We start from the raw sequence: 281,373 nt of genomic DNA, 5'->3' as shown, positions 1-281,373 counted from the left end.
CTGTGGCTCTTTACATTGAATTAAAGTTAAATGCGAGTTAACTTCAGTTCCTTAACTTGGACAAGCCACATTTCTTTTTTTTTTTTTTTTTTGTAGAGACAGAGTCTCACTTTATGGCCCTCGGTAGAGTGCCGTGGCCTCACACAGCTCACAGCAACCTCCAACTCCTGGGCTTAAGCGATTCTCTTGCCTCAGCCTCCCGAGTAGCTGGGACTACAGGCGCCCGCCACAACGCCCGGCTATTTTTTGGTTGCAGTTTGGCCGGGGCCGGGTTTGAACCCGTCACCCTCGTTATATGGGGCCGGCGCCTTACCGACTGAGCCACAGGCGCCGCCCCAAGCCACATTTCAAATGCACAGGAGGCACATGTGGCTAATGGCTGCAGAGTTGGCCAAGAAGATAGAGGGGCTGTGTCCATCCCTAAAGCGTGTTCTGCTAGCCAGCTCGGGGCCCTGCACCCCCACCTTCGTCTGAGTTCCTTTTTTAGACTCTCCCCTCCCAGCATTGCTTTGAGTCCCCGAGCCCCAGATGATGTCCTGTCCTGGTCTCCAAGCTTGTCAGGAACAGTGGTGAGTGGAAAATGTGGTGTGGTGGTCAGGAGAGAGGAGGGGGAGCCCTGAGCTTTGACTCCTGTGTAGTGGCTATTCCCATGTCACAGGTGGCTCAGAGAGAGAGAGTGACCTGCTCGGGGACCCACAGTTGGCAGTGGATCCAGACTCAAGTGGCATCAATGTTAATGAGTTGAGGTGAAGAGACCAGGAGAGGGAAAAGCAGGTCACCTACTGGCTAGCTGTAGACAGCCTCAGACAATTCAATGCCCCCCTCTGAGCCTCAGTATCCTTATCTGTAAAATGGGGATCAAAAATCCCTGCCTCACAGGACCAAGGGAGAGGCAGGATTTGACTGCCAGCATCCCCAGCTGTTGCAGCAGAGAAGGGCCCTCTTCCCACCCGGTGGCAGGACACACTGGCTGGGCCCATGGAGGGCAGACCCTCTTCCCGCCCCTTCCTGCCACTGGGTCCCCAGGGAGAAAGATGGTGCTGCCCTGGGCCCCGGCAGCTGGCAGGGCCACGACCCAGCCTGGGCTCCTGATAACATTTTGGCCCAGAATTATATAAGGCTGGAAGTTTCTATTTTCTGTTCTATTCTTCTTCCTGATCTAATTGTGCATCTGTGGCAATGTTTATACAATTCTCGGGTTCAGGACAACTCGGTTGCCGCAGCAACCAGTGCGCGCCAACGCTATAATTTAGAGATCAACAGCTTCAGAGCCTGCCTCTCTCCAAGAGAAACTCCCTCTCCCAGCCCAGGGGGAGTGAGCCATGACCCCCTCTTCCCCCATGGCCACCCCCTGACTCCAAGTTCTTCTCCCTGCCACCCCCCACCCCCCACCAAAGCACTCCCTGGAATCCACAGTTCCAGGTTGGAGTGTGACTTGGATTGACTCTGAACCTCAGTTTCCTCATCTCAAAACTGGGAGCAGTGAGACCCATTATCCTGAAGACACACCAGGTCATGTGGGAATGGCCTCTCGTGTAATGCTGGCTTGTCAGAGCTGGGAGTCCCAGAGCCTCTCTGCTACCTCTCCCAGAGTCCCAAAAGCAAGGTTCCAGTGTAGCCCTGAGGAGACTGGGGACCAGGTTCGCCCTCTAGTCTACAGAGAGTTTTCTAAGAGGTCTTTCTTTGCTAAATATTTCACCTCCACTCTGTCCCACTGTTTTAAATGCCCCCATTAGCACTTCCAACTGTCGCAGCAGGAGGAATGTAGGCCCTCAGTTGAGGTCAAGGAAGTCCAGAGGCGGGAAGGACTTGCTAAGGGTTCCCAAGCAGGCCTGGTGGGCCAGCTCTGGACAAGGCCTCCTCAATCCACCCCTGAGCTCCTCATCTACGTCTTCCCTGGAGGAGGATGGAGTGGGTCTGGGGACACGGGGAGAGAGGGCACCAGCACTGCCCCAGTAGGCCCTGGACCACCATCTGCAGTGTCCAAGAGAGAGGCAGAAGGGATAAGACATGGCAGCGTGGGCCTCTGAGGCATAAGGTCCTTAAGCTGCAGAGAGGTGGGGACCCTGCCCAAGGCTAAACACAAACCCAAGGTTGTGGGGACCCTGATTCTCTGCCCAATGGGCTTGTGGGTTCAGCTGGTGCTGAAGAGGGCTCTTCATGTGGCTCCCACCTTCTGAGAGGAGTCCAGGGATGAGACAGCTGGTCCCCCCCATGCCAACGATATGGGCCCTCCCCTGGCCAGAAATGCCCACTGCTCCAATTCGTGTGTGGGGGTGGGGAGGCTCAGCCAAGTCTTGTGGCCAAAGCAGCCTCACCCCAGCTTCAACCCTCATCCCCAACCCCTGTCCTTCCATTGCCCCAGCCGCCCTCCCACTGGCCCCCACAGTACAGTCCAAAGAGGCACCCCTGTACCTCCCCTGGAGGTCACAGCAGGTTTCCTGGGCCCCTGCCATCTGTGAGGCCCTATGGATCTTGGGATGTCCTGGTGCCCAGCAGTGCTGGCTGACAGTGCTTCCAGGAACCAGCATCCTCTGCCATGGAGCCACCTGTGTGCCGTCCTGTCACCTGAAACACCCTCAGTCTGCAGTGGCCTGCTCATACAAGCGCACACTCCCACCACTCCTTTGTCAGGGCTGAGAGGCTCAGCTGCCAGTGCACGGGCTGATAAGAGCAATGCCTCCCCCAAAAGTGACAGGGACAGAGCTGGGCATTTTGTTTTCATGGGACCACTGCTGGGAGATGGCCAGGTTTTCTTCTCCTTGTTTGTCATATAGGGTTTCCTGTGGAAGGTACACAGCCCAAGGAAGGCACACACAAGGAGGGGACACAGATGGCAGGAGAGGGACAAGGGCCCTTGACAAGTCAGTGCCATCTTCTTCTGAACAGAGATATTTTACTTCATATTTATTTATTTGAGACAGAGTCTCACTATGTCACCCTCTGTAGAAGCATCACAGCTCACAGCAACCTCAAACTCTTGGGCTTAAGAGATTCTCTTGCCTCAGCCTCCCAAGTAGCTGGGACTACAGGCACCCGCCACAACATCTGGCTATGAACAGAGATATTTTATTTAAAAAAGGGGGGGGCCTGGTTCAGGTGTTCAGATGCCTGCATTATTCCTACAATTAAATTGCATTTTTCTGGACACACTGGTCTGTTTGCTTGCACTGAATGTGTGTGAAAAGAATTAGATTGCAGGGAGGCCGGGCCCCCCTGTCATGGCTCTGCAGCACGACCTCAAACAAGTCCTTCCTTCTCTCTGAACCTCACTTTCTTCTCCAGTCATGTTGCCCAGCTTTTCTGAGGCTCACAGAGTTTGACATAAAATGGGATTACCAGAGGATCGGTGAGGTGGGGGCCAGGGTTTCCCAACCCCCTGAGTTCAGGCCTCTAGCTCATAGCCAAATGAACAAAAGACACACCCCAGAGCCGTGTCCTTTATTCTAGGATTGCATCCTGGAGCTCTTTCAGTGGCAAACATTCTTTTAGGAAGTGATGGTAATGGGAGATGCCAGGTGCTTTTTAAATGTAATGTTTTTGGTTCTCCCAGTAATGGGCACAATGTGAGCATATGTGGCATACCTCCTGGGTTTGGGACACGACTGCGTAAGGGACCTTACCTGACAAAGGCAAACAATGTTACTTAAATCATTTGTACCCGCATATTAATCTGAAATTAAAAATAAAATAAAATAAAATTGAATGCCCTTTCTTGGCAAATGAAGAATTGACCATGCTATGCCTGTTACCAGACTTGGTTCTTCTTTGACTTTTACTGTGCTGGGACCATGCAAAACCTGCAAACCCTTAGCCCAGATTGCGAGGAAACCGAGATGAAGAACAGGGTGTGGCACAGTGTCGAGGTGGCACAGAGAAGGAAAGTGGGGCCTCAGAGGAGAGCCAGTGGTGCCCAGCAGGGCTGCCAACACAGACATCTGCTGTCCTGCCCCTTCCTGAGGACTTAGAGAGGGGCTGAGGACCCTGCTGACCAGGGGGCCCGACAGCAGGAGGACCACCTATCCTGTCGGCTTTTAGGTTTTCCTGACCAGTTTATTTTTATTTTTATTTATTTATTTATTTTTTCTTTTTGCAGTTTTTTTTTTTTTGGCCGGGGCTGGGTTTGAACCCACTACCTCTGCTATATGGGGCTGGTGCCCTACTCCTTTGAGCTACAGGCACTGCACTATTTTTATTTTTTTTTGAGACAGAGTCTCACTTTGTCAGTAGAGTGCTGTGGTGTCACAGCTCACAGCAACCTCCAGCTCTTGGGCTAAAGTGATTCCCTTGGCTCAGCCTCCCGAGTTGCTGGGACTACAGGCGCCCGCCACAACGCCTGGCTATTTTTGTTGCAGCTGCCATTGCTGTTTTAGCTGTCCAGGGCCGGGTTCGAACCCATCACCCTCGGTATATGGGGCCGGCACCCTACCCACTGAGCTACAGGCGCCACCCTCCTGATCAGTTTATGACATTAAATGCCTCCTCCTGGCCTACACCTCCCTTTGCATAAGAGAGGTGGATCAACTGGCAGTAGTGGTGACAGGTCCCAGCAACCCAGGCAGGCTGCAACCCTCCCTCAGCACACCTGGCCACTCGTGGGAGACATGGTGGCTGTGGCAGGGGCACCTTATCTGGCCCTGCTGGCCCCAGGCAGCACTTGCCCTTCTAGAAACTCAGCTCCTTTGGAGGGGAGGGGAATGGGGGGAAGGTGGGAGCAGGAGCCAGTCTGCGGGTCCTTATGCATCTCATTCCCTCCCGTCACAACCTCTGAGGTTGCTGTTATCGGGTGAGACAGCAAGGAAGGCGATATGACTTGCCCAAGGTCACACAGCTCAGCCTGGGGGCCCAGTCCCCCAATCTTTGTAGCTCCTCTCAGGGAGCAGCTGCCAACCCATGCCAGGAAATGCCTCCTCTATCTCACAGAAGCATCACTGTGTCCTTTGTATATTTAACAAGTATTTATTAAGCACCTACCACAGCAACAAGCAGGGTTATTATTTCTCTTCCCCAGCTGAAGAATTGCAGGCTGCAGAGTTGGGGGGTGTTGGGCGTGGGGGGTCACACAGCAGAAGTGACAAAGCTGGGATTCTGACTGGGGTCTGACTGACTCCAGGTCTCTGCTCACCCTGGTTCCCAGCCTGCAGCTTCGGGCCCCCTTCCCCTGCCATAGTGCCCTGCTTGACTGACTTGGTTGCCCACACTCTCCAGGACCCCTCCCTTAGTTCTCATAGCTGTCTGACACCTTCTGCAGCTCAGATGCCAGGCCCTGCTCCCCCGACCCCTAAGCTCACTTTCTGTCTATATCACACAGCTTCTGTCTAACTTCATGAAAAGAACATCCATGTGTTTGGGGTGACAAAGCCTGGCTCCAATTCTCTCTCACCTCTTAGCACGTCTTCCTTGGACCTCAGTTTTCTCATCTGAAAAATGGGGGTGATATCTCATCAGGTCATGGAGAAGGTGAACATGCCAACCATCACACCACGGTGGTACCTGCTGGCGTGAGGTGCGTTGCACAAGTAAACACAGAGAACATATTGATGGTGATGACAAAGATGACGATGATGATGATATAAGAACTCTGGACAGGCACAGGGAGCTGGGGAGCCCCTTCTACTGCTGGCTCCACCACTCACAGCTCTGGCCAAATGTTCCTTCTCTCTGTCTGTAAAATTAGGGGCCATAATTGCAGCCTGGCAGGAGAGTCGGGAAGATGTAACGTGTCAAGGTGCTCAGCACAGAATCTGGATTAAGGCAAGAGACCTATTCTGAGTCTGGTCAGCCTCCTCCGGGCCTAGGAGGGGAGGCAGATTCTCCAGCACCACACAGTTAGGGTCAAGGGGCCAACTTGGTGCACCCAGAAGGGTCTTGGAGGGTGGGAAGACTTTTCCAGGGAATGGATAGAATAGAATTAGCACTGTTGTCCCATTCCTGAGCCCTTGACAGGCTCAGGCTCTGCCCCCCACTCCAGCCCTGAGGCCTCTCAGGCCTGGATTGTCCAGTTGCAGGACTAGACTTGGGGGAAGGTCCGCTCTAACGTGGAGTTTTGCAGGGAGGAAAAGAACTCAAGGCCTCAGATCCACAGCTCTTTGAGCTGAGCCCCTCAAAGACTAAATCTGACCCAAGGACAGACCTAACAACAGAGGAAATTGTGGCAAGGTGTCCCTACCTGCCTATGACTTTCTTATGCTTTATTTATTTATTTTTTTTGAGAGAGAGAGAGTCTCACTATGTCACCCTTGCTAGAGTGCCGTAGTGTCATAGCTCACATGAACCTCAAACTCTTGGGCTTAAGCGATTCTCTTGCCTCAGCCTGGGACTGAGGCAAGAGAATCGCTTGCTGGGACTACAGGAGCCTGCCACAACACCCAGCTATTTTTTTTTGTTGTAGTTGCCATTGTTGTTTAGCAGGCCGAGGCCGGGCTCAAACCCATCAGCCTGGGTGTATGTGGCTGGTGCCCTAACCACTGAGCTACAGGCACTGAGTCTCTTTTTTTTTTTTTTGAGACAGAGTCTTACTACATCGCCCTGGGTAAAGTGCCGTGGTGTCACAGCTCACAGCAACCTCAAACTCTTGGACTTAAGCGATCCTCTTGCCTCAGCCTCCCAAGTAGCTGGGGCTACAGGCGCCCACCACAACACCCAGATACTTTTTTTTGGTTATAGTTGTCATTGTTGTTTGGCAGGCCCAGGCTGGATTTGAACCTGCCAGCTCTGGTGTAGGTGGCTGGCATCCTAGCCACTTGAGCTACCAGCGCCAAGCCTTTTTCTTCTCTTTTTTTTTTTTTTGTACAGACAGAGTTTCACTTTATCGCCCTCGGTAGAGTGCCGTGGCGTCACACCGCTCACAGCAACCTCCAACTCCTGGGCTTAGGCGATTCTCCTGCCTCAGCCTCCCGAGTAGCTGGGACTACAGGCACCCACCACAACGCCCGGCTATTTTTTTGTTGCAGTTTGGCCAGGGCCGGGTTTGAACCCGCCGCCCTCAGTATTTGGGGCTGGCACCCTGCTCATTGAGCCACAGGTGCTGCCCTCTTTTTTTTTTTTTTTTGGTAGAGACAGAGTCTCACTTTACGGCCCTCGGTAGAGTGCCATGCCGTCACAGGACTCACAGCAACCTCCAGCTCTTGGGCTTTCACGATTCTCCTGCCTCAGCCTCCTGAGCAGCTGGGACTACAGGTGCCCGCCACAACGCCAGGCTATTTTTTGGTGGCAGTTCAGCTGGGGCTGGGTTTGAACCCGCCAGGCTATTTTTTGGTGGCAGTTCAGCTGGGGCTGGGTTTGAACCCGCCACCCTCGGTATATGGGGCTGGCGCCCTACTCACTGAGCCACAGGCGCCACCCCTCTTTTTTTTTTTTTTTTTTTGAGACAGAGTCTCACTCCATCTCCCTGGCTAGAGTGCCATGGCATCATCATAGCTCACAGCAACCTTGAACTCTTGGCCTTAAGTGATCCTCTAATCTCAGCCTTCTGAGTAGCTGGGACTACCGGCTAGATTTTCTATTTTTAGTAGAGACAGGGTCTCATCCTTGCTCAAGTGAGTCTCGAACTCCTGAGCTCGAGAGCATGCACCCACTTCAGCCTCCCAGAGTGCTAGGATTATAGGCGTGAGCCACTGTGCCCAGCCTGCTGCAGGCTCTGCAGTCCCCTGTCCCCTGGAAGGTCTGACTTCCTCCCCTTCATGAATCTGCAGAGCCCACATCTTCCCCCTCCAGGAATAGCAGCTTCAACTTGGAGTCTCTGTACCATCACTTTCTTTTTTTTTTTTTTTTTTTTGTAGAGACAGAGTCTCACTTTACTGCCCTCGGTAGAGTGCCGTGGCGTCACACGGCTCACAGCAACCTCCAGCTCTTGGGCTTACGCGATTCTCTTGCCTCAGCCTCCCGAGTAGCTGGGACTACAGGCGCCCGCCACAATGCCCGGCTATTTTTTGATTGCAGTTTGGCCGGGGCTGGGTTTGAACCCGCCACCCTCGGCATATGGGGCCGGCGCCCTACTCACTGAGCCACAGGCGCCGCCCCTGTACCATCACTTTCTACCTGTGTGACCTTAGACTAGCTAATTTACTCCTCTGGTCTCTGCACTCATCTGTAGGTGAAGCTAATAAGAGAGCTTATTTCATTAAGATTGCAGTGAGAATAAACAGGCCCGTGATCACGTGCCCAGCGTGGAGTGAGTGAGTGAGTGATAAGGGTACGTATCACTTCTAAAGCTGAACATCGCCGCCTCTTGATTCCTCCCCTAAATTTCAAGTGCAGCATCCCAGACCTGCCCAGCACCTGCCCACACAGCCCTGCCCAGTTTGTCCCAACATCACACCAGGGAACAAGTGGGCAAAAGTGGCAGCTCAGAATCCCACAGAGCTGGCTCAGACTTGGGCCCTGGCCTGCCCAAGGTCATTGACAGGTCTGAGCTTCAGTGTCTCCATTTGTGAAAGGAACATAGCAGGGTCCACCTTACAGGGTGGTCCAGAGGGTCAGATTCGGATAAAAGTGCACATCACTAAGTAAATGCTCAGTAAAGCTGTTCCCCTCCTTCCTCTGGACCCTGAAATCCCATGACACACCTAGCCCCTCCCCTACTGGCCAACTTTGTGACACTGCAAAATCCACTATGAGTCCCTGAGCATTTAGCATGCCTTTAACTCTGCACAGACACTGTCTAAGTGTTTTACACTGATCGTCCTATCAGCTTCACAATAACCTCAGAGGAGGTCACTATTATCTCTATTTTATTTTATTTTTTTAAATTAATTTTTATTTTTTTGAGATAGAGTCTCACTACGTCACCCTGGTAGAGTGCCATGGCGTCACAGCTCACAACAACTTTAAACTCTTGGGCTTAAGCGATCCTCTTGCCTCAGCCTCCCAAGTAGCTGGACTACAGGCACCCACCACAACGCCCAGCTTTTTTTTTTTTTTTGTAGGAACAGGGTCTCACTCTGGCTCAGGCTGGTCTTGAACCTCTGAGCTCAGGGCAATCCACTCACCTCAGCCTCCCAGAGTGCTAAGATTACAGGCATAAGCCACCACTCCCAGCCTATTACCTCTATTTTAGAAGTGAGAAAAGCAAGGCACAGAGAGGTCCAGCAACATGCCCAAGGTCACACAGCCCAGAAGTAGTGGAGCCAGGGTTTGGACCTGGGCAATCAGCACCAGAGCACACTGAGGAGGCAAGCTGCTTTCTTGTCTTGAAGAAACGCTGTCACATAGCATGTTTGCTCCCACTTAATGAACTATGTGCCAGGTTCTGTGAAGTCAGGCCTCCCGGGCAAGGAGAAACTGGATTATGGGAGCCAGGATCCAGGTTTCTGAGTCTGGGTCCAGCCAGAGCAGGTTTGGGCTCCACTCAGGCTCTGAGTAGTGGGGGGAGACCAGCTCTCTCTGCCAGATCTATACCCCGCCTGATCCCCCACTCAGCCAGCAGACATGGGGCAGGGAATGGGCTTATAAGCAAGTTCCCCAGAAAGTCCAGAGAGGCCTCTAGTCAGGGCCAAGTTGAAAGGCTGGCGGCTGGAGGACCCACAGGCGCGCCCTGTGCTGTACTATGTCTGTCTCACCCTCCACAAGTACCTGCTCTCCTCTTGCCTTCAGGGCTCAGAAGGTGAGAGCAGGTCTCAAGGGCTTCTGTTTTCCAGAGTAACCTCAGCAACCTCTGTGGTGGTGGGCTGTCACCCGGATTGTTGTGGCTGCTTCTCTACTCCTCCTCCAAAGTCACTAATCAGTTACTGTCACCAGCACACAGCCTGTGGGCCAGATGAAGGCCTCGGGTCACCTGGCTTATGGGTCAGCTGGGGAGAGAAGCTCTACAGAGAGTGTGCGTCCACACAGGCAGTGGAAAAGTACAGCGTGATGTGAGAGGGGAGACAGGGGACTCAAGGGGTCTCCGAAGGCCTCTGTGAGAGAGCGACATTTAAGCTAAGAACTGAGTAGTAAGCAGAGTCGGTCAGGAGAACTGTGTCTATGTAAAAAGTGGTATGTAGAACATTCCAGAAAGTTTGGTGTGTTGAGAACCTGCAGCAAGGCCAGGTTGTGGCAGTGAAGTGAGCAAGAGGGTGGGTAGCCCAGGATGAGTCCCAGAGGCAGGCGGTGGCCAGGGCCACAGGAAGTAGGTGGGGGTTAGACCTTGCCTGGTTTGGTCTTATCAATTTTCATGATATCTTCAAGACAAATAGGAACAAGGAATAATACAATAGTCTTCGTGTATCCACTACCAGGCTTAAGAAATAAAACATCCTTGGCCAGGTGCAGTGGCTCACGCCTGTAATACTAGCACTCTGGCAGGCTGAGGTGGGTGGATTGCCTGAGCTCAGGAGTTCAAGGCTAGTTTGAACAAGAACGAGACGGTCTCTACTAAAAATAGAAAAACTACCCAAACGTGGCAGGCGCCTATCATCCTAGCTGCTCAGGAGGCTGAGGCAAGAGGATCTCTTGAGCCCAAGAGTTTGAAGTTGCTGTGAGCTATGACACCAAGTCACTCTACCCAGGGCGACGGAGTAAGAATCTATCTCACACACACACACACACACACAAATCCCCAATAGGATCCCAGGGATGCCTGGCCCTCACCCGGCCTCTGAGGGCTGCACCATCTGGAGCACCAGGCTAATCACTGTGATGAGATGGATGAGGCTGGCCTCTGGCCATCAGGAAGGGCATGACGGAAGCAGGATGCTAGCGAGGAGGCAGTGGTGGTGGCAGAGAGGCTCAAGGGAAGGAAATGAATTGTGACACATTCTGGACAAAGAGTCCAAAAGGTTTGGCAGTGGGTTGTAGGTGGGGTGTGAAGAATGACAGGTAAAGATGGGAGCCTGGAAGAGAACCAGGTTTCAGGAGCAGTGGTTTCCATTGTGCAGTGACCTTGGAATGTCCAGATGGAGAGACGTCCACTGGATGTCAGGTCCTGGACCTCCAAGACAAATCTAGGCGGAGTTGGGAGCGTTAGATTGTGAGCGTGATGACACATCACATTGTGAGAGTGGGTGAGACTGCCTGGGCCCAGGGTGTGGGATGAGAAGAGAGGGTGTCTGACCAGGCCCTGGCAAGCCACAGGAGAAAAGAGCAGGACCCACAGCAGGGCAGTGAGGCCTCCAGAAGCGGGAGGGGGAGCTACCCCAGCGTCTCCCAGCTTGGCCTGCTCAGCCTGAGCACCTGAGGATGAAGACCATATCCCTTCTTCCCTCAGATTCCCTCCCTCACCAGCCAAAAAGGGCAACAACTCCCCATGAGCCTGGGAAAAGGGAGGTGTGGGGGTCTGGAGCAGAAGCGACCTTAGCGCAGCCAACGTCCACCCCCCACAGCAGCATCCCAACCCAGGAGCAAGGGCTGCTTGGCTGTAGTGAGGTGTCTCCCAGAAACTCAGGGGCTGGGGATAATGCTCCCCACTCACACACACAAACGATGTCCCAGGAATGTTCCACTGGGCCCAGCGGAGGCATGGGAGCAGGGAGGAGTGAGGGTCAGGGCTGGGCTGCACGCTAGGTGCCTGGCGCCCTCCCCTGCTCCAGGGCTATTAGGAGGAAGAAGCCACTGAGTGTGCTGCTCCCCCCGCCCCCCAGGACTCCAGCCCAAGACAGTCACACACATGGGGCGTGAGGCAGCCTCGCCTGCCTGCCGCAGCATCGCTGGGAAGCGGCCCAATTGCCCATCCACGGATGGCACAGCACGCAGATAAAAAAACGCCGAGGGAGCTCTGGAGGAAGAGATGTAGGTCTTTGAGATGTATTTTTAAGCGAAAGAAGGCAACAGTGATGAGCAGTGAGTAGAGTAGCTACCATTTGTGTAAAAAGGGAGAGAGAAGAAATTTATAGATACACATATTTGCTTGTCTCTGCTTGTCTGTGGATGGAGACCCAGGAAACTGGTGACACTGGCTGCCTCCAGGGAGGGAGAGCAGGTGGCTGGGGATAGGGTGGGAGGAAGATTCTCACTGTATTCCTGTTTGTGTTTTTTTAATTTTAGAACCATATGAATGTACCTATGGGGAAAAATGCATGAAATGTTTTAAAATTAGTGTGTGCATATGTGTATTTTTCAGAGAAGGGTCGTAGCATTCGTAAGGCCCTCAAAAGGCTCTGTGACCCCAAAAAGTCTGAGAATACTTCACCTATAGGCTGTGTGGCTTTGGGAAAATACCTTAACCTCTCTGAATCCCATCCATAGAGGGGGGAGGAGTGATACCCATCGTATAGGCAGGCTGCAAAGATGCAGAGTGGAGGGCACAGATCTGTAAACTGCAAAGTGCAGACACCCTTCCTGAAGGGGATGATTTGCCGTTTGTTCTTCCTCGCCTCCTATTCTCCCCTCGGCCAACTGCAGGGCTCCTCTGAGCTCCCACCCTCTCAGCTCAGCAGCTCTGAATGAGGTCCCTGGCTGGGCCTCACCTCCCTCCTCAAGCACTGCCCAGCCCAGCCATCCCACCTGCCTGTGATCTCATCCAGTCCTGTGACTTGAAATACCAGCCGGCTGGGTCTCCCTCCCAAGCAGTGACAGCAGACTTGCTGCTCCAAGAGACTGCCGGCCATCAAAGAGGCATCACAAACCCAGCACTGCTGATACTGAGTGATGCCCACCTTTGCCTTCCTGCCTCCCCCATCTCAGTCTGTGACTCCTTCAGGGAGGAGGCGTCTCAAGCTTAACGCTTGGGCCCCACACTCCAACTCTCCCTAAACCCAACCTCAATGACGATGGTACAGTAACTGTCAACGCATTTAGTGTTTACCACGAGCCAAGTGCTGGTCCCTCCTGGTCCTCACCACACCTGAGGATTACCATCCCACAGGGGGCTCAAAAGCTTGCTCAAAGCAGTTGCACCATGGGCCCCTGGATGCTGGCCCCACATGCAGCCTGTCCAACTGAAGAACTGAGACACCCTCAGCCTCCCACCTCCCTGTTGTCACTGCTCAGCTTAAAGCCCTAAGTTCACCAGGGCACTCAGGCAGAGCTCCCTGGCAGGTCCTGCCCTTTCTGCCTGCAGCCCCCACCCCCACCCCAGCCACACAGGTCTTCCTTCCTGCCCCTTGAATGCACCAAGTTTATTCCTACCGCTGGGCCTTTGAACTGGCTGTTCCTTGCAGAAATTCTCTTCTGCAAGACTCTGCTGCTTACTCCTTCCTACCATTCAGGTCTTGATTCAAAAATTGCCCTTGAAGTTCTAAGAGGTCTCCAGACACTCCCTAGCCAATTTCCTTATTTTCCTAGCAGCAGTTACCAATCCAAACTGATCTCATTTGCAAGGTCCTCCGGGGCAGGGACCTTGCCTCCCTGCTTCCCCCTGAATCCAGCGCCTGGCACATGGTAGACACTTAATAAACTGACAAAGATACACAATCACTTCAGCCAGTCGGACTTCCCATGAAGGGTCTAAGCAGAGCAATGTGACAGAATGTGACCAAAGAGAAGCTATCTTTTTCTTTTTTTGAGACAGGGTCTGTTGCCCGGGCTGGAGTACAGCGGTGTCATCATAGCTCACAGCAACCTCAAACTCCTGGCCTCAAGGGATCTTCCTGCCTCAGCCTCCCAAGTATCTGAGACTATAACATGGGCTCAGCTAAGTTTTTCTTTTTTTTTTTTTCTGCCTCAAGTTTATTTGTACAAATAGCACAGGAGGACCCCAGTCCCATACAGACAGCAGCCTAGAGGTCACACCAGTCCTTTTGTCCTCGTGGCAGACAGATGCCTCTACTCTGGAGCCTTGTGGGGGCCTGGGCACCTTTGGGAGCCTGAGCTGGAACTGAAGCTGGAGCTGCAGGTGAAGCAGCAGATTGGGCCTTTGTCTGATCCTTGGCCTTGGCCTTTGGCCGGCAGAGCCTGAGACCCTTGGCAATGCGTGCACAAGCACGCTTCCCAAGCTTGGGGTGGGCAATGTAGGCAAGTCAACTGAGTTTACGGCTGGCACCCTTTGGAATCTTGGTCTTAACCTCCTTGGGCTTTATAAGGGCCTTTATAGCCTCAGCACGTGCACTCACGGCCTTGGCATTGTTGGCCTGCATCTTCTTCAGGCCCTTCTTGTTGTGCTTCTTGGCAAAGTGCATGTTCCTCAGGAACTTGGGATCTACCCCCTTAAGAGATTCATATCTTTGTGATCGGGGTTTCTTGATGCCATTTCTGTGCCATTTTCGAGACTGGTTGTGTGTGGTGTGGTTCTTGGACTTGGCCATGTCTGCACCGCAACCTGCAACGGCCGAAGCGCCTACGACCAGACTAGTTTTTTAAGTTTTTGTAGCGATGGTGTCACTATGTTGCTCAGGCCGGTCTCAAACCTCCAGGCTCAATTGGTCCTCCCACTTCAGCTTCCCGAAGTGCTAAGATTATAGGCGTAAGCTGCTGCATCCAGCTAATTTTTCTATTTTTTTTGTAGAGATGGGGGCCTCACCGTGTTGCTTAGGCTGGTTTCAGACTCCCAGCCTCAAGTGATCCTCCAGTCTCCATTTCCCAAAGTGCTAGGATTAGAGGTGTGAGCCACCTCACTCGGCAGATAAGCTATTTTTGATACTGCAGTCAGGGAGAACTTCCCAGCAAGGGTGGCTTCTGAGTGGAGATCAAGAGACCTCTGTGTCACTGGACATAGCACAGTGGCCCTGAGCAGAGGGGAGAGAGGACAGAAAGTCTGAGGCCTGAAGCCTCTGCCTCACCCTCCACACAGAGCACAGGCTTTTTCCCAGGTGTGTCCCTCAGGTGTCCGGGGGTGCAGGACATCCTGGCTTTATACCCCCAGGTCCTGGCCCAGGGGAAGAAGATCCAGGGATGGGTGGTAGGAACATGTGTGTGGGGACTAATGGGAGAAGCTGCAGCAGAGGCCTCAGAAGGGTCAGAGGCAGGAGAAGGAACAGTCAGTCATCCCTGCTCCTGTCCCAGCATGCCTGCTCAGCCACTGCCACCAGAGACTATCACTAATGTGCACTGCCAAGCACAGGCAAAATGCTGCATGCTTCCTCTCCATTTCTGACCATCTTCCCTCTGGCTCCTAAGCCAGGGAATCTCAAACTGCAGGCAACGCCCTCATTCATTCATTCATCATCCTAAATGCATCCTGAACTGGAGCAGCATCTGCCTTCTCGCCTGGTACATCCCCAACACAGCACAGTGCCTTGCTTTGGAGGGTGCGCTACAAAGAATTGTTACATGAATGAACATTTACTGAACACCTACTATGTGCTGGGAGAAGAGAGGTGAGTAAGACACAAGCATGCTTTGCTGAGCACCACTGCCCTTTGTGTGTAAGGACAGCAGTCAGGGGGACAGCACGGCCAGAGAGCTTCCAGAGGAGGTGCCCGGGCCATATGGGTGAGCAAGAGAACACAAAGATGGAGGGAGTAGGGCTGTGCCTGGGCGGGGCACAGCGCATAATGGACCTAGAGAAGCTTGGGGGCCTGGACCTGCGTGGGCTGCAGAGCAAGGGGAAAGAGGCTGCTTCTAAGGGCAGGACAGTGGCATCCCGGAAACCTTGGCACCTATATTCATAGGAACAGAGCACCTGGGATAAAAGGGACCTGCACAGGGGCGCCTCTGTCAGTGGTGCTGCCGGGACTTCTATACAGGGCAGTAGCTTTCAGACTTTTTGACCAAGACCCAGAGTGAAAACACACATACTGTTTGTTACTGCTACTTAGTATACAATACATTTATTTTAAAAGCTCAACTAAGACCAACATGAAATAATACTTCCTCTCACCACATGCACAGTGTTTTGAAATTTTCTTTCTTATTTTAAAAAAATAAGTATTGCAATTCACTAGATCAATTTCACAACCTGCTAATGAGCCAGGACCTGTGTATGATTTTTAAAACACTGGCCTGAGGGTGGCTTAGAAGCTGTGAATGTGTTGAAATGGGGATCTAGGGCACGTTCTGAAGCTGTGGCCGTGGTTGGACCACGGGCTTTGGAGGCACAACCACGGAGGGAGTTGTTAGAGGGCATGCGAGGATTCCTGGATTGGTCTGTTAGACCCCTAGGCTCACAGGACCTCCCAAACAGCCTAAATAAATAGGCACTCCGGTTCTAAGTCCAATTCTTCCCCTGGCCCTGTGTTAGAGCCCCCTGTTACCCCCACACAACGGGTACCATTCACCAGTTGTTTATACTCCTCTCAGGACAGGGAACTCACTCCCTTCTCAAGCAGTTTGGAGGGAGGCTTTGTGATGCTTTTGATGCAGCTGATAACTAACTCCCTCCCATGGGGAGTTGGCCCTGCTCCTCTCTGTCCCCTGGGTTGTCATCTCAGGGAGCCTGGATGGCTCCAGCATGTGGCCATGGTCTCTGTCTGCAGTACCTGGTTCCCTCTCCTCTCTGGTGCCCAGTCACTGCCCAGTATCTGCAGGACAGCTCTGGGGCCCAGCTAGAGAGAGGCTCTTCCCAAGGTCAGGTGGCCTCAGGATCTGCAGCTGCATGGCCTGGTGCTAGCACTCAGCCACTCCAGCAGGTCTGGAGGGTTGGTGAAGGGAGGACTAGGGGGGGTGCAAGGGCTCAGCAGGGAGTGAGGGCAGCAGAATCCAAGGTAATGGCTGGTGAGTGTGGAGCAGGGGGCAGATCTGGAAACCAAGCCCAGCAGTTGCCACAAAGCAGCTCATATCAAAAACAGGACATGACACAGTTATAGGCTCAGGGGACCCTCCCAACAACCCTCAGGCAGAAGGTCACATGCTCAGCCCTATGGGGCAGGGGATGAGGGCTCAAAGAGGTGTCAGAGCTGCCCAAAGTTACACAGTCACTCAGGGGTGAAGCTAGACCTGAACCCAGATATTCTGTTTTCCCTCCATGGGCCTCAATTGGGACAACAGAGGAGCCCTAGGGTGGGGGAGGGGGTCGGCAAACCCTCCTGTCCTGTCCAGAGTAGCTGAGTCCCTCCGGCTTCAGAGTGTACAGTGAAGGACAAAGTGGGAGGCAGGTGTCAATTAGCAGAAGGTTCCAGAGGCAAGTGGGGTTCTGAGAGAAGTGAGCCCCCCACAAAGAGGAGTATGGCAGGACTCCATTGCCCTTGTCAGAGTTACTGCAGAAGACGTCTAGCACGGGCACAAGGTCCAAAGGACACCAAAAGCCCCCTCTGCCCGCTCTATATCACCCACAGCCATCTCCCCTGTATGGCCCCATGGGGTCCCCTGATCCCTGACCACCATCCCATCTGTGCCCCACGCGGAGTGGCCTCTTAACACAGGGCGGAGGAGGCCTGGGCTTCTCAGACCTACCAGGGAGAGGCTCCTGTGGGGCCTGGGAGAAGAGCTGTGGGGGTGGGCAAGGGCAGAGCTTCACTGAGGTGTCCGGAGGGCAGATGGTAAAGCCTGGTGCCAACTCTTCAGGATGGGCTCACGCCCTCCCTGGGTCTGAATCTCTACTTTGGTAAAATGGGATCAGCTCCCCACTGCACAGTACTCCCTCCCCTCCTCTGGCCTAGCTGAGATCCCTTCCCATCCCCACTGTTTAAGTGGAGCCATCATGGGCTTTGGTGACAAAAGAAAAATGCCAAGAACATCTCCTATCCCCATGGGTGGTCCCTGCTACATAGAGGGGCAGAGAGGTTCCCAGAGAGACAGTGACCTAGTCAAGGTCACATGGGGTCGGTGAGAGCTGAGCTAGGATTTGATCTCAAGCCTGCCTGACTCGGGCCACCATTCTCCTAGTGCTGTGCTAAAGGGCTGCTGTCCCTGCCCTCTCTACAATCTGAGGACTTTCTTAGGAGGGTGGCCTAAAGAGGCCCAGACCCTATCGCCTCTCCCTCTCCAAGCCCCATAGATATAGGGAGTGTCTTAGAGAGAAGGGTGGCAGCATCCCTGGGGGCCCATTAAGACACAGAGGAGGCAGGAGTGGCCCTGGGCTCAGGTCCAGCCCCAGCTCTGCTGTGTGACCTCAGGCAGACCCCTGTGGTTTCTGGGCTCAGTTTCTCCATTTCCTAAGACAGGTACTGGGGAAAATGCAAATGCAGAGGCAGACTGGGAGCTGCTGGTAAGGCTGGGGGAATTTTCTTCTTTGTCCCATCCCAGGGGCTCCTTTACCTGACCTCACCTCTGCATATGACACCCACACTCCCCACCCTCCACCCCTGCCCACCTGGACAGGCCTGGACCAAAGCCTCCAGCTGAAAGGTCACCATGACAACACTGCCTTCTCCTTACACAGCTCCTGCTGGGTCTGGAACACCGAGGACCACCTTTCACATTAGCCCATTGGACCCTCTCCATAACCTGCCAATGTCTCTCAGAGCACCTCACCTCTGAGTCCAGATGTTCTAGCTGTTGGTAGCACAGCTGGTCAAGGAACTGCCAGGTAGCCATGGGGAAGAGCAGGTGAACAGGGAGAAAAAGGGGAGCCCGGGCTGGAAGAGAAGGACCCACCCTCCTTCAGGAGGCCAAATGGAGGGTCCTGGAACGGTTAGAACCGGGGGCACAGGTAGGATGAAGGATGCATGGCTGTCGCTACCGGAAGGCCTAGGGCAAACCCTTGCTTCTCTCTCAGCCACAGTTTTCTCACCTCAAAAGTAGAGGTGATGGTAGGATTCAGTGAAATCATGAATAAAAAAGCCAGCACAGAGCCTGGCACACAGGGACTAGTCTCCCCTCCTGCAGCAACACCCCCAAGGAAACCTCTTTGTCACCCCCGCCGCCAAGCAACAGCACATCGATCTGCACAGCTCAGAGCGTGAATGCATGTTGAGAGGAGGCTGTGGGAAGGTGCGGCAGGGGATGCAAAGGGCGGCCAGGGCCACACCCAGCACCCTCCCCACCCTCTCCCCAGCGTGTGTCCTGACAGAGAACAGTGGCCTTAGAATCAGGCAAAACCCACGCATTTAAATCCAGTCCCAGACACTTGCTACTGCTTCCAACCAGCCACTCCCCCTTGCTGAGCCTCAGTTTCCCCTTCTATAAATAAGAACCACCCACATCCCAAGTCTTCCAGGTTTATTCCTGGGACCAGATGGCAGGCCACAGGGGCAGTACTGGCCAAGGCCTTTGGGAGTAGAGGGCCAAGACCCAGCATAAGCCGTACGTGAGCCCACCCCTGCCCCCACGCCACACCCCACCCACCACCCCGTGAGCGCCGAGAGCGCGCCTGCAGGAGCGTGCGTGTGTGACTCAGGGTCTATTCATAGCTGAGCTCCACCAGCTGCAGCGTCACAAGCAGAGGGGCCTCAGCCCATATTATTATTTCAATTACCATCTGAATTAAAAGTTTGAGCAGCGATCAGCCCACGTAGCAAGGGGAAGAGGGAGCAGGAGAAAAATAAAGATGAGAAGGAGAAGAGCTGTGCCTGAAGGTCCCCCACACCCAAGAAGGGCTTAAAGGTTATGCCAGCCTCCAAGGTGCATGCCTGTCCCTTGCCCAGGCCCCAGGGTCCCTGTGAGATGGAAGGAGCACTTTGAGATGACAGCCCAACCACAGCTACCCTATGGAAACAGATCATTCAGTCCAGAGTCTTTGGCACACGAGTGGGTGGACCTAGCTCAGAGAGGGTGACAGACTGACCTGAGGTCACACAGAGAGCCACATCCAAGGCTGTCATCTCTAAGACCATCTCTTGCCAGGCAGGTCCCACTCTAGAAATTTCCCCTGACCCCTCCTGGCTATCTGCAGGTGGCCCTGGGGGCAGGGTGAGAAGGACAGAGGTGGAAACTCCTATCCCTGCTGGTTTCTCTTCCTGTTTCCCCTCTACCTGTGCCCTGAGCCTGACCCTCCTACCTGTCGTCCTAGCCAGCATCCTCACAGCCCTCTGCACCCACAATTTGCCACCATTACACTGAAGGCCCCCCTCACCCACTGGCACAGGGGACAGAGCTCTGGGCCGGGAGACAGGCAGCCTGGCCCTCAAGTCTAACTCTCTGGGTACCACTGGGCAGGGCATTTCCTGTCTCTGAGCCTCAGTCTTCCCATCTACAAGTTCTCCCCTTCTGGCACGTCAGTATCTATGTCTTCAGAATGGAGCCCCCAGAGGATCCAGAGGATTCTTGAGGGGGTGTCATGCTGTGGGGGCGGCTAGACCATCTCCTGCCAAGCCCCAGCCCAGAGGCGGAACAATTTCTACTCTTTTCCCAGGGAAGTCCCAGAGACAGCTCTTGAAAATCAGACCAGTCTGAACTCAAATCCAGGTTCCTCTCTCCCTTACTGTGTGACCTTGGACAAACTGCATACATTTCTCTGAGCCGTGGCTCCCGCATCTGTAACAGGGTGGTGACAAACCAACATTGCAGGGTTGCTGTATTAAATGAGAATTTGCAAAGGTCCTGATCCACTGCTTGGCGAAACAACGTGAGTTTCCTAGCTGGGAAGCAGGAAGGGATGGGTGCTGCTCCCCGCCTCCTCCCTGGGAAATATCAAAGTCTCCTAGGGTTTTGGAGGTGGATATGGCATTCAACCTCACCCATGAGGCAGGAGTCACCAGGCCAGGATCCCTGGCATGTGCTCGTCTGGCTCTGCTTGAATAGCTCTGGGAACAAGGAACTCACTATTTCACAAAACATACACATCTGTTCCCCATCTTTTTCTACTTCCAGCTCTGGGAATTTTCTAGAATGGACTGTAACCTTCCAGCTTAACCCCAAATCCAGCCTGTCCCTGCCTGGGACTGCCTGAAACTGGCTTTAAAATGAGTCTAAACAGCGTTCCTCAAGGAGAAATGAAAGATGAGAGTAATCCCCAGGGAGGAGGTGAGGGTGGCTGGAGACAGGGAGGGGAGGGAGGGGCCAGAGCCAGAGCTGGGCCCTCGAAAGTCCAGGCTCCTATCTGGGGTCTGGGTTGCCACAATATCCCACAGGATGGCTGTGTATCTGCCTGTCTGCTTCCAAGCATGACTGGGAGTCAGGAGCTCTGGGTTCAGGTCCTGGCTCTGCTTCCTACACCCCCAAACCTTCACTGTGACCCTGAAGGGTCTATTTCTCCTTCTGGAACTCAGTTTCCACTTCTGTAACATGAGGATTTCAGACTGATGATTTAAGCCCCAAGGCTTCTGTCTGAATTAAGACCCTCCCACTCCACCTCCACACCCCCTGCCTGGCTGGCCTGTCCCCACCTCCAGCCCAGTATGCTGGGAGCTGTGGGGCCCCTGAGCACCTGCGGATACTCCCTTCCATATCTAGTACCTGAAGTTGCTTTTAAGGATTCTATACCCCCAATTTACAGGTGAGGAGACAGAGGCATAAGGCAGTGAAGCCACTTGCTCAAGGTCACAGAGAGTGATTCAAAATTCAGGACCCCCTCCTCTGGGCCCAGGAGAGCAGGACTTAAGGACACCTTTTGTCAGGAGAGTTCCCAAGAGCTTGAGTGGGCAGCTGCTCTTTTTACAGATGTATATTCTGCATGGGGTGGTGCCCAAGGTTATGCAGCAAGGCAATGACAAACCAGGGTCCTGACCTGAGGCTCCTTGCCTCCCAGGTCCCACCAAGCTAAGCAGGACAATAACATGGCCTGGCTTCCCGCCCCGGTCCTGGGATCTCCCCAACATTGAAGCCCTCGTCCTGCCTCTAGGCCCTGCCTGGCTGCACTTAGAAGCCCCCAACACCTAAGACTGAGGTAAGAAGAGTGAGCAGGAAGCCGGGAAAGAAAGTTGAGGGCTGGCTGCTTGCCCCTGGCCCTCTGGCCCTTCCCTCTCCTCGTGCAGGGGGAGCGGTGGTGATGTAATGCACTCGGCTTTCGTCCCGGTGCCAATCTCAGAAGAGAGACGACAGATTGCGTGAGCCAAATTTGGCATCCTAGGGGGAGAGGCATGAAAAGTGGAGATGTGGAGGAGAAGAGAGGAGCCTGGGGAGGTGCAGGAGAAGCCCCCTGCCCAGCAGACCTGGAGGCGTCTCCCCACCCTCACTCAGGCCCTCGCCTCCTCCCCAGCCCACCTGGTCTTGGGGGTCTCCCTCCTCACTCTGAGGGGCCAGGCTGGCTTTCCCTGGACCCTGCGCCCGGGTGCTGCCAGGCCCCCACCCCCAGCCCACCACACTGCTCCAGCTCTGTTTCCCACCGCCGCTAGTTTCCTGGTTACCATGTTGCTGGTTGTCATGTCGCTTACATGTCCTCGTGACTCAGTGGTCCCCGAAGAGGGGCCCCTCCTCCTCACACCCTCCTTAGCACTCGCCCCCGCCTCCCCCAGATCCACATTAAGAACCAGCCCTCCTTGTGAGCCCACACTGTTCCTCCTCCCCTTCTCTGTTATCCTAGGCTAAGAAATCTTCCCGCAGCATCTCAGAGCTGCCTCATTCTCTCTTGCAAATGTCTAAGAACCTACTATGCTCCAGGCTCATGCAAGCTGCTTTTGGAGACCTGACAGAGTCTGCAAACTACTCCACACTCGGATGAAATCAGTACTGTTATCTCCATTCTCTGGTTGAAGAAACTGAGGTTCAAGAGGTCAAGCCAGATGCATAAGGTCACTCAGCAGAAACCCAATCAGCTCTATTTGGTCATGGGTCACCCCAAAGTTTTTTTCTGAGAGAGCAGCTTTCTTTTCAAGGGTATCCTATGGAGCCATGAGCAACAGCTTCTAAGCCTTCTAATTCCTGGACATTCCTACCCTTGGTCAGTCCTCTGTTTTCAGCCATGTTTCCTTCACCCCAGCCCCCAACCTTGCTCCCATCCACCCAGCTCCTGCCCCAGTCAGTGAACAGCCCTCTGCTCATTGAGCCCAGGGCTCCTCTTGGAGGTCAGTAGGGCAGGGAGTAATGTCCCCATTCCACAGATGTGGAAGTTGACAGGGAAGAGAGTGACTAGCCCAGGGTACTGATTTCTAGCTAGCTGAGCTAATTTCTGGGAGTCTAAATGAAGGCTATATGAGGCCCACTACCTAAGTGTGGAAACCCCCAGAAAGAGTCCATCTCCCAATGGAAAATAGAGTCGAATGTTCCAGGCTCTGATATGGATACAGATCAGCTCAGTGGCCAACAGCCTTGGCTCCTGCTGTGTTGCACCCACCTTTTATCCTGACAGCCCTGTTCCTCCAATGCTCCCCTCACTATAGGCCAAGAAAGGCACAGCATAACTCGGGCCCCCAAAGTCCTGCTAACAGCTTCCAAAAGCCATGGAGGTCATGGGACTGGAGGTGGGGGAGAAGCGGAGTACATGTTACACACTGAGGGCTCTAGCCACTCTCCTGGCCTATGCCTGGCCCTGGGCTCCCTAGCCCTCGGCTCCCCTCAATTTCCTACTCTTGAGGCCCTCATGTGCTTAGCCCGCTGCCCTGTCTTTGGCCCCTCCAAGGCATCCAGCCTCCCATCTCCCTGCACCCTCTCCCCATCCTGCAGCCTGGGCTCTGGGAGCAGAAAGGTGGATGGGGGGCAAAGAAGTTGTCCTGGTGGGGGAACATTCAGGTTGTCAGGGAAGGTGCCCTGGCCCCAACACTCATTCAGACCTCTCTTTCCTTGCGAAGCTCCCTTTATGGAGAAAAAAGCAATCTCTGCCTTTCTCCCCAGCCTCAGTTTCTACCATTGTGAAATGTGAAATGACTCATTTGCTGGATCCCTGAGCACCCGACCTGGGGTCACCTAGCACAAAGTAGATGCTCAAACATGAGAAGTGGGACTTTGTTCTCCCTGAGATCTCAGGGCCATCTGCAAACAGGCTGCAGCTGAGAAGGTGGAAAGGCGAGTACCCACACACACACACCTTGCCATAAGTCACCTGCTTCAGAACTCCCTGGCATGGTGGGGAGGGGGTGAGTGGAGGCAGAGGAAGGTCACGGCCCGGGCATGCGGTCAGGACCCCTCCACCCATCTCTCCCCTCCTTCCTGGCCACAACCCAGACCGAGACGCTCTCAGACTGGCAGAGGGACAGAGCCCGCCAGCTCCTGAGGAGTCACGGGACCGCGCCAACGCGCGCCCGGCAGCCAGGACCCAGCTCGCGGATAAGGTGCGGAGCGTGCAGGGCCGCCTGCTCCGGGACACACAGACACGCACGCGGCCGGACAGACTGACGGACAGCTCCCGAGATGGGCCAGCGCCCGCCTTACCGCGGGGCTGAGGGTCAGACGAGTGTCCGGGAGGCGGCGAGCCGGCGCTACATCCCACGGCGCGATCCGGCGGGCGGCGTCCGGGGCGCAGAGAGGGGAGTCCCGGCGCCCTCTCCAGCGAGCTCGGCCGGTCGGCCCGCGCCCCCCTCCCCGGCTGCGGGCTGCTCTGTGCGTGGGTCTCGGGGTCTCCGCGCGTCCCAGCCGTCCCGCGGCGCTCTCCGCTGGCCGCCCAACTTTCAGCGCTGCCCCACGCCGCGCCCTCGGCGCCGCTTCGGCGTCAGCATCGTCGGGCCCGGGACCCGGGCTCAGAGCGCGGGGGTCGAGGGGCCTGTGGCGCCCGACCGCCCGCGCTCGCGCCCTCCTCCCCCGCCGCAGGAGCTTTTGGGTCGGCCGCCCCCCACTGTTCGCTGTTCCCTCGCGGTCACTCAGTCCTGCTCGCCCGCGCTGCCCCCTGCCCTGCGCTCCGCTCCCCGGGTCCCTGCGCTCGACCTGGCCCCGCAACCCCTTCGGCCTCCGGGCCTGGGGTCGCCCTCCCCGCTCCCGTCCGCTGGCCTTTGCCGCCACCGCCTCCCCGCTCTCGCTTCTCTCTCCGGTCGCCCTGGGTCTCTGCCGCCCTCCCCGTCTCTGTCCCTCTCCCAGTCTCTCCTGCCTCCCTCGGTCTCTCTGGCTTTCTCTCAGTGGGGTCTCTGTCCCCGTCGCTGTCGCCCTCCAGGTCTACTGCCTCCCTCTGCTTCTGTCCTGTCTCTCCTGCGCGCCTCTGTCTCCCTCGCGATCTCTGTCCTCTGTCTCTCTCTCCCGCCCCCTCTCGGCGCGGCCCCCTCTGTCTCGGACCCAGGCCCCCGCCTCTGCCGCGTCCCCGGCTCGCCCGGGAGCCCGAGCTCCCGCCGCCCGCGGCGCGCCGAGAACTCCCAACTCGCGGCACGCCGCCCCGCTTTGCGAGACTTTCGCCCCTCCTCACACGTGACCCTCGCCCCGCTGCGGAGGACGCGCGCCCCCCAGCTCGGGAACCCCGGGAGCCCCCTGGGGCCGGGCATTGCCCGGTCCCTCGCCTGACCCGACACCAAAGCCCCTCCTGCAGGGCCGACGGCGCGAAGCAGGGGCAGGGGCCGGGGGCTGCGTGGGTCCGCTCCTGCTCTTGATCCTGCCCGGGTTTTCCTCCTCGCCTCAGGAGCGCGTCTCTCGGTATCTGATCCTGGATCCAATCCCGGGTTTTCTAGAGCCCCGGGGCAGGTGGAGAGTGTTCCTGGGAGCCGGGAAGAGGGTGGGTGGGGAGCTGGTCGGTCTGGGGTCCCGTGGCACCCAGCCCCTCCTTTGGGCAGTCTCTGTCCTCTCCTGAAGTTAAGAACCTTACGCACCCCTTACTCATCCTGGGACACCAAGGCAGCCTTGCTGGGGGGACCCTTACCATTATCTAGTCAGCGCTGGCTCGTTTTACAGACAGACTTGAGTACCAGGGAGGGTCAGAAGCTCGCCAAGGTCACCCAGAGGTGGCAGAGCCAGACCAAACCCTAGTTTCTTGTTCTCTACTGCTCTGTATTTCCCAAGCTCTCTTGAGAAGGGAGGACGCACACCCATCTCCTTCCCCACAGTGTGCCCCAGGCCTGGACTGAAGAAACCCCCCGTATTCCACTGTCCCTGGTGACCCAGCTGCTTCCTGTCCATCCCATCACCTCTGAGGAGACAGGAGAGAAAGTGCTTTTCCCTCCAGGGTGGGAGGATGAGCAAACACCTGCAGTTAGCCAGAAGAACTTCCTTAGATGCCTGGCCATCTCTAACCAGCCCCAACACAGACACGGAGAGACTGAGGCACCCCAAAGCCAGCAAGGAGAGCTGATTGAATTTGGGATCTCTTCTGGCTCCTCCTGACTCCCCAGGATGTGTCCGGCTGGCACAGGAATGACAATAAACAAACCACTAGGACTATTTCCCTTTCCTGTGGGTTGTCTCCACCCAAAAGGATCCAGTCCCAGTGCCTTGGCATTAGGTCCCACCTAATCCAGCATCCCATGTACCCACACATACACCCTTCTTCCACAGATTCCAGAACACACCAGATGCTTCCACACCTCTCTCCCTGCACACACTGTTCCTCCTGCCTGAAATGCCCTTTGCATTCTTTGGCCAGAGAATTCCTGCTGTTTTCCAAGACCAGCCTTAGTGCCACTTCCCTGAGAAGGCTTCCTGATGCCCCTGGCAGAAATCATTCATCACCCATCCATTCATTCATTCACCCAGCACTGGGCACCCACTATAGGCCAGCTCCTGGGCTGGGCACTAGTGTGGTCTTAGTGGGCTTGGGAGTCAGGACAACCTGGGCTCAAATGCTTTTAGGAGCTATGTGAACTTAGAAAGTTTTTAATTTGGGTGGCTCCTGTGGCTCAAAGGGGTAGGGCGCCAGTCTCATATGCCAGAGGTGGCAGGTTCAAACCCAGCCCCGGCCAACACTGCAAAAAAAAAAAAAAGAAAGTTTTTAATGTAACATCTCTTTAAAATGAGGACCCTGACCCCCCCCCACACACACACACATAAACGCAGGGCAGATGAAGTGCAGTGGGTGCGCATGGCTAAATAAATGCGGCATCTCTTCTCAAGGCTCTCTTCAATACTGCAGACCTCCTCGAGACATGACTTGCTCCATGCCTGCCTCCCTTGTTATCCTGCTGTGCCCCTCGCAGGCAGCCAGCCAGGACTGATGTTCCCTGGCAAGAATCCTCAGCAGTGTGTGGTTAGAAGGGAGAACGCACACAACCTGAGTGCCTGCTCAGCAGCAGATGTGTGCCTGGTACCTGCCACATTCTTCCATGGATTTGAAGTAGGGGAATACAGGCGAGGCCAGTGGCTTGTGGTCTGTTTGTCTGGCCAAAGGCCTGACCTGGCAGCTGCCCTGGGAATGTGGGGTGTGAGAGAAGAAGGGGGAGGGAGAGACCATCTATCTACTCTCAAATGGTCAGTGGACACATGTTTCAGTATGGGATGGGGTCTCTGGAGCAAGGAGGGTCTGCTTGCCGGGATAGGGCTGCAGCCCTTGGCAGATGCTCATCCCCTGAAAGGAGGGAAGGGCTGGAAGGAGGTGAGGACAGGTTCAGGGACCCCAGGAAAGAGTCTCTTCTCCACCATTCAACCCAGTGTGACTTGGACAGCTGCTTCTCTCTGGGCCTCAGTTGCCTCATATGCATATGTAAAGTAGAAAAGATAATACTCACTTTGAGCAGCTGTTTTGAGGATGGTTTAAGGGGAAAGGAAGAATTTGCCATCTTTGATTCCCCATCTGAGTGGCTTCTAGCCCTGTTAGAGGTGGAGGTGAGGATGGATCATGTGAGATAGGTCTCTTGCCAGAGATGGCGTAGGGGGAAGTTTGGGTATTAGAATCTGTGTGACCCTGGGCAAGTTGCTGGTTCCTCTCTGGACCTCAGAGACCTCATCTGTAATGGGACGGTTTGGACTGTGTCCCCAAAAGGCAAGTGGATTTTATCTTCATCTAACACAGAAGCACGCCTAGGTGGGGTGAGGATACCCAGCATCCACTGAGAGCTTTGCTCTGAAGTCTGAGAGGCAATGATGGTAAAACCTTCATCCAGATGTGCATTTTGGCAAAGCTTTCTGCCCATCCCACATTCCAGTTTCTCATGGGATCCTCACAAGAGGTCTGTCAGGTGGGGGCTCTGACCAGCCTCACTGCACAGGTGAGGAACTGAACTGATTTGCAGAGACAGCAAATGGCTTGCCCAGGCTCAGTCAGGCAGTAAGCAAGTGTCTGAGCCAGGAGTTTTACAGGGTTCAATGCCTAGTTTCTGGGGAAGAGTCATTCCAGGCCAGTAGAGCACTCACTAACCAGCTCCCTCTGGGAGGCTGCTCAGACCTGGGCCCCATCTGCCCCAGGAGCCTGCGCAGAGGGCTAAGAGGAGTGGAGGGGAGGGCAACTTGGGCAGGTGGGACAGCCCAGGAGAAAAAAAAGGTCCACTTTGAAATGCTAGAGTCATAGAGTCCAGAGGTTTTCAGTGTAGAGTTCCTTAAAGTTTAGCCAGCCCATTCTGCAAGTGAGGCAAACTGAGGCAGCCCAGCTGCTTACATTAGAAATCAGATCAGGACACAGCTGGCCTGCCTCAGAGCTTCAAAGTCCCAGTAACTCCTAGGGGGTAAGGTCCAGGTGTGGGGAAAGGAACACTGGGGGTCCAGAGGGCCAAGACCCATACCACCAGGCTGCGTCCTGGGGACAGAAGACTGCGAGGGTCTCTCCTGCCCTCCACCCCCACCCTCACCCACCCCTCAGCACTCAGTAGTCACCAGGGTGGAATATTTTAGCACCTATAGAAAAACCGCCACAGACGGCTGTGGCAGCTGTTGCTAAGGAGACGCTCCCAAAATAGCCCCCCTCCGCCAACCTTTCCCGCTGCTGCTCCTGCTGTGAGGAGGGGAGGAGGCCAGGCTGGGAGGGGGTGGCACACGAGCCCTGGCCCCAGGCTCACCCACCTGCCGTGGCCCAAGACCCAGGCAGTCACTGTGGAGGGACAGGAAGCTGTCTCATGCAAGCCTGTGACCTGAGCCACAGTCCTCAGCTGGGGAAGGTCACCTAGGTGATGGGAGATGGAGAAGACCCCGAACCCAAGGCCTCCAGCACACCCCCACATGTGCACAGTCAACGGATTCTCACCAAGGACAGCCTCTCACAGGCCCACCTGGGAATGCATGCACACCAGCAAAGACACAAATAGACACGGGGGTAAACACATATGCCACAAATACACAACATACACCTGCACACACATGCCAGACAGCCATAAATACACACATCTATATACACGTACTCAAATACACAGCCCAAGTACACACATGCACCAGTGTATGTGTGCCAGGCACACGGACACACACACACCAATATATATACCCTCACAGCACACAGACACACATGTTCTCAGATACACACTACTATCCAAACGTGTGCCCAGCATGTGGCATTCAAAGGACATTCAGTAGTGTTACCCTGTGGGCTCTGTCCAAGAAGCCATGTCTAGGGGTTCCAGGCACCCTTCCTTAGCGGGGAGCTTCTACAGTCCAACCATGGGGCAAGGGGCAAGAGGAGGTATACAGGCAGGTGGATGGAGGGGTGCGTCTCTGTGAACCCCTCTAATTATGGGGACCAGAGGATCCCTGGTGCCTGGTAGAACTGCCCAGAGCCCACTCCCTGGGAAGAGGACAGTGGAATGGACAGCAGACTTGAAACCTCTGAGCATGGAGAGTTCTGAGACCCAGGGGCTGGGGTGATGAAGAGGACAAGATGGCAAAAGGGTGGCAAATGTGATGGTCCTTAGCTCATGCAAAGCACTGTACAGTTTACAAGCTGCTTGTACACCCATTGGTTGCTTCACGCCATTGGCACGTGTACTGTGAGATACTGGTAGTGGTGTCCCTGTCTCAGACCCGGAGAGGAGAAGGGACTTCAAGACCACAGAGCAGGTGCCAGCAGAGCTGGAAGCAGTACCCAAGAGGGTGCCGGCGTCCAGTCCCGGCACCTTCCGCTGGGCTGCACGGCACAGGCCAGCAAGCAGGCTCTGGGCTGCAGGGCCTAGCTCTGTTCCCAACCAGCCCTGCGGTACTGGGGAGCAGCCAGGCCCTCCATCTTCCCAGGGAAAGCTGAGAACGCGTCCCCAGGGGCGTTTTCAAGCAGCAGCTGTGGCCTCAGTCAGGGATGGGGACTGGGGAATGGTGATCACCGGATGCCCTTGGAATGCAGAGGCAAAGACCAAGGGCAGCAGCGTCGCTCCACGCTCTTGACCAGGCGCGGTCTCTCTTCATCTTCAGTTTGCTGTTGCCGTGGGAACCTCGCCAGGGCCACCGCACGCAGGCACGACTCCAGGCGCCCAAAGCCAAGTTTTGGGTCTCTAAAAGACACTTGTCGCCAGCGCCGAGGGGAGGCAGCGTTGTGGCTCAGTTATTATATTTTTCTTTTTCTGTTAATTGGGGTGTATCTTACAAACAGTAATGCGTGCATCTCAAGAGTACCACTCAATGGATTTTTTGACCCTTTGCCCACCCCTGGACCTTACCCCCCCAAGGGTATAAATCAAGATACAGAAGACTTCCAGCCCCTCAGAAGGTTGCCTGCTGAAGACACAGGAGTTCCGTTTTCTCTGGACCTCGCTTTATTCCCTGTAAAGGGAAGTAAGGAGCTGACATTTGTTGGGTGATTTAAACTCCTGGCAAAGTGCTTTAGATACTTAGCTAACTTTGACCCTGATAATTACCCTTAGAGGTCAGTACTTGGTTTACACCCAGGTTAATGATGTGAAAACTGTAACACAGGAAGAAGATTGAAGAAATTATCTAAATTCAGACAGTTCTTTTTTTTTTTTTTTTTCGGGACAGTCTCACTTTGTCCCCCTCGGTAGAGTGCAGTGGTGACACAGCTCACAGCAACCTCAAACCCTTGGGCTTAAGCGATTCTCTTACCTAAGCCTCCCGAGTAGCTGGGACCACAGGCGCCCACCACAAGGCCCAGCTATTTTTTTTGTTGTTGTTGTCATTGTTGTTTAGCAGGCCCGGGCCAGACTCGAACCTGCCAGCCCCGGTGTATGTAGCCGGCGCCCTAACCACTGAGCTATGGGCACCAGACCTCAGACAGCTCTTTTTTTTTGAGACAGAGCTTCAAGGAGTCGCCCTGAGTAGAGTGCCGTGGCATCACAGCTCACAGCAACTATTTTTTTCTTTTTTGTGGTAGTTAGCGTTGTTGTTTGGCAGGCCCAGGCTGGATTCGAACCTGCCAGCTCTGGTGTATGTGGCTGGCACCTTAGCCGCTTGAGCTACAGGCGCTGAGCCTCAGACAGCTCTTAATGTGGTGAAGTTTGAAATTAAAACTTATTTGTCTAACCCTATGTTCATCTTTTTTTTCTTCCCTTGGTTGGCCTCTTAAAGAGCAGTACAAGGCCACACGTGGTGGCTCATGCCTGTAAGCCTAGTACTCTGGGAGGCTGAGGTAGGTGGATCACCTGAGCTCAGGAGTTGGAGAACAGCCTGAGCAAGAGAGAGATCCCGTTTCTACTAAAAATAGAAAAACAGGCATAGTAGTGGGCGCCTGTAGTCCCAGACTGAGGCAAGAGGATGGCTTGAGCTCAAGAGACTGCGGTTGTTGTGAGCTCTGATGCCACCCATCCTCTTCAGGACGAAAGAGTAAGACTTTGTCTCAAAACAAACAAACAAACAAACAAAATAAAGAGCAGTGTAAATAAAATGTACTGGCCAGCGGACCATAGCACGTCTTTGCACTTTTATGGTACTTGCCCATAGTACCTTCTACTTTGGACTCTCTTCTCCTCCTACAGGTTTTGTCCTTGAGGCAAGCTCCTATCCACCCTTCAAAACCCACTGAGTCATCACTTTCCCTGAAGTCTTTCTTGACACACTCCTCCCCAGCAACTCTCCCACCCAGGGTAATCATTCTTTCCCCTGTTCAGTCAATGCACAGGCGCCCTCCTCCCACAGAGCCAGAGGGTTCCATCTACTTCTAACCCATCAAGGTGCCTGCACACAGCTGGTCTTCCATAAATGTGCTTGGAACTGAAACCAGAAGAGAGGTCTTAGAACTTTGGTTTTTCTCTATAAAAAATGCAGCCTGTGCTGCCCCTGCCTTGAACTCAAAAGGTATTGAGCCAGGGAAAGAACCTTCTGAACTTGGGGTGCGGTGGCTCACGCCTGTAATCCCTAGCATCCTGGGAGGCTGAGGCAGGTGGATCACTTGAACTCAGGAGTTCTAGTCTAGCCTGAGCAAGAGCAAGACCTCATCTCTACTAAAAATAGAAAAACGGAGGCAAGAGGATCTCTTGAGCCCAAGAACTTGAGATTGCTGTGAGCTATAATGGCACTCTAATCAGGGAAACAGAGTGAGGATCTGTTTCAAAAAGCAAGCAAGGGAGGTGCCTATGGCTCAGTGAGTAGGGCGCTGGCCCCATATACGGAAGGTGGTGGGTTAGAACCAGACCTCGGCCAAACTGCAACAAAATATAGCCGGGCGCTGTGGCAGCCGCCTGTAGTCCCAGCTGTTCGGGAGGCTGAGGCAAGAGAATTGCCTAAGCCCAGGAGTTGGAGGTCGCTGTGAGCTGTGACACCATAGCACTCTACCGAGGATGATAAAAGTGAGACTCTGTCTCTGAAAAAAAGAGAAAAAAAGGGGAAAAAAGCAAGCAAGCAAACAAACAAAACTTTCTGAACACCTAGGGTGGGACAGCAGGAAGAGGTGAGGCACTCTCAGCCCACCCTCTGCTGGGTTAGGAAATGGATTTGTCTAGTCTGCCCCTCCTGGACAGACCTCAGGGGCTGCCTAAAATGAATTCATTCCTTCCAGCTTGGGGCCCGTTGCTCAGTGAGTAGGGCATCAGCCACATATACTGAGGCTGGCAGGTTGGAGCCCAGGCCAGGTCTGCTAAACAACAATGACAACTGCAACAAAAAAATAGCTGGGCGTTGGGAGGCTGAGGCAAGGAGCTGTGATACCACAGCACTCTACCGTGGGCGACATACTGAGACTCTTGTCTCAAAAAAAAAAAAAAAAAAAAAATTGAGCAGCTCCCCCATTCTTTCAGCAGTAAATCTGACTTTGAACATATAATTTGCTTGTTAATGAGAAGAAAACAGTCCTTGCCCTTTGGGCTGAAAGAAATTTCCCTCTTTGCTTTCCCCTCAGTTGCATTCCTATAGCAGGCATATCCTGGGGTGTCAGGAAATTGAGACTAGGAGAAATGAGAGACTTGGGGGGTCCACCCAGCAGTAGAGACAGACAGTGACGGATGGTTCAGGTGGCAGGCGCGTGCCTATGGTCTACAGCCAAGTGTTTTAAATGAGTAGATTTCCCCTTTTCTTCAGGAGGCGTTTTGAAAAATGTTCCAACTTGGAGGTGGGGTGGGTACAAAAAAGGGAAGGCTGATTGCTATGGGCAGAGTGATAGAACTTTGGGAAGAGGTGATCTGTGCAATCTGGTAGAGCAAGAGACAAATTTGAGCCTCAATTTCCTCGTCTGGAAAATGATGACATAGTAGAGGTTTCGTGGGCTTCTGGGAAGACCAGATGCAAACAGCACCGAATAAGCCGTCAGCAATGCGTCTATCTTTATTATTCCCATTTAGCATATGAGAAAGCTGAGGCCCAGTGAGGGGCCAAGGCTCAGGCCTTGGAGCCTTCAGCCTGGGTTCTTTCCCCTTCCCCACCATGGAGGTCACTCCTAAAGCCACCCATGTGTTCCCCTGGAAAAAATAGAGAGAGAGGATTCCAGCCTTGTTCCAGCCTCTCCGCTCCCCCCTAGTTGGGGCTGCTTCCCAGGAGGACAGATGTTTCACCAAATGGCAAATGCACGTGCTTTCCCTGGCTTGGGAGGAGGTGGATGCTGAGAAGGAAGTGCCAACTGGTTGGGCAGAGGGAACCACAGCCACACCTGAGGGGTTTAAATAGCCACCGCCTTCTCTGGGCACCCGCTGGAGGGGCAGGGCTGAGGGGAGCAGGGAACAGAAGGGTCCATGCAGAACATGCCATGCCGGAGGGACAAGTGCCTGGCTCCTCTCCCAGAGGGACTTGGTCTGTGAAGTTCACCTCCCTGGACTTCAAGATGTGAAACGCTAAAGCTGCTGCACCTCATATGCCCTGAGGCAGGATGGAAAGAACCCAAGTGACATGCCCAACGCATGCCAAGTAGATGCTCAATACTTGATGGCCGTTGCTATCACCGCCTCCCTACTAGAGCAGGAGTCCCCACTGTGGAATCTCTGACAAATAAGCACCCACCCCCTGCTCACCCACCTCTCACGACAGGGCGCTTATCACCTGCCACGGCAGCCCACAGTGTAACGTAATGATTTTGTTGCAGACTGTGTGTTAGAATTGGGGTTGCACGACTGCTTAGTGTCTGTGTGACTTTAAGCCAAAAAAAATTTTTTTTCTGAGACAGAGTTTCTCTATGTTGTCCTCAGTAGAGTGCCCTGGGGTCACAGCTCACAGCAACCTCAAATTCTTGGGCTTAAGTGATTCTCTTGCCTCAGTCACCCAAGTAGCTGAGATTACAGGAGCCCGCCACAAAGCCCAGCTATTTTTCTGTTGCAGTTGTCATTGTTGCTTAGCTGGCCTAGGCTAGGTTCGAACCGGCCAGCCTCCGTGTATGGGACCGGCCCCCTAACCATTGGACTACGGGCGCTGCCTAAGCAAATTATTTTTAACCTCTCTGCCTCAGTTTTCCCGTGTGAATGAGAATGATAATAGCATCTCCCCCTTAGCATTGTGTTGTTTACGTTGGTGCCTCTCAAACCCCCAGTGCCTGTGTATCCCCTGGGGGTCTTGCTTAACTGGCAGGGTCTGAGTGGGGTGAGACCAAGAGATTCTGCATTCCCAATAGATGACAGCTGGCCCTTGATCCACATTTTGAGTCTCAAAGGACTACCTTGCCCTGGGAGCTATAATGAGGCTCTTGGAGGGCTATGGAGGGTCTTGAACACTAGCGTGACAGACTGCTATCATGCAAAAGCCTCTCTGGCTATCTGTGGCAGAAGGCCAGCCATTTAGAGATGAGGGTGCTGAGTGGGAGCGGGGTATGGGGGCCTACAAGGGGGCAGTAAGGGTCCTTAGGCTCAGGCCGCTCAGCAGTGGGAAGACTCCTTCCCACCATAGGTCCTGTACCCTCCTCTCTCCCTGCCTCTCAGCCCTCTGGAGGCTCTGCTGGCCCCCGTGTCCCTGTTTAACATCTTAGCACACCAAGAAGAGGGAGGCACTAATGGGGGCCCTGGGTCTCCTGGACAGACTTGACCTCTTTCTCACAATAACACCATCTTGCAGACAAAACTGAGGCCAAGAGAGGGGAAGGACTGCAGCACCTAGCCTGGAATCAAGGTCAGTCTGACTCCACACCTGAGAGTTGTTTTTACATCATCCACCCCCGGCAAGGTCAGATCAGGGCAAGTGTTGACATCCAAATTAACAGGCGAGAGGGTAGGGACTCCAGTTCCCGCTCTTCTCCTCACCCCACCCAACCCTGGGAGGGAGTTCAGACTCCAAGGTAATGACAATACAGCGGGTCCCAATTGACAGGGTGCTCTGATCCGGTAAGCTCAAGCCTTGCCCTGGCACAAGTGTTATCAGGCCCGCTCACAGATAAGGGAACTGAGGCAGAGGGTTCTGGGACACCGCGGCTCGAGCACCCCGGGGGGCTGGGCGGGGTCGCAGCTGGAAGCCCCCCTGCCCGGCCGGCCGCCCCGCCCCGGGCTAAGGCCTGGATGGCGGGAGGCGGGACCTCCCGGCGGCGCTGCTTCCTGGCTCCCCACCCCGCCGCGGCCCGCCTGGCCACGTCACCGCCCGGCCCGGAGAGCGCTGGAGGAGCGCGGCGGCCGGAGGCGCGGGCAGGGCCGGGGACGTGGTAGCCGCCCCGGCCGCCAGAAAGTTTCCTGGAAGTTTGCTGGGCGTGGGCTCCACGCCGACTGACATGACCATGAACGTGTTCCGAATCCTCGGCGACCTGAGCCACCTCCTGGCCATGATCTTGCTCCTGGGGAAAATCTGGAGGTCCAAGTGCTGCACCGGTGAGGGGCGCCCCGGGCAGGAGGTGGGGGACCGGTCGCTGGTCAGCCCCAACGTCCCCTGCCTTCAAGGCGGGGCCCTCCACTGAGTCTGCTCTGGGTGGGACTTCAGCTTCCACGTCCTTAAACTCTTTTTGTATAGCTCAGCTTCTAAAATTAGTGTAAAGTTGTACAGTATCAAAAGAACTTCGAGATTATGGGGAAGGATGGGTTTGTGCCTCCACTGATATCCCCTCTCCCCGTGTTGGCATTGTTTTTGGCTAGTTGGAAAAGGAGGGGTCTGAGGAGGAGCTACACCCCCTCCATCCCACCAGTCACCCCTGTTGCTCACTCCACCCTCACTGAGGAGGAGGAGGAGAAGGGGATATGCCCTCAGGAAGTGGCCCCCAATTCTCAGGATTTTCTCTTCCCTGTTCCCCCTAGGCTTCCCCAAAGGCTGGGCCCTCTTTGCTTCCCTGCAGGCGTGTGGCACAGGGGCTGTGATGTGGCAGGAAGGGCAGCAGAGGGGCTCAGGTGGGCGTGAAGCAGCCACTGAACAGGAGTCTGGGGAGGTCGCCAGGGGTTCCTGGTTTGCCCAGCAGTCTGGCTGCTCTGCTGGAGGTTTGAAAAAGTTTCAAGGCTGGACAGGTGGTCACCAAACAGCCACAGTGCAATCAGAGGCTGCCTGAGCTTCCTGCAGCCATCTTTGTCCACTGGTGTCCTGGTGTCCCATGCTTGGCACTAGGGTGGGGAGATTGCAGTGATGATGAGCTCAGGCTCCCTGTGGGGGCTGAAGAGGCCGGGAACAGCCCCTGAAGGTATGGGTGGAGAGAGCAGCTTGGGGGCTGGGCCTGGGAGGGTGGGCAGGGAGGGAGTTGACCCAGGAAGGGCGTGCACTCTCAGGGTGCAGCCACACATACGTGGCCGAGTGCAGGGCATGTCCCAGGAAGGATGAGCAGCCTGATTTGGGGGTGGTCCAGGAGGGAGGGCAGTCCGTATGTGGGATGTTAAAAGGCCTTTTTGTCAAGCCAGGGAGTTGGGACTGAGGAGCGGACGGTTGGGAGCAAGGGAAGGTCTGGGAGGGGTGCCTGAGGCAGGTCACTTCAGGAGCTGCTAGAGAAGAGGAGGCAAAGCAAACGGGCTTGGGATGGGGGAGGCTTCAGCCTAGAGGGCTCAGCAGGGGTGAGGGGAGATGCAGAGGAGCTGGTTCTAGACCCGGAGGCCGTTTGGGTTCTCCAGAGGGACAGGAACTCAGACCCTTCAGGTTCCCCTCAGAGGAAGTGGGTCAGAAATACTGGGGGGTGATGGGACAGAAGAATCAGCCTGGACCTGTCCCTGCACTTCTTCTGCAGGGGGCCCCTGGGCAGGGTGAGCATCCATGACCAGGAGGGGGCGCTGTTATCCAACCCGCTCTCTGCCAGGTGCTGTACTTGGCCCCTGGGATACTACCCAGAGCTGGAAGGCCCTGGCGTGTGATCACAGCTGCAGGAATGTCTGAGGTAGTAAAGGGACAGAGGAAGAAGAGAAGCAGCCTGAGGGTTATTTGTAGAGGACAGGACTTTGGGCAGCAGCGTGGGTGGTTCCACAGGCCAGGGAAGCAAGTGGGCAGTGCAAAGATTGGAGAGGGTGGACAGTTGACTTTCAGATGCAGAAACATGGGGGGTGTCGTTGATGAGAGCGTCCAGACTGGGGTGGGGGTAACTGGGAAAGAGGAAGGCGAGGCATCACTGTATCTCCCCTCCATAACGTATCAGAAGCGGCCAAAGGACACTGTGGAGCATGACAACAAAATACAGTGTGAAAAGAGCAGCAGCAGGAAAACTGTAAAAGCAGAGCAAAGTCTGGAGTTCCATCAACAGTGCCATACTGGTGTTAGTTTCTTCATTTTAATAAAGTATCATCATTTAATACGGTAGTAAGGCAAAGATCTGGAAGGACAGACCCAGGGATGGTTTTCTTCTTTGTATCTTTAAATACTGTCTGATTTTGGGCAGCGCCTGTGGCTCAGTGGGTAGGGTGCCAGCCCCATATACCAAGGGTGGTGGGTTCGAACTCGGCCTCCGCCAAACTGCAACAAAAATATAGCTGGGCGTTGTGGCCGGCGCCTGTATTCCCAGCTACTCGGGAGGCTGAGGCAAGAGAATCTCCTAAGCTCAGGAGCTGGAGGTTGCTGTGAGTTGTGTGACGTCACGGCACTCTACTGAGGGGCTATAAAGTGAGAGTCTAGTCTCAAAAAAAAAAAAAATTGCCCGATTTTTGTATTACAAAGAGTAAATACAGGCATAACTTCTACTACTAGAAAAAAGGTTTTGTTTGAGACAGAGTCTCATTATGTTGCCCTCGGTAGAGTGCTGTGGCGTCACACAAATTACAGCAACCTCCAACTCCTGGGCTTAGGTGAGTCTCTTGCCTCAGCCTCTGGAGTAGCTGGGACTACAGGCGCCCGCCACAATGCCTGGCTATTTTTTTTGTTGCAGTTTGGCCAGGGCCAGGTTTGAACCCACAATCCTTGATATACGGGGCCGGCACCCTACCCACTGAGCCACAGGCGTCACTCTTTTTTTTTTTTTTGAGATAGAGTCTCATTATATCACTCTTAGTAGAATGCTGTAGCGTCACAGCTCACAGCAACCTCAAACTCTTGGGCTTAAGTGATTCTCTTGCCTTAGCCTCCCAAGTAGCTGGGACTACAGGTGTCCACCACAATGCCCGGCTATTTTTTTGTTGTAATTGTGATTGTTGTTTGGCAGGCCCAGGCTGGGTTCAAACCCACCAGTTCTGGTGTATGTGGCTGGCACCCTAGCTGCTGGGCTACAGGCGCCGAGCAAGAAAAAAGGATTTTTTTTTTTTTTTTTTTTTTGCAGAGTTAGGCCAGGGTCGGGTTTGAATCCGTCACCTCCGGTATATGGGGCCGGTGCCCTACTCCTTGAGCCACAGGTGCCACCCAAAAAAAGGATTTTTTTTTTGTTGTTGTTGAGACAAGAGTCTCACTGTACCGCCCTCGGGTAGAGTGCCATGGCGTCACACGGCTCACAGCAACCTCTAACTCTTAAAAAAAGGATTTTTAATGCTTACATTTTGGAAGATAAAATAAAATGCTGCCTTGGCCCCAGCCTCCCTCTGCCCGCTTCTGTCTCCCTGGTGAATCAACGCTTTGTAGTCAGTGAATTGTTCCTCCAAAGATGGAGCTTTGGGGAGTGTCGGTGGAACTCTGAGGTGGAGTGAAGAGAAGCCAAAATCCCCCCACGGAGCCAACTCACACCACCCCTGGTATCTTCCCTGGAGCTGGAACCCGGCAGGCACTTGCAGGGGGACTGGGAACCCAGTGTTCGGTGTTGGTGTCTTTATTTGGAGACTGGGAGGCAGATTGAAGCCTAAAGAGCAGCATCTGGACTCCTCAGGTGATCTGGTTGGAAGGATGAACTCCTGCCCTTTGGGGAGCAACAATGCCCTGGATGAGGGGTCTCAGAGGTCTGCCCAGCTCCAGGAGGTGCACTTGAGTGGGTGGGGCTCAGGAGTCTGTGTTCTCATTGTGTGCCCTCCTGCCCCACAGGCATCTCTGGGAAGAGCCAGATCCTTTTCGCTCTTGTCTTCACCACCAGGTACCTGGACCTGTTCACCAACTTCATCTCCATCTACAACACCGTGATGAAGGTGAGGGGTCAGGTGGTGACAGTGGCGGCCTGTCAGACCCCCACAGACTGAGGCCTTCTGCTTGGGCACTTAGGCTGTGGGTTTGAATCCCGGCTCTGCTGCTTTGGTGGCTGTGTGACCTGGACTTGGGTCACACAGGACTTTGTCCTCCAGTTTCCTCCTATGCAAAATGAAGATGATTCTAACACTTACTTCAGAGGGTTTGGCTGGGAAAATAAAATGAGGTAATAAATGTAAATGGCAAAAAAAATACCGTCTGCCATATGTTAATCATTCAGCAAAGGTTAGCTATTAAAATGATTTTTAAAATAAGCAAAAATATCAAACAGGTGTCCTGAGCTTGCAGAGAACTCATTTGACTATCCAAGAATTTTTTTTTAAGCCTATTCTCTGCCAGCACATGAAGAAAATTTACAAGGCTCCTGTGTCTGGGGAGCCTGCATTCTAATAAAACAAACAAGAAAAACTTTGGTTAGGGATACAGCTATACAAATAATTAAAACCGTATTTTTTTCCCTTGGCACTGAAGCCTTTCATCTCTCCCTAAAATCCTACTTTAGTCGATATTTCCTTCAGTAAAAGAGAGTTTTATTATAAAAATAAGGTTACGTGATGGAGCACAACTAGAGAGCTACTTCAGGGTGTGTGGTCAGGGAAGTCTAGAAGAGGTGACAGGTAAGCCAAGATCTGAGCGGCAGCCAGAACTAGCTATGTGAAGATGGAGGAAGGCATTCTAAGCAAAAGACCTCCAGACAGACCAAGCTCAGTGTATTCAAAGGACAGACCCAAGGCCAGGAGGGTGGGAGTTCAGTAGCTGCTGCTGGTACACATGCTGAGTGAGGACTGGGTAAGGGACGGCAAGGTCAGCCAGGTCAACATTTTTAAACAAAGAAGGATGTTAGTAGTCCTTGTGGAAGAACATTTTTAAGTCACTGATGCATAGTCAGGAAGTTGAAGTTTTAAACTGTTTTCAAGAGCCCTGAATACCACTGCTAAATGCCCTGAGAAAGACCAATCTTGTGTATTGGCCTAATGCTCCACAGACAGAGGTGACAAGAAGAGCGACTCTTTATGGTGGCACTGTCATGGTTAGAAGCATGGAGTTACTTAATAAAGGCTCATTAACTTTAGATTCTAGGTGGCTGGAGCCAGGAGAAATTGCAAACACATTTTACCTCTTCGTGCAGCGTTATGGCAGAGCTCTGGCGCTTAGGTGTGGTAGGTTTTGAAGCCTAGCAAATAGGCAGGGAAATGACCTCATAGATCCCCTTGTCTCTTCCCTCCCGCCGCACACAGGTGGTTTTTCTCCTCTGCGCCTATGTCACAGTGTACATGATCTACGGGAAATTTCGGAAAACATTTGACAGTGAGAATGACACATTCCGCTTGGAGTTTCTTCTGGTCCCAGTCATTGGCCTTTCCTTCCTTGAGAACTACAGTTTCACTCCCCTGGAGGTAAGGGAAGGGACTGAGTGCTAGCTCCCAAAGGTTCACATGCTCCTCTGCATCCGTCCTTCCAGACCCTTCGTGACATCTGGGCTCACCTTCTCCTGTGACTATGACTACTGTTTGTGTATTGTTCACTTAGTTCTGTGTTTAGAAGAAACTGGCAACAAGCTATTCATAATGCTCAATTTAAAAAATGTGCATATCTAGTTGTGATGTCCATTTACCAAGCAGGCATCCCAGTCCCACTTCTGGCTGTTGAGACCTTATGTCCAACAGATTAGCAGAGGCCAGGCCAGTAGGTCTGGGCTGTGGCCCATGAACCTGTGGGCAAAAGGCATCTTGGGAGATTCTGATGTTGGTATTTATGGACTATATTTTAAGAAAACTGTGGGTTCAATTACATTATTTCATCCAGTAAAACTGCAACATTTAAAATTTTTCTTCTTTTTTTTTGGTGGTTTTTGGCCAGGGCTGGGTTTGAACCCACCACCTCCGGCATATGGGACCAGCGCCCTACTCCTTGAGCCACAGGCACCGCCCTTTCTTTTTTTTTTTTTTTTTTTACATTTAAAAATTTTCTAATGTTATGCTATGTTGTGAAAAAAGCAGGATGTGCTGTTTTCAAAAATTTTTTAAATTATATTTAGAAATAGCATATATTATTAAAACATTCAATTCTTACATTGAGAATGATTTTCCTTCCACAATTTTTTTTTTAAGAGACAGAGTCTCACTTTGCCACCCTCAGTAGAGTGCCATTGTGTCACAGGTTACAGCAACCTCCAGCTCTTGAGCTTAGGTGATCCTCTTGCCTCAGCCTCTCAAGTAGCTGGGACTACAGGTGCCTGCCAGAACACCCAGCTATTTTTTTGTTGCAGTTTGGCCAGGGCTGGGTTTGAATCTGCCATCCTTGGTATGTGGGGCCAGCACCCTACTCACTGAGCTATAGGCGCCGCCCCACACAAACTATATTTTCTTTGGTAAACTATTGCCTTTTTTTTTTTGAGACAGAGTAGCTGTAGCCCTGGGTAGAGTGCTGTAGTGTCACAGCTCACAGCAACCTGTAGCCCTGGGTAGACTGCTGTGGTGTAACAAGCTGTAGCCCTGGGTAGAGTGCTGTGGTGTCACAGCTCACAGCAATCTCCAACTTTTGGGCTTAAGTGATTCTCTTGCCTCAGCCAACCAAGTAGCTGGGACTACAAGGTGCCCACAACACCCGGCTATTTTTTTTATTGTAGTTGTCATTGTTATTTGGCAGGCCAGGGCTGGATTCAAACCCACCAGCTCCAGTGTATGTGGCTGACCCTCTAGCTGCTGAGCTACAGGTGCCGAGCCAAACTATTGCTTTATTAATTACTTTCTTTTTAAAAGGAGATCTGGGCCACATTCAGCTTTCTCTAGCCACTCTTTTCTTTGGCTCAGATCCTCTGGACTTTCTCCATCTACCTGGAGTCAGTGGCCATCCTGCCCCAGCTCTTCATGATCAGCAAGACGGGAGAGGCCGAGACCATTACGACTCACTATCTGTTCTTCCTGGGTCTGTACCGGGCTCTCTATCTGGCTAACTGGATCAGGCGGTACCAGACTGAGAATTTCTATGACCAAATTGCAGTGGTGTCTGGAGTAGTACAGACCATCTTCTACTGTGACTTCTTCTACTTGTATGTGACCAAAGGTAAGTCCTGGGAGAACAGAGCAATCCTGCTGGCCCAAGGAGCTACTCATCCAGTCAGTAAATATTTGCGGGGCTACAGAGATACCCAGAGCCAAGTCTCTGCCCCTATAGTGCTTATGTTCTAATGCAGTGGTTCTCAACCTTCCTAAGGCCTCGAACCTTTAATACAGTCCAAAGGGGTCACGACCCACAGGTTAAGAACCACTGTTCTAATGGGAGAAGACAACTATTTTTAAGAAACACTTAGTGCCATGACAAAATGCAGGCCAATACGGTGTGTGTGCTATGCACACACTGTATACAGGAAAGACAGCTATGCACATTTGACAGAATTCTTACTTAAAAGATAAAAAAAGACTTGGTTAAGAAAATATAGGGGGTCGGGCATGGTGGGTCATGCCTGTAATCCTAATACTTTGGGAGGCCAAGGTGAGAGTATTGCTTGAGAAGTTTAAGACCAGCATGAGAAAGGGCAAGAGTCAGACCCCAGCTCTATAAAAAAACTCAGCCGGGTGTGGTTGGTGCATTCTTGTAGCCCTACCTACTTGGGAACCTGATGCAGAGTTTGAACCTATAGTGAGCTATGATTGCACTCTAATCTGGGCAATTAAGTGTAGACCATCTCAAAGGGGTGGGGGAGGCAGGGAGAAAAAATACAGATGGAAAAACATTCAAGCCCGTATCTATGTACAACTCCCAAGGCAGGAACCAGCTTGTCATGCAAAATCCATTAACCTGCAGACATCAAGTCAATCAAGACCAGTTCACACTGTCTGCATTGTGTTCTGATTGCCAAGGGCAGCTATTGGATGGTTTAAAAAAACAATTCAGGGTGGCTCTTGTGGCTCAGTGAGTAGGGAGATAACCCCATATACTGAGGGTGGTGGGTTTGAACCCGGCCCCAGCCAAACTGCAACAAAAAAATAGCCGGGCACGTGTAGTCCCAGCTACTCGGGAGGCTGAGGTTGCTGTGAGTTGTGACGCCACAGCTCTCTACTGAGGGCGATAAAGTGAGACTGTTTCTAAAAAAAAATAATAAATAAAATTTAAAAAAAAAACCAATCCACTGGCTCCACGCCTGTGGCTCAAGTGGCTAAGGCACATACATCTGAGCTAGCAGGTTCGAATCCAGCCTGGGCCCGCCAAACGATGGCTGCAACCAAAAAATAGCCAGGCCTTGTGGCAGGCACCTGTAATCCCAGCTACTCAGAAGGCAAGAGGCAGGAGAATCACTTGAGTTGGAGGTTGCTGTGAGCTGTGATGCTACAGCACTTTATATCCTGGGCAACAGCTTGAGGCTCTGTCTCAAAAACAAAAATCAATCCACCGTGTGGAGCAAAAAGCCGCAAAGTACCATGACTAGTTACGGAGCAGTTGCAATTGTCCAGGAAAAAGACCTTCAGTGAAGAGAGATGTGGACAGTTTTGGGGAGTAAAAAGGGACTGCCAATGGGTATGAGACATGAAATAAGCAGGAGAATCAAGCCCAACTGCTAAATTCACACCTTAAGGGGTGCCAGGATCCAAGACCAGGCAGGGTCAATGGTCCAGTCAACCTTAAGACAAAGTTTCCCCCTTGGCTTTAATATGTGAATACTAGGCATTAAGAGACACTAGGGGCTCAGCTCCCTAACACAGTGGTTAACAGTGTCAGCCTCATACATCCAGGCTGGCGCGATTCAACCCAGCTGAAACTACAACCTAAAAAATAGTCGGGTGTTGTGGCAGGTGCCTGTAGTCCCAGGTACTTGAGAGGCTGAGGCAAGAGAATAGCTTAAGCCCAAGAGTTAGAGGTTGCTGTGAGCTGTGATGCCAGGTGAACTAGGCATTAAGAATACTAAGATTATGCACATGGTGGCACTCTGGGAGGCCAAAACAGGTGGATTGAGCTCAGGGGTTGGAGACCAGCCTGAGGAAGGACTTGACTCCATCTCTACTAAAAACAGAACTAGCTGGGCCTTGTGGCAGGCACCTGTAGTCCCAGCTACTTGGGAGGCTGAGGCAAGAGGATTATTCAAACCCAAGAGTGTGAGGTTGCTATGAATGTCATGGCACTCTACCCAGGATGACAGACTGTCTCAATTAAAAAAAGTTCTTTCATCTGTACAGTAAATCTAATTTCATTTTCCATTTTCTTCCAGTCCTTAAAGGAAAGAAGTTAAGTCTTCCGATGCCAATTTGAGGGTTCCTGGAGATCTCTATAGTCAAGGACATGAATAGCAAACCATTTTCAAAGTTCTCCTTGGCAACTTATCCATGAGTTGAATCAAATGTTAAAGTTAGAAAAATGCTTAGTGTGGATTTCAACAAAGCACTGATCGTTTTCTCTGTAAGACCTTGTCAGTAGGATCTCCCTTGAATACCCATTATAGAGGCAATGAAGAGCTGGGCCCACCTTGAACCTGCAACAAGCAGCCTTAAGGTGATTTCCCATGAATGGATCAAATAAACCATTGTTCTCTAAGACCCAAGTCCATGACTCGTGCTAATAGTCACTTCCAACTGGAAGGATGTCCCTGTAAGAACGCCCAACTGAAGATCAGTTAAAGTATCAGCAATATGCTCTTGTGGCAATTTCTACTTACCAGGTAGGTGACCAAATTTAGGTAGTCAAGATAAAAAAGTGATAGCTTGTGTGAAATGTTATTTTACTTCCTTCCACCCTATATGCCACACAAACCAAATATACCTGCTCTGGCTGGAGTCAGTTTTATGGCTCACTAGCCCTTCACCATCTTAGGTGGGTACAATTTGCATATCACCTGATCAGCATTGAGCAAATAAGATACCTACTAGGTATCTTGCCTTCAATTCTTGCATTAAGACCAACCCATCCCACCTTCCTTTCAGTTTTAGGTGATAAAATGATTAGTCAATCCAACATCCCCAACTTTTGTCTTGAAGCAAATAAAAACTATTGTAAGAGGATTATATTAAACTATTCACAGAATTTTTAAGCGATAAAGCTCACACATATTGTCAACAGTTTTTATTTATACCTACAAAAAGAAAACAAGATGGTATCAAAAGGACAATTTACAAACTAAGAATAGTAACAGCTCTTAGCATCCTGTGCCTGAACATCACACATCTACAAATCTTTCAAGTCTTAATGCAACAGGAATGTGTTCAGAGACCAGCAAGGACATGAATAGAGAGCACTGATCCCAAGCAAAAGCCACCAACCTTTAGATGAGAGAAGTCCACACAACGAATTGTTAGGGAGGGACTGGGAAGAAGCAGCCCATAGCTTAATACATTGAAGCCCTTTCCCTAAGTTCAGTTGTAACCATGACTGTAGTAACTAACTAGCATGATGATCTTCTGCTCATGTTCTGAAGCCAACAACAGAATCTGGATGACTGACAGACATGGAGGCAGAAGAGTTAAATTCTGCTACACTTCAGCTGCGCTCAGGCCAGAGTAACTTTTGAGATGTGGAATTTATTATTACTTTATGATTGCAATGTCCCTGTGGAAAAAAAGGAAGCAAGCAATCCAAATAACTTGCTAGCCCAGAGACATTTCCCTCAAGCAGATGCTTTTTAAAGAGCTGGAAGTTTTTCTTAAATTAAGACATCCTTGTGGTGGAATCTCTACATTGAAAGGAAAAGTATCAGAATTTGGTGTAGAAAGAAAAAGTCCAAAATAGACTGGTCAGTGCTTAGACAAACTGGGGTGGTGGTGGGGCACTTTGGTTTGAAAAGCACAGAGCAGCTGTTTCTTCTGTGCCTACCATCCTCCCTCGGCTTCAACTTCTAGAAGATTGGGTGGGGGTGGGGGGGAGCAGGACAAAAAGAGAAGGAAGAAAGTAGAAAATAAAACAGGATGTCTAAGTTTTTACATGCACATATTTCAGCTTATGCTGACAACCTACCTGTATGTTGCACAATGTATCATACTTTCAAGAACCCCTCAGAAACCATCCCTTCTCTCTCCCTAAAGAATTTTAAAAGGAAAACAAAAACAAACCTCAAGTATTTAGATCTTACAAACCAGTAATCACTCTCAGGTCTTAGCCAAAGAATGCAGTGGTGTCACTCCTTTAAACTGCATTATGAATACAAATTAACAGCATAAAAATGAATAGCTCCATGTTGGATTTGAAGAGGTTCCTGGGGCTGTCTGCTCTCTCTATCCTGTTATGGTGAACACAAGAACAGAACCCATCTCCTATACAAAGTCTCCATAAAACAGCATTACTATAAAGAGGACAAACTCACCTACCTTTAGATGGAGGAAAAGTTAACAATGACTTAAGCTTTAGTCCTCCATAACTTGTAAGCACTACACCTACCTGTAAAAAGCTGAGTGCAAAGGATGCCGAAGAAAATTTGCACCCAGAAGTTGTTTAAAAGCACTGCAGAGAACAGGGTACGAAGAGAATAAGAGTTCTTAACAAACCCTTAAGATTCTTAAGGGATTGTTTGTTCAAGATAACTTTGCCAAAAGTCAGAGTAGCTGGCGAAGTTGCTTTTATTCTAGCTCTACACGTACTGAGTTTAAAAAGAAAATTAGCCCATTTTGAGTATATTCAGTTTATAATCAAAGGTGCTTTTTACACTATAGGTGAATGCATAGACTTAACTGGTTAATAAAGTAAATTTCCAGTGAGAACTTATGTTCATTTGCTTACAGCAGCTGTCTGGCTGGAAAATGAATTTCAGATGGTCCCTGGTTATATCAGAAAGAAAAACAGGCAGTTTCCCGCCAGGATGCTGAGATGCTATAGTTAACCACTGCAATAAACACTTGTGGTTTTTAATTAGCAAGATACACTGACACTCAGCAATTCATTTCTAACCTGACATTAAAATGGTTATTTCTCAGTAAACTGAAGGGGAGAAGGGGGAAGGCAGAGTATAAGGGAGATAAAACCAATTAATAAGTTTTAAGTGTCAAATCCATTTAGCAAGCAATCAGCCAAAATAACAATGGCAAATAACTATCTTAAAAACTCACTGGGTCTGAGGAACCCTGTTCCAACTTGACAAACATCAGAAAGCATTATGGAAAATGTGCAGGATATCGCTCCTGGTTTTTTAACCCAGTAAGGAGAATCATTTAAAGCACAGATGCCATCTTCTGCTGCAGAAAACTTCAGCCCTCCCTCCACCCCGTAATTCAGGACAACAAAAACTGGGCTCCCAGAAAAGGGCCTAATACCTTATTCTTTCTTTTAAGATGAAAAATAGCTCAAATATCCTCAACATGCAAGAAGTTGGGGGAAGAAATTAATTTCTTCCAGTCAGATATATATATATATATTTTTTTTTTACAAAATCTGTTACTACAGACTGGATCATTTTGGCAGGCAGAAGAAACCTGGCAGTGAATTCTAACTAATCTGCGTGAAAAGACAAATCACAATGGTTGGGGAAATAAAAAAGAAAAAGAAAAGGGGAAGAAAGGGAAAAAGGGTAAAGACAGTGTTCCTTAAAATGTAATTAAGTCTTCAGGAGTCACTACCACTTGAGTGGTTTCACTTACGTGAAGGAGGAGGGGGAGGGGGAGGAGGGGGGTATTGGTAGGCAGTCTGCCCCATGTAACCTATCATATTGGTAGCTCCTGGAGGCTGGGCAAACTGTTGTGACATTAATGGCTGTGGCTGCTGCCCAGACCGGCCTATCGCACTAAACTGCTGGCTAGAGCTCTGTGAACTTCTCCCAGTTGAGGTGGTGCTACTAGCTCCATAAGTGCCAGCACCATATTCTTGGGCTGTATAGCCACTGGTGCCATAAGCAGCTGCCCCATAGGTGCCTTGACCATAGGTGTATTGGCCTGCTTGTGCTCCAAAGGCAGAATTTGGACTTCCATAGCCACTGCCATTAGCATAACCAGCTCTATCGGTTTCACCACGATCCCGATAGCTTGTGGAGTCTCTCCGGCCACCGTCCTTAACTCCTCGAAGCCTCCGGTCACACTCATCTTGATACATCAGATTAGGATTGTTGGCTGAAGAAGTGGTCCGGTACCGAGAACGACCTCCTGATGGGAGAATATAAGGAATTTTCAACGCGCTTCCTTGACCTTTAAGCCAGGCCAACCTCTAAATTAGTAAATTAGAGATCTCTCCAAATGTAAAACTAAAAACTCAATATACTACTAAGAACATTTTAAGGCACTAAAAAGCAATACAATTTACCTTAATTTTGAATATGCACCATGTACTTAAAAATTCAAAGCACATTTCTGGATTATAATATACAGAAATAATTGTGTTGCAAAAGTAGGACAAGTCATATTTTTTTACTTAGAAGAGGCTGCAGAAACTGTTAAGCACTATTCCTTTGTTATTAAGCAAAAAATTAAAGGCTTCACATGATTTTTTTTAAAAAAAAGGGCACAATAAATATAAAGATACCTCGGCAGTACCTGGAAAATTCCAGGACTTACCCTTACCCCCTCCTCCGCCGCCGCCTCTGTGATCTACCAGCTGCATTAGTTTGGGATTGATAGCCTGATTAGCTTCCTCCAGCACTTTGATCAGCTCTCTAGCCTGCTTGAGGTTCCCTGGGGTGAAGAAGGTATAGGCGGTGCCCTTGTTGGTGCTACGGGCTGTTCGGCCAATACGGTGCACATAATCCTCTGAGCTGTTTGGATAGTCATAGTTGATCACAAACTTGACATCTTCCACATCTTCCAAGTTGTTGACGATTCAGTGTGTAGTTTGACGTGGCAGGGAAAGAGAAGGTAAAGGACATGCCAACAACAGGTGGGAAGCACGAATGCAGATGACAGCAAGAGGAGAGAAGATGAAATTAGCAACCACTCTGAATAGACACAAAAAAAGACTCATCCCAACAGAGTAAAAGAGGATTAGGGATAACTGGGACATGCATGGGAAGCAACATCTTTATTGGCTGTAAAACCCTAATGAAATCCCATCCAACCATCCAAACTCCTGCCTCTTCTACATTTTAACTGACATAGACAGGAGTTACATTACACCAAGATTGGTCTTCAGACAGGCAAATTCCAGTACTATTCTTTTCCAAACTGGAATGTAGAAGAAAGTACCTGGTAACTACCATTAAGTTACAAGGCCAAATCACTTCTACTCTGTTGGGAGAAGCCTGGCAAAATCTACCAACATCATAACAAACTTACCTTTAAACCAGTCACAGAGCAAAATGAAAAAAGAGCTTCATATACTTTATTACTACATTTTCAAGGAGACTTAAAACATTTAGGTTCTTTTTGCTCTCTTATTTTTTTTTAAAAACTGTCAAGTACAGTACATACCTACTTTCCTTTGTAGAAACATTCGAATTATCTTTCCCTTTTTAGTTATCACAAGAGCACATTACACTAAAATTTTACTGTACTACCAAGCCCAGCTTCTGCCAAATAAGTTTTTTGCTCAACTCAAGGTTATTTCAACTCAGCACTTGTTTCAATTATCAAAGATTGTCTGTGTAACCTGGGAAATTAAATTAATAGCCAAAGAATGTGGGAAAATCCATGAAACCTTGAGACAAGTTTAATATTCTATCTGCTGCTGGGAATTGGGCTGAATAACCTCCTAATGCTTACAATATGTAAATGTTAGTGTAATGCTTCCAGCTAAATGTCTATTTTTTTACCTACTTAAACAGACAAATTTAAGACTATAACAAAGAATCCTACTGTTTTGTGGAAAAAATCTGCATTTTACAAAGAATATCCAGAAAATATCCTACATAAAACACAGATTTTTGTGATATAAATAATTAAAAAAACATTCTCTGTTTGTTACCAGACCGATGCACACTCCCTCCTCCTTTGGGAAACCGCTGCAGCCGATCCCGTCTCTTTGCCTTTTATTTTTGGCGGCCTCCTTTCGAAAACTCCGCCTTCTGACACGGGACCACTGGAGCGCGGGGAGCATGCATCAAGGGTCCGTGGCAGTGAGAAGTCCCCACACACGCTCGCTCTGTGAACTGGCTTAGATGCTTCTCTGTAGCCCCATTTGGTTGCCAAGCGCCGGAGAACCTGGGTTCGGGTAAAAATTTCAGGTCCTCCAACGCCTCCCCCAAGGATAATTGGGGTGATTGTAGAAAAAAATAATTAATAAAAAATGTAAGTTACATCCAAAGGGTCAGACTGCATCTATTGCCCAGACTCGATTAATTTCAGGGAAGAAGGGGGAGATGATAAAAAAAAAAAAAAAATTCAGCTGTTGTTACAGGGCTTGTGAAGAAGGGCCATTATGTCTGTTTCTTATTACAAGAAAGGCTCCTCGGTCTTTACTGACCCCTAAAGTCCTGAATCACACCAGAAAGACGAGAAGGCACTTATCGCAGGGGGCAGCTTGAGTCTCCGGCTAGGGTCGTTGATGCAACAAAGGGGAAAAAAAATCTGCAGGGCCAGAATGGATGTAAAACAGGGGGACAGGGAATTATACTCCACATCTTCAGAGCTAAGAGAATGCTCCTTAGACAATCCCACCGTATATGATCATGGCAGCAGAGCATGGAGTGAGGACACTGGATGCACAGAAGGGTGCTTTCCTAGCAGAAAGCACTGGGGGCTGGAGCCAGCAGTTCAGACACTAAAACTTGGGGGGCTCAATAGAGGGTAGACATGGTGCAAGTTCTTCGTACTAGAAAGGTGTCCTGTGTGTGCACACACATAGCTGGCTGTGGGCATGTAAGAGCAAGCGCAGAATTTGGTTTTCTCCAGTCAGGCCTGCCCTGATGTTATCTGTGCACTGCCATAGTATTATCTTGCTGCCTTTTTAGAAGATGCTGTAGCAGGGTAAGAAATTGAAAAGTTAATGTTTTGGCCAGCTGCCTAAGAACGTTTTGTCTGGAAAGCCCTATGACATGGCCTATAATCGCCAATCACTAATCAGGAGGGACTAAGACTAGCCAACAGGCTCATCTAGAGCTGCTTCGGGCCAATGTAGATTTGCCTCGGCCATGTACTGAGTGATCTGCAGCTGATATCAAAGCTTCTGTTAAAAAACAAAACAAAATAAATTCAATACTTTTAGTTTAGCAGTGTGTAGTTTAAACAAAAAAAGGAAAAATAAAAAATATTTCAGTGGAAAGGGAATAGTGACAGCCTAGGGAAGACTATTATAAAATCACGGGAATGGAAGAACTTACCTGAAGGGAACTTTTAAGAGACCATCGGTTGACAGAAGTGAAAAAAGGCCTGGTGACTCAGCTGAAAATTGCACCCCTGTCTATGAGGTAGAAGCCTTCACTTTCCAGGATCTTGTAGGACATCGGTCAGAATTCTGCCATTTTAGTGGGGTTTCTCCCTCTTTTGATTTTTACAAGGCAGCAAACAAAGGGGCCCAAAATAAGCACTGATGTTGAGTAACAAGAAACAGACTCAGATACCTTCCCTCTCCCCTCAATTGGATGAGTGGGGGTGGGATGAAGAGTCTAAGTTATTCTAATGGTAGCCAATTAATTCAGTTCAGAATACAGGGGGATGTGGAGCAAATATTTTTAAATGTCTAGGCAAGATGCACAAAGAAGCTACCAGCACATAGCAAGCCTGTTTAAAAACCACCTTTACTGAAAGCTTTTATGTAAACTGCTTTCAGGTCTCCGCCTCATCTCCCAACAGGCCCAAGTTCTAACGGCACAGATCCAGACATGACCTCAGAGGGCAGAGACAACTTTCCGTCATGGCTGCAGGTCACCACCTCTAAAGGAGGGAATGATGAGTGCAAGGGATAAAGAGGCTTCATCACTTTTGCATTCCAATTTGAATACTTGTTTTCTTTAACTAGTATAGGGAATAGCTGTCATCTTATTGGGCAAGAAATTAAAATATCTGTTAAAAATTTAAAGATTTCCTTGTGATAATCTTTTTTTAAACATAAAAGTTTTGAGTTAGATCTGCTTAGCTCCAAATGATGGGCTAAATCACAAGATAAGTGTAAACATCTTAATTCATAATGGGTCGAAAACTCCAGAAGATCATCTTCAAATTAAGTTCCTAAATTAGATAACACATCTATACAAGTATGGGTAGGGAGGAAGGAATAACTGAGTTGCCATTTTACTCTACTAAATAAAATCGGGCAAGCAGATTTAATTTCTGAATATCACAGACTTATAAATCCCATTTAATAAGCATTCATGAAACTAGATTTCTCTCTCTGTATCGAACTTACATAGACCAGTACAGGGAAAGAATAACTGAAGAAATTAGCTTATAATAGCCAGGTTTAAGCAGGCTCATTCTGTCTAGCCAGAAAATAGAATAACAGAAAGAAGCTGAATTGTTCAACCCAATGTCTCCTCTCCCTCTAACTGTTTGAATAGTCATGCCTAGGCCTTGCTGCAGACCAAAGCCTGTTTGTCAGGAGCAGGAAGAGACTTTGAAAATAAAAGAAAAAAAAATACCAAGGTTAAAAAAAATTGTGGGAAGAGGGGGAAATCACACTTTGTATTCTCTTTAAATATTTATCTAAAGACATATATATACAACTGTAAATTCAAATTTGAAATGATAAATCTTTAAACCAAAAGATACATATACCATTGACAGAGACACCTATCTATACAAACCTAGCCCACGGGAGGCTACATCTGTGGCAATGAGAATTGGAGCCTTCCCAGAGCGGAACTCTGCAAAAACAAATGAACAAAGAATCATTCTTAGCTATCTGACCTGTTTACCCTACTCTGTTTAAATTTTAAGTAATGGTATAAGAAAATGTTCAGCTCTTTTAGATGTAAGAGATAGTCTTTTTGAAAATCTTTTTTCTTTTGCACTTTTTTTGGGGCTGGGGCTGGGTTTGAACCCACCACCTCCGGCATATGGGACTGGCGCCCTGCTCTTTTAAACCATAGGTGCTGTCCCTGAAAATCTTTATTACACTCATTTTAGGCAAAAGGGCAATTGATTAAAAAAAAAAAAAGTTACCCCTACTAACAACAAGTACCATTAATACAGTGTGGCAATCTGTAACAAAATTAACAAAAGGTAGAACTCTTCTTTCCCCTTTTATCTTCCAAACAAGCTGGGCCAGGCATGTTGGTTCCTGTAATCCTAGCACCCTGGGAAATCCAGGTGAGTGGATAGCTTGAGCTTCTGAGTTCGAGACCAGCCTGAGCAGAAAGTGAGACCTCATTTCTACTAAAAATAGAAAAAACTGAGCCAAGAGGATCACTTGAGCCCAAGAGTTGGAGGTTGCTGTGAGTTATGATACCACCACATTCCACCCAGGTGACAGCTTGAGATTCTGTCTCAAACAAAAATCCCAAACGAAATAAAACCAAAAAGAGAGAAGAGGCAAGTTTAAAAGATGTGAATTGAAAGAAAATAGGTATTTCCCCCCCCAATAAATATGCATATAATTATTTCTTAAATATAGACTCTTCCACTTTACTCAACGGCCTTTCCCTTCAGAATAGTTTTAAAAACCAGAAGACTGGGCAGCTCCTGTGGCTTGAGAAGTAGGGTGCTAGCCCCATATACCAGAGGTGGTGGGTTCAAACCCAGCCCCGGCAAAAAAAAAAACAACCCAAAAACAGAAGACTACAAGGAACTATGTTAAAATGTAACTTCAAGATGCTAAGGAACATCTTTCTTGCCAGGCGTGGTGGCTCACGCCTATAATCCTAGCATTCTGGGAGGTAGGTGGATTGCTTGAGCTCTGGAATTTGAGCAGGAGTGAGACCCCTTGGCTCGGTTACGGCGCTGGTCACATACATTGAGGGTGGGCGGGTTTGAACCTGGTCCAGGCCAGCTAAAACAATGACAACTGCAACAAAAAACAGCTGGTGTTGTGGTGGGTGCCTGTAGAGTCCCAGCTACTTGGGAGGCTGAGGCAAGAGAATTGCTTAAGCCCAAGAGTTAGAGGTTGCTGTGAGCTGTGATGCCATAGCACTCTACCAAGGGAGACATAGTCAGACTGTCTCAAAAAAAAAAAGATAAAAAATAAAGAGTGAGACCCTGTTTCTACTAAAAATAGAAAAATTATAGCTGGGCATGTGGAAGGTGCCTATAGACCCAGCTACTTGGGAGATGCAGGCAGAAGGATTGCTTGAGCCCAAGAGTTTCAGGTTGCTGTGAGCTATTTTGATAGTTACTGAAATGTGTAAAGAAGAAAAAAAAAGTTCCTTCCTTTCTTTCTTTTTTGAGCAGAGTCTTGCTCTGTTGCCTTGGGTTGAGTGCTGTGGTGTCGCACTTAATCCCAAGGCAACAGAGCAAGACTGCTCAAAAAATAAATAAATAAAAAAATAAATGAAATAAAGGAACTTTTTTTTTCTTCTTTTTTTTTTTTTTTTGTAGAGACAGAGTCTCACTTTACTGCCCTCAGTAGAGTGCTATGGCGTCACACAGCTCACAGCAACCTCCAGCTCTTGGGCTTAGGTGATTCTCTTGCCTCAGCCTCCCGAGCAGCTGGGACTACAGGCGCCCGCCACAACGCCCGGCTATTTTTTGGTTGCAGTTTGGCCGGGGCTGGGTTTGAACCCACCACCCTCGGTATATGGGGCCGGCGCCCTACTCACTGAGCCACAGGCGCCGCCCAACTTTTTTTCTTCTTTACACATTTCAGTAACTATCAAAATTTCGCCAAGGAATCATTATTTTCATAATCAGAAAAAAATTAAGGAAGAGTAGTGTTGAGAAAAAGTGTAAAGAGCTAGCATTATAGATTTTAAAGGAATATGGAGACATGCTAAAAGTACCTCCAATACTCAATTAACTAAAGCAGGGCTAGACAAACTCTATCCTTCGGGTCAAATCTGGCATAATGCTTATTTTTGCAAATAATGTTTTCTTGGAACATAGCCAGACCATTTCTTTACATGTTGTCTATTGCCTGCTGCTTTTGTGTTATGAAGTGTCTGCCATAGAGACCACCCACCATTTGGGCCTCAAAGCCAAAAATATTTACTACATGACTCTTTACAGAAAGTTTATAGATTTCTGACACACATCATGGACATTCATTTAGGGGGGAAATCCACTGAAAATGCTTAGTTTTGGGAAGATGAGGCAGGAGAATTGCTTGAGCCCTGACGTTGAGTAGTACAATGATGGCACTATACTCTAGCTGGTAAAGAAAAATAAGAGAAAAGTAAAAGGAAGGAAGGAAAGGAGAGAAGGAGGGAAGGAAAAGGAGGAAAGAAAAAATGCTTAATTTCCAACTTACCATTAAGTACCCAATCTCTTTCTGGTTGACTCTTGTCTCCATGGATACACATAGCTGGCCAACTATTAGAAGAAAAGTTAGCAAACTATTTTAGAAATCTACAAGAGAAAAACCAAGCTAAAAAAAAAAAAAGCTATCATGTAACTTTGATAAGGTTTGTTTGTTAGACCACACAGATAGTCAAGTGTGTTCAATGAAACAGCAAATTATCGGGCAGCGCCTGTGGCTCAAGGAGTAGGGCGCTGGTCCCATATGCCAGAGGTGGCGGGTTCAAACTCAGCCCCGGCCAAAATCCACAAAAAAAAAAAAAAAAAAAAAAAGAAATAGCAAATTACATGTTAGGCATTACCAATACTATGCAATATTCACAATACCAATTAGGAATTCCTACTAAAGTATAAAATCTGAGGTTAAGTAATTACCTTGGTGCTGTACTTACCCATCTCTGCGCATCCTTCGAGTCAGGTCATCACAGCGTCTCTTTGTTTCCACAAATATTATTGTCTTATTTTCCTTTTCAGCCATTATTTCCTCCATCAGTTGGATCAATCTGAAAGACCAACAACACAATCATCACACAACAAAGATTGCTCTAGTATGTCATATAGAAGGTACATCAGAGATATCAACTCCCAAAGCTGTAATGCTCTTTCCACATTATCTTAAAAAAAAAAAAAAAAAAAAAAAAAAAACACTTATCTTGGCATCCATAGCACAGTGGTTATAATGCAAGCCACATACACCAAGACTGGCAGGTTAGAATCCAGCCCAGGTCAACTAAAACAACAATGACAACTATAATAAAAAATAGCTGGGCACTGTGGTGGGCACCGGTAGCCCCAGCTACCTGGGAGGCTAAGGCAAGAGAATCACTTAAGCCCAAGAGTTTGAGGTTGCTGTGAGCTGTGACACCATAGCACTCTACCAAGAGCAACAATACTGAGACTGTCTTAAAAAAAAAAAAAAAAAGTACATAGGTACATAGATGAATGGGTAGTGGCTCATGCCTATAGTCCCACCTAGCACTGAGAGGCTGAGGTGGGTGGATTGCCTGAGCCAGAGTGAGACCTCATCTCTAAAAAGAGCCAGGTGTTGTGGTGAGCACCTGCAGCCCCAGCTACTTGGGAGGCTGAGGCAAGAGAATCACTTGAGCCCAAGAGTTTGAGGTTGCTGTGAGCTGTGATGCCACAGCACTCTACCAAGGGCAACAAAGTTAGACTGTATCAAAAAATAAATAAAAAGAGAAAAGGTTCGGTGCTTATAGCTCAAACGGCTAGGGTGCCAGCCACATACAACAAAGCTGGCAGGTTCGAATCTAGCCCCAGCAATGACGACAACTACAACCAAGAAATAGTCGTGCGTTGTGGTGGGTGCCTATAGTCCCAGCTACTTGGGAGGCTGAGGAAAGAGAATAGCTTAAGCCCAAGAGTTTGAGGTTGCTGTGAGCTGTGACACCACAGCACTCTACCTAGGGAGACAGCTTGAGACTCTGTCTCAAAAAAAAAAAAAAAAGCACAGAGTACTGAGTTAGGTACTATCTGTGCTAAGAAATTTTTATTTTATTTTTTGTAGAGAGATTCACTTTATGGCCCTCAGTAGAGTGCCGTGGCATCACACAGCTCACAGCAACCTCCAACTCCTGGGGCTTAGGCGATTCTCTTGCCTCAGCCTCCCGAGTAGTTGGGACTACGGGCGCCCGCCACAATGCCCAGCATTTTTTTGTTGTTATTGTTGCAGTCTGGCCGGGGCCGGGTTTGAACCCACCACCCTTGGTATATGGGGTTGGCACCCTACCCTCTGAGCCACAGGGGCTGACCAGAAATTTTTAATCTTATCACACTCACACAAGTTTGATGTAGGTGTTATTATCCCCATTTCAGAGATTAAAAAAAATAAGGCACCCAGAGATAAACTTGTCCAAATTATATAGCTAGTAATCGGCAGAGCCAGGAACCAAATCCAAGGACCCAGAATCCTTGCCTTTAACCACAATGTTCTAATGAAGGATATAAAGGATAGATTATTAGAAAGCCAACAATGCTTTTAATGTTTTCAGGCTTCAAAACAAACACCACTGGCTTCTCCAATGCTTTCATTTTAGACGATAATATTAAGATTTATAGGCATTATCAAATCAAGACAGTGACATCTTTTTCATACTTGTGGTCTTTTTCACTTTCCATGCAGACATCCACAATCTGGAGGATGTTGTGGTTGGCACTCAACTCCAGATTGCCTACGTTGATCTGGGTGTAATCACGAAGGAAATCCTCCGCAAGCTGTCTTACTTCTTTTGGCCAGGTTGCACTCCACATCAATGTCTGCCTATCAGGCTACCATGAAAGGAAAGGCTTTTTTAGACTAAGGAATGCAATAAGCGAATGGCATAAAGACAGCAAAGTGTCAGCTTACACACCCTGATTTGGTCAACAATTTTACGAATCTGGGGTTCGAAACCCATATCAAGCATTCTATCAGCCTCATCCAGTACAAGGTAAGTACATCGGCGAAGATTTGTCTTTCCTGACTCCAGGAAATCTATCAGGCGTCCAGGAGTAGCTATGCAGATCTCAACACCTGTACAACAAAAAATTAAAGATCAAGTCAACTTAGAACTCCTTATACATTATCCAAGCCTCAGGAAACAAAGCAGCACCAGCTCTAGCCTGGTTGTTGTACTCAATAGTATGATGTAACAGTAGTTAAAACTTTAACCCAGCACCTGCAAAAGTATGTGAGGATAATTTTGTACAATCACTAAATCTTTACGAAACTAAGAGCTGCATGCCAGTCATGCTCACTTTCTCTCCCAAAATAGCTACTTAACCACACCTGAGAATTTCTAAGCTGCTGAAACACCGATTTTTCTTAAGAACCCACTATTTTCTCCCATTTCATTAACAGGAATTGGTAAAGCTAAGATAATTTGGGGGGGCAGGGGGGCTGGGAGACAGAATCTCACTATGTAGTCCTTGGTAGAGTGCCGTAACGTCACAGCTCACAGCAACCTCAAACTCTTGGGCTTAAGTGATTCTCTTGCCTCAGCTTCCCACGTAGCTGGGACTACAGATGCCTGCCATAATGCCCGGTTATTTTTGTTTGCAGTTGTCACTGATGTTTAGCTGGCCCAGGTTGGGTTTGAACCCGCCACCCTTGGTGCATGTGGTCGGTGCTGTAACCATGGTGCTACTGGAGCCGCCCCAAGATAAAATAATTTTTACAAAAGTATCTTATTACCTCTCTCTAAATCTCGAATCTGGGGACCTTTAGGAGCACCTCCATAAATGCAAGTACTCTTCAATCTAGAACATTTGCCATAGTCATCAGCCACCTGCTGTACTTGCTGGGCAAGCTCTCTGGTTGGAGCCAGAACTAGACACTGTAAGAAAAAACACTTGAAATACCCATCCCACCTAAAACCAAAGACAAGCCAACAAACAAGTACAAAAAGTAATCTAATTTTTGTTGTCTATCACTTTCTAAGTATGTGATGCAGTGGGAGGTAGGAAGGGGAGAAAGGTCAGTATACTGCAGTGTGGAAAAAATTCTTATAACTTAATTATTTAGAGCATGTGGAACGATACTGGGACTCTCATCACTTGGTTTACTTTAACATTATGATTCATTAGTTTATACATACTCAAGAAGGATTACAGACTGTGTTACCTAGTTCTAACTGCACAACTCTCACAGGCTGAGCATCCCAAATCCGAAAATTGGCATTTCCTTTGAGCATCATGTTGGCACTCAAAATCCCACTTTGAATTTTGGAGCATTTCAGATTTGGGATGCTCAATTTACGTTAACACAAAAGAGTTCAATAAAATGTCGGAGCTGGTATTTTTCTGACTTGTAGTTTAAGCTCTCTGCCAGATATTTAGACAAAAACAATAATAATTTATATGTAATCTGGCAAGACTGTATATAATCTGCCCATAATACAAAACCGAAACTCTAAACAGGTATCATATGTACTGTTAACAAATTATGAACCTCACTCTGCACAGTAATCCTTTCATTAGGTATCAGTTAATAAGAATAATGCTGATTTCTGTCACCTATGTAAAATATGCTACTTATTACATAATGCAAAGTAATGAAATTATTTTTTGGTGAATACATTATTTATAAATGTTACGTGGTAAATGCAAACTCCATTTTAAAAAAACAGTTCTGGGGTGGCGCCCGTGGCTCAAGAAGTAGGACGCCAGCAGTAGGTGGCAGGTTCGAAACCTGACCCCAGCCAAAACTGCAAAAAAACAAACCAAAAGAAACACAGCTCTGTACATTCCAAATTATTTGGCGAATGCTACTCAAATCTTATAGGAAATAGCATAAGTGAAAAAGATCAAAGCAGAAAACTGTGCTGCTCCACAAACATTTACAAAAACATTATTTAACCACAGAAAACACATATGTGCAACCTAATCTTTATAGGGCAAGGACCCCCTCTCATCTCCTCTGTATCTCTCACAGCATCACTGAGCAATTAAGAACTATACTTGAATTTACTGCACAGCGAGTGACTATTTACCAAAGCAGTATGCATGATTTCTTTAAGAATTAAGACTCTGCACTCGGGGAGGCTGAGGTGGGTGGATGGATTGCCTGAGTGCAGGAGTTTAAAAGCAGCCCAAGAAAGACAGAGACCCTGTCTCCACTAATAATAGAAAAACTAGCTGGGTATGGTGGCAGGCACCTGTAGTTCCAACTACGTGAAAGGCTGAGAGACAGAGGATCACTTGAGCCCAAGAATTTGAGGCTGTTATGAGCTATGACGCCTTGGCACTCTACCCAGGGTGATTGAGACTGTCTCAAAACAAAACAAAAACCCAATAAACAAACAAACAAAACCTTAAAAAGACCGTTTCAAATTCAAGCTCAGCCAATTGCTGTGTGACCTTAGGCAGGTCATTTAATTCCAAGAAAGACAGGGATAATAACCACTTTCAGATACCAAGGGTAAAATTAAAAATAAAATCAAATAATAGTATGTAAAGCACAGTGCCTAAAAGATAATAATCATTAAATTGCAGTTGTTCTTAGAATTATAAACAAACTGAAACACACTTACAATTGGGCCATCTCCTCTTTCCAAATATGGCTGGTGGTTAATATGAACAATTGCAGGCAGCAAATACTGGTGGAGAAAATGACAGTTTTATACCATTTATCAAAACTAAAGCTATCTTAACAGTGCTAACTCATCAGTTAATTAACAATGCCTAAATAGGGGGCAGCGCCTGTGGCTCAAAGGAGTAGGGTGTTGGCCCCATATACCGGAGGTGGTGGGTTCAAACTCAGCCCCGGCCAAAAAAGTAAAAAATTAATGCTTAAATAGAAAAGTGATAAACAGAACTCACCACTGCTACATACAACTTGAAAATAAAATGCTTTAATACATCCAATAGCTTAAAAAGCTGAAAAAGTACCTCTACTACCTGAATTACATTTTTATGAAGAACTGAGAATATACCATGTATGTGACAATTAAATAGCAAAATGAGTTGCTATAATATTAAAGATCTTCACTTGCTGGTACTTACTGCCAATGTCTTCCCAGAGCCAGTCTGAGCAATGCCCACCATATCCCGGCCACTAAGAGCCAATGGAAATCCCTGGCACTGAATTGGAGTTGGTTCTGTAAAGTGCTGATCCATCAACACATCCATTACATATTCTGTAAGAGAATAAACATTTTACTGCTTAGGGGCACAGAGACGTTTCTAAAAACTGTTAAGTTCATTAAACATGTAGCCAGCTTCAAGATCTCTGAGGGGTGTTGTTTTAATTTACTGAATCTCTGATCAGCTTACTGCTACCTCTAAGAGGCTACTACCACAGCCATCTACACTTAAAACAACCACTACCCTAAAGCCATCTAATAGGTCATAGACTCATGGTAGTCACTATTTTTCAAATTCATATTGTACCCAGCTAGAAAGCAACTTCATTCTTCTGTTTTCTAAAAGGCAGAGGCAAAACCCTAGTGGAAGATACAAAACTTAAAAAAAAAAAAAAGTTCCCAGGCTTGGCACCAGCCACATTCACCTGAGCTGGCAGGTTCGAATCCAGCCCAGGACCACCAAACAACAATGATGGCTGCAACCAAAAAACTACAGCTGGGCGCCTGTAGTCCCAGCTACTTGGGAGGTGGAGGCAGGAGAATCACTTGAGCCCAGGAGTTGGAGGTTGCTGTGAGCTGTGATGCCATTGCACTCTACCCAGGGCAACAGCTTGAGGCTCTGTCTCAAAAAAAAAAAAAAAAAAAAAAAAATAGTTCCCAGTCTAAACAGAAGACAAACAAGCATTAAGAACCTTGATGTAGGACGGTGCCTGTGGCTCAGTGGATAGGGTGCTGGCCCCATATACCTAGAGTGGTGGGTTTGAACCTGGCCCGGCCAAACAGCAACAACAACTAAAATAAGTGGGTGCTGTGGCTGTGCCTGTAGTCCCAGCTACTCAGGAGCCTGAGGCAAGAGAATCGCTTAACCCAGGAGTTGGAGGTTCTACTTAGGGCAATAAAGTGAGACTCTTATCTCTAGAAAAGGAAAAAAAAAAAAAAAACGCTCTCTGATGTACCAATACAGTATTTACCATGAGACTCTAAGGACATTTTAAAAAATTAAAAAAATAAAAAGCTCACAGGTTTGAGAACAGCCTGAACAAGATCCTGTCTCTAAAAATAGCCATGAATGGTGGCATGAATCCTATGTACTCAATTTTGATATGAGGACAATTAATGACAATTAAGGTTATTGGGGGGGGGAGCAGAAAGAGGGACGGAGGGAGGGGGGGTGGGGCCTTGGTGTGTGTCACACTTTATGGGGGCAAGAAGTGATTGCAAGAGGGACTTTACCTAACAATTGCAATCAGTGTAATCTGGCTTATTGTACCCTTAATGAATCCCCAACAATAAAAAAAATAAATAAATAAAATAAAATAAATAAAAATAGCCAGGTGTTGTGGTGGGCACCTATAATCCCAGCTACTTGGGAAGCTGAGGCAAAATAACTGCTTGAGCCCAAGAGTTTGAGGTTGCTGTGAGCTATGACACCACAGCACTCTACCAAGGGTAAGAAAGTGAGACTATCTGAAGGAAAAAAGAAAAAAAAATTATATAAAATATATTACACTATCTTTGTACAAGGCTTTTACTGTCTTTTCAACATCCTGAGCCTGGGTCAAAAAGTTTTAATAAGCTATTACCCATGTTTACCATTCAAAAAAAATAAGTTAAGTTTCTGGAATGAAGAACACTTACGTGGGAAGTTAGCATGATGGAAGGCAAACACTGGTTTAGGACAAACATCTCCTCCTCTCACTGTTATCTCTTTCTTTCGGCGTAGTTCATCAACTTCATACTATGAAGAAAAACACAGACAAGCTAGTGAACCAGTCTATATATTCAAAATTTCATGTTCCAAGCTAGCTGAACAATTATCATCCAACCCACAGTTAACAATGTGTCCAATATTTTATATAGTGCTTTCACATGCTACCTCAACTTCATGTGTTAGCTAATGATGTAGGCAATTAAAAGTTCCACCTTCCGGGCGGCGTCTGTGACTCAGTGAGAAGGGTGCCGGCCCCACATACCAAGGGTGGCGGGTTCAAACCTAGCCCGGCCAAACTGCAACCAAAAAATAGCCGGGTACTGTGGCAGGCGCCTGTAGTCCCAGCTACTTGGGAGGCTGAGGCAAGAGAATCGCCTAAGCCCAAGAGCTAGAGGTTGCTGTTGAGTCCTGTGACGTCATGGCACTCTACCAAGGGCGGTAAAGTGAGATTCTGTCTCTACAAAAAAAAAAAAAAAAGTTCCACCTTCCACAGATACTTGTAAAGAGTAAGTTACCTGCTCAATGTCAGAAATAGGAAAAGGAAGAAAACATGGAATTGGGGCCCAAGTGTTCTTTCCATTATACTTCTTTTTAACTTTTTTTTTTTGCAGTTTTTGGCCAGGGCTGGGTTTGAACCCGCCACCTCTGGCATATGGGGCCGGCGCCCTACTCCTTGAGCCACAGGCGCCGCCCTATACTTCTAAACCACCATTTCATAGGAAGAATCCAAATGAGGTTAAAAGACAAATGAATACACAATTCCAGTATTTCATATTTATATTTTACTTATAGATGAAAAGATACGAACTAATATATAGCACACAGTTCAGTCAGGCCTGATAAGTAAGTTGGGAAGTATAATCAACAAACGATAAAGTACTACATTATGTCCATCTTACTAGTATCAGCAGTCTGATACTAAGAATGTAAGAAAAGTTATCACCACTTTGGAATAAAACATAAACCACCACCAGCAGATTATGAGTAAACTTTAGCTAATAAGTCTATTTGGTTGGTTAATCTGCATGCACATATACAACAAGTGAAACACACAGACACAAAAACTTACTGGAGTCAGCCTTGCTACTTCTGGATGTTCCACATAAAAGTTCTTCTCAAACTTGGGGAGCTCACTCAAATCCCATTTCTTTTTACGTAAACGCTCCCCAGGATTACCAAATTTCTTGGGGGGAAGGCCACCACCACCTCTTGCTCCAAATCTAGAAACATCAACATTTTAGTTCATTAGTATTTTGAAAGCAACATATCTTATGTACCATAAAAAAATGCAACAAGAATCTCAGAAAATTTAAAATTCTGTATTTAGAGAAATATATCATGGGAATAACCACAGATCGTGGAACTGGACAAGATTTAAATTTTGAATTCTGCCACTTACTGGATGATTTGAAGCACATTTACTAAACTTCTCCACGCCTCCATTTCCCTTGCAAAGTATAGCATACTAATCACCTATTTCAGAGATTACTGTAAAAATGAAATGAATTAGTTTGTGTATTTTAAAACACTCTGGCTTTAAGTGCTTCAAAAAGTATCTGGCACAGTAAACAGTACAAGCTAGCATTACTGCATTCAGTCATTCACCAAATAGTAACTGTACTAACTACACCAGTTAGTTGTGCTGGAAACATTAAAGTGAATAAAATAGACTCGAGCCTCTACTCTTGTGTAACAAACAGGTAAAGAAAGATATTATTTTAGACTTAAATTAAGGGAGAAATTACATTCTAAGACAAGGAGAAAAACACATTCCAAGTAAATTCCCCAAACTGAGAATATCTTCTTGGATTCCTTCCCTCTTTAAACTATGATGAGCATTCCTACTGTCTGCTTTTCTAATCTGCTAAGAAAAACTACCTGGACCTGTAAAGAACTGGTGGGCTGATCTTTATCTTTGGTTTATGCTAACAAGACAGCCAGAACAAAGACATCTGGACTTTTCTTACTCCAAGCCCCCACCTTTACTTTGTATCTCCCTTTTGTTCCCAGGCAAATGGTACTACTGATTTATAGAAGAAACCACTATTAATAAGCCTTATCTAAGGTTTTTAAAACTCAAACTCAACAGATTACTTATAAACTTTGTCTTTTAATACACCCTTTACAATAGGCAAGCTCAAATAGAATACACATATGGCCACTAGCCAAACCTGAAAGGTAAATTAGAAGCTTTTCCTAGAAGAATCTTAACACTAAGTAAGATGGACTTCATTCCCCTATTTCAATCTACATAAAGTATAGGGCTGGGCGGCGCCTGTGGCTCAGTCGGTGAGGCGCCGGCCCCATATACCGAGGGTGGCGGGTTCAAACCCAGCCCCAGCCAAACTGCAACCAAAAAATAGCCGGGCGTTGTGGCGGGCGCCTGTAGTCCCAGCTGCTCGGGAGGCTGAGGCAAGAGAATCGCTTAAGCCCAGGAGTTGGAGGTTGCTGTCAGCTGTGTGAGGCCATAGCACTCTACAGAGGGCCATAATGTGAGACTCTGTCTCTACAAAAGACAAAAAAAAAAAAAGTATAGGGCTTTGTTTTAGTATTCAAATTGTATACAGCATCTTTTCATCCCATTTCCTTACTTCGAGTAAAACACTGAACTGAACGCAAATTTTCCCACTCTAACCCACTCAATACACCACTTTATAACTGAGAGGCGGCAAATATGTAACACTTTTATAAAGGACCTGAATTTCCTGCAATTCAAAGCATTAGAACTCTGGCTTAACCAGTCAGGTATTTCTTTAAATACAAACATACGAAGATAGTATAAAAGTTTACCGCCATCACGGGGCATCTATACTCAACAGACAGAACTTTGGATAATTCCATTTATACTACAGTTAAACAGTAAGAGGAACAGGAAAAGAACACAGCATATGGACACACATCTCAATGACATCTTTAATATGCCTCAGGCTTAAGGTGAGCAGACTACAAAAGGCCACCTCAATTCTACCCCCTCCTATAAAGCACTAACCCATTTCCAAGTAAGGTACTATGCAAGAAATACAAAATCTTTACACTATCAATCTTGCAAATTACAGAATAAAAATGACCAAAACTCTATTTTTACAGTTTAAATCTAGTGTGGATAAATTTCATAGTTCCCAGAAGGTGGGAACTACTGCTGCATTCCAATGCTACCTAAGCCCAAAACTATGCTCTACGAGGCAAAAATAAACTCGTGAAGGTAACCTCTCTCTTTTATCCTATTTATTTATTCAAGACATACTAGTCTATGCTTAAAGATACAAGTTGAAGAGTTCTTAGAAAACATGCTGCATCCCATGTTTGCTGACCTCAAAATTCAAAATAGCCTTCTATCCTTGTGTAACTTAAGTATACTCATGCCAAGCTTTAAAACTGTACATATCCTGGCTTGGCGCCGGCCACATACATCTTGACTGGTGGGTTCAAGGACAGGCCTGCTAAACAACAATGACAACTGCAACCAAAAAATAGCCAGGCATTGTGGCAAGCGCCTGTAGTCCCAGCTACTCTGGAGGCTGAGGCAAGAGAATCCCTTGAGCGATATACTGAGACTCAGAGTTAAAAAAAAAGAAAAAAAGCACACGTCCTACTACCTAGTATATTATGCTGCTCATTTTTATCTAGTCAGTAATAACAGCTTAATACAGCTTTACAATAAATCCAGCTTTGAAGATGCATATAACACACAAAATCATTCTATTTAAAATGTGTAATGTATATCATTTTAACTATACGATGTATATACACTGACCTCACCCGTTTCCTTTTCAAAGTAATAATCACCTTCAGTTCTATTACATTCAGTTGTGAAAACAGCAATTCAAATAAGGAAAATGTCATGGTGAGGCAGAGTACACACAGACCTTATAAAGGAGTATTGTTTGTTTGAAACAAATTTTTTTTTTTTTGAGACAAGAGTCTCACTTGGTCACCCTCAGTAGAGTTCTGTGGCATCACAGCTCACAGCAACCTCAAACTCTCGGGGTCAACCAGTCCTTTTGTCTCAGCCTCCCGAGTAGAGCTGGGACTACAGGCACCCACCACAATGCCAGTCTATGGAAGAATTCTTAAAGTTCTTTTTATAAAAAGTCATCTAATACTCAAAAAGTCAATATGGGATATACTAAGTACAAATAAGTAATTCACTTTCCTCTTTTCTTTAATTTTCCTGGAAATTCTAAACCAAACACTCACAGTAAAAACAAACAAACAAAAAAAACCCAGCAGAGTACCCTGAGCACTTCCATGTGTCTATTTCAAATTTACAACTCTCACTGTAAGTACCACCTTGAATTTTTTAATCCATTCTCTTGGTTTCTATAGTTTTGTCAAATTTGCATATATCCTTAAAAATGTGTTGCCCTAGCAAGAATTGTTTTTTCACTCAACGCTTTTGAGTCACACCCATCTTAATCCAATTTTTTTTTCACTGTTGTATTATATCCAATTGTACGAATACCCACAATTTATCCAGACATTTGAGTTGTTTCCAACATCCTGTTGTCATGAACAAACATGTCATGCTGATATGTAACATTGGTACACGGATTCTGAAGCGCTCTGTGAGGATTTCTCTAGGTCTCACAGTGTAAAGGTTTACTGGGTCATTTTCAACTTTATTAGAATATGTTAAACTTTTTCTTCAGTGATTGTACTGAAATTCACTTCTAAACTTAGCTATATTGTTAAACACTAAGTAAACATCCCACTCCCAGCCGTCCAAATTTAACACTAACCCTTTCCTTCCTAATATGGCATAAATAAAAATAATTATTTTGTAAACTGATACCTGAAGTGCTCATAACTAGTTAAATCTGGCATTTGTGTATCTGCACCACGAAAGATAAAAATGTTGTAAGAGAGTAACATTAACAGAGCATCTACTACAGCGAGACAAGTCTCTTAATTCCCGAGAACACAGCAAAGTAGAAAAGGCAATTACTATCTCCTTCTTCAGATGAGGAAACAGGCTCACAAAGGTAAGGATCTTACCCAAGGTCATACGTAATATTAAGAAGTGTGTCACATCACTCTTCACCCACAGACAGTACTTTCATTAACTAAAACGGTGATAGCAAAAACAAAAAAAATGTATCTCTTAAGCGACGTCTTCGTTCAGTCGACCTTAAAATTTAAATTTCAAAGTTTGAGAGATTATCAGGTTTAATCCCAAGTTAACTTTCAACCCAACAACCGTAGCATTACAATTACCAAAAACTTTCTAGCTAGGCCGAGAAATTAATGCTGCAGTCAGAGAGAAATTAGAAAAAGACCAGAAAATAAAACAAATATGTAGATATGTACACACACACACACATCACAGAACTATACTAATGACCAAGAAGCCCCTCCCTTCTCCAAACACCATCATACAGATAACATGTAAATCCATTACTTTACTTCCCAATGTGAGAATTTAAAACCCTTTTTGAAATTAGTAAACTGGACTTTTGGACCACAAGCCCCATTAACAGTGATCTAAAAAGAGAGAACCTAAAGGAAGACATTTCCCTTGGGGTTTTTCTAGGCTGAACTCATTCTCGTTTCTCGAAAACATCCGTATTTTCCGTGAACGTCAATGGTCTCCCCGAAGCGCCCCGGCTCCAAAGCCGGGATACCGGGCGAGGCTCCGGCCTGCAGCGACCAGGCCGCCCCTCCCGCGCCCCCCCGGGTCGCGCCGCAAGCTGCCGGCCGCCAGGTCCCCAGTGACCCCGGGGCCGAGGGCTGCACACGGAACTGTACTTAGGCCGCGAGTCGCCTCGCCTCCTGCAGTGCGACCTAGACTGCCAGGCCCGCAGGCAGCTCGGTCTCCCCGGGAGCCAACTGCCCCCGCCCGACGCGCACACGGGGCCTCTCCCCTCCCCCTCCCTTACCCTCCACGGTCACGATCCCGGTCCCGGTCCCCAAAGCCGCCTCCGCGCATGGTCCCAAACGGATAGAGATCTGGGAGCGGGGCACGGATGGCCGCGCTCTGGAGGGCCTGAGGCTCCGGTCTGGTGACGACCGATGGCGGCGGCGCCTCCGCTACTGGGGCGGCGGCAGGCGCAGCGCTCTCTCGCTCCGACGCGCTGTCTCCCGTCGCAGACGCCACCGTCGCCGCCTCTCTCGTCGGAGACGGGAGCAAAACACAGAGAATAAGGGGTATAAAAACGGTGGGTAGGTCTGGCTACGCTCAAACCCGGCTGTGCCGCGGTTTAGGCGTCTCCTTCCTTCCCAGCGACTGCACAAAATGGCGGCCGCCGCTGAGTCCGCTCCAACTTAACGCTACGTACGTCGGAGACGATACGTAAACAACGCCTCAGAATAGCCCGAGGGCTCCGTGGTGTTCTACGGAAATTCTCGGAAGCACTTTACGTCAGTTACGGAGATGGGTGCATTTTGCAGTTGGTAGAAGAAAAAGAAAATACGGAGCAGGCGTAGAATTCTCGCTCCACCTGAACTAGAACGTGGGGGGGAGGGGAAGAGCCTCCGGTGCGACGTAACATTCTTTGCGTCCAGAGCAGACCCTCTGTTGTGAAGATGCGCAGTGTGCGTAACGCATTCTGTTTAGAGAATAGAGGGTTTTGCCGGATTCCGACCGCGGGACAGAACCCTGGGCTGGTTTCTGCAAGTTGCTCTGCAGACACAATAACCGTCCTCCATGTTACAGTGGACGAGTTTCAGGGTCTCTTAGTAGCAGGAGCCGGGAGGGTCTTAAAGGTCCCTGGCTAACTCGCCTAGATGGACCTGGGGGCCCTCGAGCCCCGCCAAGACTGGCCGCGCGCCCCGCCGCCATTTTCTTTCGGTCGCTTCTCGCTGCGCCGGCGTCGGCCGCCATGATGGATGCACCGTGCGCGTTTTTCAGGAGTTGTTCCGGCGGCGATGTGCCTGCTAAGGTCCAACACTGAGATACACACTGTTTAATACTAAGGTGCATTTCCCAAAGTGAATACTTTCGCTGGCCCCAGCTGGGCACACGTGTTACAACACAAACAGATGTGCTCAGCGCCCCTCGTAAGGGCAGCGCCGCCGTCCCTTGCCGCGGTTAAATGGCGCTCCTCGGGCGGCGGCGGCCCGGAGCGCTCCGGAAGTGAAAGGCTTTCTGAGAGCGCGCCGGCGAGGGCGCAGGACCACGTTTTAGCCAGGTCAAGTCACACTCCCCGCTTTAGACAGGCTTCTCTCTTGACCTGCCTCTTTCCCCTTCATACTGCGCTTGTAAGTCTCAAAACCTTGGCCAAATGGCGTCGTAGAATTGTGAAGCGGTTAGGGCCCCCAGACGGCTCGTCTAACGTCTCGTTTCCACCGATGGACACAACTGGGGAGATTTGTAGTCCTTTAGCGCGGGAACTGAATAGTGTGTCTTGCTCCGTGTCTGTCTCTCAATTATTGGAAAAGTAACTTAAGGAAAGTTTCGTGACAGGCTAATGAGCTGTCACTTAGGCCATAGACACAAAGCATCTCAACACGTGTTGTTACGCGGCCCAGGAGCTCCCCCAAGGCCACCCACCGGACGAGCCGCGTTAAAGAGGAGTCCTTTCGTGGACCAGCCGCCGACTCCCCCGTGTCCCAGCATGGGGTTTCTGAGAGCAGCCCAGAGTCGGCAAAACTTTTCCAGGGGGTAAACAAAATAATTACAAAAGCGGAAACAACAGGGGAAGTCATAAGGGGCGAAAACAACAAGGGAGATCATGAGGGTGTGGCAGCTTAGTCGGTTTACAATGTTATGATCACCAGAGCGTTTAGTAATCTTTCTACAGAAACGAATATAATCTACAATGTCCTGAGGTAGTGTAGGGAGGGGGACTGGCAGGTGGGGGTCATAAACAGCATGATCACAAAAAGCGATAATCACCAAGGATATAATCACGATGATACAGGACAAGTGGCATCCCAGCCAGCTGGTGGAGCTGGGGGGCGCCAACCGGCTGCCTCTGCCTTGGCGTTGTTGATGATGCCCTGGCAAGAGGAACCAGTGGGCTGGAGGGTAGGCAGGGGGACCCTGCAGGAGGCTCCAGTAGCCAGAGGGGTCAGACAACTGCTGGGGAGACACCAGCACCTTAGGCTGAACAGGAAACCCCCATTTTCTAGGCCTGGTCAATTTCATGTAAGTTTCCTAGGCCTGGGAATGAAAGGGATTGTAGCCGTTCATTTGTGTCCCAGACACGATGTCCAAGACATGCTAAATGTAACCACCAAGCCCCCCAAATGTAACTACGGAGGGCCCCATGCTATATATATACACATATCCCCCTAGACAAAGAGTCTAGAGACAGAGAAAGAGCTTTTGTCTTCCTACTTGGGTTTTCTCCTCTGCCAGGAGCTCTGGCGCTTCTGTATTCTTTTCTGTAAATAAATCCTGTTTTACCACTGATCTGTGGTCTGCGGATTCATTCTTCCAATCACCTAGACCAAGAACCTACTGAAGAGTGAAATTCTGCTCTCAACCAGTGTAGTCAGGAACCAGTTTCCAAGGCAATGAAATATAACAGAAAAGGAGTAAACAGTAAAGTGGAGTCAGACTTGCTCTTTTAGCATTTTCATATCATATACAGATGCCATGAAGACTAACCACGAGGGTTGTCATCACAAAAATAGTGACTTTCTACACAATACTAATAATTTAACTTCACGAAAATAGTGAGTTTATACACAATAGTAATAATTCTAACAGTTCAAACCAGGTCATTTAAAATACCATGCAATGGGTGGGGAGGCAAGCGGAACCGTTTTTTTTTTTTTTTTTCTAAAGCAATAAAACGTAACAAAACAACAGAATGGAATCAGGCTTGCTTTGCTCTCCCACTGATTCTATGGAACAAGAGTTATAACAAAATGGAGTTAGGCTTGCTTCTCTTTTACCCCAACAGTGTGAGTGGCCAAAGGGCCAGGCATTATGCACAGTGGTTGAACAAGTTCCTGTGCTCACTCTAGATAAAAAGAAGTTTGTCAGGCAGTCACTAATGAAAAATAAAAGCAAAGAAAGCAGGGTAAAAAGGTAAAGAGAATACACATGCAACTGTGCGACAAGGGTCTGTGTTGGTTACACGGTGTTACATCTGGCGTTCTGGAAAGGCCTCCCTGAAGAAGTGGCATTTAAGCAGAGTCCTAAAGTGAGGGATTGGGGTGGGGGGACAGATGTGACTGCTCATGCCTGTCATCCTAACACTGCTGGAGGCCCACACAGGAGGATCACTTGAACTCGGGAGTTCGAAACCAGCTTGAAGAAGATACTCACTTCTCTTACCCCCCCCCCATAGAAAAAAATGAGTCGTAGTGCAGGTCTATAGTCCAGCTATTCAGGAGGCTGAGGCAGGAGGATCCATCCCTTGAGCCCAGGAGTTTGAGGTTATAGTGAGCTACCATAAGGCCACTGCACTCTAGCCAGGATAGCAGAGCAACACTCTGTCTCGAAAAAAGATTAAAACGTTTAATTTAAATCAAAAGTTTAAAGAAAGAAATATGGCGATTCCTCAAAGAACTAAAAGTAAGACATATCATTTGACCCTGCAATTCCACTACTAGGCATTTACACAAACAAAAAAGACATTTTACCACGGGGACATTTGCACTGGAATGTTCCTAACCACTCAGTTCACAATCTCAAAGATGTGGAAACAACGCAAATACCCATCAACACATGAATGGATTAATTAACTGTCATATATGTGTACCATGGAATACTATTCATCCCTTAAAAACGATGGAAATTTTGCATCCTTTGTAACAACCTGGTTGAATTTGGAGAACATTCTCCTAAGTATCACAAGATTGATAAAACAAGCATAACCTGTACCCAATACCAATTTGAAACTAGGAGATTAATAATCACACACTCCACACAAGAGAAAAATATCAATTAAACTCAAGAAGTAGGGAGAGGGGGTTCAGTAAGTAGCTTCCCACCCAATGAGTACAATTGCATGGTACACTCCCTGGCATAAGACACAACTACAATTCTGAATTTTACATGTCATGTGTAAATTATATAACCTGATGGTTTGTACCTTCAATATCAATCCGAAATTAAAAAAAAAAAAAAAAGCGAGGGATCCGTCTTACTGACATGGAGGAAAGAGCAAGGGCAAAGGCTCCAAGGCAGAGTGCAGCTGGAGTAGAGCAAGAATAGGGACACACAATGAAGAGTTCATAGGATTTTTTCTTTTGAGGCAAGTGGAAATCTCTAGAAATTTTTAAGCAGAGTGACCTTGTGATTGTATGGAAAATAAGTTCGGAGTAAGTAGGTAGAGTTGCACGGTAATCCAGGCACTGGTCTCCTAATGGGGCTGGGAGCTGGTTAATAGCAACAGTACAGGGAGAAACAGTTTGACAATTGAATCAGTGATTTGCTGACAGTGGGATGTGAAAGAAAAGTCAAGGTTGAATCTTACAGGGGTCAGCCAATGAATATTAAGTTCCAACTGTGAATTAGACAATGTAATGGGCACTGACTGAGTTATTTGGACTAATTAACATACTTACCATATATACTAAGTAGTATATACAGTATATATATATACATATATACTGAAGCTCTCTACATAACCATAAATCAATATTTCACCTTTTTTTTTTTAATCTCAAGCACACTTGAACCTATAGTTAAACTTCTGTGGCACATTTAAATTATGTTGATCAAAAGAGAATAAAGAAATAGAATATGCTTACCTATGCTTTGAACATCTTTTTTTTTTTTTTTTGGAGACAGAGTTTCACTTTGCCGCTCTCGGTAGGGGGCTGTGGCATCACAGCTCACAGCAACCTCCAACTCCTGGGCTTAGGCAATTCTCTTGCCTCAGCTTCCCAAGTAGCTGGGACTACAGGTGTCCACCAGAACTCCCGGCTGTTTTTTGTTGCAGTTGGCCGGGGCCGGGTTCAAACACACCACCTTCGGTGTACGGAGCTGGCGCCCATGAACATCTTTCAAAAATAATTTAATGAATGATCTTTAAAAATTTTTGCAGCACACCTAAGATCCTCTCATGGCACACCAGTTAAAAATCACTGGTCTATAGATAGGGCCAATGAGACGTAAGACCAGCTGACTTAGCTGGAAGGAACCCTTTTTGTCCTTCCTTTCTTCATTTTCCTCTTTCTCCCAATTTCCATGGGCTGACCTTGCAGATGGAAGTCAAGAGCTTGCTTGATCAAATGGAAAGACAGAAGACTGCAGTCTTGATGACAAAGTGGAGCCACCATAGCATTTCTGGACTGCCTAGTTTGAGGTTTCTTTTCAATGAGAGAAAAATTAACCTCAATTTTACTTAAGATACTATTATTTGTGGAATTTCCCCTTATATTTAGGCAAGCAAAATCCCAACTGGTACAGATTCTTTAACAACTTTCCTTTTAAAATATTGAAGATTGACAAGAAGAGTATCTGAAGAGTATGAATCATGAGGGATCTTCCGCCTGCGTGCTAAGCCATCCTTCTCTAGTTTCCCTTTTTCCAGTTCTCTGAAGCAGCACTTAGGAGTCACCTGTCAGTGTCTTGGTTGTCGTTCTAGATGGCAAGTTATAGAATCTAATTCTGGCCAATTGACACAAAGGGAAATGTGTGTATCAGAAGGAATTAGGGGTCATTGGATCAGCAGGAGGTTGGAGACCCAGCCTGGGAGTGGATGGGAGTCTGAGCAATTCTGCGGAGGAGACAGAAACCTCTAGTCTAGCAGCAGAAACAGGCTGCTCAGGTCACCATCACTGTCACTGCTGCCTGCCCCACTGCCCCTGCTGTCACTGCATGTGTGAGTGGCCTCTAACCTCTACTGTCATCCTGTGACTGTCACTTGGTGTCTAAGGTCTCAGGATGGACTACATGAATTAGGGAGAAGTGACTCTCAGAAAGAAAACTAGTGTTACAATGGAGAAACGGGAACTATGCAAGCCCCAAATGATAAACATTCTCACAATCTAACAAGCCAGGGTCAGCTGAAGGAGACTTGACTGGCTGCAGCTACCCTGTTTCCCCGAAAATAAGACCTACTTACAGGAAAGATAAGACGTCCCTGAAAATAAGACCTAGCGCATCTTTGGGAGCAAACCTTAATATAAGACACTGTCTTATTTTCGGGGAAACAGGGTAAGTATTTTTTTTTTTTTTTTGCAGTTTTTGGCCAGGGCCGGGCTTGAACCCACCACCTCTGGCATATGGGGCCAGCGCCCTACTCCTTTAAGCCACAGGCACTGCCCTGCAGCTAGGTATCTAAGGTCCAAACTCTCTCCTCTCCATGAACGGTATTCCTTGTATTTAATCTCTGAGACTTGTCCATGGCACTCTCTATTTTTTTATTCTTATCTCTTGTGGCTTTCTGCTTCTATTTTCTTTGTTCTTTAAACTGGAAAGTTAGAAGAGGGTGGGTGAGATCATCTACTTCAATCTCTTCATTTCCTAAATAAAGATCTGTTTCCCCTAGATTTTGACTTCCATGTTTCTGACTCTAGCCAGTATTGAGTTCAGATTGTGTCTTGTGCACATCCTGGTTTTTGACCTTTGAGTATATCTGTTTCTTACTGTTATGGATTTAATTGTGTCTCCTCAAAATTCACGTTGAAGTCCTAACCCCGAAAGCCTCAGAACATGACCTTATTTGAAATAGGGTCATTGCAAAAGTAATTAGTTAAGAGGAGGCCACAATGGAGTAGGATGAGCCCTTGATCAAATATGAGTGTTGTCCTTATAAAAAGGGGAAATTTGGACATAAAGACATGTGCACAGTGAGAACACCATTTGAAGATGGCAGAGATCAACCCAAGGAGTGCCACTGATTGCCAGGTAACGGAGCTAGAATGGATTATTCTTCACAGAAGGAACCAACCTTGACGAAAGAACTGTGAGACAGTAGGTTTCCGTTCCACCACCCAGTTTGTGCTGCTTTGTTATAGTAGCCCTAGAAAACTACTGCTACCATATAAGCTTCTCAGGAAAAGCTTTAATCTCTGTCTCTTCACTTCAGTTCATGACATAGGTTAGAGAACTTTTTCAACAGTCACCTATGACTCTGTCTTCTCTTTTTCTCTCTCTATTTTTTCTGTGAGACAGAGTCTCAAGCTTTCACCCTGGGTAGAGTACTGTGGTGTCATAGCTCACAGCAACCTCTAACTCTTTGGGCTCAAACGATCCGCTGGCCTCAATTTTTCTATTTTTCGTAGAGACAGGGTCTCGCTTTTGCTCAGATTGGTCTCAAACTGGTGAGCTCAAGCAAATCCATCCTCCTCAGCCTCCCAGAATGCTAGGATTACAGGCGTGAGCCACCATGCCCAGCCTGTCTTTCTCTTTATATTCCATTTCAAACCAAATCTATTTTTTTTTTTTTGGACACGGAGTCTCAAGCTGTCACCCTGGGTAGAGTGTCATGGCATCACAGCTCACAGCAACCTCCAACTCCTGGGCTTAAGCGATTCTCTTGCCTCAGCCTCCCAAGTAGCTGGGACTACAGGCACCCACCACAACACCCAGCTATTTTTTGGTTGTAGTTGTCATTGTTGTTTGCAGGCCCAGGCTGGATTCAAACTCGCCAGCTCTGGTGTATGTGGTTGGCACCTTAGTCACTTGAGCTACAAGTGCCGAGTCTTTTTTTTTCTTTTTTGAGACAGAGTCTCATTTTGTTGCCCTTGGTAGAGTGCTATGATGTCTTAGCTCACAGCAACCTCAAACTCTTTGGCTTGAGCAATCCTCTTGCCTCAGCCTCCCCAATAGCTGGGACTATAGGCACCTGCCACCACATCCAGCAAGTCTTTCTATTTTTAGTAAAGATAGGGTCTCACTCTTGCTCAGGCTGTTCTTGAACTCCTGACCTCAAGCAATCCAGAGTGTTAGGATTACAGGTGTGAGCCGCCTCACCCAGCCTCAAACCAAATCTTAACTATTTTTCTTACAAGATCTATTTATTTATTGCTACCACCCAAGGACCATCTTTTATCATTTCACAATTAAATTATCATAACTGTCCTAAATTGTCTGCCTGTGCCAATGTTGCTTCCTTTGTTTCCTATGTCTCTACCAAATTAATCCTCCAGCTGCCCCATGCCAACCTACAATCACAGCATACCTGATACCTTCCCTTTTTTCTACTTCAAAGCTTTTGCATCCTCTGCCTGCCTTTGAATCTACCAGAAGCAAATAGCTCTTTTGCTATAGCAAGCTCTGGATAAATATGTCCTGCTTGAGATTACCTGAGAAGCTCATTTATTCCCATAGAATGAATAATATATGAGAAAAACAGCATACTTTTTCTAGCGGGTTTCTGTCTTGGTGGGATGCAGGCAGCATCCTGGCCGATGTATGGGGAAAGCCTGTTTGAGGACATGAGCAGTGTGGAAATAAGCAGAGGAGGAGATGGAGGCAGTGAGAACAAGTCCTAATGATGCTATTTGAGATCTTGGTTCCACCTGTGGCTGAAGTCAACTCTTCCTCTTGACTTTTTAGTTTCATAGCCAATGAATTCCTTGTCTTGCTTTGTCTTGCATTTGCTAGTTTGCGTTTCTGTGGCTTGCAACTAAGAGTCCTCACCTCTTTTTTGAGTGTCCCCCATCTCTTGCCATATAGGCCAGAAATAGGCCAGACCTATTTCTACACTGAGGCGGAGAGGGAGGGCTGGAAAGCCCTAATGCTTTGGTCATAGATGGCAAATTGAACTCTGGCCTAGAAAAACTGGGCCCCATGTCAGAGCTTTTTAGTTCACATATGCATGCTCAGCCACTGTTCTCCAAAGCAGGACATAACAGAATGGCTGGACCCAAAGAGGTTACCAGCCTTAGCTATGTCTCATGTTGAAACCAGCCTCCCCACCAATCTATGGCTTTTGTATTGGGTCCTGGTTTCCAAACTTACTGCTCCCTTCTTGGTAAATTCTTCTTTGTCTGGGGTATTCGGCTTAAACCCAGAAAAATTTTCTGAATTTCAAATCTTGGGATTTTTATTTCCTTTCCTACCATAAGGCTCTGGTATACTATGCAAATTGGTCCACCGCCTCTCCAGGGATCCTCAAGCTAGGGAATCTCTGGGAGATGCTCAGTTTTTATCAAGGGTGTTGTTAAAACTAAACTGTGGACTCAGTGCCTGTCGCTCAGTGGTTAGGGCGCTGGCCACATACACTGGGGCTGGTGGGTTCGAACCTGACCTGGGCCTGCTAAAAACAACAATGACAACTGCAACAAAAAAATAGCCGGGCATTGTGGCAGGCGCCTGTAGTCCCAGCTACTTGGGAGGCTGAGGCAAGAAAATTGCTTAAGTCCAAGAGTCTGAGATTGCTGTGAGCTGTCACGCCACGGCACTCTACCCAGGGCAACAGCTTGAGACTCTGTCTCAAAAAAACCAACCAAACAAACAAAAACTAAACTGTGCATTTGTAACATAGTCAGGTCTAGCTGCAGGAAGAAACACAGAAGAGGTTTGTAGAAGAAGAAAGTTTAATACATATATTCACCCAGCCTAGAGAAAGGGTCACCAACATGGCATGAGGGTCACAAGGGAACACACAAGGGTGGTAAGGAGGCAGGAGACTGGAGTGAGGGAAGAGCTTGGCTGTTGCCATTCAAGTTTCTGAGGGAAAGGAAAGGCTGGGCAATGTAAATGTCTGAGGAACGGCCAATTGTATAATTTCAAGAGGCTCTAAATTAGGTGGGTGGTTCTTAGTTCCCCAGTATCAGGCCCTGGGATGTTTAAAGCAAAGGAATACTGCCTCTAAGGGTGTAAGAACCAGATAGAGGAAGTGTCCCTGTAGATTGGTTAGTTTGTGTGCTCCCAGCTCCGCCCTTTGCTGTCTCTAAGAATTGGTTAGCCTCAAGAAAGGCAGTCTTTCCCCAGCTAGAAAGATTTTTAAAGATGTCAAAACAGTGTAATACACAGAAACTTAAAAATATATACAATGCATCAACTAACAAAATCTTCCCTTTCCTAGGACAAACGTATGTCTTTATATTTGCATACTAAAAGAAGTCATTTAAGTGATTTGGCACAGTACAGAAAATCTGCTCCTAGATGACTTTATCTCTGCTTATTCAGAGAAGCAGCTTCTGTGGTTTAAAAAAAGTAAAAGGTTCTCTTGCCTCAGCCTCCCAAGTAGCTGGGACTACAGGCGCCCGCTACAACGCCTGGCTATTTTTTTGTTGCAGTTTGGCCAGGGCTGGGTTTGAACCTGCCACCCTTTGGCATATGGGGCCGGCGCCCTCTCACTGAGCAATCGCGTAAGCCCAAGAGTTAGAGGTTGCTGTGAGCCATGTGACGCCACGGCACTCTACCCGAGGGCGGTACAGTGAGACTCTGTCTCTACAAAAAAACAAACAAACAAATAAATAAATAAAGTAAAAGGGGCTGGGCCTACTAAAACAACAATGACAGCTGCAACAACAACAAAAAATAGCGGGCACCTGTAGTCCCAGCTACTTGGGAGGCTGAGGCAAGAGAATTGCTTAAGCCCAAGAGTCTGAGGTTGCTGTGAGAGCTGTCATGCCACGGCACTCTACCCAGGGCGACAGCTTGAGACTCTGTCTCAAAAAAAAAAAAAAAGTAAAGGGCGGCGCCTGTGGCTTAGTGAGTAGGGGGCCGGCCCCATATGCCGAGGGTGGCGGGTTCAAACCCAGCCCCGGCCAAAGTGCAACAACAACAACAAAAAAAATAGCCGGGCGTTGTGGCGGGCACCTGTAGTCCCAGCTGCTCGGGAGACTGAGGCAAGAGAATCGTGTAAGCCCAAGAGTTAGAGGTTGCTGTGAGCCGCGTGACTCCACGGCACTCTACCCGAGGGCGGTACAGTGAGACTCTGTCTCTACAAAAAAAAAAAAAAGTAAAAGGAAGGGGAAAAAAGCTCTTATTTCCTAGTACCCCACATTGTGAACAATTTCTGCTTGTCAGGTTGCTCTCCATTTTGTTTCCATATCCTGGCTTCTCTGTAACTTTGGGTTTAACCTTTCCTCTCCCATTTTTGAAATCCTATTTTTTCTTTAAGGATCAATCCAAAACCATACCACTAATGAATTAATTACATAATCATTTGCTCCCTTATTTTCCTAAATACTCTAGTCTCCTGTCTTAACTAGTGTACACATTCTTTGTAGGCAAGAACCATACTTTCCTTGTTTATTTTTCACTTAGCATTAAGTGACAATTAGTGAAAGAATGACTTAATGGATAATCCAACACCTTTTGTAACAAACAGTACTTTCAATGCTTGAATTTTCATATAAATTGATGCAACATTAAAGATGAAATCTTTTTGAAATCTACAAAGATTGTCTATATATATCACTGGTATTCTAATTTTTAAATATTTACTCACACATGTATTTTGAAAACTAGATTTTAATTTTGTTTATCAGAAAAACAAGTCTTTTATACATTTCAAAAATTATTATTCAGAAATTTTATATTTAAATTAACTTTAATACATATTTTTTAAAAGATTTCAAAATTTCCACCTGAAACTTAAAATACATATATCATGTTACCTTTATCACCCCCAAATTATACATTTTCTAATTACCTTCCTCCTTGTTTTCCCCCAGAGAATATATATGTATCAGAAGTACATTTTTTAAAGTAATTTCAATGTCTCAAAAGTGATTTAAAATTTGGCTTAATGATTCAATGATTTAAAATTTGGCTTAATGTTTTTCTTTAGCTATAAAAGTGAATATGCAGTTTGATATTGTAAATAAACAGAGCTTTTCTGTGTGTCCTCTATTTGCTTTTGTCTTTTTTTAAATTCAGTCTCTGTACAGACCATCAAAAGTTGCTGCTGCTGACTATATTTCGCTTTGTCAGGGTCAGGTATTAGGAAAAGTTTTCAACTGGCAATAATCACACCTTGGATAAACCTCATTGGCTACAATGTTGCCACTGCACAAAGCTCTGTGTGTCCTCTAAACATCCCTTTCTCAAATGTTTCTCTCCCGTGGAAGAGAATCCAGCTCTTAAGTCAGTGGCACTCTACCCTAGAAAAATGTTTGAGCGAAAGTCTGTAGAATGGGATATTTCTGAGCTTTTAGACTTTCTGTTTGCTTTTCTGTCGGCTCACTTTGAAAAGTGAAAGTGAGGGAATCAGGTATCCTTTCCACAACCAGTTTCTACATGTATATATGTATACAGTTTTAATAGGTGTGTGTATATTATCATACACATACCTATTCTACATATCACATATATGTACACACATATGTATATCCATGAATTGATATATAATGTGTAAGTATCATAAATCAGGGACTTTTCAGATAAATGTAAGATTTAAATCTCTTTTGCTGACTTTCCTTTAATAACATGCAAAAAAACCCAAAGCCTTATTTCAAGATGTGCAATTTGAGACTACTTTTCCATTTCTTTAGCTCCTAATAAGCACTAAGAAGCAATTTGCATCAAATCACCACCTACTCCTTGGCATCCCCAATTCCTCCAGCAGTTATTGCGAAGGTGGCTTCATTTTCGGGCATCTCAGGGCTAACAGAATACAAGGGAACAGAAGTTTATAAAAAGCTCTATTTCTATAAATACTATATTCATGTCACAGTCATCATACTCCCATCAGTCTGAATCTCCAGAGACATTTCAGAGTTGGAACAGCTAAATGTGGACTACAGAATTTACCCACAAGTATTATTAACCCTCACAAACATTTACTGAGCAACCTCTACATATAAGGCTCTGAATGTAAAGAAAAATTGCTCCAAACTTGGAAATAGGCAAAAAAAGATAACTGGGTCTTTTTTCGGTGTAGTGTCAGGCAGGCTTTGTGCAGTAGACCCTTAGGGGTTACCTGATTCCATAAGGGTGTGAACCTTTCTCTGGGCTAGACTAATTCAGGAAGAGTATAAAAGGCTTTGAAATGAACTAAAAGATTAGTAAATACCTTCATGGAAACATAGGTTGTCTAGCACATCCTTCCAGGTTATTTAATTCTAGGAGGGCTCTATGCTTTCCATTATCTTTATCTGTTTTACAACTCTGTAAGTTGTAGAAAACTATGAGTAATGCAAATTATTCTTGTCCGTAGAGATGTAAATTGTATGAGGTGGAATGTAGCTAATTATTGTCCTACGGAGATTGACCATTTTTGATTAATTTATAATTCATTTCAGCTTTCCTTATTTGACTATATATGTATAGTACTTTTATTTTTCTTTTGATCTGGTTATAAGATCTTACTGATTCCATCATTAATTAATTAAATTAAATCTTTGACATTTTATATTTGTATTAAGCCATAATTATACCCTTGGTATAGTGCTATGGCATTGTAGCTCACAGCAAACTCAAGTTTTGGGGCCCAAGCAAGTCTTGCCTCTGGCTCTTGAGTAGCTAGGACTACAGGCACCTGCCACAATGCCCAGCTATTTTTAGAGACAGGTGTCATTCTTGCTCAGGCTGGTCTTGAACTCCTGACCTCAAGCAATCCACCTGTCCCGGCCTCCCAGAGTGCTAGGATTACAGGCATGAGCCGCCACTCCCAGCTATACACTCTTTCAAATGTTATCTTTGAATTTATTCTACAACTGTGAAGGACAGAGGTTAATTTGTAGAAAACTAATAGAGGCTGGGCACAGTGGCTCAAGTCTAAAATCCTACCAGTCTGGGGGGCCAAGGCCAGTGGATTGCTTGAGCTCAGGAGACCAGCCTGAGCAAGAGCGAGACTCCATCTCTACTAAAAATAGAAAAAAATAGCGGGACACTGTGGTAGATGCCTGTAGTCTCAGCTACTCGGGAGGCTGAGGCAGGAGGATTGCTTGAGCCCAAGAGTTGGAGGTTGCTGTGAGCTATGATGCCACGGCACTCTACCCAGGGTGACAGAGAGACAGAGTGAGACTCTGTCTCAAAAAAAAAAAAAAAAAGAAAGAAGGAAAGAAAGAAAAAGAAAGGAAGAAAGAAAAAAATACTGGTAGCAATGCAGATGACTTTTGTCTTAGGTGAAGAAAATTTATTCCAGACTATAGCAATGGAAACGCATTTCATTGTATAGAAAAGCAATTGATTTATCTCTAGTAGAAAAGATAACTGTATTATTATTATTATTTTTTTTTGAGACAAAATCTCAGGCTGTCACCCGGGGTAGAGTGCTGTGGCATCACAGCTCACAGCAACCTCCAACTCTTGGGCTTAAGCTATTCTCTTGCCTTTACCTCCCAAGTAGCTGGGACTACAGGCACCTGCCACAATGCCTGGCTATTTTTTGGTTGTAGTTGTCACTGTTTGGCAGGCCCAGGCTGTACTCGAACTGGCCAGCTCCAGTGTATGTGGCTGGCGCCCTAGCTGCTTAAGCTAAAGGCGCTGCCCAAAAAGATAACTTTAAATGTAATTTATTGCCTAGGAAGATATTAACCAGTTCTGCATATAACAAATTTACTTCAGAATTCCTTTGACTGATTAATTACATAAATCTCTTTCTCGAGTTTGCCCTTGAGTCAATGGTTTCCTCATTAATTAAACAGCTGAATAAAATTTTAAATACATTCTCATTTTATATTTACTAATGAGAAAGTCAAGTTATAAATTTTTAAAAAATCATACTTTAGTACATACTAGACCTTACAGATTATATAAAATAAATTATAAAACAATGAGACAGAGTAATTACTCTCAAGAAGTCTCACAGCTGTGCTATGACATATGACAAGATGGAACTATCATTTCATTCAACAAAGAACATTTGTAGTAAATTTCTAGAGATTTCTGAAGCTTCATAAAACAAAGGGTTTATGGGCTTGGCATGTGGCTCACACCTGTAATCCTAGTACCCTGGGAGGCCCAGGCAGGAGGATCAACTGGGTCAGGAATTTGAGACCAGCCTTTTCTATTCTAAAAATAGAAAACTTACCTGGCATGGTGGTGCCACCCATAGTACCAGCTACTGGAGAGAGTGAGGACAGAGGATCACTTGAGCCCAGAAGTCTGAGGTTGCAGTGAGCTATGATGTGCCATTGCACTCTATAAGGGGTAACAGAGTGAGACTCTGTCTCCAAATGAACAAACAAAAATGTGTTATGTATTATAATGTTTTATAGGGGCAAAAGATGAAAAACAAAGTGCCCTGGATAAAAATCCATCTTAGGGGCGGTGCCTGTGGCTCAGTGAGTAGGGCGTCGGACCCATATGCCGAGGGTGGCGGGTTCAAACCCAGCCCTGGCCAAACTGCAACAAAAAAATAGCCGGGTGCTATGGCGGGCGCCTGTAGTCCCAGCTACTCGGGCGGCTGAGGCAAGAGAATCGCTTAAGCCCAGGAGCTGGAGGTTGCTGTGAGCTGTGTGATGCCACGGCACTCTACCAAGGGCCATAAAGTGAGACTCTGACTCCACAAGAAAAAAAAAAAATCCATCTTAGATACATGGGGGAACTGATTATTTAATGTGTATTCAATGACAATATATAATAAGTACTATTGTGATTCATAGCAAAACCCAGATTTTTTGTTTTACAGGTAGGTTCTCACTCTGTTGCCCATACTGGAGTGTAGTGGTGCAATCATAGCTCAGTGATGCCTCGAATTCCTGTGCCACTGTGCCTGGCTACAAAAACCAGATTAAGAGCTCATCCGATCTCTTTTGGGCTGCTTTTCCCTCCCTAGGGTAGAGTTGCTACAAATCTTTGCCTTGTTGCTCAGGGTTGGTTAATCACTCAGTCACAAATATGATACATCTACTATGTCCCAGGCTCTGGGAATACAACGGAGAGCAAGTTGAATAGTGTCCCTAACCTTAGGGTTACTGTCCAGAGGGGATGATGTATGTTCTACAAATCACTGCTAATAAAATGAATATGAGCTCCACGAGGGCATGGTCTTTTATGTTTTGTTCACTACTTTGTCCCAAGAACCTAGAATAGCTGACATGCTATAGTTTTCTCCGTAAAAATTTATTGAATTTATAATTTATTTTATTTTATTTTTTTTTGTAGAGATAGAGTCTCACTCTATCGCCCTTGGTAGAGTGCCATGGCATCACACAGCTCACAGCAACCTCCAACTCCTGGGCTTAGGTGATTCTCTTGCCTCACCCTCCTGATTAGCTGGGACTACAGGCACCCACCACAATGCCTAGCTATTTTTTTGTTGCACTTTGGCTGGGGCCGGGTTTGAACCAGCCTCCCTCAGTATATGGGGCCAGCGCCCTACCCACTGAGCCACAGGCGCTGCCCAAATTTATAATTCTTTTTTTTTTTTTTTTTTTGCAGTTTTTGGCTGGGGTTGGGTTTGAACCTGCCACCTCCAACATATGGGGCTGGTGCCCTACTCCTTTGAGCCACAGGCGCCGCCCCTAATTTATAATTCTTAATTAAACAAGTGAAGAGCTGATAAAGAATATAGGGTATAATATATGGTGTAGCTTAGACTGTAAGGGCTAGGGAAAGGTTCCCTGAGAAAGTGATGTTTAAACTGAAACCTGAAAAGCAAATGAAATTAACCTGGCAAAAAGAAAGGAGGCTATCTTCCCATCCTCTGTACTTCCTCACACTAACCATATGTTAATTGGGACTGATGATTTCATTATCCAGCTCTGTGGTTTGCTTTGAGAGGTCAGGGACCACATCTATTTGTCAAAAGAATCTCTGAATCCCTAGTACCTAGCACATAGTAGGGACTTCCCAACAAAAGGAATAATTTTTGAGAAGGAAACTGAAACTTATAGCATCTGCAAGTGGTATAATTACAGCTTTTCAAGGAGAGGCCATTCTGTTTAACATGCACAAAAATATGATGAAAATTAAGAAAATACTTACCTGTCATAAATCTTAGCAATTCTAAGTTCTCCTCTTCCTTTTCTCAAACTTATTCTTGTTGTTGAAGCATGAGCCAGGATGTGTCCTCCGATAGGTTTTTTTGGGTCTGCTTGAAAGCTGAATTAAGAAAATAAAACACCTTCTCAGGTTTCATCATAAGGACTAATCTACAGCAAGATCTGCAATTACAAAGCGATCTTTCCATGGAGACTGTCAGAAGATGAAGTAGGTATATATCCTAAACAAGTAAAGGCTTGTTCATAAACTATGGAGTGGGGTGAGTAATGCTACGATATACCCTATTGCTATCTAGTCCAGGCTTCTGAGATTCCTATGATAAAGAGTTCATATTTTGACTTTTTAAAAAGAGATTACTATTGAAAAAGCACTAATCCTCACTGTGTTAGGTAATGCTTGGTATTAAGCAATTTTCTTCTTCACAAAATACAAAGATAATTGATTTATTAATTCATTCATCAGAAATATTTATTAATGGCTTATTATGTGCCAGGCACTAACCTAGTGTAGTGATTAAAAAATACTCAACCCAGGCCAGGCATGATGGCTCCTAGCACTATGGGAGCCTGAGGTGGGAGGTCCACTTGAGGCCCACTTAGGTCCACTTAGGCTTTGAGACAAGCCTATGCAACATAGCGAGACCCTAGTCTCTACAAAAAAAATTAATAAATAAATAAAAGGAAAGTAAGCTGGGTGTGATGTTGCAAACTGGCAAGAAGTCTAAGTCTCTAAATAACCCTAATAGTGACCCCCTTAAAAAAGCATATGTACAGAAATTCTCAACAATATACTAGTAAATTGGCTCACACTTATAATCCAAGCAATTTGAGAGGCTGAGGTAAGGAGGATCATTTAAGGCCAGGAATTTGAGACCAGCCTGAGCAACTTAGCAAGACATCCTAACCCCTGACCCTCATCTCGAAAGAAAAGAGAAAATTAGCCAGGCACACGCCCGTAGTCCCAGCTATTCATGAGGCTGAGGCAGAAAGATCTCTTGAGCCTAGGAATTTGAGGTTTCAGTGAACTGTGATAATGCCACTGCCATCTAACCCTGGTAATAGAGTGAGACCCTGTCTCCAAAAAACAAAACAAAACAAAACAAATCTATCCCTCCCAAAGCCAAACCTTAGAAGATAAAACTTTATAAGATAAAAAAAAAAGACCAAATCAAATCTAACAGCATATGCATCATGATGACCAAATAGAATTTATTCCAGGAAGGCAAGGGTGCTTCAGCATAAATTGTCCACATAATATGCCGTATTAATAAAATGAAGGAAAAGAAGACATGATCATGTCAGTTGGTTCAGATAAAATCCTAGGCTTAGAAATCATCCATAAAGGGGACAGCAGAAACTAACAGATTATAGTTGATCAAAATGAACTGCGATATAGCATAATAACTTCAGCTCACAATTCAAGTTGTGCTTATTCTGTGAAAGTGTTCAGGATTCTTGTTACTCTAACCTTCATGCTTGTTGTAGTGAAGACGTAGCTGATTGACATGAGGTTAAATATGTAGATTGGACATTGGTGGGGAAAAGAAGCTCTCTGGCTAAGGAATCTGCTGATATAAACTGTTACTTGATTAAGTGCCTCAGAGGTGAGGACCAGAAGATCCCTGGTTGGGGCTGGATAGGATTCAGCAGGTCCAAGGTAGGAACAAGAACAAAGAGTTAGTTTTGGAGAGAACCACCATCAAAAAAGTAGCAGCCAGGCAGTCAAGACAAACAGCAGTTAGAAGGCATGGTTACTTTGTGGGGCAGCTGAAGGGATAGTAAAGCAATAAAGCCATTTCAGTTGGATGAAATAGCTAGAGAGGCAAGTTGTCTCTATAATATTTACAAATCAATGCCGCTGTTTTTAATGGAGTGACTCTGAACTTTCTAGGTTATCCTATCCATGGGTGGTTCTGGAAAGCTCCTATGTTCTATATAGAATAAGGAGTGTTTGAAGCCCTGATGATATTCTCAACTGAGCATATCTGTGAACTCTGAACCTGTATATACTGTATTTATGCTTCTCTAATGTGTTTTTCATGTTCTGCCTTTAGCACTATTATTTATTCACTTATATTCCTCCTCAATCCCTATCCTATTCTCTATCACTAAGCTCCTTAAGGGCACTTAAACTCTACCTTGTGTTTAGCTTTGTAGCAACCAGCTACACAGTGGTACTTAAAAAAAGAAATTTTTTTTTCACTTAAGATACGAAAGCTTGGGCAGCGCCTGTGGCTCAAGGAGTAGGGCACTGGCCTCATATACCAGAGGTGGCGGGTTCAAACACGGCCCCAGCCACAAACTGCAAAACACAAACAAACAAACAAACTAAAAAACAGAAGCTACAAAAAGTCCATGGAAAACATTAGACTGCAGAAAGATTGATGCTTTCATGGAAGTTAAGTAAAAATAAAATTGAGATCAGTTGGAAATTTCTATCAAGAGGCAATAGGAAAGAAGAATCAGGGTTGGCTAAATGGGCAGAGAGAAGCCTTTACTTCTATTTACCACTGCTTCTCACAGACAGGCTCTCAGTACTCTAAAAATGACTTAGGGCTTGGCGCCTGTAGCTCAAGCAGCTAGGGCACCAGCCACAGACACCAGAGGTGGCGGGTTCCAGCCCAGCCCAGGCCTGCTGAACAGCAGTGACAACTACAGCCAAAAAATAGCGAGGCGTTGTGGCGGGCGCCTGTAGTCCCAGCTACTCGGGAGGCTGAGGCAGGAGAATCTCTTAAGCCCAAAGAGTTTGAGGTTGCTGTGAGCTGTGACATCACAGCACTGTATTGAGGGCGACATAATGAGACTCTGTCTCAAAAAAACAAAGAAACAAATAAACAAACAAAAACAAATAAAAATGACTTAGAGACTAAGAGGTTATACTTAATCAAAATAGACCCCAATATGGCATAACAGCCTTAGCTCTGGGAGGATATCATGCCAATTCAAATTTTATTTGCTCCATCAAAGTGTTCAGGATTTTGTGTAGAATTTATTGCTTGTAACCTTTCTTGTAGGTCACTAACATTTTGATAATTTAGTAAAGTATATTGATTCCTGCCTGGAAAAATAGACCTATATACACATGTAAACATTTTCATCTAAGTTTAAGAAATTCATAAATCTCCCTCTTGATGTACATGGGTATTAAAAAAAATAATAACCAAGATTTACTGAGTCCTTGCTATGTGGCAGACAGCCTTCTAAATCATCAAATTATTTCCTTTTGCTTGGATTCCATATTTAGTAAATAATTTCAGATTAAAATTAGTATTCTGCTAGGTACACTGCTAGTCTTATGCTACTCTTGAGGCTGAGGTGGGAAGATCCCAGACTGGGCAACATAGTGAGACCTCATCTCTAAAAAAAAAATTTTTTTTAATTAGGCAGGTATGATTGTTCATACCTGTAATCCTAGCACTTTGGGAGGCTGAGGTGGTAGGATTGCTTGAGGCCAGGAGTTGGAGACCAGCTTTGGCAACATAGCAAGAAACTTTCTCTCTACCAGTGGTTCTCAACCTTCAATACAATGCCGCAATGTATTTTCATTGTTAAAAAGCGATCATGACCCACAGGTTGAGAACCACCGCTCTACACAAAAAAGAAAAATGAAGGCCAGGCCCAGTGGCTCATGCCTTTAATCCTAGCACTCTGGGAGGCCGAGGCAGATGGATTGCTTGACCTCAGGACTTTGAGACCAGCCTGAGCAAGAGCAAGACCCTATTCTCTAAAAACTAGCCAGGCATTGCAGTGGGCACCTGTAGTCCCAGCTACTCGGGAGGCTGAGGTAAGAGGATTGCTTGAACCCAAGAGTTTGAAGTTGCTGTGAGCCGTAACGTCATAGCACTCTACCAAGGGTGACCAAGTGAGACTATCTCAAAAACAAAAAAGAAAGAAAGAAAGAAAGAAAAATGAGCTAGGCATGGTGGTGTGTGCCTACAGTTCTGCTACTACTTGGGAGGGTAGGGCAGGATGGCTTTAGGCCAGGAATTTGAGTGAGTTATGATCTTGTGACTGCATTCTAGCCAGGGCAGCAGACAGACCATCTCAAAAAAAAAAAAAAATTCTTATAGAGGCTTACTTACAGGGAGAGAACACAGTTAGTCACATGCACTTCAAATGTAGTCACATTTTTCATTATGAATAAACTGGCCCTTTCATTTTTCGTTGAGTCTCATGAGCTTAATTAATATGAGTCTGCCCTGAAGAAATGGATTGGTTCTCAGTAGGTTGACCAAATCAAATCTCTGCCTGCAAGGCTGTGAGCCCTGAATGTGGTCAATTCACCAGAGTAATGGCTACATCCCTGCAAAGCCTCTCAGGTGATAGCATGCCAGCCTTTCTCCAGGCAAATGTAGCCCTGATTAACTGTGGTGTATGACTATGGTCCCCAACCCCTGGACTATGGAAAACAGCCTGTTAGAAGCTGGCTGCAAAGCTCCTCCCAGCCCCTTCGCCCTCTACCTTCCCCCAACATCCCCATCTGTGGAAAAATTGTCTTCCATAAAACTTGGGAACTGAGCCACACAGCAGGAGGTGAGCGATGGGCAGTGGAGCAAAAAGCAGCTTCATCTGTATTGACAGTGTTTCCCATGGTCCCATCAGTGGCTGAGGTCTGCCTCTGTACCCCGATATCAGTGGAAAAATTGTCTTCCATGAAACCTGTCTCTGGAGTGAAAAAGATTGGGGACCGCTAGTGTATGAGCTTTGGAGTTAGACTTCATTTCAAATTCTGGCTTGTCAGCCATGTGACTTCAAGAAAATTATTTAACCATTCTAAGTTTCTTCATTTTAAAGGGGGGATAATAACTGTACCTAATGGGCAGGATAGTTGTGAGACTAAAATGAAATAATTCAGGTAAGGCATTAGCCTAGTGACTACAATTATTATTATTTATCTGCTTTCCTAATCCTAACTCACTTATTATCTATGTTACTTTGGGCTACTTGTATAAACCTTAGTTTTTTACACTATAAAATGGGAAATATAAAGGCTTTACCTCTTAGGGCCATTCTGAAGATTCAAGATAATATTTAATATAACTCACTGGTACACTGCTTTAAGTCAGGAACTGTACCTGTTCATTCACTAGCCTTACCCTTACAGCAATTTTGGCACCTAAGAGATCCTCAATTAAGGGTAACTACTATTATTTAATTAAATAATTCAGTTAAAATAGTGACTCTTTCAGTGAAATGTAGACCAATAAACTTTTCTCAAAGTGTCTTTGAACGTCCTGACGATTCTAAGTCATAACCAAATCTTGACATGAAGTAAAAGAAGGTGTAATAGCATTCTGCATTCTTTTAGAAGGCTTTAATTTACTTCTATTTCTGACTAAGTAAAAACAGCTTCAGAAAACCACCCACATTCCTCTGTTAGACTATTCTCCTATTTCCCCTTCTTCTTTTTTTTTTTTTTTGCAGTTTTTGGCCGGGACTGGGTTTGAACCCACCACCTCCGGCATATGGGGCTGGCGCCCTACTCCTTTGAGCCACAGGCGCTGCCCCTATTTCCCCTTCTTTTATATTTTCTTCTCTTTTTTCTTCCCTTACTCAAGGAACGAGGGATTACAGGCTTGGCGCCCATAGTACAGTGGTTATGGTGCCAGCCACATACACCAAAGTTGGTGGGTTCGAACCCAGTCCAGGCCAGCTAAAACAACAATGGCAACTGCAACAAAAAATAGCTGGGTGTTGTGGAGGGCTCCTGTAGTCCCAGCCACTTGGGAAGCTGAGGCAAGAGAATCGCTTAAGCCCAAGAGTTTGAGGTTGCTGTGAGCTGTGACGCTACAGCACTCTAGTGATGGTGACATAATGACTAAGTAAAAACAGCTTCAGAAAACCACCCACATTCCTCTGTTAGCCTATTCTCCTATTTCCCCTTCTTTTTTTTTTTTGCTGTTTTTGGCCGGGGCTGAGTTTGAATCCACTACCACCTCTTTAAAAAAAAAGAAAAAATTAGGGATTACAGTTAGGAAGAGGAAGAAATGAGGGTGGGTATTAGGAAGAAAGAGGGACTAAGAATCATTATTTTATTTCTGCTCCTGTGGTTGAACAGAATCCAGCATGTTATGAAAGTTTTGAAATACACAAACATCACATTAGGCAAAATCCAAGTGATGGAAACAAACAAAACCCTCCCAGCAACACCAATAAGCCAAACAAGTTGAAACTTGCATGAGAGAAACAAAAAGGATGCTTTCTGTTTTTTTTTTTTTTTCTTTGAGACAGTGTCTCACTCAGTGGCTCTGGGGTTGAGTGCCACAGCTTCATAGCTCACAGCAACCTCCAATTCTTGGGCTCAAGTGGTTCTCTTGCCTCAGCCTCCCGAGTAGCTGGGACTATAGGCACCCGCCACAACACTCGGCTATTTTTTAGAGAAGGGGGTGTCTCATTCTTGCTCAGGCTGGTCTTGAACTCCTGAGCTCACACAACCCACCTGCCTCAGCCTACCAGAGTGCTCGGATTATAGGCGTGAGCCACCGTGCCCAGCCCTAATTTATTGCCCTTGGTAGGATGCCATGGCATTACGGCTCACAGCAACATCAAACTCTTGGGCTCAAGTGATTCTCTTGCCTCAGCCTCCAGAGTTGCTAGGATTACAGGCACCTGCCACATGCCGGGCTATTTTTCTAGAGATGGGGTCGCGCTCTTGCTCAGGCTGGTTCTGAACTCCTGAGCTCAAGCAATTCACCTACCTCGGTCTCCCAGAGTGCTAGGATTACAGGCATGAGCCACTATGCCTTGCCACAGAAAAGGACACTTTCAACTGTGTTTCTTGGAAGTGAAATAATGGACCATTAACAGTCTGTCTCCAAACTTTCATAGTGGCCTATGCATTGTTGAGGGTAAGTCCCCAAACACCCTGACCTACCAACTTCAAATTGGAATACTGGGGTCATGAAATGTATAGAGAATATGGTATGCAATGGAAAGGATACAACAGTGAGAATACGATGGCATCAACTTTGAAATAAAAAATACCAGCATTCAAATCCTGGCTCTCCCTTTTTTAAATTGTGTGATTGCACAAGCACTAAGTACTCTGAGCCTCTATTTCTACCTTTATAAATTTGGAATAATCATAATGCCCACCTCAACTACTGGCTGGAGTATGGACCCTGAGGGGCATGGGCCAGAGCAAGCTGGAGGGACAGCAGGGACTTCTGGTGCCTTTCATTTGCTAAGGGCTAAGCTTACAGACAGCACTTCTGAGGTGTCCACAGAGGAGAGAAAGGCTGAGTAAGCTTGCACCAAAATGAGGAGGCTTTGAGATTAGGGAAAAAGGGAGAGAAAGGAGTAATGCTAAAAGGGATGGTTTTTACAAAAGGGTATATTTAAGAAGTCTTGTTAAGTAACCCTCCCCTTTGCTCCCAAAATATGGAAAAAAAAATCTATACTTTTTTCACCATCTTAAAGATGGAATTCTGGTATTTTTTTAGGGGGGGTTGATAGGGTGGGATACACTAACATACAGAGATTGGCTTCATAGAACAATGAAGGCCAAGGAAACTGAGTTACATTGGGGTCACATGAGAATTACATAAGATGATCCATGAAAGCACGTGGCACATGTTATGTAATCAATAAACATAAATTCTCAATTCTGAGGGTAGGGTGCTGTGGCTCATTTCTGTAATCCCAGCACTCTGGGGGGCCAAGGCAGGAGGATTGTTTGAGCTTAGGAGTTTGGGACCAGCCTAAGCAAGAGTAAGACTCCGTCTCTACTAAAATAGAAAAAAAAAAAACCTAGCCGGGCATTGTGACAGGTGCCTATAGTCCCAGCTACTCAGGAGGTTGAGACAGGAGGATCATTTGGACCCAAGAGTTTGAGGTTGCTGTGAGCTAGGCTGATGGCTAGGGCACTCTAGCTTGGGCAACGGAGTGAGATTCTGTCTCAAAAAAAAAAAAAAAAATCAATGTTGAGGAGAGAGGAAAATGAAGTTAAAATAGTTCGAATGACTTTCACAAGATCACCATGCTAGTGACCCTAGTTTAATGTTTTTTCTCTGATCTTATCGCCTGTTATTTATGCTAATGATGTTGAATCAGTAGGAGATATCCTTAGAAAATAAACTGTTCATTTACAAGACTGCAAATGTTCTAAGTTAACTTTTTGTTTTAGAAAACAAATACACAAATGAAGTAGGTGGCATGGTCTTTTTTGTTGCTGTCTTATTATTTGCCCTGGTGTGGGACTTTACAGGCTGATACATTAATTTTCAATCTCCAGGCTTTCATCAACTGGATCATTCCAGTTCTTTTTTTTTTTTTTTTGTAGAGACAGAGTCCTCACTTTATTGCCCTCAGTAGAGTGCCGTGGCGTCACACGTCTCACAGCAACCTCCAGCTCTTGTGCTTATGTGATTCTCTTGCCTCAGCCTCCCGAGCAGCTGGGACTACAGGCGGGATCATTCCAGTTCTAAACTCTGTATCTGAAAGCCTAGTCTAGGAGTTTCTGCTACAGCAACTCCTTGCCTCTATAATTTGTTCCTTTTTAATACCATGTGCCATCAAGGAAAATGCATGGGATATAAGCCTCAATTATTGTCAGTTTACTTGAGGACTCATACCAATTATGGTGATATTTCTCTGACAGGCTCCAGGCAAGCTGCAGCTTGGAGTTCCTCAACACTGAGAAACAAAGCTGTTTTCTTTATGGGAGGTTTTCTAACAGTATTTGAGATCCTTTAATTTAAAACTGCCCTGTTTTTTTCTTTTCATTTAGTTGTGGCAATTTTGGTGCTTTATATGAAGACATGCATTTAATTCGTATTCTTATAATTTAATATACTAATTATAATTTAACATACTAATTATAGTGAACCGTGTTTCGTTACAACTTGGCTAGGTGGAGGAGATGCTGTTTCAGAGCAGCTTAGCCAGTACAAATACTAGTCTTCGTTACGTTCTTTAGCTGTTACTTGGCTCACTTCAACTCATTCCAACTCCCTCTCCAATTACTTCCATGCTGTCACCTCTCTCTTTCTCCTTTCATTGTCTTATTGGTGTTGATTCAAAATGGTTTTACTCTTCTTTTTTTTTTTAAGAGACAGAGTCTCACCCTATCGCCCTTGGTAGAGTGCTGTGGTGTCACATCTCACAGCAATCTCCAACTCCTGGGCTTAGGTGAATCTCTTGCCTCAGCCTCCTGAGTAGCTGGGACTACAGGTGCCTGCCACAACGCCTGCCCGGCTATTTTTTGTTGCAGTTTGGCTGGGGCCAAGTTCGAACCTGCCACCCTGGGTATATGGGGCCGGCTCCCTACTCAACTGAGCACAGGCACCTTCCAAAATGGTTTTACTCTTTTTGAAACTTTCTACAAATGTAAGAAAAAGAACCCCTATCTGAACTGATTTACAGTAATTTTCTTTGCCTTCTAACTCTAAAGTGACAGTTTTGGCTTCTTCAGTGTTCCCTCCTCACACCTGAGGAAAGAACATTGCTCTTTAACTTGTACTGTTTTATTTGAATACAATCCACCTCCTCCCTCTGAGCCAATGAGTCATTTTGTCTTTTTAAAGTGAGCCTTAAAATTCTTCCATTTCTCTTCAGTTTAAAATTATTCTATTTGTGAAGTACTTCATGTCCTAAGTGTGAAAGACACCTTATAAAACAGATACCCTTAAGATACCCTTAACCTCTCAAGGACTATACTAAGACAATGTCATACTATATTAAGACTAAAATTTTGAGCTGAATGGATATTATTTAATTTTCTTCTTTATGGAGGCAAAGAGTTTTGTCCTTTTTGTTCACTAGAGACTCCTCAGAATCTTGTTACATAGCAACAAGATTACATATTTCAATAAATATTTGTCAAATGAATAAATTATTGATTTCTTCCTCCTCAATCTTTTAACTTTCTTAATACCATTTGTATAGCTAATATTTTCATGTTGGGATCTCTTGTAACTAAGTAGAAAAGACTCATAAAAGCATATTGAACTGAGTGATATATCAAACTGCAGAAAATACAGCAATATTATTAGGGTTAAGTTTTAAAAAATGCCTAAAAGGCCAGGTGTGATGGCTCTTTTTTTTTTTTTTATTGTTGGGGATTCATTGAGGGTACAATAAGCCAGATTACACTGATTGCAATTGTTAGGTAAAGTCCCTCTTGCAATCATGTCTTGCCCCCATAAAGTGTGACACACACCAAGGCCCCACCCCCCTCCCTCCGTCCCTCTTTCTGCTTCCCCCCCCATAACCTTAATTGTCATTAATTGTCTTCATAGTGATGGCTCTTATTGTAATCTGAGCACTCTGGGAGACTGGGGCAGGAGGATGGCTTGAGACCAGGAATTCAAAACCATCCTGAGCAAGAGTGAGACCTGTCTCTACAAAAAAAAAAATAGAAAAATTAGCCCAGCATCATGGCAGATGCCTGTAGTCTCAGCCACTTGGGAATTTGACGCGGTAGAACTGGTTTGAGCCCAGGAGTTTGAGGTTCAGTAAGCTGTGATGATGCCACTGTACTCTAGCTGGGGCTACAATGTGACACTCTGTCTCAAAAAAAGAGAGACATATTCATTTCAGTACAATTTATAGAATTTACACTAGCATATCGAATACATATGCCAATGACTCACTTTACTACTATATGATGTTTTATCTCAGTTTTAGAGTAACATCACTTTGATCTCCAACTCCTGAGTTCAAGCAATCCAGCCATCTCAGCCTCTCAGAGTGCTAGGATTATAAGTGTGAGCCACTGCGCCTAGCCTAATATCATTTTGTATTGCAATCATCAGAGTAGTAATTAACTTAAGTAAGAGTATTCTGGATGCTAAAAAAAATGAATGAAAGCTTATTGCAGAACAAGATATTTACACGGTTTCAAGTATTACTCCCCCCACAAATTACTTATTAATACAAGAAGAATTTTTTTTTTTTTTGAGACAGAGTCTTAAGCTGTTGCCCTGGGTACAGGGCTGTGGTGTCATAGCTCACAGCAACCTCCAACTCTTGGGCTCAAGTGATCCTCTTGCCTCAATTTTTCTATTTTTAGCAGAGATAGGGTCTTGCTTTTGCTCCGGTTAATCTCAAACTCTCAAGCTCAAGCAATCCACCTGCCTCTGCCTCCCAAGAGTGCTAGGATTACAGGTGTGAGCCACTGCATCCGGCCAAGAGGGAATTTTTATATTTCTCTTTTATAGTGGAGGAATATTATGAATGCCATCTTAATCACATGATCAAACTTAGCATCACCATTAATGGGACAAACTGCCATCATGTGCTTCCTGATACTGAGAAGGCCATAATATTGGTTATATAGTTTTTCTGCCAAAAGTGTTTAACATTTTTTTTATTGTCACTTTGTCACCCTTGGTAGAGTGCTGTGACATCATAGCTCATAGCAACCTCAAACTCTTGGGCTCAAATGATTCTCTTGCCTCAGCCTCCCTAGTAGCTGGGACTACAGGTGCCCGCCACAACACCCAGCTATTTTTTATTTTGTTTAGCAGGCCTGGGCCAGGTTTGAACCCATGAACCCTAGAGCATGTGGCCGGCACCCTAACCACTGAGCTACGGGTGCCCCTCAAAAGTGTTTAACTTTAAAAAAATCCAGATCCCTGTAGAGTAACTTTTTACATAATAAGAAAAGAAATTGCAAAGCAGTGGGCCTGTACTCTTTAGAAATATCACAGAAGACTAACACAGATTGAGAAGCTATAGGATAGGAAAGTAAAAAGACATGAAAACTACATGCTGTCCATGATGCTCAACTGGTCCTGAATTAAAAACAAAACAACCCCCTCCAGCAAATATAAAGGACATTATTGGGACAATTAGATATACTTGAATATAATTGTGTATTAGGTAACATTATTATGCCAATGCTAAATTTCTAGAATGTGATAATTATATTGTGGTCATATAGAAGGGTTTTCTTATTCTTAGAAGAGATATGCTGAATGTCAAGAGGTGAAGTGTCACGAAGTCTGCAAATAATTCTCAGTGTTCAGGAGAAACCTTTCAAAGGTTCCCTCTAAAATATACAGATCTGTGTACAAGCATGTGTGTGAATATGTAGAGACAAAGAGCTTTTATACACATATACACACACATAAACACACACAAAAGAGAAAGAGAGGTGACTAATGTTTACAATTAATTAACTTAGATAAATGATATATGTGTATTCATTGAACTAATCTTCAACTTCTCTTTGGTCAAAAAATTTTATAAATAGTTTTTTAAAAACATCTTTTAAAAAGCATTATCATAAATTCAGGGTTATTTTGACTGCTTATTCAGACATACATTTATTCAAAAGTTTTTTTTTTTTCTGAAACAGAGTCTGACTATGTCACCCTTGATAGAGCGCTGTGGTGTCACAGCTCACAGCAACCTCAAACTCCTGGGCTTAAGTGATTCTCTTGCCTCAGCCTCCCAGGCAGCTGGGACTACAGGCACCCGCCACATGTCTGGCTATTTTGTTGTTGTTTTTGTCATTGTTGTTTGGCAGGCAGTCCCGGGCTGGTTTGAACCCTTCATCCCCAATATATGTAGCCGGTGCCCTAGCTGCTGAGCTACAGGCCCTGAGAAACCTCAAAAGTTTTGATGGTGGCAACGATCCTTTCTTTGAATTTTCTGTTTTTACTATTCTACTTTAGCTCTACACACCCTTCTGTGTCCTGCTATCAACAGTCTTGTCATGTTAACAAATCAGCAAATTCTGTATACAGGAGACTTCTCTCATAGGTCTCTCTCTCTCTCCCCCTTTCTTTTGAGACAGAGTTTACCCAGGCTAGAGTGCAGTGGCAACCTTATAGCTCACAGCAACTTCAAATACCTGGGCTAAAGTTGATCCTTCTGCTCTAGTCTTCTGAGTAGCTGGAACTACAACCATGCCTAGCCAATTTTTCTATTTTTTTTTTTTTTAGAGACAGAGTCTCAGTTTATCACCCTCGGTAGAGTGCGGTGGCATCACAGCTCACAGCAACCTCCAACTCTTAGGCTTAGGCGATTCTCTTGCCTCAGCCTCGTAAGTAGCTGGGACTACAGGTATCCGCCAGAATGCCTGGCTATTTTTTTGTTGCAGTTTGACCGGGGCTGTGTTCAAACCCGCCACCCTCAGTGCCTTACTCACTGAGCCACAAGTGCTGCCTCAATTTCTCTATCTTTTCTTTTTCTTTTTTTGTAGAGACAGGTCTCACTCTTAATCAGACTGGTCTCAAACTCCTGGCCTCAAGCAATCCTCCCACCTCAGCTTCCCAAAGTTTTAGGATTACAGGTGTGAGCTATTATGGCTGGCCATAGTCCTTTCATAAATGTATCTCATGTATATCCTATAAAAAGCTGCTTTTTTTGTTTTTAGGCCAACAGCTTATCAGCACAATAGAAGGCATTTATGTATGTAGAATATAAGTTTTTATTTCTCTAGAATCTATTTCTTACTGTCCTCCAATATCCCGTTAGCCCTCCAGGGTGTCCAAACTTTTGGCTTCTCTGCACCATACTGGAAGAAGAGTTGTCCTGGGCCACCCATTAAATATACGAACACTAATGAAAGCTGATGACCCCCCCCAAAAAAAGCTCTGTGCATAATTTTTGTGATAAGGAAAAAAGTCCTTACATAAACTGCAGGTGGCCCATGGGCTGCAAGTTAGGCATCCCTGCACCTAGAGCAAAGAGGAGCCCAGAGTTCTTTTTTTTTTTTTTTTTATAGAGACAGAGTCTCACTTTATCAGCCTTGGTAGAGTGCCAGGGCATCACACAGCTCACAGCAACCTCCAACTCCTGGGCTTAGGCGATTCTCTTGCCTCAGCTTCCCAAGTAGCTACGACTATAGGCGCCCACCACAATGCCCAGCTATTTTTGTTGTTGCTGTTTGGCCTGGGCCAGGTTTGAGCCCACCACCCTTGGTATATGGGGCCAGCGCCCTACTCACTGAGTCACAGACGTTGCCCGGAGCCCAGAGTTCTATGAAAATGTCTAAACTACTGCTTTATTCTATAAAGAATTAGAGAGAAGTAAATTATGGATAATAACTGATTTTGCAATTATAAGTAATATGTACCATGTAATAAAATGATTTGTAATATATTTGTGTCCACATAAAGATTATTATGAAATTCTTTTCTTTTTTTTTTTTTTGTAGAGACAGAGTCTCACTGTACCGCCCTTGGGTAGAGTGCCGTGGCGTCACACAGCTCACAGCAACCTCTAACTCTTGGGCTTATGCGATTCTCTTGCCTCAGCCTCCCGAGCAGCTGGGACTACAGGCACCTGCCATAACGCCCGGCTATTTTTTGTTGCAGTTTGGCCAGGGCTGGGTTTGAACCCGCCACCCTCGGCATATGGGGCCAGCGCCCTACTCACTGAGCCACAGGTGCCACCCATGAACTTATTTTCTAGTCTACACTCTAACCCTCTTGTTAGCAACCTCTGAAATACAAAAGCAGAACATTGAGGCTTACGTCATAGTTGCTCCTGGATCGGCAGTCATTTGATTGGTCACAAAAACAGCTACATTATATTCTGCATCAAGAAATAAAATTAAGAAACTATGAGAAGGGCAACATAAATATAAAAATTTTATTGTTTAGATTTCAGAGTTTGGAAATATTGTACCATGAATTTATTTTATAAACAAGATCATATTCCTATTTTTTCATTGATAACATAAATTAATTTAAGCTATTATTATTGTTGTTTGGGTTAGAATCTTTATTTATGGTTTTAAAAAAGTTGTATTCTCACAAAGGTAATTTCATTTTTTAAAAAAGGATTGACTCCTGGCAGAGCGCTGTGACTCATGCCCATAATCCTAGCACTCTCGGAGGCTGAAGCAGATAAATTACTTGAGCTCAGGAGTTCAAGACCAGTCTAAGTAAGAGTGAGACCCTGTCTCTATGAAAAATAGAAAAACTAGCTGGATGTTATGGGGGACGCCTGTAGTCTCAGTTACTTGGTAAGCTGAGACAAGAGGACTACTCAAACCAAGAGTTTGAGATTGCTGAAAGCTATGATGACACAATGATGCTCAATCCAGGGCAACAAAGTGAGATTCTTAAAAAGAAAAAAAAAGTATTGACGTTATTTTGAGCTTCTCTGCATAGCATGCTCAGCAAACATAGTTACAGATGCCATTCCGATAGTTCTGCCATTTTATTTTAAAGATATACCTTCTGAGATTTTTTGGAGCCGTGACAACATCTGGGCCAATTTTTGCTGCCGTTCAGCCAACTCTCCACGGCCACTGAAATCCACTCGAAAAAGTGCCATTATTGAATCAATAATCTGCACGGGGTTAATGTAAAAATAAATATGCATTTGGAAATGGAAGAAATAAGTTAATTTGAATAAGGATCAATAGGAGAAAAATGATATGCTAAATTGGGTGAGTGATATTTAAAAATTTGTACCAGGCGGCACCTGTGGGCTCAGTGAGCAGAGCGCCAGCCCCATATACCGAGGGTGGAAGGTTCAAATACGGCCCTGGCCAAATTGCAACAAAGAAAATAGCCAGGCGTTGTGGTGGGCGCCTGTAGTCCCAGCTACTTGGGAGGCTGGGGCAAGAGAATTGCCTAAGCCCAGGAGTTGGAGGTTGCTGTGAGCTGTGATGCCACGGTACTCTACCAAGGGTGATAAAGTGAGACTCTGTCTCTAAAAATAAATAAATAAATAATAAAAATTTGTACCAGTAGCTTGAAGATGCCAGCTTCTTCATGGAATTTTGCTGCTACATAATCAAGTAGCTCCATTTGATGTTCACCTGATAGGAAATGCATTGAGAAAATGTTATGAAAGAAGAAGCAGAGGCTGAGATCTTTCATGTCCTTGGGAGCCAAGCAAAAGAGAGTTGTTTGAAGGATATTTGTAATTATTTATGACTTTATTAAATATGATTGCATATTCTGCCTTAGCATATATGTCAAATTCTACATTATCAAAAAGAATGTTACTCTAGGCTTGGCACCTGTAGCTCAAGTGGCTAGGGCGCCAGCAGGTTCGAATCCAGCCCTGGCCTGCCAAACAACAATGCACAACTGCAACAAAAAATAGCCAGGCATTGTGGCAGGCACCTGTAGTCACAGCTACTTGGGAGGCTGAGGCAAGAGAATTGCTTAAGCCCGAGAGTTTGAGGTTGCTGTGAGCAGTAACTCCATGGCACTCTACCCAGGGTGACAGCTTGAGACTCTGTCTCAAAAAAAAAAGAATGTTACTCTAAATTTCAAAGACAAAGAATAAGAAACAATTCGAAGGCATTTTAATATATAAGGATTTACCAGATGATAAAATTTATGGACCAACTAAATTAATTTGGAAAAGAGCAAAAAAAAAGAAAAGGACAGTGTCAAAATGTTGAATCACTTAAATAGTGAATCAGTGCTACAACCCTTATTTTAACCCGAGCATGCCACTGCATGGGGCTCTTACTGGTATATGCACGAGCATAAAGTACATTGTCCAGTACTGCATCATGGTCAACATTGAAGCGATCAGCAATGTCCCGAAGGCGATCTGGACGGCTGGAGTATGCCAAGATTAAGGATTCAATAAATCAATTCCACAAAAAGTTTAGACAACTACAAAATGTATTATCTTAAGTACATTAACACAGAGGCACAACTATGTACCTGGAAGGGTATTCTGGAGGATGCTAGTAATCACTCAGAGTCTATAACAGATTTTATTTTTCAGAAGTGCTTCAGTGTAGCAATAATAGAAATAGTGAGGCAGTAATGAATTTAAAGATAAAATTATCAACTCTTCACAATAACTTTGGGAGACAGTTGTGAGGGCCTATATTATATTTTACAACTGAGGACACTGACAGAGATAAGGCAAATGAATTGGGATCGTGTAGCAAATCAGTTACAAGAGAAAAACTAGAAACTAAGGTTTGCAAGCCTCCTCTGTTCTCAGTTCTATAAAAATAGAGCTATAGTAGAATGATAATATCACTGAATCATAATTCAGTCACTTCAAAGTGAATTAACTTTTTCTCTCCATATTCATCTGTTCAATATGAACTAGATTAATATACCATTAATCGTGTACTACTAACAAATGATAAATTTCACTACATGAACCACAGGGTCAAAAAAGTAACTTCAGGGCGGTGCCTGTGGCTCAAAGGGGTGGGGAGCTGGCCCCATATGCCAAAGGTGGTGGGTTCAAACTCAGCCCCGGCCAAAAAAAAAAAAAAAAGAAAAAAGAAAAAAAAAGTAACTTCAAGGGTTTTGGGTTTATATGGTTTTTTTTGTTTGTTTTTTTGAGACAGAGTCTCACTATGTCACCCTCAGTAGAGTGCGGTGGCATCACGGCTCACAGCAACCTCACACTCTTGGGCTTACGCAATTCTCTAGCCTCAGCCTCCCAAGTAGCTGGGACTACAGGTGCCCACACAACACCTGGCTACTTGTTTTCTTTTTTGAGACAGTCTCACTCAATTGCTCTGGGATTAAATCCCATGGCCTCACAGCTCATAGCAACCTCAAACTCTTGACTCAAGTGATCCTAATGTCTCAGCCTCCTGTGTAGCTAGGACTATAGGTGCCTGCAACAAAGCCTGGCTAGTTTTTCTATTTTTAGTGAGATGGGTCTCACTCTTGCTCAGGCTGGTCTTGAAATCCAAAACTTAAGAGATCCACCTGCCTCAGCCTCCCCGAGTACTAGTATTACAGGTATGAGCCACCATATCTGTCCTTATATAGGGTTTTAAATCCACCTTCTACTAAAGCAGTTGTGAACTTTCTGAAATTAATAAATTCACAGGAAGGCAAATTCAAGGTACCTACAAAGGTATTCTGAAAGATGCCTCTTATATCTATAATCTGTAAAGGAGTAATACATTTTTGTTTAAGTTTTTAGTGATCCTACCAATATGTCTGAAGTAAAATGAGGTAAAAAATAAATTGCATGTTTGTGGTGGCTTGGCACAGTGGCTCATGCTCAAGAGATCCTCATGCCTCAGTATCCCAGAATGCTATGATTACAGGGCTGAGCTATTGTACCTGGCCTACAACAAGGTTTTCTAAATTGGGTAGTTAGTCTTGGCACCTGTAGCTCAGCAGCAAATGCGTTGGCTACATACACTGGGGCTGGTGTGTTCGAACCCAGTTTGGGCCGAACAACAATGACAACTGCAACAACAAAAAAATAGCCAAGCATTGCGGTGGGTGCCTGTAGTCCCAGCTACTCAGGAGGCTAAGGCAAGAGAATGGCATAAGCCCAAGAGTTCGAGGTTGCTGTGAGCTGTGATGCCACAACACTCTACTGAGGGCAACATAGTGAGACACTGTCTCAAAAAAAAAAAAAAAAGGAATTTCCAACTGGGTACAGTGGCTCACTCTGTAATCCCAGCCCTATGGGAAACAGACCAGGAGTTTGAGACCAGTCTGGGCAACATAAAGGAATTTTGTCTCTTAAAAAAAAATTTTTTTTTTTCCTCTGAACCTGATTGATACGTTCTCAAACTATTGTATTTCTTCTTTCATTTATTGGTCAGTTATGAACTCCCCCTCTCTCTGCATGGAACATTGCTACCTATTTTTTTTTTCCCTTGAAACGTTCTTTTTGTTTGGCTTTGCCAACCAGATTTCCTTCTACTTCCTCTGTCTCTGTGGGTTCTTCTTCCTAAACATGGGCACACCCCAAAGTTCTTAGTTCTCTTTTCTTTCTCTGTAAAGTCTCTTTCCTTGGGCGGCGCCTGTGGCTCAGTGAGTAGGGCGCCGGCCCCATATACCGCGGGTGGTGGGTTCAAACCCAGCCCCGGCCGAACTGCAACAACAAAAAAAATATCCGGGCGTTGTGGCAGGCGCCTGTAGTCCCAGCTGCTCGGGAGGCTGAGGCAAGAGAATCATATAAGCCCAAGAGCTGGAGGTTGCTGTGAGCCGTGTGACGCCACGGCACTCTACCGAGGGCAGTAAAGTGAGACTCTGTCTCTACAAAAAAAAAAAAAATTCTCTTTCCTTTAGTTAATTCATCCATATCTCTGGCCCTTTCCCTTTCTCAAGCTGAATCCAACATTTCCAACTGACATCTGGATATCCTCCTGTAGCTCATATTCAACACATTAATATGAAGCATCACCTTTCTCTGAAACATAATCTATCCAATTCTATCATTAGTATCATTATTCTCCCAGTATCTACACAAAACCTGAGAGTGATTTTTCAAACCTCTTTCCTTGTCTACCGAATATAGTTATCAAGTCCTATCAATTTCCTTTCTATTTCCTGTCCTTTGCTTTTTTTTTTTTTGTTCTTTTTTTGTTTTGGTGGTTTTTGGCCAGGGCTGGGTTTGAACCCACCACCTCTGGCATATGGGACCAGCGCCCTATCCCCTTGAGCCACAGGAGCTGCCCGTGTCCTTTGCTTTTTATTCCTATTGCTTCCAACCTAGATCAAGTTCTCATTACTTGCCTAGAGGTATCCAATTTATACTCACCACCTGGTTTCAAAACCCTTCATGTCTAAGACTTCAATCACCTTTCCAGCCTTGTTTTCTGGAATACTTTACAATTTAATTAAACTATGATTCTTTCTGTTACCCATGCAGGTTCTGCCCTTTTTTCATTCTGTGCTTTTCATCATACTTTTCCCTTTATTTGAGACCATTGAGCGAGTCATTAATCTTCTTTCTATTATGCAAAATCTTTGAAGAAGTAAAAGGATTAAAAATAGATATCATCTCCTCTCATGTATTCATTTTGTCAGTTTTACATTTTGTCCAAATCCATGTGGAAAAGTAAAACCTGATTAAATAAAAAGTGATTTGAGAACCTGACCAGTAATTGTTTTCCTCTGGGCTTTTCTTATTATTGCTGGTTTATAGGAAGATCACAAAAATAGTTATCTCAAATAAACTCTTTTGTAACATTACTGTATTATACTCTTATGTTAGTAATTTGTTTAAATAAAAGGGTTACAAAGTATTTTCTGTATCAATGAAGATTATCTTTCCTCCTGGGTAGCCACGAGCTCCTGGAAGTTGAGCTGTCACTAGGAAGCAATTAAAAAATCAATATTAATAGAAGTACATAAACTTTGTGCAAATGAATGTATAAATAAACATGGGATTTATGCTGGTTTCAACTCCTAAGTAAATTTATCAAACTAAAGAGTCACGATCCTTTAGTTTCTTTCTCTTTTTCTCTCTTTCTTTCTTTCTTTCTTTTTTTTTTTTGTAGAGACAGTCTCACTTTATTGCCCTCAGTAGAGTGCCATGGCATCAAACAGCTCACAGCAACCTCCAACTCCTGGGCTTAGGCAATTCTCTTGTCTCAGCCTCCCGAGTAGCTGAGACTATAGGCACTCACAACAACGTCCGGCTATTTTTTGGTTGCAGTTTGGCCGGGGCTGGGTTTGAATTAACCACCCTCGGTATATGGGGCCAGCACCCTACTCACTGAGCCATAGGCACCACCCATCTCACTTTCTTTCTTTTTTCTGAGACGGTCTCACTTAGTTTCCTTGGGGTTGAGTGCTCTGGTGTCATAGCTCACAGCAACCTCAAATTCTTGGGATCAAGTGATTCTCTTCCCTCAGCCTCCTGAGTAGCTGGGACTACAGGCACCCACCACAATGCTTGGCTATTTTTTCTTTTTTAGAAATGGGATCTCGCTCTTGCTCAGGCTGGTCACAAACTCCGGAGCTCAGGCAATCCACCCACCACAAGCTTCCCAGAGCACTAGGATTACAGGTGTGAGCCACCATGCCCAGCTGATCCTTTAGTTTCTAAACAGCATGTTATATTTTCATATAACTTAATCAGAAGTAAAATTATAAGTATTCTGCCAGCACAGTAGTAATTCAACAAATAATTTCAATATCTCTCACGAGGGGAGATATTCATGAAGTTCTCCCAAAGAACAAAGGTAGAATTTAAGTATTATTTTCTTTAATAAGAAATAATCACAGATACAATTTATGCTACATAACTCATTTAAGTTATATTTTAATTAATATATGTCAAATTTTTAAAATGCTTTACTTTTTATGTAATAGCAGTTAATCCTAAGGAGATACTTTGTACCAAGTATGTGCATTATTTCATTGTTTTCTCAAAACGAAACCAAGATTTGGCATTATCATTATTTCTATGTTATTTATTTTTATTTTTATTTTGAGACGGGGTTCACCGTGTTGTCTAGGCTAGAGTGCCATGGCGTCAGTTTAGCTCCCAGCAACCTCAAATTCCTGGGCTCAAACAATCCTTCTATTTCAGCCTCCTGAGTAGCTGGGACTACAGGTGACTGCCACAACAACTGGTTAATTTTTCTATTTTTTGGTAGAGGCAGGGTCTCACTTCCTGAGTTCAAGTCTCAACTGTCCAGATTGCTAAGATTATAGGTTGAGCTACCTACCCTAGCTATTTCTTTTACATTTTATTTATTTATTTATTTATTTATTTTGAGACAGAGTCTCACTCTGTTGCTTTGGGTAGAGTGTAGTGGCATCATCATAGCTTACAGCAACCTCAAACTCCAGGGCTCAAGTGATGCTCTTGTCTCAGCCTCTCAAGTAGGTGGGACTACAGGTGCATAACACTATGCCCAAATAATTTTTTCTATTTTTTTTATATTATATGATATTATTTTATTTTATTTTGAAACAAAGTCTTACTTTAGCACCCTCAGTAGAGTACCGTGGAGTCACAGCTCACAGCAACCTCCAGCTCTTGGGCTTAGGTGATTCTCTTGCTTCAGCCTCCTGAGTAGCTAGGACTACAGGCACCTGCCATAAGGCCCGGTTATTTTTGTTGCAGTTTGACTGAGGCCGGGTTTGAACCCGCCACCCTTGGTATATGGGGCCGGCGCCCTACCCACTGACCCACAGACACTGCCCATTTTTTCTATTTTTTGGTAGAAGCAGGTTCTCACTTTTGCTCAGGCTGGTCTGGAACTCCTGACCTCAATCAATCCTCCCACCTCGGCCTCCCAGGGTGCTAGGATTTATAGGTATGGGCTACCACACCCAGCCAAAAATTGTTTTTTATCTCTCTTAAGGAAAACTAACCTCCATGGAAAGTAAATATTCTAGACCTCAACAGATTTTGCATCATTCATGTCAAAAGGATATAGAAAAGATGGAATGGGGAGGGCAGTGGGTTCAAACCTGGCCCCGGCCAAACTGCAACAACAAAAAAATAGCTGGGGAATGTGGCAGGCATCTGTAGTCCCAGCTACTTGGGAGGCTGAGGCAAAAGAATCGCCTAAGCCCAAGAACTGGAGGTTGCTGTGAGCTGTGATGTACTCTACTAAGGGTGAGAAAAGGAGACTCAGTCTCTAAAAAAAAAAAAAAAAGATGGAATGGGGAAAATTGAGACTATGGGCCCCTCTCCTCACCAACATGTTCAAATTTCCATTTATCTTCTCCCTATTTCCATTTAGATGTTCACAATACAGCACATACAGTATTACCTCAAATATCACACATCCAAAGACCAGCTATGTAATCATGGGTAGTTTACTTAATCTCCCTGAGTTTTAGTTTTCTTGCAAGTACGTTAGATTACACGAGATTATCTAAAGTATCAGGCATATAGTAGATATTTACTAAGTAATAGCTATGATTATCATTATTAATGTTATGTGTCCTTACCACAGAGGGTATGAGAGAGCTGCGTTTTTCCAGTACGAAATTCTGTGAAATAGAGAAAAGATAATACACATAAAACACATGCAGAGTTAGTTTTTAGATATTTTCACAAAGAATAAAATATGGCCTCAGAATATTACGTTTTGTTTTCCAACTGTCAAATGTTACTCATAAAGTATTCTATGTGTCACAAATGGATTCTGTATGTGTGTGGATCACTATGAAAGTTTTGAGGCTCGGTGCCTGTAGCTCAGTGGTTAAGGCGCTGGTCACATACACCACTGGTGAGTTCAAACCCAGCCTGAGCCTGCTAAACAACAATGACAACTGCAACAAAAACATAGCCAGGCATTGTGGCGGGCACCTGTAGTCCCAGCTATTTGGGGGGCTGAGGCAAGAGAATGGCTTGAGCCCAAGAGTTTGAGGTTGCTGTGAGCTGTGATGCCACAGTACTCTACCAAGGGCTACATAGTGAGAGACTCTGTCTCAAAAAAAAAAAAAGAAAGAAAGAAAGAGAAAAGAAAGTTTTGAGATGCACAAAAATCAAGAAACATAAAATTTATAAGCTAAGCAAGTTGAAACTTGCACAGTTGAATCAGAAATGACGCTGTTGACTGTGTTTCTTGGAAGTGCAATAATGGACATAACACAGTCTGTCTCAAAGCTTTCATAGTGACTTACATATGAATACCAACAGTAAGAAAAAATTTTAATGGATTTTTTCCCATAGAACTGTGTGTTAGGGTGGCGCCTGTGGCTCAAAGGAGTAGGGCGCTGGCCCCATATGCTGGAGGTGGCAGGTTCAAGCCCAGCCCCGGGCAAAAACTGCAAAGAAAAAGAACTGTCTGTTAGGTAAAAATTAATTTAAAACAAGTTTTTCTTAGGAATAGTCATATAAATGAAAGTTTAAGGCCCCACCTCACAAAAGAGAACCTGGGGATCTCCCACTGAACTGAGGTCCTCAAGGCAGAGCTAATGAAGTCTCAAATTGGTAGCTACCAGCAGAAGCAAATTCTGTGAGAAAACTTTCCTACTTTCCAATTTAGATCCATTGCTCATAGACTAAAACCAAGCAATAAGCTCACAAACAACAACAAATACACAAGAAGATAAGTTATTAAGACTGAATCAACTGAAATAATGAAAACCAATTTAGTTCCTCTAGTCAACAGAAAACAACACCAACAACAAAAAAACCCCAACAGATTTAGTTCCCCAAGGACTGTAAATATTGGAATGGTCAGATGTAGTACATATACATGCACAATATAGCTATGCATGAATTGTTTAAAAAAATAGAGGATATACTGGCTTGGCGCCTCTGGTTCAAGCGGCTAAGGTGCCAGCCACATACACCTGAGCTGGCGGGTTCGAATCCAGCCTAGGCCTGCCAAACAACAATGACGGCTGCAACCAAAAAATAGCTGGGCATTGTGGCAGGCACCTGTAATCCCAGCTACTTGGGAGGCGGAGGCAGGAGAATCCCTTGAGCCCAGAAGTTGGAGGTTGCTGTCAGCTGTGATGCCACGGCACTCTACCCAGATGACAGCTTGAGACTCTGTCTCAAAAAAAAAAAAAAAAAATAGAGAATATAATCAGGGAAGAGAGAATCTGATCTCTGTGTTTATGGAACATTTGTTACCTAGAAATAAAATCATCCTCATTATTCAATTACTTTTTAAAAGAATAAGAGAAAAAAATTCTATTCTCTTCTATAGGAATCTTGAATAAAAGAATGAAAAGTGCCAATAGGACCCACCTGCTAATGTTGTTATATATTGTCATTGCAGTCCAGGATGATCATATCTTATGGTAATTAAGATTTCATTGGAAGTTCCAAAATAATTTACTATTGGTTGTTTATTTAATTATATGTGTGCATACAAGTACATGTAGATAGAGGTATATGTGTATGTGTAAATATATATACATATATATAACTTCACATAACAAAATATTAAGGTTCTACCTACCTCCAAAAGCTTCTGTGATTGCCATGCTTTCAATTCCACCTCCTAGCAACTTACTGTGAACAGAAAGAAAGGATTCGAAACAGGAACAGAAAAAGGGATATTAAGAAGAAAGTATTTCTATCCCAATAGATATGTATTCACATCTAAGAATATGAATCTAATATGTATCAAATAGAAAGTATTCATATTTATAGTATTAGTATCATACCTACCTCTCCAACCTACTCTATCTATCTATCATGAATAGAAATTCTTGGTTGAACAAATGGAACTCCACCTGTTCAGATCACAGGTTCCAGTAGGTATTAGCAGGAGGATCAGCAAAACAACATAGTTCAGCTGTTCTTACTCTGGGTATCAATTGTAAATGGGTTGGTAAGGCCTTACGTCAATTATTTAGAATTGAATTTGAACCAGAATAGATGGTCTTAATTGTTAACTGGGTTTTTCATGTTGCACCAGGACTATGTTTCTAAAAGTCAACTGAATTTTCAATTTTATAAATATACTGAAAAACATATCAGGAGAATCCAGTGATTGCCATCAGGGTCAGCTTATCTCACACGAGCCAAATTTTATGGAAAACATAACAGAGACAACCCATTTCGGACCCCTTTCATTGTATTAGAAGCTTTCCTATCCTCTAATAAACTAACACTTTAAAAAAAAAAAAAAGGCTGGGGGATTGCTTGAGCTCAGGAGTTCAAGGCCACCCTGAACAAGAGAGAGACCCCATCTCTACCAAATATAGAAAAAAAATAAGCTAGGCGTGGTGGCAGATGCCTGTAGCACCAGCTACTTGGGAGGCTGAGGCAAGAGGATTGCTTGAGCTCAGGAGTTTGAGGTTGCTGTGAGCTATGATGCCATGGCATTGAAGCCCGGGGCAAGAGTGAGACTCCGTCTCAAAGAAAAAAAAAAACAAGAAAAATAAACAGGCTTGGTGCCTGTGACTCAAGTGACTAAGGTGCCAGCCACATACACCTGAACTAGTAGGTTTGAATCCAGCCTGGGGCCACCAAACAACAATGATAGCTGCAACCAAAAAATAGCCAGGTGTTGTGGCAGGAGCCTGTAGTCCCTGCTACTTGGGAGGTTGCTGTGAGCTGTGATGCCACAGCACTCTACCCAGGGCAACAGCTTGAGGCTCTGTCTCCAAAAAAATAAAAATAAAAAAATAAAAAATAAAAAATAAATAAATGAAATAGAGAAGAAAATGTTCAAAGATGTTGTAGGTAATGCAAGCAGTAAGAAGGATAATTGTCAGATTTTGACAGCATATATTTAATTGCTACACTACAAACCCAATGTTGTAGGGGATTTAATGTTCTTAATATGAAAAGACCTATGGCTCGGCACCTGTAGCACAGTGGTTACAGAGCCAGCCACATACACCGAGGCTGGCGGGTTCAAACCCAGTTCGGGCCAGCTAAGGAACAATGACAACAGCAACAGAAAAATAGCCGGACGTTGTGGCAGGTGCCTGTAGTCCCAGCTACTTGGGAGTCTGAGACAAGAGAATCGCTTAAGCCCAAGAGTTTGAGGTTGCTGTGAGCTGTGATGCCACAACACTCTACCGAGGGCAACATAGTGAGACTATCTCAAAAAAAAAAAAAAAAAGAAAGAAAGAAATTTAATCTTGTTCCTACAGGCAGTCTGGAATTTACTTCGGTTTGCACTTTGTGTGAAAAAAAAAACACACACACAAACACTCAACCAAGTTCTAAAGAAGAAGCTATTTCTACTACTTATAGTAGAAATAACAATCAGATAGAGGAACAGAAACATGGTATTCCAAAGATTGTGTATAGTGGTTATAAAAAATGTGAGATACACACTCAAATTCCTGGCTCCCAGTGGAGATATGGAAAACCATTTTCCTCTTTTCACTATATTCAAATGCAGTCAGGAATCCTGGTTCCTACAGAAAGATAAAAGGAAAGTTCAAAGATTATAAAATGACAGTTTTAATTTCAAATGCTGCTAAAAACTATATACTTGATTATCAAGGTCACCATTTCATATAAGTTATAGTCCATTTGTCTTTAAAGGTAGTACAAGATCATGGTTAGGAACACAGGCTTTTGGGTGGCTCTGTAGTTCAAGGAAAGGTGCCGGCCCCACATACTGGAGGTGGTGCGTTCTAACCCGGCCCCAGCCAAAAAAAACTGCAAAAAAAAAAAGAACACAGGCTTTGGCTCGGCACCTGTAGCTCAAGTGGCTAAGGTGCCAGCCACATACACCAGAGCTGGTGGGTCGAATCCAGTCCAGACCTGTCAAACAACAACTACAATCAAAAAACGGCTGGGCATTGTGGCAGGCACCTGTGGTCCCAGCTACTTGGGAGGCTGAGGCAAGAGAATCACTTAAGCCCAGGAGTTGGAAGTGGCTGTGAGCTGTGATGCTACAGCACTCTACCCAGGGCAATAGCTTGAGGTTCTGTCTCAAAAAAAAAAAAAAAAAAAAAAAGAGCACAGGCTTTGAAGCTATCCTTTCTAGATTCAAATTATGTCTCTAACAGTAATTGTATGATATGGGGCAAACTACTTGATTTTACTGTACTCCAGTTTCCTCTTTTGGGTCAAACACGAATAATAGTGTCTCTTTCATAGGGTACCCGTGCAAATTAAGCGAGATATTTATGGCACAAAATGGACAGGTATTTTACTGAATCAGTCAGTTGATTTTAGTCAATCGCATCATTTTTTCCCAGCTCTACAAGTTTTAAGGAGTCCAGAAATTCCATTTTTCATTACTCCTATAACAATATTTTTCACATGGTAAATATACTACTTATTTGCTAATTAAAAGGTACAGCTAATGCATTGGAGGAACTAGTAAAAATGGGTCCCAATGCAGTCTAATGTTTTTTCCTCTTCGTTGTACTATACCAGTGGTTCTCAAACTTTGAGAACTTGCCAAGTTAGGTTGGCAAACTGAGGTCCTATCCTTCTTCTTCTTTCTCTTTCTTTCTTTTTTTTTTTTTGACAGAGTCTCACTTTGTCACCCTTGGTAGAGTGCTGTGGAGTCATAGCTCACAACAACCTCAAATTCTTGAGCTCAAGTGATTCTCTTGCCTCAGCCTCCCAAATAGCTGGGACTACAGGTGCCTGGCTAGTTTTTAGAGTTGGGGTCTCACTCTGGCTCAGGCAGGTCTCAAACCTGTGAGCTCAGGCAATCTACCTGCCTCAGCCTCCCAGAGTGCTAGGATTACAGGCATGAGTCACCGTGCCCGGCCAGCCCTATCCTTCTTCAATGAGCCTGGCCTCTGTTCTTTATTAACCAATCTAGGTGATTCTGATACATATCAATGTTTAGAACCATGATACTCTGATATTAACTTCTTTTCTCTCTCTTCCGCATCTCTTAATCTCTTTTTCTCTTTTTTTAAAATTAAATCATAGCTGTGTACATTAATGCAATTATGGGTTACAATGTGGTGTCTTTATATACCATTTGAAATATTTTCATCAAACTGGTTAACATAGCCTTTACACCATTTTCTTAGTTATTGTGTTAAGACATTCATACTCCACACTTAGTAAATTTAACATGTACCCTTGTAAAATGTACCATCGTTGTAAAATATCCTTGTAAAATCCACCAATTACCCTTCCTCCACCCATCCTCCTCCCCTCCCTCTCCTCTTTCCCCTTCTTCTTGGGCTTTGAAACAGAGGCTCACTCTGTCACCCTCAGTAGAGTGCCATAGTGTCACAGCTCACAGCAACTTCCAACTCTTGGGCTTGAACGATTTTCCTGCCTCAGCCTCCCGAGTAGCTGGGACCACACGCGCCCGTGACAATGCCCGGCTATTTTCTGTTACAGTTGCCACTGCTGTCTTAGCTGGCCGGGGCTGGGTTCGAACCTGCCACCCTTGGCACATGGGGCCGGTGCCACAGGCGCTGCCCTTAATCTCTTTCTCTTTAAGAATAAACTACCTGGACTGGGTGCGATGGCACACACCTGTAGTCCTAGCTCTCTGGAAGGCTGAGGAGGGAGGATAGCTTGAGACCAGCCTGAACAAGAGATCCAGTCTCTACTAAAAATAGAAAAAAAAATAGCCAGTTGTTGAGGTGGGTGCCTGTAGTCACAGCTATTTGGGAGGCTAAGATGGGAGGATTGCTTGAGCTTAGGAATTCAAGACCAGCCTGAGCTACATAATGAGATCCCTTCTCTGAAAAAAGAAATAGGCCAGGCATGGTGGCTCATGCCTGGGAGGCTGAGGCAGGAAGCGCACTAAAGACCAGGAGTTTGAGGTTGCTGTGAGCTAGGCTGAGGCCATGACACTTTAACTTGTGTGACAGAGCAAGACTCCATTTAAGAGAAAAAAAGAAGAAGAAAACCTAGGGAATAAAGTAAACTGTTCATTGTGGAAGGCCTTAAATAACATTATTATAGTAGAAAATACAGGAGATAGAAAATAACTGAAAAGATCAATGCAACATTAGATTCAAATCTGTAGTTCCTGTAGCTACTTAAAACACGGTTTTAGAAACTAAACCAAACATTCCCAATAACAATAGAAACAATTAAAACAACATTTGCCATGAAAGTCCTTATATCATGCTTAGTATACAGAGGTAGGAAGATGTAAGAACCAGGACACGTAAGACACAACATTTTATCTACAAGTCCTGTTTGATTTCCTAAGGGTGTGGTTCCAAAACTTAGTTTTTTTGAAACTTCTTTTTTTTTTTTTTTTGAGACAGAATCTTACTTTGTTGCCCTCAGTAGAGTGCTGTAGTGTCATAGCTCACAGCAACCTCAAACTCTTGGGCTCAAGCAATCCTCTTGCCTCAGCCTTCCAAGTAGCTGGGACTATAGCCACCCACTACAATGCTGGCTATTTTTAGAGATGGGGTCTCACTCTTGCTCAAGCTGGTCTTGAACTTCTGAGCACAAGCAACCTACCCATCTTGGCCTCCCAGAGTGCTAGGATTACAGACATGAGCCCCCAGGCCCAGCCTTCAATCACTTTCTTCAGCTTCAGACTCAGATTCTTTTTCAGCATTTTTGAGACACTCTACAAACTTTTTCATTTGCTCAAGGAAGACATTTTCTTCCCTTTGCAACATGTGCATCTTTATATCGCTTCAGAATGGGCTCTTCACTCAGGACTTCAGCTATTAAAGCACCACTATTTTCTGGAAGGCTTTCGTGAAATGAATGTTGTCACAGCAATACTCTTGAGTCTTCAGTAACAAAGTCAGCTCAGTCTGGCCTTGAGTAGTAAAGACAACAAGTAGAGGGCTATATTGCTTCAAATGCTTGATGACTTGCTCTGCTACAAGCTTCTCTTTCTTATTCCGTTTCACAGTGCTCGTTATACTTGACCAGACTATTCCAGTGACAACTGGTTCTGGGAGTCGTTTTACTTCATCTCGTCCTTGACATATAAAATTATATCTTTAAATGGATCACCACGGGACATCTGTTTTTGAGCTCCTTCTGAGCTCCTATGGTTTGCTGATTCTGAACACTGAAAGCACTTTCAAGCCTGCCTCAGTAAAATATTTTGTGAAGTGTGCTACACTTTCCTCATTGGCAGGGAAGTGTTTCATCAGTCTGTTATCCATGCTGACTTTCCAAAGACTTGCACTACTGCATGGATTTTTTTTTATTAATCCATAATTTAAGGAGTTGTACAGCAAAAGCTGCTGAAACTCCTTTTTTAATCAAATTCTCATTATAAATGCTATTAAGAATAGATGCACTGGGTGGCGCCTGTGGCTCAAAGAGTAGAGTGCCAGCCTCATATGCCAGAGGTGGCGGGTTCAAACCCGGCCCCTGCCAAAAACTGAAAAAAAAAAAAAAAAAAAAAGGAATGGATGCATTAAGTTCTCCATTAGCCAGAAAATACTAGTCAACATAGCTACCTTGTTCCTCTCTGACTCTGAAAAACACTTTAAGAACAGCAGCTTTTTTACTTCATCTTCAAAACCTTTTTCTGGGCGTTCACAGAGCTTGATGAACGTGTTAAAAACCTGAGCAAATGCTTGCATGGTCTCTATGTCTTCTTGTGCTGCAGACACACAGACATCTGTATGCATCATGTTACCTGCCATTGTACCATCTGAGGCCACGATTCCACCAGCCACCAGAATGTCAAAGAGTGTTTCTGCATATCGATGCTAATCAAGTTTTGTTCCTGAAGCATCAAGAAATTTTGCTACTGCTTCCAAATCAGTACCAGTTTCAGTTAAACTTTGAATAATACAGTCTTGAAATTGAGAAGAGTCAAACCTCTCTGTTTCATCTCTTTTTCTGGTTTAAAAATGCTAGCCTGATAGCATTGACTTTTGCTGCTTTTGATTATTCATAAAAGACACCTGAATTTAAAGTGAATAGAGAATCATGGATATGGCAGCAACTGCAGTGGTGTCTCCTGTGCCACTGTAACTAGCAAGAGGGAAGAGATGCCACTCTCCCCACTCCTGCCCCTCACCCTGCCCCAGAAACTGGAGCAATCGAGCAGAGTAGTTCAGTTGGGTCCTCTCCAAGTCCAGTTCAGGATCACGTTGCTACTTGCATCACTCTTCTGCCTTGTCTGCTCCTGAAGAAGGAACAGATGGCTGTCCATGAAGAGAGATTCTCAGACTTGCTGGGAATGAAACCCTCACATAAAAAGGAGAAATGGAGCGTATTGTTCTTCTGTGAAGAGGAAGACTTAGTATATTCCTATTTCTAGAGCTCTCAACTCTAGCGCCTGCCCCTCCTCCCCAAATTCTACATAAAACCTTGAGGCAAAGACACAAGTGCTTTTGCCTGGCAGCCTGGCAGCTGCATGGACCCTTCACGATCTGTCGGCCCAGATAGAAGGTATGGGTTACTTTAGCTCAGCTGCTTCAGTGAGCATATCCTCAGTCATATTTATCTCAACTGCACATATGTGGACCCAACCACTCTTTTTCTAACCCAATATTCTCTTATTAATTGGCCTATACCAGGAGAAAGTAACTTCTTTAGTGTCAAGTCTTTTGCAACAGCTATAGGTATGATATTTGATGAGACAAAAATAAGGAGGAAAGTTAAAAAAATGAAATGGAGAAGGAAGGCAGATAAACAGAAAACTGGGGAAAGTAATGTAAAGGGAGGCAGAAAAGTTTTGGTAAAAATAGGCGGCACCCTAGCTCAGTGCGTAGGGCACCAGCCACATACACTGAGGCTGACAGGTTTGAACTGGACCCAGGCCAGCTAAAGCAACAATGACAACTGCAACAAAAACATAGCTGGGCACTGTGGCTGGCACCTATAGTCCCAGCTACTTGGGAGACTGAAGCAAGAGAATTGCTTAAGTCCAAGAGTTTGAGCTTGCTGTGAGCTGTGACGCCACCACACTCTACCAAGGGTGACATAGTGAGACTCTGTCTCAAAAAAAAAAGTTTTGGTAAAAATAATTACCTTTATTAGTGTTCCAGGTCTCTCAATCCTATCTCAATCCTTCACAAATTAATTGCTGTTGCTTTGAAACTGAAGCGATAAAAAGTTAACCTGGAGTGGCTTGGGCTTATTGCTCAGTGGCTAGGGCACCAGCCACATACACCGGAGCTGGTGAGTTCGAAACTGGCCTGGCCCTGCCAAACAACAATGACACTGCAGCCAAAAAATAGCTGGGTGTTGTGGCAGGCGCCCATAGTCCCAGCTACTTGGGAGGCGGAGGCAAGAGAATCACTTAAGTCCAAGAGTTCGAGGTTGCTATGAGCTGTGACGCCACAGCACTCTACATAGGGTGACATCGTAAGACTCTGTCTCAAAAAAAAAAAAAAGTTAACCTGGAGAATATAGTATAGTGTGGTCTACAGGAACTCAAAGTGCCCACAATTGCTTCTAGTGTTCATGATGAGAAAAGTTAGAGATTCACAAGGCCATTCTAAGCTAAAACAGCAAAGCACAGATTTTGCTTACAATCAGTTTGTTGGCTGCCTCTTTAATCTTGTCCACTTTGGCTTCTGAGAGTCCTTTGACATTGCATAGGGCTCTTCTTGTTGTCATTTGTATCCCTTTGATGGTACAGATTCCTACTGACTTCAGTTTCTTAATGTCAGCCACATTCTGTGAATAAAAGAATGAAATGGGCACAGCAGATTGAGAAAATGCCAGCCTGAAAGGCTCCCATACTATGTCATGTGCTTTTGTGTCCATCTCCTTGCACCATGATGCCAATTTTATACTAGCAGCCAGGTGGAACCCACCCACCATGTAACCAAATGTTCTGGAAATATCTGAGTAGAACATACTCAGCAGGCTGCCAAATGTTCTGACTGTGCCCTGATTTCCCAAGAATGTTAATGAGACTATGGCAATATAACAAGGAATTCAAAAGAAAAGTCTGTTGATGAAAAAGCTAACACTTTTATCACACATTCACCCTCCTCAGTTCAGCTCCTTCTTTCGACAAAACTTTACCACCAATATGTTCTTTTAAAATTTTAAAAGATTTTTTCCTCTGCCCCCAGGAGAATGCAAATAACTACATCATCAAAGGACCAGGATTTTCTCTTGCTTCTATTTTCTAAAACCATCTGAAAGAGATTAAATGTTAGGGCTATAAAAGATAATGTCAGTGGAGTTTTACTATCAACGGATTGTTGGTGAAATCCATCTAGTTTGTTACTCAGTCTGGATTTCTGCCAACAACATTTACTCCACTCACCTGACATACAGAACTAAATTTTCTGTTAATGAGGGCAGTAGATGTAGATAGATAAAGAGATGAGAAATGGATTCAGAGGGACCCTGGAACACCTCCAATTGGATCAATCGTTCTCAACTGGGGCCAGTTTGCCCCCAGGTACACTTGACATGTCTGGAGACATTTTTGGTTGTCACAACTGAGGGGTGCTAGTGAGTGAGTAGAGGGCAGAGAAGTTGCTAAGTATCTTACAAAACACAGGACAGCCCCTCACAACAAAGAATTACTCAGCCTCAAAGTCAATAAGGCTGATGTTGAAGAACTCTTGAGTTGAACAATTTTATGCAACATAGAAAAACGACTTACAATGCCATGTTTTTGTAACAGGTCAATGTCTTGAAACAAAGATTCCTAAAGGAGACGGAACAGAAAAAAAATGAAGTTTTGATTCTTTATATCCAACTATTTTGCATCTTTTAAAGAGTTAATTCAGTACTATTGACTCACTCCCAAATGTCTCAAACTCCTCTTCTCTAGACAAATCGGGGTGAGATCAATAATGTTTTTTCAAACACATTGCTGCATACTTACAGGAAGCACCTGCACTAAAAGGGCTGGGAAGCCAAGTACCTTTGTCATGTCCTTCATAATTTTTAAAAATCTTTATCCAAAGGAATGAAATAACATTTGACCTATGTTAAATGTTTTCTTAACCTTCTTTTGTGGGACCAAACTGCTATTTGGTCCCAGTGTGTATAGGTTCCAGTATGGCCATACCAGTTGCTAAATTGTTAAAATACTTTCATACCAGCTGCTAAGTAGCTTATTTTAGCAATCCTTGCCAAACAAGTTGTTACATATTTATAATCTATGTCTTATTTCTACTTTCAGTTTCTAAAAATAGTAACTAACAGAGAAGGAACTTGATTTTTGTGGAATGACTGGATGTCTACATCTTTCAACACTTTAGTGTATGTGTCACTTTAGTCACCTCTTCATCTTGGAGTCCTTGTTCTTCCTGCACAACCTGATCTTCCTTCATATTGAAAGCAAGCAGTAGAAAAATAACCAACTCTGCAAATATAAGAAATACCATTTAAGAAGTAGTTGTAGAGTTGCCAAGGATCAGAAGGACAGTAAGAAAACCATTTAGTCTGGAAAGACTGGGCTGACCTATCTCCTTTCTGCTGGGCATGTGGCATTGTTTGCTTTGTGGGTGTGTATGAAGAGTGGGGTGACTTACTAGGTTTCTTCTCTCCTTCCTCAACACTGCTCATCCCTTATCTTCAGTTTCTGCTGCACGGTTAATCATGACTATATGGTAATGTCTTTATTCTTGCCTTGGAATGTTATATAGAATTGCATGTTGCCACTGGCGCCTGTAGCTCAGCAGGTAGGGCGCTGGCCCCATATACCAAGGGAGGCGGGTTTGAACTTGGCCCCAGCCAAACTGCAACAAAAAAAATGGCCAGGTGCTCTGGTGGGCACCTGTAGTCCCAGCTACTTGGGAGGCTGAGGCAAGAGAATTGCCTAAGCCCAGGAACTGGAGGTTGCTGTGAGTTGTGACGCAATAGCACTCTACTGAGGGCAATAAAGTGAGACACTGTCTCTAAAAAAAAAAAAATAATAATAATTGCATGTTGCTATTAACCTTTCACGTTTATGTGTACTAACAACACTCTAAGAACCAGGCTGTTGTTTCATTCCTCCTTATATCCTCTCTGGCATCTTGATCTTAGTCTGTCCTCAATAAGCAGATTTTATTTTTCTCTTATACAATAAAAGCCTTCCCGCTGCTGATTAAGGAATGGGTGCTTTTGTAACACGCATCTTTTGGTTTCATATAACATTAACTATTCTTTCACAGTATTTTCTAGTTTCATGAGGGTTTTTTTAGATTTAAAAATATGGCAGATACAAAATATTATTCTATTAGAGCCAAGAGGCAGTTGGTCTTTGGTTGTAGAAGTTTGGGGGCTTTAAAAAATTTTTTTTAAGGCTAGGTGCCCATAGCACAGTGGTTACAGCGCCAGCCATATACACCAAGGCTGGCGGGTTCGAACCCAGCCTGGGCCAACTGAACAACAGTGACAACTGCAACAACAAAAAAGGTGGGCGTTAAGGTGGGCGTTATGGCGGGCGCCTGTAGTCCCAACTACTTGGGAAGCTGAGGCAAGAGAATCACTTAAGCCCAAGAGTTCAATGTTGCTGTGAGCTGTGATGCCACTGCACTCTACCGAGGGCGACATAGTGAGACCCTGTCTCAACAAATAAATAGATAAATTAATAAATCAATTAATTTTTAATTCTTAGGAATCCACAAGGCCTGGCTGTGTTCATTACAATAAAATATGGTCCGAGTAATTATTTTCTTGGTCTATCCTATTTCCTCATTTAATATCAAATTCAGGGGTTGGACCCAACTGCTGAGCAGAGGTGGGTCCCACGACCTTGCACCTCCAAACCGTGGAGTACGGAGGTGAAGGAAACGGTTGGCCAGGCCCCTCCAGGACGCGGTCCCTCAGATAGCTGGCTACACGTGCGATCACCCCGACTGTCCCCAGGAACAACAACAAAAGCCACCACCCAGTTCTTCTCCCCGCGATAAAACGGAAAGTTCGCCTTCGGTCTTTCTCAAGCGGTAGCTGATGCGTTGACAGATGGACGCCGCGCGGAGCCCGAGCTGTCCCCTGCGGGCGCGGGTAGGTCGCCCTGGACGCTTCCTCCCTCGGCAGGAGGCCAGGCCAGCACGGCCACCCGCCGCTTTCCTGACACCGGACTCTCTCGTGAGGAGGCTGAGGAGGCCTCTTCAAGACTGAGGTCTGATTAGAATCGGGAAGCGGGAAATCCCTCCAGATCACTGGGATTCCTTCCCGGGGCCCAGCGACGACCAAGTATTACCAGAAAAAGGGGCGAGATAGCGGAGCACGCGTTCCCGAAACCTCGTTTCTCCTCAGATTCTTCACACGCTTTCCCTTTCTGCCACTCACACCCCCTCGTACCCACAAGCTCCCCGAGATTTTCAAGATGAATCCCTTCTGCCCCCCGCCCGGGCTTTCTACTCCTCAGCTGACAGAATTCCAGCTCAGTCCCAGAACGTCGAGTCTGCAGACTCGCGCGGAGCTGACAGCAGGGTTTGGCGCCAAGCGAGGGGGGCGGGGCGAGGGGCGGGGCGAGGCGACCTGCGAGGGGGCGGGACCGGGGCGAGGGGCGGGTCCACAGAGGGCGCGTGCGAGGGAAACCCGGGGGCGTTCCGCATGGGCGTGACGGAGAATGAGGGACGGGGCGAGGGCCTAGAGGAAGTGTGTGGAGGGTAGGGGTCCTCAGGAGAGGGAACACGCTGAAGACCCCTCCTGCTGAGCTGGAGGAGGACTGAGGGGGGAAATGGGGTGGAAAACCTCGGGGGATGGTGTTTGCTGAGCCCAGGTGGCAGACGTGCACGAGAGGGAACCTCGGGTTAGGTGTCCAACAAGGGAATCTTTTCCCCCTAGCCCAAGGCTTTTCCCTTCATGCTTTTCATACCTCGCTTCATGATCTGCCCCTACAACCTCAGTGCTGTTAAGTTCTCTCTCAACATTTGCCACTCTTGTCTGTGATTGAGACGTCCAGAGCCCATTCAGGATAGAAAGGATTTTTTCTTTGTTTTAGCTTGAAGTTTAAAATAGACCATAGCAGCCAAACGTATTTTGGTTCAGCTTTTAAATAGAAGTTTCAGGCCAGTCTTCATGCCAGCAGAGACATCTCTGGCAGCGTCATCTTCCTCCCCTTAAATGGAAACTGACTGATGAAGAGAGGCATGAAACATTTGAAAGAGCATCTGTTGAGGTGGAGGCTGTGATGCATCTTGGATGAATTATCTGTGCAAACAGTTCTTTGGGTTCAAGACCTAGTACAGGGCGACCCTTTTTCTTCTGTCTGAATAATGTTGCTGGAATAAATAGCAAAAAAAAAAAAATCCCACAATACCAGTTGGCATTTTGGAGGACTTTCCCCACCCCCAGGTGGATTGTTAAAAAAGCCAACAAATAACTGCTGTTGTGCCTCAAAATCTGTTATTTTCCAGAAACATAGTCTGTCCTTCTTGTTAAATGCAAATTAATGCCCATTTGGGGAAGGAACTGGATAGCGATGATAGGCTTTCACTCCGAGGCCTCACCTAAAATAATTATAGTAATTTTTGAGCACCTCGTTAGATGAAGACATCAACAGTGTACAGAGGAGCTGCAAAGAGCACAGCAAGATGATTTAGGGAAATATAACATATGTAGTTTGGTGTAGTGACAGCTGGGAGACAGAAATGTTCATAATATTTGAAGGTTGTGTGCAGTACACTTAAGGAAAGAAACTGAAATGAGCTGGATAATGACAAATTCATGAAGTGAGGATAAAAGTCTTGTTTGGATATCATATTGATGGTTACATACAACTTTAACCATATTTTAAAACAACAGCAACAGGAAATGCTGGGGTCATTAAAAAAGTACACATGAAGACCTTTGCACTTAAATCAGGTCACACAAAAAAGATTAGTCTGCCTTCTTAATATTATAAAAAAAATTCTGAATGTGATAAGGTGGGATTTCAAATCAGTGAGGAAATGGAGAATTCAGTGATTGGTATTGAAGCAACTAGGTAACCACCTGGAAGAAAAATAAAATTGGAACCAAATACCAAAATAAATTATACCTTATACTAAAATAAATTCCAGATGGATAAAAAAATTAAATCTGAATAATAAAATAATAAAAATACTAGAAGAAACTATAAGAAACTTCTAACATTTCAAATTATCTTATAATAAGAAAACTATTTTTAAGCATGCAAAACTCAGAACCCAGAAAAGACAAATACATCAAGCTATATTACAAATATATCCTACATGGGCAGCAACTGTGGCTCAGTGAGCAGGGCGCGGGCCCCATATACCGATGGTGGTGGGTTCAAACCCAGCCCCAGCCAAACTGCAACAACAACAACAACCAAAAATAGCCGGGCGTTGTGGCAGGCGCCTGTAGTCCCAGCTACTCAGGAGGCTGAAGCAAGAGAATCGCCTAAACCCAGGAGTTGGAGGTTGCTGGGAGCTGTGACACCACAGCACTCTACCAAGGGTGATATAGTGAGACTCTGTCTCTAAAAAAATAATAAATAAATAAATATATATATATCCTACATGGCAAAATTCCACTTTCCTGTCCACAACATAGGCTAGCTATAGGCAAGCCAGAGGTTTTGTATCAATTATTAACTGGATAATATAGCTTGTTCAATTTTTCAAATCCTAGGAGTCTACAACTTATTATTTATTTTTTTTTAAATCTATTTATTTATCTTTGCAGTTTTTGGCCGGGGCTGGGTTTGAACCCACCACCTTCGGCATATGGGGCCGGTGCTCTACGCCTTTGAGCCACAGGCGCTGCCTCCCACAACTTCTTTATAAAATTTAAAAATTGTGTCATTTTTATGATAGTCTATGAAATAAAAAAACGGGCAATCAGTCAGTGGGATTAGTCAATCCTAAATTTTAAACCATTACACTTTACTGCCCCTCTGTGGACGATCACCTTATAACCAAACAGAGGTACATGATTTCAGTGTATACAGATGGGATTCCTCAAACTAGTTCCTGTGGAAATATATTCTTGGAGTTTTAAGAGCTCGAATTTGAGAAATGCTTTAATGGAAAACTAAAGAATGAAGGTTCATCACACACACACAAAACGAATTTCACTGAGTAGACATCTCCTTAAACATTTTAATTCATTCAGAAGATATTTTATTAATTTCCTAATAATATTTATCAGTCACTGTGCTAGTGTAGCCACATCAGACCAATCTGGTTCTCCTTTTATATAACAAAGTTGCAAGTTGTTTTTCAGTTGCAATAACTGTAACCTGAGCATGCCCAGAAGAACCAAGCATCCAACCACAGGTAGAACCTAAAGGCTTAGACCCAATAGGGATTGAATTAAGAAACCACACCTCATGGCAGGATCCAAGACCCAATCAAATCGAACCCTGGCATCAACCATGGCACCATCCAGTCAGATCACTCCTCCTGGTATCACCACCCCATTGCAAGATCCAATCAGGTCATGCCTCCTAACCCTCTTTTTTTTTGAGACAGAGTCTCACTATGTCACCCTCAGTAGAGTGCTGTACCATCACAGCTCACAGCAACCTCAAACTCTTGGGCTTAAGTGATTCTCTTGCCTCAGCCTCCCAAGTAGCTGGGACTACCTGCCACAATGCCCGGCTATTTTTTGTTGCGCTTGTCATTGATGTTTAGCTGGCCCGGGCTGGGTTCAAACCCTCTTCATACAAAACCTGCCCCAACCCCACAGCTCCGGGAGACAGATTTGAGCCTGACTCCTATCTCCTGGCTGGGCTGCTTGGCAATAAACCTTTCTCATTGCAAAAATCCAGTGCTTCAGTGTTTGGCTTTCTGTTGCATGTAGGCAAAGAGACCAGTCCAGTTTGGTGTTATTGTGTTAAGTGCTAGGGATTCAATGATAAACAAGATACCAACTTTAGTGGGAGCTATAGATGAATATATAGGCAATTACAGTAGCTACTACTTTAATAGTATAACCCTACAGACCACCTCTCTCCTTTTGAAAGATAATTCTCCATGAATATTTTCACTTTTCCACATAGTATGGGCTTTGGAGATTTTTTTTTTTTTTTTGAGACAGGGTCCCTCTCTGTTGCCTAGGCTAGAATGCCATGGGGTCAGCCTACCTTACAGCAACAGCAACCTCAAACTCCTGGACTCAAGTGATCCTCCTTCCTATGCCTCCAGAGTAGCTGAGGTATGTACAACAATGTCCCACTAATTTTTCTATTTTTTGTAGAGACAGAGTCTCACTCTTGCTCAGGCTGGTCTTAAACTCCTGGCCTCAGGCAATTCTCCCACCTCAGCCTCCCAGAGTGCTAGGATTACAGCTGTGAGCCACCATGACCAGCCAACTATGTGTTTTTAAACATAAAATTCACCTTTAACTCACAAACAATTCAAAATCAGGACTAAAGGATTTTAATTTTATCTCTTCTAGTTTAACATCTGAGTTTCTTCTCTTTCATGCTGAGAAATTGCTTCCCAGCAACACTGGCAATGACAGAATGAGAATATCACACAATTACTCATTTGCTTTGTTCCATGTTCCAGTAAATGCTTTTTAAATGTTAATCCTCTTTGATGCTTTACTCCCTCCCCTTATAAAGGGCAAAGAATTCTTCCCCATAATTTTCCCTTGTGATATTTACAAAGAAGAGAGAAATGGCTTTTCATCTTTAGCTTCCTGAGAGCCCTGTGGTTATGAGTCCTCAGTAATTTCTGGAAGGGGTCCGTGCAAGGATGATCTTGGCCCCAAGCTGTGCAAAGAATGTTCCTGAGAGATGACAGTGCAGCTTTGTCTTGGGTCCAGTAAAACAAGACACCTTCTTTCGCCAGGGCTAATGGCAGAGGTGGATAAGGAACCGGCAATTACAACCTATTATTATAGGGACTGTAAAATGAGTGCTGGAAAACACAGGAGGCACTTGCACTAATCCTGCTGCTGGGGTGTCCTCTTCCAAGAGGAATGGACATCTAATTTGGGTCTTGAAGGAGAAGCAGGAATTAGTGATGTTGGCAGTTAAAAGGGAGGAGAAGGGATTTTCAGGTATAGAAGGAGCATCAGGCAAAGGCTCCAGAAATAGGAGAGTCTGGTTCCCAGGGGAACAGCAGATACAGAGCTGCCTGTGCTAGGTAGTAAAGGGAAGTCCAGAGAGTGTGCTGTGGTATGCGGTGCCCAGGACTTGGCAGGTGCTCTACTATCCAGTTTCAGGAGAAGAGTATACTTTCTAAGGACAATTATAATAATAACAATGGTAACAAGCTCATTGGAATTACTAAGCGAAAGATACTGTGCCAAGAACTTTACATAAATTGTCTAACCATCACAACCACCCTCCCCGTAGGCATTCCCTTCTGCATTCAGAAAAACAAGTCCAGGCCCTGCACTGCCTGCAATCCCAGCACTATAGGAGGCAGAGGCAAGCGGATTGCTTACTTCAGGAGTTCCAAACCACACTGAGTAAGAGTGAGACCCCATCTCTACTAAAAATAGAAAAACTAGCCAGAAGCCAGGCGCAATGGCTCACACCTATAATCCCAGCACTCTAAGAGGCCAAGGCAGGCGGATTGCTTAGCTCATGGATTAGAGACCAGACTGAGCTAAGGCAAGACCCCGTCTCTACTAAAAACAGAAAAATTTTAGCTGGGCGTTGTGGCAGGTGCCTGTAGTCCCAGCTACTGAAGAGGCTGAGGAAGAGGATCTAGAGCCCAGGCAACAAAGTGAGACTTGGTCTCAAAAAAAAAAAAAAGCAAGTTCAGAAAGGTCAAGTTGCACTGCTTCTAATCAAAAGTCAAACATCCTTTATGAAGCAGGGCATTTATTTGTTTATACATCTGTCTCCCTCTTCCAGATTGTGAGCCTTGTAATGTCAGGGACTGCATCTTATCTCTGTAACATGGGGCTGAGAGCAGGGATAGCACAAAGTAGGCAACAAATACTTACTAAACCTCTCCAAACCCCGGTTTTCCTCCTAGGAGAAATGGAGGTAACATTATCCACCTCATGGGGCCACCAAGAGGGTTAACGGAAATAATGTCTAAAATGGGCTTAGCAGAGCACTCAGCACACAGCAAACACTCAACAAATAATATCTCCTAATGATCATCTCTATTATGTTATACAATGATATCATAAGTGAATTAAAGAATTAGCATGAATGATGTAAATTAATTTAAGTAGTGACTTTGACCCATGGCAGGAGTGAACTTTAATATTCTTTGTCCCATGGACTGGGGATAACTAAATGCATCTCTGTTTATTGTATCATTTTTTGTTTTGTTATTTCTGTTTCATTCATTTTATTTTAGTTTTTCTATTTATTTATTTAGAGACAGAATCTTGCTCTGTCACCTTGGCTAGAGTGCAGTGGTGTCATCATAGCTCATTGTGACCTCAAACTTCTGGGCTCAAGCGATCTTCCTGCCTCAGCCTCCCAGATAGCTGGGACTATAGGTGTGTGTCGTCTATAGAAAACTGGCTAAGTTTTCTATTTTTTGGTGGAGCAAGAGCCAGACTGGTGTCGAACTCCTGACCTCAAGCAATTGTTCTGCCTTGGCCTCCCAGAGTACTAGAATTATAGGCGTGAGCCACTGCACCAGGCCCTGTTCTGTTTTAGATTAAATCAGACACAACTACAAGCTTCACCTATAAAGTATCTTTTGATTCTTGGACAGAAATTCACTCAAGTGAGCTGGAAGGTGAAAGGCGCAGGATGAATGCCTCCTTTTTCTGTGCTGCTTTTGGCTTCTTGGTCATCTCTGCCTCTGCCTCTCTGTGGATAAACCATAAAGACACAAACAGAAACATATTTAAAAAAAAAAAAACAAAAAACAGTGTGATCAAGAAAATGAAGAAAGGAATCCCTAGGATTTTGTAAACAGCCTAGAAATTGACCACCCCAGGGAAGCACGTCAGAAGGCTGGAAAATGGCATACCTCCCGAGCACAGGACACAACTACAAAAGGAACTCTACCGAACAAACGCAAACATTCTCACCTAATTGTTTATATGCCACATGAATTTAAAATAAAAAATAAATACAAAGAAGGTAGGAAATGACATTGATAAGACTATGTAAATTGTCCGAATGTACCAGGTGGAGATTTATACAACCAATGGAGAATTTGGAGATGAATTGTGATAAGTACATTTGAAAAAAAAAATAAATAGACTTTGTTCCAGGGGTAGCGAAGGTTTTGCAAGAAAAGAAAAATAACCATAGAACACTCCACGGCTCAGCAGCAGTAGTTGATGGTATCATCATGCTGGGTTTTTCTTTGTTTTTGTTTTTTTTGAGACAGAGTCTTACTATGTTGCCCTTGGTAGAGTGCCGCAGCGTCACAGCTCACAGCAACCTCAAACTCTTGGACTTCAGCGATTCTCTTGCCTCAGCTTCCCATGTAGCTGGGACTACAGGCACCTGCCCCAGCGCCCAGCTATTTTTTGGTTGTAGTTGTCATTGTTTGGCAGGCCTGGGCTGGATTCGAACCTGCTAGCTCTGGTGTATGTGGCTGGTGCCCTAGCTGCTGAGCTACAGGCACTGAGCCATCATGTTGGTTAATGATGCAACCAAAATTACAAGGTAAACCACCAGGAGGATGAGAGATGGGAAGTATGTGCATACATGAGGCGCCCAGCCCTTCTCTTTCCCAGTGAGATGTCAATAGGTGATGCCTAATGTTGAAAAATCAATAAGTAGCCAGAGCAATAAGATATATGGAGGAGGCTTGGTGCCCGTAGGTCAGTGAGTAGGGTGCCAGCCACATACACTGAGGCTGGCAGGTTCAAGCCCTGCCCAGGCCTGCTAAACAACGTCAACTACAACCAAAAAATGGCTGGGCCTTGTGGCAGGTACCTGTAGTCCCAACTACTTGAGAGGCTGAGGCAAGAGTCTCACTTAAGCCCAAGAATTTGAGGTTGCTATGAGCTGTGATGCCACGGCAGTCTACCAAGGGTGACGCAGTGAGACTCTGTCTCAAAAAAAAGTATATCTATCTATATATATATATATATATATATATATATAGAGAGAGAGAGAGAGAGAGAGAGAGAGAGAGAGAAAACTAATACCAAAGTAATCAGTTTAAAAAGTGGGAAGTATTATGGGGGAAAGAGGAGAGGGGTCCAGAGCAGTACAATTTTTTTGTGACAAGCTTTGTAGAACTATTAATTTGCTAATTTAATAAGCACTTCTGAACCTTTGGCCCCTGCAGCTCTACCCACCAGGCCTGCCAGTCTCTTTCCTTATGGCCCACCTTCTGCCTAGCAAACACCCCCTCATCTTTTCTAAACTCAGGGTCAGGGCCACCAGTTTTATAAAGTGTTTCTGCATGACTCCAGGCCTCTCGTCTTTGTGCCTGATCAGGTGTATCTGCCCAAATAAACTTGCCCTGCCCAGGAAGAGTCAGGTTCATGGCCCACCCAGAGAGGGTCAGACTCCTGTCCCTCCCAGGAAGTAGGAATGCCACAAATCTTTCTGCCCTAACCCTTTAAATCCCTGTCCACCATAGCCCACGTGTGGATTTCTCCCTGGTCAGGAATCTCACCCGACCTGTATCTAGGTCGGGTGAGATTAACTGCATGAATTGGATCTCCATTTTCCTTCTGTCTCGTGTCTTGGAATGATTTTATCCTTGGGTCTGGAACCTTTCAGTGCCCCTGTCTCCAATGTTTCTAGCACACAGGGCATGTAATTTGTTTATACATCTGCCTTCCTTCTACCAGGCTGTGAACCCATGATCAGAGGGACCGTGTCTTAACCACTGTTAAGTACTCAGCCTATTGTAGGGAACTTCTGAAATCTCCCTGAGCCTGGGCTGGCTGCCATGTAAAGTGCTGTGGACAACCCCTACCTCACATGGCTGGTGTGAAAGTTTCACTTTCCCATGAGGTCACAGACATGCTTAATAAAACACTGAGTAAAAGAGTAAATGGATAAATACATGTAGTGGCCCAAGCACATTCAGCCCAGGAAAAATGATAATGAGATCTCTCCCTGGGCCTGGTGCCTATAGCTCAGAGTCTAAGGCACCAGCCACATACACCAGAGCTGGCAGGTTTGTATTTAGCCCGGGCCTGCCAAACAACAATGACAACTACAACCCAAAAAAAAATAGCCGGGCGTTGTGGCGGGCGCCTGTAGTCCCAGCTACTTGGGAAGCTGAGGCAAGAGAATCACTTAAGCCCAAGAGTTTGAAGTTGCTGTGAGCTGTGACTCCATGGCACTCTACTGAGGGCAACATAGTAAGACTCTGTTAAAAAAAAAAGGATCTTTCCCATATGCTAGAAAAGTGATTTCTATTTCTCAGTCTTTGGCCATGATTTTCCTTTTTTTCTTCTTGTTCCAGCTCACCTGGTAGAGGAAAGACCACTGATTCTGTAGGGGTTTCTTAAGTCCAGGTTATAGCAGATGTTGCAGTTTGGATGTGGGAAGGGAGAAATTAACTTCCGTTTCTCTTCTCTTTCCCTCTCCAACTTTTCCTTCCTGTGGGGGAAACAAGAAGACACCAACAGAACAGTTCAAAAATTCACTGTGATTGCTTCAAAGGTTTTACCCCTGAGCAGTGGAGTGGTTGGTGGCCACCCTCCCATGCGGAGAAGATTGTGGGCACACTCCTGCCCCCAGAGGAAATGGCCATTCAGGACAGCCTGTGCCACCTGGGCTTCCATGTCCTGGCAACTCCATGTTCCACAAGCACCAGTAGGAGCATTGCCATGTGGGACCTTTACCTCAGCCTTGAACACCTCTCAGCTGAAGGTGGTGTAAATGGTGGAGGTGAATAGGGTGACCTTGTGCCCGATTGTACTGTCCCATTGGAGGTGATATCCCTCTGGTGAAGCTGAAAATCCAGATTGTGTTTTCTAACGTTGTATTCCCCATGTGCGTGACACCTCCAGATGTGACTCTTTAGAATATTACTTCCTGGGCTAGTGTGACAATAAGCCTGAAGGCCTTTTAATATTTCACTAAATTATTACACCTCTTTTATTTTAGATTCACTGTCTTTATCTCCAAAGAACATGCTACAACTTGAAGGAGAAATCCCAAGATAAATTTTTTTTTTTTTTCTCTCTTTTTTTTTTTTTTTTTTGGTGGTTTTTGGCCGGGGCTGGGTTTGAACCTGCCACCTCCGGCATATAGGACCGGCACCCTACTCCTTGAGCCACAGGCGCCGCCCAAATCCCAAGATAAATTTAACAAATTGAGATGAAGATAAAAACGGAACATACCAAAGTTTATGGAATGCTGTGAAAGCAGTGCTCAGAGAGAAATTTATAGCTGTAAATGCCTACATTTTATTATTCTATCTTCTTTCTTCTTTTTGCCTGGCTCAGAGTAATAGGACTGATGTAAATGTATTTTCAATAGAAGAAACATCTCAAATAAATAACTTTACTTTATTACTTATGGACCTAGTAAAAGAAGAGCAAATTAAACCCAAAACTAGTAGGAAGAAGGAGATAATAAAGATTAGAAAAGATAAAATTAAAAGGAGACTAGAAATAACTAGAAAGTTAATGAAACAAAATGTTAAATATTTGTAAAGATCAACAAAATGAACAAACTTTTCTTTTTTTAGAGACAGAGTCTCACTCTGTCCCCCTGGGTAGAGTGCTGTAGCGTCACAGCTCACAGCAACCTCCAGTTCTTGGGCTTAGGTGATTCTCTTGCCTCAGCCTCCCGAGTAGCTGGGACTACAGGCGCTTGCCACAACGTCTGGCTATTTTTTGTTCCAGTTCGGCTGGGGCTGGGTTCGAACCTGCCACCCTCGGTATTTGGGGCTGGTGCCCTACTCATTGAGCCACAGGTGCCACCCACAAAATGAACAAACTTTTATCCTGAATGACTACCCCCCCAAAAAATAGTTGTAAATAACTGAAAGTGGAAACATTACTACTCACCTTACAGAAATAAAGCTTGTAAGAGAATATAAATGTCAACAAATTAGATAGCTTCATGAAGTAGAAAAATTCTAGAAACATACAAATTACCAAAACTGAATCAAGAAAAAATAATTCCAGCTTACACTTGTAATTTGAGCACTCTGAGTGGCTGAGGTGGGTGGATTGCCTGAGCAAGAGTGAGATCCTGTTTCTCCTGAAAATAGAAAAACTAGCTGGGCATTGTGGTGGGCGCCTGAAGTCCCAGCTACTCAGGAGGCTGAGGGAAAAGGATGGCTTGAGCCCAAGAGTTTGAGGTTGCTGTGAGCTATGAAGCCATCACATTCTATCCAGGGCGACGCAGTGAGATTCTGTCTCAAACAAATGCAGAAACGAACAAAATTCTGCATATACTTATAATAAAAAGATTGAATCAGTCATCAAAAACCTCCCAACAAAGACAAAAACCTCCCAACAAGACCGGGCTTCATTTGTGAATTCTACCAGTTAAAAAGTTAACATCAGAGAGGAGCCTGTAGCTCAGTGAGTAGAGCATCGGCCCCATATACTGAGGGTGGCAGGTTCAAACCCAGCCCTGGCCAAACTGCAACAACAACAAAAAAAAATAGCCAGGCGTTGTGGCAGGCGCCTGTGGTCCCAGCTACTTGGGAGGCTGAGGCAAGAAAATTGCCTAAGCCCAAGAGCTGGAGGTTGCTGTGAGCTGTGATGCCACAGCACTCTACACAGGGCAACAAAGTGACACTCTGTCTCAAAAAAAAGAACATCAATTTTTCTCGAGCTCTTCCAAAAAATAGAAGAGGTAGGAGTACTTCATAACTCCTATGGGGCCAGGATTACACTAAACCAGAGCCAGAAAAAGATATCACAAGAAAAGGAAATTACAGACACTCTTCCTTACAAATACAGATGCAGAAATCCTCAAGAAAATACTAGCAAACTGACCACAACAGAATATAAAAAGGATTTATACACCGGGATCATGTGGGATTTATCCCAGGAACATGTGACTGGTTCAACATATAAAAATCAATCAATGTCACAAAGCACATTAAAGGAATGAAGGAACCCCACCCCCATGATTATCTCTGATACAAAGAAAGCATTTGAAAGGAACCAACAGTCTTTCATGACAACAAACATTCAGATCAGTGTAACCTGGCTTATTGTACCCTCAATGAATCCCCAACAATAAAAAAAAAGACATTCAGAAAAGTAGGAATAGAAGGGAACTGTCTCAATATGATTAAGGGCATTTATTAAAACCCACAGCTAATACACACTCAGCGGTAGAGACTTGAAAGCTTCCCCTAAGATCAGGAACAAGACAAGATGCCTGCTTTCAGCACTGGTGTTCCATGTTGTATCAGAGGCTCTACACAGATAAATTAGCCAAGAAATAAAAGGCATCCAAATTGGAAACAAAGAAGTATAACTATCTCTATTTGTAGATGACAAGATCCTATATGTTGAAAATACCAACACATCCTCAAAAAAGAAACAAAAGGCCAAAACTACTACAGACAATAAAAAAATCGAGCAAAGTTATCGGGTAAAACAAAAAAAAATGTCAGTTGCATATCTACACACTCAATGAACAGTCTAAAAAGAAAATTAAGAAAACAATTCCAAGCCAGGCGTGGTGGCTCATACCAATCTATAATCCTGGCACTCTGGGAGGCTGAGGCAGGTGGCTTAACTGAGCTCAGGAGTTCAAAACCAGCCTGAGCAAGAATAAGAACCTGCCTCTACTAAAATTAGAAAAATCAGCTGGGTGTTATGGCAGGTGCCTGTAGTCTCAGCTACTTGGGGGCTTGAGCCCAAGAGTTTGAGGTTGCTGTGAGTTGTGATGACACCACAACACTCTACACAGGGTGACAGAGAGATTGTCTCAACAAAAAAAATGTAGAGAGAAGCAAAGAAGGATTCCACCCTTAACCATTCAGATAGAGCATGGTCTTACTAACCCCTTGATTTTAGACTTCTAGCCTCTGGAACTGTGACAGAATAAATTTCTGTAGTTAGAAATTAAGCCCAACAGGCTCAGTGCCTGTAGCTCAGCAGCTAGGGCACCAGCCACATACATTGGAGCTGGCAGATTTGAACCCAGCCTGGGCCTGCCAAACAACAATGACAACTACAACCAAAAAATAGCTGGGCCTTGGGGCGGGCACCTATAGTCCCAGATACTTGGGAGGCTGAGGCAAGAGAATCACTTAAGCCCAAGAGTTTGAGGTTGCTGTGAGCTGGGATGCCACAGCATTCTACCCAGGGCAACATAGTACGACTCTGTCTCAAAAAAAGAAAGAAAGAAAGAAAGAAAGAAATTAAACCCAACAAATTATATAGCCTTCATGAAGTAGAAAAAATGAAAAAGAAACACATGTAGATGACACCACAAGAATAAAGATAGAAAAATAGAGGATCAGTCCAGGAGATACAACAATTGATTATAATATTTCCCCCCCAAAAAATGAATAAAGGAAAATAAAGGGAAAGAAATTACCAAAGAAATAATAGAATAAAAGAAAAATTCTCAGATTTGAATGACAATATTCTCCAGACTGAGAGTGCTTCTGAACCCCATTGAAATATATCAAGAAAAAGACTCACACTATGGCACATAATCAACCAACTTCAGGATCCTAGGAATAAAGACAACATCCTAGGCTGGGCTTAGTGGTTCACACCTGTAATCCCAGCACTTTGGGAGACTGAGGCAGGAGAATTTCTCCTGGCCAGGAGTTTGAGGTTGCAGTGAGCTATATGAAGCCACTATACTCTAGCCTTGCCTAGAGAGTAAGAACCTGTCTAAAACAACAAACAAAACCCAAAACTAAACAAAAAGACAATATTCTAAGAAGTTCCCACAGGGAAAAGAACATGACATACAAACCATAGGAATCAGAATGGCTTAAAGTAGGGGGCAGGAAAACATTTTTCAAAATTCTGTGGCAAATTGACTATTTTTATTTATTATTATTATGTTTTTTTTTTTTTTGAGACAGAGTCTCACTGTGTCACCCTTGGTAGAGTCCCATGGCATCAAGCTCACAGCAACCTCAAACTCTTGGGATTAAGTGATTCTCTTGCCTCAGCCGCCTAAGTAGCTGGGACTACAGGCGCCCGCCACAACACCCAGCTGTATATGTTGTTGTTGTTGTAGTTGTCATTGTCGTTTAGTTAGCCTGGGCTGGGTTTGAACCTGCCAGCCCCAGTGTATGTGACTGGCGCCATAACCACTAAGCTACAGGTGCCAAGCCAAGCTCTCTCTTTCTCTCTCCCCTCTTTCCCTCTTTCTTTTTCAAGCTGCCTCTGCCCTCAGGGCCATGGACAGCCCCAAACCAGTACCCTTACAGTGCATGACCTACAAGGTCATGTTGACTTTGTTGGAGCACATATTCTTGTAGCTCCCAGGAAAAGACATGTAGGAAATTTTTTGAGTGTTTGCTGCATGTCCGAAATGTCTTTATTCTTCATTAATATTTGACAAATGTTTGGCTTGGAATAAAAGTCTAAGTTAAAAGTCAATTTGCTGGGCAGCACCTGTGGCTCCGTGGGTAAGGCACTGGCCCCATATACCGAGGGTGGCGGGTTCAAACCCAGCCCTGGCCAAACTGCAACAACAAAAATATAGCCGGACGTTGTGGCGGGCGCCTGTAGTCCCAACTACTTGGGAGGCTGAGGCAAGAAAATCGCCTAAGCCCAAGGATTTGGAGGTTGCTATGAGCTGTGATGCCACAGCACTCTACCGAGGGTGACACAGTGAGACTCTGTCTCAAAAAAAAAAAAGAAAGAAAGAGAGCCTGAAAATATGGAGCTCTTAGGTCCAATATGCCTACAGCCAACCTGTTTTGGCCTTTCCAGTTATGTAAACTACTAGATTGTCCTTCCACTTCAGCTCGTTTGACCTGGTTTCCTGGTACTTCTAACAAAGGTGCCTGACTCTCAAAGCACATAGCCCAATGCTTGGCACAAAGGAGGTACAAAATCGTTGGTAGCTCTTACTACTACCAATAATAATACTAAAAGTAAAATGAGCCTTGGGTGGGTGTGGTGGCTCACATCTATAAACCCAGCACTTGGGGAAGCCAAGACAGGAGGATCACTTGAGGCCAGGAGTTCGAGACCAGGCTGGGCAACATATTGAGAACTCCCTGTCTCTATAGACACAAAAAAGAGAGTGGAGGGGGAGGGAGGAAAAAGTATTAGCCAGGCTATTAGCCATAGTCCCAGCTACTCAGGAGCCTGAGGCAGGGGGATTCGTTAAGCCCAGGAATTCCAGAGTGAGACTTTGTCTCAAATTAAAAAAAAAAAAAAAAGAGAGAGAGAGAGTTTGTGTGAGTAAAAGTGTACATAAAAGTAGTACATCAAAGCGAGCAAACTGTTCATGCTTCTAATATTTCCATGGATTTTATCTGAACGAACCTTAAAAGGAACTCGATCTCTCTCTGGTAGCTGTCCCTCCGTTTCTTTTCAAGAAATTCCTCACTGACGCCCAGCGCCACTGCTCGCGGGAGGAGCATCTGGTTTTCCTTTTGCATATCTGCTTCTCTTTGGTCAATATTCTTCACCTCCCTGGCCGGGGGAAACCACAAAAAGACATATATAGAAAAAGACTAAAGAATCAGTGTGATCTTTTCTTTCTGATTTTCATATGTTCAGGCAGGCAAATATTTACAAATTCATGAATTAGTCTGTCAAGAGCAACAGACTGGAATAGAGAGCTGATGGCAGGGGAGTGACTCAGCCACTAAACTCAGCCCCCTGGAGATACAAACAGAAGTAAGAAATGTTCCCTGAACTCAAGGAACATAAACTCAAATTAGGGAGACAGGTAGGAAATCCCCAGTCTGAGAAAAAACTAAAATCTGCATGCGCTTTGAAGGCAGGCTGGATGTAGGTTGAGGCTCTGTCCTGTGCTGTGTGAGCTTGGGTAAATCATTTAACCTCTGCATGCAAGTGCATTCATCTCAACATGGTGACAGTAGAACATGGTGACAATGTGGTAAGGACTGAGCTGCCAAAGGTCAAGCCCTTAACACAGTGCCTGGTACACAGGAAGTGCTCAATAAATGTAGGCTGCCACTAATAGTATAGAAGTTTTTCGGTGGAGCATGTTCATGTACGCTTAGGGTACACAAAGGGAATACTGTATTGGGTAAAATATCAGTTGGCTTTTGAGGTGTCAGTAGACATTTACTCAATGAAGAAGCATGTTATGGGTACTCAAGGTAGACACGGTGGCCATAAATACGTGTTCAAGTGAAGTAAAATGTTCTCATGCACTTCTCTGCCATTGTAGGATAGATGTAAAAACTGGCATTAAAAAATTAGCACTGATGGGTGGCGCTGTGGCTCAAAGGAGTAGGGCACTGGCCCCATATACCAGAGGTGGTGGGTTCAAACCTGGCCCCGGACAAAACAAAAAACAAAAAACTGCAAAAAAAAAAAAAAATTAGCACTGGCTCGGTGCCCGTAGCACAGTTGTTACGGCACCAGCCACATATACCAAAAGTGGTGGATTCGAACCCAGCCTGGGCCAGCTAACCAACAATGACAACTGCAACAAAAAATAGCTGAGTGTTGTGGCGGGCACCTGTGGTCCCAGCTACTTGGGAGGCTGAGGCAGGAGAATCATTTCAGCCCAAGATTTTGAGGTTGCTGTGAGCTGTGTCACCAGAGCACTTTCTCAAAGGCTACATAATGAGAATCTGTCTCAAAAAAAAAAAAAAAAATTAGCACTCACACCAGTAATCCAAGCACTCTGGGAGGTCAAGGAGGGTGGATTGGCTGAGTTCATGAGTTCAAGACTATCCTGAGCCAGAGTGAGACCTTGTCCCTAAAAACAGCTAAATGTTGTGGGGGTACCTGTAGTCCCAGTACTTGGGAGGCTAAGACAAGAGACTCGCTTGAGCCAAGAGTTTGAGGTGAAAGAAAATATTACCATGAGAATGTGACCACTTCCCGCTCCCTACCATAGGAATGTGACCTTTTGTAACTGTTCCAGGAGATAGCCCCAGGAGCTTCAGCAAATGTTTACTATTAAGTAAATATTTGACTGTTAGTCTTGTCTTAAGACAGTTGAATAGTGAACTAGAGTTCTCCTTATCTAGTTAGAATCCCAGGTGTGTGTATTCTCTCTTACTTTGAGTCCCTAGCATGTCTGCTATTCCCGCCTACTCTGTAGTTTTTGCCTTTATAAGCTTGTAAAAAACTGCTGTGGGGGACTTGATTTCTCGGCTCCTAAAAGAGTTGTGAATCAAGTCCCCGTATACAGGAATAAAAATCCTCCTGCGTTTTTGCATCAAGAGACGACTCTTGCGGTTGATTGGGGTGGTCAGAGCTCCGGGCTGAGTGGGGGGTTCTGCCCCAAGTCTTTCAGAGGTTGCTGTGAGCTGTGACCACCAGGGCACTCTACTGGGGCAATAAAGTGAGACTGACTGGGGGTGGGTGGGGAATTAGCATTGAACTCGGACTAAACAAGTAGTTATCCAACTATGGGGGTCTTTTCTCAAGTCAAAAAGAGATATGTTGACAAAACATTCTTACTCTTAAGATTTTCTGAAACAATATTCTTTTGTTTGTTTTTGTTTTGAGACAGAGTCTCACTCTGTCACTCTGGGTAGAGTGCTATGGGGGTCACAGCTCACAGCAACCTCAAACTCTTGGGCTCAAGGATCCTGTGTCAGCCTCCCAAGTAGCTGAGATTACAGGTGCCCACCACAGGCAGGCACAGGAAAATATTCATAATATGCTGTCAAGTGGGGGCAAGAAAGGTCTAGAAAACAGATTGGAGGTACGACTCCGCCAATTTTGTTTAGTAATACAGACAAATGTACCTGGAAGAATTTATAGAAAAAATGTCAGCAATATATACCATTAGGTGCTTTTATGTGATTCTCCAGGGTTTTTATTTGCTTCCATTGAGCATGCAATATTTTTGTAGTTAGAAAAAAAAATAACTTTTTTTGTCTGCAGCCATACCACCCTGACAACACCCAATCTCCTTTGAGCTCCCAAGCTAAACAGAGTTGGGCCTGGTTAGTATTTGGATGGGAGAAAAAAATAGCTTTATCAAAAAGGATCTGGTCTCTGTTATTGAGGAGTTTACATTCTGACCACAAGAAAGCTAACTGTGGGTGAGATAGTTATGGGGTAGCAGCCCCCATTTAAAATGACGATGATGTGCTACAGTAGACAAGTGACACTTTCTAAAGCCCGTCGGATACCTGAGGAAGTTGTCTTGCAGTTCCTTTAGGTAGTCATCAAAGTAAGTCCATTCATTCCAGTGAAGCTGGTACAACTGATTAAAGTTGTTCTTTCGCTTCTTCATGCTGCTCAGGGTCAGGCTGATGACGTTATCAAAGGTCAGGGTGGACTCAGTGGCTTTCATTGTCAAGGAAAAGCCCATACTGTCCTTCCATGTTCAGGGCATTGTTAGTGGCATGAGCCCAAGGCATGGGGTAGGGGTGGAATGCAGACAGGGGAAATTCCTGAATTTGGAGCTGACAGTGACCCTCTTGCTCATTGACCACGACCTGCTTTGGAAGGAAGATGCTATCCTGTCTGTGGCCCTTCAAAGCCCTTCTCTGCCCCTGCAGAGGGAAGGCAGGGCTAGGAAACACTTTTCCAGACTGTTACCTGAATTCTCACTCTGGTATCACAGCAGTGAGCAGGGAGGGGCTCCAACTTTGCTTTTCTTTCAGGTCCAGGCCTCATTTACCATCTCCTGTTTGTATGTTGAGAAGCCTCTCTCTGCTCTGCCCTCCCTCCACCTTTCTAGTTAGGGTAGAGGGAGGGCAGAGCAGAGAGAGGCTACATCGTCACAGCTGGGGGATCTCAGACTAGCTGTAAGTCATCCTCTATGTCTTCTTACCTATTAAGTAGGGACAATAATACCCACTTTTAGATGATGCCAATAACAATAATAATTTTTTCTTTTTTTTTCTTTTGAGATAGTCTCACTTTGTCACCCTTGGTAGAGTGCCGTGGCACCATAGCTCACAGCAATCTCAAATTCTTGGGCTCAAGTGATCCTCTTGCCTCATCTTCCTGAGTAGCTGGGGCTACAGTTCACGCACTGTGAACACCTGGCTACTTTTAGAGATGAGACCTTGCTTTTGCTGAGGCTGGTTTTGAACTGCTGAGCTCAAGTGATCCACCTACCTAGGCCTCCCAGAGTATTAGGATTACAAGTACGAGCCACGGTGCCTGGCCAATAATAATAATATTTACTTGGTAGCAGCAGTATATCACTTGATCGTCTTTACATCACTATTAGTTTGGTAATAATTCTAGGAGTAAGTAGATACAGGCATTAAGCTTTGAAGTTAAGCTAAGCCCATGAGGTCTCAAGGCCAGTGGTTGCTAAGCTGGGACTCATATCTAGAGCTGTGTATTCCCAAACATCGTTCCTTTACAGAACACTAAACTGTCTTTACAGAACAATGAGCTGATATTTGAGAAAACATTTTACAAACAATACAGCGCTATAGAAGTTGAGTTGCTGATATTATTACTCTCTCCCTGTAGCTGTAGATGCAAAGTCCTACCCAGTTCATCATCAAAGCTCCTCCTGACAGGGAGCTAGGTGCAAATGTGCCACCCCAACCCTTGTTATCGGCCTGGCACCATGCTATGCCTTTACCCAACTGCATAACAAGCCCTATAAGGCAGGCATTCTTATCCTTATTTTACAGATTTAAAAAGTGAGGCCCAGAAATGAACTTATCTAAAATCACCTAGCTACCCTGTTTCCCCGAAAATAAGACATCCTCCGAAAATAAGACCTACTTACAGGAAAGATAAGACGTCCCCTGAAAATAAGACCTAGCGCATCTTTGGGAGCACATCTAAAAATAAGACACTGTCTTATTTTCGGGGAAACAGGGTAGTTAGTGGTAGAGCTAGTTCCTGAGTTTGGGTCTACTTGGACCAATCAACCAATTTGATTCCAATTAGAACCCATGTTCTGACTGCTATGGTAAACTACTAAGACTCAGGACATTAACATATGCTACATCTGTTTTCTTGAGCTCTGAGCTGTTAACCAGATCTTTAGGATAAATGGCAACAGGGCGAGGGGTTTGTCAATGGGTCTGGGGGAGGAGTGTGTATGAAGAAGGTCTTAGATGAAGGGACACCAAAATTCCTGATCAGTACATACTCTGGGGGGATGAGCACCAGGAAGCATTATGTAGTTTTAAAGTATGCTAGAGCAGTGGTCCCCAACCTTTTTGGCACCAGGGACTGGCTTCATGGAACACGATTTTTTTGCAGATTGGGGTTGGTGGGGAGATGGAGCTCAGGTGGTGATGCCAGTGATGGAAGAGAGGCTATAAATAGAATGAAGCTTGACTGTCTCCCCTGCTATGAGGCCCAATGCCTAACAGGCCTGGATTGTCCGGTCTACCACCCAGGGGCTGGGGACTGCAGTCCTAGAGTACCTGGTTAGCCCATTCATTCTGGTACATGGAAGAAAGGAGATTTTGCACACAAGGAAAGTCAACATTCCCAGGGGCTCCCAGCCAGTTCATGAGGCTGACTCTAGGTTTGGAACTAAAATGAGATTCTGACCCTGCAGCTCTTATCAATGGCCACCCCTGATAAGCACCCATGATATGCCAGGTACTGCCCAAAGGCCTGAATGGTGCATCCTGGGTGTATGTCGTGTGTGATCTGCAGTGACAAGGATATGAGATGCTCTTGGTCTGTTCCCTCCTGACTATCAACACGTCCTCACCACCCTGGTGCAGATGGGAATAGTTTTGAAGAAAGTACACAATCAAAGGGCTCTTCCCAAAAACATTGAATAAGTTTGGCGTCAGCGGAGGGATCTTACAGGCAGGGCAAGACTGTGAAGGGGAAAAATAAAGGATGTTATCATTTTTTCTTTTTTTAAGACAGAGCCCCAAGCTGTCACCCTGGGTAGAGTGCCGTGGTGTCACAGCTCAGAGCAACCTACAACTCCTGGGCTTAGCTGATTCTCTGCCTCAGCCCCCGAGTAGCTGGGACTACAGGTGCCCGCCACAATGCCCAGCTATTTTTTGTTGCAGTTTGGCCAGGACCGGGTTTGAACCCTCCACCCTCGGTATATGGGGCTGGCGCCCTACCCACTGAGCCACAGGCGCCACTCAGCATGAAAGGCTTTTAAGAAGTAGATAGAAACAGGGTGCTGCTCTTGCTCTTCCAGCCCTTCTACCTGGCAAAGACGTAGCATTTCTCTCCTCTAGAGGATGGAGCAGCAAGGTGCCATTTTGGAAGCACAGATTAGCCCCTCACCAGACACCAATCCTGCAGGTACCTTATCTTTGCCTCTAGGACTGTAAGAAATAAATTTATGTTTTTGTTTGTTTGTTTGCTTTTTGAGACAGATTCTCATTATGTCACCCTCAGTAGAGTGCCATGGCCTCACAGCTCACAGCAACCTCCAACTCCTGGGCTTAAGTGATTCTCTTGCCTCAGCCTCCCAAGGTGCTGGGACTACAGGCGCCCACTACAACGCCCAGCTGTTTTTTGGTTGTAGTTGTCATTGTTATTTGGCAGGCCCGGGCTGGATTCGAAGTTGCCAGCTCTGGTGTATGTGGCTGGTGCCTTAGCCACTTGAGCTACAGGCACTGAGCCAGGATATTGTCATTTTTATAGCATATATAAAAAAATGGAAAGGCACTCATGTCCTCTGATCCTGATTCCAGTTTTAGGATGCATCCTAAGGAAATAACTCAAAATAAAAAGATTTAGGGATGAAGATATCTACCACAGATATATTTATTAGACATAGCAGAAGGTTAACATAACATAAATGTCCGAGGAGAAGATACTGATATCTCTACCCAAAGGAATGGTTATAATCACACTATTATAATACTTAAAAAGAGTTAGTAACCTAAAGAAAGGTTTCAAGCATAATCAGAAATTTTTAAAAATTGAGATGAAAATTAGGTAGACAGTAGTATACATATTAAATAAATCAGTTAAAAATGATGGATGAGAGACTGGATGTTACCAAAATGTTAATTCATCCAGCAAATATTTCTTGAGTGACTACTCTGCATTTGTACTGTTTTAGGTGCTAGAGATTTAGCAGAGAACAAGACAAAATGTAGCTCTCATGGAGCTTGCATTACAGTGAAGAGAAAAAGAATAAATCTCAAATCAGGCTCAACGCCTGTAGCACAGTGGTTACTGCGCCAGCCACATACACCGAGGCTGGCAGGTTTGAACCTGGCCTGGACCAGCTAAAACAACAATGACGACTGCAACCAAAAAATAGCCGGGAGTTGTGGCGAGTACCTGTAATCCCAGGTACTTGGGAGTCTGAGGCAAGAGAATCGCTTGAGCCCAAGAGTTTGAGGTTGCTGTGAGCTGTGACGCCATAGCACTCTACCGAGGGCAGCATAGTGAGACTCTCAAATAAATAAATAAATAAACAAATAAATATCTCAAATCAACAAATAAAAGAATAATATGATATTATGGACAGTAATAAGAATCTGGTAGCAAAGGGGAGCAGAGAGTAATAGGGATGATGGGACTATGTTCCTGGGGGTGGTCAGGGAAGGCTGCCCAGGGAGGTCGATCCTAGGGATTCTGAATGATGTGAGAGGAGGGAGCAGTGGGAAGATCTGTCTGGGAATTCCAGGTAAGGGGACAGCAAGTGTAATAGACCTTGGGTACACATGTTCTCAGTGTGGCCATGGAGCAGAAACATGGCCAGGTGGCTCCCATGGGGCAGGGGAGGTTGCAGAGGGAGCAAGGACTGGGGGTCTCAGTAAGGATCTGGGATCTTTGTTCTCAGTGTGATGGAAGCCCCTTGGCAGATTTTGAGCCGGGTTATCACACAACCTGAGTAGTCTGTTAATATTTCTTCTGCTAATGAGAGGAGATGTGGCTGTGATGGGGAGGAGAGGGGCAGAAGGGCTGCTGACACCCCTGCAGTTGCTGGGAAGAGCAGAAGGACCCAGACTTGGAGGTTGCAGAAACAGTGAGAAAGGATGGAATTTACAATGTGTGGTGAAGGCAGAACTGACAGGATTTGCAGATGGACTAGACATGGGTGTGAGAAAGAGAAGCTTTGAGGATGGCTCCAAGGGGTTAGGAGCCAGGTGCGTAGGTGGGAAGATCTAGGGAGGAACAGCTTGGAGTGGGGTGCGGAAAAGCCAAAAGTTCTGTCTTGGACATGCTAAATCTGAAAGGTAACAGACAGCCAAGAGGAAACAGATCAGGAAAAGAACTGGCTGGGGCCAAGGGGGATTTGTTTTCCTCTGCCTTTTCCCAAAATTGTTGATAATGATTATATACTACTTTTGTATTTAAAAAATACACTTTATTTTGATGAGCAGTTGTAATTTAACGAAACAAAAACTATGCTTCATGAATAAAGGCTGCAACAGCATGTAACCACACTAATTTTTAGACATATCCTAATGGGTTGGGGCTTAATTTAATTAATTGTCTGACAAGACTTCTATCTCTAGCAGTTTCTCAACCTCAGCACTGCTGACATTTTAGATGAATAATTCTTTGTTGTGGGAGGCTGTTCTTGCTTTAAGGAATGTTGAGCAGTATCTCTGGCCTCACCAAATCCCTCTCTTCTTCCAGTTGCAACTACAAGAAACATCTCTAGACACAGCCAAATGTCTCCTAGGGGACAAATAGGCCCCAGTTGAGAACTCTTTTTCTAATAACAAGACACAGCTAGAATCAGAAACCTTGAGTTAGTAGAGAACCTACAGATCATTCAGTCCAGGGATTTCTGCAGCCCCATCTCCAAGTGGAGGCCACTCTCTGTCCACTGGTTGCCAGTGAAATGAGGGAAATAAGGAAAAATACATTATAAGCCTAACATGAACTAAATTTATTCATTTTAAGGACTCTCTTTTATTTTGAGATAGTCCTTTTAATGACTTTCTTTTATAAAATGATGGTGATGACAGATAGCAGTCATTTTGTTTTAATGAAAAAAAAATTTTTTGAGGAAAGCATGAAACAAAATTTATTGAGAAAGAAAGGTTTACACAGCCGGGCATGGTGTCTTATGCCTGTAATCCTAGCACTCTAGGAGGCCAAGGTGGGAGGATTGCTTAAGGTCAGGAGTTCCAGACCAGCTTGAGCAAGAGTGAGACCTCATCTCTACTAAAAGCAGAAAAAATTAGCTGGGCATTGTGGTGGGCACCTCTAGTTCCAGCTACTTGGGAGGCTGAGGCAGGAGGATCACTTGATCCCAGGAGGCTGAGGTTGCTATGAGGTAGGCTGACACCATGGCACTCTAGCCTGGGCAACAGAGTGAGACTCTGTCTTAAAAAAAAATTTTTTTTTGAACCCACGTCTGCCTGGCTTTTCCACCATGCCCAGTTACTTTTCAAAAGTTTCATTGCCAAATGTTAAGGAAATAGGCAGTGGTAATACATATGGAGAAACATAAAAGGTTCACGAAATCTACAATCCTCACTGTACTTGCTCCAAATTCTATGGCTTAATTCCCTTGCTAGCCCCAGACCTCTCACCCTGTTCAGAGTTTTCTGGGCCTCTTCCCACTTAACAAGACTGAGGATTCTAGTGGTACAAATTACTATCCACTGAGATTTGTAGGAAGAAGTTGGGGGAGGCAAGGAGAAGAGGAGAGAGCATGAATCTAGTGCCCTGCTGGTGCTGGGTACTGTGCTGGAGGCAAAGCTCAGTGGTTAAGAAGTCAGGCTCATTCTTACATGCAATACAAATAGTCGAAGGTTAATTAACAGTATAACTATGAATAGTAATGCTGCCAGTCTCCTTCAGACAAGAAACTTTATAGAAAGTGGTTAAATGTATTAGGTAAATAACAGGTCTTTATCTACAAAAGATGTGACCATTTAGGTTTTTTGTTTTGGGAAACTAGATTTTAAAAGATATGCTCAAAAAAAAAAATAAATAAAAGATATGCTCGAGGGGTAGTATAATCTATGCATGATGGTTCACAGCAGACTTTGGAGTTGATAGCCTGGAATTCTAATTCCAGCTTCAGCAATGCTCTGATTCTGAGCTTCAGCTTTCTTTCTTGGAATAAAATGGGCATGAATTCTTTTTTTTTTAATTTGGCCGGGGCTGGGTTTGAACCCGCAACCTCCGGCATATGGGACGGGCGCCCTACCCGCTGAGCCACAGGCGCCGCCCAATGGGCATGAATTCTGCTTGCTATGACCGTCATGACATTGCATATAAAAAGTGCTAAGTAGGGGCGGCGCCTGTGGCTCAGTGAGTAGGGCTCGGCCCCATATACCGAAGGTGGCAGGAATTGCAATAAAAAAATAGCCAGGCGTTGGGACGGGTGCCTGTAGTCCCAAGTACTCGGGAGGTTGAGGCAAGAGAATCACCTAAGCCCAAGAGTTGGAGGTTGCTGTGAGCTGTGACACTACGGCACTCTACCAAGGGCGACAAAGTGAGACTCTGTCTCTATAAAAAAAAAAAAAGTGCTAACTACATAGTGGCTGTTATTAACCCTGTGTTTAAAAAAAAGAAAAGAAGTCAGGCTCAGAGTCAGACAGATCTGTATGCAAGTCTTGGTTTATCTTTTATTTATTTCTTGATCCTGGACTTATGGCCATTACCTGTTCTCAGCATCATTTTCCTCACTAATAAAGTGGAGAATGACAATAGGAACATATCAGAAGATTATGACAGTAAAATAAAAAATGCTGGGCGGCACCTGTGGCTCAGTGGGTAGGGCACCAGCCCCATATACCAGGGTAGCGGGTTCAAACCCGACCCTGGCCAAACTGCAACAAAAAAACAGCCAGACGGGGCGGTATCTGTGGCTCAAGGAGTAGGGTGCCGGCCCCATATACCATAAGTGGTGGGTTCAAACCCAGTCCCAGCCAAAAACTGCAAAAAAAAAATAAAAAATAAAAAATAATCGGACATTGTGGCGGGTGCCTATAGTCCCAGCTACTCGGGAGGCTGAGGCAAGAGAATCACCTAAGCCCAGGAGTTGGAGGTTGCTGTGAGCTGTGATGTCACAGCACTCTACTGAGGGCAATAAAGTAAGACTCTGTCTCTTAAAAAAAAAAAAAAAAATATATATATATATATATATATACTGCTTGTAGAAGGCTTAGTATAGTGCCTGACAATAGAATAGAGTGATTGTTAAATGTTAATTATCACCACTGCCTCAGGTAAACCTCATAACTACACCATGACCTAGGAATTACAGTCCCATTTTGTAGAGTAGGAGGCTAGTTCTCTCTTTCCATTACACCTGGGCTCCTGAGTGTCAAGCAGGTGATCTAAATCCCTGGAGAAATACAGACAAAATGCTCTCTCAACTAACTTGTGTCTACTCATCCAGGAAATTTCCTAAATGTATCACCTGAGTCTATAATCAGCATACCCCCCACCTCACTCTGACATCTTCCCAGAGCTAGACTCCTAGCCATGTCTCCTGTTCCCTTTTAAATCACCTCTCTACTAAATTTCCAATCATGTACTCACATTTTTATGAAACATATTCTGATATTCTCTTGCTGCTGATATCCTCTTGACTTGTTGTGTAGGTTTTCTCAAGATCAGGGTAGGCTCTGTCCACGTGATATTAGCAAAAAAGAAAAAAATCACCGGAGCTTGCCAGTTATGATGAGAAAGAGCGTGTGGTAGAGCTCAGTTGCATTTTAGCCAGATACACATCTAAAAACCATGCATTCATCCATTTACTTATGTGTCTCTCCATTTATCCATCCAACAAATATAGGGGTCATTACAAAAGTTTTGAGATACACAAAAATCAAGAAATGTAAAATCTGAGGAGAAGGAAACAAATGAGGCCCTCCCAGCAACACTGAGCTGAGCAAGTTAAAAGTTGAATGGGTGAATCAGAAAGGATACTGTGGACTGTGTTTCTTGAAAATAATGGACCATAACACTGTCTATCTCAAAACTTTTGTAGTGACCCATAAATTTACTGCATCTATTATGTACCAGGCCTATGCTAGATGGCTAGAAATAGACTATCTTTGTGGAACTCACAGTATAGTGAGAAAAAAAGACATACAATTAATAAGTTCAGTACTTATTATCTACAGGTCTGATGATAGAATTATCTACAGGATATAGAAGGTCACAGAATAAGGAAGGAAAGGCCTAAAATCTTTTAAAATGCTAAACAGCATTAGGAAGGGTTTTATGATTAAGAGACAACAAATGATTCCCCTCTTGCACAAAACTAAGGTTTTTCTATAGGAGAAGATTAACAGAGAATATCTTTTTTTTTTTTTTTTTTGAGACAGAGCCTCCAGCTGTCGCCCTATGTAGATGCCATGGCATCCCAGCTCACAGCAACCTCCAACTCCTAGGCTTAAGCGATTCTCTTGCCTCAGCCTCCCAAGTAGCTGGGACTGCAGGTGCCCCCGCCACAATACCCGGCTGTTTTATGGATGTAGTTGTCATTGTTGTTTGGCAGGCCCAGGCTGGATTCGAACCTGCCAGCTCTGGTGCATGTGGCTGGTGCCTTAGCCTCTTGAGCTTCAGGCACGGAGCCAACAGAGAATATCTTAAAGATGAACAGAATTTGTAGTCCCAGCTACTTGGGAGGCTGAAGTGAGGATTGCTTGAGCCCAGGAGTTTGAGCTGCAATGAACTATGATCACACCATTGGACTCTTGTCTGAGCAACAGAGCAAGACTTCATCTCTAGGGCGGCACCTGTGGCTCAAGGAGTAGGGCGCCGGTCCCATATGCCAGAGGTGGCAAGTTCCATAGGAGATGGTTCAACCAGAATTGTCCAGGGCAGAGGTCCAGGAGGTCAGAGAAGTCCAGACAGGCGGAGATCATAAGATTATCTTCTCTGGAGATGGGGTCGATCAGGACCATCAAGTATAGTTAAAACAGCCTGAAGCTGAAAATTTCCCTTTTTAGCTCTGTATTTCTCCTTATGGCTAGGCCAATGGTACTTTAAGATGGAAGGGTGGTGCCTGTGGCTCAGTGGGTAAGCCGCCAGCCCCATACACCGAGGGTGGCGGGTTCAAACCTGGCCCCGGCCAAACTGCAACGACAACAAAAAAATATCCGGGCTTTGTGGCGGGCGCCTGTAGTCCCAGCTACTCCAGAGGCTGAGGCAAGAGAATCGCCTAAGCCCAGGAGTTGGAGGTTGCTGTGAGCTGTGACACCATAGCTCTCTACTGAGGGCAATAATGTGAAACTCTGTATCTAAAAAAAAAAAAAAAAAAAAGATGGGAATGGGGAGTCAGTCCATCTTAATTTGCTGGTAGGTTAATAAACTCTTCTTTCCTTTTTCTCAACCATTTGTCCTTGTCCTTCTGATGTGGCCTCAGAGACAAGTGCCAATCTTTTGGTAACAGAATTGAGGTGACCAGAATGAGACCCCGTAACTTTGCAAATAGGTCAATTAAAATTATGCAATTTGGCTGGCCACCTGGGGCTCAAGTGGCTAAGGCGCCAGCCACATACACCTGAGCTGGCGGGTTCAAATCCAGCCTGGGCCTGCCAAACAACAATGATGGCTGCAACAAAAAAAGAGCTGGATGTTGTGGCAGGCGCCTGTAATCCCAGCTACTTGGGAGGCGGAGGCAGGAGAATGGCTTGAGCCCAGGAGTTGGAGGTTGCTGTGAGCTGTGATGCCACAGCACTCTACCCAGGGTGACAGCTTGAGGCTCTGTCTCAAAAATAAAAAATAAAAATAAAATAAAATAATGCAATTTGGGCTCAGCACCTGTAGCACAATGGTTAGGGCGCTGGCCACATACACTGAAGCTGATGCGTTCAAACCTGGCTGGGGCCAGCTAAACAACAATGACAACTGCAACAACAAAAAAAGTAGCTGGGCATTGCTGGCACCTGTAGTCCAAGCTACTTGGGAGGCAAGAGAATCGCTTAAGCCCAAGAGTTGGAAGTTGCTGTGAGCTGTGATGCCACAGCACTCTACCGAGGGTGACATAGTGAGACTATCTCAAAAAAAAAAAAAAATGCAATTTGTATGGTGTTTTCTGACACTAAATGTGTGATTTTTTCCATAACAATTCTCTAATTCTCTGACACAAATTGGGTGTCCAACTTTTTATTGCCTGCCACTCTTCTCCCTCAATTGGATTCTGACACTACACACCAAATCTCAAAAACTAAAGAACTTCGGTGGTGCCTGTGGCTCAGTGGGTGAGGCACCAGCCCCATATACGGAGGGTGGCAGGTTCAAACTCGGCCCTGGTGGAACTGCAACAAAAAAACAGCCGGGCATTGTGACAGGCGCCTGTAGTCCCAGCTACTCTGGAGGCTGAGGCAAGAGAATCGCCTAAGCCCAGGAGTTGGAGGTTGCTGTGAGCTGTGTGACGCCACGGCTGGCACTCTACCAAGGGCGATAAAATGAGACTCTGTCTCTACAAAAAAAAAAAGAAAGAAAGAAAAGAAAACTAAAGAACTCAGTCCTACAAGATTGCTCCGACTTTAGACACCAGTCTCAAACAAGATGCCCAGACTACCCACACTTCTGCTGAGCTGATTACAAATTTGAGTATTCCCATAACCCTGGATCCTTGGTTCAATAATTCACTAGAATGACTCACGGAACTCAGGAAAGTGCTACACTTAGCATTACAGACTTACTATACAAGAGTCAACTCAAGAACAACCAAAAGGAAGAGAAGGGCAAAGCATGGGGGTGAGGGTGGTGCAGAGCTTCCATGCCCTCTTAGGGCATGCCACCCACCCTCCCAGCATGTTGATGTGTTCACCAACCTGGAAGTTCACTAAACTTATTGTCCAAGAATTTTTATAACTCAACCTCCAGTCCCTCTCTGCCCTGGAAGTTGGGGGATGGAGCTGAGTTTCCATTCTCTAATTATGTGTGTGGTCTTTCTAGTAACCAGTCCCATCCTAAAGCTATCCAGGGGCTTCGCCCTGTGTATTAACATAAACTCTAGCGTAGGCAGCGCCTCAGTCTGCACGGCAAGGGTGCCGGCCACATACACCTAGGGCGGTAGGTTCGAGCTGGCCCGGTCTGCTAAGCAACAATGACAACTGCAACCAAAAAATAGCTGGGCGTTGTGGCAGGTGCCTATAGTCCCAGCTACTGGGGAGGCTGAGGCAAGAGAATCGCTTAAGCCCAGGAGTTTGAGGTTGCTGTGAGGTGTGATGCCACTCTACCCACTCTACTTTGTCTCAAAAGTAACACACACACACACACACACAAACTTCTAGTGTGGTTGAGGGAGGCTCATTATGATAACAAAAGACACCCTTTTCACCCTGGAAATTCCAAAGATTTTTTAGGAACTCTGTACCAGGAACTAGGGATAGCAACCAAATATATTTTTTATTATACCACATAATCTGAACAATATAGAGAAAAAAGATGAGAAAATATTGAACAGGAATGTAGAGACCTATGGGACAATGTCAAAAGGTCTAACATTTGTGACATTAAGATCCCAAAATAAAAGGAGGAAGAATATAGTACCAAAAAAATTATTTGAAAAAATAATGGCAAGGGCTGGGCACAGTGGCTCATGCCTGTAATCCTAGCTCTCTGGGAGACCAGGGCAGGTGGACAGCCTTAGCTCAGGAGTTTGAGACCAGCTTGAGCAAAAGGGAGACCCTGTCTCTAAAAATAGCCAGGTATTGTGGCGGGCACCCGTAGTTCCAGCTACTCTGGAGGCTGAGGCAAGAGGATCATTTGATCTCAAGAGTTTGAGGTTGCTGTGAGCTATAATGCCACGGTGCTCTACCAAGGGTGACAAAATGAGACCCCGTCTTTAAAAAAAATGGCTAAAAACTTCCCAAATTTGGTAAAAGACATAAACTTATTGATTGAAGCTCAGTTATTACAGGAAAACAAGGCCTGAAGGAGAGAAAGAAATACCCGAACATCTGTGTTTAAAAGAGGAAGGGCATAAGGCAGTGCCTGTGGCTCAAGGAGTAGGGTGCCGGCCCCATATACCAGGGGTGGTGGGTTCAAGCCCAGCCCCGGCCAAAACTGCAAAAAAAAAAAAGAGGAAGGGCTGCGGAGCAGTGTCTCATGCCTACAATCCCAGAACAGTGGGAGGCTGAGGTGGGAGATTGCTTGAGCTCAGGAGTTTGAGACTTGGTTGAACCAGAGTAAGACAACAACTCATTAAAAAATAATTAAAAATCCAGCCAGGCACCTTGGCAAGCGCCTGTAATCCCAGTGGCTTTGGGAAGCTGAGGCAGCAGGATGCCCACAGCCTGAGTCTGAGGTTGCAGTGAGCTAAGATGCCACTGCACTCTGCTCAGGGCATAGGGTAGGACTCTGTCTCAACAACAACAAAAAAAAAAAAAAAGGAGGAAGAGCTTTATTTCAACCGGTGCAGTCATGGCAGACTAAAGTCCAGAAAATGGCTGAGCTCCCTGACTGGCTTTGTCCTTTTCCTTTTATCTCCAGCCAAGGGTTCCTTGTTCATGGGTACCCTTCTGATCCGTCAGTTTGAATTGAGCTGGAGAAAGTAGGCATGGGCTTTTACAGAAGCGGAAGCAAGTGTTAGTTTAAGGTCCTAGAAAGTTAAGTTTCTACAAAGTACTAAGAGCTGAGTCATCATAGGGAAGACTTTGCAGTAGTGTCCTTGGGCTCCTGTCACAAGACTTTTGTTCTTTCAGACCTTACTTTTCCCAGGTATCCTCCCTCACAGTAACCCCAAAGAAGTTAAATTCAAGGAAACCCATGCATATATACATCAAAATCAAATTGCTGAAAGGCAGACCAGGAAAATATCTTGAGGGCAGACAGAGAAAAATGCAACAGAAATAGATAAAAGGAATGACAATTTAAATGACTGGATTTCTCCTCAGAAGCCACTGAGAACAGAAGGCTGTGAAACAACATATTTAAGTACTGAAGGAAAAGAACTGTCAGCCCAGAATCCTATATCCAGAAAAAAAATCCCTCAAGAAGGAAAGTAAAATACCATAGCTCAGTGGTTAGGGTGCCAGCCACATGCACTAGGGCTGGTGGGTTTGAACTCGGCCCAGTCCTGCTAAACAAAAAACAGCTTGGTGTTGGAGCGGGTGCCTGTAGTCCCAGCTACTAGTGGGGCTGAGGCAAGAGAATTGCTTGAATCCAAGAGTTTGAGGTTGATGTGAGCTGTGACGCCATGGCAATCTACAGAAGTCGACAAAGTGAGACTCTGTCTCAATTAAAAAAAAAAGAGAGAGAGTAAAATACATTCTCAAATGAAAGCAAACTAAGAGAATTCACTACCAGAAGGCATATTTTTGTATGAAATACCATAGGTTTTGTTTCCAGGCAAGAGGAAATAATACCAGAGGGAAACCTGAAACTTCAGGAATGAAGGAAAAGCAATAGAAATTGTAAATATCTAGTTACATACAGGATAAATGTAAAGTTCATATAATAAATATAATTGACTATTTTCCTCCTAAATTCTTTAAAATATGTATGATGGTCTGGAATATAGTTTGGCAGTTCCTCAAGATGTCAAACATCTAACTCAGTAATTCTATTTCTAGGTATACAAACACAAGAAATGAAAACATATCTCCATAGAAAAACTGGAACATGAATGTCCACAGCAGCATTATTCATAACGCCACAAAGTAGAAACAACCTGAGCTGAGTGAAAATGAAAAGACAACAGTTCAAACATTTACGGGTCGCAGCTATAGCAGTCTCTTGAGGGAGAACTATAGCATTAAATAAATGCTCATGTTATAGAAAAGAAGGTCTCATTTTCATTCAGCTCAAGTATTTTCTTCCTTGTTGGTTAGAGTGAGTATCCCCACCTGTCACATGGGAGACTGGGGTTCAATTAAAAACTAAAAACATAATTTTCTGTGAAGCATGTTTAACAAACTAACTAAATAAAATATTTTCTGATTTCCTTCCATATTTCCCATTTGACTCATGGGTCTTTATGAATTAAATATATATATATGACTTGAAGACTCTCTATTTGGAATCCTGGCTCAGTGGTCCCTGAGCTTTTTTTAAAAAAAAAAAATAGCTTTATTGGGCAGTGCCTGAAGCTCAGTCGGTAAGGCACTGGCCCCATATACTGAGGGTGGCGGGTTCAAACCCAGCCCCTGCCGAACTGCAACAAAAAAAATAGCTGGGCGTTGTGGCGGGCGCCTGTAGTCCCAGCTGCTTGGGAAGCTGAGGCAAGAGAATCGCTTAAGCCCAGGAGTTGGAGGTTGCTGTGAGCTGTGTGAGGCCACGGCACTCTACTGAGGGCCATAAAGTGAGACTCTGTCTCTACAAAAAAAAAAAAAAAATGGCTTTATTGTGGATATAATTCACATAACTTCTCTGAGTCTCCATTTCTCCCTTGTTAGGATGAAGTTTTTAGAATAATGATGACCTGTGAAATTACCTAGAATAATACTTAAGTACTTAAGAATTCCATTTTGGGCCCAGGCTGATGGCTCACGCCTATAATCCTAGCACTCTGGGAGGCCGAAGCCAGTGGATTGCTAGAACTCAGGATTTCAAGACCAGCCTGAACAAAAGCGAGACCCTGTCTCTAAAAATAGCCGGGCGCCTATAGTCCCAGCTACTCAGGATGCTGAGGCAAGAGAATGGCTTGAGCCCAGGAGTTTGAGGTTGCTGTGAGCTATGACACCAGGGCACTCTACCCAGAGTGACAAAGTGAGACGAAAGAAAGAGAGAGAGAGAGAGAGAGAGAGAGAGAGAGAGAGAGAGAGAGAGAGAGAGAGAGAAAGAAAGAGAGAAAGAAAGAAAGAAAGAAAGAAAGAAAGAAAGAAAGAAAGAAAGAAAGAAAGAAAGAAAGAAAGAAAGAAAGAAAGAAAGAAAGAAAGAAAGAAAGAAAGAAAGAAAGAAAGAAAGAAAGAAAGAAAGAAAGAAAGAAAGAAAGAAAGAAAGAAAGAAAGAAAGAAAGAAAGAAAGAAAGAAAGAAAGAAAGAAAGAAAGAAAGAAAGAAAGAAAGAAAGAAAGAAAGAAAGAAAGAAAGAAAGAGGGGCGGCGCCTGTGGCTCAGTAGTCCCAGCTACTCCGGAGGCTGAGGCAAGAGAATCGCTTAAGCCCAGGAGTTGGAGGTTGCTGTGAGCTGTGTGAGGCCACGGCACTCTACTGAGGGCAATAAAGTGAGACTCTGTCTCTACAAAAAAAAAAAAAAGAAAGAAAGAAAAAGAGTTCTTTGTTTTGTGTTTTCTTTATTTCTTTCCTTCCTTTTTTAAGACAAGCTCTCACCCTGTCACCCAGGCTGGAGTCCAGTGGCATGATCATAGTTCACTGTAACCTTGAACTCCTGGGCTCAAGCAGTCCTCTCACTTCAGCCTCCTGAGTAGCTAGGACTATATGTTTGGCTAATTTTTTGTAGATATGGGGGGGGTCTATATCTATTTTTTGTAGATATAGGGTCTGGCCCAGTGTGGTCTCAAACTCCTGGCCTCAAGCAGTCCTCTTACCTTACCTTCCCAAAGTGCTAAAATTACTGGTATGAGCCACCGTGCCCAGCAAATAGTTTTCTCAGGTTCTATATTTATCTATTTGGCACCCACAAATTAAAGGGCGAAACTAATGACCAAAGTTACTCATACCTCTCATGAAATCAAGATGCCATGTTGTAGACTAATTCCTTTACCTAACTCTCACGCGCCAAGCTCATATTTCCACTGCCCTGAATCAACCCAGGGCCAGGCACCAGAGATCTAGAAACAATCTCTGTGCCCCAGAGCCGCTGGAATTATTTAAACTAGCCAGTCCTAAGATGTTCACCCTGCTTTGCTTTACTTTTCTGCCTGAAACTCCAATAAAGGCCCTGGCCATGCCTTCCCCCAGCTCACTCTGCCTCCTGACCCACCTAGTGTCTCCTCTGTGGCCTGCATGGCATACTGTGCTCCGGTTTCTCAGGGGACTGTTAGTAACACTGAACTTTTCTTTCAATGTCATTGACCTCTCCATGTTTTCACCTTTTAAAATTAAAACCTGGATCCAAATGGTGAGGGAGAGAAGCAGTGATCACATCTTAAATTTATTTCTCCCACAGTGTCACCAACCTCTGCCTCATGGATGTCACACTATGCTGAACTAATCAGCACCAAAGGGGAGCTTACTTGTGCTCATTGAGCTGAAAAGACAATTACAACCTTTCATAACATATTACTTGGTGCCAAGGCTCGGGATAGAACCCCAAAAGTAAAGTAGGGTAGAAAATTATATTCAAACAAACCCAAGAAACCAGGGTTTTGGAGATACTGAGTCACAAGCCTATATTTCCCTTTTTGGTGGTCAATATACCTTTTGTGATAGTCTGTCTCAGGAAGTTTTCTTCTGATTTCCACTTAGCTGAAGGGCCTTTTTCATTGAATACATTTACATTAGATGACTCCAGGGGACCAAAAAAAAAAAGAGAGAGAGAGAGAAAGAGAAGAACAAAGTTAGCAGCAAAACTGGAAAAGTGGTAGTAAGAGAAATATAATGAAGTCATCCGTGCAATTTCTTAGCTCTTTCTCATTGTTCTCAGGAGAGGCAGACCCCAGAGGCACAGCCAGACAACCCCAGGAGCGTGAGAGAGGAAAGTGGCTGATGTGGAAAGCACACCGGCTGGGGGCTAAGGCTGACTGGGGTTCTGATCCCAATCTCATTCAACAGCTGGTGATCTTGGGCAAGTCACTGAATCTTCCCACTGCCTCGTCTCCTCGTGGGATTAAATCAGCTCATGCATGCTAAGCTCTTTAACTTAGACTGCTCCTCCAAAGTCCCGTGCACGAGTGTCTCATGGTAAGTGCTCCAAAAACACTGCTGTCATTGTTTATACCATCACTCATCACACCTCCCTTAGCGAACATCTCACTGGGCAGCTACTAATGTGTCTGACACTGGGCTAACGTTAAAACCTAGTCCCTGCCTTGAGGAACTCTCAGTCTAACAGGGGAGATGATAATAGTTACAACAAGGTGCAGAAAGTGTCACATATCTGTAAGAGTGGTAATGTAAGTTAGACTTACATTTGCATGTGATTTACAGAGACTCAAAATAACAGTGGCTTAAACTAGGCAGAAACTTCTCTCTCACATAAAGACTGGTGGGCGATCTGGAGTCACTGGTGTCCTGCTGCTGTGCTAAGTCCTCAGGGTCTCTGACTTTTTTCAGCTCAATGTTTAACCTTTCCTGAAATAGGACCCTTGTTCTTAGGGTCCACGATGGCAGTGGGAGCTCTAGCCATCATATTCACCTTTTAGGCAGCAAGCGGGAAGAAAGGACCAGGAGAGGAAGGCGTCACGCGGATGTTTTTTAAGAAAGGTTCCCAGAAATGCCACATGACACATCCACTTACATCTCATTACCTTGATCTTAATCACATAGCTACAAACACGGGTGTCCCAAAAGTCATGCCATGCACATGGAAAATGGGAAATTTTTAAAAAATTATTATTAAATCATAGCTGTGTACATTAATGCAATCATGGGGCACCATACACTGATTTTATAGACCATTTGACACATTTTCATCACACTGGTTAACATAGCCTTCCTGGCATTTTCTTAGTTATTGTGTTAAGACATTTATATTCTACATTTACTGAGTTTCACACGTACTCTTGTAAGATGCACCGTAGGTGTAATCCCACCAATCACCCTCCCTCTGCCCATCCTCTCCTCTCCCTACCCTCCCTCTCCCCCTTCCCCATATTCTTAGGTTATAACTGGGTTATAGTTTTCATATGAAAGCCATAAATTAGTTTCATAGTAGGGCTGAGTACATTGGATACTTTTTCTTCCAGGAAAATGGGAAATTGTAGCTAAGTGCATCTTTATTTACAAAATACTCATTACAAAATTTTACAGAGGAGGCCAACATGTAGAGAATATTTTGTAAATATTTTGTAAAATTTTGTAATGAATGTTTTGTAAATAAAAGTGCACTTAGCTACAATTTCCCATTTTTCCCTTGTATGGAGACTTTTTCCTATGTAGGGGTGACTTCTGGGACATGCTGCGGATGGAGGGGAGGCTAGGAGATACAATCTTTATCCTGGCCATGGATGTGTCCAGCTAAAAATCAGAGGTTATGGGCAGTGCCTGTGGCTCAAAGGAGTAGGGCGCCGGCCCCATATGCTGGAGATAGTGGGTTCAAACCCAGCCCTGGCCAAAAACTGCAAAAAAAAAAAATTAAATAAAAATCAGAGGTTCTCTTTTCATAGATGAAGGGAACAACAGATATAGAGGGAAACTCACAGTTGGCCACCAGCAGTGAGTGGAGAGTATTATGGGAAGGGCTGCCAAGGAGAGGCTGGAGGGCTGCCAAGGAGAGAAGATGCTTCCATTCTGTCTTTAAGGATGAGTAGGAGTTCGACAGATTTAAACAGATGGCCCACCACGTGGCAGACCAGCAGTCCACCAGCCCCAACAACCGCCTTTTATTTGCTTTTATATAAATGTGGTATTTGAATGGGCAGGAGAAAGCTGAAAGGACTTCACACAGCTGCTGTCCAACAGCTACTGATTCTTACAGTGCTGGAGTGGTTACTGGGAGGACACTCCCAGGGCTCGGTGAAGCAGCAGTGCTCGTTCTGAACAGGCCTTGGAGAGACCTGTGGTAGAGCAGAGAGCAGTGTGGCTCGCGATGAGGTCCTTCCCCTTGCTGGACAGGCAGCATCCTGACGCAAAAGGAGCCGGGAATGACAGCATCCTGATATCCGCTGAGGGAGCTGTGTGGCCTGGGGCCAGTCGCTCCCCTCTCTGAGTCTATTGCTTCCTTTGTCCAATAAAGATAACAAGTAATCTTTGCAGAGCTGCTCAAGGACTCAGCTGATATATACAAGGAAAACTTGCACATGGCGGATTCTCCATGAAGATCCTGCCCCTCCATGCGCAGAGCACTTTCCTTCCATTCCCCCATGCTGTGACCAGCCATACCACAACACTCCTGACGGTGTGAGGCAAGGTGACGATCACTGGGGGTGGGAGGCAAAGCAAGACTGCTCTGGGACCCTCTACCCCATCACACCACAGGGAAGATGGGACTATTCTACCATACCTGGTCACCTTGCCGCTCAGATTTGGCACACCAGGCTTAGGTATGATGGAGGCAGAGCTTGTTTTTGAGCTGCTGTGTGACACAATCTGGGGATGCCCAGAAATATCTGGGAGGGGAGCAGGCTGTGCAGATCTGCTATAAGCAAATATGGACAGGAGCCAGAGGAATTTGGGTCATTACTGTTAATGACCATGACTATACTCACGCTCTGAAACTTGAAAAAATTCTGGTTTAAATTAATAGAGATTCTGACAAGATAGGACTGGACAACAATTTATGGAACATCACCTACCCCTATGTTGAATCTGTAAGATTTAACACCAGTTGTGATGCCTATTTTCCTGATAAGAACATGGAGGCTGGCTCGGCGCCTATGACTCAAATGGCTAAGGTGCCAACCACATACACCTGAGCTGGCGGGTTCGAATCCAGCCGGGGCGCACTGAACAACAATGACAGCTGCAAACAAACAAACAAAAAAATAGCCGGGCTTTGTGGCAAGTGCCTGTAGTCCCAGCTACTTGGGAGGCGGAGGCAGGAGAATCACTTGAGCCCAGGAGTTGGAGGTCGCTGTGAGCTGTGATACCACAGCACTCTACCCAGGGCACAGCTCGGGGCTCTGTCTCAAAAAAAAATAAAAAAAGAACATGGAGGCTCAGATATGCAAATAGGTGGCATTACCTAGAAGGAAATTTAGGTCTTCCAGCAGCATGCCTGGTGTTTTTCTACCTTTGCCTTTGGCTACATGATGGTCATCCATTTCCAGTTCCCATATTTTGGCTTGGATAGAAACTGTTCTCTCTAACCCAGACTGATCCTCCAAAGTCCCGTCTTGTATTTTTTACCCACTTGACATCTCCATCTGCACTTCTCAGAGGCATCTTAAAGTTAGTAAGTCCAAAACCAAACTCTTGGGTTTTTTTTTGCAGTTTTTGGCTGGGGCTGGGTTTGAACCCACCACCTCCAGCATATGGGGCTGGCACCTTACTCTGTTGAGCCACAGGTGCTGCCACAAAACCAAACTCTCTTTTTTTTTTTTTTTTTGTAGAGACAGAGTCTCACTGTACCGCCCTCGGGTAGAGTGCCGTGGCGTCACACGGCTCACAGCAACCTCTAACTCTTGGGCTTACGCGATTCTCTTGCCTCAGCCTCCCGAGCAGCTGGGACTACAGGCGCCCGCCACAACGCCCAGCTATTTTTTGGTTGCAGTTTGGCCGGGGCTGGGTTTGAACCTGCCACCCTCGGCATGTGGGGCCGGCACCCTACTCACTGAGCCACAGGCGCCGCCCAAAACCAAACTCTTGATGGCTTTTCTCTACCCTTTCCATCTCAGTAAATGGATGCAGCTGCCTAAGCCACACACCTGGAGAGCATTCTTAAGCTCCGTCCCTTCTTCCCCACTTCTCTTCACTCCCAAAGTCAACCCATTAACAAGTATGGGAGATCTTTCTCTAGAACACATTTCAGGTCTGCTTCTTGCCACCTGCTGCCACCATCTCTAAGACAACCACAGAAGTCTCCTGGCTGGTCTTCTGTCCCTCCAATACATTCTCCATATTCTGAAGGTAGTGCAATGTTTTTAAAAAGTAAGATTATGTTGTCCCCTTAATGAATAATCATGACACTTAAATGACATCCCTATTCCTTCCTATGATCCTCCCAATGCTGCAGCATCTGGCTCCTGCCCACATCCCCAGCTTTGACTCCTGCCTCCCCTCCCCTCACTCCCTAGAGTAGTGTCACTGGCCTTGTTTCTGTTCCCTGAATATTCAAACTCTTTTTTTGGCTATGGGTTTTTGCATATGCTGCTCTTTCTTCCTGAAAAGTTCTTCCATGCACTCGTCCGACCGTTGACTCCTCATCCTTTGGTTCTTGCTCAAATGGCACCTCCTAGAGGTACTATGTGTTACAGGTGTGCCCTTCTCCGGCCACACATATATGAGACTCATCCTCCGGGGAAAACCACTAAAGCTGCTTTCCCAGCTTCCTTTGTGGTGAGATTCAGACCTTTCTCCTAGGCTCCACCTTCAGATGCACGCACCTGCCTGAAACTTCAAGATGAAATCGAGCAATGTGAGGAAACAGGCACCCATGCGGATCCCAGTTTTTGGAGAGACTTTCAACAGGGGCAGCTGGTTTTCAAGGAAAGCAGAGCAGAACTTTCAGCTTGCAGTCTCCAGTAACATCAATGCATAGCAAAATCCCTTTACAGGGCAGTATGGGTTGGGCATATTCTTGGCAGCATGGCCTCTGCAGCTAACAAAGTGGCTTCTAGGGGAGCAGTGCACCACTAATAGCCTTTCACACATTCCTTTCTGCTCAAAGTAGCTGGAGTGGATTCTGTTGTTTGCAACTGAGAACTCGGATGATTCCTCCTTATAGAAGCCTTCCTTAACTACCTTTTGTTTTTGTAGAGATGGGGACTGGTCTCCAAATCCTGGCCTCAAGTGATCCTCTCCCCTCGGCCTCCCAAAGTGCTGGGATTACAGGCTCTCCCCAGGCCTACATTTCACTATCGTTAAAAATATTTATTAAATGAATAAATGACTCAGTCTCTAATAGGTAAGAGTCCTATTAGATATGTGGTTAGATACTTTTTCATTCCTCCTGTGCAAATCCCCAACACTTCAACAAGAAAAGGGCAGATGACAAGGCAGAGACTTGAAGTAATTGCAACTCATTCCTCTCAATTGTAGATGCTTAGACGGACTTTTGCCATTGAAAAGCATATTTTGAAGATAGCCAGTTACTGCACTGAGCAGATGGGAAGATGTGTCTGTGCATGACAAGAGAGGCTCTGTTCCTACCACAGAATCTAATTACTCTTCTATCCTGGTTTTCCCATTAACACTTCAGCTGCTTTCAAGGTTCCAGAGTTTGTGATTATTTCTATTTTGGGGGAAGAACATGAAATCTCTTAGCTGGATTCCTGAAATAACTGTCAAGAGGATTTTATGTATTTCAGTACAAAGAAAATACATTTGTCTTACGCTGTTGTGACAGGCAGTATCAAAACATTAAATAACATATTGATCTTGGTCTCTGAGTGACAGCGGTCCCTCTGCAGCACCTGTTCCATCTGTACTTTGTGGGAGCTGACATTGATAGAGCACCATTAAATATGCTAAGCACAGGGCTGAGAGTTTATAGAGGCGATCTCATTCACAAAGTGCGAAAGTATTTGCTGAGTGCCTTCCTTGTGCTGTGTCTATTCTAGGAGATAAAGGAGATAGAACAGCCATAAAGGGAAAACAGCTCCTGTTCTCATGGCGTTTACATCCTAATAGAGGGAGAGGAACTCAAAACCATACGCAAACCCCACAGGAAGAAGAGCAGGTGATGACAGGCCCTGTACAGTGAATAAAAGCAGCTGATATGATGACAGACTTGCCTGGGGGGGCGGGCAGCGCCTCTGGGGCAGTAGCGGTAAAACTAAGGACCAGAAGGAGCCAGCCACACCCTCAGGAACCCAGAAGAAAGCACATTCCAGACCAAGATGACAGCTAGTGCAAAGGCCCAACTAGGCATGGACTTGGAGTGTCCAAGAGGCAGAAGGAATCCCCGTGGGCTGATGCCTGGTTCCGAGGGAGGGAATGGATGGGAGGCGGCTGGAGAGAGAGGCAGTGGCTGGTTTCTGCAGGGCATCACAAGTCAGGTGAAGGAGACTGGATTTTATTCCAAGTAGACTTTTTTTTTCTTTTTGAGACAAGAGTCTTGCTCTGTCACCCTAGCTCATAGCAACCTCAAGCTCCTGGGCTCAAGGAGTTTATTCTGGCTGGGCGTGGTGGTGGGCATGTGTAGTCCCAGCTACTCGGGAGGCTGAGGTAGGAAGATTGCTTAAGCCCGAGAGTTCGGGGCTTCTGCGAGCTAGGCTGACACCACAACACTCTAGCCTAGATGATAGAGTAAGACTCTTCTCAAGGGAAAAAAGGGAGGTTTTGTTTTTAAAGATAGGAGGTGCTAGAGCACCTTTGTTCAAGGTGAGAATGATTCTCCAAAGGAGGAGAAAATGAGGGTGAAAGAAAGAGGTGGTAAGAACATCTCACCTTGGGAAGCCAGAGGGATGAGGCCCAGAGCATAGGTGGGGGCTAGCTGGAGAGGGGAGCAGGGCCCTCCACAGGTGCAGAGGGACAGCGGCCGGTGAGGCTGCTGATGGGGTAAGCTGTGTCTGCCGTGGGAAGGCCAGGGCCTTCCTCCTGACTGCTTCTAATTTCTCACTGAAGACATTCCTTGGGAGGTCCCAGGGTGGAAGGCAAGCAGGACAAGGCAGGCTGCAGTGAGAGAGGACTGAAAGGCAGGCAGAATGCAAGTGTTTCGGGGAGGAGGGCCCTGGCCACGCTTAGGAGAGTGTGCGGGGTGAGCCAGGCAGTGCCGAGTGCCTGTTGAGAGGTGCGGCTACGCAGTCTTCCTAATGTTAGCAAGAAGGCACTGTAGTTGCTGTACTCATTTTATACCTGTGGAAACAAAGTGTTAGGGACGGGTGGCGCTTGTGGCTCAGTGAGTAGGGCGCCGGCCCCATATACTGAAGGTGGTGGGTTCAAATCTGGCTCTGGCCAAACTGCAACAAAAAATAGCTGGGCATTGTGGCGGGTGCCTGTAGTCCCAGCTACTTGGAAGGCTGAGGCAAGAGTTACCTAAGCCTAGGAGTTGCTGTGAGCTGTGACACTACAGCACTCTACCCAGGGCGATAAAATGAGACTCTGTCTCTGTTAAAAAAAAAAAAAAAAAATCTTAAAAAAACTCAAAGTCTTAGGGAAATGAAGTAACTTGCCAAAGGCCCTAAGACTAGAATTTGATACAGGAGGACAGGCTTTTAACCAAAGATCTTCAAACCCTGTGGAGACATGGAGACTTTCCAAGGACTAATAGGACTGACAGTTCTAAGAGCATCTATTTCCAGATCCTCAAATTTCCTTTCAAACTATTTTCTAAAATAATTGTCTTTTATTTTTTGGAGACAGAGCCTCAAGATATTGCCCTGGGTAAAGTGCCATGGTGTCATAGCTCACAGCAACCTCCAACTCCTGGGCTTAAGTGATTCTTTTGCCTCAGCCTCCCAAGTAGCTGGGACTACAGGCGCCTGCCACAACACCTGCCTATTTTTCAGTTGTAGTTGTCATTATTGTTTGGCAGGCCCAGGCTGGATTCGAACCCGCCAGCTCTGGTGCTTGTGGCTGGTGCCTTAGCTGCTTGAGCGACAGGCACTGAGCCTAAAATAATTGTCTTGATGATGCTCACAGGTGTCCACAAGAGCCCTTATCTCATTTTATAAAAGAAAGGCACACCCTTCACCGGCCCCACACCTCCCTTTGGTGAACGTTGCAAGGTGGAAACATTGTCAACCCCTCACCACACAAAGGGGGAAAGGCTGTTCTGACAATGACTCCAGCCTTATTTATGCTGTTGGTTAAAAATGAACATGGCATCAGGAATGGGGCATTCAGGTAGTAGCAGTGGGAATGTTGTCTTAGAATTTAAAAATTAGTGGGGAGATATAATCAGAATAATGACGGAATACCTGGGCACTCTGAAGGAAAGGGATATCGGCATATCTAACGAGAACTTCGTTCAGAGGGTCAGAAAGCATGAGAGTCAAGGGGCTCAGAATGGGCCACCCCCAAATATGCCACTTTTGCATTAGAATTATTTTAAGCTGAAAGCAACTGAGAAAAAGCAGATTAGAGGAAAAGTTCCATATCCTCCCCCCTCCATCTAAAAGCAGGGCATCAATTCTCCTTTGTGAAGGTCTCTCCCCTTCCTCTCTCCTGTTCCAGGAAAAAGTGACAACTGGAGACCTCCGACCTGAATCTGCACAAATGAACCTCAGTACCTCACTGATATAGCCCCTATCTCCCATTAGCTTCCCCCGTATATGTGTCTTTCCGTAATTTACCATCCCTCAAAGTCTAGTTCCCTTTTTCTTTGCCTTGTCCACAACTTACTGCTTTGTTAAAAATGGCTTATAAGCGGCTCGGCGCCTGTAGCTCAGTGAGTAGAGTGCTGGCCACATACACCAAGGCTGGAGGGTCTAAGCCTGGCCTGGGCCTGCTAAACAACAATGACAACTGCAACCAAAAATAACTGGGCGCTGTGGCGGATACCTGTAGTCCCAGCTACTCGGGAGGCCGAGGCAAGAGAATAGTTTAAGCCTAAGAGTTTGAGGTTGCGTGACGCCGCAGTACTCTAGTGAGGGCAACATAGTGAGACTCTGTCTCAAAAAAAAAAAAAAAATGGTTTATAAGCTGTAGGCCTAACTGCTTCTTTGGGGGTTTCATTTCTTTCCCATGAAACTCCCTCCTGTGTCACATAAAAATATGAACATCAAACAACATTTGAATGCCTTTTCTCCAGTGTCTTCCAACAGTTTAATTTGTGGGGTTCCATACACTTTGCCTAAGAGAGTTGAGGAAAGAGTTTTCCTTCCCTACAAGAAACTGAATTGAGATAGAAGGATGAGTATGTACGTCCCAGATCAGGGGCTGGCAAATTTTTCTGCAAAGAGCCAGATCAGTTCTAGAGGTCAGAAAGTCTTAATTCCAAGCACTCGACTTGACCGTTTCAGCACAAAGGTAGCTGTACACAACAAATGAATGACATGGCTGTGTGCCAATAAAAGCTTCATTTATTGAAAGTCCTCCATTTGTAGTTTACCAAACCTCTTTTGGACTTTTGCTTTTTTCCAGCTCTTCAGAAGGAAGTAGGCCATTATTTCTGGCATTTGGTTAACTGCATGCTACCAATGTGACCGCTCTGGAGTTAAAGTTGGGAGGAAATGCTGACAATGACAAGGGCAGTGGTGACGGGAGCTTACCTGGGACAAGAGGAACAGCAGGTACAGAGGCCACATACATGGAATGAGTGTGGTGTATACAAGAAACTGAAAAAGGGCCCCTGTGGCAGGAGCCCCAAGAGCCCGGAAGACAGAGAAGGGTTTGGTCCAGAAGAGGCAAGGCCCTGCAGGTCAGTCTACACCAAAGGCCAGAGGGTGCCCACTGCCTGGAAGGTGTTTTCTTTTTTCTTTTTTTTTTTTTTTTGTAGAGACAGAGTCTCACTTTATGGCCCTTGGTAGAGTGCCGTGGCCTCACACAGCTCACAGCAACCTCCAACTCTTGGGCTTAAGCGATTCTCTTGCCTCAGCCTCCCGAGTAGCTGGGACTACAGGCGCCCGCCACAACGCCCGGCTATTTTTTGGTTGCAGTTTGGCTGGGGCCGGGTTTGAACCCACCACCCTCGGTATATGGGGCTGACGCCTTACCAACTGAGCCACAGGCGCCGCCCTGGAAGGTGTTTTCTATTGCAGCTGGACGGAGGATTTTAGGGTATGGGGATAGGACAGGTCAGGTAGCGAGGGGATAAGGTAATTAGAATTTTGGAAAGATTCCCTGAGGGGAAGCTGAGAGCCTGCAGGGAGCCCAGTTAGGAGCCCAGTTGGTCATCATGGGAGCTGGAAAGGCACAAGTGGATAATGCTGAGAGGTGTCAACAGAAACCTCAGGGCAGAGGAGGAAGTGGTGTTGCTGCTAGATTTCAAGCTTGCCATCAGAATTAATTCAGAAAAAAAGGTCTGAAAGCACCTCCCACCGCAGCTCTCACTTAGAGGCTGCTTCTTCCCCTCGCTCCTCTGAATCTCTGCATTTCTGGGATTGGCCTTTAGTGCTCCACTCACCCACTGGGGGCCTGGGGCCTTTCCAGGGCCAGGAGGAGAAGATGGGGTAGAACAGGGATGGGTGGAGACACCTGAGCTCTGAAAGAACCCAGGCGTTCTGAAGCTTATGGGGTTCCCAGGGGTCCGGGTCTGTGCTGCCCCACTTACCTGAAGGTGGCCGGACTTCCTGCCGCGCTGTAGCTTCTGGTGGGAAAAACTCTTAGAAGAGAGGAAAGAAAACTCTTTTCCTGAGGAAGGAGAAAGTTGTTCTTTAGTTCCTTCTTGCCACAGCGCATGACAGCCACCCAAGCACACACTCCAACCTCTTTATTATTTAACTCTACCTGCTGGGCAAGTTACCTAACCACTCTGATCTTGTTAGAGACTGTGAATACTATCTACCTCTAGGACTGATGAGCTAATTGAGAGCAATAATGTGTGCTGGAGCCCTGAACACAGGGCAAGGACTAAACCTACAGGAAAAAAGTATTGGCTTCAGGGCCAGCATGGTGGCTCACACTTGCAATCCTAGCACTCTGGGAAGCTGAGGTGGGAAGATTGCTTGAACTCAAGAGTTCAATACCTTCCTGAGCAAGAGCAAGACCCTGTATCTATTAAAAGTAGAAAAACTAGGGTGGCGCCTCTGGCTCAAGGATTAGGGCTCCAGTCCCATATGCCGGAGGTGGCGGGTTCAAACCCAGCCCCGGCCAAAAAAAAAAAAATAAAATAAAAGTAGAAAAACTAGCCGGGCATTGTGGCCACTGACTGTAATCCTTGCTACTCAAGAGTCTGAGGCAGGAGGATCACTTGAACCCAGGAGTTTGAGGTTGCTGTGAGGTAGCTGAAGTGTATACTTCAGCAGGCTGTCCTTGGGGACTGAATAAAACGGACAGAGAACTGGGTGGCACATGGTAGACACCCATTAACTGGCATATTCTACTCAAATATAAAATTCCATACCCTGTATCCCAATAATCATGCATGCTGACCTTGACTGCAGTTCATAAGCATTAACATTTTGGCCATTTTGGTGACTATTTACAGATACCTGAGAGAGAACCTGGCTTGAGGACATCAATGCTATTTCCCTTTCCGGCCTCAATTAAATGATGGTTGGTCTTGGTGGGGGGGGGGGTGGAGGCAGGAGACCATAACTGGTATCTTACTCTTCATCATTTTTTTCCTCTGTAACAGTAATTCTTCTGTCCGGAATCTCTCTGGATCCAGTTCTGAGTAGTCCCAACTGTTATAGCTCTGTAGGCAAGGGCATATACCTAAGAGGGATTGAGAATGAGAATAGACAAGTCTTTGAAAGAGAACAGGGGGTAGGAAGTGAGAAGCAAGGAAGACAGAGGCCCCGGGATGCTCTGTGGCTCTAGGGAGTATAGCCTTCTGGTATTAGTGTCACCTCATACTGCCCTTGCAGCCTTAGGAGAGGCACTTCCTTTCTAAAGGGCTTTGATTTCTTCTGGAAAATGGAGATGACGCCCTGCATACAGGATGGCTGGCTGTGAGGGTCAGATCGCACAAGCATATGAATCCATGATGTGCTGTAACGTGAAGGCTTAGAGGTATTTGTTGTACCACGAGCTAGGCTCATAGGCTCATCTACCTAGGCTTACAGGTACTTGCTGTACCATGAGCTCTCTGAGGGCAGGGGTTGGGTCTTATCCATCTTTGCACCTCCAGGACTTACTACTAGACCTGGCACCTAATTACAAAAATACAGTAAGTGCTTAGTAAATAAATGTTTGTTCAACATATTATCCCCCTTACCTAAGTGCTAGAAATGGGTTTTCCATACATATTTGATGCAAGGATTACTTGAGACATTTGAGTCGCTAGGCAAAGCTGCTGGCTCCGCTGGACAAAGTAAGTGAGTAAGAAGTTTATTACTGGGGATGCGTTTGAGGAAGGAGGCACAGCCTTGGGTGAAAAGGGGGATAGGAAAGTGGAACAGCGAGAAGAGAGTCAGAAAACCCAGCTTTGGAGTGTGCAAGTTCTGAGAGCCTGCCCCCTCATTTGTTTACTGTTGGACTTCTTTGATCCTGGATGTTAAGAGGATTAAGTAGTGTGCAGAAGAAAAGAGGTAACCCAGCAGGTCTGAGACTACTATCCTTAAAAAAGACTGCTAGGGCGGCTCCTGTGGCTCAAAGGGGTAGAGCTCTGGCCCCATATGCCAGAGGTGGCAGGTTCAAACCCAGCCCCGGCCAAAAACTACAAAACAAAGAAAAAGAAAAGACTGCTTTGGCCAGGCACCCTGGCTCATGCCTATAATCCCAGCACTCTGGGAGGCTGAGGTGGGAAGAACGCTTGTGTTTAGGAATTTGAGATCAACCTGAGCAAGAACAAGACCCCGTCTCTACTAAAAATAGAAAAATTAACCAGGCCTGGTGGTGAGTGCCTCTAGTCCCAGCTACTTGAAAAGCTGAGACAGGAGGATCACTTGAGCCCAGGAGTTTGCAGCGAGGTAGACTGACACCAGGGCACTCTAGCCTGGCTGGCATCTGGAACCTTGGCTAGGAAGTAGTTTCTAACACTGACGTAAAACTTTCTCTAACTGACAAAGAGTGGCTCCTTGTGCCTACACTGTGCAAACGATAGAGCTTGTGCCGAACACTGCTTCACTGGAACTGTGGTACATGACAGAGGGGTCTATGTCACTGCCCCAGTGAAACCTGGGGTGCTGGGGTTCTGATGGGCTCCCCTGGGCAGAGGCGCCACACACGCGCTGCTACATTTTCAGGGCAGGGCGATGAGTGGGCCTGGCGTGACTCCCTGCGGGAGGGAGAGGGTATAAGGGAGCCGGCGTACGGACCCTCTACGCTCTGCTTGAGTCTTCCCCTGTGACCCAGCTGCGCACGCTCACTCTACCACTGTAACAAATGGGAGCCATGACTACAGTTATATGCAGAGACATGTGAGTTATATGCAAATCTCCTAATATGTGGGTGATCTTGGGAGCCCCAGCTCAATAGGAAATGGAAAAGGTGCTTACATAGCACAGTACCTAGTACACGGGAACCTCTCAATAAATAGTCACGTTTAATGGCCTTAGAAAATGTCTAGGTTGGGGGGGAGCTAGTGTCAACTTGCCACCTGGGGTCCCATGGAAGAAGGAAGGGTGAGGGTATCCAGCCAGTATACTGTCTCTGGGTTCCTGAGTCATGGGTCCATCACGATCTGGGCTGAAACTGTGGTATCTCAGTAGGAAAAGGCCCCTTGCTCCCTGCAGATCTAGTTGAGTATACATGTGGATTAGGAAGGAGTCTCAGCTATTTCGAGGAGGCAGAAAAATTCCCACACTTCCCTTTCTTTGTTAAGGATAGAAAAGGCAGACTGCCTTGATGAAGGAGTGCTGTGACAAGCAATCATATAGCTAGGCTCTATGTTTGCCACAGTAGAAAAGACAGCCCTCTCACCTGCAATCCACAGGCTCATGGTGTTACAAATGGCAAACTTGAATTCGTGCGTGTTGAACCAGGACTGCGGGAAGCAGCAGCAGAAGCTGGTGTACAGGCCTTTGCTCAGAAGTGACGGCAGCCTCTGGGGGACAAGCAGAGCCCAGCAGCATTCTCAGTACTTGCACAGGAGACTTCAGAAAGGCTCTGTGATAAAATGCTTTACCCAGCAACAACTGCCTGCCTGTTCGCAAGGCAACAAGTTCTGCCTTTGGCAGCCTCTGCATCTCTGCCAACTCCCTACCCAAGGATCACTCCTAAGGATCCTGCCATGCTTGGCCAGCAACCTTCTCCCTTTCCTAGGCCTTTTCCATGTGGTCTGCTGCCCAGCCTCTTCTGCAGGTTGGCCCAAGAATAGCCAAGAAGATAACAAGATATATTCGACCTCCTCATATATTTTTTGTGTGTGTGTGAGACATAGTCTCATTATGGGTTTGAACCCACCAGTCTTGGTGTATGTGGCTGATGCCGTAACCACTGTGCTATGGGTACCGAGCCATTTTAATTTTAAAATGGCATGTTCATTTAAATAAAACAGAAAAATGGAAAATAAAAAAGGAAAGTCTCTTATAATCTCACTCTCCAGCGATAACTATTGCTAAGAGTTTAGTAAGTATTTTTTCAAGTTATTTTCTATTCACAGGCACACATACATACATATGTGCATACAGAGGGTGCAAAAAATATATATGTACAATTTAAGAAAGAAAAAATTGTATTAAAATTGTAATACTCCAGCCAGGTGAGGTGGCTCATGCCTGTAATCCTAGCCCTCTGGGAGGATTGCTTGAGCTCAGGAGTTTGAGACAAGCCTGAGCAAGAGCAAGACACTTTCTCTACTAACAATATAGAAACTAGCTAGTCCTTGTGGCAGCGCCTATTGTCCCAGCTACTCAGGAGGCTAATGCAAGAGAATCACTTGAACTTAAGAGACTGAGATTTCTGTGAGCTATGATGACACCACAGAACTCTACCCAGGAAGACAACGCAAGGCTCTGATTAAAAGAAACTGTAGGGCAGCGCCTGTGGCTCAAAGGAGTAGGGCACTGGCCCCATATGCCGGAGGTGGTGGGTTCAAGCCCAGCCCCAGCCAAAAAAAAAAAAACTGTAATACTCAATATCTAAGTTAACAAATGTTATTGGTATGTATCAAGTATTACAATTTAAATGCAGTTTTTTCTTTTCTTAAAATGTGTATACACCTTTTGGTATGTGTGTGTGTGTATAAAACACAAAGTTGTATAAGGTGCTTTTTTACTTCAAATATGTTACATCTTTCCCAATCAGTATATAGAGCTCTACTGTATTTTTTTGTAACTACTGCCTTACAAGTCAGTGTGTGGGTTATCATAAAACTTAATAATTATTCTTTTATGAAAATAATGTTTAGGGCACTCTCTTTGCATCAGAAGGAATAGAGATCTAATGAGCTTTTTTTCTGAATAGTGGTTTGTCTCTAAATAGTGGCTACTCACTTTTAAGAGGGCCTCTTCATAGTGGGACCTGGGCGTACTAATCAAAAGGCAGGCGTAGCCCTGAGCTATCCGGTCAAACAGCTTATCCTGGACATCCTTGTCTGGCTGCCAGGATTAGAAATGAAGAAGGAATTACTGTAGTCCCTTGTTGAAATAGCCAAGGGGCTGAATACTTAACTTAAATGAAATAATACACTTTTTTTTGATACGGGATTTACAAAGCATATCACAGAGGCAGAATATTGTTGAAGAAAGCACCCTAACTCTGACCAAGAAAGTCCCCAACTTCTGCTTTTGACCCTGCCCTTGACCAGGCACGTGATATAGGCCAGTTCCCAAAGCTTGGGGGGCGCGGGCCACAGGACACTGTGCAGTGGCTGAAGCACAGAATGTGTGGGTAAGGAGCGGGTGGGGAGGTGAAAGATGAGGCTGCAGGGCACCCCACAGGATCAGAGGGACTTATAGCCCATGTTAAAAAGGTTGGACTTTGTTCCAGAGAAATACATGTATAACTTAAGCAATGGAGAGACACAATCAGGATTGCACTTACTCGGTACCGTTCGTGGAATATCCACCAGAAGCTATCCAGCCACATGGCTCTTGGAGCAGGAGAAGAAAGAAACTTCCTTAATTCTTTCTCCGAACAGAAACACTTGAAAAGAAACAAAATTCACATTATTATTGTTGTTGTTACTGTTCTTTTTTAAACACAGGTGCCCCTCCTTTATTCTTAGGAAGCACAAGGAGAGGGCTTTCTCACCATGCTCCTGGGGCAAAGGCGAGGGTTCCTTGGCACTCCCTTGACCTACAGCTGATAGCGCCCTGCATGGATAAGCCCTAGGAAGGTGTTCTTTGTGCCCTGCTCTTGGCTCTATCTTTTTCAGCATTCCCCTTGTTTCTTTGCACAGGTAGTCTACAGGCACCCTTAAGGGCATAGACTTTGTACCAGACTGCCTAAATCAACTCCAGCTCTTTCATTTATTGTCTGTGTGACCTTGAGCAAAGTTATTGAACCTCTCTGGGCTCAGTTTCTTCATACAGCAAATGGAGATAATAACAGCCCCCCTAGTGATGCCTATTAAGTGCTTAGCACGGTGCCAGGCACTCAGGAAACGCTCCTAGAAGTAAGTGTGGTCGTTCCTGATTCTTCGCTTATAGTCCTAGTCCCTTTCAGGGAGGATTTCATGTCAGCTTTTCCACAAATATTTCTTTCTTTCTTTTTTTTTTTCTTGAGACAGAGTTTCACTATGTCACCCTCAGCAGAGTGCCGTGGCATCACAGCTCACTCAAACTCTTGGGCTCAAGCAATTCTCTTGCCTCAGCCTCAGGTTCCTGCCACAACACCCAGCTATTTTTTTGGTTGTAGTTGTCATTGTTGTTTGGCAGGCCTGGGCTGGATTCGAACCCGCCAGCTCCAGTGCATGTGGCTGGCGCCCCAGCCGCTGAGCTACAAGCGCCGGGCCCCACAAATATTTCTTGAGCACCTACCAGGCATAGTGAGATGCTAGGTCCCAGGAATGGTAGGGTGACTAGTTAGGAGCTGAGGAGGCAATGACCAGAGCTGCTTGATCACTTTGGGTATGCGAAGGGTGGAAGCCAATGAAGCACAGCTATATAACTGCTGGACCATTTCCTGGCCTCCCTTCTCCCTCTGAGCAGCCAGAATCCATCTCACTTCCACCTCGTCTATGCGCACAGGTTCTTCTGGGCCTTGGATCACTCCCCCCGTCTTCCTGAAGAACCTAGTGTGCTGTAGTGCACAGATCTCCAAGGGGGTACACTCACCCCAAGAGGCGTGGGAAGAAAATATTCTAACTAATGTCTAATTAAGAGAGAAAAGAAATTAAGCTCACTAATATGCAATGTAGTGACTGACGACCAAACAAGTATGTAGTTTACAAAACAGGTATATATCTATGATGATGTGTGCTCAAACGTTTTTGCTAGTAGGATACATGATCAAAACAGTCTGGAGGCGGTGCCTGTGGCTCAAAGGAGTAGGGCGCCAGCCCCATATGCTGGAGGTGGCAGGTTCAAACCCAACCCTGGCCAGAAACTGCAAAAAAAAAAAAAAAAAAAAAGTCTGGAGATGATTCCTCTGGTAGAGGAATCTTGGTTTGGGATGAACTTGGGCCAGGTTCCTCGCTCAGCTCAGTCACTCACATGTGGCCCTTGGCAAGTTCCTCAGCTGCTCTTGGGGGTGAAAGGCTGATCTGTGTCACCCCTTGGGAGGTGCAAAGTTAGGGCAGAGCTGCCCACCGCTAGGCCAGCTGCCTGCTCTCTTTCCTTACCTTGCCACTGAGGGTGTTTCTCTCGGCCCGGATCACGTTGCCCACCATTTCACAGAAGTCCACTCCATTTGGGAGCTCGGTTGGCTTAGAGGTGTTGAATGCGGGATACTGGTACAGCTCTGCCAGCAGATTTTTATCTGCTGTTTTCTGAAGCAAAAGAGCAGAAGATGAAAGGAGGGCCATCATTTTGACAGTTTAAAATAATAGGATATCTTCCCCGTTTTATTATGAAGACAATATTACAACCTGGTAGAATGTTGAGAAAATGAAGGGCACTCATGACCCCAGGACATCATCCCAAACACCTGTGTACATTATTTCCATTTTCTCCCTTACAGGCATTGAGGAAATGTATAAAAATAAATATATGTGACTTCATCATAATACACATAACACACATGTCTGATTTGTATGTCTTACTTTACCCACTTTAGATTTTTCACATAGCTATAGTGTCTTCAAAATTATCACTTAGTGTGATGTATCACTTAGTGTAACAGTATAGCACTGTTAAGATGTGCTATAATACGATTATCTATTCTGATTACTTTCAGTTAATATTTCTGTCCTTAATAATTTGGAGCATATAGTTTTTGTTTGTTTGTTTGTTTTGTTTTTCTGGACACAGAGACTTGTTCAGTTGCCCTGAGTGGAGTGCCATGGCCTCATCATAGCTCATAGCAACCTTAAATTCCTGGGTTCAAGCGAGCCTCCTCCCTCAGCCTCCTGAATAGCTGGGTCTACAGATGTCCACCACAACGCTGGTTAGTTTTTCTATTTTTAGTAGAAATGGCATGTCACTCTCACTCACTAACCTCAAGCAATCCTCCTGCCTCAACCTCCCATAATACCAGGATTAAAGGGATGAGTCACCAAGCCTAGCCCTGGAGCGTATAGTTTTATCCCACTTTGGGGTTATTTATATAGTTTGAATTTCTCAAAATGGTAACACTGAACCAAAGTTTTTGACTGCCTTTATGGTTTTTAGTATATGTCATTAAATTGATTTTTTGAATAAAATTAAAACATGATGACTATAAAAAATATAAAAATACAGAAAAGTAGAAAGAAGAAACCAATCCCTGCCACTGCAAGGCACCTACTGAAACATCTGGACGGCCCAAATGACTTTCTAACTAGGCTATGGTGATGGGCAGTGGCGAACAGCTCAGTGATTCACTGCCCTGCCTCAGAGTCAGATGCTCTGCAATCAGGGCAGCTCTGCATGCACCAGCTGAGCCTCCCTGGGCAGGACACTTAGAACTGCTTGGCCACCGTCAGCGGAGAACAAGACAATTTCAATGTAGACTCTCAACCACTAGGTATTGTGCTGTTTTAGAATTTCCTAGGTGCAAAAAGGATAGCAATAACATACTGTTTCATACTCTTCAGCATTTAAAGGTCAAATACAGATGACCTATGTGGTTTAAAGAACAAGTTTGGGAGGGTCTCAACTGGGACGACTGCAAGGTGCGGCCTGATTGCTGCAGGGGAGGCTGTGGAAAGAGCCTGGCCTCAAGTCAAAGGACTCAGAGAGAAGTCAAATGTCATCAGCAAGCTGCACTACCTTATTGAGTCATCTGATTGAGTCATCTGATTGCTCCCCAAAGTTAGCTTCCTGGGGCGGTTGCCCTGATGGCACAACTGGCAAGGAGGTGGCACAGAGCGGCCACACAGGAACTGCTGTGTGGATAGTCCCTTGGAGCTGTGTGGCACAGCAGCTCTGAGCTGGACCTGAATGCATCGTCTCCAAGAGGACCCACCTTCTAAGTTCTACATGTAAACAGACACATGACCTCTGTGTGGGGAAGAAATCCTTCCAACCCTGACAAGAGCACAGCCATCTTGGCAGGATGGTGAGTGATAGAAAGCAGGTCAGAGACCAAATGGCATGGTTACTGCAACCTCCTCCCACACTCTTAGAATGCTTTAAGGCCAGTGGAAAACATCAGAATCTCCTACCCTGGTCCTGGCTAACACTAGGGATAAGGCCCTGCTACAAGATTAACACTTGGATGGAAAAGAGTAATTCCTTTTTTTTTTTTTTTTTGGAATCTCACTTAGTTGCTCTGGATAGAGTGCCGTGGCATCATAGCTCACATCAACCTCAAACTCTTGGGCTCAAGCAATCCTCTTGCTTCAGCCTCCCAAGTAGCTGGGACTATAGGCACCCGCCACAGTGTCTGGCTAGTTTTTTAATTTTTAGGACAGACAGGGTCTCATTTTACTTAGACTGGTCTCCAACTCCTGAGTGCAGGTGATCCACTTGCCTCAGCCTCCCAGAGTGCTAGGATTACAGGCATGAGCCACTGCACCTGGCCTGGAAAGGAGTATTCTAAGGTCCGTCCCTGACACAGCATCATTCACTCTTCCCTCCCACATTCCAACTGCTAAGGAATAAAAGCTTCTTAAAACGGCGTGAGAATGAGCTGACTCCTAGTGAGACTCCACTGTGTTTTCTCCCTTCTAATAAAGCCTTTCCAGTCCCTGAATTGGCCTCCTCTCCTTTTTATGGACCCTTCCCACACCCCACTCTATTCTGATACCTCTCACTCTGCAAGACCCCCTTGGAAGTTGTCATGAGAAATTCTAGAGTTATCAAATTATGTTAAGATCCTCTTTAAAAGGGAAGACTGTGAGTTCCTTCATGATCACCACCATGCCCCACGCATTCCCTCCCCAGGAATAAAATCTGTCTCATGCTCCACAGAAACCATTCAGAAACAGACTCAGCAATGCATCCCTTACCCGTTTTATAATGTGAGATCTGGCGATCCTGAATTCTGAGCTTTTGCAGTAATGCTGTGATTTTCTTTGTCTCTGGACTGCAGGAGAATGAAGAGAAAGAAATGAGAAACCATAGGCTCTGCCTCCGGCTGTGTAGTAATTGTAAGTGTGATTTTTCATCCAACCTGAGCTGCCAGATAACACTCATACTGGTAGTCTCGCAGACCCCAACTGTGTACTGACTTACTGCGATTCCCTTCCTGACCTGAGTAGACCACTTGATCCAGAGCACTGGTAAGTAGGAGTGGACAAACTGTGGCTTTAGGTAAGTTACTCCCCTCCCCACAAGCATGTTTCCTCATCTGAAAAGTAAATTCAACTGGACCTAATCCCCAGTAGGGGTGATATAAAAATGTAACAAGCGAATTTGATGAAAAGACCTGATGCAATCTGTCATTCTTAAGGCTCCTTTAGAAGAAGATAAAAATATCCTTCTCTGGGGCCGTGCCCGTGGCTCAAGGAGTAGGGTGCCAGTCCCATATGCCAGAGGTGGTGGGTTCAAACCTAACCCTGGCCAAAAGCCACACACACAAAAAAAAAAAATCCTTCTCTGAAACTCTGGATTCCAACTCAATTGCATTTTAGATATTAGAAAAAAAGAAAAAGTCAAACCCCATGAAAACACCGTCAAGGCCAAAAAGGGGATGCTTGCCTCTGTCTCCTGGGCTGCTTTGATTTTTCTTTCTTAAAGCCTTCTTCTCCAACTTAAATTTCTCAATTGCCTTCAAAAACCAGGAAAAAGAATGGAGTATTAGGAATTAATGTGAATTCTGGAGGAAGGTGGGGGGAAGGTCAGGGACTAGGTCTTTACTCTTGCTGGTGCACAAAAGGCCTAAACCAAGTTTGTGGCCTTATTGTCTTTCCCCAAGGTGGTAGAGCGCAGTGGTCATCCGTGTCACTGACATCAACCCCGAGTGTCACCACCAACACATCCCCCACAACCTGTCCCTACCCTTTCACGCTGCCCTTCCTGCTGGTCAGTACAGGACTTGGAACAGGGTTCCGATCACAACCCCTGGGGAGTTACAACCCATTGTTTAAACTCTCTGTAAAAGGGAGAAAATAATACCTACCTTCTAGTGTCCTTGTAAGGATCAGAGACAAAGTATATAATATATTTAAAAACGCCAGCACAGAGGTTATCAGATAGAAGCTGCTCAACAAGGGGTAGCTATTAGCATTAATCATTATACCTTTGACCTCTCCAGGTACTCTGCTGTTCAACTCTGACTCCTCCCTCCCCTCTCCAACCCTTCAATCCCTTGAAAAGGAAAGAAAGATGCATATCAGTGACCACAAGTTGTATTGATTGTCAACCAAGAGTCTAGTGAAGTGCGTGGATAAGGAAAGTTAATGAAGTATTTTGTGTTCTTGCCCTTAAGAGATTTACAATCTACTTAAAGGCCCAAATCACAATTAAGTGCTAACTTGCTGCATTTAAGATCCCAACATGTGAGATCAGTGTGCGGGCCGCTGGAGTGTCCTGGAGGACTGCCTGGAAGAGGTAAGAATATAAGTGTTGTGGGTTGGTGATGAGGCTTCAGTTTCCTCAGCTTGATAAACTGTGAAATGCCTACCTAGGCTTCCCCCACCTTTCTCCCCTTGGAGAGGGGAGGGAGGAGTCAGAGATGAACAGCAGAGTCTCTGGAGAGGTCAAGGGTATAATACTCCCCAGTCCACTTGAGTTGAAGGCACTGGACATGGGAGCAGGGGTGTGTGTATGTGTGTGTGGGGGGTCACATTGGTAAATCTACGTACGTGTATTAACACTGTTGCTCCACTTAAGTCAGTGAGATAAGGCATGGTGAATGAATTGGATGGGTGTGTGTCAATGGACAAATATAGAAATGCCTCTGACCCATACAGGTGTCTCTGTAGCAGATGCTGTCTGGCTGGAAGGATGGATAAGAAATGCACAGAAAGTGAGGAGAAAGAATTGTTGAATGTTGGAAGAAGAGCAAGTTTTAGGGGAAAGATGATGAGACCAACACGGGGCTGAGTTTGTGTCAGAGATGACAGCAGGACCCATGAGTAGGGCTGTCCCCTGGGAAGGCAACTCCTAGTCTTGGCTAGTGATCAGCATCATTTGGGAATTATTCAAATATATGGATTCCTGGGCCCCCACATCAGAGATGCTTATGCCTTAGATCAGCATTGGGTACTGAATGGTTTATGTATTTATGTATTTATTTTTTATTTTTTTTATTTTTTCCTTCGTGGTTTTTTTTTTTTTTTGGCCGGGGCTGGGTTATGAACCCACCACCTCTGGCATATGGGACCGGCGCCCTACTCCTTGAGCCACAGGTGCCGCCCTATTTTTTATTTTTTTTGAGACAGAGCCTCAAGCTATCACCCTGGGTAGAGTGCCGTAGCATCACAGCTCACAGCAACCTCCAACTCCTGGGCTCAAGCGATTCTCCTGCCTCCGCCTCCCAAGTATCTGGGACCATAGGCGTTGGTCACAACACCCGGCTATTTTTTGGTTGCAGTCGTCATTGTTTTCGGGCCCGGGCTGGATTTGAACCTGCCAGCTCAGGTGTATGTGGCTGGCGCCTCAGCCATTTGAGCCATGGGCGCTGAACTGGTTTATGTATTTATTGTGGCTCCTGAATAATTATCCCACTTAAAATTTAAAAACCAATAAAAAATTTACATGGTATAAAATCAAATAGTAGGGTCAAAAGTCTCCCTCCTACCCCCTGCCCAATTCCCATCCCCACAGGCAACCAAGCTAGTTTCTTGCACAGCCTTCCATGGATATTCTAGCTGTTCTGCATCTTGCTCTTTTTTTCCCAGTTACTATCAGAGAGCTCTTTTAGTTTTTAGAAAGTGCCCAGGGGGCGGCGTCTGTGGCTCAGTGGATAAGGCACGGGCTCCATGTACCAAGGGTGGCAGATTTGAGCCTGGCCCCGGCCAAACTGCAACAACAACAAAAAAATAGCTGGGGGATGTGGCAGGCACCTGTAGTCCCAACTACTCGGGAGGCTGAGGCAAGAGAATCGCTTAAGCCCAGGAGTTGGAGGTTGCTGTGAGCTGTGACGCCGTGACACTCTACCAAGCGCAATAAAGTGAGACTCTGTCTCTACAAAAAAAAAATAATAATAATAAATAAAAATAAAAAGTGCCCAGGACATTGGTACCTCTAGTTACCTTATATAAAACACTTGAACAGCTTCATCAATATTTCATCATTGTTTAACCCTCCCAGTTTATTTTCTTAATGTCTGTTTACTTAAAATTGTATGGAATGACATAAGCAATAAAATCTGAATTACACACACACAAAAGCACTCAGGACAGTCTGATGATTAGCTAGGAATAAGTATACTACTGCTCTAGGTAGCCAGAAATAGGACACTGAAATACAGGCGAGAAACTAGAATTTATGAACATATCATACATTCCATAAATATTTCTTGAGCACCTACTAAAAGCTAATGAGAAAAAAAAAAGCTAATGAACACCAAGATATGTGTACACAAATATTCACATGTTCTCTATGGTGAAAATATCATGGAAATATTTGTTATCAGGGAATATTTACATACACTATGTCATAACCAAATTATAGAATCTTATGCAGCCACCAAAAGAATAGGGGCAGATCAATAGTTCTGACTTTGAAAAATCTCTAAGAGGTATTTAGGCTAGAAAATAAACAAAGGAATCAATCAATAAATAAGAGAGAACAAAAGCAGGTTACAAATGGTATTTATGATATGATCCTGCTTATGTTAAGAGAGAAACAGGGTGGCGCCTGTGGCTCAGTGAGGAGGACGCCAGCCCCATATACCGAGGGTGGCGGGTTCAAACCCCGCCCTGGCCAAACTGCAACAAAAAATAGCCGGGCATTGTGGTGGGCACCTGTGGTCCCAGCTACTCAGGAGGCTGAGGCAAGAGAATCACCTAAGTCCAAGAGCTGGAGGTTGCAATAAGCTGTGATGCCACGGCACTCTACCGAGTAACAAAGTGAGACTTGTCTCTAAAAAAAAAAAAAAAAAGAGTGAGAGAGAGAGAAACCAATATACCTGAAGGTATATGTTCTATATATATACACAAATGTATTTTGTAAAGTTCTAGAAGGATAAATGCCATACAATTAGCAATGGTTGCTTCTAAGGAAAGAAATGGGGCTTGGGAAAGGTGATGTGCACTTTTTACTTATGTACTCATAAATTGAACATTTTAGAACAAGCGTGGATTACCTTGCTATTTAAATTTTAAAAAAGAGAAGAAAAAGATTGACTCAAGAGCTGAACTGATCCCCAAAGCTGGTATTATTTAATAAAAAAGTAAGGATGAGGGTTAAGCTAAAAACCACGAAGGCAAATCATGAGGTCTGGGGCCTGTAGGGAGAGGAACTTGGAAGGAAACAAAATGCCCGGTGGGAAGGGGTGAGAAGGTTTAATTTAGGTGGAGCGAACTGGTAGGAAGAAAAAGAACAGGTTAAGACAAAAGCAAAGAAACAGAGGGAAGTGATGGGAGGAGGGGGAGATGTGATTGGAGGAAAGGAGTGAGCTATTAAGCCATGAAAAGACACGGAGGAAACTTAAATCCATATCACTAAGTGAAAGCAGTCAGTCTGAAAAGGCTACATATGATATGATACCAACCATGACATTCTGGAAAAGGAAAAACTATGGAGACAGTAAAAAGATCAGTGTTTGTTGGAGTTGGGGGTAAGAACAGACGAATGGGCAGGGCCAGGAGGATTTTCAGGGCAGTGAAACTATTCTATATAATACTACAGTGATAGATACATGTCATTACGTGTTTGTCCAAAACCATACAATGGCCAACACCAGGGGTGATTATGATGTGTCCGTAATCACCCAAATGTGCCACTGCAGTGCAGAATGTTGATAGTCGGGGAGGCTGGGCATGGGTGGGGACAGGGCATACACAGGAAAATGTTGGACTTTCCATTCTATTTTGCTGTGAACTTAAAACTACCCTTAAAAAAATAAAGTTTAATAATTTTTTGAAAGATTAACTTTAGAGTTCTTTTTTTTTTTTTTTTTTTGTAGAGACAGGGTCTCACTTTATTGCCCTCGGGTAGAGTGCCATGGCGTCACACAGCTCACAGCAACCTCCAACTCCTGGGCTTAGGCGATTCTCTTGCCTCAGCCTCCCAAGTAGCTGGGACTACAGGCGCCTGCCACAATGCCCAGCTATTTTTTTGTTGCAGTTTGGCCGGGGCCAGGTTTGAACCCACCACCCTCGGCATATGGGGCCGGCGCCCTACCCACTGAGCCACAGGCGCCGCCCTAACTTTGAGTTCTTAATCGAGTAAAGCTGATTTTAGATACATAAAGGGCCCCAGGGCCCTGAAACACCTTGATGATCTCAGAGCCCTTCCTCCCAGAAAGCCTTGCCTTGGGGGTCCATACTCCTAACTCACCAGGCTATTGGCCACGGGGTTGAAAGTCAGGTCTATTTCCCCAATCTTTTGGTTCACCTGGCGGATGGAGCCAATAATGCACGCTGGAAGACAAATCTGCTAAGGAAACTCCAGGAAACAACACAATGGGGCTTGCCTGGTGAGGATGGCAGCCCTTTCTGCACCACCTCACCACTCATTTTCTTTGCAAACCTTCCCACTTGTTTATGCCACTACCTTAACAACTCTGCTAGGATTTGGGGAGATTTCCTCCTGGTAGTTTTTCATACATACTTTTTTATATAATTATAATCTCAGTGTAAGTTTGTTTTATTACTGACTTCTCTTCCACTCATTATTATGAGTTTTCTCCGTGTGGCTAAATAATCTTCATAATAAGCATTTTAAATTACATTATGCTACCCCATTTTCAGGATACACCTTAACAGACGGTTCCTGGCTGTTGACTATTTTAATTGCTCATACTTTTTTGCAAGTATAAATAATGCTGTGATATGCACGGTCACATAGAGAGCTATTTCCACATTTTAGAATAGTTCTTTAAAAGGTATTTTCAGGTGAGGGATAACTAGGTCGAAGGGTATCTTGACCTTGTTTACTGCTGTTGAAATCTCCTCAGTTCTGTGGCCCTTCTTAGTTACCCTCTCAACTTCTGCATTTCTTTCTGTCTTGCCATCAATCGATCTATGCGCTATCCTTTGTAAAAGCCCCATAATCCTATCACCTCTCATTCCTTTCCCATGAAGCAAGGTTCACTCTTACTTCCATCACCCTTAAGTGTTCTTACAAATTGGAGGGTACTTGAGAAATGAAGATGCCAGGATGGGACATGACAAATCATAGAAAGTGAAATGGATCTGTTAGGTGCAGATGAGTGTGGGATTAAGAAAAAAGAGGGGCATTAGAAAAAGGCCCACCAAAGCGAGACCCTGAAGCAGATTCTGATGGGAGCACATCTTGGCTCAGCTTAAGAAGGGCTTCTGAGAGGCGGGGAAGATGAGGGTGCAGAGTGATACACGTGGATCAGCTGGTGGCAGCATGACTTGAAGGCATATGATCTCTAGATGAAGTGGAAAGCCCTGGAGTTAGTTATCACCCAAGAGGGTTATTTGTGGGATAAGCTCTAAAGTCCTCCGGAGGTGACGTTCTGTGACCCTGGGCTACAATTTAGGGTCAGAAGTGAAATGAGGATGAATGAAGACAGGACTAGGGAAGTAAGATGCTGGTAGAGCCTCGTTGATGCTAGGAGAGGCAAACTCGGGGCCCAGGTAGAAGGGCTGGCAGGTGAGAAAAGGCAAGAATAAAGTCAATTGGATTAAAAAAAAAAAACTGCATCTTATGCTCAACTGTCTGAGGGAAGAGGGCTGGACCATGACTTCTTAGCTGCTGTCAATAAGGTCTATAACTGTAATTTTTTTTTTTTTTTTGTAGAGACAGAGTCTCACTTTATCGCTCTCGGTAGAGTGCTGTGATGCCACACACACACACACACATCACAGCTCACAGCGATTCTCCTGCCTCAGCCTCTGAGTAGCTGGGACTACAGGCACCTGACACAACGCCCGGCTTATGACTGTAATTCTTTGGAAGGTAGAAGGGAAAGAAAGTCTTCCCTACTCTTTCCACAAATACTTCCAGTACTCCTTCCTTTTGGGCTCTTTCAGATTACATTAGTTTAAAAAAAAACAAACAACAAAAAACAATGGGAGGCTGAGGCAAGAGAATCGCATCAGTGCAAGAGTTTGAGGTTGCTGTGAGCTGTGATGCCTCGGCACTCTCCCCAGGGCAACAGCTTGAGACTCTGTCTCAAAAACAAACAAACAAGGGCGGCGCCTGTGGCTCAAGGAGTAGGGTGCCGGTCCCATATGCCAGAGGTGGCAGGTTCAAACCTAGCCCCAGCCAAAAAAAAAAAACAACCAACAACAACAACAAAACTCAAGTCAAGCAATCCTTCACAGTCTCAAATTATTTTAGAAGACAGAGCTAAAGTAATGGAAAAAAAAAAAACAAAGAATGTAGAAAGGATAAGCTCATAAGTAATGTGTATGACAGACTTGAGCACTGATTACACCTCAGAAACATGACTCAGATTAGGTATATTTGGTCTGATTGTCAGTGACACCAACAGAAGGATACAGGGTGGATTGTCCTCTAAGTTCTTCCTCACAGCTCTCTCCTTTGCCTTCCGTGCAACATGAGAGATGGTCAGGGGTTCATCCAAGGGTATAATTGGTAAGGCGTTGACGTTGATGATCTCCATCTTCCTAAAATAATTCACCATCCAATTTCTTGAAAATTGACAAACAAAAAGTTTCCACTTTTAAAAGCCTCTCATTTTCCACTCCAATCCTGTTCTTTGTTCAGTCAGCCTCCTGGAAATCACAAAGGCATAGAACTACCTTAGAAAACACAAGAGGAAAAGACCAAGCTTGCTCACTTGCTGAGCAGGGCGGATGGTGAGACACATGTGCCACGCTCACGTGGGGAATAAGGCTTTCATCTGAGAAGCTCATTCTTTTTCTGTTGTTTAATTTCAGAATATTATAGGGGTATACATAATTTGGTTACATAATTTGTTTTGTACATTTCAGGTCAAAGTTATAAGTGTGCCCTTCATCCAGAATGTGAGCACTATACCCATTAAGTGAGAATTAACCCAACCCCTGAGAGAAGCTTGTTCTGAACTAAGGATTTCAAGGTATGTGGACTTGTTCTTTCAACCTACTGATGCCTGCCTTGCCCCCCTCTCCCATGACGACAATTGTCCTTGTTTTAAAAATAAGGAGACTAGACGGGCCACAGTGGCTCATGCCTATAATCCCAGCATTCTGGGAGGCCAAGGTGGAAGGATGGCTTAAGGTTGCAAGTTTGAGACCAGCCTGAGCAGGAGCAAGACCTCATCTCTATAATAAATAGAGTTGTGTCACAGTGGCACACACCTGTAGTCTCCAGCTACTCAGAAGGCTAAGGCAGGATGGTCATTTGAGTGTGAGGTTGCAGTAAGCTACGATGAGGCCACTACACTCCATCTTGGGCAATAGAATGAGACCCTGTCTCAGAAAAAAGAAAGAAAAAGAAAGAAAAGAAAAGGAAAACTGCACTCCATCTTGGGCAATAGAATCAGACCCTATCTCAGTAAAAAAAAAAAAAAAAAAGGAAAAGGCAGGACTGTTGACCACCCAGCAAGTCAGTTCCCAAACTAGAAATGCTGTATGAGCCTCAATTGTAAAAGTAAGAGATTTGGATTAGATGACTCTAAGATCGTTTCCAGCTTGCAGATGCTACAATCCCGGGATCCATGGATCTAGGTCCATCTCTTCAGCATAGGTCTCCTTCCTGAGGCTTTCTGTTCCCTCTCAGAAAACGGGCTCCAACATTACTCTCCTTCCTGGCTCTATGACACTCTGGCCTAATCGCTTTCCTGGGTCCTTCCTCTAACTAGCCAGAAGCCCAGCACTCCATTTGGGAGCCCTCATGTCCACAGTCTAGGCCTGGTTATAGTAAAGTAAAAGACTTAGACCCTGCCCTCAAGAAGCTCATACTTAATGGAAGGAGAGAGAAACGGTTGGGTTTGATGGAAAAATTGATCATCATACTCTTGTTTCTCTCCTCTGGTTCAAGCCTTTGCTCCACCCTCTTCTCCCCAGCCAGCTGTCCTATATGCCTGACCCACTCAACTTCTTCCTGGTTCCCGACTCTGCCGTGCTCCTTGTGCCTCTATGCCTTTGCACATGCTGTTCTCTCTATTCAACCAAACCCCAGTGATACATCTTTTAGAAGATCTCAGGTTATTCCAGGCCATTAGAACCACGCCTGCTCTGGGCAGCCCACGGTTCTGCTTCCGTGTTTCTACTATACAACTGGGGTGACTTGCTTCTACGTTTTTCTCCATTAGGCAAATTTTCCTTAGGGATTAAGTTTACTCAATATTTAATGAGTTCTAGACTCACTCACCACATTTCTTTCTAGTCCAAAGAGGCTATATATCTTGGGCTGTCCCAAGTTAGGTGGACTATAGATAGGAAAGGCTGGCCCAAGTCCAGGTCAATACTCTTTCTTCCCCAAGGCTCTTGCCATACAGGCAAAGAGGAGGGAGGAAAGAGGTGGCAGGTACATTTTAGGGTTTCCCACTTTCCTCCTCCCACCCACTCCCTAGCATATGGCAAACTACAACACGTCATCTGAGAAACTAGGCTTAGGGTGACTATCAAGAAGCCTCTTGCTTTGGTTTAACGTTACTGCTCATGCCTAACAGGTAATGGGAGAATTGACTCTTCTGCTTCTTCTTTTTTTTTTTTGCAGTTTTTGGCCAGGGCTGGGTTTGAACTCACCACCTCTGGTATATGGGGCCGGCGCCCTACTCCTTTGAGCCATAGGCGCCGCTCTCTTCTGCTTCTTAAGAAAAAATGGTTAAAATACACACCCTGGTCCCCTTTAAATTTTTCATCACACTATTTTAGGATAAGTATTCTCTGAAACACACCAAGTTTTTACTGCCATTACTTGGTGAAGAGAAAAGGAGCTGGGAGAGAACTAGCTTCACTGAGTACTCACCGAGTGCTACGCTGGAGGCAGGTTGAGTGGAACAATAAGAAACCTTCTGCCCTTATGGAGCACACAGTCTGGCAGTTGAGATTTGAATGTCCCCTGTTTAAAGTTAACATACTGGAGCATGGAAAAACAAGGCTGACTTTGGAGTCCCACAAACTTCTGTTCAGTTTAACTTTTAGTCATTCAATGAGTATTTACTGAGCATCTACCTCAAGCCAGCAGCATCCTGGGGGCAGGACAGCGAGCTAAACTGAACTTGATTGCTGCTCTAACTGGATTCCTTCTACTGCTGAAGACATGCAGTGATCAAACAATGCCAGAAAGAATTATGAATTATTGGGTGGCACCTGTGGCTCAAGGAGTAGGGCACTGGCCCCATATACAGGGGGGCGGGTTCAAGCCCAGCCCTGGCCAAAACTGCAAAAAAAAAAAGAATTATAATTGTAAATTTTAACTGTCACCACTGTTTCAAAGGGAGGCACACAGCACGGAGATGATAATAGCGTGTATTGACCTAGTCAAGGAGGTTTAGGCGCTGAAGGAAGGAGCAAAAGTTAATTATACAAAGGAGAGGAAGCTACTGTACCATCCAAGCAGAGGGGAGTGAAGCTGGAAAGGTAGGAAAAGGCTACACTTGTGCTGTCCCCTGCAGTAGTCTCTAGCCACATGTGATGAGTGAGGCTTTGGAATTTGGTTAGTGTGACTGACCAACTAAAATTTTATTTTATATTATTTTATTTATTTTGAGACAGAGTCTGACACTCTGAGTAGTGTGCCGTGGAGTCATAGCTCACAGAAATCTCAAGCTCTTGGGCTCAAGCCATAGTCTTGCCTCTGTTTTTCTATTTTTAGTAAAGACCAGGTCTCCCTACTGCTCAGGCTATTCTTGAACCTGTGAGCTCAGGCAATCCACCCACCTCAGCCTCCCAGAGTGCTAGGATTACATGGTGAGCCACCATGCCCGGCCAGAAGTAAAATTTTAATTTAAATTAAAAAACTGAAGCAGACTCAGCGCCCATAGCACAGTGGTTACAGAACCAGCCACATAAACGGAGAATGGCAGGTTCGAACGCGGCCGGGCCTGCTAGACAACAATGACAACTGCAACAAAAAATAGCTGGGCATTGTGGCATCCTCCTGTAGTTCCAGCTACTTGGGAGGCCGAGGCAGGAGAATCGCTTAAGCCCAAGAGTTTGAGATTGCTGTGAGCTGTGATGCCATGGCACTATACAAAGGCGCCATAGTGAATCTCTGTCTCTAAATAAATAAATAACTGAAGCAGTGTACGTTTTAAAATATAAATTATATTTTGAAATAATGTTTTGGACATATAGAATTAAAACTTTATTCAAAGTAATCTCGCTTTCTTTGGGTTTTGTTTTTACTCTTAAAAACCTGACTACTAGAAATTTCTAAATTACATACGTGCCCTGTTTTGTTTCTACTGGACAGCGCTGGGCCACCCCGCACAGACGTGTTTCTAGAACACGGAGCTCTCCTTTCTCTAAAGAATAGTATAGTTGGAAGAGAACTGCGCCTGCAGTTTGACACCCTGAGGTCCTGTCCCTAATGGGACGGCGGAGCCGGTGCACTCACTAGGCCAGGGGTGTAGAGGGGGCAGGTCTGCCCTGAGCCTGCGCTGCTGGAAGCGGGTCAGCGTCCGTCCATCCGACGGTCTTACCTGAAAGCATCGGAGGAACTTGACGAACCTGCGGCCAGTTTCACTACGGGTCTCTCAGGGAACCCCGCAATGTTCCGGACCCGCACCCGACTCCGGTTGCCCCCCCCCCATCCACCGGGAAGGGGGACCCTTTGCTTTGTGGTCAGGAAGGGGAAAAAGAGAAGGGGAACTGGACAGAGACCCATTTTGCCACTGTGAGTCGAGTTCTCCAGGCAACGCCGGGTGCAATCACCATTTTCCCTTTTCCCATAACAATGGAACGGTCGAAAACCACCCTGGTGTCCCTGAGACGCCGTTACCACGGTGACCGCCACTGTGGGCCTAGGGGACCAGAACGATGTGTTCATGGGGAGGCTGAGTTTAGTTCCTCGGCCTAGCCTGTAATTTGGGGCATTGTGAATGACCCCAGCAGAAGTTTCCGCTGTTCAAGGAACTTAGTATGCTGAGGGGTGTTCGCCGCAGGTCCTGGGGCTCGGCGCAGGCTAGCGTTGGGGACCCCGCCGCGCCGGCGCCCCCTCTGTACTTGGTGGCAGAGGCCGGGCGGGGCTGCGCATGCGCGCAGCGGGCGGGTGTCGGGGGGTCGGCGAGCCTCTGTCGCGGCGGGTTACTGGTACCCCTGGCAGGGTCTTTGGGCGGGGCTCTCGAGTGCATTTGGACCCCAGCTTCTGGGACGCCTCAGGTACGTCTCCGAGGATGGCATCGCCGGGCGGCGAGGCCTGGGTTCCCCTATGTCGCCCGGGCCTCCCCCAGAGAGGGGCTGCTGGAGCCCACAGGGACACTGGCGCCGGCCGGGCTCAGGCCAGGCAGGTCGCCTTCCTCCTCTAAGTGTGTCTCCGCGATTGTACACAGGAGTCGTAATTCCTCCTTCTAAGTCGATCGATCCTGACGGCGACTAAATGAGATCGTGAGTGTGAACGTCTGTTCACAACCGTTATTCGAGTCCAGCCGCCCTGGTGATCGTGTACCTGGAAGACCTGTACTGGGCTGGGCTCTTAACTTGGGGGACACGTGTCCCTTTGCAAATGCGATGACAGCCAAAGATCCTTCCTTTACCTTCTTGTTAATATTAAAATAAGATAATGTATTTTATGTCCTGTTGCAAACTGAAAGACTTAGTGATGTGTGATCTGTAGATGGGGACACACGATCTACTTTCCAGGGTCGTTGTGAGGATCAAATGCCACTGCTTACAAACATGAAAGCACTATGGTATCCGGTGAGCTGGGGACCATAATTATTCCCGATTACAAATAAGAAGCCAAGGCCCAGGAGAATACATGCTGGGGTCCCACTGTGGGTGAGCACAGAGTGTTGATTGGAAACCGGTGCCTTGCCCTTCATTTCCCTTATGTTGGGCTCTCTCTCCCAAGGAGTTTCACTAGGAAGAAGGCTGCCTTAGGCCAAAGGGACAGCTTGTACCTCAGGCCCACACTGATGGCCCAGAACCCAGCGATCTCACCCAGAGTTGTTTGTGGGTTATTAGATCTGACTTAAAGGCATCTAGTCCAGACCCTTCTGTAGTATGTGGATGACAGTTCTTGGCTTAAGAGTTATGAAAATTGTTGAGGTCAGGAGTGACATGTCTTTGTTAAAACCAGGGGAAGTAAGCACCTTGGCCAGGGTTTAACACATCACAGCTCACAGCAACCTCCAGCTCTTGGGTTTAGGCGATTCTCTTGCCTCAGCCTCCTGGCCACAGCTACTAGGAAGCGAAGGAAGGAGGATCACTTTAAGCCAGGAGTTCTGGGCTGCAGTGAGGTGTGATTACATCACTGCACTCCAGCTTGGGTGAAAATGTGAGACCCTGTTGCCAAGGAAAAAAGAAGAAGAAAACTCCAAAGAAACCAGTAAGCAAAAGAAAAAAAAAAAAGATTGAGAGAAGATATTTTTGATACTATACATATATAGTACATATATATAAAACAAAAGACTTGCAGCCAGTAGTATATAAAGAACCCTTACAAATCCATAAGAAAATGACAGACAAACCAATGGAAAAATGACAAAAGACTTAAGCATGTATTCATAATATGTCCAAGGGGTACATGAAAAGGTACTCAATTTAATTAGTTACTGAGACAAAGCAGATTAAACAATGCAGCCCCACTACCTACCTGCCAGAATAGGTAAAATAAAAAAGACAGAAAATGCCAGGTATTGACAAGGATCTCTTATACACCGCAGACGGGAGTATAAATTGGTATAATTGCTGTAGAAAAACATTTGGCAGTATCTATTAAAGCTAAATATATGAATGCTCTATGACTCAGTAATTCTGCCCCTAAGTATGGAACTAGAAAAACATACATATGTGTGGCTCGGTGCCTGTAGCTCCACGGCTAGGGCGCCAGTCACACACACTGGAGCTGGCAGGTTTGTATCTAGCCTGGACCAGCCAAACAATGACAACTACAACCAAAAAAAAAAAAAAATAGCTGGGTGTTGTGGTGGGCGCCTGAAGTCTCAGCTACTTGGGAGGCTGAGGCAAGAAAATCGCTTAAGCCCAAGAGTTTGAGGTTGCTGCAAGCTGTGAAGCTTTGGCACTCTACCCAAGGCGACATAATGAGACTCTGTCTCAGAAAAAAAAAAATACAAAAACCCCCCAAAACATACATATGTGAACATATCCTAGCATGTTCTTAGCAGCATATTTTTGATGATCAAAAACTAGCAACAATCCAACTGTCCATTATTTGTAGAGTAGACAAATAATTTTTTTTTTTTTTTTTTAGAGACAGAGTCTCACTTTATCGCCCTCCGTAGAGTGCTGTGGCATCACAGCCCACAGCAACCTCCACCTCCTGGGTTTAGGTGATTCTCTTGCCTCAGTCTCCCGAGTAGCTGGGATTACAGGCGCCCGCCACAATGCCCGGCTACTTTTTTGTTGCAGTTTGGCGGGGGGCTTGAACCCACCACCCTCCGTATATGGGGCGGGAGCCCTACTCACTGAGCCACAGGTGCCGCCCAACAAATAAATTTTTATATTTTCATACAGTAGAATATTGCATACATATTACAACTACATACAACAACGTGGGTAAATCTCACAAACATGATGTCGAATGTAGTAAGTCAGGTGCAAAAGAGGCCATGGTAGCCAGGCGCGGTGGCTCATGCCTGTAATCCTAGCACTCTGGGAGGCCAAGGTGAGTGGATTTCCTGAGGTCAGGAGTTTAAGACCAGCCTAAGCAAGAGTGAGACCCCATCTCTACTAAAAATAGAGAGAGGAAAAAAAACAGGTGAATGTTGTGGCAGATGCTTGTAGTCCCAGCTACTCAGAAGGCTGAGGCAGGAGGATCGCTCTAGCCCAGGAGTTTGAGGTCGTTGTGAGCTATGACGCCATGACACTCTACCCAGGGTATAGAGACTTTATCTTAAAAAGAAAAAAAAAAAAAGAGGCCATGCTGTACAAATCTGTGTATTTGTATATACAAATTTGTATATACAATATATCAAGGTGTCAGATGAGGCTTATGGGGTGCTGACATGGTCTGTATCCTGATCTGGAGGGTGGTTATGTGTGTTTGTGTAGTTAAAACTCAAGAAGACTTATGATTTGTAGACTTTTCTGTATTTTCATATTTAAATAAAAAGTTTACCTCTCCCTGCCTTTCTTCTCCCCCAAATCTGGGTGATATCAGGAAATCTGTTTAACTAGGCCTATGTCTATTACAATAAGTTACAAAGTGCTGAATGCAGGGCAGCGCCTGTGGCTCAGTCAGTAAGGCACCGGCCCCATATACCGAGGGTGGCGGGTTCAAACCCGGCCCCGGCCAAACTGCAACCAAAAAAAATAGCCGGGCGTTGTGGCAGGCGCCTGTAGTCCCAGCTACTCGGGAGGCTGAGGCAGGAGAATCGCCTAAGCCCAGGAGTTGGAGGTTGCTGTGAGCTGTGTGAAGCCACAGCACTCTACTGAGGGCCATAAAGTGAGACTCTGTCTCTACAAAAAAAAAAAAAAAAGTACTGAATGCAAATGTACAGGGTCAAGGTGCCATTGTCACCTCTGCCATGTTATGAGTCTACCTTTCCTTAAGACACTTTACCTTCCATACAGGACAGGTGATCTTTTGACATATGGACCAAGTGAGGGGTACTATTATCAATCTTCAAGTGAACTATAAGTATAGCTTAATTTCTTTAAAATGGAGTATATGCAGAGGCTATTGTGCCAAATGTGATTCTTACCACTGTAAGGACTAAGTAGAGATTGCATGCCTTATCATAGACTGTAAAGCTGGTGATGCCAACTTGTGACAAACTTACCTGTGGTTAACTTAAACTGTAGAGCAACAAAGACCTGGATTTAAATAATAGCTCCCACTCAAGACTTTAGTCTTTCTATTTTTTTTTTTTTGTGTGTGTGTGTGTGGTTTTCTTTTGGCCGGGGCTAGGTTTGAACCTGCCACCTCCGGCATATGGAACCGGCGCCCTACTCCTTGAGCCACAGGCGCTGCCCAAGACCTTAGTCTTTCTAAACCTCATCTGTCAAATGGGGAGAATAAAAGGACTAATCAAAGGGGAGATGTAAGTTAAATGAATTATTGCATGTACAGATCTAGCGTATAATGAGCATTCGATACCAGGTGTCTTAATCCATTTTCTGTTGCTATAACAGAATACCACAGTCTGGGTTGGTCCCTGTGGCTCAAGCAGTTAAAGTGCCAGCCACATATACCTGAGCTGGTAGATTTGAATCCAGCCTGGGCCCTCCAAACAACAATGATGGCTGCAACCAAAAAATAGCCAAGCATTGTGGCAGGCACCTGTAGTCCCAGATACTTGGGAGGCGGAGGCAGGAGAATCGCTTGAGCCCAGGAGTTGGAGGTTCCTGTGAGCTGTGATGCCACGGCACTCTACCCAGGGCGACAGCTTGAGGCTCTGTCTCAAAAAATAAAAAAAAAAGAATACCACAGTCTGGGTAATTTATAAAGAAGCAATTCAATTGGCTCTCAGTTCTGGAGGCCAGTTAAAGGTTGGCTGTGAGCCAATTGATATCAGGAAATCTGTTTCTTTGGGAAGTCCAAGGGCATGGACTTTGATGAGGGTCATCCTGTGGTAGAAGGCATCACATGTTGAGTGTATATGAAGACAGAAAGAGAATGGCTGCCAAACATATCCTTTTATCAAGAGCTCACTCCCGAGTAACTAACCTATTCCCATGATAATGGCATTAATCCATTCATGAGGGTAGAGCGCTCGTGGCCCAGTTACCCCTTAAAGGTCTCACCTTTAAAAGCCATTTTTAAGGACAATTAAATTCCAACATGAGTTTTGGTGGGCACATACAAACCATAGCACCAGGATTGTTGATAGCAATGTAATAAACTGTGTTTTCATGATTTAAGGACAATAGCATAAGGTCACTGATCCAACTATTTGTACCCCTGACTTTTTCTGACCCTAGGAGAAGGGCACACTGGTTTTTCCTTTATCAGGCCAAAGATGCCTCTCTTTGGGAATACATTCAGTCCGAAAAAGACGCCTCCTCGGAAGTCTGCTTCTCTCTCCAACCTGCATTCTGTGAGTGTCACTATTGGGGTCAACTGGTGTGCAGTATGACTAGAGTACCAAGTGTGGTCTCTAAGTGGAAAGCGTGTTCCTAAGAGGGCATCTTTCCAATTCATGTCATTGCCATTGCTAAAAGCATTTTGGAGCTCCCGTATAGAAATTGTTGTCAGAGTTTATTCAACAACCTAATGCAACAGGCAATCTCTTTATGATTTTTGGCCACAAAGAATATTATCCAATTTGATGTCCACTTTCTTCCCAAGACTTGGCCAAGAATTGATTTGAATCATTTTAAGAATCAAATTCACTCTCAAAGAATGATGATTTGCCACTATTAATGGCATTCAAATGGATACATACCAGCTCTTAAAACAGTTTCAAAAGAGATGCTCCAAAAATTTTGAGACCAATGACAATAGCATTACAATAAATGATAACTTTCCAAACAACTTACTACCCACTTGAACATATACACTCTTGAATTTAAAAAATTGTATAATGTAGGCTCAGCACCCTTAGCACAGTGGTTACGGCACCAGCCACATACACTGAGGGAGGCAGGTTCAAACCTGGTCCAGGCCAGCTAATCAACTGCAACAAAAAAATAGCCGGGTGTTGTGGCAGGCACCTGTAATCCCAGCTACTTGGGAGGCTGAGGCAAGAGAATTGCTTAAGCCCAAGAGTTGGAGGTTGCTGTGAACGCAGCACTCTACTGAGGGCAACATAGTGAGATTCTGTCTCAAAAGAAAAAAAATTATATAACGTAAAGGCATACCACATGGAAATCACTTTCTATTCCCAGCTATCAGATGCCTGCCCTCCATCCTTGGCAGATCCCATATACACAATCACCCTCATTTTTTTCTGGAAGTCTTCTGAGCATCTGTGACCAAATACTGGGTTCTTAATCTCTACCATAATCCTATCTGCTATTCCTTGCTGTCACACACCAATAGCTATCCTGGTTTCTCTGACCTTTTCCTGCAGAGCTACTTCTCCACAGGTGAGTAGAGTAGAGCAGCCAGGCTGTTAGGGCTGAGCATTAACTCCAGCTTTCGGGTCATGGGGTCCACTGTCTCTAGTCCCCAGCTAAACCCATAGTGGGGGGCAGGCCCACTGTGCCGGGGCTTGGCATGCTGTGAAGCAGGCCAGGCGGAGGCCTGGGGTCTCAGTTTCCAGTGCCCACAGACCTTGAAGCACCTTTTCCTCCCTGCTGTGTGTCAAATGAATGAACAGTGTTTGAGGCAGGTGGACTGCTTGAGCTAAGGAGTTCAAGACCAGCCTGAGTAAGAGCAAAGTCTTGTTCTTACTCTGGCTCTACTAAAAATAGAAAAATTGTCCGAGCATAGTGGCTTATGCCTGTAATCCTAGCGCTCTGGGAAGCCGAGGCAGGTAGATTGCTTGAGCTCAGGAGTTTGAGACCAGCCTGAGCAAGAGGGAGACCCAATCTCTGAAATTAGCTGGGCATGTGGCAGGCATCTGTAGTCCCAGCTACTTAGGAGGCTGAGGGAAGAGGATTGCTTGAGCCCAAAAGTTTGAGGTTGCCGGGGGCTATGATGCTGTATCATTCTACCAAGAGCAACAAAGTGAGACTCTGTCTCTAAATAAATAAATAGATAAATGATAGATAAATAAATAAATAAAATAGAAAAATTAGCCAGCCATTGTCCCAGGCACCTATCTACATAAGTGGATTAAGGAGAGGAGAGGAAAAATCAAATCCTTGCTTTCATGGAGCAAATATTTTAATGGAGAAGTGGACAGAAAATAAGTTTATATTAGATAGTGATAAGTGCTGTAGAAAAAATAATGAGGGAAGGCTTTGGGTAGGGAGTGGCCGGGCAGTAGAAATGGTGGTGTCATTTTAAATAGAAAGGTCAAGGAAGGCCTAACTGAGAAAGGGACACTGAAGCATATACCTGAGGGACTCCTCCTCTGGAGCTGCTCTTGAGGCAGGGATGGTCACATTCATTGCTGAATACCCAGCACCTAGTCCTGACTCAGGGTGGGTGCTCAGCAAGTTGGATAAATGAACACATAAACTGCACTGTCACACATCACAAAAGCAACTACTTACTACTACTATTGGGTGTTAGGTGTTATGCCTTTTCCATGACATATTAACATATTAAACTGAAGGTGTAAGGGGCTGGACTGGGGACTGGGATGAAGGCCTTTCAGGAAAAGGGAACAGCCTGCTCATTGCTTGGAGGCATCCTGTGCCACGTAGGCCTCGATCAGTAGCCAGCACAGACCTGCTGAGGGGCTCCATATGTATTAAGCAGATGGTACCCTAGGTAGGGGCTTATGACATTTAAAAAGAATTTTTAACTTTATTAAAAATTTAGCATTGGATTCCTTAAACTATTAAGTGTGTAGTAGATGTAAAATAATCCAGCTTACATATTTTAGCACATGTATCTTCTCTCTAGTAATTAAAATTTTTTTTGTATATTATTTGATTCTCTGGCCCTTGTTTATTTATTTATTTATTTATTTATTTATTTTTGAGCCAGAGCCTCAGGCTGTCGCCCTGGGTAGAATGCCATGGCATCACAGCTCACAGTAACCTCCAACTCCTGGGCTTAAGCAATTCTCTTGCCTCAGCCTCCTAAGTACCTGGGACTACAGCCTCCCAAGTACCTGGGACTACAGCCTGCCACAACTCCCGGCTATTTTTTTTTTTTTTTTTTTGGTTGTAGTTGTCATTGTTATTTGTCAGGCCCGGGCTGGGTTTGAACCCGCCAGCTCTGGTGTACGTGGCTGGCTCCTTAGCTGCTTGAACTACAGGCACTGAGCCGATTTTCTGGCCCTTTAAAAAATCATTGAAGGTGTCTGGCAGTGATTAGAAAAAAGAAATGAGTTGTTGGGGATCACAGAGTTAGCGGAAGAGGAGCTGGGACCAGGGCCCACATTCTGTCGTCTGCTGAAGCTGTTACATGGTGTCTCGCCCTCAGCTGGATCGGTCAACCCGGGAGGTGGAGCTGGGCCTTGACTATGGAACCCCAACTATGAACCTGGCGGGGCAAAGCCTGAAGTTTGAAAATGGCCAGTGGATAGCAGGTGGGCTGCATTTCTTACCATTTTGTTAAACAAGATTGTAGAAGGAAACCCCTACCTACTAGTTTGACCACTGGTTCTGGCCTTCCTCCAGAGACAGGGATTAGTGGAGGCGTGGACCGGAGGGAGGCTCAGCGCCTTCGCAGGCGGAACCAGCAACTTGAAGAAGAGAACAATCTCTTGCGGCTGAAAGTGGACATCCTGCTAGACATGGTGAGGCAGGTCCCGGGGACGGGAGGACCGGGTTCCCCTTTTGGGGAGGCTCCTCTTTGAGTCATTTAAACAGCTGTTTCCCCAGTGCCAGTCGACCCAGGTATGTCACCTTGTGTGCAGAGATGCACACACAAAAATAAGACACAGTCCCTACTCTCAAGGGCTGACAGCAGAGGAAATGGACAGCAACATAATTACAGTGCCTGTGACAAGGGCAGAAGTTAGGGTCTGGTGTAGGACATGAGAGATTGATCTTGTCAAATAGGGATTGCTTTCCAGAGGAAGGGATATTTAAACTGAAGGTATAAGGGGCTGGACTGGGGGCTGGGATGAAGGCCTTTCAGGAAAAAGGAACAGCCTGCTCATTGCTTGGAGGCATCCTGTGCCAAGTAGGCCTCGATCAGTAGCCAGCACAGACCTGCTGAGGGGCCCATACTATGCTAGCATAGGTTGTTTGTGGCTGTTGGAAACCCGGCAGCCTGGCTAGAGGAGCATGTGAGGGCCGCGTGAGAGGGGAGCACACGCTGGTGGTTAAGAGCGGGACGGCCTGGGTTTCTTGCCCAGCTCCACTTCTGGCTAATTGCTCTGCAATTCAGCTTCTTCAGCAGTGAGATGGGAATAACAGTCTCCACCTCCCAGTGAGTTGGTACGTGGAGAGAACCCAGCAGAGTGCATTGCTCGGCGAGCGTGGCCCTTAGTTCACAGAAAGCTGACCTGTTTTTTATAGAGTTGATGTCTCTCCGTCCCTCTCTTGAGTGTGGCCCACCTTCTAAAGTCCATTAAAACATCCTGATGAGGAACATGGCATTCTTTTTCAAGACTTTCCCCCCTTAAATTGCCATTATGTGAGCTACGGAAGCAACTTAATCTCTAATGCCTTAGCCTTTGAATCACCAATATCTATCTTTTTCATCTTTGAGGCCTGCTGCCCTTTACACAGAGTGTGCCATGTCATCATAGATGACAAATTGCTGACAGAGTGGATCGTGGTCCTGGGTTGTGATTACAGAGGGTCCCCATCGTGGAGGACAGTGGTGTGAGAGAAATGGCAGGCAGGGGCTTTTCTCCCCTCAGCGCATAGGGACAGCCCAGCAATGTCCTTTATAACAGCTGCTGCTGTCCTTTCAGCTTTCACAGACCACTGCTGAGTCCCATTTAATGGAGAAGGAATTGGATGAACTGAAGAGTGTCAGCCAGAGGAGAAAATGAAGACCTCAGAAACTGTCATTAGGAGAGCAGGGACCAAAAGGGACAAAGTCACTAATTGGGGAAGTCTAGGATGTGGCTGAGCAGGGTTTTTTTGTTTCTTTGTTTGTTTTTTAAGCCAAACTAGTGTATTAGGTCCTGTGAGAGAGTGTCACCTCACCCTGGGTTGCCAGTAGGAAGGTGTGTGTGATGGAGGAGACCAAGATTCCAGACCAGACCAGAGTGGTGACTAGCAAGGTGCTCCAGGTGCTCCACAGCCTCGGGATGCCAGGCTGTAACCAGACCTCGGGGAGCCTTTAGGTGCTCGCTACACACGTTAAGCAGACAAGTGCACATGTCCCAGAATCACTCCACTGGACACTGTTGGGACAGGCAGCTGAGTTCATCATCTTACACCTTTACCTGGTGTTTGGGGGGTGGCACCAGTTCTACAGAGCCCTGTTGAGGGGTTCTCAGATGAGTGGCTCTTTTGGTTCTCTGCCCCTTAGGCCACTCTCTCTGCCTTGAAAGAATTGCTTCCCAAATCCACGACCCCCTTTGACTTCAGCTTCCCAGCAGCAAACACCAGCCTTTCGTGACAACAAGGTATTTTTGTGCTCCTTTTCTATGTACACTACTATTTTATTAAACGATGTTAAAATAATTGGTGGCCAAAATGACTGAAAAAGAAGCATGAGTTCCTCAAGCAGTAAATGGAGCCCAGAGTCTAAGTTTATATTGCTGTATCAGAAGACAATGTCACCCTCGTGGGAGGGTATTCCAGCTTCTCTGGAATACTGGCAAAAGCCCACCTGATATGGAACAACGTCTGTCTGCTCCAATTCCCCTGCCCTCCTGCTCCAGGGAGTCAGGACCAACCAGGACCTGTCAGGGACCTATAGTTGATGTGGGAATTTGTGCCTGAGCCAGTGTGAGCTGGACTTCCTCTGTTGGAGGAGAGAATCCAGTGTCCTAAATCAAGCAGGAGCGTGGGGGCATATTTGGATATCACGATGATACAGATCTCCCCACCACAACTGGCACATTAAGGGCCAGAGCCAGGGACCCTAAACATCCTGTGGTAGATGGGACAATTCTGCAGTGAAAAAGGACTTTGGGTATTCAGGGAAGCAAGGCATTGTGGACTGTAAACAGAGGATGCTGTGATCCAACTGGTTTTTGAAAAGGATCCCTGTGGGTGCTGTGTGGCGACAGTTGACTGAAGTAGAGAAAGTGGCCCCAAGTAGAGAAAGTGAAGTGGACAGATTCTGGATGGGACTTGAACATGGAACCCACCAGTGTTTGCTGATGGTTTCAGGGTGTGAGACAATTAAAGGATAATCCTATTAAGGCCTCTAGAAGAAAGTGGAAAATATCACCTACATTTCACCTCCCTAACCCCAGCTCTCTCCGGGCCTTTTGTTTTGTTTTTCTTTTGAGATACTATATGTATACGTACAAGATCTTACCTATTTAGTAAGATATATCCTTCAGGTTCTGGCTAAAATTCTTCCTCCTCAGAGACTTTATTAACCACATTTACCACTTATGAAGGGCTCCCAAGCAAATAGTGCTGTTTCCTTGACATCATCTCTTGTAATCACTGTAACAACTTTGTGAATTTTTGTGCTGAGCATCAGATTAGAAAAGGAACTGTGACTTGGTGGCGCCAGCCCCATATGCTGAGGGTGGCAGGTTCAAACCCGGCCCCAACCAAACTGCCAAAAAAAAAAAAAAAATAGCTGGGCATTCTAGTGGGTGCCTGTAGTCCCAGGTACTCAGGAGGCTGAGGCAAGAGAATGGCTTAAGCCTAGGAGTTAAGAGGTTGCTGTGAGCTGTGATGCTACAGCACTCTACCGAGGGCAATAAAGTGAAACTCTGTCTCTAAAAAAAAAAAAAAAAAAGAAAAAAAAAGAAAAGGACTGTCACTGCAGAGCAGAAATAGAAAGTTGTGAGGGAGTGAGTGCAGGATTAGAGGCAATAATCAGGAAATCTTTTGGTTCGGGTCCTAGCAAGTGGGTTTGTACATAATACCATGGTATAGGTATGGGTGAAGTTGCATCTTTTTAATGGGAGGGGCTTAGAGCTTTTATAAGATTCTCAGAGGGATCTATCCTCCCTGCCCCATTAAGAACTACTGCAGTACCAGTTTCAAATTCTGCCAGGACTGAAATAGGAAGGTGAAAATCTTGGACTTAAGTGGCAAGGAATCCAGGGATCTAGGATACCCTTCCCCCACCCAATAGCGGAGTTAATATGACTTCTAGCCTGAGGCATCACCACTCACTTGCTAGCACCCTAATTTGTCCCCTTGTCCATTGACATGACCTTTGGCCTGGCACCAGTCTCACCATGTCATCTTTCCTGTTGAGTCTTTCTCCTTGAAACCTTTAGTGATGTCATACTTCTCTGGTTTTTGTCCTCCTCGCCCAACCTTTCAATGTCTGATTTTATAGGGCTCTGCCCTGTGTCTTCTGTTCTCTCTCTGCCTTTTCTAGCTTATCTCACCTACTCCCAAGGTTTTTTGTTGTTGTTGAGACAGAATCCCACTCTATTCCCTGAGCAGAGTGCAATGGTGTCATAGCTCATTGCAACCTCAGACTCGGGCTATGGGTATCACCATGACACCTGGATGGGTTTTTTTTTTTTCATTTTTTTAGGAGTCAGGGTCTCACTCTCCCTTAGGCAAGTCTCCAACTCCTGAGCTCAAGCAATGCTCCCTCCTTAGCCTCTCACAGTGCTACTCCCAAGGTTTTGAATACTCTGCAAAGGCCAGGCATGGTGGCTCACGCCTGTAATCTTAGTGCTCTGGGAGGTCAAGGTGGGTGGATTGCCCTGAGCTCAGAGGTTTGAGACCAGCCTGAGCCAGAGTGAGACCCGTCTCTACAAAAAAAAAAAAAAAAAGCTGGGTGTTGTGGTGGGTGCTGAGGCAAGAGAATCACTTAAGCCCAAGAGTTGGAGGTTCCTGTGAGCTATGATGCCACAGCACTCTACCAAGGGCCACAAAGTGAAACTCTGTCTCAATAAAAAATAAATAAATGAATACTCTGCATGGCATGCGTCCCAATGTTTTCTCTTATCCCTTGGTAACTATAATTACTGAAAGAATTCTTTAGTCTTAAACATAGTTTTTGTTAAAAAAAAAAAAAAAGTCATGTATTGCTCTAATAAGCAAAATTGGTTTTCCTAAAACTTCTTTTTTTTTTTTTTTAAATGTATTTTATTTTATTTATTTATTTTTTTTGTAGAGACAGAGTCTCACTTTCTGGCCCTTGGTAGAGTGCCGTGGCCTCACACAGCTCACAGCAACCTCCAACTCCTGGGCTTAAGTGATTCTCCTGCCTCAGCCTCCCGAGTAGCCAGGACCACAGGCACCCGCCACAGTGCCCGGCTATTTTTTGGCTGCAGTTTGGCCGGGGCTGGGTTTGAACCCGCCACCCTCGGTATATGGGGCCGGCACCCTACCGACTGAGCCACAGGCGCCGCCCTTCCTAAAACTTCTTTACATTAGCATTGTGAACTACTTTCCACTTGGAGTCATCAGTGTCTGAGCTAACAATGTAAGATCCCCTCGGATGGCACCTGTGGCTCAGTGGGTAGGGCGCTGGCCCCATGTACCAGGGGTGGCGGGTTTGAACCCCGCCCAGGCCAAACTACAACAAAAAATAGCGGGCGCCTGTAGTCCCAGCTACTTGGGAGGCTGAGGCAAGAGAATGGCTTAAGCCCAGGAGTTTGAGGTTGCCATGAGCTGCGACGCCACAGCACTCTACTGAGGGCACTAAAGTGGGACTCTGTCTCAAAAAAAAAAAAAAAAAAAACAATGTAAGATCCCCTCCATCATCAGTGCTGTTGGTCTTTTTTAGAGAAACCACAAAAGAACTAAAAGGCATTGTTACTGGGCTCTTAAGCTTCCCTCAAATGTATACAGATCTAACATACTTTAAAAAATAAATTTTTTTTTTGAGACATAATCACTTTGTCGCCCCCGGGTAGAGTGCTGTGACGTCATAGCTCACAGTAACCTCAGACTACTGGGCTCAAGTGATTCTCTTGCCTCAGCCTCCCAAGTAGCTGGGAGTACAAGTGTGAGCCACCAAGCCTGGCCCCCCAATAAACTTTTTAATGCCTATAAAAACATAATTCATAAGTGTACACCTTGATGAAATAGTCAAAATGAATGTACCCAGGTACATAGCAACTGGGTCAAGAAATACACATAGAATGTTAAAAGCATCCAGAAGCCACTTTCCTGCCCCTTTCCAAAAATCACTTCCCCTTCCTCTTCAAAGGGAATCACTATCCTGACTTCTCAGATTGCTTTTGCCTGTTTTTGAACTTTATATAATGGAATCGTGCTGTAGGTCACCTTTTGTGACAGGAAAACTTTCTCATAGAGCTTCTCTGTGCAAAGATGGAAAGAACTGAGACACTATCAGGAGAAATTGTGAGTTCCTGTGCCCCACTGATGTATGTAAGCATGGAACAAAGACATGTTACTACCATGTCACACGTCAGATAAGCGTTTGGACTGTAATCCTGGGAGTCTCAGACTCCACAATCAGTTGGTTAAAGGTGTTTATCAAATTACCCTGTGGTAATAAATTGTGGGGCACATTATAAAAAACATTAATATCCACCATATAGGCAAAAAATGAAAATATGGGTAATACTTAATGCTGGGGAAAGTGGGGGGATACTTCCGTTTACTATATATATTTTTTATTTTATTTTAATTTTTTTTTAGAGACAGACTCTCATTTTGTCGCCCTCGGTAGAGTGCCGTACCATCACAGCTCACAGCAACCTGGGCTTAGGTGATTCTCTTGCCTCAGCCTCCCGAGTAGCTGGGACTACAGGCGCCCGCCGTAACACCCGGCTATTGTTTTGTTGCAGTTTGGCCGGCGCCGGGTTTGAACCCGCCACCCTCGGTATATGGGGCCAGCGCCCTATCCACTGAGCCACAGGCGTCGCCCTTACTATCCTATTTGAAAGTATATAATTCTTTGCAGGGCAGTTAGCTAGCTAATACCTAACAAAATTTTACAGGTGCATACTTTCTGACCTGCACACCCACTTACAGAAATCTAGCTTCTAGAAATGCTTGCAGCAGCCTTGCACGGTGTGTTTCCTAAAATGGGGATAGTAGTGGCTACCTCAACAGCTGTCATCAAGATTGAATGAGTATACACCACACACACGACCGCACACCCTCACACCAGCGTTAACTCTTACCGTTGTTTTAGTACACTGGGATGGTTTACTTGATGTTTTCCCAATCACTAATTTATTCCTACCAAATAATGCACTCCTCAGGAAAAAGAAACTGCGTTCGCGTTTCTAAAAGTATGACCCTAGGGAGGCCCGTTAAAATGCAGGTTTCTAAAAAAAAAAATAAATAAAATAAATGCAGGTTTCTGGGCCCGCCCTACATCCCCGGAACAGAATTCTCGCGGAAGCGCCCCTCTACCCTAGCGACTTCACCAGTTGTTTCTTTTTTTTTTTTTGTAGAGACAGAGTCTCACTTTATGGCCCTCGGTAGAGTGCCGTGGCCTCACACAGCTCACAGCAACCTCCAACTCCTGGGCTTAAAGTGATTCTCTTGCTTCAGCCTCCCGAGTAGCTGGGACCACAGGCGCCCGCCACAACGCCCGGCTATTTTTTGGTTGCAGTTCAGCCGGGGCCGGGTTTGAACCCGCCACCCTCAGTATATGGGGCCGGAGCCTTACCGACTGAGCCACAGGCGCCGCTCCCCCAGTTGTTTCTTAAGCCCACTAATGAAGACGAGTTAGAAGCCCAGGGTAAGACGACTGAAGTCCCGACAGGAGTGCAGCTGTGGCCTGACAGGCTGCACAGACTTGGAGGACCTGCAGGCCAGAGAGCGCCGCTCTCTACAGCTCCTGCGTCTCGTCTCCCGGAAGGGCGGCTCTGTCCGCCTGTCTGCAGCGCTCGCCGGCTCTTTTCCGCTTCCGGTGTCTCCTACATCCATGGCTGCTGCCGCTGTTCCCTCGGGCGCTGGGGAGCCCTCGTCCCCGGACGAATTGCTCCCAAAAGGTGACGTAGAGAAGACTGAAGAAGAGCTGGAAGAGGACGATGACGACGAGGTGCTAGGGCCCTGCAGGGTGCAAGGCGGGGAGCGGGCCCGCGGGTCTGGGCTCCGCGTGCTGCGAGATCGGGGCAAAGGCGGCTCTTCGGGAGGCGGGGTTGGAGCCCCGCTGGGCCCGGGTGTGCTGTAGGTCAGGGCGGGGGGGGCGGTCGACGTCTCTCGGCGCCGAAGCGGGCCCAGGAGTGGATGCCCCTGCTTCTGCCAAGACCGGTTCCTCTTCCGCTACAGCTAGATGAGACCCTGTCGGAGAGACTATGGGGTCTGACGGAGATGTTCCCGGAGAGGGTTCGTTCCGCAGCCGGAGCCACTTTTGATCTCTCCCTCTTTGTGGCTCAAAAAATGTACAGGTAAGAAAAGAAGGCACAGACACTGGGAGTGTACATGAAGGGGCGGTGGTGCTGTGAAAGAACACGGGTTTTGGAACAGCAGACCTGAGTTCGAGTGACCTTGGGCTAGTTGTATCCTTTCTGAGTCTAAATTTCCTCTTCTGTACGGTGAGGATTCTTACCTGGCAGAATCCAGGTAAGGGATTGGGAACCATTTAAGATTATTTGAGCTGACTAATGTGTAAGCTGCTTTGTAAGAACTCAGGAGAATGCTGAGTTCTGCAATTACTAGATAATACTGCTACCAAAACTGCTCTGCCTCTGTATTTTAGGAGTTTGATGCAAGGAATGTGTGGAATATATTTATCAAAAAATTTGGAGTATCAAGTTTTGGTTACTGGTTTGTTCTTAACTGTTTTTGTTTGCATCTCTCTGTGCTCACCCTCCCTTTGCAGGTTTTCCAGGGCAGCCTTATGGATTGGGACCACCTCCTTTATGATCCTAGTTCTTCCTGTTGTCTTTGAGACTGAGAAGTTGCAAATGGAGCAACAGCAACAACTGCAGCAGCGGCAGGTAAGTGCAGACCTGTGTTTTTTGCCAGTGGTGGTGACACAAGTTAGGCGTTATTTCTCAGGCACCTAAGTAAGTTGTGGGTAAGGATTGGGATCCAGCCCTATACTTTTAGGTGCCCAATTGGTATTCTCAACATTGTTTTTGTAGACCTTGTCTGCCCCATCAGGTATAATGAAAATGAGATCTCTGGGTCTGTACAATGCCTTATATTCCTCCTTTTCTTTTCCAGATACTTCTAGGGCCTAACACAGGGCTGTCTGGAGGAATGCCAGGGGCTCTACCTTCACTTCCTGGGAAGATCTAGATTGTTACTACTATATTGGTGGGAGAAGTTCAAAATTCAATAGTATTTGAACTGCTGATTATTTTGATTATTTTTTTTTTTTTTTAACTTTGGCACATTGATCTATCTAAACCTGGGGGTAGGGAAATTCTCCCCACATTGTCTCATGGATAGACTGTCAACTTGCAACTGTACCCTCCACGATATCCTGACTTATATTTTCTGTCCTCACTCTGATAGCAGAGTGCAGCCATGCAGATGGTTATTCCAGCTCTGGCCAAGTCATCCCTTTGACTAAATAGTTTCTAACCAGAAGACCTCACTATCCCATTGTGGGGTTAGGAACTGATGCCAGTGGGAGGGATGTATCCCTGACCATTAATGACTTCTTTTTTTGGAAAAGAATGGTGATGTCTGGGAGGGACATGCACACAGTATCAAACAAGCAAAACGCATTGCAACTGTCATGTAAAGCGGCCACTATGAATCCCTGTATGTGTTGGAGAGGAGAAACGCCGGCTGCAGCTTCAGCCACAAGATGGGGACTGTGGAAGACAGAGCAGGAGCTCTGCACATTTTGGCTATTAGACTTATGTGTGTAAAAAAACAAACAAACGCTTACTTTTTGTATTTAAACATTAAAAATTATTCCAATGAAAAGTGTCATTCACATGCTTGTGATAAGTACCTCAAAATTACTTAGACCATTTTAGAAAGTCAGACACATGGGGCAGTGCCTGTGGCTCAGTGAATAGGGCACCAGCCCCATATACAGAAGGTGGTGGGTTCGAACCCAGCCCTGGCCAAATTGCAACAAAAAAATAGCCGAGCGTTGTGGCAGGCACCTGTAGTCCCAGCTACTCGGGAGGCTGTAGCAAGAGAAACACCTAAGCCCAAGAGCTGGAGGTTGCTGTGAGCTGTAATGCCACGGCATTCTACCGAGGGCGACAAAGTGAGAGACTCCGTCTCTTAAAAAAAAAAAAAAAGCCAGACACATGTACTGCCCCATGTATTTTCTCCCTGAATCAGCACCTCCATCTTAATACTGATTCACCTCATAGGCCCAAGTTTCCAAAATCAAGCAAGAAAATTCTTTTGCCCAACTATTTTTTATTTTTTTGAGACAGTCTTATTTTATCACCCTCCGTAAAGTGCCCTGGCGCCAGCAATCTCAAACTCCTGGACTCACATAATCCTCTTGCTTCAGCCTCCCAAGTAGCTGAGATTACAGGTCTGAGCCAGAATGCCCAGCTGTTTTTAGAGACAGGGTCTCACTCTGTTCTCGAACTAAGTTCAAGCAATCCACTTGCCTCTGACTATCTCTTAATAGAAGTCTGCCTTGAATTCAGGCAATCGCTTTCACACCCACCAGCCTAAACAAAGGGGATTTTAAGGTTACAAACATTTGTAGAAAGTAACAGTGTTGACTGACTTCCAGTCTAGGGGCTAGGGAAAGAGTTGCAAATTAGAAAATGGGTTTTATGACTGAGGAGTTTTTTTCCTTAAGGGATTAACGAGATGAGCCACTGATGACACATCTTTGTGAACTCTGCAGTTTGGGGGAGGCAGGGAGTCTTGCAGGAGCACATTGCTACAATTATAGCTCACTGTAACTGCAAACTGGGCTCAAGTGATCTTCCTCAGCTTCCCAGTAGCTGAGGCTATAGATATGTACCACTCTGCCCAGCTAATTTTCTCTTTGTAGAAATGAAGGTCTTACTATGTTGGCCTGGCTCAGTTTTTCCATTTAACACAAATTTTTATTGACTATTGTGCTCATAATGGCACTAAGCCTTTTGTTTTGTTTTTTGGCCAGGGCCGGGTTTAAACCCGCCACCTCCAGTATATGGGGCTGGCACCCTACTCCTTGAGCCACAGGCCCCGCCCGCTACTAAGCCTTTTATATGGATTATTTATCAGAACAGTACTATAGAATTTTGGAAGTGGTATTCTCATTTTATAGAGGAGGAAACAGCCTCAGAAAATTGCACAATGTCACACAGTAAGTGCTGGGCCTGGATTCAAATTCAGACAGTCTGACACAGAACATGGCTACATACTCTATGCTCAGACTGGGCTCAGGCGCTCTGTTCAAAGGCATGATCTTTCAGTTAACTAACCAGTCACCAGTGTGGTAAAAACTTGTACTTAGGTGTGGGTTCAAAGCAGTAAGGCTAGTTTTGTAAATTAAGATGAAAGGGAAAATGCCTCAGGGGCACCTTTTGAACCTAGTCCCACCTAAGTGAATATTTTATATAAATTTTTTTACCTGAGAGATTTGATAAAAACATAGCACTATCTAAAAGATGACAAGATGGTGAGGTTTTTTTCTTTTTTTTTTTAGACAGAGTCACTTTGTTGCCCTTGGTAGTGTGCCATGGTGTCATAGCTCACAGCAACCTCAAACTTTTGGGCTCAAGTGATTCTCTTGCTTCAGCCTCCTAAGTAGCTAAGACTACAGAAGCCTGCCACACCAGGCTATTTTTAGAGACAGGGTCTCTTGCCCATGATCAGGCAATCCACCCACCTCAGCCTCCCAGAGTGCTAGGATTACAGGGGTGAAGCACTGCGCCCAGCTGGTGATGAAATTTCTTTAAAAGCATCATCATACCAAGGTGTGGTGGTTTTTTTTTTTTTTTGAGACAGCCTCAAAGCTGTCACCCTGGGTAGGAGTGCCATGGCATCATAGCTCACAGCAACCTCCAACTCCTGGGCTAAAGTGATTCTCCTGCCTCAGCCTCCCAAGTAGCTGGAACTACAGGCACCTGCCACAACGCCCAGCTATTTTTTGGTTGCAGCCGTCATTGTTTGGTGGGCCCAGGCTGTATTCAACCTGCCAACTCGGGTGTATGTGGCTGGTGCCTTAGCAGCTTGAGCCACAGGTACTGAGCCTATCAAGGTGGTTTTTTTCTTCTTTTTTGTAACCAGAGTTCAGGCAGGCAGACAAGGAGATTTATATACAGAGTTTTCCATTTTTAATTCTGGTTAAACAAAATACATCTTTTGTAAACAAACCCAGCACAAGGCCAACAAAAAAAAGGGAATAAAAGCAAGAAAAACAAAAAGCCTAGGGTTGCCTCTTACTGGGCATCAGGGTCAGGTGTGCTCCCTTCCTAAAGGAAGTGAGGCTTTCTGCCCTTGGGCATCAGCATGGGTCCCTCTCCTAAGCACCGGAATTAGATATGAACAGAAACCAGCCCTGAAATGTTTAAGCGTCTTTGCATATCCCATTGGCTCATGGACTCCAAGTGCACAGGGACTCCTTTTGAAGTACCATTTGCACAGGCCCAAGCAAGTATGTGGAGAGGAGTTTCTTTCCCTTCCCAGGAAATGGCTTGCTACCAGACAGCGCCAATGGACCCAAGATCCTGCTGTACCAATCAGCAAGGTTGGCTCTAACTTGGCTGGTGGTGGTTGGAATGTCACTTTGCAGGGGTAAAGAGCTCCCTGTGGTGCTAAGCAAGTCTGGTGTAGAAAATGGTGCAGAAGAGACTGCGGCCAGTTGCTGAGGGAATAATGCAGTAGCCGCTTGGTGGCTTGTTACTCAGCATAAAAAATGGCCTTGTTGGATTGAAGATACATGTGCAGAAAGTGCTGGTGTAAACATGCACTCCAGTCACAGTGGGGAGAAAGCCTCAGCTTTACCCCGTTAAGCTTGCTCAGGACCGACATGCAAGCCCCGGGCTGGCTTTGCTGCTGGAGATACGTCTAGCCAAATGGGGCAGCTCTCAGACCTGCCAAGACCACTGACCTCTAAGGGCTAGGGTCTTCCCTGCCTGCCCACCTGTTGAGGCAAACACAACCACGTTGGTATGATACTTCCCCCCCCTTCCTCCTATTTTCCCAAGTTAAAGGAGAAAGTGGCCTACAACTATTTCAAGAGGTAGGGGGCGGGTCAATCCCCAGCAGATTTGTAAAGGAAATGACAGGAAGGTGACAAACCCAGGTCCTATAACAATGCACACAACCACCCAATTCAAGGGCTCTGCTTGTCACTATAGTGACTTGGACTGTTCTTAAACTCTGAGAAGCTTATCCTCACAACACTTTCCTCACCCAACTCTATCTCAAACTAGTAGAGTTTTGTGTCAAAGGTGGACTTGGGGGTGGCGCCTGTGGCTCAATGGAGTAAGGCACCAGCCCCATATGCCAGAGGTGGCGGGTTCAAACCCAGCCCTGGCCAAAAAATGCAAAAAAAAAAAAAAAGGTGGATTTGGGTCAACTGGAACAACTACTTCTTTTCCCCAGAACCCCCCAAAATCAATGTAGTGAAATGGTAGAGACAAAACTAGAGTGCAGAAGCTGCCCCAGGCCTGTCCCAGTTTGGCTTTAGCCACACCCTCTTAGACGTCCATCTCACTTGTCACACTAGAATGTTGTGGGATTCAACCACATGGCTTGAATATGAGAGAACTTTTCATTAAAACTCCCAGGCTGGCCATAAACCACCCTTAAAACTGGGGTAAAAGGAGACGGCATGTGCCATTACTAGTTTTGGAGATGGTTTCCTGAGAGACCCTTTTTACTCTGGGTCCTTCAAGCCAGCCACATGGGGTTTGTGTGTACTATGTCTAAGACCCTGATGTGACAAGAGGGAAAGTGGAGGCAGCATATCCAGGTGAGTCTGGAGCAGCAGTGACACTCCAGCAGAATCTGTGTCAAGCCCTCACAGAAAGGGGAGACAAGCTAGGACTCCTCCCCTTTCTTTTTTCTCTCTCAAATAAAACAGGGCTTTGTGATCATTGGCCTTAGAGTATACAGAGCTCCCCCTTCCTTTCCCAGGAAGAAAACACTGGGTGGTTCATGTAACAGTCCATGTATCTGTCCTACTGCACTGTCAAATCTGAAGAGGAAAAACCCGATGAGATGTTTGGGGAAATGGCAAGGACAGACCCACAGTAGAGGCCACAGCACATCACAGATGACTGAAGGGGCTGAGACAAAGGCAAGGTTGGGCAGAACCGTGTTACATATCAGTCCTCCAACTCTGATGGGCCTCTACTGTTTCTGGTACCACCAGCAGGAGTTCACAGTTCTTTCCTCGCAAATGATGTTTTAGAAATTTCCTATGGAAAAAGGAAGAAGAGAGAAAAGAAATGCTAGTGAATTGCAAATTCTGGTCTAGGGGCCATATGGTCACCAGAACCCTCACTATACTCCTGGCAGTCCTAAAAACATACTAGTAGTGAATTAATTGTTCTTGAAATTTTCCAAAACTCATTAGCTCTCAGTCTGTCAAGTTAACACACGTCAACTGCTATGTGAGTTATATTTAACATAGGCTAGTTTTGAGCCCAAGGCCTTTTGTACACTACCACATTAGAAGAAATATTTTTCTTTCCTTTGGGGCCACAGTGTTTACTGAGTTAAGAGATTTGTTGAGTTATAAATGCTTCATGAGATCCTGGGCTCCAAACTAGCATGAGTTAAATACAACTCTCATGGCAGTTACTGTGCTTAATCTAATAGTGATTTTCTTTTTTCTTGAGACAGAGCCTTAAGTTGTCACACTAGATAGAGTGCTGTGGCATCACAGCTCACAGCAACCTCCAACTCCTGGGCTTAAGCGATTCTCTTGCCTCAGACTCCCAAGTAGCTGGGACTACAGGCGCCTGCCACAATGCCTGGCTATGTTTTGTTGTAGTTGTCACCATTGTTTGACAAACCTGGGCTGGATTCGTACCTACCAGCTCTGGCGTATGTGGCTGGAGCCTTAGCCACTTGAGCTATAGGTGTGGAGCCTAATACAATGATTTTCAACTGGTGTGCCATGAAAACCTTTAAAGATCATTAATTAAATTATTTTTGAAAGAAGTTCTAAGCACAGTAAGTATATTTGTTTTTTTTACACTTTTATTGATCAACATAATTTAAGTGTGCCATGGAAGTTTAACTATAGATTCAAGTGTGCTGTGAGATTAAAAAAAGGTTGAAAAACACTGGTCTAATAAAATTAGACCCTAATAAACTTAGGCCCTAAGTAAATTTTTAACTATAGGTTCAAGTGTGCTGTGAGATTAAAAAAAGGTTGAAAAACACTGGTCTAATAAAATTAGACCCTAATGGGCGGTGCCTGTGGCTCAGTCAGGCACCGAGGGTGGCGGGTTCAAACTCGGCCCTGGCTGAACTGCAACCAAAAAATAGCTGGGCGTTGTGGCGGGCGCCTGTAGTCCCAGCTACTCGGGAGGCTGAGGCAAGAGAATCGCTTAAGCCCAGGAGTTGGAGGTTGCTGTGAGCTGTGTGAGGCCACGGCACTCTACCAAGGGCCATAAAGTGAGACTCTGTCTCTACAAAAAAAAAAAAAAAATTAGACCTTAATAAACTTAGGCCCTAAGTAAATTTTTTTTCTACTGTGGCAGTGTGTTAAAATTCCATCTGGGATGGGGTGGAGTGCCTCACATCTATAATCCATCTGGGATGGGGTGGAGTGCCTCACACCTATAATCCCAGCACTCTGAGAATGCCTGAGCTCTGGAGTTCAAGACCAGCCTAAACAAGAGGGAGACCCGCATCTCAAAAAATAGCTAAGTATATATTGGGTGACTATAGTCCCAGCTACGTGGAGGCTGAGGCAAGCACATCACTTGAGCCCAGGAGTTTGAGGTTGCTGTGCGCTGTGACACCAGGGTACTCTACCCAGGGTAACATAGTGAGACTCTCTCAAATCTCAAGTTACCATCAAACTTAGCTAGTTCTGGGAGGAATAGAATCCAACCTACTCTAAAGGACTTCACATTGTTTAAAAAAAAAAGAAAAATTCTTCCTTAGTCCCAGGAAATTTTCTCTTTTTTTAAAAAGAGGCAAAGTCTTGGTTGGGCACCCATAGTTCAATGGTTAGGGTGCTGGCCACATGCTCCAGGGCTCGGAGGTTCGAACCCGGCCCAGGCCTGCTAAACAAACAAAATAGCCAGGTATTGTGGCGGGTGTCTGTAGTCCCATCTATTAGGGAGGGTGAGGCAAGAGAATTGCTTGAGCCCAAGAGTTTGAGGTGGTTGTGAGCTATCACACCACGGCACTCTACCAAGGGTGACAAACATACAGTGGCACAATACAGTGGCATAATCATAGCTCACTGCGGCCTTGAACTCCTGGGCTCAAGCAATCCTCCTGCCTCAGTTTCCTGAGTAGCTAGGACTAACAAGCATGTACCACCATCCCTAATTTTTCTTACTTTTTTATAGAGACAGGGTCTTGCTACTTTTTGTTTTTGACGGTCTCACTCTGTTGCCCTGGGTATCACTGTAGCTCACAGCAACCTCAAACTTGGGCTCAAGTGATCCTCCTGCCTCAGCCTCTTGAGTAGCTATAGGCACCCACCACGATGCTTGGCTAGTTTTTCTATTTTTAGTAGAGACAGGGTCTTGCTCTTGCCCAGACTGTTCTCAAACTTCTGCGTTCATGTGTTCCTCCTGCCTTGGCCTCCCAAAGTGTTAGGATTACAGGTCTCAGCTACCAGTCCAAGGGAAATTTAGCCTTTTCTGGCCTGAATGTCTTCCTTTCTCTGAACTGTCAACTATATTGTCACTATTCTAGTCTAGGAAGAGAATGTTATAATACCAGTCCCGCTGCCCCCCAGAACAGAAGGTTGGTATCCTGGGATGTGGTATTTCCCTACCAAAGGGACTTTAAAGTCCAGATGCGCCAAACATTACGGTCTTCCCTTTTTTTTTTTTTTCTTTTTTTGAGACAAGAGTTTCACTTTATTGCCCTCAGTAGAGTGCCGTGGCCTCACAGTTCACAGCAACCTCCAGCACTTGGGTTAGGCGACTCTCTTGCCTCAGCCTCCCAAAGTAGCTGAGACTACAGGCACCTGCCACAACACGTGGCTATTTTTTTGTTGCAGTTTGGCCGGGGCCAGGTTCGAACCCACCACCCTCAGTATATGGGGCCGGTGCCCTACTCACTGAGCCATAGGCACCACCCCACATTAAGGTCTTTCAAATGTAGAATCCTCTCATTCAAAGTAAGGCAGGGAGGATCCAATGCTACAGGGATTTCACTTCCTTTGTCAAGTAACCAGTGAAGAACTGAATTTTCACAACATACCAAATGAAGGAGCCCAGTAACTTATACATCACAGGTGGTGATTACCTGAGCTCGCTCTCGCCTCCAATCCACTCGGGCATCTTGAGTTTGGAGTCGAGGTTATAGTAGGCCCCTCCTACCTCTCGAACACAGATCCAGTGCTGCCTTTTGAGAGGTAACTTCAGTGGACCCCAGCACAGGCTGGAGGGCAGATTCATGATAAAGCCCATGACGTTAGTGAGAGCAATGACACTGACATCCCTGCAGAAGAGAAATGGTGTCAGGCTCTGAGGCAGCCTACTTCCTGAGGTTCCCTGGCCATATTACCACAATCTGCCCACTCAAGCCATGAGCCCCAGGACTAAAGGTTTACACCACAATCATCCTGTTCTCCACCAAGTCAAGCCTGATTCAGATTACCTGCGCTTGTCCCACCAAACAGCTTCGTAGCCTTTGGTTTGTAGTGCTGCCATAATGACATTCACATCATAATTTCCATTTCCCAGCATGCTCTTTTTGTGAGGTGTCACCATGGTGTTTGGAGACAACCTACAAATGTGAAAAGAAAAAGCTGAGATTTTTCAAGTCAGCCTAACCCTTGCTGGCCCTCCACCACCAGGCACAGGGCAGCACTTTCCATCATTGCTCTTGGAAGCTAGTTTCCTCCCATTCAAATACATTTTCACCAGTTTCTACACAAGTATTTTGTAAATGTTCCAGGAAGGCATTCCACTCATGAAATCCTCAGTTTACTGCAGGCTTCTTTTTATTGCTGATCTTCCTGCTTTGATAAAAAGCCTTTCCCCCCCTTTTTTCCCACACTGTCCCTAGAGCAAAAAGAGCCTTAAACACTGGAAAATAGTATTTGATATTTTCATTTGCATGGATAGTAATTATGTGACTCTTGTTTTTTATACTTTAAACACTTTATATTTAAAGCCTGCACACTTGGTAATCATTAAATACTCAAAGGCATAGAGGGGACCAGTGCCCAACAGGTAATATCATGGATGAAAGTGGGGCTGGATGTAAGGCAACAAAAAGTTGTAAGAATGTGTGACCCACCTAAAGGCATTCTGTGTGTGTGTGTGTGTAGGTAGGTACTTGAATACAACTTAAAAAAAGTTAGAACACACACAGTAAACCAAATACACTGAGAATTTCTGTGCCAGACAGACAACACTCAGCTGCAGTCCCAATCTGCCCACCTGGCTTTAAGCCATTTTTTTTTTTTTTTTTTTTTTTTTTTTGCCAGGTCTCTTTAGCCACTCTAGTTCAAGAGAAAGTCCATGCTGAAGGCACTTCCAATCCTATTGTTTTCATAGGCTTATCAGACCAGGAGCTGAGGAAAGGCCATTTGAAAGGAAGGGTCAGCATGATCTCGGATGAAAGGAAGGAAGGGAAATGTGGTGAATTCCTTGAGGCAAAAAGTGTTATATACAGGAGGCTGCTAAATGCCACTTCTAGAAGAGAATCAAGACTTCTGGGTAGGACGGTGGCACTCCTGTAAGTCCAGTATTCTGGGAGGCTAAGGTGGGTGGAGGCGGGTAGATGTCTTGAGCTCACAAGTTCAAGACCAGCCTGAGCAAGAGTGAGACCAGGTCTGTAAAAAACTAGCCAGGCATTGTGGCAGGTGCCTGTAGTCCCAGCTACTATAGAGACTGAGGCAAGAAGATCGCTTGAGCCCAAAAGTTTGAGGTTACTGTGAACTATGATGCCTCGGCACTTCTACTGGGGCCACACAGTGAGACTCTGTCTCAAAAAAAAAAAAAAGAAAAGAAAAAAGGACTTTAGCACAGAATGTGAATTCTAAAAGCTTAAGTAATCTTACCAAGTTTTAACTTACCTATATACACAGCAACCATTTTTGGGGGGACAGAGTCTTAAGCTGTCGCCCTGGGTAGAGTGCTGTGCCGTCACAGCTCACAGCAACCTCCAACTCTTGGGCTTAAGTGATTCTCTTGCCTCAGTCTCCCAAGTAGCTGGGACTACAGGTGTCCACCACAAAGTCTGGCTTTTTTTGGTTGCAATTGTCATTGTTGTTTGGCAAGCCTGGGCTGGATTTGAACCTACCAGCTCCAGTATACGTGGTTGGTGCCCTAGCCGCTGAGCTACTGGCACTGAGACATGATACTCCTTTATTTTGCAGTTTTTGGCCAGGGCTGGGTTTGAACCCGCCACCTCTGGCATATGGAGCCAGCACCCTACTCCTTTGAGCCATAGGCACATGATACTCCTATTTTTCATACATAAAACATACTCCACCCACTACTTAAAACCCTCCAATCTCATCGCTTCTCGGCCTTTTGGCTAAGATCAAGTGTAGTATCTGTTCTCATCAGTTTAATATCTGATATGTCCTCTATCCAAGGACAATATATTAAATGGATTTTTGGAGCAGGGAGTTGGAATAGGAGCTTGCTCCGACCACTCCATGCATCGACCTCGTATTGCAGTACTTCCAGGTGTACATCCCCCCCTCGGGGGATTAAAATTCGGGATGTGGGAAAAAAAAACCCAACAACCCTCCAATCTCTCCCTAAGCACTTAAAATACACTCTCAACTACTTCCTCTGGCCTGCTGTCTGGAATATTCTTCTGTAGATCTTCATTTGGTTTATTCCTTATTATTTGGATCTCAAATGTTATTGCCAGAGGCCTTTTCTGACTACCCAACATTAAATTTCTTCCAGTCACTTTCTCTTGTATCAACCTGCTTTGACTAATTACAGCTCCTTGTCACTATCAGGCATGATTTCTCAATCTGTTTTCTCCATTAGACTGACAGACAGCAGAGGCCTTGACTACCCTGTTAATGCTACATTGCTGGGGTCCTGAAGAGTGCCTACCACTTGACAATTGCTCAAGGAATGTTTGCTGAAATGTTTCCATGTTTATTTTTGTTATCCTGTCTCTTTATCTATAAATATTAGTAGCAATTTCTTAAATTAAAAGGGCTTACATTATTATCTCCGGGACTAGCAAAGAAATCTGCTGCCAAACTTTATAATAATAACTACCATTTATTGAAAACCACTGCATAAAAAAAATTAATTAATTAATTAATTAAAAAAAAAAGAAAAAGAAAAACACCACTGTATGGGCTCTGCGCCTATGGCGCCAGCCACATACACCTGAGCTGGCCGGTTCGAATCCAGCCCGTCCCACCAAACAACAATGACGGCTGCAACCAAAAAATAGCCGGGTGTTGTGGCAGGCACCTGTAGTCCCAGCTACTTGGGAGGCAGAGGCAGGAGAATCGCTTGAGCCCAGGAGTTGGAGGTTGCTGTGAGCTGTGATGCCACAGCACTCTACCCAGGGTGACAGCTTGAGGCTCTGTCTCAAAAAAAAGAAAACCCACTGTATAATGGATTTTTTAACAAGTATTTCATTTAATTCTCATAATTAACCTGTGAGAGTATAAATTATTTCTACTTTATAGGCCAAAAAAACTGCAGTTTAGTGATTTTAACTGACCTGCCCTTTAGCACTTACAAATGACGGAAGTAGGATTCAAACTCAGGTTCGTTTGAATCCAGTTATGCTATCTGACAGGGAGGATCTAAGAATCAGAGTGGAAGGTGGTGGCAGGGGAAGAAGAGGAAAGAACAGCTCAATCCCCGAGGCCTAGAGTTCAAACATAACAGAGCAAAGGTTCTCCAAGGGTCCCTAGGTACTTGGATTAAATAAGAAAGCACATGAAAGATGGCCTAGCTCAAGACATACATAGCTGATTCCTTTCCCTCCACCAATTTGTCAGTAGCCTCTTGTTATTTTCAGAAGTCTCTGACCAGTACAAGAATGAAGGCTCCAACAAAGAAAATGCTGAGCCTTCCACCTTTGTCACCATCTAACTCCTGCCAGGCTCAAAACTTAAAGTGGCACTTTTCCAAGGGTGTTCCTGGAGATACCAGTCATGCTCATTGACAGAGCACCTTGGAAGGCATCCATCACAATAATGGCTGAATGAAACAAGTAGGTAAAACAGGTTCCCCTCAGGACTTCACTGTAACCTCAAGAAAAGGGGGTTATACACTATGCTTCAGTCTCCAAACACATCTGACCACACATTTGTTTCAAGAGACTTCTTTCATGATTAGTGTTCCAAAGATCTCTCTTCCTTGCCCTTCATCTTCTCAGATTCAAATCCTCTCCTATCTATTCTCACCACCTTTCCCCTCATTGCAGGCCCCTCACCTAACACTTGGACTTTTGAAACAGGTTCCTAAATTGATCTTCTTGCTTCCAAACTCTCCTTTCACCATTCCATTTCAGCCTTTAAGTTCCTGCTGTATTCACCAAGGCATTACTTTACTCATCTTCATATAGGAACTGACAATAGAGCCAACTGCCTGGCTGGCCAACTCTAAACCTTCCAGCTCAATGGTACATTAGGTACCAGGACCATGTGGAGGCTATTCTTTTATCCTATTTTCTGTCGCAATCCAAATCCTACAGCTTCCTTGAGCTCAATCTCACACCCTGTCTCTTTCATGGAACCTTTCCTGGCTCCTCTGTGAGAAAGGCAGCTACTGGGGAGACCACACATATCTGAATTCATATCCAAGCACCATCAACACTAATTGTGAGACTTAATTTCTTTGCCTGTTACTTTATCTTAAAAATGGGAAAGATTCTTATTTTATTGGACCCTTGAAGAATTCAGTTATTTTGTACATGTCCAATGAAATAGTAAGTCCCTGAAGAAAAGGAGATGGTTCATGTACTGTGTCCCTCACATGTAGGCCTTGGCAACTCAAAGAACAATTTGAGCCAATCAAAATAGGAAACCCTCAGAATGGCTTCCATCAATCCTAGGACGATCTTTTGAATAAGTGGGGCTCATTCAGTATGCCCAGTACTTGCTTTCACTTAAACAAGAATCAAGTGCCCACTGTATTAGCTGCTTTCATGGGCTTTATCACTAAATCTGTCCACCAATCTTGAGATATCATAAGGAAGCCTAGGAGCAAAGGTTACAGTGACTTGCAGTCAGGCACAGCAGGTGTGTGGCAAAGCTAGGATTCAACCTCTAAAGCTAAGACAATCCTGAACAGTTCTCTGGCTATTTCAGCACACTGGTCCCATTGAGCACCAAGGTCCTGTTCTGAATCTAAACGAGAGATGTCCTGAGACCCCTTGGCAAACTCCTGCTCAGGAGTGTCTTAATGATTTCCACAGATATTCTGGGCTCTAAAGTGACCTTCTCATTTTTGTCATTACAGCCAGAGGTCAGGACCATGAGATATGAAGTGATCTAAATGTGAAATGACGGACTCTATTTCAGGTCTCCACTATCGTCTATGCCCTCAATAAGTCCCTGGTCCTCTCTCAGTTATGACTGGATCTGGCTATGGTGATGGTTTTGAATTTTAAAGAAAAGGGAGACATTTCATCAAGATTCTCTTTCTCCCCTATTTATTTTTCCTTTTTGAGATGTGACATTAGAAAATATGGTTTAGAATTTCCTGATATATTTCTAAATAAAGAATAGATTGGCTTGGTGCCTATAGTTCAGTGCTTAGGGCACCAGCCACATACATCGGGGCTGGCCAGTTTGAACCCAGCCTGGGGCTGTTAAACAACAATGACAACTGCAACAACACCAATAGCTAGGCACTGTGGTGGGTTCCTTGGGAGGCCGAGGCAAGAGAATTGCTTAAGCCCAAGAGTTTGAGGTTGCTGTGAGCTGTAACGCCATAGCACTCTACCGAGGGCTACCAAGTGAGCCTGTCCCCCCAAAAAAAGTGATCACAGGGCCAGGCACAGAGAAGTATTCTGTAGGTATTAGCTATTAATATGTGCTTGCCTGGCCCTTGGACAAGATAATTTAATGCTCTAGAGCAGTGTTTTTCAACCTTTATCTCATGGCACACTTGAACCTATAAGTTAAACTTCCATGGCACACTTAATTATATTGATCAAAAAGAGAATATACTTACTGTGCTTTGAACTTCTTTCGAGAATAATTTAGCTAATGATCTTTAAAAATTTTTGCAGTACACCTAAGATCCTCTCATGGTACACCGGTGTGCTAAAGCACACTGGTTGAAAACCAATGCTCTAAGGTTAATACTCAACACCTTTTCTCAATTTATAATCACCATCTTTTAAATATGGCCCCTTCCAGAAGCTCAGAGACCATACTATGGAGAGGGTAGACTATTTATCCTCTGGTAGAGAATGCTGGCTGTTCACCACTCTCATCTTTTTGTCTCTTTCAAGTTTCATTAGATTTTTTTCCCTGGTAAAAAGCTAGTTTTCATCTAGTTAGATTTTAATAGCTATTCTATTTGGGATAGGAATACATAGCAAGAATATCTGATCACTACAAAACTGGCCATCAGTCTAGTGAAAAGGTTTTAGGCACGAACATATTTGAAACAATGTAGGATAGCTGTTACTATATCATTTGACTTCCAGCTCTTTTTACCAAAGCTTAGACATATGATAAAATGAGGTCAAATATCCACATCTACATACACAAACACTAGCGACACCTGCCCAGTTTCTCTAACCATTTCTCCACAATTTCACAAACTGAAATGGATCCTTTTTAAACACATGACCTTTTTGCAGATGTTACCACTATATTCTTTTTTTTTTTTTTTTTTTGTAGAGACAGAGTCTCACTTTACCGCCTTCAGTAGAGTGCCATGATGTCACAGGACTCACAGCAACCTCTAGCTCTTGGGCTTCCGCGATTCTCCTGCCTCAGCCTCCCGAGCAGCTGAATTACCACTATATTCTAATCCTGGACCCAGCCTCTGTCCCAACTGACTCCTCTCTTCCCTGTCCTTGCTGCCGAATCGTTAGCTTACCTCTTTCTAAATTCCTATTCATTTCTATTCCACACATGAATCATCTCATATCCACAACTCTACTAAAACTCCACCCTGCTTTTGTATTTCTTATCTGGTTAACATTCAACTGTTAGGACGAACTTCCTCTCAAACAGCACTTACCAACATTTCTCTCTCATTTCTACCATTCCTTAGCCACATCTCCAAAACAGCATAAAACTCCTTCCACTAAGATCAAAACAAATCATCTCTTCACTTTTATTTATTTATGTTTCAGACAGTCTCACTCTGCCCTGGGTAGAATGCCCTGGCATCATAGCTCATAAAAACCTTAAACTCTTGGGCTCAGGAGATACTCTTGCTTTAGCCTCCGAAGTGAACTGGGACTACAGGTGCTGGCCATAATACCCAGATATTTTTAGAGAGGAGGTCTTGCTCTTGCTCAGGCTGGTCTTGAACTCCTGAGCTCAAGCAATCCACCAGCCTCAGCCATCCAGAGTATTGGGATTGTAGGCACGAGCCACTGTGTCTGGGCATCTGTTCACTTTTAAACTGCTCTGAATGCCAAGGTTTAACTTCACTTAAATCTGTTCTCAAGGCCTATGTCAAACTACAGCTCTGAGCTGTGCTGTTCAGGGGCTGTGGCCTGTTCAACTTGTTTTCTCTATGGTGCCTGGCAGTGCCTAGCACTCTGCAGGAAGCTAGTCAATGTTTGTTTAAAAAATTCCATCTTCTCTGCCTTTGCTTTTTTCCTCTGGATTCCTTTCACAATCCTTTTTTTTTTTTTCTTTGGAATTCATTTTGTCACCCTCGGTAGAGTGCTCTGGCATCAGAGCTCACAGCAACCTTCATCTCTTGGACTCAATCGATTCTCTTGCCTCAGCCCTCCAAAGAGCTGGGACTACAGGCACCTGCCACAACACCCGGCTATTTTTTAAAGATGGGGTCTCATTCTTGCTCAGGCTGATCTCGAACCTATGAGCTCAGGGCAATCCACCTGCCTCAGCCTGCCAGTCTGCATAAAATATACTACAGAATTCCTTTTGTAGAGTGGAGACAGAGTACATTCTCGTACTTGTTGGTTTGCTTTTACTTTGAAGTAGATCTTTATGGTGTGCTGATAGGGAACTGAAGAGTACACTACAATTTGCTAAAGCTCTTTTTCTTTTTTTTTTTTTGTAGAGACAGTCTCACTTTATGGCCCTCGGTAGAGTGCCATGGCATCACACAGCTCACGGCAACCTCCAACTCCTGGGCTTAAGCGATTCTCTTGCCTCTGCCTCCTGAGTAGCTGGGACTACAGGCGCCCGCCACAACGCCAGGCTATTTTTTGGTTGCAGTTCAGCCGGGGCCCAGTTTGAACCCGCCACCCTCAGTATACGGGGCCAGTGCCTTACCGACTGAGCCACAGGCGCCGCCCTGCTAAAGCTCTTAAAAGGAATAGGACCTTGGTTCCATGTGGGTGTTTAGTAAATACTTAGCATTCTTTCATTTGGGAAACACAGCTGAAAGATTCCTGTTACTATCCACAAACACTTGATGATGACAGGCCAGATCTTCAGTCCTGGCCCAACTTACTAGCAGGGGAACAGCTGCTGATGACCCAACAGCACCAGTGAGCCTTCCCATCACTCAGGAAGCAGCAGAGCAGTTGGACAGGCAGGCCCTTGAGTCACAAAGCTAGGGGCTCTGTGAACTCTCTGTGCCGTGATTTCCTCATCTGGAAGAATGAGAAACAACAGAAGCTACCCCATAAGATCCATGTGAGAACTGAATTATTACAAGGAAAGTACTGAGAACAGTGTTTTGTTTTGTTTTGTTTGCAGTTTTTGGCCGGGGCCGGGTTTGAACCCACCACCTCCATATTGGCACCCTACTCCTTGAGCCACAGGTGCGACTCTGAGAACAGTGTTTTGCACAAAGTGTTCCTGTGTGTTAGTGATCTCATCATGATTATGCCCCTACCAGACTAGGGGTCAGATTTATTTAAGTGAAAACTTTTCTGAGTGTGACTAGACAAGGAAGCTTCCATCAACATTTACTAGTGGGTGAAACTGGGCAAATTGCTTAAAAGGAATCCTATTTTCTTTAGATCATCATTGACAGGGTTATTGCAGGATTCTAAGTACATATTATAGAGGACATTGGGTACTAATGTGTCCTTTCCTTCTCCCTAGGAAATGATTTTCAAATAAGAAATATTAATGGTTGGTCAAAATGAAGAGGTCTACTAGACAGGGTCCTTCTTTCCTTTCCGTCACATAATTTAAGACAAATTTCCTGAAAACTCAACTGTATTTGCTGTCAGATAATGAGCATGGTCACAATGCAAATGACACATTTGCCCTGCTAAAACATTACTCTGGTTACTACTGGCACTGGAAAATAATTACTCTCATTACAGTTTTGTTGGCATATTGGGATTAACATTCTTTTACAAGAAGGCCTATGGTTCAGGATAAATGGTCCACACCTACATTTCACAAATCACCCAAATAGGTTGCTTCCAGCTAGAATTCAGATCCTCATGTGGCAATAATTTCATCTTCAAAGGGAGGGAGTCAGAAAAAGGTCTTCTAGAACTACCAGTAGACACCACAGAAGCATTCTTGACCTTTCTCTTCACATGAGAGCTGAGCAGGCCTAACCCTTTCCAGTTGGGGTACTCAAACAGACTCACTGCTAAGATACTATGAGCTGCAGATGTCCGGCTGTGTCCATGTGGACACTGCAGAACTAATGCTCAAAACCTTTAATGAAAACAATTTTAGAAAATCAAAGCAAAGAGAAAAAAGCTGAACTATCAATGGGGAGCTGCCATTTGTTTTAAGTAGATAAGAAAGGCCATCTTGAATAAAGCGGAAAGGGGAGGAGATCTGCAGTCAGCTTCAAATCAGAGCTTTGTCATTGAGAAGCCATTTGGACATATTACCTGACTCTCTGCCTGTTTCTTCATCAGTAAAATAGACAGTGAAGTGAATGTTGACATAGCAATGTATAAAAAGCACCAAGGCCAGCACATGGCTTCATAGAAAAGCCGAGTACTATATATGAGCACTAATAATCTCTCTTGTGGTACCCACAACATTCTACCTTAGATCACAGGTGACTGAATGTGTATATATCCTATCCCCATTCTAGACCATAAACTCTTTGGTAGCAGAACTTGAGAGGCATTACAGCTTTGTGGTCAATGGCAAAGATACAAATAAGAATTCAATTTCAGTCAGCTCAATTCTTTGATACTTAACTGTGCAAACAGGGTAATACGGTTTAATACCCCTACCACTGTGGTTAGAAATCCTGAGGAATTAAAAAAAAAATTTTCCCCCGGAGGGGGAAAAAAAAAATTCAACCCTGACTCCAACTCTTGTTTTGTCACCTTGGGCAAATTACTAAACTTAAGTCCTGTCTTTATCTGCAAAACGAAAATGACATGTATAACATGTATTCCATAGGGTTGTTGAGCAGATCATTTGAGGTACCACAACTGAGGCTATTAGCATTGTGCTTAATCTACAGTAAGTACCCAATAAATGACAGTGATTCTTTCTCATTCCTGTGTGCCTCGGACCTGCTAACAGCATCTAGCTAATACCTGCAAGTTTGAAGGTTTGTTTTTTTTTAGCTAGACATTGCTGCAACCTCCCACCCCAATGCCAAGAAGTACCAAAATGCTAAGAAGTCCCCTACCTCTGGAAAATCTCTTGAAGTGCTTCCCGGGTGAAGGCATTGCTGTCCTGGAAGACGTTATTGAGGGCATGGAGGGCACAAAGCTCTCTGCGCTGTTTCTCATGGTAGATTTGTGGGGGTGCCGCCTGGGGCAGCTCCAATGATTCTGATTTGGCCTTGTCTCCTTTCCATGGCACGCAACTCATGTTTTTCGTTTTAGGTTCCAAAGAGGGCTAAAAAAACACCCCACTCTTCCCTCCTGAAGAAGAATGTAAGCTTCTCAGTCTTTCCAAAATTCCTGAGGTCCACCTTATTCTCTGGTGTCCATAATATATGCTTTGTCACTGGGAGAAAAGGTTGGAATCAAAAGGGGGAAACATCCACCTCTTCTCTCTTCTCAATAGAAAAATAACCTTCAGTTTCGTTTACCAGTATTTTGCCCACTACTAAGTGCATAATTTCTAAAAAATCATAAAATGTAAGACCTCGTTTCCTTTTCCCCACCCTCCCCTCCCACCCCCCTCCAAAAAAACACTATTCTCTTTACAAATGCCAACCAGGCCTCAACGCAGGGGTACTGAATGGAATTGGTCACATCGCTCCTTTTCTTCCATTTCTTTCGAACCACGACGCCACCGACTTATGAGACAAGGCCTAGGATGGTGGTGCATACAACGCACGATCCGAGCAGCTAGCGAGGGCCGGCCAGGGTGGGATCGCGGGCGGCGCCAGGGCGTCGGGGGCAGCGCTCCATCCCCTCGGGTGCGGTAAGGCCCCACAGGGCGCGGTTCCCTCGATGGCGCGGACTCTCGCCCTCTCGCCACCACCCTGCAGAGGAGACAACCCCCATCAGGAGCGGCCGGCGGGCCGAGGCGGGGCACTAAGTGGCGGTGCAGGCCCCTGTTCGAGGGAAGGTTCTGAGGCAGGCCCGCGAAGAGTGGGGCGGGACAATTAGCCTCACCCTCGGGGCCTGGGCCCACGCGGCCGGTCGCCCCCACCCCAGCCTCCTCGCCGGTCACGTGAGGGCAAGCCCAGGCGCCTGCCTGCCGCTCCCCCTACCCCGGCCTCCAGTGCGGCCGGTAGCCCCTCACCGCCGCGGGTCGCCACCAGGAGCTGATACGGCCCCCTGGGCCGCTCGAGGGCGGGCGGGCGGGCGCGCGCGCGCACCTGAGCCTGACGTTAGCAGCTCTCGCCCGGCGCGTGCTCCGGAAACGCCCTCCCGCGCTGTCCCGGCTCCTCCCCGTCGTGGCGTCACCCCTGACGTCAGCGCCCCCAGCTTTAGAGCGGAGAGGCGTCGTACGTCGGCCAGTAGGCTTGATCTGCCTGGGGCTGCGGAGACTGGCTGGCTGGTGAGGAGCCTCCGTCTGGCTGCTTGCCCCTCTCCTGGACGTCGGCGCTGTTCTGGGGCGGCGACCAGGCTAGCGGCTGCTCTTCGCGGCACTCCCATCGCTGCCTTCCCCTCCCTGGGTTCGGCTTCTGGGCTGAGCGCTGCAGCCGCTTTTACTCTGACCGTTTTATGTTTGCCTAGCGCGCCTACGGCCAGATGATTTCAAAGCCCCTTGGGCGGTCGGGCGCAAGTTCTCTTGGTTAGTAGGCCCGACCGCCCTTCACTGTGAGTTACCGGGGTAAGTGCCTCGCCAGGAGTCACATTTCAAGGAAAGGAGAGTCCTATTTCATTTCTTGGTGTCATACTTCAGTTCACTACGCACAAACCACTTAGTTACCCTGAAGTTCCCCACTTCTCACGGTGGCTTTCAGAGCTTTCCCTGAGTTTACCCAAGGTCTAAGTGTTGTGTGTTTCGGAAGAAGGCAAACTACTCGCAATCTCACGTGGATTTATTTTTTTCCCGTTTTAGGACGTGTGGGTACCTTAGCTGCCCTCCTTTTAGGTTTTTGTTCTTAAAATTGGAAAAATAGAAGAAATAGCTTTTCCAATTTAGTAATTTCTTTGATCCTGTTTCTTTTGCACGATTACATGCAATAGTGTTACTATTTAACATGCCTGATTGCTTACCGCACGGTAGGGAGTCCTGTGTCTCAGTCCAGACTTTTGAATTATTAGTATCAATCTGGCTAGGGATCCAGGTTGTGCTTTTCCTATTCTCCAGTCTCAATGCAACACAAAACTCAGGTAACCAAAATGTGTGAATTTCTCTCCACCAGCAACCAGTCAATTCTGCAGCAGTATCCTCAGTGTCCTCCAAATCAATTCAATTCTGACACTTTCCACCTGGAGATAGCATCAGCTCTCACAGGTTAAGGGCTCAGTCCACAAAAGTGCCTCAACCCGCCACCCTTGTTTCAGAAGCCAGTTGCAAGTCCAGGCGTCCCAGACCAGCTATTAGTTGGGATTCTCATGACCATCACCCCCCCACCACCACCACCAAACCTCCTTGGGTTTGATTAATTTTCTACAACAAAACTCAGGGAAACACTTTTCCTATGTTTACCAGGGTGTTTTTGAGACGCAGTCTCACTCTTCCACAGGCTAGAGTGCTGTGGCATTAGCCTAACTAGCTCAGAGCAACCTCGATCTCCTGGGTTCAAGCAATTCTGCCTCAACTTCCCAGGTAGCTGGGACTACAGGCACCTGCCACAGCACGTGCCACAAGGCCTAACTAATTTCTCTATTTTTAGTAGAGACTGTGTCTCACTCTTACTCAGGCTGGTCTTGAACTCCTGAGCTCAAGTGATCCTCTTGCCTTGACCTCCCAGAGTGCTAGGATGACAGGGGTGAGCTACTGCGCCTGGCCCCATTTACCAGTTTTATTAAAGATATTACAAGAAATACAGATAAGCAGTCATATGGAAAAAATGTATAGGGCAAAATACATGGGAAGGAGTGAGGGGTTTCCATGCCCTCTCTGGGCATAGCACCCTCCAGGAACCTCCAGATGTGTTTAGCTAGCAGAAAGACCCTCACCCCCAACTCAGTCATTTTGGGTATTTATGGAAGCTTCATTATGAAGGCACACTTAAATTAAATCATTGGCCATTGGTGATCAATTTAACCTTCAGTTCCTTATACCTTCCCTGGGAGTTGGGGGTGGGTGAAAAGTCCCAATCTTTCAATCATGACTCTACCGTTCTGGTGACCATAGCCCATTCTGAAACTAGGGGCCCCTGGCCATCCATCCACTAAACACTCATCACTCATATTTCTATCATTTTAGGAACTGCATACCCTGAAATTTAGTTAAAGACCAAATATATAGGCTGGGTGCAGTGGCTCTCACTAATAATCCTAATACTCTAGGAGGCCAAGGAAGGTGGATTGCTTGAGTGCAGTAGTCTGAGACCACCCTGAGCAAGAGTGAGACCCTGTCTCTACAAATAGCTGGGTGTTGTGGTGGGTGCCTGTAGTCCCAGATACTTGGGAGGCTGAGGCAAGAGGATTGCTTGAGCCCAAGAATTTGAGGTTGCTGTGAGCTGTGACACCAAGGCACTCTACCGAGGGCAACAAAGTGAAACCCTGTCTCAAAAAAAAAATCCAAATATATATTTCATAACATCACAATTGTAGAATACAAAGCCTTGATATTAGACTTTTCTTTCTTTTTTGTAGAGACAGTCTCACTTTATCGCTCTTGGTAGAGTGCCATGGCATCACACAGCTCACAGCAACCTCCAGCTCCTGGGCTTGGGCGAGTCTCTTGCCTCAGCCTCTGGAGTAGCTGGGACTACAGGTGCCCGCCACAACGCCCGGTTATTTTTTTGTTGCAGTTTGGCCGGAGCCAGGTTTGAACCTGCCACCCTCGGTGCATGGCGCTGGCACCCTACCCACTGAGCCACAGGCACCACCAATATTAGGCTTTTCTAACCAAGATTTTAATAACTACCTCATGGAACTACATAGAGGCATATATAGGATGGTGGTGAGCAATTTACTGAAGAAAAAAGAAAAACACATCAGATAACATTATCAAGACCATTGGTGTCAATGACTTCCAAAATTTCCAACTGTGTTTGTGCAAACAGGAGTTGACAGAAGTTGAAAACAGGAACAAGGAGACTGTCTCTTTCAGGTAAATCCCTGAAACTGAAAGTCATTTTGAACCCTGCCTCTTGCTTACTAAATCCTATGGTCCAAACCCTGTATCTCAGGTAACCTACCTTCTGGAACAGCTTTTTGCTTTCTTTTGTTCTTTCTTTCTTTTTTTTTTTCTTTGCAGTTTTTGGCCGGGGCTGGGTTTGAACCTGCAACCTCCGGCATATGGGGCCGGCACCCTACTCCTTTGAGCCACAGGTGCAGCCCCTTTCTTTTTTTTTAAAGACAGTATCACTCTGTTGCCCCAAGCTAGAGTGCTGTGGTGTCAGCCTACCTCAGAGCAACCTCGAATCCTGGGTTCAGGCAATCTTCCTGCCTCAGTGTCTGAGTAGCTGGGACTACGGGTGCCCACCACCACAGTCAGCTAATTTTTTTTTTTTTTTTTTGTGGTTTTTGGCCAGGGCTGGGTTTGAACCCACCACCTCCGGCATATGGGACCGGTGCCCTACTCCTTGAGCCACAGGCGCCGCCCTAGCTAATTTTTTTTTTTAGAGACAGAGTTTCACTCTGTCGCACTCTATACAGTGCTATGGCGTCACAGCTCACAGCAACCTCCAGCTTTTAGGCTTAGGCGATCCTCTTGCCTCAGCCTCCCAGTAGCTGGGACTATAGGTGCCTGCCATAACACCCAGCTATCTTTTGTTGCAGCTTGGCCGGGGCCAGGTTTGAACCCGCCACCCTTGGTATATGGGGCCAGCGCCCTACTCACTGAGCCACAGGCACCACCCGCACTCAGCTAATTTTTTTTTTGTTTTAATCTTGAGACAGAGTCTCACTTTGTCGCCCTCAGTAGAGTGCTATGGCATCATAGCTCATAGCAACCTCAAACTGTTGGGCTCAAGTGATTCTCTTGCCTCAGCTTGCGGAGTAGCTGGGACTACAGACACCCACCACAAGGCCCAGATATTTTTAGAGGCGGGGTCTCACTCTGGCTCAGGCTGGTATGAAACCTGTGAGCTTAGGCAATCTGCCTACCTCAGCTAGGATTATAGGCGTAAGCCACTGCACCAGCCTCACTCAGCTAATTTTTAAATTTTTATTAGAGACTAGGTCTTGATCTTGCTTAGGGTAGTCTTGAACTCCTGCACTCAAGCAATCCTCCTGCCTTGGCTTTCTAAAGTGCAAGGATTACAAGGGTGAGCCATTGTGTGCAGCCTTAAACAGCTGTTCTTTCTTGTTTACTGCCTGGGCCTAGTGGCTAGGCCTACTGGACCTTTATTAATCCCCTAATTTCACCTAGCAGGGAAGGTCTACGCAATTAGACTTTTTTTTTTTTTTTGAGATGGAGTCTTAAGCTGTTGCCCTGGATAGAGTGCCGTGGTGTTATAGCTCACATCAATCTCCGACTTTGGGGCTCAAGCGATCCTCTTGCCTCAGTTTTTCTATTTTTAGTAGAGATGACGTCTCACTCTTGCTCAGGCTGGTCTCAAATTCCTGAACTCAAGCAATTCACTGTCTCGGCTTCTCAGAGTGCTAGGATTACAGGCGTGAGCCACCGCACCCGGCCACTTTTCAGACTTTTGAAACAGGAATTCAAGACACTAAAACTTGTGCTAATGTTGGTTTTGTGGTGGGGCTTTCCACAGCTGATGACACAGGAAAAAGAATCCATAGGAAACTTCCTTAACAGACCCCTAGGTCGAGGCTTAGCTGTTCACCACAATTTATTTATTTATTTTTTTTTTTGTAGAGACAGAGTCTCACTTTTTATGGCCCTCGGTAGAGTGCCGTGGCCTCACACAGCTCACAGCAACCTCCAACTCCTGGGCTTAAGCGATTCTCTTGCCTCAGCCTCCCGAGTAGCTGGGACTACAGGCGCCCGCCACAACGCCCGGCTATGTTCACCACAATTTAGTGAGGTCTTTTGGCTTTTATTTTAGCTGCTTGCTTCTGTTTTTTGTTGGTATAATTGTTCTCTCTGCAAAAGCAGTGAATGGAGAATTTTCCCTAAGGTCAGCATTTAATTTTTGCCTCGCTCTGGCTGCTATAGTATTACAGTTCTTGGAATAATACAGCATTGATCCTCCTATTAAGTTTGCCTGAAGCATGCCAGCACGTCGGACACCGGTGTTCCAGCGACTGCCTCCGTCACTGAATCGAGCAGGAGGCTCATTTTGCAATTTACTATCTTCGTGGGCGATGGCCGAGGCGCGGCACCTACCCGATGACTAGATTGGGTCCTACCGGCGTCCGTCATTGGAAGGCTCTTGGCGCCCACAGTTTTGCAGTAGGATTTGGAAACTGAGCAATGCCTCTGGAAACGAACAGAGCGGGCGGTGAGGAGAGACATCATGCGCATTTCGCTCCTCATTGGATAGCTGCTGTGTCACTCATACTCCGCTCCGGTAGGTGGAAAGGCTCCAGGGCTGGTAGCGTGGACTCGGTACTGCCCTCCTCCAAGATAGGATCCAGGCGCGTGACGTCTCAGACATTTGTTGTTGGGGTTTGGGCCTCATTAATTATTCATCAGGTTCTTGAGAGGGCTACAGCGATTGGCAGCCGAGGAACCTAGTCGATGGTTTCTTAGCTAAAAATACGTGTCGCATCGTAAGCGCCTGGAGAAGCTTCGCATAAATTATTCTGATACGGGGGGCGGGGCCACGCATATATTAGTCAAATGAGCCAGGGAGGCAGGGAAGCCGGCTGCGAATTAGCCTAAGTTATTAAAGATGGCGGCAGAGCGGAGTCGCTCTCCGATGGACTCGCCGGTTCCGGCCTCAATGTTCGCCCCCGAGCCCAGCTCCCCGGGGGCGGCCAGGGCCGCGGCGGCCGCCGCCCGACTCCACGGCGGCTTCGACTCGGACTGCAGCGAAGACGGCGAGGCGCTCAATGGCGAGCCGGAGCTGGACCTCACCAGCAAGGTAGGCCCTGGAGGCGGCGGCGGCGGCGGCGGGCACTGAGGGGAGGTGGGCGGCGGGCCGAGCCTTCTCCTCGGCGACGGCGGGGCCAGCGGCTGGCCGGTCCGCGAGAGAGGGCGGGGCGAGGGGGAACTGGGCCGAGTTCGCCCACCTGCGGGTCTCCGGGATGAACTGGGGCTTGCAGCGCTAGGGGCGCCCCCAGAGTCCTCCGCTGCTGCCTAGTTCCCCCGCGGCCCCAACACGGCCTCCTGCCCTCCCGGCTCCCACGGAGATGGCAGCCCCTCGACTCCGCCACGTGGAACGGGGGCGCCCGACGCCGGCAGCGCTCTGCGCGGTCCTAGTCCCCGCGCCGAGCCCCTCCCGCTTCCTCCGGTTTCCCCTGGTAAGGAACCCAGAGATCGAGAGTGGTCCTCTCCCCGGGCCGCGCGGGACAGCTGAGGATCCAAGTGGCTTGGGCAGCGGGCGGGATGCTCGGGAAGACAGGTAGTGGGAGGTCGCAGGAGGGGTGGCAGCCGCGCCTCTTCCCACACTCAGGAGAGGAAACAAAGTAGTCGCTCAGCTGGGGACAAGGATGTCAGGGAATGTCTACTTTGTGAGTCCACTCAAAACAAAAAGGAAAGTGGACAGGACCCATAACCTCGCCATTCTGAGAGTGGAACCTAATCTTGTATGAGTGGAATAATAAAGGAAATTTAAAATCGTGTCTTCTGAGCTGTCGACAAGGTAGGCAAGAATGAAGAAGGGCTCACCATCTGCTTGGCATTGTGGGGAATAGAAAAAGTAAGTAGAAAATATCACTGGTGTTTTGAAGATGCTTAACGCTGACATCGCTTGAAGAAGAACGCCGACTTGGGAGTCACACAGGGCTGGGTTCCCTTTCCTGCCCTGCCATTAAAGGGCTCTGTGACCTTGGGAAAGTTTCTTAACCTCTCAGTTCTCAAATAACCTCATTTTAAGGAAGTACAGATGCATTGTCAAAATGTTAATACTGGAAGTGAACGGATAGCTGATAATTCCCTGTGCAGATTAAATAGCAGCAGATGTAAGGTAGAACGTTGATACCACCTCCTCCTACCTGTTGCAGAGTAGCTCCCAGAGAGAGTTTATCCAAACTCTCTAAATATTTATGACATATCACAGAAATGTTTATGGCTTTTCCTTGTTCATGGTGGCAAAATTGCATGAAACTTGGCATTAAAGTGGAGAGAACTTTCTTTGCAACCTAAGCAAACTGCACTCTTTTCAGCTGCTCATTTTCCCTGCACTCTCAGCTGAGCACGTAGAAGCCACCCAGCTCCTTGTCACAGGGGTCCTGTCTGGTGCCTCTAGTGCTATTATGAGGATGACCGGGCTCGAAGAGAGGGCCAGCTGGTCAGGGGAAATGTAAAAGACCCAGCATCCAAGTTACAATTACAATCCCTGAAGGAGGTGATAAGATTATGCACCTGATTTAAAAGCACAGGAGCTGGGTGTCAGTACCCAGTCAAGGTGCTGAAGAAACACAGTAGGAACTTGCAGGGCAGAGATGCAAACCAGGGTAGTACCTTCATTTCCTGACTGACTTATTTAGTGTTCCCAGATTGGGAAGTATTACTTCATCATATAGCTGGGGAAGTCCTCACAATGTTGAAATTGAGAAACAATATGTATAAAAACACGGATGGTATTGAGAGGAAGAACTGATGGTGTGGAGGGAGAGAAGGGATGGGTTGAATAGATTGTTTCCTGAGTAAAAGATTAGAAGCTAGAAGTTTATTCACTTACTACACTTAAATGTGAGAACCTAAGGCTCCAGGAGCTTCCAAAGGAAGAAACAGTGAACAATGTGGCTAATTTCATCCAAGGAAGTTTTTCTAGAAATGATTGGGTGAAGAAAACTTTGTAGTTACCATTTTGAGGTGTGGACTGGATGCTTTACATGTTATTATATCTGGTCTTTACAGTGGCCATAGGATGGAGGTAGTATTATTTTCATTTTGCAGATTGAAAAACTGAGACTCAGAGGTTAAGTTCTTTGTCCAAGGTTGCACGGGAGTGGTTAGAGAATGGGGTCTGACATGCCTATTGGTAAATGGCTATCTCTAATAAGTGGTGGATAGTTGAATGTTATTAGCAGAAATTTGCAAAGTGCTGGTGCTGATATTCACCTTAGTGGTGATGGTGTTTGTTGATGAAGATGAGTTGTGCAGACAATTTTCTTTCTTTCTTTCTTTTTTTTTTTTTTGAGACAGTCTCACTATGTCGCCCTCAGTAGAGTGCTGTGGTGTCACAGCTCACAGGAACCTTCAACTGTTGGGCTTAAGCGATTCTCTTGCCTCTGCCTCCCAAGTAGCGGGCACTACAGGCGCCCGCCACAACCCCTAGCTAGTTTTTGTTGCAGTTGTCATTTTTGTTTAGTAGGCCCAGGCTGGGCTCGAACCCACCACTCTCACTGTATGTGGCTGGCACCCTTACTCACTGAGCTACGGGTACTGAGCTCATTCTCAAGTAATCGAGATAGCTAAGATACAATAGAATAGATTTCTTTTGTTTCTTCCTTTCTTTTTTTTTTGAGACTGAGCCTCAAGCTATGGCCCTGGGTAGAGTACTGTGGCATCACTGCTCACAGCAACCTCCAACTCCTGGGCCTAAGCGATTCTCTTGCCTCAGCCTCCAAAGTAGCTGGGACCACAGGTGCCTGCCACAGCACCCGGCTATTTTTTGGTTGCAGCCATCATTGTTGTTTGGCGGGCCCGGGCTGAATTCGAACCCGCCAGCTCAGGTGTATGTGGCTGGTGTCTTAACCTGCTTGAGCCACAGGCGCCGAGCCATAATAGATTTCTTTTGTTATTCAAAAGGGCCATTGGCCTGTGAATAGAGGGCACAGTGCCATGAGATCTCTGTCCTTTGAGCTTCCACATGCCAGCTGCAGGTAGACTTTGGCATGTAAGGTGTAAAGCACTGCTCTTCCATTTCTACCCTCAGTGCTAGTTTCTCAGTTTGGATCCTGCCCCTCCTGTTAAGCAGCAGGAGGTGGTTGCTCACACCCTCTTTATTGTGGGTTGTGGCTGAGACATGTGCATTTTAGTATATCATATAACTCGTACCAGGCTTTAGACTCCAAAGGCTATTTAAGGAGAGGGAGAAAGGATATGAGGGGGCTGCAAGGCTATTTTAGATTAGGGCGCTGCGGGGTTCTGTCAGGGTCTTTGGTCAGGCTATTGATCAGCTTTGGCTGTGGGGCAATTTTAGTAAGTGTGGTCTTAAGGCTGTTGGTTTCTTTTCTAGCTGGTTCTAGTGAGCCCTACATCAGAGCAGTATGACAGCCTACTTCGGCAGATGTGGGAGAGGATGGACGAGGGATGCGGAGAGACCATATATGTCATTGGGCAGGGATCAGGTGAGCATAGTTTCCCTTTCACTTATTTTAAAAAAATTATTTAGAGTATGTTTTCCCTTTTTCAACTTTTTACTCATATATCTCAGTTGCAATGATTCTTTAGTATCTGTATAACTGTTTGGAGAACATCAAAATAACAGAGTGAATGTTAATTCCCACCTTAGTGGTTATAATATACTTGATTTAAAGATTCACTTTCCCAGCAGTTTTACAGATGCTTCCTTTCTACCTCCCATACTCTGTTTGCAAAAAAGGAAATGATGCACAAAGCAGAGGAACTTCTTGTCTAAGGTAGTAGAACCAATCAGTTAGGTCTAGAAGTAAGCCTGCCCTGGGCAGCTCCAAATCTTCCCTTCCATGCTCTGTTCACAGATCCCATTGCTACTTATTTTCTGCTTAACAGAGACCTCTATGATTCTTCTCAATATCATCAAAGAAAAAAATGCTTAGAATTCCTCTCTTTAGTCAGGCTCCTTGTCCCAGACCACACTGATCATTTAATCTAGATAACTGTGATGACAGAGGTCCTCTTTTTTTCCCACTGGATCCTGACAGACACATAGGCTTGTAACTATTCTGGAAGGGACTGGTTGTTGTTCTCCAACCTGTTTATTGTAATGGAACCTCTGTTTTGAAGAAGACAACCCCCAGACAGAATCTCAGATTATATTATAGGCTTTTTATTTTATTTTTTTTCTCTTTTCTGGTCACTTCTAGCCTCAATATAAGGCCTACTTTTCCTCGTCTTTATTATGACATTATCTTTGTTGAAATGACAGCTGGGATTGTTAATGATCATGAATTTAGCCCATGCTAGCACATCTTTGTAGGGAGCTCAGGGTGTGCCTAGATGCATCATTAAAGGAACCATTTTCTTTGCTGAAAGTAGGCTTTGTAAAGACAGGTAATAATTCTTTTGTAGTTATAGTTGAGGAAATCTCAAAATTATTTTTTAACTATTTGACACTTACACATTACATTATCATCTCTTTTTTCTTTCTTCTTTTGTGTGTGTGTGTGTGTGTGTGTTTTTAAAACATTAAGTATCTTCTGAGGGTTGATACTGTTGCAGAGCTCTTTTGGATACTTGAAATCTGGTCCCTGCCCCAAGGAAGAAAGATGGCGTATATACAAATAACCTCAGTTACAAGTATTTGGAAATACTAACAAGAGTGATAGAAGGAAGAAGGGTTTGATCTCCAGATACAACTATGCCTTCCTTACACATCTATCCTTAAATTATAGGCCTTACATATCTTTCATACTTATCCCTTTCATCCCATCCTTGCTGCCACCTCCCACGTTGTAGGTCTTATCTTCTAAAAGAAAGCATGCATGGTCAGAAAGATAGGCAAACCAAGAGGTTGCATGTCAAGAAAAGGAGTTAATTAGCATTGTCAAGTGCTACAGAAGCAGCAATGAGTGTCAGGTTTAGAAAAAGCCATTCCATTTTGGTGAGTAGGAGATCTTTGGTAGTCTTTTGAAAGCTTTGATGTCTGGTGCACATCTGGCTTGCTGTAATAAGATGAACCACTTGAGAAACGATGTATAGGTCAGTTTTGACAAGTGTTGCAACTGTTCTTTACAGATCCAGATTTTTAAGACTCCCCTTTTCCCCTTAGCCTTTATGTGGATGCTGTGAATTTGACCTAGTCTTGGTACTCACAACTAATTAACCCATGGCAAAGCATAAGAAGATGTCAGACGTTCATTAACACATCTACATACCCAAGCATTGTCCTTGCATCTACCAACTGGATGCCATTAGATTTCATAATGACTCCTTCTTGCTGAAATTCTTTAGAAGTAGAAAGAGATCATAACTAGTAAAACGAGTTGGAACATCAAACAGAGGACTAACACAGATGTAAGGCCTCCAAGGGTCGATTTCATCACTGATTTCCTTGGGGCGTCACCTCTGTTTGTCATGTCCTTCCCTGTAAAATGGGAACAATGATACCTTCCCCATACTACTTTAGAGAAATTTTGTACAGATAAATGAAATATTGAAAAAGTCTAAGCATTGCAGAAGAATGTGCTCTTTAAGTATATATGCTTAATTTAAGGTTATTTTATTTTATTATTTATTTATTTTTGAGACAGAGTCTCACTATGTCACCCTGGATAGAGTGCTGTGGTATCACAGCTCGCAGCAACCTCAAACTCTTGGGTTTAAGCAATTCTTTTTTTTTTTTGGTAGAGACAGAGTCTCACTTTATGGCCCTCGGTAGAGTGCCGTGGCCTCACACAGCTCACACAGCAACCTCCAACTCCTGGGCTTAAGCGATTCTCTTGCCTCAGCCTCCGGAGTAGCTGGAACTACAGGCGCCCGCCACAACGCCTGGCTTGGGTTCAAGCAATTCTCTTGCCTCAACCTCCCAAGTAGCTGGGACTACAGGCGCCCGCCACAACGCCCGGCTTGGGTTCAAGCAATTCTCTTGCCTCAACCTCCCAAGTAGCTGGGACTACAGGCGCCTGCCACAACGCGCCACTATTTTTTGGTTGTAGTTGTCATTGTTGTTTGGCAGGCACAGGCTGGGTTCGAACCTGCCAGCTCCAGTGTATGTGGCTGGCGCTCCAGCCACTGAGCTACAGGCATGGCCGGGCAGGCCTGATTTACCTACTAACTCTTTTCCTTGTCTTCCATTAGAGATAATAATAGAATTTATCCCTTGGTGTAATAAGTGAAGATTAAGTGAGAATTCAAGAAAATCACTTGTCTGGGCCTGGTGGCTCACACCTGTAATCCTAGCACTTGGGAGGCTAAGGCGGTTGGATTGCCTGAGCTCACTGGTTGGAGACGAGCCTGAGCCAGAGCGAGACCTTGTCTTTAAAAATAGCCAGGCATCAGGCGGTGCCTGTGGCTCAGTCGGTAAGGCGCCGGCCCCATATACTGAGGGTGGCGGGTTCAAACCCGGCCCCGGCTGAACTGCAACCAAAAAAAAAATAGCTGGGTGTTGTGGCGGGCGCCTGTAGTCCCAGCTACTCGGGAGGCTGAGGCAAGAGAATCGCTCAAGCCCAGGAGTTGGAGGTTGCTGTGAGCTGTGTGATGCCATGGCACTCTACCGAGGGCCATAAAGTGAGACTCTGTCTCTACAAAAAAAAAAAAAAATAGCCAGGCATTGTGGAGAGCACCTGTAGTCCCAGCTACTTGGGAGCCTGAGATAAGAGAATCAATTGCTTGAGCCCAAGAGTTTGAGGTTGCTTTGAGCTATGACACCCCGGCCCCTTACCAAGGGTGACAAAGTGAGACTCTGTCTCAAAAAACAAAAAAAAAGAAAATCACTTGGTATATAGCAAGCACTATATAAATGTTAACTAGTGTTGGTACTTGCCATAGTTTTTTAAGGGTCTCAGGTTATAGTTGATAGACTATGTGATTTCTTTCAAAGGGAACCTTGTTCATTTCTCAAATTCTAAATCATGACTTTTTTTTTTTTTTTTTGGACAGAGTCTTACTCAGTCACCCTGGGGTTGAGTGCCATGGTGTCATAGCTCACAGCAACTTCAAACTCTTGGGTGCAAATGATTCTCTTGCCTCAGCCTCCCTAGTAGCTGGAGCTACAGGTACCTGCCACAATGCCTGGCTATTTTTTAGAGACAGGGTCTCTCTCTAGCTCAGGCTTGTCTCGAACTCCTGAGCTCAAGTAATCCTCCTGCTTCAGCCTCCCAGAGTGCTGGGATTACAGGCGTGAGCCACCTCGCCTGGCCAAAGTCATGACTTTCTAAGAATAGGGTACTGTATTAGAAGTTCAGGAAACCTAGGAAGAATGTTAAGTCTTTGTGGGGGAGTCAGGAAAGGCTTCACAGGGCACCCACCCCTTGGATTGATTCTAAAGAATGAGCAGGAGTTTTCTAGGTAAACGGAGGCAGTAGTGAGTGGGCAGAGAGAACCGCATGCATAAAATCATGAGGTCTGGAATATTTGGTGGACCAGAAGTAGTCCAGTAAGAGAGGAATGGAGAATGTGAGGTTGAGAGTGGCAGGCGGGAGGCTGGACAGGGAGATAGGCCCCGGATCTTGAGGGTCCTTGAATGCCAGTGCCAAAAAGGTTAAACTGTTGTCCTAGAAGTCTGGGGAGCCTTTGCAGCACATTGAACCTGAGAACGCATGTAGGAAAGGTAAGTGAGCTAGCAGGACAGAAATCTGATTAGGGTAGGGCATGGCAGAGTATGTGGCCTTTAGTAATTGGACCTCTGCGGCTTTTCTCCTCAGCCTTTGTCTTCACTCCTACAGAGTGAGGAATGCAATGCATGCTGGAGAAGGGTAATGTGACTGACGGAGAGCCCTGATGGACAAGGTGACCTTGACGCTGGCCCCTGGTGTGGAGCAGGACCTGAAAGCACAGAAGCAGGGGAGGTTGGATAGAACTGGGGAGCAGTCAGGCAAGAAGTTAGCCAGCCTTCTCAGGAGCAATTCCGATAGCCCTTGTCTAACCCAAAAGCTTTTCAGAGCTCATTTGGCCATGCATTTAGAAACTCCCCAGCCCTGCCACTCCCTCTTTGTTAAATTGTTTTACATTTTACAAACATTTGAGGACTTGATATAGGAAAGGCATCCCTCATGGGGCATCAAGGAATTGTTGAGTTGTGGTCTGTGTCGTGAAGATGCTTACGTATGGTAGGAAGGAGGACAAGTATCCGAGGTACTGTACACTGGGTAGTTCATGGCAAATGACGTAAGGGAGATGCATGCATGTGTGGGCCTGAATAGTACACTATTGTGTCAGCAGGAGGTACACTGGAGGGCTTTCTAGGACAGGAAATTCATGAGCAAAGGTGTAGAGGTAGGACTGTGCAGGGAATCCTGAGGGTGAGGGGGGGATGTGTATGGGACCTATCCACTTGTACTGGGATAAGTTTACAAGAGAAGAACAGGGAGGCGATGTGGAATAAGTGGGGGAGGCTGTTGGGCCTGGGAAGCCATTCGGAGGCTTTGACGTGGACATACACCATCAGAGAGGTACTTTATATAGGCTCTTACCTGTGGGGGAGTCCATGTAGGATGGTTGGAGAGAATAGAGACGAGATTTGCTCAGCCAGTTAAGAGTCTATTGTGGCAGTTAGGGTAGAATAAGGGCCTGAATCAGGCTGGTGGCTTTGGTTTGGCAAAAAGGGTAAACAGCAGAGAAAAAGGGCAAGATAGAATGTTAGAATCTGTAGGATTAGACTGACGAGCCTGGAAGGATGGTATTGTTGTTGTCACAAACAGGGACAGTAAGAGGAGGAACTGGTCAGGCGGTAGAAAGAGCCTTGCTAGAGGAGAGGCGCTAGGTTTGAAATACAAAGACCTTGGTCCACACGGCCCCTCTGTTCCCTCCCAGCCTTCCCTGGGTTCCATTTATCCTTCTATTAGAAGGGAACAGTAATACCTACCTCACAGGGTTACAGTGAGAACTAAAATGCTTTCTTTTCTTTTTTTTTTTTTCTGAGACAATCTCTCTGTCGCCCTATGTAGAATGCCGTTGTGTCACAGCTCACAGCTCACAGCAACCTCAAACTTTTGGTCTCAAGAGATCCTCTTGCCTCAGTCTCCCAGGTAGCTGGGACTACAGGTGCCCACAACAGTGCCTGGCTATTTTTTTGTTGTAGTTGTCATTGTTTGGCAGGCCTGGGCTGGGTTCAAACCTGTCAGTCTCAGTGTATGTGAGCTACAGGCACCGAGCCTATTTTATTATTCTTTTTAAGAGACAGGGTCTTGGGCGGTGCCTGTCACTCAAGGAGTAGGGCGCCAGCCCCATGTAGCGGGAGTGGCAGGTTCGAGCCTGGCCCCAGCCAAAACTGCAAAAAACAAAAACAAATAAAAAAAGACAGTCTTGCTGTTGCTCAGACTGGGTCTCAAACTTCTGAGCTCAAGCAGTCTGCCTGCCTCAGTCTCCCAGAGTGTTGGGATTATAGGCGTGAGCCACGGTGCCAGGCCTTAAAATGCTTTCTTTCTTTTTTTTTTTTTTGAAACAGGGTCTAAAGCTGTTGACCTGGGTAGAGTACCATGGCGTCATAGCTCACAGCAACCTCCAACTCCTAGGCTCAAGCGATCTTCTTGCCTCAGTTTTTCTATTGTAGTAGAGATGGGGTCTCGCTTTTACTCAGGCTGGTCTCAAACTCTTGAGCTCAAGCAATCCACCCACCTCGGCCTCCCAGAGTGCTACAATTACAGGTGTGAGCCACCGTGCCCGGCCTAAAATGTTTTCTTAATGTTAGGTTTTGTGCTGTTGTTTAAAGGGTAGGTGGTGTTTAGGCTTGGATGTTAGATTTCTAGGAGTTATCCAAGCAATTGGAAATTAAGTCTGGTGCTCTGGGAATAGGGTCATTCTAGAAATGAAGCCATAGAAAGAGAAGAGAGCCACTGATAGACTACTGGAGAAGACCGGCATTCAGGGACAAAAGGGAGACAGAGGAGGGGAGGCACCAGGAGTGGGCAGGTGATGGCTGAGCAGAGTGGGAGGGAGGGACCTGGGAAGGAAAGGCAGCAGGGTGGCCAGCAGTGTGGAGTACTGTTGGGGTCAAGCAAAGAGTGGTTAGAAGGCCACTTGTAATTTTGTGAAAACTGCAGTCTTTCCTCGAATCAGCACATTCTAACGGGGTAGGTGGGGGGAGATGATGTGCCGATTGTGCCTCAGATGTTTGGTGGCAAAAAGAGGAGATGGCAGCTCTGCAGATACTCAGAGCCAAGGCAGAGGGTGGTTTTCCTTTCCATAGTTTAGAAGCTTGAGCTTATTTGGAGGGGCAGGAAGAGAAGATAAGAATACTTTGTGCTAGGGCGGTGCCTGTGGCTCAAAGGGGTAGGGCTCTGGTCCCATATGCTGGAGGTAGTGGGTTCAAACCCAGCCTCAGCCAAAAACAACAACAACAACAAAAGAATACTTTGTGCTGGCTCAGCACCTGTAGCTCAAGCAGCTAAGGCGCCAGCCACATATACCTGAGCTGGTGGGTTCGAATCCAGCCCGGGCCCGCCAAACAACAATGATGGCTGCAACCAAAAAAAAAAAAAATAGCCGAGTGTTGTGGTGGGCGCTTGTAGTCCCAGCTACTTGAGAGGCGGAGGCAAGAGAATTGCTTAAACCCAGGAGTTGGAGGTTGCTGTGAGCTGTGAGGCCACGGCACTCTACCCAGGGTAACAGCTTGAGGCTCTGTCTCAAAAAAAAAAGAATACTTGGTGCTGTGAGATCTTTGGAGTTGGTGAAAGAGAAGAGGGTTGCCTAGATTAACCTAGGAAAGGAACAGGGTGCTCTTGGAGTCAGGACAGCAGGGGGAATGGCTGAGGCAGTGATGTGGGGATTAAATCTGAAAATTTAGAAAGCACCTGATGGGGTACTCAATAACTGATTGATTGATCCTTTCTTCCATGTGACTGCTTTCCTCATCCTGAGCTCAAACTCATTTTCCAGCTGCTTATTGGGACATTTCACCTGAACCACCTCAATTAAAAATCTATCTCTAAGGGCGGCGCCTGTGGCTCAGTCGGTAGGGCGCCGGCCCCACATACCGAGGGTGGTGGGTTCAGACCCGGCCCCGGCCAAACTGCAGCCAAAAGATAGCTGGGCGTTGTGGCGGGTGCCTGTAGTCCCAGCGACTTGGGAGGCTGAGGCAAGAGAATCGCTTAAGCCCAGGAGTTGGAGGTTGCTGTGAGCTGTGTGAGGCCACGGCACTCTACCAAGGGCCATAAAGTGAGACTCTGTCTCTACAAAAAACAAACAAACAAACAAACAAACAAAATCTATCTCTAAAATAATTCTTAAATCCTTCCCCATTTTCCTCCATCTTCCTATCCTCATTATCTCTTGCCTAGATTATTAGAGTTACTCCCAACTGGGCTCCCCCTTCCTGGTCCCTTGCTGGCCACCGTACCCTCTCCTGCTGCCTAGATCTGTCTAACCCACAGTGGTCTGATCCCTTTGCTTCCTCCCGAACCCTCCAGACTTCTCACGGCCACAAAAGGTGCCTTGCTGCTGTCTATTATCCATCTGCTGTACCCACTTCCACCTCTTGTCTGCCCCCCCCCCCACACACACACATTACGCATTCTGTTCCCCCAACATGCTGAGCTGCTTCCTGGTCTTTGAACACGCCACAGTCTGCCACGCTCCATGCTTTGCCCTCTGGCTAGGACGTCCTTCCTCCTTCCTCTGCAGGCTCATTTCTCACACCTGGAGACCCAGCTTAGCCTTGGCACTAGGCAGAGCTATCCTCAGCTCCCCTAGGCAGTGCTTTATGTTCTCTGTGCACATTTCTATAGCACATACTTGAGCTGTATTGCAATTAATTAATTTCCTGTCTCTCTTCTCCTGCTGGGCTGTGAGCTTGCTAGGGGCACCTGTAGGTCCCAGTACCCAGCATGAGGCTTGGCATAATACCTAGGAGAGCCTCAGTGATTGTTGTTGAATGAATTAATGAATGCCCTGCTTGATGGGTAAGCCTGTGGCACTATCATGCTTTAATTCTATGTGTATCCAAGTTTTTTTTTCAGCTAGAAAGCATTGTGTTTCTTTCTAGTGTCCAGCAGGGCCTTTGTTAGGAGGGGTTGACTGGGTGGCTTATTGGTCAGGACCACCTCTCCTGCTGATGTCTGGGCTTTGATCACCAGATGGGACTGAGTATGGGCTGAGCGAAGCTGACATGGAGGCCTCCTATGCCACAGTGAAGAGCATGGCAGAACAGATAGAGGCTGACGTCATCCTCCTGCGGGAACGTCAAGAAGCTGGGGGCCGGGTTCGTGATTATTTGGTCCGGAAACGAGTTGGAGACAATGACTTCCTGGAGGTCAGGTGAGGAGGCTTCAGGTCAGTTCAGGGATCCCCATTCTTCACAGAGCAGGTGATTGAGCCTGTGACGCTTGGAGTGGGAGTACCCCCCTTCCCTTCCTTTCTTTTCCTAAGGCATCCAGGAACATGATAGCTCCATTCTCTATTTCTACACTGGCCCGTCCCTAAATATTTCCCTTTGGGAGGAGTGGGAGAGGGGCCAGTCATCCGTTCTGTGGGCTGCATTTACTTTCCTGTCAGCCTGTGAAGCTGGAAACCAGGGCGATGGCAGAGGCCTTTTGTGCCTCTTGTAGCGTTGGGGCTCTTCCTGGCAGTGTGGGGAAGGTAGTGGGAGTTAAGAGAGATGGTCACTGTGGGAGCCCAGGTCCTGAATAACTCTTTCTACTCCCTGGATACAGTTCCAGGAACATTCTCAATGTGCTCTTCTGTGGGTAGGAGGGGCTTGGGGCGAGCCTGGACTCATGGATCCCGTTACAGGGTTCTGAGTTGTCTCTTACTTCTCTTACCCACTGACTCTCACATGGATGTATGGGTTCATGTACATGCAGGGTGGCAGTAGTGGGCAACGTGGATGCCGGCAAAAGCACGCTTCTGGGGGTCCTGACACATGGGGAGCTGGACAATGGCCGAGGCTTTGCCCGTCAGAAACTCTTCCGCCACAAACATGAGATTGAATCTGGGCGCACCAGCAGTGTGGGGAACGACATTCTGGGCTTTGACAGCCAAGGCAATGTGGTGAACAAGCCTGACAGCCACGGTGGCAGCCTAGAGTGGACAAAGATCTGTGAGAAGTCCACTAAGGTTATTACTTTCATCGATTTGGCTGGCCATGAGAAGTACTTGAAGACCACTGTCTTTGGCATGACTGGCCATTTGCCTGACTTCTGCATGCTCATGGTAAGTGTGAGGCCCTCCAAGGAGGGGAGGCTTCAGTAGGGCTTCTTGGGGGCTGGTTACATGCAATGGTTTGAAATTGTTCTAAGGGCTGGGCACAGTGGCTCATGCCTATAACCCTAGCACTCTGGGAGGCCAAGGCAGGTTGGTTGCTTGAACTCAGGAGTTCAAGACCAGCCTGAGCAAGAGTGAGATCCTGTCTCTACTAAAAATAGAAAAACTAGCTAGGCATTGTGGTGGATGCCTATAGTGCCAGCTACTCAGGAGGCTGAGGCAAGAGGATCACTTGAGCCCAGAGAGTTTGAGGTTGCTGTGAGCTATGACACCACGCATTCTATTGAAGGCAACAAAATGAGACTCTGTAAACAAATAAATAAGGCAACAAAATGAGACTGTGTCTCAAACAAACAAACAAATAAATAAATAAATAAAAGAACCTTGACACTGTTAAGGATGGCATGTGTTGCAGGGGTACCTAGTCCTCTAAGCTTATAATTGCTTCTGGGTATGAACCTTGATCTCTCTCCTGTATTACACCGGGAAGGGAGCCCCTTGGTAAAAACTGGGTACCATTGCAGACCTCTCTGGCTTTTTGCAGGGGCATAGAGGAGGGTTTCTCCTGGGACTTCCTTATTACCTTCAGGAATGCTTTCTCCAGGGGGTTGGCCTACTCTAGAGAGGAGGCACCCTTCTTAGAGAAGGGAAGCTTGGTGAGAAAGTGAAAGAGAGCACCATAGAAGACATGGGCAGCAGTCAAAAGGGCCTGAGAGGTGGCCTCTTCCAGATGCAGGGAGGAGGACCACCCAGTGTACAGCCCCTGTCAGCAGGCTCCTGGTGCCTGGGACTGTGCTGGGCCTGGTGATACAGCAGTGAATAAGGCTGCGGGGGGGGAGGGGGGCGGGAATCCTGAGGAGCTTGTAGTGTAGTTTTAAGCAGTTCATTGTGTAGATTAACTGAAAGGAAAGGAAGCAGAGGGCTCTGCGTTGGATCATGTTGTTAAGCTTGCCTTTGGGTTTCTGGACAGAGAGTGGAAGTGGTGAGGCCCACAACCTGTGCACAAGTCCATGGCTTTCATGGAGGATGGGAGGAGAAGGGAAGAAGGGAAGGGAGAGAGCAAGAGTGCACTTATGCAACTAAACAAGTTTTCCCTTGGCAAGTCCTTCCTAAAGCCTTTCCCCATTTCCTGATTGCTTCAGCTGCCTGGATTCATAAGTGTAGTAAACATAAGCATCTGTTTGTAGCTAACTTGATCAAGTTGCCCCACAAACACAGGTTCTCAAGGAAATTCTCCCCAAGGTAGAGTGTGGTAAAGCGAGGCAGGACATACGGTAAGAACACTCTTGTCAGCTCTTGAACTACAGTGAGCAAGACCAGTTAATGGAAGTGTGTTCACCCCATATAAAACATTATATTCACATTGTCTGACTTTTAGTCTGTGATCCAAATACTTAAATTTCTGCATAAAATAATGAAATGTTTCATTATTTTTTATGACATTGGATTTTCAGGAAAAAATATTTAATATACATAAATGGCATAGATAGAGCACTCTCTTATCCAGGTTGGGAAGAGCAATAGGAAGTCTGGGTCGGATTGGAAAGGTGGTTGAAGGGAACGGGAAAAATTGGGAGGAAGATTGTAGAGGTGTCCTGATGTGGGACAAGGGAACACAGTCAGTCACAGGTCAGCTATGTCAGCAGGATGGTGACTCATCTTTGAGCTGTAACGATCAAATGAGCATCTCAGTACAGACATTCAGGAATGGATAAAGCACTATAGAAATATGTCATGGCATTTTTTCTTTACAATTTTATTTTGTCCTAGTAAATAATACATTTATATGGTGCAAAAATAAAAAGGTGGCAAAGGGTTTATAGTGAAAAGTGTTCCTTCTTCTTTTGTCCAGTTTTCTTCCTGGAAGCATCTGGTATTTCCAGTTTTTTGTGTACCTGCCGAAAATGGGCAATATACCACCAAGTGTGTATATTGTCTCCAATTCCTCCAATTTCAAACATTCAGAAAAATTAAAAGAATAATATAATGAATACATAAACCCAGCACTTAGATTCAACACCATTAACACTTTGTCATAATTACATGTATATGTGATGGATACGTATGTGTATATATGTACACATATGTACATATGGGTTTTTGTTTGTTTGTTTTTGCTGAATTGTTTGAAAGTAGATTGTAGAGATTGTGACTCTTTGCCACATATTTCAGCATACAGCTCCTAAAAGTAAGGACTGTGTCCTACTGTTATTGTAACCAAGAAAATGAATAATAGTTCCCTGACATCTTCCGCTAGCTAGTCTATGTTTATATTATCTCAGATGTCCCCAAATGTCTTACGGCTGCTTTTTTCAAACCATGCTACAATCACCACTCACTTCTTTCCATGGTAGCATAACGTGTATACCTTGTCCTTTTCCCCTTGAAGATACATCTTAGTGATTAGTCCATATTAATAGATAAGTTTCTTTCTTTTGTATGACACTTTTTGTACATGTGCTTTAATTTATTTAACTAGTCTTTATGATGGTATTTAAAACATTCGTTGTGACTCAGTGCCCATAGCTCAGTGAGTAGAGCTCCAGCCACATGCACTGGAGCTGGCGGGTTTGAGCCTGGCTCAGGCCAGCTAAAACAATGACAACTACAACCAAAAACATAGCTGGACGTTGTGGCGGGCGCCTGTAGTTCCAGCTACTTGGGAGGCTGAGGCAGGAGAATCGCTTGAGCCCAGGAGTTTGAGGTTGCTGTGAGCTGTGACACCACAGCACTCTGCTGAGGGTGACATAGTGAGACTCTGTCTCAAAAATAAATAAATAAATAAAATTAAAAAAAAAAAGAAAACATTCGTTTTTACTAGGAGGAATAGTAACAGTAGTAACAGCTGTCATAGCTTGAACACCTAGTTTATGCTGGTTGTGTGCTGGACCTTTCATATTTGTTATGACATTTAAATCTCAACCTTCTAAAGTGGGTATTGTGGCTTGGCACCTGTAGCTCAGTGGCTAGGGCACCGGCCACATACACTGGGTTTGAACCCACCTGGGCCCACTAAACAACAATGACAACTACAACAACAATAACAAAAATAGCCTGGCATTTGTGGCGGGCACCTGTAGTTCTAGCTACTTGGGAGGCTGAGGCAAGAGAATCTCTTAAGCCCAAGAGTTTGAGGTTGCTGTGAGCTGTGACGCCATGCCACTCTAACGAGGGCAACACAGTAAGACTCTGTCTCCCAAAAATAAATAAATAAATAAAGTGGGTATTGTTATCTCCCCATTTTACAGATGAGGAGACTGAGGGCCAGGGATAAATCAGTTGTTTTCCCAGGCTGTCTGGGTTTATCTTCTTTATTGTTCACAAGTCTCCTCAGATTTTGATAGCCTGCATCATTGAGTCAGGGGCTAAAGTGATCTGTGCCCAACTTGCAGCAGTCTCTGCCTCCCTTTCCCTGACAGTTCCTTTCTATGTTGGGGTAGGTGGGCAGCAATGCTGGCATCGTGGGGATGACCAAGGAGCACTTGGGCTTGGCACTGGCACTCAATGTACCTGTCTTTGTGGTAGTCACCAAGATTGACATGTGTCCTGCCAACATCCTGCAAGGTAAGTGAAGCCTCCAGCTAGCAGCAGCCACTCTGTCACCTGCTGTATTAAGGTTTTAGCCCAGAATCTTCTTCTTCCTCCCCTGTTTAGCTCTTGGTCTGAACATAGGCTGGAATTATCCTCTGTTGTTTGTTCCTTCTGGTTCTAAACAGAGGATCCTTGAGATCCCTGATCTGGCCCCTCTTTTCAGATGACCCCAGGCAGAAGAAGTTGGGTTCCACCAGCTAAGCTGGATATATATGGAGAAGTTTGGGCAGAGATCTGACTACCTTTTGCCACCAAAGCTTCAACACAGGTTTGCAGGACTGGGCCTTTGTGCCTCTCTCCCTCACTGTTGAGGATGGTAGAAGAGAATGGGGAGGTGAACTTTTGGAAGACCTCCTAATAAAGGTCTGTGTAGACTTCAAAATGTCCAAGAGAGCCTTTTTTTTTTTTTCTTTTTGAGACAAAATCTCACTTTCTTGCCTTTGGTAGAGTACAATGGTGTCATAGTTCACAGCAACCTCAAATTCTTGGGCTCAAGCGATCCTCTTGCCTCAGCCTCCTAAACAGCTGGGACTACTACAGGCACCTGCCACAACACCCAGTTATTTTTAGAGACAGAGGTCTCACTCTGGCTCAGGCTGGTCTTGAGGTTGTGAGCTCAGGTAATCCACTCGCCTCAGCCTCCCTGAGTGCTGGGATTGATCACAGGTGTTAGCCACCCCATCTGGCTTTTTTTTTTTTAGACAGTCTCAGTTTCTCGCCCTCAGTAGAGTGTCATAGCTTACAGCAAATTCAAACTCTTGGGCTCAAGTGATTCTCTTGCCTCAGTCTCCAAAGTAGCTGGGACTATAGGCGCCCACCATAAGGCCCGGCTATTTTTTATATATGAGGTCTCGCTCTGGCTCAGGCTGGTCTCCAACCTGTGAGCTCAGGCAATCTACCTGCTTTGGCCTCCCAGAGTGGTAGGATTACAGGTGTGAGCCACCATGCCTGGCCCTAGTTTTTCTATTTTTATTATTTATTTATTTATTTTGAAACAGAGTCTCATTGTGTCACCCTCGGTAGAGTGCAATGGCATCATAGCTCACAGCAGCCTCAAACTCTTGGGCTTAAGTGATTCTTTTGCCTCAGCCTCCCAAGTACGTGGGACTACAGGGGCCTGTCACAATCCCTGGTTATTTTTTTTTTTTTTTTTTTGATTTTGGCCAGGGCTAGGTTTGAACCTGCCACCTCTGGCATATGGGACCGGCGCCCTACTCCTTGAGCCACAGGCGCCGCCCAAATCCCTGGTTATTTTTATTGTTGTTGTTGTTGCAGTTGTAATTGTTGTTGAGCTGGCCTGGGCTGGGCTTGAATCCGCCAGCCTTGGTGCATGTGGCTGGTGCTGTAGCCACTGTGCTATGGGCACCGTGCCTAGTTTTTCTATTTTTAGTAAAGAAGGATCTCACTCTTGCTCAGGCTGGTCTCAAACTCTTGGGTTTAAGTGATTCTTTTGCCTCAGCCTCCCAAGTACCTGGGACTACAGGGGCCTGCCACAACCCCTGGCTATTTTTATTGTTGTTGTTGCAGTTGTCATTGTTTTTGAGCTGGCCTGGGCTGGGCTCGAATCCGCCAGCCTCGGTGCATGTGGCTGGTGCTGTAGCCACTGTGCTATGGGCACTGTGCCTAGTTTTTCTATTTTTAATAAAGAAGGATCTCACTCTTGCTCAGGCTCGTCTCGAACTCCTAAGCACAAGTAATCTACCTGCCTCAGCCTCCCAGAGTGTTAGGATTATAGGTGTGAGCCACCACACCTGGCCTCTAAGAGAGCCTTTTTGTCAGGTGAAATTTTTCCAAGAAGCGGTGCATTCTGGGAATAACACCAGTTTTCTCAGGGATCCCCTTGTTCCCCAAGAGTCACTTGCTTATAGGATGTGGGGTTTTTTAGAGACTCTGGAGAAATCTGTTAGGTTTCAGACTCAGAGCCTTAGAAAGCAGACCATGTGCTCTCTAGCAGTGTGTACCCACCCAGAGTTTTGATCCTCCTTTTTGCTTCTCTAGGCATTGTGGCATTTAACACTGGTCCGTCTGTCTGTCTTCTGCTTGCATCAGTAATGAGTGGACCCATCTTACCCTGGAAGCCTGGCCAAAGAGAAGGCTATGTCCCCTAATTCTGTTCCATTTCACCCTTTAAGAAACCCTGAAGCTGTTACAACGCTTGCTGAAGTCACCAGGTTGCCGGAAGATTCCCGTGCTGGTACAGAGCAAGGATGATGTGATTGTTACAGCCTCCAACTTCAGCTCTGAGAGGTAACCTGTGGCGGCATACACTTCCGGGCAGGCACCCTTGCTGGCAGAGCTGCAGCAAGTGATGGGCCCAGTGTGGCTGTTTGGGCATGAGGTTTCATGAAAACGCTATATCAGAATACCTTTTATTATTCAGAGTTTGGAGAAATAGAAATTTCTGGTCTTAGCCCAAGGTCTCCCAGGTTGGCATTGTTGCCTGGGGGCTGTAGCAGGTGACCCAGATTCTGAGATGCTGGCTTTCCTGAGATTGGAATCCCCGCTAAGGCTTCAGTGTCCTTATCTATGAAATGGAAGTAATATTACATTCCTCAGAGGACTCTCATGGTGCTGGAAATGATGTATATAAAGCACTTAGAACTGTACACAGTTATGTTCTATAACTGTTATTAATTCTTTAGACTATTATTCCTGAAAATCTCTTTAATCATAGATCAGTTTTGGCATCTACTTATTAATGTATCCTTTCATTACTTAAATATTTTGTGGCTGTTTGTTCTGCTAGGCTCTTCATCTAGAGATTGAGGATTCAGACTTGACTTGAGCACAGCCCTTGTCCTTGAAATGTTAAGCTCTTTGGTCAGAGATACTCTCTTGATAACGATGAACTTCATTAACTCTGCCTCTTTGCCCAGAACCTGGGGGCTCCTCAGCAGTGATCTGGCTCCTGACTTGGTCTGCAGTGCAGGACCCAGAACAGTCTGGCTTCCTTCCAGTGCCTCTTCTCTGATGCCTCTATCTGGCCAACAGAGGGGCATGTTCCAGATAGCCCCATTCTATGCAGGAACTACTCTCAGAGCTGTGGGGAATGTATAATTCCTGATCTCTAGAATTTAATTCACCCTGAATAGGTGAAATTGAGCCCATTTAGATGACTCTGATGGAAAATCAGATGTAGTCATGTGTAACAGAGACACAAAAGCTCTCTGGGAACTCAGAGGAGTCGAGTATGTCCATCCAGCAAAGGTTTCATGGAAGGAGTGGTATTTGAGATAAGATCTAAAGAATGAGAAGAGTCTGGCAGTTGGATAAAAAGGAAGGAGTGGAGGAAGGAAGGTCCAAGTGAGCAAATCCACAGGGGCAGGAAAATGCCAAGCTGTGAGGGGAGGGAGAGTTTTCCGATGTGGCTGGACTGCGAGACTTTGTGAGAAACACATCTGCAGAGATGATACAAGCCCAAGTTTGAAGGGCTGGGAACGTTGGGACAAGGGATTCATGTTATCATCTGTGATGGAGAGGTCATTAAGGATTTTAAGGAAGCACGTATAGAAAGATATGCTGCTGCTTCAGGAGGAAGAAGCAGTCTTGAGGTTCCAAAGTAGGGTAGTGGTGGAGCAGCAGGAAGGGGACAGGTTTCAGAGACAAAACCAAGGAAGATAAGAAGGCCTTGGAGCAAGGCTAAGTAGAAGTTTACTAGGGCCAGGCAGAAGGGGCAAGCCCTTGGAGGTGGGTAAGGGAAAGGTGGAGTCGTGAGCAGCAGCATCTGCTCCTGGAGCCCTGCTGCTGCTCTACCCTGTGTCAAGGCAGGAGTGGGCCACCTGAGCTCCTCTCTCCTCCCTTCCTCTGTCCCTCCATTTAGGATGTGCCCAATATTCCAGATCTCCAATGTTACAGGCGAGAACCTAGATCTGCTGAAGATGTTCCTCAACCTCCTCTCCCCCCGTACCAGCTATAGGGAGGAAGAGCCTGCTGAGTTTCAGATTGATGACACCTACTCTGTGCCCGTGAGTGGCTCTGGGGTGTGGCTGGGTGGGCCTACTACAGGGGCATCAAAGGGTGGGTCTGTGGTAAGGATGGACTTACCAAGCCAGGGTCTTCTCCTTGGTAGGGTGTGGGGACAGTGGTGTCGGGGACAACATTGAGAGGCCTGATCAAGCTGAATGACACACTGCTGCTGGGCCCAGACCCCCTGGGTAATTTCCTGTCCATTGCTGTCAAATCCATCCATCGCAAACGCATGCCTGTCAAGGAGGTTCGTGGGGGCCAGACAGCATCTTTCGCGCTGAAGAAGGTGAGTGGTGATGACACGAAAAACTCCCCTTGGGCTCTATTATGCAAGGCTCTGGGCCAGAAGCTTGACTCATCGTCTCCAGCTGGTCTGCAAGGTAGGGATTCCTGACCTCATTTTGACAGATGAGGCCCAGGGAATTGTCTAAGACACACAGCTTATAAGTGCTAGAGGCAGGACTTGAACCCAGGACTGCCTCCTAAGCTTTCTTCCTTTGGTGCCTGAGCAGGGTGCTCCCAGCTCAGTGGGGAGATCAGATAGGACGATCCATCTGCATAGAGCCATTGGGGTCTACTCCAGGTCCCCTTCCCATTCATCCTTCTACCTCCTGGGCTTTGGGGTAGTGCTAGCCCTGAGTTCATCTACTTTTTTTGCCAACCAAATTAACCAGGAAAAGTGGGACTTTCTCTTCTCTCCTCAGTGGTTAGATCATGATCAACTATCCCTTCCCCCTGATTGCTTGCCTGCCTTTCCTTCTCTTCCATCATTCGAGGCCCAGAAACTGAAATGCCAGTTCTTGCATGAAATCTTTCCTGACCCCCAGTAGCAGTGTCTGGGCTTCCCAGATAGCACTAAGTCTGTTTGTGCTGGCCACCCTACAAAGCTAGTGGTCCAGTATGGTGAGGGGCCAGGCTCAGCTGGGGTGGTCTTTAGGACCAGGGGATAAAACCAGAAGGCATCATTGTCCCTGAGGACTGGGGTTCCCTCTGTCTTTCAGATTAAGCGATCGTCCATCCGGAAGGGCATGGTGATGGTTTCCCCACGCTTGAATCCCCAAGCCTCCTGGGAGTTTGAGGCTGAGATTCTCGTCCTCCACCACCCCACCACGATTAGCCCGCGCTACCAGGCCATGGGTAGGAGGCCAGGCCATGGGTGGGAGGCCCCTGTGCTAGCTCCCTTGAGAAAGTGCTCCCAGCGACCCAAGTCCCGCAGTTGCAGCTCCAGCCAAGCAGCAAGTCTTCTTCATTGTGTCTAGTGATGCCATTCTGTGCTCCAGCCAGGGACCGCAGCGTTTACTCAGTCCTGTAGACACTATGCCGAAGGATCTCACCTGCATTGTTCAGCCAATGTCTGCTGAATACCACTGTGTATGTTGCCACGTGGTGTTGCCAAGGGCCTAGGGACAAAGATGAGTTAGATGGGCAAGGGCCTTGTCCTGGGGAGCTCAGTACAGTGAGGAGGCACATGTGCAAACAGAGTACCCCTTAAGCCCAGGAACTAGGACCCCTGTCTGCGCTGGGCTGAGTAGGGTGTGAGGGGATGCGGTGTACTGAAGAAAATGAGGGAGAGTGTGAAACCTGATCAGAGCCAAGAACGGGCCCTGGCGATAAGCCCTGCCCTGCCGCAGCTTGCGTGTATTTCATACTTTGATTTGTTGCTGCCCCTTGTCCTGAGGCTACAGAGTGGTTTAAGCCTGTCTTGATCTCTGGCTCCCTTGGCAGTGCACTGTGGGAGCATCAGGCAGACGGCCACCATTCTGAGCATGGACAAGGACTGTCTGCGTACTGGGGACAAGGCCACTGTTCACTTTCGCTTCATCAAGACCCCAGAGTACCTGCACATAGACCAACGGCTGGTGTTCCGGGAAGGCCGCACCAAGGCTGTTGGCACCATCACTAAGGTATGGCCGGGGCAGACTTCCCTACTGGCCCCCAGGGTCACTCCTCTTCTAGTGACCTTGAACAGGCTCTTCTTGAGGAACCCTGAGGAGACTCCCTAACTTTTAGGGATAGAGGTACAGTCTCTGATTTGGGAGAGTGGGACCATCACTGAGGTGTGGCCTCAGTGCCATCTTCTCTGCACATCCAGAGAGGTGCCCCTTGGCCTCCCATTGTGGGTCTTGGTGGTGACCATGGAAGAGAGAAGGTGGGGTTGGGGCATGGCTTCCCTCCATAGGAAACTGGTGGCAGACTGTCCGGGCTTAGCCAAGGTCAGCCTCCATTCGAGATACCAGCACAGGCTCCTGTGGCTTGGTTGGGGCTGCACCAAGGTCTACCCTCAGAGCAGAGGTCTGGTTGGAGTGAGGGCTGGATAGCACAGGGGCTTGTGAGCCTAAGTTCCCCTGGGGTTTGAGCTGTTTGTATATCCTGGAGCCCACATTTGCCCTCTGCAGACCTGATTTGTGGCCTCTTACAGGGGCATTTGATAGAGTGGTTTGACACCTGCTCCATCTAGAGAAGGAAGTGCCCCAGCCTAAGATCTTAGAATCAGCCTTAGCTGACTTTTCTTCCAGAATGACTTTCTTTGGGCCCCTCCATAGTGACCCTGGGACTGTGTATGTTGGGGAGGTGGGGATCATGTCCTTGGAGGCATTTTCCTCTATGACTGGCTGGGAGTTTGGCAGAGGCCATAGCACACACTGAGGTACCCCTTACAGATGCACTGGGCCTCCTCCCTGCTTTGTTTGAGTTTGAACTTGGGCCATAGGGAGGATTTTGAGACAGTTGCTCCTGACCGATAGTAGCTTTGTAGATTTCTGATAGCCAGGCTCTGAATGTTTCCAGCAAATGAGACATTCTCTAGGTTTCTTTGGGAGGCCTGAAGTTAAAACTTGCCCTAGATCCTTGCCACAGGGGCAGCAGTAGGATTCTGGGCTAGAGATGTAGCTGATGCTCTGAGGAGTCTTGGCCACCTTATTAGTCAAGGGAGCCTCAAGCTTGACTCATCAGGCCCTGGGCAAGCTGAGCTGAGTGGGAGGTGGCAGAGAGGTCCACAGATTACTCTGTGAGGACAGCAACTGCAGCAGAGAACAAGACGGAGCCTTTCTGGGCTGGTGAGAGGCAGGGAGTAAGCCCAGGGTCATGGCAATCCTAAGCCACTGACTAGGGATGAGAACTCTTCTGTTATCACTGCCTTCTGTCACAGCCCTCCTGCCATCTTCCTCGCTAGACTGTCAACTCCAGGGAATGGAGCCAGGTGTGGTGGCTCACACCTGTAATCCTAGCACTCTAGGAGGTCAAAGCAGGCAGATTACCTGAGCTCAGGAGTTCGAGACCAGCCTGAGCAAGAGCAAGACCCAGTCTCTAAAAATAGCCGGGCACTGTGGCAGGCACCTGTAGTCTCAGCTACTTGGGAGGCTGAGGCAAGAGAATCACTTGAGTCCAGGAGTTTGAGGTTGTTGTGAGCTGTGATGCTATGGCACTTTACCAAGGGCGACAAAATAAGACTCTGTCTCAAAAAAAAGACCAGGGAATGGGAAGTCCCTGAGAAAAGGAGTGGGAACACAGGGGTGGGCAGCCAATTTGATGCCACTGCCCTCCAGCTCCAGCCCCATCCTCACCCCCTTGTTCCCACAGCTCCTACAGACCACCAACAACTCTCCGATGAACTCTAAGCCCCAGCAGATTAAAATGCAGTCAACAAAAAAGGGCCCTCTGACCAAACGAGAAGAGGGGGGTCCATCCAGCGGGCCAGCAGTAGGAGCACCACCACCTGGGGATGAAGCTTCCTCTCTAGGGGCTGCACAGCCAGCTGTATCCAGCAGTCTCCAGCCACAGGTGAGTATGGGTCCCTTGCAGCTTTGGGCAGGATAGCAGGGGCTGTGGCTATTCCTCTGATTTGGTGGAGGGGACACATAGGAGCACCTCAGGCATAGATAGGTGTTTTCCCATCCAAGTAAGAGCTGTTTGCCTCTGTAAGTTACAAGGCAGTGTTTTCCAAAGCATGGTGTGTGGCCCACCTAAAATGAATTTAATTGGTCCTGACTAGCATTTGGTTTTAATGAAATAGAATCAAAAAATGTCAAGATTTCCCCTTCATAGCAAGAGTGAATAGTTTGTGTGAGAGTGTAATGTATGTGTGCACAGCAGTCCAACAGGTTTGAGAGACACTATCTTAGAGGGCCCTCCTGTGTCTCCTCCCTGACATGCCAATATGCACACATCCTGAAGGAGAGGTGGCCTTGGGCTGGCGTCACTATGTGCTTACTCAGCATGTCCTGCTGGCTGTCCCCCAGGAGCTCTCTCCTGGCCTGATGAAGGCCTGGTATCCCCTTGCACTCCTCTCCCCAGGGTCTTTCTCCACCTTCCCCTCTTTAGAGAAGAAAGTTCTGTCTTGGTCCACCTTGTCCCTTCTGTCTTCTTGTTGAGCTTTCCCCCGGCTTGTTCGTTTCCTTTCTCTTGTCACTGTCAACAGTGCTGAGTGCTGATCTCTGCTCTACTTTGTGCTTCTCTGAACAGCTCCCCTCCCACCATTATCACATATGTCCGACTGTCCTTTGAGGGAGGCAGGCTGGGCACTGCTCCACTGTACAGACAGAGGGAAGTGTTGCTTGCAAGGTTACCTAGTAGACTGAAGGCTAGAGGGCTAGGATCACACTGTCATCTGACCCATCTCCTGTCACACTCTACCTCTGCGTGGCCCCTCTTGTTTGCCCTATTCCTAATGGGCCAGTGCTTCTCAAGCTTTTTTTTCTCTTTTCAGCTGAAGCCCAGCAGCGGTGGCCGGCGACGAGGGGGCCAGCGCCACAAGGTGAAGTCCCAGGGTGCTTGTGTGAATCCTGCCAGTGGATGCTGAATCTTACCTGGTTCACCCCCACCACCCAAGGGGTCCTCACACTCTGGCCACTGCTCTACCAGAATGACAGAGCAGCTCTGACCGCCACTGGCCCGCCCACCCAGGCCACAGCCAGAGCCTCCGCATTGCCCCACCCCTATTTTCCAGGGGGGTTGTAATTTATGAGCTGAGGAGGATGGCCAGACTTCCAGAGGACTGACCATCTCCCACCCTCTTTCCTCCCTGCCTTCTTCCTCACTCACACGTTTTTTTGTACATCTGGGCCCTTAGTTTTTATTCTGTTTATTATATGTCTCTGTCTGTATGTGTGTGTGTGTGTGTGCGTGTGTGTGTGTGGCACTTGGCCACCACCAGGGCCCTGTCAGTCTCTGTCCTTTTTTCCTCCCTGGCTGCCCGCCCACCTGCCTGCCTGTGTGTCTCTGTGAGAATCCTCAGGACTGTGAGGGGATGTCATGAGCTGAAGAAGCCCACCTTCCCTGTCTCACAGCTCCTCTCGGCACTCAGAAGCCCCTTCCATGGAGCCAGACTGGGCAGAGGGGCTTCTGAGATTCAACGCCTGCTGCTGCCAGAGCAGGGAGTCCCTGGTCTAGGACCTGGGGATTTTCTTTTTTTTTTCCAGTTAATTTCTTTTTTTTTTTTTTTATTGTTGGGGATTCATTGGGACCTGGGGATTTTCATAGGGAGAAAGCGATGGCTTCCCTTTTCTCTCTCTCCCTCTTTTCCCTTTGAGTCTCCAAACAGGTAATGCCAAAAGCTCTCCTGTGAGACCTGTAGATGTGTGGAGGGCAGTGGCAATGGGATTATAGGACTCTCCCTGCCTCAGACTCTCACCCTTGCCACTGACCCAAAGATATCTGATGGGTTTTCCCCATGGAGACAATCCTGCTCGCCTGGCTGGCCCTCTGCTCCTGCCTTTGCCGATCTACTCAGCCCGGAAGTGCTCACCTTGGCCTGGAGTCGCTCCTTGCCTAGACTTTGGCTTTATGTTGGGCTTCAGGCACTGGTTACTAGATTGCCATCTGGGTCTGCTCAGGGTTATGTTTTCTAGTGCTTCTTGTTGCTAAGGGTGGAGGATGCTCCTCTGAGCTGGACTGGGACTGGAATCCCCTTCCCTGCCCCATGGCCCTAGCGCCACTGCTACAGAGCACAGCAGTGAAGGGCCTGAGGCCCAGGTTTGGAAGCCCCAGTTGGGGCATCAGGTTAGGCAGGTAGAGGGGAGTGAAAGAGATTCTTCTATGCTTAGCACAAGGCATTCAGCCCTATAGAATAACCCCTGCCTGGAGTGGCAGGTGGGGTTGTATAGGCCACAGGTGGTGACATAGGCCCCAGCCAGGCAGGACTCAGCTCTGAACTGAAGCCCTCCTTGTAGGGTGGGCCAATGGGCAGGGAGTGTTCTTCTCTAGCTGGGGCAGACACCCAGCTGGCTGGGTCTTTCCTCAGCCTTGCCTCCTTCCTATCCCCAACTTTCTCCTTTCCTTCTGCTTCCTGACTGCTGGTCCCCGCTCCTTCTCACCTTCCAGCTGTTTCTACTTACCACTGACTCACGGCCATGGACCGATCAGACCAGCATCAAAATAAAAGTTTGTTCCAAGTTGACAGTGTCTCGTTCCCTGCCCAGCCTCTCCAGGTGGAGGTGCTGCCATGGGAGCGCATTGTTCTGCCTGCCCTCAAGCCCTGACAACAGCTGGGAGTAGGAGCGAGCCCAAGTTAGGGCTCCTTCACCAGCTGTGTGACACAGGGCACATTACCACTTCTCTGAACCTCAGTTTCCGCACCTACAGCAAGAGGCAGATCACACTAGGGTTGTACACATTCAGTGAGAACGTAGGTGAGGCCTTGGTTTGCCCTGAACGTGGGATGTGCTAGCTCAGCGAGTGGGTCACCATGCTGTTAACCACCCACGCCATCTCTGTGCCCTGTGTAAACTTGGATGAGGAGACATGGCTGATGTGTTTGCTGCAGCTGGACTGCCAGGGGGTCTCATGCTCCATGTTCTTTGATGTTCGTAGCTGTTATATGTGAAGTACATGTGGATATCATTAGTTCTGTTTTTCTAGTTAAGGAAACTGAAGTTCAGAGAGAAACATCATGTCACCAGCAGGTGTTAACTCCAGTACCAGCCTTGTCCCCGCACTTTTCCCAGTCAGCTGCTCCAGGTTGTCCTCTGGCCTTTGCCGATCCCTTGTCAGGTGGCTGTTTCCCTCTCACTCTGCCTTGGCTCTGCTTCCAGGCGCTGCTGCCCACTGATGCCTTCACAGAGGTGGCCTCTAGCATCAAATGCCCTGGCATGGCAGGGGCCATGGAATGTGTGTGTCTTAGCTGTGGCAGAACCTTATTTAGTCTGAGCTCTTTGGCCCCAAGAGCAGCTATGGATGCCAAAACCATTCTTTGTATTCAGGAGGCCTGGCCACCACCCTCGCCTCTGCCCTCAGACACTCAGGAGGGTGGGTTTGGATCTGTGTAGTCACCAGGCCAACAGGGGGCTATCTGCATCCAGTGTTTTACTGTTCAGAAGAACAACAAAAGTCCCTAGAGGTCTCAGCCCTCCCAACTATCTATTTGGAATAAAACACCAGCCCTTTTGTAGTTGATGAAGAATAAAGTGAATCCAGTTTATCTCAAATGGCAAGGCCTGACCTTTCTGTCTGTGCAGCAGGTGTTTGTGGCATCTTTACCAGGAGTAAGGACTGTGATGGTGGGACGAGGACAGAGGTGGCCAGATCCTCAGCTTCACAGTCAGGATCACTGTGCCACCTTACTGGCCACTCTGGCACAGAGAGGAGGTAACGGGACTATGACTGGCACAGGGGCTGCACAGGTCTGATGGGGCAGGGGGAGGTGCCGCGAGATCTGTGTGTGGGCAGAGGGCAGGTGCCCAGCCCAGGCAGGCATGCAAAGAGGCACGGGGCTCTGACGGCTTCAGGGACTTACTCATTGGTGCCTCTGAGGGTTGTCTTTGTTGAAAATGGCACTAGAGGCAGAGCAGGTGTTTAGTGAAGTGGGAGAGGTGACATGGAACCTAGACTCCAGGCTGGATCTGTGCTCCACCTAGCCCCTCTCCTGTGTCTGTCCCCACAGTCCTTCATACTGACTGGTCCCTGCCTCTGTTGTTTTTTTTTTATCTTTTTGAGACAGAGTCTCACTTGTTACCCTTGGTAGAGTGCCGTGGTGTCATAGCTCACAGCAACCTCAAACTCTTGGGCTCAAGCGATTTTCTTGCTTCAGCCTCACAAGTAGCTGGGACTACAGGCGCTTGCCACAATGTCCAGCTATTTTCAGAGGCTGGTCTCCAATCTGTGCACTCAGGCAATCTACCCACCCTGGCCTCCCAGAGTGCTGGCCTGCCTCTGTCTTCTCAGACACGAGGGACTCCAGCCCTGGGCCAGTTGCCATGGTCAGACAAGAGGCTTCAGGGTACACTAGGGAATCACCTCTAGACAATCTGGGGACCTTTCCCCCCACCCCCACTGAGCTGGCAGATTCTGGCTATTCAGAGCAGTGAATGTCTAACTCCCGTGGAAGGGCATCACCCACACCAAGGGGATGGGGCCAGCAGGTAAGTGGATAGCTTGTACTATCTCTGCTCAATGGTACTGATGGACAGAGAAGCTGCCCCTGTGGTGTGGGGTCTTGAGACAGCTAATACAGCCACCATACTTCCTCCTGCCAACTCCTAACACTGGAGTAGACCTGCTCAGGTCCTGTTCCCCATCACAACTGGTCTTTAGCTGAAAGTCCTGGGTTTCTAGACATTAGGAATCTTGGGGACATCAGTTTGGCCAAGACTTTATTCCCTTGTTTTCCCAAGAGCAAGTACCCTGTGTGATGACCACATAAAAACCACATTCCCTTGATCCTGGGCATTGTTTATTTTTTGCATAGGCATAAATTAGAATCTGGAGATAAAAAACTTAAAAACCAGTAGTGCAGCATTTGTGACAGGAGAGCGCAAAAAACCACCTGGCTGTTGTGGGATGGGGCAGGGGCCAGCACTGGAAGGATGGGGACAGCTGCTACCTCACCACCATCTGCTCTAGAGCCACTTCCCGGCCCAGCCCTGTAACAAAGGGTATGTGTCTGACACACAGCCCTCCTGCCTGTTTGGTGCAGGCCCAAGCCCTCTGGGGCCAGGAACAAGGGAACTGAGTGTCACCCAGTGCCCCACAGAACGGGGCTAGGAATCAAGCCCTTAGCTTTTCAGTTAAAAAAACAGACCTTGAAAAATATATACATAATACAGCAGGGCCTGCTGGGTCTAAAAGCCCCCTCCTCATCTTCCTACTCAGGGTAACTTCTATCAGCCTCTTCCCCAAGCCCCCACTAACTGTCCCCATAGAGAACAAGGCAGAAAGGAGACAAAAATCTGAGCAAGAGCTGGAAGAGCCTGAGGGTAGCACCCTGGCCTCGGGGCCTGACTGGATTGGGGTGCGCAAGTGCAGACAGCCCTCCCGACACCCTGCACGACACCATCAGCATTGCCACTGGACTACCACGAGAGCCCAGAGTCCCCTGCTCCTCCACCAGCTAATTCCAGATGCAAGTGGGGTGCCTGGGGCTCCCTACACGCTTCCAGGGAATGTGGAAAGTGTGCTCTAAGGCACACCAGTCCTTAGCAGGAGTGGGGAGCAGAATGGGCCTTAGCTCCAGCATCAGCAGAGAGAAAAGCAACTCCTACTGCGAAGAAGCCAGCAGGGCTGGCCCTGGCCCCAAGATACACAGGCAGCCAGGCCCCCCATTCCCCCTTAATACCTGGGACAGATACAGGCTTCTATGGAAGCTCCCCAGGGACCCTGTGGTTCAGGTGTCCCTAGGTTGATGGCACTAGTCTTCTAGAAAAGCCCAGAAGTATGACACCAGGTGCTTCCACCCTGCGGAGTGCCTTCCTCCCAGGGCTTCACCTCCCTGCTAGGGGAGGGGCGGCTCACACTGCCTGCAGCCTTGGCGCTTGCTTCCTTCACATGCCTCCCCACTGTGGGCAAGGGCCTTCAGGGCTCACCTCTCACCCTCCCTGCGCCCCACATGCCCCAGATGCTATATATGTAAACACACCGGTGCCTGAGGGGAAGGAGGAGTGAGAGGAGGTGCTGGTGCCTTCTCTCCATGTGGCTGGAGCTCCTGGCTCTTACTCCCAGAAGTCAGGGCGCTGATGAAGCGTGTGGAGGAAGTGGTGGGTGTTGACCCACTCCAGGCTCTGCAGCTGGCAGGAGAAAGCAAGGCTAGTGGGCCGGCTCCCCGTGCACCCTGAAGCGGTAGATGCAGGTGTATTCAGGGTGGCCCCAGTTAGTCAGGATCCTCAGTTCCACCACCTGGTATGTGGCCATCTTAGGGGGCTGGGTAGAGAAAAAAGAGGTTAAGAGCACCACAGAGTCTCAAGAGACCTTCCTGACAGAGAAGGTGTGAGGTGGAGACAGTTCCACCTCAGGCAGAGAGATCCCCACTCCTCCTGGCTCAAGAGAACTGGGCTTCACAGCCCCCTGTTCAGTCTCTGGAGCAGTTTCCAGTGCTCCTATGGGGCCACTGACCCACCTGAGCCTGCACTAGGCCTGGTACTGAGGACAAACACAGTTCACCCCAAACTGGAATTCATTCATATCGCTGTTTCATCATTACTGATGGACAGAATGACCTTCAGAAGAGTTTGATGGGTGTTGACTTAGCAGTTTCCTCTTTTCTTTCTCAAGTGTCCATCATGCCTCTGTATTTTTTTTTTTTTTTTCAAATACCAGTGTTTAAGCCAGCGATTCAGTAACTCTCACTTCAACAGATGGCACAGGCCTAGTGAGCTCCTGCTCGTCCCCTCTCCTCCTGGCTTTTCTGACACAGCCTCCTGTCCTCTAACCTCCAGGCTCAATAATCACCTCAGAGTTGACAACTCAGTCTTTACTTCTAGTCTCCAACAGCTCTGCCAGGCTGTCCCCCATCTGCCTCAAACTCAGCCCTCCCACCTGACATCCAGGACACTGCCAAAACCCCCTCTTGACCCGTCCATTCTGCTAGCTTCTCTGCCACCACTTCCTGATGGTTCCCCTGGCTCCAGGTTTGCTTCCTTCCATCAATCATTTATACGTGGTCACAGTGACCTTACTAAAATGCATATCATATTGTCACCTAAAGCAGAGCAGTGTCACCTCCCACAGCCCAGAGAGCTGAAATTCCTGCCATTATCCTTTGGCCTATTCTCAAGATGCCCTCAGCCCTACCCAATTCCTCACACCAAGACTTTCCTGGGGTAGGGCCTGGCTGCCTGCCTAGGACCCATATGGATGGTTTGTTCAAATGCAAACACTGTGTCCCATCAGCTCTAAGGAATCAGGCACTTCTGGGTTGGAGACAGCCCTAAGCAATCAGGTGTTTCTGGGTTGGGAATCTGCCTTTCCAAACTGGGCCTAGGAAATCCAATGCCCACTTAAGTTTCAGCCCCCAAGCTGCTGGCCCAACTGGAATACCTGTACCCCAGCACAGGTGGCTCCTTCTAGAACGCCCCACACAACCTTCCTTTCCTAGTAATGCCAACCCTTCTTTCATAAATCTCGCCTTTGTGTTGGCGGCGCCTGTGGCTCAGTGAGTAGGGCGCCGGCCCCATATGCCGAGGGTGGTGGGTTCAAACCCAGCCCCGGCCAAACTGCAAAAAAAAAAAAAAAAAAATAGCCGGACGTTGTGGCAGGCGCCTGTAGTCCCAGCTACTCGGGAGGCTGAGGCAAGAGAATCACTTAAGCCCAGGAGCTGGAGGTTGCTGTGAGCCATGTGACGCCACGGCACTCTACCGAGGGCAGTAAGTGAGACTCTGTCTCTACAAAAAAAAAAAAAAAAATCTCGCCTTTGTGGGGGACTTATCCTGAAGCTTCCTTGATGCTGCCCTTCTGGAAAGTGCCCTCCCCTGTGCTTACATATGCAGGGTGCATCTACACCCCATTTGGTTGTCATCTCTGGTTCTATGTCTTGATTTGTGGGAGGGAAGTAGAGAGCAGTGGCTGAGTCTTTCCTCTCTGAACCCTATGGCTGGCAGAGTAAGTGCTGGGGAAACGTCTGTTGCCCGGATGGGAGGTGAGTGGGCCGGTACTAGAATCCTGTACCTGAAAGTAAAATGTCTGAATGGGCTCGCCGTCCTGGTCGTAGGTGAACTTGCCAAGAAGTGTTCCCTCTTGCTGCAGGTCTTCATCAAACCCCTGCAAAAGAGAGGGGAGGGATAGAAGGAGAGGTGTGGTGGAGGGGTGGTGCGGGGCAGGGAGAGAAACACACTCCACCCAGAGGTTCAGGTAGCAGGTGGCCTGTGGGAAGTCACTTAACTCTCATGCTTCAGTTTTGTCCTCCAAAGCCTGAAGTGTCCTCTCCCATCCTGGCTCCACCTCTTCCTAATCCCCTCTCCCTCCCAGCCAAGAAGGGACTCCAACTAGACCCTCAGTTGAGACCCCCCCAGGGTCCTCCTGCACTCCCTCTTGGCCCCCATGAGGTGGATACTCACAAAGATGGCAAAGTCCTTGGGGGCACTGGAGATAGTACTGTTGGGTGACAAGGCCTTGGGGACGTGCTCTAAGGTGACGGCTGTGAGGCGGATGCGGGCAGAAAGGCGCACCACCGCAAAGCCCTGGGGCCCCTGGAAGGCCCAGCAGTTGCCTGGGTGCACGTCTGGCTGAAGGGGCAAAAAATCTTGTCAGGGCAGGGCCCGCATCCAGCTCTCCCGGACCCAGGGCAGGACAGTCCTCAGTGTGCCCAGAGCCCTGCTATAGTCCCTACTGGGTGCCCACCTGGAGGATGACCCGGGGTGACTGGGAGTGATACCACAGCGGGATGCCAAACAGGCTGAGGAGTGCCGTCTTGGTCTCGTAGGTCTCGGAGCATCGGGTGCTGATAACACTGGCTCCTGGGACATGAAGGCAGGGTGGGCTCCCGCATAGGATGAGAACCCAGACAACCCACTCAGGTGTCACCTGTCTCCTCGTGAGGATGGAGAGCAGATACCCCAGGCCTCCTCTCTAGCTTTAACCTAGACCCCTGAGTAGCTGTCATTGTCAGCTGCTCCCCTGCACCGCTGTATGCCTGTGTTGTGAGTTCCACTTTGGGGGTTTCTGCTGACCCCAAATCCTGCTTGCTTAGTACCTCAGCTGCCCCGGCACACGCCAGGGGACCAGCACACACACCTCCTGATTCCAGAGCATAGTCCACCATGCCGATGCGGTCCTCACTATAGCGCTGTAGGGCCTGCTTCACGATGCGGTGCACCTGCTGAAACACGGCGCAGAGCCTGGTTGCGGGAGGAAGAAGGCTTGTCCGTCTGCACCCCACATTGACTGTCCTATACTCTCACTGTGCTGGTGCCTAGGCAGATATGGGTGCTGTCCACCCACCATACTGGCCTCAAACACAGAGCCTGCTGCATGGCACTTCTGTCCTGGAGCATACCAAGGAGCTGGCAGTGTAGGACTGGCCAGGTCTATAGCTTCCAGGGAAGACAGCCATGTGCAGGCATGTGTATGTATGTTTGGGGGGGGGCACATGGTCCTCACCTCCTCTGTCACCCCGATCACACCTTCTTTCTGCAGCGTCAGTCCCAGCGAGGCTGCAGCCTCTTTGGCTGACTTGCCCTGCATCTCTGCCATGTGGGCGAGGATCCTGTTCTCCAGCTCTTGCAGCCGAGCTTGCATCTCTTCTCTCTGAAGGAGTCCAGTGCGGGTTCCTCCACCTCGCAGTAGGAACTGATTGATCCAGGCAGGGAACTGAGATTCTACCTAGAGACCAAAAAAGTGTCACCCTGGGAGGCTTACAAATACAGCAGGGCCCCAAACAGGCAGTGCTCAGCTTGGCAGCAGGATTAGGGAAGGAGGGAGCCACCAGAGAAAAGAGTTATGAGCGACTCCCTATGATTATTGACAGAAAAACAGGAAGAACATCCTCGAAGAAAAGTCAACACATGGGGTTGGAGGTACTTGCTGCGCAGACCCCCCAGGGAGAAAGGTCTCAGAGGAGAGGACATTCTCACTCACGTCATCCCGTAGAGCCTGGATCTGCTGAGGCACCAGGCCCACTTCATCTGCCACTGAGCTCTGCTTCAGGGTCAGGGCTGCCAGTTCCTGCCGCAGGCCCACCAGCTGGTCCTCCAGCCGCCCCAGCTCCTTCTCAGAGTGCTCCCGGAAGGACTCTTGGGTCATCCTAGACCCGAGAGAGAAGATTAAGCCCTGGATCTCTTTAGTTGGAGGTAAGGCCATGCTGAGGAAGAAAAAAGACCCCCTAGCTGGCCCTTGTTAGGAGGGTGTGTGTCCACCACCCATTGTGAACTCGGGAGGGACAAGGCCTCTGCTGGAGATTCTGGCTGTAGAACATGGCATAAGTGTCTAGGAACTGGCTCACCTGCCCCAAGGAGCTAATTCTGCTCCTGTTCCTTTTCTCAGCCCAGAGTTGATATCTCCCCTGCCTCAGCTCTCATGTCCTTGACAAGTATGACATCTGGAGCATAAGACAGCCACATGAGGCTGTAAGAACAGATGCTATCTCTATAAATGAGTCCCAGTCCTACCACTGTGCCTGCCTCCTGCCATCAGAGACCCCCTGCTAACCTCCACAGCACCTCAAAGACACACTTTCAGCAGAGGTCCTGAGCTAGGTTTCAACCATCCCCTCTCTGCTTGGCCACAGCATCAGAACTTTGCTCTAGGGCTCTGCTCCCCAATCCTACCTGGGGAGTGAGGTGGGGAAGGGCAGGGAGCAGGCCTAGGCCAGTGGAGGCATCCGTTACCTTTGCCACTCTGACTTCAGCTGATGGATACGAGCCTCGGACTCCTGTGAGCAGGAAGAGGGACAAATACAAAAGATACCAAGCTCAGATACCAAGGCTATGTTAACCAGTTGGATGCAAATATTTCAAATTGTATATAAAACCAGCACATTGTACCCACATGATTGCATTAATGTACACAGCTATGATTTAATAAAATAAAAAAAATATATCAAGCTCAGAAATCCATCTTCCAGAGTAGGATCTGCTTTACTAGGTCTTTGCTTAACCGCATCCCTGCCCCAGGGTCTCCTGATCCCTGCAGCAAATGTGGAACTGGCCCCCTGGTCAAAGTCCTTACAAGAGGCTTGCTCTGTGTCTGACACACTTGGACATTTGTCCATCATCCATTCATCCAGCACATGCCGCATGGCACAATGGGCCGCTATGTCCCCAACACATCCTAGGGCATCTCTGCAGGGCATTCCAGCTGAGAAGTCGGGGACTGCACTCCCCAACCCCACTGGGCATCAAAGCAGGCCCTTCCACAGGGCCAAGCGGTCGAAGGTATTTCTCTCTGATCAAGAACACCCTGAACTGGGTCAGGACCCCATAGCAGCTCCCAAGTGTCCCCAAGCTTACCCACCTGGGAGGCTTGGACAATCTTCTTGAAGAGGTCTTCTGAGTCTTGCTGGTGCTCTGCTCTCAGGGCAGCCAGTTCTTCCTGTCAGAGATGAAGAGTGGACTGGAGGTCAGGCACAGTCCGAGTGTGGGGGGCCCTTACAACTAGGAAATGGCATAATTAGAACCAGAGCCAGGTCTGTTTGCTTCTAAAACTTCCGTTCTGGACCTTTTTGCTATAGTGCATTCCTGAAACACACATGGCCTCACTCCATCTCCTCCACGCACTTACATGTGGCGGGGGCTGTGCCAGGGCCCTGTGATCAGGCATCTCACGATGGGGGGCGGGAGTAAGGAGACGTGAGAATCTCCATTTTAAAGAGGAGGAAACTGAGGTTTAGAGATTGAGTAGCTGCCAAATGGCAGAGCTGTCCGATCCCAAATGACATCTGCTCTCTCTCCTGTGCGCTCCACCCCACCTGCTGACCATCCTGCACTCCTGTGGGTGTCACTCGCACGACACTCAGCTCCCGTGCTGAGGCACTTGGCCCCACCTGGATGCGGACAGTGGTGTCCCTGCGCAGGTCCTCCTTCAGGGCAGCCTCGCGGCGGCTCACTAACCCCTCCAGCAGTGCCAGGGTGTCTTCGTGGCTCAGGTCACCACCGCCTCCCTGGCCAGTGGCCCCCTGCCGCAGCGCCAGGCGTTCGAGGCGCAGGGCCTCCTTCTGCCAATTGGATGAAAATTCAGAAGCAAGAGCTTCCAGACGCCGCTCCAGAGAATACACCCGGGACAGAACGCGCTGCTCAGCCTGACAGGGTAGGGAGAGACAGCCACAGTGGTGAGAGACCTTAGATGACAGCACTTCTCAGACACCACTCTGACATAGCCAACAGGGAAAAGGAAAGGATCTGAGGGGCACTCCATGGTGAGCACACGCTGGGCTGGGCAGCTGCAACAGGTGGGCAGGGGACTGCTGAGCTGAGCTGGGTGTGTTGTGTGCAGGGTGGACGCAGAGGAGTGTCTCTGAGGACGTGGTATGGGAGTCTGATCCCCCAGGAGGAGTGACAGTGGGCCACCGAGACGATCTGAGAGCAAGGACAGTCCAAGAAGACAAAAAGGCGGGGGATGTTGCAGGGTGGGCACAGGGGGCCGGGTGACCTCCTGGGCTGAAGCCACCCCCTCCCTTCCTCCTACAGGTGTGAGAGAGCAACTCCCAACAGCTTACTCCCTTCTTGTAGGTAACTACAGCTAAAAGACAAAATAATTTGAAAACACTTTCTTTTTCCTCTTGAATTGGATGTTACACAGAGAAGATGGAATAAAAGACATCAGGACTTGAGGGTGGCATTTGATAGCGTGTCATGAATTTTGAGAACTTTGTGGCTTAACAACAAAATCTTTGTCAACAGAAATTATAGTCTGTCAACTGTCAATTAAAGGGCAGGCAGCTGGTGAGTGGCAGAGGTTCTGATTTTTAGAATTTCCTTTAAAATTTTTTTTTATATTATAGGCGGCATGGTGGAGGAAGCTGGTGTTGGATGAACCTGGTTTCGGGACGACCAAAGAAAGTTGCACCTTTGCCCCCTCCGAGCCGAAAGCAAAAATTTCCATCATCATCATTATTTTTTTTTTTTTTGAGACAGAGCCTCAAGCTGTCCCCCCCACGCCAGGTAGAGTACCGTGGCATCAGAGCTCACAGCAACCTCCAACTCCTGGGCTCAAGCGATTCTCTTGCCTCTGCCTCCCAAGTAGCTGGGACTACAGGTGCCCGCCACAACGCCCAGCTCTTTTTTGGTTGGTCATTGTTGTTTGACGGGCCTGGGCTGGATTCAAACCTGCCAGCTCAGGTGTATGTGGCAGGCGGCTTAGCCACTTGAGCCACAGGCACCAAGCCAAGAATTTCCATTTTTTAAATAGGCAATACATTTGTTGACTCAAAAAGCACACAAACACAGCAAAAAGTCAGGCTCCTAACCTCTGCCTCATCCACCCAGTGTCCTCACCACTGCCTCTCCCAGACCAAGCAACTATCTTTACTGGTGTCTTTAGGTAAACATAAGCGAATACAAGATGTGTTCATTTTTTGCTTCCCACTTTTTACAGAGAAGGTGGCTCTGAAATTGAATTGGATTTAATGTCTTTAATGATTAAAAACAGAAGTCATAGATGACAGATATCATTCGTTTATGAAATACAGTAGAACCTCCCTACATTGACCATCTCCTTAAATTGACCTAATTTTCATAGACCAGACATATACCAAATGGACATATCAGTACAGTAGTCCTAGTTCCTCATGTCGACCACCTGCAGATATTGACCAGTTTGTTACAGTCCCTTGGATGGTCAACTTACACAGATCCTTCTGTATAAGATCATGGTCAGGAAAGTGATATCCACAAAAAGAGATGGCTAAAACTGTGAAACCAGGGCGGTGCCTGTGGCTCAAGGAGTAGGGTGCAGGTCCCATATGCCGGAGGTGGTGGGTTCAAATGCAGCCCCGGCCAAAAACCACAAAAAAAAAAAAACAACTGTGAAACCAAATTAAATTCAGTGAGATGCACCCACAGTTCAAGTAACTATAATTAGAGGACAAAGAATTTAAAACTTTTGTCAACACCAAGACCTGTGCTCATAGATCTTCTGTTTGTGCTGACTGCAGGCTCCTTGAAGGCATGGCCTGGGCCTGATCATCTTTAGACTCTGGCAGATCAAAAAAACGGCGACTGTCTGTCATTCCTCCCTGTGTCCACACCCTCTGCAACTTCATCTTCTCCCACTGAGAGGTGAAGTCTATCCCCCGCCCCCCACCCCGCATCTGGATTAGCTCTGAGATACGCTCCAGCTGGTAGGATGTGGCAGCAGGGACAGCACGCTGGTTCCTAATGAAGACCTCCAGAGGTCTGGCCTGCCCTGGTTCTCTCTTGGAACCCTGCCCAGTGCTAAGGACACAAGCCCAGGCTAGCCTGCTGGGTGACAAAAGTGCACGTGGAAAACAGCTGTCCCAAGCAGGGATCTACGTTAGCCAGCCCTCAACTGACTCACCAGCCAATTGCATGCGCACACACACACACATACAATCTCTCTGTCTTACACACACCAGGGAGCCTGGCCAAGATCACTGGTCCTTCCTTGTTCAGGCCAGAAGGGCCACCCAGATGACCCACAAATTCATAAGCTAATCAACTGCTTTGTACTTTTAAGCCACTGTCCAGGATATTACCTTACTCATAGGAGGTGCTCAGTAAATGTTTGTGAAATTGTATTGAAAAGGAACAGGGCGGCACCTGTGGCTCAGTGGGTAGGGCACCAGCCCCATATACCGAGGGTGGCGGGTTCAAACCCGGCCCCGGCCAAACTGCAACAAAAAAATGGCAGGGCGTTGTGGCGGGCGCCTGTAGTCCCAGCTACTCGGGAGGCTGAGGCAAGAGAATCGCCTAAGCCCAGGAGATGGAGGTTGCTGTGAACTGTGTAGAATGCCACGGCACTCTACTGAGGGCAGTAAAATGAGACTCTGTCTCTACAAAAAAAAAAAAAGGAAAAGAAAAGGAACAAAGTAGACAAGACAATTTGTCATATTCCTTTTCCTTTTGTTTTCTGTGCTTCTTGGGATGTCAACTAATTTTCGGATACAGTTTTGAGTCATATTTAAGTGCAGGCAACACTCTCCACACACACACATACCTGCACCCCAAATAGTAACAAAAGGGACATCCTAGTTAGGACAGCATCCCTCAGCTTTGTGTGTAAGATGTCAGGCAGGCTGAGGGAGTGCCTGCCACGTTCATTGTCATTTAACTGTCTGTAAACCCTTGGGAGCCTCCCACCCTGCTCACCTGGAAATGTGGTGAGTCTCTGGAGTCCCATCCCTCCTGCTGCCTTCTGCTGTCCTTTGCAGCCCACCAGGAAACTACAGCAGGGTGGAATGTCTGCAGTCCGTAGGGGTAGAAATACCAAGCACCTGCACACAGGAAGAGGCTGGTTACTCAGGCCGGGGGCTTGCAGGAGGCACATGCCCGGGAGAGTGGCAGCCTCCTCTCTGCTGGGTATCTGGGTCTGGCTCACCCATGAGGCTGGGGTCTGCCAGGGGCATACAGGGATGCAGGGTCCCACTGTTCTCTGAGGTGGTAACTTCCACCCAACAATCTCAGAGCATATTCATTCTCACACACCCCCACCCCACAGAGTCCTTCCTATCAGTCAATGGCAAAACTTGGAGAAAACGTCTTTAAGGAGTTAGGGATGACCAGGCTGTCCATCAGCATCACCTGCAGAGCTTTCAAACCACTAGCCTCTGGCCCTCCAGAGGGCAGTTAATTGGCCTGGGCTGGGACCCCTGCATGGAGGGTTGTAAAAGTGCCCCAGGTGGCCCTAATGTGTTACAGGGCTGAGGATCTCTGGAACAGAAGGCACCTCCCTTCTCAGAGAGACCACATGCAGCCCCAGAACAAGAGCACCAAGCTGTAGCCGCACAGGGACACTTAGATCTCACTGTAGGGGCCATCTGTTTTGTGACCTGCTTACTCCTGAGCTCCATGTAATGGGGGAAAAGGAGAAAACCTGAAAAAGACACTGACTGAGGGTTCTCTATCCTGGTGAGACTCCACGATGGCTGCTCAAGCATCAACCATTGGCAGGTGCAAGGAAATGGACAGGCTCACTGGGCTTAGAGTCTGATGTGGACACAGCCCTCACTCGGGCTCTCCCCGAGCAGGGCACTCAGCCCTCTCCACACACATCTCCACGTGACATGATCATGACACTGGCTCTACCAACCCCACCATGGCTCTACCAACCCCGCCATGGTGAAGCACAAACTAAACTTGTAACACATGGGAAAGTGCTTTCTGGATAAAATGCTACAGTTATAAAGGACCATTTCAATTTTCAAGACAGAGCCTCATTCTTTTGCCCAGGCTAGAGTGCCACAGCATCAGCCTAAGCTCACAGCAACCACTAACTCCTGGGCTCAGGCAATCCTCTGGTCTCAGCTTCCCTGGTAGCTGGGACTACAGGTCCTGGCCAGCTAATTTTTCTATAGAGATGGAGTCTTGCTCTCACTCAGGCTGGTGTCGAACCCCTGAGCTTAAGTGATCCTCCTGTCTTGGCCTCCCTGAGGGCTAGGATTATAGGCATGAGCCATCACACCTGGTCAAGTATCATTATTGTTTTAGGGGTGATGCCCAGTTTCCACTAGATACGAACAAGCTGTTCTGCAACAGGAAACACAAAAAGGAAACCAATATTTGGAAAAATGTTCTGCCCTATTAATAATAAAAGGTATTGGGCAGTGCCTATGGCTCAAAGGAGTAGGGTGCCAGCCCCATATACTAGAGGTGGCGGGTTCAAACCCAGCCCTGGCCAAAAACTGCAAAAAATAATAATAATAATAATAAAAGATATTCGAGGCTCAGCACCTGTGGGCTCAAGCGGCTAAGGTGCCAGCCACATACACCTGAGCTGGCGGGTTCGAATCCAGCCTGAGCCTGCCAAACAACAATGATGGCTGCAACCAAAAAATAGCCGGGCGTTGTGGCGGGCGCCTGTAGTCCCAGCTACTTGGGAGGCGGAGGCAAGAGAATCGCTTGAGCCCAGGAGTTGGATGTTGCTGTGAGCTGCTATGCCACAGCACTCTACCCAGGGCGACAGCTTGAGGCTCTGTCTCAAAAAAAAATAAAAAAATAAATAAAAAAAATAAAAGATATCTGAGTTGAATAGATGCTAAATAAAACCAACTTTCTAAAAAGAAAATAAAGCACAGTCTTTAATTATAAACTGGTACAATCATAAAAACTGAGCCAGGAGCCAGCTCTCATGGAATTACAAAACTGACCAAGTTGTTGAATGAAAAGCTGAACACGGAGTGTCTTTATAAACTTGTCTGTGCTGGAGATTGGAACCCTAAAAGACTCCTATTATATAAAAAGAGGCACTTACTTCTGTCACCCAGGATAGGGTGCAGTGGTGTCATCATAGCTCACAGCAACCTCAAACTCCTGGGCTCAAGGAATCCTGCCCCAGCCTCTGGAATAGCTGGGACTACAGGTGGTCAGCCGCAACTGATTTTTCGATTTTTAGTAGAGATGGGGTTTCTCTCTCTCTTGTTCAGGCTGGTCTCAAACTCCTGAGTTCAAGTGATCTGCCCGCCTCAGCCTTCCCAGAGTGCTGGGATTACAGGTGTGAGCCACTGTGCCTATGTTACTTTATTGCTTTTATCTTAAAGATAGCTAAAGATTTAACTTAATCTTGAATAAATAATTTACTCATGCAGCCTATACCCTGATTTGGAATGGAGGGAGAATGACTGCTAATAATGATGGCATTAGTGACCCTGCTCTTTTTCCACACACTGCTGTGCTTGGGTGCGTTCCTGCCCTGGTTAGCACAAAGAATACTCCAGAGACATCCTGCCACGCAGTGGCTGCCCAGCTTAGGGCAAGATCAGTAGACTGGGACATTTATCCTTCTGCCCCTGGGATACCCTGGAGCAGGGGCAGCCTCAGTCAAGAGAGGATGCAGGCAGGGCAAGCCATGCAAGGCAGGCCCGGGCCTGGGGCTCAGGTACTGCCCAGGCTCAGTCTGTCCCTGCCTCCCCATCCTGCTTCCTTCCCTGTCTGCCAAGGGTCACCACTCAGCTGCTGTGCACATCTCTGCTGAGTGCCAGCGCCTACTGCATTCTGCCCCCATACCCGCCCCAGCATGCAGGCTCACCATATGTCAGGCAGGTCAGAAGCAGCAGCAACAACAGGAACCAGAGGAATGTCTTCAGGGACGAGAAACGCCTAGAGCCCGAGGGAGGGCAGGGCAGGGAGGCAGAGATGTGAATGGGGGACCACAAGCCTCTGTGTTCTCCCAGAGAGTCCCTCCCAATTTTTTCCTGAGTGCCAAACTAGAGCTAAGGGGGCACCCATGAGCTTATCGTAATAGGGCCAGACAGGGTGCTTCAGAGCCTTACCTGCACTGCAAGCCTTGAGCAATGGGGACGATTTTGATTGTGAATTTTATTTATTTATATTTATTTATTGATTTATTTTTATTGAGATGGAGTCTCACTTTGTTGCCTTTGGTAGAGTACCATGGTATCACAGCTCACCGCAACCTCCAACTCTTGGGCTTAAGCGATTCTTTTGCCTCAGCCCCACCGAGTAGCTGGGACTATAGGCACCCGCCACAACGCCCGGCTATTTTTTTTTTTTGTTTTTAGCAGGCTGGGGCTGGGTTCACTGCTCGATTGTGAATTTTATTGATGCTATTAAAAATAAATAGTGTGTGGGGTGGTGCCTGTGGCTCAGTGAGTAGGGCACTGGCCCCATATACGGAGGGTGGCGGGTTCAAACCCGGCCCTGGCCAAACTGCAACAAAAAATAGCCAGGCGTTGTGGTGGGCACCTGTAGTCCCAGCTACTCGGGAGGCTGAGGCAAGAGAATTGCCTAAGCCCAAGAGCTGGAGGTTGTGAGCTGTGACGCCACGACACTCTACTGAGGGCAATAAAATGAGACTGTCTCTAAAATAAATAAATAAATAAATAAATAAAATAAATAGTGTGGTCTTTGAAAAACCCCAAATTTTTTAGTGGTCCTCTAAGTAAGCAAATACAGAAAAACAAAGTAACTCCTCAGACAATATTTTCTTTTAGGAAAACAAGGGAACTTTTTTTGGAGATACAAATCTATCCTTGTCTCCCCCGTTTCTCAGCAGACCCCTGACTGCCTACCCAGACCTAGATTGTGGCCAAAAGGATCCTGACTTCTTGGTTCAATCTTCCTTCCTCTGTCCAGTGGTAAGTTCCCAAATCCTGGTTCTGCTGCTTTAGAGACTTAGAGAACCAACCCACAGCATCCTCAGGCAGAGCCTCTTTGTGGTTTCTGACCATAAAGGGGAAAGCTCTGAAAGTCAATGCTCTTCCAGGCCCAACAGGGAAGATGGACTTTCTGGGAAACCCCACCACTTGGCTAGAGCATATAGTCCTAACTAGCAGGAGGAAAGCCACCCATTACCTGAGAATCCTAAGTGGCTGGATTGGGGTAGCTTTTGGTAGTAAGTATTCCAGAAGAAATAAGAACCCCTGTTCTAGGTTACTGCCCTGAAGTTATTGATTTGGGGAGCAAACCCTGACTCTGAATCCTGTCCTCTGTCAGGGGAGGTGGGCTCCATGGAGGCCATGCCATGCTCACTGAGAATAGCTCCAAATGAATGGGGAAGAACTTCAGAGAGATGACCAGTCCAGGTTGGGACACTTTATTGATCCCTTTGAGCCCAGGACTTTCTGATTCATTGTGAAGGCTGCAGGTTCGCTCACCTGGTTAAAACAAAGACGTCAAGGAGGGAGGCAGCTGTTGTCAGGCGGTACCAAGTGGTGCCAATCCACCAGTAGAGAAGTCCAAAGAGCCGGCCTAGGAAAGTGACCATCAAGCCTAAGTCTTCACACTGTGGCCTGGAGCATCACTCTCTTACCCATCTGTGATCTTCCCTACCCCCACCCCAGCACTCACTGGCCATGGGTTTGTGTCCTATCCCACAGTGACCTAGTCCCTCTGGTTCCACCTGCCCACTCTATCTATGCCCTCTGTCCTGTTCTGCAGCTGGTCTATCCCTGGCTCTGGGCTCACAGAAATTATTTTAGAATGCACTTTCCCTGATGGTCCTCCAGGCTCTCTGTGTGAGCTGTATGCCCAACTACAGAAAGATAGGTAAGAATTACTGCTGTAGAGAATGGAAGGGACTGAGCACAGCTTAGGGAGCACCCACCTGGAAAAGTGACCACCATCCAGAAGAAGAAGCCCACCCTAGAGACAGCGTTCCTTAACCGTGAACCTGAGTTGTGTTGGTCTGTATCTGAGTAGCCTGCAGGAAAGAGGAAGGGGAACCAGCTCAGTTTGTCATCTCTCTTTTTTTTTTTTTTTTTGAGACAGAGTCTCACTATGTTGCCTTTGGTAGAGTGCCATGGCGTCACAGCTCACAGCAACCTCAAACCCTTGGGCTTAAATGAGTCTCTTGCCTCAGCCTCCCAAGTAGCTGGGACTACCTGCCACAACACCTGGCTATTTTTTGTTGTAGTAGTCATTGTTGTTTGGCGGGCCAGGGCTGGGTTTGAACCTGCCAGCTCTGGTGTATGTGCTGCCCTAGCCGCTGAGCCACAGGCGGCGAGCCTGTCATCTCTTTCAAGCCTTGTTATGTGGAAACTGTCTCTTCTTCCTTCACTGTCTTCTATGAGCTGACACCACAGAGCATCTAAGGGGTCAGACATGTATTTCACAAAGAATTACTGACCACCTACTATGTGTGAAGCCCTATGTTAAAGTGCTGGAAATGATCCCAAACACAACAGTGGGGCAGGCAGAGAAGTGAGCAGCAGTCACAACCCAGGGCGTGGAAGCCACCACAGGCCCCCACATGGGTGTGGGCTGGGCACAGGTGGGATGCCCCAGCAAGATGCGGAAGTGTCTGCCACCCGCCATGTTCCTTAAAGCTACCAGGGTGCTCCCTACTCAGGCTTCTGGTGGGCCCCCCCAGCCACAGGACCTGCTGGGGAGGAAAGAAGCACTGCCTACCCATGAAGTCATCCTCAGAGGAGTAGCCTGAGGAAGAGCCGAGGAAGTCCTCAGACACCTTGCCGTCAGGGGGCCCGTTGACCTTGCTGCTCTCAGAGCCGCCTGTGCCTCTCCTCCTTCTCACCCGCAGGTCCTCGCCTGTGCAGGGAAGAACAAGGGGCCCTTCTGGGCCTCAAAGAGGCTCTGCCAAGTTAGGCCTGGGGAGAGACACACTCCAAGGAGGGTATTCCAGAGTGCCCCCACACACACACTCCCAGGAGCATCTCAGAGGAAGCAAAGCCCAGAAGGAAAGATTCCACACTCACTCCAGTAGGAGTCACTGTGCAAGTCGTTGAGGAGGGCGTTTCGGGCCAGCGATGCTGCCCGGGGACTGCCTATGTAGGACTCTCGGACCATGGACTCGCTGTAGTAGGAGGTGTGGGCGTCGGAGGAGGGGCCCAGCTGTGGCGCTGGGGACAGGCGCTTCATGTTGCTGGATTTCCTCTTCAAGGTCCTGTGGAACAATCCCAGGGAGAGCAGGGGGGTGAGCCCAGTGGGACACTGCGATCCTGCTGCTAGGCAGCTAGAGCTCCCATCTCCCCCACTGCCCCAGGCAGGCACTGCCTCTGCTCCTTTTATCTGGGAATCTCACAAGCAGATAGGCAAGGGCAGCAGTTAGGGACGGAGCCAGGATTGCAACCCAAGTCTCTAACTTCAAAGCCAAAGCTTCTTCCCATGCTTCTTAATGGCTTAGTAATTTTTACAGCCCACTGAAAACCTCGCCACACTTGGTGTGGCCTCCTAGAGCCAGCCAAACTGCAGGGCCTTACAACTACAAGGGGTGGGGATAGGACAAGCAGGCAGGTGCCTCCATCAGCCTGACTGCCGGTGCCCTGAGGACTTGTTACTTTCCTCAGCTGTGGCTCTGGCCAGCTTCTGCGGCCTGACAGGCGTTGAGACACACAGGCGTGGGCCCAGAAAGGATGGTCACATCAACCCAAACTTCCAGAGCAGAAAGGGGTTCCTGTGAGCCCAGCTTGCAACTTTGGGGCTTCCGGCCTGCCTTATGCTTGAAGCTGCCTCTCCCCACTTCCTGTCCTCTAGCCCTGAGGGCAGCAGCACTGTCTTACAGGAGGGGGAGGAGAAAGGGCACTGGAGACTGCCATCTCCACAGAAGAGGAGAAAGGCAGAACCCCCTTGACTGGACCTGAAGCTTACAACAGGAAGTCACCTGCTCTGCAGGGTGGTGCAATCTACAGGGGCTGTGGCGATCCCTCGTGTCCCTACCTGAGAGGACTGTCTTTAAACAGGCTGCTCTGGCTCCCGGTGACTGAGCTCCCTCCACTGCTGCTGTTGCCATCATCGTCACCCTGGGAGTAGCGTGTGAGCCTCTGGCTTCTTCGGGACATGATGAAGTGGGATATGGACCCTTCCCCTGAAGAGGGTTTTGGGAGAGAGAAGAGGACCACAAGTGAGGCTTGGGCTGTCCCCAGGTCACCCCAGGAGGAGAGACGAGGCACTGCCTCCCAGCAGAGAACAAACCACCCCTGCTCACTCAGGCTGGACAGGTGGAGAGGTGGTGCGGTGGGGATTTGTGAGGCTTCTCCAGGCCGCACACCCACTGCCACCCATGCCTGGCCTATGGGATCACTTAGTGATCACACAGCCTCTTCCAGGGAGCGTTCCACAGGTTTCTAATTTTCAGTCTCCTTATCTCTATCCTCCTTGGTGCTGGGCTCTGTGTGAGCCAGAACTGGGCCTTCCTCAACCTCTGACAAGCAGCAGAGAATGAAGGCCATGAAAGCACTAAAATGGCTTCAGTCCCCACCCTGCACGCCCTCCGGTGCAACTGTCTTGCCTGCTGTCTCCCTAGAGCTGAATCCAGTCTCACTGTAGCTGTTTCCTTTAGATAACAAGTGCTTGCCTCTGCTGTCTTTGTTGTTTCAGGGCCCAGGTGAACCCCAATTCCAGAAAACCTTATCCCAGCACACCCCAACTATGTTCTGATGGTGGCTGTATTCTAGGTCCCCTTGGTGCACATTGTGCTGCAATGTCCTGATAAGATGATGATGATGATGATAAAACACTTGGATAGATGCCTACCAGGTACCAGGGTCCTTATGTACCTATTTCTGATCCTTACAAGTGAGGAAGGTATCAATGCTCCCAGCTAGACTCTGAGATGATTGGCACTTGCCCACAGTCACCCAGCCTGTGAGTGACAGAGCCAGACGCCAGGGTTTGACCTCAGATCTGATAGCCTACAAGGCCATAAAGTTTTTGAGTTGTTTCAGGAATGTGTTGTGTATCCCCAGCAAGAGTCTCTTTTAGACCCACATACACTCAGAAGGAGGCTATGCACACAACAAATATTTGTAACCAAACTAACAAAACAGGGAGGTGGAGCACAGTATGGAATTACAGTCCACAAGGGATGGAAATCAAGGCTCTGGAATTAACACTGGGGATAAAGGAAGCCAAAGTGAAAAGATATGGCTAAAGGTGGCCTTTTCTGACACAAAAACATTAATAACATTTCAGCTCTAGCAACCTAAATTCAAAATCTCCTTTGCTGACCTATATCACAAAGTTATTGTTATCCTAAGCCTACTCAAGAGTTCCTAGTTCTTGTGACTTTTTATTACTTCTAATATTTTTGGTTGATACTTAAAATTACTAGTTATCTGGGTTGTATGGTGGGCATAGACTAGTGGTTCTCAATCTGTGGGTTACAACCCATTTGGGGGTCGAACAACCCTTTCACAGAGGTCACCTAAGACCATCCTGCCTATCAGATATTTACATTACGATTCATAACAGTAACAAAATTACAGTTATGAAGTAGCAATGAAAATAATTTTATGGTTGGGGGCACATGAGGAACTGTATTAAAGGGTTGCGGCATTAGGAAGGTTGAGCACCACAGGCATAGACTAACACATCCCAACCCAGACTACGGGAACCAGAAGGTCTGGTTAGTCCAGCTGGAAAGTCCTCTGCTGAAAAACAAGCAGCTTCACGTCTTGCCCTTATTGGCATCTTCCCAGGTAGGGTGCCCATCTGGCATCCCTTCCTGGTTTTTGCCTATGTTGGTAAAGAAACCAACGGGTAGTAGCCAGACCAGGAAGTTGGCTCAGGTTCTAGTCTATATTCCACTCCTTATAAGGTAACCCCACCCCCACAACAGTCCCCACCCGCAAGCTACAGATACCCACATAGGGCTCTTCCTCTTAACCCCTGCAACATGTTTACACCTACCCAAGCTGCTGCTGCTAAAAATCTAAATATTCTGCCAGAGGTGGTGGGGGGTGGTAAAAGCTGTCAGCACCCGCCTCCACCCTTCCAGAACGCCTCTTAGTCTTTCATGCAGGGTCCTGATGTCATGAAACAGTTTACCACTGAGCCTGGGTTTCACAAGATGAAGAAGGTGGAGGCCCCATTCTCCAAAACAAGAGAACTTCTCGGGGAACTCAAATCTTTAGTGTATCAGAACAGATCTCCTCCCGCACTCACACAAGTCAGTTAAGAAACCCTCAAATGAACCCTTCTCCCCTTCTGAGCTCAACTACATCCTTTTCTCACAATCCCACCCCCCTCTTTCCCTCACAGACTGTACGGCAGTATCCGTGCACACCCCAGACTTAACCTAGATCTTGGGCCTCTTCTTCCTGACATTTTCACTCCCCAGGCGCAGTCACACTACATCTCTAGTGGGAGCCGCCAAACGCTCTGGGTGCTACTCCCCCCGACCTCCCGCAACTCCTCAGGGTTGAACCTGTATAAATTGTCGCCAAAGGCTCGCCTTCCTACCTCTCGCTCTAAGTCCCACCCCGCCCCCATTTGCTTTGTTTTGTTTTGTTTTAGAACTGAACGAAACCGGCCTCCCTCCTATCCTGGAGTTCTGACAGGCGCGGCAGAGGCCGGGAACTGCCTGTCCCGGGAAACCGCCCGCCTGGCACAGAAACCGTAGGCACTGCCCAGGGCCGGTTTGGGGCAGCCGAGTTTTTGCTCCCCTCCTCCCGGGAGGGTGCTCGGGGAAGTCCCGCCTGTAGACACCACCCTCCCGGCTGACCAGTGGGGCGCCCAAGCCTAGGGGCGGTGCCGGCGGGGAGATGAGTCAGGGCGCCGGCCTTGGCATCGCGCTGGCCCTTCCCGACCGGCCCAGGGGTGTACGCCAGACTGGGGCTGAAGCCCGGCCCCGCTAGCCCGGGAAGGAAGAAGAAGCAGGCCCAGCAGGTCGGCCCTGGCTGGAGCGGCCCGTCGGTGACCCTGGAGTCAGGCCGGGCCAGGGCCTGCGGTTAGGCAGGCTCACCCCGGAGCCCCGTCCGCCCGCCCGCAGTTACCTGCTACCGCGGCTTCTCGGTGCCGGCCCGGGGGCGTCCGAGGCCCGCCGCGCCGCCCGGGCGCGCCCCTCCCCCGAGTCGGGGTCCCGCGGGCGGCGCTGAGCTCAGAATCGAGGCGGCGGCCGGGCCAGAAGCGGAGCGCGCGGAAGCGTGGAGAGCAGCTGAGCGGGACAATGCGAGGCTGGTGGACAATGCGGCCGTCTGAGGCCCGCGCTGCGCGAGGGGGGCCCGGAGGCGCGCGCGTGGCCGAGTGTGTATGTGTGCGCCTGTCAGTCAACGCTGACAGGCCGCAGCCAATTGGCCAGACTCCGCCTGTCGTCACCGCCCACTGCCGTCACCAATAGGCCAGTTTGAACACAAAGGCTCCGGGTCGCCCCGCCCCCCGCGTGGGCTCAGCGTCCTGGCCCGCCCAGCCCAGCAATCCGCGCGTGGGAGGGGCGGGGTGGGTTGCGACCCCTGGGACGCGGGAGAACTGGACTGGAGACTGCACTGGGGCCTGGTGCACATTGGATTCCTGGTCTGACGGAGCAAAACACCGAGACCATTCCGAGCGCTCCCACAGCGCACCACTGCTGTGAGCCAGCAAGGCTGGGTACCAGGGCCTTAAAGAAATTGGGTGACTAGGGGGCACCATCTCCCAGAGATGGCCAGAATGAAAGGTGGGGGGGTATAGCGCGGGTAGCTTTGGGTAAAGTTTCTTGAAGGCTTGCTAAACGCGAGGCACTTGCTTGATTGTCCTCGGAGCCCGCCATCTCTACACCCATTTTACAGACAAGAAAACAGGTGCATAG

General features: G+C 46.5%; 11 protein-coding genes, 2 non-coding genes and 1 pseudogene across 18 annotated transcripts in view; 5 read left to right on the top strand and 9 right to left on the bottom strand.

The window, feature by feature from the left end:
- Nucleotides 1–24,055, bottom strand: part of KCNJ4 (potassium inwardly rectifying channel subfamily J member 4) — a 26,620-nt gene extending 2,565 nt beyond the window's left edge. The window contains exon 1 of the mRNA XM_053582395.1: nt 23,917–24,055. The gene's annotated coding sequence lies outside the window, so the exon portion shown is untranslated. The remainder of the gene's footprint in view (nt 1–23,916) is intronic.
- On the bottom strand, nt 13,646–14,193 carry LOC128580499 (60S ribosomal protein L29-like). Its single transcript, XM_053582396.1, has one exon. The coding sequence runs from the start codon at nt 14,157–14,159 to the stop codon at nt 13,875–13,877; it is 285 nt and encodes a 94-aa protein (XP_053438371.1). The 5' UTR covers nt 14,160–14,193; the 3' UTR covers nt 13,646–13,874.
- Nucleotides 24,056–35,200: 11,145 nt separating the features above from the next.
- KDELR3 (KDEL endoplasmic reticulum protein retention receptor 3) lies at nt 35,201–45,087 on the top strand. The gene is made up of 5 exons (XM_053582394.1): nt 35,201–35,462; nt 38,992–39,092; nt 40,389–40,547; nt 41,964–42,216; nt 44,357–45,087. Exons 1-5 carry the CDS (start codon nt 35,366–35,368, stop codon nt 44,395–44,397), a joined length of 651 nt encoding a protein of 216 aa, XP_053438369.1. The 5' UTR covers nt 35,201–35,365; the 3' UTR covers nt 44,398–45,087.
- Nucleotides 45,088–45,189: 102 nt separating this feature from the next.
- DDX17 (DEAD-box helicase 17) lies at nt 45,190–68,924 on the bottom strand. Of its 2 annotated transcripts, none has more exons than XM_053582392.1 (13): nt 68,540–68,924; nt 63,733–63,883; nt 62,591–62,690; nt 60,873–61,006; nt 60,401–60,466; nt 58,564–58,705; nt 57,743–57,903; nt 57,487–57,659; nt 55,766–55,876; nt 55,327–55,388; nt 52,730–52,789; nt 48,612–48,854; nt 45,190–48,203 (listed from the first exon to the last, which is right to left on the bottom strand). In XM_053582392.1, exons 1-13 carry the CDS (start codon nt 68,587–68,589, stop codon nt 47,698–47,700), a joined length of 1,959 nt encoding a protein of 652 aa, XP_053438367.1. In that variant the 5' UTR covers nt 68,590–68,924; the 3' UTR covers nt 45,190–47,697. The 2 variants fall into 2 exon arrangements, with proteins under 2 accessions (XP_053438367.1, XP_053438368.1); XM_053582393.1 differs by having other exon boundaries at nt 48,618–48,854.
- Nucleotides 68,925–80,348: 11,424 nt separating this feature from the next.
- Nucleotides 80,349–80,487, bottom strand: LOC128582643 (U4 spliceosomal RNA). The gene has a single exon (XR_008379096.1). It is a non-coding gene; the product is annotated as a U4 spliceosomal RNA (small nuclear RNA).
- Nucleotides 80,488–80,844: 357 nt separating this feature from the next.
- On the bottom strand, nt 80,845–119,814 carry DMC1 (DNA meiotic recombinase 1). The gene is made up of 14 exons (XM_053584897.1): nt 119,762–119,814; nt 119,510–119,592; nt 118,885–118,929; nt 117,792–117,938; nt 111,723–111,805; nt 109,888–109,940; nt 107,918–107,959; nt 105,244–105,316; nt 101,748–101,839; nt 101,009–101,082; nt 100,493–100,607; nt 99,785–99,845; nt 85,342–85,458; nt 80,845–81,072 (listed from the first exon to the last, which is right to left on the bottom strand). Exons 1-14 carry the CDS (start codon nt 119,793–119,795, stop codon nt 81,003–81,005), a joined length of 1,089 nt encoding a protein of 362 aa, XP_053440872.1. The 5' UTR covers nt 119,796–119,814; the 3' UTR covers nt 80,845–81,002.
- LOC128581735 (eIF5-mimic protein 2-like) lies at nt 114,854–116,212 on the bottom strand (annotated as a pseudogene).
- Nucleotides 119,815–125,366: 5,552 nt separating the features above from the next.
- On the bottom strand, nt 125,367–188,752 carry FAM227A (family with sequence similarity 227 member A). The gene is made up of 18 exons (XM_053584902.1): nt 188,279–188,752; nt 184,183–184,418; nt 182,047–182,129; nt 177,298–177,367; nt 176,607–176,683; nt 173,859–174,005; nt 172,118–172,219; nt 171,568–171,672; nt 170,054–170,177; nt 167,798–167,905; nt 166,800–166,879; nt 156,245–156,332; nt 147,504–147,589; nt 141,732–141,889; nt 139,265–139,417; nt 136,498–136,610; nt 130,486–130,619; nt 125,367–127,905 (listed from the first exon to the last, which is right to left on the bottom strand). Exons 2-17 carry the CDS (start codon nt 184,325–184,327, stop codon nt 130,534–130,536), a joined length of 1,725 nt encoding a protein of 574 aa, XP_053440877.1. The 5' UTR covers nt 184,328–184,418; nt 188,279–188,752; the 3' UTR covers nt 125,367–127,905; nt 130,486–130,533.
- A 44-nt stretch (nt 188,753–188,796) lies between these two features.
- On the top strand, nt 188,797–200,132 carry CBY1 (chibby family member 1, beta catenin antagonist). Of its 2 annotated transcripts, none has more exons than XM_053584899.1 (5): nt 188,797–188,957; nt 193,683–193,798; nt 196,744–196,849; nt 196,941–197,059; nt 198,188–200,132. In XM_053584899.1, exons 1-5 carry the CDS (start codon nt 188,831–188,833, stop codon nt 198,266–198,268), a joined length of 549 nt encoding a protein of 182 aa, XP_053440874.1. In that variant the 5' UTR covers nt 188,797–188,830; the 3' UTR covers nt 198,269–200,132. The 2 variants fall into 2 exon arrangements, with proteins under 2 accessions (XP_053440874.1, XP_053440873.1); XM_053584898.1 differs by having other exon boundaries at nt 197,980–200,132.
- A 4,056-nt stretch (nt 200,133–204,188) lies between these two features.
- Nucleotides 204,189–206,210, top strand: TOMM22 (translocase of outer mitochondrial membrane 22). The gene is made up of 4 exons (XM_053584900.1): nt 204,189–204,345; nt 204,576–204,694; nt 205,129–205,246; nt 205,476–206,210. Exons 1-4 carry the CDS (start codon nt 204,229–204,231, stop codon nt 205,548–205,550), a joined length of 429 nt encoding a protein of 142 aa, XP_053440875.1. The 5' UTR covers nt 204,189–204,228; the 3' UTR covers nt 205,551–206,210.
- A 2,281-nt stretch (nt 206,211–208,491) lies between these two features.
- On the bottom strand, nt 208,492–225,212 carry JOSD1 (Josephin domain containing 1). Of its 2 annotated transcripts, none has more exons than XM_053585111.1 (5): nt 225,197–225,212; nt 224,051–224,857; nt 213,975–214,103; nt 213,621–213,815; nt 208,492–210,595 (listed from the first exon to the last, which is right to left on the bottom strand). In XM_053585111.1, the coding sequence occupies exons 2-5, from the start codon at nt 224,233–224,235 to the stop codon at nt 210,496–210,498; spliced, it is 609 nt and encodes a 202-aa protein (XP_053441086.1). In that variant the 5' UTR covers nt 224,236–224,857; nt 225,197–225,212; the 3' UTR covers nt 208,492–210,495. The 2 variants fall into 2 exon arrangements, with proteins under 2 accessions (XP_053441086.1, XP_053441085.1); XM_053585110.1 differs by having other exon boundaries at nt 225,121–225,207.
- Nucleotides 215,845–216,032, top strand: LOC128582909 (U2 spliceosomal RNA). The gene has a single exon (XR_008379325.1). It is a non-coding gene; the product is annotated as a U2 spliceosomal RNA (small nuclear RNA).
- Nucleotides 225,213–230,518: 5,306 nt separating the features above from the next.
- On the top strand, nt 230,519–265,324 carry GTPBP1 (GTP binding protein 1). The gene is made up of 13 exons (XM_053582650.1): nt 230,519–230,938; nt 234,203–234,314; nt 242,898–243,078; nt 243,624–243,972; nt 247,464–247,587; nt 249,747–249,861; nt 251,435–251,579; nt 251,684–251,866; nt 252,582–252,717; nt 253,306–253,484; nt 255,160–255,360; nt 256,286–259,161; nt 265,250–265,324. Exons 1-12 carry the CDS (start codon nt 230,747–230,749, stop codon nt 256,376–256,378), a joined length of 2,010 nt encoding a protein of 669 aa, XP_053438625.1. The 5' UTR covers nt 230,519–230,746; the 3' UTR covers nt 256,379–259,161; nt 265,250–265,324.
- Nucleotides 260,233–280,863, bottom strand: SUN2 (Sad1 and UNC84 domain containing 2). 3 transcript variants are annotated; one of them, XM_053582649.1, is made up of 18 exons: nt 280,583–280,863; nt 277,527–277,674; nt 276,566–276,753; nt 276,261–276,398; nt 275,458–275,553; nt 275,009–275,102; nt 273,421–273,491; nt 270,546–270,670; nt 267,263–267,517; nt 266,734–266,811; nt 266,109–266,152; nt 265,360–265,525; nt 264,883–265,104; nt 264,517–264,601; nt 264,124–264,239; nt 263,841–264,008; nt 263,452–263,544; nt 260,233–261,708 (listed from the first exon to the last, which is right to left on the bottom strand). In XM_053582649.1, exons 2-18 carry the CDS (start codon nt 277,646–277,648, stop codon nt 261,595–261,597), a joined length of 2,175 nt encoding a protein of 724 aa, XP_053438624.1. In that variant the 5' UTR covers nt 277,649–277,674; nt 280,583–280,863; the 3' UTR covers nt 260,233–261,594. The 3 variants fall into 3 exon arrangements, with proteins under 3 accessions (XP_053438624.1, XP_053438622.1, XP_053438623.1); XM_053582647.1 differs by lacking the exon at nt 280,583–280,863 and adding an exon at nt 279,886–279,994; XM_053582648.1 differs by lacking the exon at nt 280,583–280,863 and adding an exon at nt 279,886–279,990 and having other exon boundaries at nt 264,517–264,598.
- Between the last annotated feature and the right edge of the window lie 510 nt (nt 280,864–281,373).

This window comes from Nycticebus coucang, chromosome 3, assembly GCF_027406575.1.
Source record: "Nycticebus coucang isolate mNycCou1 chromosome 3, mNycCou1.pri, whole genome shotgun sequence".
Lineage (NCBI taxonomy): Eukaryota > Metazoa > Chordata > Mammalia > Primates > Lorisidae > Nycticebus > Nycticebus coucang.
The sequence above is the reverse complement of the archived record's forward strand: the minus strand, read 5'-3'. Positions and strand labels throughout refer to the sequence as shown.

What these genes read in the sequence shown, in the direction of transcription:
- LOC128580499 (XM_053582396.1), bottom strand. Translation starts at nt 14,159, where the DNA reads ATGGCCAAGTCCAAGAACCACACCACACACAACCAGTCTCGAAAATGG.
- KDELR3 (XM_053582394.1), top strand. Translation starts at nt 35,366, where the DNA reads ATGACCATGAACGTGTTCCGAATCCTCGGCGACCTGAGCCACCTCCTG. An exon ending in GAGGTCCAAGTGCTGCACCG is followed by an intron (nt 35,463 to 38,991) that starts GTGAGGGGCGCC and finishes CCTGCCCCACAG; the next exon opens with GCATCTCTGGGAAGAGCCAG. An exon ending in ACAGTTTCACTCCCCTGGAG is followed by an intron (nt 40,548 to 41,963) that starts GTAAGGGAAGGG and finishes TCTTTGGCTCAG; the next exon opens with ATCCTCTGGACTTTCTCCAT.
- DDX17 (XM_053582392.1), bottom strand. Translation starts at nt 68,589, where the DNA reads ATGCGCGGAGGCGGCTTTGGGGACCGGGACCGGGATCGTGACCGTGGA. An exon ending in CCATCATGCTAACTTCCCAC is followed by an intron (nt 61,007 to 62,590) that starts GTAAGTGTTCTT and finishes ATTCTCTTACAG; the next exon opens with AATATGTAATGGATGTGTTG. An exon ending in AAAGAGGAGATGGCCCAATT is followed by an intron (nt 58,706 to 60,400) that starts GTAAGTGTGTTT and finishes TTTTTCTTACAG; the next exon opens with TGTCTAGTTCTGGCTCCAAC.
- DMC1 (XM_053584897.1), bottom strand. Translation starts at nt 119,795, where the DNA reads ATGAGCAGTGTTGAGGAAGGAGAGAAGAAACCTA. An exon ending in CTGGCATCTTCAAGCTACTG is followed by an intron (nt 100,608 to 101,008) that starts GTACAAATTTTT and finishes AACCCCGTGCAG; the next exon opens with ATTATTGATTCAATAATGGC. An exon ending in GCTCCAAAAAATCTCAGAAG is followed by an intron (nt 99,846 to 100,492) that starts GTATATCTTTAA and finishes TTCTTGATGCAG; the next exon opens with AATATAATGTAGCTGTTTTT.
- FAM227A (XM_053584902.1), bottom strand. Translation starts at nt 184,327, where the DNA reads ATGGTGAATTATTTTAGGAAGATGGAGATCATCAACGTCAACGCCTTA. An exon ending in GAGGAAAAAAATGATGAAGA is followed by an intron (nt 166,880 to 167,797) that starts GTAAGATACCAG and finishes CTCCTTCCTCAG; the next exon opens with GAAAAGAGTTTTCTTTCCTC. An exon ending in CTGCAAGACAACTTCCTCAG is followed by an intron (nt 136,611 to 139,264) that starts GTATCCGACGGG and finishes TCCCCCGGCCAG; the next exon opens with GGAGGTGAAGAATATTGACC.
- CBY1 (XM_053584898.1), top strand. Translation starts at nt 188,831, where the DNA reads ATGCGCGCAGCGGGCGGGTGTCGGGGGGTCGGCGAGCCTCTGTCGCGG. An exon ending in AAATGGCCAGTGGATAGCAG is followed by an intron (nt 196,850 to 196,940) that starts GTGGGCTGCATT and finishes GCCTTCCTCCAG; the next exon opens with AGACAGGGATTAGTGGAGGC. An exon ending in TGGACATCCTGCTAGACATG is followed by an intron (nt 197,060 to 197,979) that starts GTGAGGCAGGTC and finishes TTCATCTTTGAG; the next exon opens with GCCTGCTGCCCTTTACACAG.
- TOMM22 (XM_053584900.1), top strand. Translation starts at nt 204,229, where the DNA reads ATGGCTGCTGCCGCTGTTCCCTCGGGCGCTGGGGAGCCCTCGTCCCCG. An exon ending in GTGGCTCAAAAAATGTACAG is followed by an intron (nt 204,695 to 205,128) that starts GTAAGAAAAGAA and finishes CTCCCTTTGCAG; the next exon opens with GTTTTCCAGGGCAGCCTTAT. An exon ending in AACAACTGCAGCAGCGGCAG is followed by an intron (nt 205,247 to 205,475) that starts GTAAGTGCAGAC and finishes TTTCTTTTCCAG; the next exon opens with ATACTTCTAGGGCCTAACAC.
- JOSD1 (XM_053585111.1), bottom strand. Translation starts at nt 224,235, where the DNA reads ATGAGTTGCGTGCCATGGAAAGGAGACAAGGCCAAATCAGAATCATTG. An exon ending in CTTCAAGAGATTTTCCAGAG is followed by an intron (nt 214,104 to 224,050) that starts GTAGGGGACTTC and finishes TCACATTTGTAG; the next exon opens with GTTGTCTCCAAACACCATGG. An exon ending in GTTTGGTGGGACAAGCGCAG is followed by an intron (nt 213,816 to 213,974) that starts GTAATCTGAATC and finishes TCTCTTCTGCAG; the next exon opens with GGATGTCAGTGTCATTGCTC.
- GTPBP1 (XM_053582650.1), top strand. Translation starts at nt 230,747, where the DNA reads ATGGCGGCAGAGCGGAGTCGCTCTCCGATGGACTCGCCGGTTCCGGCC. An exon ending in TCCTGCCAACATCCTGCAAG is followed by an intron (nt 247,588 to 249,746) that starts GTAAGTGAAGCC and finishes TCACCCTTTAAG; the next exon opens with AAACCCTGAAGCTGTTACAA. An exon ending in CTGTTGGCACCATCACTAAG is followed by an intron (nt 253,485 to 255,159) that starts GTATGGCCGGGG and finishes TTGTTCCCACAG; the next exon opens with CTCCTACAGACCACCAACAA.
- SUN2 (XM_053582649.1), bottom strand. Translation starts at nt 277,648, where the DNA reads ATGTCCCGAAGAAGCCAGAGGCTCACACGCTACTCCCAGGGTGACGAT. An exon ending in ACACCACTGTCCGCATCCAG is followed by an intron (nt 266,812 to 267,262) that starts GTGGGGCCAAGT and finishes CATCTCTGACAG; the next exon opens with GAAGAACTGGCTGCCCTGAG. An exon ending in AGATTGTCCAAGCCTCCCAG is followed by an intron (nt 266,153 to 266,733) that starts GTGGGTAAGCTT and finishes TCCTGCTCACAG; the next exon opens with GAGTCCGAGGCTCGTATCCA.